Below are 288,358 nucleotides of genomic sequence, written 5' to 3' on the forward strand. Positions count from 1 at the left end.
CAAGCTAAACAGAGAAGACAGCTGAATAAATTGCATGCAGACTCTCTTTAAAGAACCTGTCAAGCACCCTTTTGTAAAACCAGCTGTACTAAAAGAGGGAAAGACCTCTGTAAAAATGATATTCCACCTCTTTTGCTAGATTCCTTGATACAAAGCAGCTATATTTTGGCTCTGTCTCATAATTACTGCCCTTATACCATTGTTGGAACCCAGAAATTCCTCTGGCTGCCCTGGAGGGCTCGAGCCCTGCCCCGGGGCTCAGAGACCTTGGCACAGAGCCCCAGACCCCTGTGCCTTTGATTTAGCCCTCGGAAAAAACAATTATCAACCTTTATATGAAGAATTACAAGTCAAAAGAGTTTAAGCAGAATAATAGTTAGTTTGTCACGGGGTGAAAAATGGATTTTTGGAGTTTTTAGAGTGGGGGTTCAGGGCGCATGATAAAGGAATTGGGGCGTGTCCAGCCTTTCTCCTTCTTCTTCTTCTTCTTGGCCTCCATCTTCTGCTGTGATGTTGGCACTTTTAGATTAGTTTAGAGTAGAAGCTCACTGTCTAACATAGGTGATAGGTATTGGGAAGTTATGGTAAATAATGCACATGTAGTTTTTAGTATAAAAAGACAACACCGCCCTAAAGACGGGCAGTGTGCCTCATACCGTCTGTGTATCACTTTAAATAATCTGCTTCCAACAACAGCATGAGATTACATAAATACTGAACAAACCTTTGCTAATATCCAGTCTAAACGTCTCCTGGCACAATTGAGGCCATTTCCTGCCATCTCCTCTCGTCTGTCATTGTCACTCGGGAGCAGGGCCTGACGCGCCCCTCCCGCCGCTCCTCCGAGCCACCAGGGGGCGCCACGCGGCGGCGCGGCCTCCGCGGAAGTGACGCTGTTGTTTTCCTGCGGCGCTTCCCGAGGCCGCCATGGACATCCTGAAGCGGGAGATCAGCAGGAAGCGCCAGCAGCTGGAGGAGAAGGAGCTCCTGGGGGTGAGGGCGGCCGGCGTGGACAGCAGGAGCCGCCCGGGCTGTGGGTGCCGGGAGGGGGGCGGCGGTGAGGCGGGAGCGGCCCGGGATGGGCCGGGGCAGGGGGCGGCCTAGGCCGGGATGAGCCAGGATGGGATTGGCAGGAGCCAGGAGGGGTTTGGGGGGGGGGGGGGGGGGGGGGCGCAGCCTGGATTCAGCCTCGCTGTGTTCCATGGGCTTTGGGGCTGGTTTAGTTTATTTCGGGCACCGGCAGATGAGAAAGGCAGTGCGAACTTTGGTGAGCAGAGTGCGGTTTCGTTCCTCCTCACAGCCTCGTTCTGCCCATACCCGGGCAGGGTCTGACAGTCTGTGTGTGCCTAAAAACCCCATACCCGGGCAGGGTCTGAGCTCTGTGTGTGCCTAAAAACCCCATACCCGGGCAGGGTCTGACAGTCTGTGTGTGCCTAAAAACCCCATACCCGGGCAGGGTCTGAGCTCTGTGTGTGCCTAAAAGCCCCATACCCGGGCAGGGTCTGAGCTCTGTGTATGTGTGTGCCTAAAAACCCCATACCCGGGTAGGTTGTGAGCCTAAAAACTCATATCCAGGCAGGGAGTGAGCTCTGTGTGTGTGCCTAAAAACCCCATATCCAGGCAGGGTCTGACAGTGTGTATGAGCCTAAAAACCCCATACCTGGGCAGGGTGTGAGCTCTGTGTGTGTGCCTAAAAACCCCATACCTGGGCAGGGTGTGTGTGTGTGCCTAAAAACCCCATTCCCGGGCAGGATGTGAGCCTAAAAACCCCATATCCAGGCAGGGTGTGAGCTTTTTGTGTTTGTCTAAAAACCCCATATCTGGGCAGGGTATGAATGGAGTGTGTGTGCCTAAAAATCCCATATCCAGGTAGAGTGTGACAATGTGTGGACCCATAAAAACTCCATATCCAGGCAGGGTCTGACAGTGCGTGTGTGCCTAAAAACCCCATATCCAGGCAGGGTGTGAGTGGTGTGTGTGCCTAAAAACCCCATATGCCTGCAGAGTGTAAGCTTTTTGTGTGTGCCTAAAAACCCCATATCCAGGCAGGGTGTGAGCAGTTTGTGTACCTAAAAACCCCACAGTACAGCAGAGCCCCTTTCAGGGGTGTCTGATTTTGGGTTTTGGCATCAGATGCTGAAGGAGGGAGCTGCAGTCAGAGGCTGTTGTACATCAGGCCAAGCATGAGGGAAGAAGTTGTGGTTTGCACTAGTCAAGGAAAATGCTTTGGGGTGACCACATTTTCCACCTGTTGTGTGTCTGGGATGTCTTTTCAGGCACATTTCTACAAAGCTTCTCCAAGCAAGCTTATAAAATACTGTGTATAAAGGTGGTTTCTCCAACCTCCTTGATTTAATGCCAAATCATGTATTTAGTATGGTTTATCTAAACATCCTGGGCCTGGTTGTGTATGTCTGAAGTGAAGCTTTACACCATGGCCTTACATGACAAAAAACTTGGGTTTTCTAAAGTGCTGGCAAGCACATTGTACTTTTAATTCTGCTTCTCCATATATCCTGCAAAGTAACTCCATATTGCTGATTTCAGAGGTGCTTCCAGCTAGGCATCTCTGGGAAAGGATGTAGCTGAATTCACCAAGCCAAGTAAGAAAGCTTGAGCCATTTTTGCTCAACCATGCAAAATTCTGAGCTGGTAACAACTCTCCTCTCTCTTAGGGCAATAAGAAATATTTCAAACGCAGTGAGTTAGCTAAAAAGGAAGAGGAGGCCTACTTCCAGAGATGTGGCTACAAGGTATGGAAATTGTTCTTCCAGCACTTGCTGTGTTTATTTTGAAGTCTGCATTTTATTTTTTTTTATCAACAATATCAATGTTGTTAATGATAATTGTTGTTCTTTGTTCAATCTGTTAATGTTATACATTAGCCTGTAAATGAGAAGCCACCTGGAGAGGTATGACTTTCCAAAACCATTTTCAATGCAGGAAAAGATATGCATGACATACAGCTACTTAAGTTTGTGTTATGGTTTGCCTTTTGTTTCCTTTTTTGTTTGTTTGTTTTTATTTGTGGAAAGCATGAAGTGGCTCGGGATCAAAGCTTGTTTTCCTTTCTTATGAAATTGTGTTGTTAGGCATGAACACTGGATCTGATATAGCCACCTTCCTCCCCTTACTGAGAAAATGGAGACATTTGGATAATTGTATCCCATCTTCATTGTCAAAATGTCCAAAAGAAATCAGTATAGTGTGGGTGTGCATCAAAAAAGATTTGCCAACTCTCCTAAATTTGTATTTGGGTTTTGGCCATTAACCACCCAGCGCTGAAGCTGTGCAACAACAGCATTTATGTTCTTGCTGGCAAAATATTAGAAACAATTGGTAACCTCGGGTGCATTTTGCAACAAATGGGTGATCTGGAAGGCTTTATCTGCCTTGTAATGGTGTCAGGGCAAGAGTTTCCTGAGATGGAAAGAATGTTGTTGTCTTTTCCAAGTGTGTGTGCCTGCCTGCCTGCCTGACGGGGTGTCTGGGAGGGGGATGCATTCCCTGGGGAAGACAGTTTCATAATCTTGTTTGCTGTTAGAGGGCACAAATAGGAGCTTTGTTTTCCAGTGACCTTTACCCAGTTAGTGACTTATTCTGAAACCTTGATCTGTTTGTGCACATTTGAACATCAATGCCAAAACGATTCTGGGAACGCGCAGCAGAAAGTCCTGGAAAAGCTCTGGGGATCCAGCTGCTCTTCCAAGGGCACATGGCTGCCTGCTGCCTCCTGGGCATTAGCTGGAATTCTTCAGAACCTGATGTGGTTCAAGTGGGGTTACCTGTGCTGCTGCACAGCAGTTTGGGTGTGAAATGCAACCCTGACAATGGTTTTAAAATAAGTTACTTTGGTAAATTTGGTATCTTCTTAGAGCCTCCCAGATTTCTGCATTGGTTCTTTACTCTGATAATGAGACATGGAACACAGACTGATTTCCTTTTAAATGCAGGTGCTTTTTTTACTTTGCTTAGATGTAATAAGTTGGAATAATTTCACTTGCTTGAAGAAAGCACAGAAACAAAATAACAGTGGTAAAGATACTGCTTATAACTTGGAGTCCAGCCGACAGAACGGATCAAATCTTTTCTTCTGTGCTGCTATCTCTTAATTATTTCAAGAATGTTTGTAAGTTAAAATTTGTATGTATCCTTCTGCTCTGGGACTATACTTCAGAAAAAACTTTTACACCTTTTTCCATATTTTCTGTCCCCTGTCAATTCCTCCTTCCCTGCATTGATGGAATTTTATTTCCCCCCTCCCTTTATGTGTTAAACATTGATTTACTTGTCTTTCCCTTGTTCATTCCAAACATCTGTACTTGTAGGATTGATCTTTTGATTTTTTTCTGTGTTTGCTAATACAGCATTGAATGTAGATTTGTACATCTGAAATTGCTGAATCTTGTAGCTGAGGCCCCAGGGGTGGATCCTGCCAGCCACATGGAGTCACACTGACACCTAAGCAAAGCTGGCACTGTGTCCTGAAAGAATAAAAAGCCTATTAAAAAAAAATTCTGTCCAGTAACTTCCTCAGATTGATCAACCTTAATACAGACTGAAAGAATAAAAAGCCTATTAAAAATAAAAAAAAAAAAAATTCTGTCCACCTTCCTCAGATTGATCAACCCTAATACAGGCTGCCCATGCACAGGGAATGCTGCAGGCTGCTCTGGCATTCTTTGGATTGTTTCCCTTTTAGCAAGTACAGAAAGGAAATAAATTAAGAATGAACAAGATATGAGTGAGCACTGAAGAGATTTCCTCATTATAGGAATATTACCACCAGCAGTCTGCTCCTGCTGTCAGAAATGTTGAATTTGAGCTTATACAGGGAGCTGTAGTTACATGGCTGCTGCCTCAAAGTTACTTTGATCAAAGAGTTGCTTTGCATTATTAAAATACTGAATAATGAAGAAGGGATGCTCTCTTTGATTCAGGGACCTTCTTTCTTTTAGACTAAGAGGAATCCTGTTCCTAGGAGGAGTTGTGTCTTTTCTCTTTTTTTTGTTTTTGGTTTTTTTTTTTTTTTTTTTACCTGTAAGAAGCAGGCAAGGTTGTTAGAGAGAGCATTACCTAAAACAAGGTTGGAGAGGTGCATTGCCTCTCAAAACCCAACAGAAACTGTGGATCACTGCTAACCGTGCTGATCCTGTTGAAGCTGCAGGTAATAAACACTGTAACTGACCCTGGGAGAGGCAGCTCCACTCTCACCCTGCTCTGGAGTTTTCCTTCCTGTCCTTCTGTCTGTGCTGGGAGCTGGATGAGGAAGTGAAGCAGGCTGGGAACAGTGCCAGTATTTGTGTTTTTCAGAGTATTTTTTCTGTTTGAATAATTTCCCCCTTCTGGTTCATCACACATTGATGCAAATGGTCTTGCATGGGTAGGAAGGATGGGACAGGGGCAGGAATCAACAGGCTGAGGGTGGATTTGTTATTCTTGGCACCAGTGCTGGCATCTGCCTGCTGAAGTGACAGCCAAACTTCAGCAATTGTCCTTTCTGTTTGCTGGAGAGAGTGCTTCCTGCAACCTGCAGAAGTGTTATTCTTGATATTATCAAGAACTTTTATTGTTTTGTGAGATGCAATTATGGACCATAAAACTATGAAACTAAAGGTTTATTTAGTCATACCAAAGTCTGTGTTCCAGAGTTCTCTATCTTGCCATCATTTCTCATCAATATGTGGGTTTGTTTCCATTGCACAGGAGTAACTTTGTCTGTTGAATGTAGGTACAGCAGCAGGAAGAGGAGGAGAAACCTCTGGCTACGTCAAATCCAGTGCTGGAACTTGAACTGGCAGAGGAAAAGTTACCAATGACTCTTTCCAGACAGGAGGTAAAGTCAAAAACCATAAACTGACTCCTTGAGTTTACAGCAAATGCACCTGAAATTTCTTGTAAGGGCTGTTTCATCCAGTGAGCTGTACTTTTTATGGCAGTTTTATTTAATAATAAGCTTCCATTTTTGCAGTTAGCAATCATTGATTATCTTTGCTTATCAGGGCTCTGCTGTCCAGTTGAATGCATAGGGAGGTGCAGATGGGTAGAGCCTCTCTGTTACAGGGATTTACACAGATGTTTTATAACATTTTACAGCTCTTTCAGAGAGATACCCTCAATACCAGCATTATTCTTGGATAGCACTGAAGATAGCATGCTGACTTTTTCTGAGATTTATTTTTCCCTGAGCTTCTTTTCTTTGTAACTTGTTGGTCTGAGCACAAATTTAGAAATCAAGTTTTGGAAGGTTACTTTAGCCTCTAGAAGAAACAATCCTAAAGGCAGAGCAGCTGGGATGTTCTTTGCCTTTTCTAAGGCTAAAAATGCCTGTGTGGATTTAAGTTCACAAACAGATCCACACCCCAGAGCAGAAACAGGAAGTTCAGAAGTACAGAATACACTCTAATCCTGGAAAAACTGAAATTCACAGCTGAGGTCATCCAAGCATGTCACACCTCCCCTTAATTTGTCAGGATATTCAGGTTTTGTAATGGGGGTTGTTGGTTTTGTGTTTGGTTTGAGGTTTGAATTGAGTTAAGGGAGGCTTTTTCCCTTCTGTTATAGTTACTTTTAAAGTAACTATCTAGATATAGATAGTTACTTTTAAAGTAAGTATCCTATTAGATTTTGGGACTTCATATTTCCCAGATGTTTATAAAGATAGGGATTTTCAGTAGATCATCTCATAGCTGAGCTGGGACAACCTGCAGCCCAGCTCTTTTTATTGCCAAGACATAGGTGAGTGAGATTATTGTCAAGTTCCTTTGTGATTTTGAAAATGGTCTTTAAGCTCTGCCAGAGGGATGATTTTTGTGTATTTGTTTAAACAAGTCAGAGCAGGAAGAAGTTTGGCTGTATCAGCCAGCCTGGGATTTTATGCAAAATTTGGATCAGTAATATTTGGAATGACCTTTCACTGAAATACCGTGGGAATTTTATATTTAGATTGTAAAGTGTCTGGAACATTTTTTGACTGCTTAAAATATTGCCATTTCCTCTCCAGTCTAGCTCAGCTTGTTATTCTAAGCAAAGTAAATAAATCTGTCATTCTGGATTTTATTTTGCTTCCTTTATGTGTCAGGGAGTGCTTTGATTCTTTTCAGGTTATCAGGAGGTTACGAGAGAGGGGTGAGCCCATCAGGCTCTTTGGAGAAACAGATTATGATGCATTTCAACGTCTGAGGAAGATAGAAATTCTTGCACCTGAAGTGAACAAGGTAAGCCTGGCTCTTACTTAGTCATGGTGTAAATAACCCTAGAAAAATTACTGAAAATCATTTTTAGTAGCTGTTAATTTTCAGGAGGAGGGGGTAATAGACAGCAAAGAGAATACATGCTCTTGTCTCTTTTTTTTTTAGTATTATTTTTATTTGCTGAGAAACTATGTTAAATATTAGAGTTTTCTGCACAATTACAATTAAGTTACAGAGTTCAGCCCTAGAAACCTACCAGCCCCTTGTCACTTGGAAAAGGGGCCTTCAGGTGGCACTAATACCCCAGCTTGTTCTGCCCCTGCTTTTTAATGAGCAGAGAATTTACTATTAAAATAATCCTGTGTTTATGATTATCTGCACCCCTGAGAAGGCACAGGTAAGTAAGAGCAGGACTGCATACTGTCTTTTTAGGATATAAATGATTTTTCAAATTCTTGAATTCCAGAGCTGTAACTTGTTATGGAAGTGTCATTTTCCCCCTTCCCTTTGAAGTAGCCATCAACTGAAAAACTGACTTGAAGATCTAATTAATTTATTCATTTTGTCTTAAGGAATGATCAATGAAGTGAGGAGATACAATTGAGGTTTGTTTTGCATTCACTGTTAACCAGATTTACAGCCTTACTAACAGAGTGACAATTTGCATTTTCTTCCCTAACTTGTGGCAAATGGAATTGTTTTAAATGCCTTTCCTGGGACTGCCCATCAAAGGGAAGCCTTTTCCTCTCTAAGTCTTTAAAATGAAGATAAACAGATCTAGAAATAAAAGCTCTGCTAATGAAAACTTCCCTTCCAGAGACATTGATCACAGGAGCAGGATTAGGAAATAGAGAGCCCATAAATGGGGTTGTGCTGGATTTTTGTTCCATGTTTCAGTCACTCCTGCTGCTGTCTAGGGGGATTCTGGAGGTTGCTTAGTCAATCAGCCTTGTGGTTCAGACATTTTTAGAGTAATTAAATGATTTATAGAAATGCTCCAGACAGCTAAGTATGATGATGGAAGAGGGGAAGTAACTGTGCATATCCATTCCCTGTGGAGTAGCTGAATTTATCTGAGGGTAGGGAATGTCCTTTATAGAGCTGTGTATTTTATGTCTCAAGATGAGAAGGCAAATCCTTCAACTGTGGTTAAGGTGAGTTTTGTGTTCTATTTTAGAAAACCTTTTAACTTTATATATGGTTTTGAACAGATTCTGGATTTTTTAGTCACCTTTTCTAAAGTTGAGGGTTTTAAACAGTGAATCTATAGAAAACATTCTGCTATGTTTAAATAATTTGTAATAAAAGGAAGCAATATTATTGTTTTATGTCTGGCACTGAAGGAGTGAGAGTTATTTACAGCTTTTTTCAGGGCAGATGTGAGGACTTGTAGAGCTGATGATGGTTATGGTCTGGTTTTCATTTGTTTTGGGGTGGTTCAGTGTATTGCTTGGAGGAAATGACTTGAAGAAAGTCCTAGAGGCTGATTCCATCCTCCAGGCTTTTTTTTTTTTGATGAAAATACTGTAAAAATATTTTTCATAGATATCATAGATATGAGCACTTCAGAAGTTCATGCACCTGATTTTTGTTAAGTGCTGAAGCAGAAACTGTTGTTGGAGTTCAGTTAAATTCAAACAACACTAAACCTTTATGTGTGTTTTTACAAAATTTGCACTTTAAACAGAAGTTTGATGCTCACATTGACAGTACTGAATTGCTTTTATTTACTTGAGGTTTTTTTTATAAACCAGTCTCTTTTTTTTTTTTCTTTTTTCCTGTTTCCTAGGGCTTAAGAAATGACCTGAAGGCTGCTTTGGATAAGATTGATCAGCAGTATCTGAATGAAATTGTGGGTGGCCAAGAAGCAGGAGATGATGACTCCCAGAATGACCTGAAGGTCCATGAGGAGAATACTACTATTGAAGAACTAGAGGTATGGGATAGGTCATAACTAAGGGATGTTAGATGTGGTGTGTTGCTGTGAGGAAGCCTCAGGATTGTTTAGACAAAGTTGTCTTCTTTTCAACAGCTGACTTGGGCATTTTGAAGTATTCTTAAGGAGAAAATTTACAAATGAAAACCCAAGTGGTCTTTGTTTACAACATTTCATCCCAAAGGGGACAGGTGTTGCCTGCAAAGACAGTGATACAGTAAAGATTCATTCTCCAGGATTTCAGAAGTAGAGAATTTATTTCCAGTACATTACCTAGTCATAAATGCCAAAGCCTTTCCAGTGAATATTTGAGAGGGTAATAAGGTCAGTACCAATTAATTTTCCCTATATAAGGAAAAAGGACTCTGAAAAATAGACACACAGAAAGAATATTTGATATAAAAACATCTAGGACCAAAAAAAGGGAGGAGGCAGACCAAAGGAAATATAAGTGCAGCCCAAAAACTTGAGTGCAAGTGGCTGCTCTGTTCTGAAAGAATCCTGTGGTGTTTGTGTGAGTAAGTGCCAGGAAATGCATTCAGCACCTGGTATTTCAGGATAATGTTTTGAAAAGCACATTAACTTGAGCTGAAGACTTTTACCCTTAATCTTCAAAACTCTTTGCAGGAGTTAATCTTCATAACATCCTTCCAAAAGTGTGTTTAAGAAATAATATGATTTATAACTGAAAGCTGAAGTGAATACATTATTATTAAAAAATAGTCTGGGTTTTTTTTATGGTGCCAGGGGTTCTGGTTTAAAATAATTGCAGTACCAGAGTGGATAGCAGGAGTTGTATTGGACCTGAATTTTATTGATCTGTTAGCTCTTAAAATTACCCCTTTTTGTGGTAGTAGGGCAGGCTTGGTTAAAGCCATGCAAACAATCTTTTTCTAAGTTTGAAAACACTGCATCTTAATTTTATGTTACTTCAGCTGCATTGCCTTGAGCATGAAGGCTTACATTGAATTTGACTTCAAATCTAGGAGATTTTTAAAAATAAAACTCACTTTGGAAACATGAGGGCAATGGAAATTGATTATAAATGGAACTATTCCTACTGGAAAATGTTTATAAGACTTACTGTTAGTATTTACAGTTTTGAGGTTTTGGTGGAGAATTGGAGCAAACAGCTGGGCTTTTTTAGTGGTTTGTTGCTAGGTTTTGGGATGTTTTTAAAAAATTTGTTCCCTCAAATTCACAGTTGCAATTAAATGATAAAAAGCCCCAGTACAGAGAATTGAAATAGCATAACAAAATAATTAGGTTAATTGATGGCTTTGGGGATCTCAAAAAATGCACTGCACCCACAGTTCCCTTTAATACAGTGCAGTCAGACAGCTGCTAATTATGCCAATAATTTAGTAGTAATGACTGAAGAATTACTGTTGCATTGACTTTTCAGAAATAATCATATTGCCCTTGTGATGCAAATGTTTTTAATAGATTAATGAATTTCAGTAGCATTTGTAGCTGTTCCATGACCAGTGTTTGGGATTTCTTGTGGAATTTATTGCAGTTTGTGCAATAAATTTCACAAGAAATCCCAAACACATGGTTCATGCAGTGAACCATGCTCTGCTGTGGTGGTGCTGCCAGACTAGGCAAAGTGGAAATAATTGTCCTTTTTTCCCCTTTTCCAGGCTTTGGGAGAATCCCTAGGACGGGGTGATGATCACTATGATATGGACATCATAACCAAGTTCTTGAAGGTAACAAACTCAAATTATTCTGTAGTTCTGTCATATTATTAATGCCGTGCAGATGCATTTCAAGAATAGAAGGATGGGTTTCAGCTGCTTGAGAGGAAAATCTCTCCTGTTATGTGTAAGATGTGGGTTTTTTGAAATGCTTGGCACTCCACAGCCTTTGTTAGTCACAGCAGCGACTTGTGCCAAATTTGGGAAAGAGCTCTTGGGAGTGCAACATTCTTCAAAATCTGCTCCTGCTTTCCAGACAAAATAAATGAGGTTTTGATTTTCATGTGATATTTGAGGCAGTTGTCTGGAGCTGCCTCTGTGTGGTACTGTGGCATCAAAACCTGTGGAGGAGTTTCCTTGGAACAGTACAAGCTGAATTGGAATGTCACCTAATACTGGTAGTGAAATTGGAGAGTTTTAAAGGAAGTCCACAGGTTCAAGTGGAGGGCAGGAAATTGTTTCCTGGCAAGAAAGCTGTGTTGCCTCTCAGCTGAGTCAGCCAGTGCCTGTGAAACTGTTGTGGTAATCAAAGTCACAGCAAGAGCTGAAGCTTTAATTTGTGTGTGTACATTTAAGATAACAGAGTTGTTCCTATCCCTCTGAAAAAGATTTAACCTTCCTAACTCAGCATTCTCCAAAAAAAAACCTCACCTTGCCTTGCTGGCTTAGCCCTGTGTTGTGTCAGTAGATGGCACCATGACACCGATGTGCTTGCTCCCTGCAGTTCCTCCTGGGAGTCTGGGCCAAGGAGTTGAATGCCAGGGAGGATTACGTGAAGCGGGGCGTGCAGGGGAAGCTGAACAGCGCCACCCAGAAACAGACCGAGTCCTACCTGCGGCCGCTCTTCAGGAAGCTCCGCAAAAGGGTGAATCACTCGAAATGCCTCTGCTTTGCTTCCCAAGTACCCAGCATCAGGGCCCTTCCAGGAGAGGGGATGAGTGAATTGGTGACAGTTTCTGTATCTGCAGCTCCTGACACCCAGTTCTGGTTTTATCTCAGTCAGTGAAATCTGCCCACTCACTGCTTTTCCAGCTGTTTAAAGCAGCACCTGCTCCCTGGGTTGCAAACATGACAGAAAATTGGGGTTGCATTTTGCACTTTGCCATCAGCTACCAGGTGTAACCACTTAACCTCTCCTCTTCAGATCCTGCATCTGAATAATGAACATGTTTTCCTTGGTGAAACTCCTCAAGCAAGGGTAGTTGCTAAACTTTGCATAAATGCTGAGTAAGATGATTTTCCTGGGTTCTAAAGTCTTTTTTTTCTTTCCCTTTTCTTCTGTAGACACTTCCTGCAGACATCAAAGAATCAATAACAGATATTATTAAATTTATGTTGCAAAGAGAATATGTGAAGGTATGTTTGTTTATATTTTTCCTTTTGTCATGTTCACGCTGCCTGGTTGTAAAAGGTTGAGTTTATTGCTTCAACATTCCCATATTTCTTTTAATTTTGAAGATGCATAGCTGGAAATACAACATCTATCCCAACAAAATGAAAAATGGCTGTGAAATGTTAGGCTCTAAGTAGTGTTTGATCCACAGCCTGACAGAAGAGCTTTTGAGGTTCATGAAACTGCACAGCTTTGTAAACATGAAGAAAATTTTTCTCAGAGATGGGTATATGAAGCTGCAGAGGCATTCCTCAAGGGGAAACCTGATGTTCTAAGGTTAAATGAAGGTATTTAATAGTAATAGGGTGTTGATGATTAATTAATTAGGAATTAATTGAGGCAAACTGAGTTATTGGATATGAGGTACTGTCCCTTTCTTTGTCTAAACTCACATTAAGTGGCCTGGTAAAGTTGAAGTGAGTTAATGAGAAGATTTTTTGGATGAAGTCTGCTCACTGCAGGAGGCAGAAGTACTTTGGGACACAAGATCAAAGGCAGTATTAGGTTTTATTTGTAGCTGCTTCAGAAATGAAACTGAAATACCAATAGCATTTGCTGAAGCAGCTTGTATATGCAGAGGAAACTGAGCTGTCTTTTGCCTTCAGATTTCTAGTATTTCTTACTATTCTTGTGAGGATTTGACATAATTTGTCAAGTAAGCAAGCAAACCTGCTTTTGATGCTGAAAAAAACTTTGTATGGCCTAAGGCAAATTTAATCCAAATCATTTGGAAGCAGAACTGAACACGTGGGATGTATGATAGTGGGATTTTATTTTGAAGCATTTTTTTTCTCTTGCTTGTCATCATTTTGTGGAAATTCCCTTTCCAATACCTCCTCAAACTAATGAGCATGCAGGAATGTGGTGTATCTCTGGGTTAATCAGCAGTGCTTCTCTCTCCTGGAGGTGCTTGCTTTAAGTAAACTTCACAGAGATTTTGGATGACTTGAGTACACATTTGGATGTTTTGTTGTTTTGTTTTTTACATTAGGCTAATGCTTTTAGAGATACTCACATCCTTTTCAATTTTACTTTCTAGGAGACTTGCTTCTTTTTGCTTCTTTGGTTTTCTGCCTCTTTTTGCCTGTTGCTTGCTTTGTGCACCCTAGTGAATACTGTCAGCCACAAATTCTTGCTGCTTTGTTAGTTGACAATCTTGGAAGATTTTAATTTTGAAATCAACGTGTTAACAGTAGGCAAATGCCAGAATTCAAGTTGTCCACTCAGCCTTAATTAACCCTGTTGTGACAGTCCTTCAAGAGTCTTTAATTGCTTGTTCACACACTGTTTCATCACAAAAGTATATTTAAGTCACCAAGAGGGTATTTCACTAAGATTGTTCAGATTCTGCCTCATGCAGGTGATGACTAAACTGTGTCCTCTCCTCAGATTTGCTTTGGGTCTGTCTGCCACCCCTGCCTTGTTCATTGTTCACCTCCCAGTCTGTTCAGTGCTAGCTGGAAAGAATCTGCAGCCATTGGTCATGATTGCTGCTTCTTATTGTCCAGTTTCTGAATAGGAGGTGATAAATGAACTCCTTATCAGTGGGTTTTGTAGCTGCTCTCTAATAGAGAAGGAATGTCCTGTTCCATGTCCTTCAGGTTTTTTCTGTAATTGTATCTGTCACTTGCTGGTTCTCAGTTGTTATGTTGGGTTTTTTTCAGCACTACACTTCTCTTCCTTTCTGCCTTTCTTTCTATTAATTTTCCCTTTGAGCTTTATCCCTGTTTTTCCCCAGGAATGTTGTCTGTGTACAGCTTTAAAACAGGATCTGTGCTCTTGATGGGGAAATTCCTGATTTCCTGCTGCTACTGCTCTGGGTTACAAGTGTAACCTTATTTAACCAGAGATGGTTGAGTTGAAAATGATCCCAGTAAACCTTAGTTTTGGTCAAGATAACCAGTCTGCCTTATCCAGTTCCTTTTTTTTCATGAGGGACAGTGCACAATCCTTGCTTCCCTCGGAGTTCCATGTGGGAAGGTGTGTTGTGCAGTTGGTGACACCAGATCAGGGACACTGGAATGGGGGTTTACCTGCAGCTGGCAGTGCAGAAATGCTTGGTGTGGTGCTGAGTGGTGCCTTTCCCTGCAGGCCAACGATGCCTACCTGCAGATGGCCATTGGGAACGCCCCCTGGCCCATCGGCGTCACCATGGTCGGCATCCACGCGCGCACGGGCCGCGAGAAGATCTTCTCCAAGCACGTGGCCCACGTGCTCAACGATGAAACTCAGAGGAAATACATCCAGGTAATGGCAGCTTTGGAAATCCAACAGGTCTGCTTGTCTAGGGGGGTCTTTGAGAAACATCAGTGTCGTGGTATCATCAGGTGGTGTGGTATCAGGTCCCAGGAATGGACAGGTTTAGTTTGTGTCAGGCAGAACATCCAATGAACAGCAGCTCATCCTGGACCTGGAGGCTCCTCAGTGCTGGGCCAGGAACAGTCTCATGGGTTTTTCTGGACTGCTGTGATCCTGCATGAGCACCAAAGCAGCTGTGGAGACAGGCTTGATTCTCCTGAGGCCTCTCACTGCTTAACTCGTGCTTTAAACATGCACAGAACTTAATACGGTAAAATTCAGTCCTGCTGACTGTTTCTGCAACTAATATATAATATACTGATATATATACTATATACTAATAAATATACTATAAATATACTATAATAAATAATATATACTAATATATACTATATACTAATAAATATACTATAAGTATAGTATAATTAATATACTAGATACTAATATATACCATATAGTAATATATAATAAATGCATTAATTAGTAAGTCCAGGAATCTGGGCTCAAAATTCCAGGTTTAGTTCCTTCTGGGCATCTTCATATTCCTGTGGACTTCTGGTTGTGGAAATAGCAGCAGTGCTGTTTTTCTGCTCTGTCCTTTCCACACAGTGGGTGGACAGGTCTGAAGAAACAAGCCTTCTCTCTTGGTATTGCTAAATGGGTTTGGCTTTTGCCAATTGCAGTTTCATTGAGATAAAACAACTTTCTGGGTTAACTCTGAAGCCTCCAGAGCAGCATCATGGAGCTCAGAGCTCCTGGTAGGGGAGATATTTATAAATGTCTTCCTTCTTCAGCAGCAGGACTCCTGTTGCTTTTCAGCTTCTGCAGATGTCTGCAAGGAAATTGATTGCAAAATGCTCTGTGTCTCTCTGTATTTGGGCTATAAGCATAACCATTGGTTTCTCTTCAATTCTAGTTTTTAATAAAATAACCTGAAAAAATATCAATGTGAAGTCACAGGGCCCTCCAGACACTTACAAAGACAACAAATTAAATTTGACCAATTATTTTGTAAGGTGAAAATTGGCATGTGGATTATGCATCTTCAGAGACAGGCTCCAGTTATGCTTGGAAGTATTTAATGGATGAAATAGGAAGTATTTAATGGATGAAATAGGAAATATTTAATGGATGAAATAGTTTTAAACTAAATAATGTTGTTGTGATCTGTGTCATAATGGTGAATAATTCATAGAATAATTTATAGAATCACAGAATGCTTTGGATTGAAAGAGACTTAAGAACCTGTCAAGTTCCAGCTCCCCTGGCAGGGGAACCTTCCAGACCAGGCTGCTCAATAATTGGCTTTCTCTGTCCATTTGCCACTCCTGGGCAGAAGGATCTCTGCTCTGGATCCTTGCTTGGTCTCTCTTAACCTTGTGGGAGATGTGTGTGAATTCCCCAGTTTGTCCCTTCTCTGCTTTTGGGGTTTCCTCTGTTGGCCAAGGAAATCCTTGAGTTCATCTTCCCACTGGGAATTTCATACCTCTGCTTCTAAATTACCCAGCTCACTGCAGCACCAAGACAGAGTTGACTTTAAACATGTATGTTCTTCATATTTAAAGATATTTGGGTCTTGTTTGACAAGTTTGGTTCAAAGTGGAGCATAGGATATTTATTACCTGTGCTCCCAAGGGAACTTGTTCCTGATTGCAGCACTCTGGAGGGAGAACATCCCAAACAAGGAGTCATTGTGGTGCTGGACAGCCTTTCCATGCTTGCCTGCATGAGAAGGGCCAAAGCACCATCCTGGGGAATCATTTTTCCCTGGGTGAGGAGCTGCCTTCCATGGGGAGAGTCTCATGACAGGGACATGGCTCTGCCATCCTGGAGTGCAGTGTCACTGCTCAATTACACTTCCACCACAGCATTGCCTTTCTTCTTCGTTAGACTTTTCTGTGTGACTTGAAAGAAAATAATCACAAGGTTCCTGTCAGGTTGGTTTTTGGCAATTGATGCTTTGGAAGAACTGCAAAGCCTACATTCTGCCTTTCTCCTTGATTGCTTCAGTTTGCCTCTGTGATGTCCTGTGTCCACAGTTCTCCTCCTGAGAAGTGTTTGGTTCTTGTCTTGGCTCTCCAGCTTGTTTTGAAATTGCTTTTTGCTCTTTAGAATTAATTTTAATATTCAGCTTTCTTGTAAATATCTTTAATTATGATATCATTTGTTCCCTTGGTGATAAGGAGGGATTAAAGAATTGCTGTGACCCTTCACTGTGAATCTTACCAGGTGGGATTGAAGCCTTTTGGATTATGCCACAAACTCCTCTAATATTGAAGAGAACTTCAAACTTTAAACAGAATAACTACCAAAATAAAAATCCCAGCCTTTTCTTTTTAATTCTTCTTGTTAAGCTTAATAATACTGTAGGCTATTAAATTGTTCAACAGCTGCATCCTTATGACAGAATTGTCCTTGTTTTGTTACTTCCCAGGGGCTGAAGAGGCTCATGACCATTTGCCAGAAGCACTTCCCAACAGACCCCTCCAAATGTGTGGAGTACAACGCTCTGTGAGGCTCTGCTGGGACTCATTTTGGGCTCCAGCACCCAGAGAGGATGAAGAGGAAAACTCTGAGCCTGAACACCAACAAGAACTTGGGGTGGGCTTTGCAAAAAAAAAGCAGAAAGGAAGATTTTTTTTTTTTTTTTTACAGCTTCCTTTTTCCAAGCCCCATTTATTTAGGTTTATTTTGAAATCTGTGTTTTTTGCTGAACACATCCAATGTACAGCAGAAGAATGGGTTTTGAAGATTTTAAGACCAAGACAATGACCAAGGCACAATGCACATGACAACTGCTTTTATTTCAGTTTGTTATTCAGGGAACTGTGCAAATTGAACTGTTTCCCATATTTTAGAGCTTTAGATGAGTCTCAGCCCTGCAAGGAGCATATGTGGAGCTTTTTTTGGCTGCTTTTGCATTGGAGACTGATGTGGGGAGATGATTAGAGGGAAGCAGTTGAATCTGAATCTTGGTTATTTCTGTAAATATAAAGACTTTATTGGCTAATCTTTCATGTGGTATTTATCAGGAATAAAAAAAAAAGGTTTATATATTTCTCAGCCTCAGTGCAAAGAGTTTTTGATCTTGAATGCATCTGATTTGGCTTTTTTTTTTTTTTTTTTGGTAATGACATTTTTAATATAAACCTTCTGGACTTGGGGGAAGTAATCTTATGGCTCTTGAGGCTTTCAAATTCCATTTTTATACATCTGGAGAAAATTTTCAATCTGCTGGGCATTGCAGAGAAAATAATTAAGACCTCCCATGACCATGAACAGTATTTCTAGCAGCCACAAATCTTTACCATTGTGTATCCTGACTGGGGATGGTGAGGAAACTCATGGGAACAGTGATGTCTAATTCTGCATAAACAGTGAAATATTGAAACTTTGTTAGTTTTGAGCAGAAGAAATGTGGGAATGTGTCACTATTGCATTGAATGGCTTTGTCTGGGTCCTCACCTCAGCTGGGAGCAGAACTGGAGCCCTGTTCCCAAGGGGTGACCTGTGTCCCTTGGGTGTTCCAGTGTCCTGTGGCACAGTGAGGATGCTGGGGGGTGTGAGCTGGGAGGAGTATCTTGGACAAATTCAGGTTCTTCTGAACTCTTAGATTCTGAAGTGCTTCTTTGGACACAGATTTTCAGTCTGGAGTGTTTTGACCCCAGAGAAAATGTCAAGAGTTTAGAAGTAATAAAATGAGGCTGATGAGACCTGGCTTCTCTTGGGGGAAGGGCCTTTGGGGAGGAATTGGGGATTTGTGGGGAGCAGATGTCAAGGGCATGGAAGAGTTTCATTAACATTTCTGGTGATTTTCTTTGAAGTGCTCTGTGCAGATACTCTTTGAGGGCGTTATTACAGTGGAAACATTTGTAACACTGCAACTTTATCCCTCTCCTCACCCAGACGGTTTCCTGAACTGTTTCTAAATCTTTATCTTGACCTTAGTTTTGAACTCTGTAAATAATTGAGGGACAATATTGTCCCTTGTTCAGAAAAGCTGTAATTTCCCTGGAAGCTGCAGCAAGTGAGTGGCCAGGAGATGTTTAAGGAGCATTGTATCGTCTGCTTTAAGGGAAGCAGATTCCTCAGGGGATCTGCAATAGTGCTAGATGGATTTTCCCTTCCTGCCTTGGAGCTAATTATTGAGGAGAATTTTAATGGTACCCTGAGTGCTGGTTTGAGTGGGGATGTGAATTTGAGGTTGGAATGTCTTGGTCTGATCAGGTTTTAAGGAATGCAGCTGAAGCAATGTTGCTCCTTGCTGACAGTCCCTGAAATACAGCTTGAGTGAATGCCATGATGGAAGAACTTTATCCCCTTGCAATCCCTGGAATGGTGCTGTGTGGGGAACTGAGGAGCTGGGAACTGCTTTCTCACGGCACATCAGGGTAAGAATTTCCAGCTGTCCAGCACGTGAGAGCCAGCTCTGGTCCTCAGGGGATAGGGGGACACTGTTACAGCAGCTGCTTTTCATCATGGCTTGGAGGCTCCTTGCAGCTGGATGGCCCCAAATTGCAGCTACCAGACGGTGATCAAATAGTTAATAATGCCTCTTAGCCAAAAAATCCCAACCCTCAGTCTAGTCCAGGGAGGGGTGGGTGTGGTGCAGCTGTCACACTGCTTGACAGTTTGGGGTTTTTTTTTATTTTGTGGGGAGGGTATGTTTCAGTTTAGCAATTTACTTTTCCCTCGAGGCTTTTCCAGATGTTTATTTCTGATAATTCCTGCATTAGGCGGAAATAACTCTGCTGGATCCTAAGATTGCAGCTTTAGGATGAAGTCATGAGTTCACCATGGTGGGGTCTGGAGTGGTTTTGGGACTTCAGTTTTGGGACTTCAGTGCCCCTGGGCATTTGCTGCAGTCCCTGAGCCTTCCCCAAGCCTGGCTGTGGAAGGGCCTGTGCAAGGTGAGCCCTAAAACCATTGGTACCTGCCTGGTTCTGGTGTTCCTGTGCCAAATGAAGACAGAATGGGTGATCACAGAGTGACACAACCCCTGACCTGGAGCCCCTTAGACCCAGGATGCTGCAGAAAACCACATTGCTTGGATTTTATTATGGCATTTAGGTGGGAAAGGAGACAAAAAGCCCAAAGCTGAGTTTTCCCAAGCTGTGAGACCATTCACCCAGGGAATTTCCTAAGATTATTGAGTGGTGAGGAGTTTGTTTCTGACAGAGCAGAACAGAAGCTGCTGTGATGTCAAATGGCCAAAGCATTTGCCTGGGTATTTCTTTTCTCTATGAAGCACTTCATGATGATTTTGCTGTGGAATTTTTATATTTATTCGATAAATGACCTTTTTTCTTGTAACTTCTAATAATAAAATCTAACAATCTGATTGTCCTCCACGGGGGATGCAATCAGATTATTATAATTTTTTAACAGTTATAAAATTCAACACTTGAACTCATTTGTTATTCCATTACATTATTTTATAACACTTTTTTTTGTTGTTGTTTGAAGCTGAGCCATGCCTTAAATTCCCTATTTGCTGTTTGTGCTGCTGGGATGGTTGTTGGGGTAGGGGGGTGGGATCAGTTTAATGGAGGAACAGGAGGTGCTGGGAGGGGAGGAGGCTCCATGGACAGTGGGAATAAATGGAAGGAGCAGGAAGCACTGGGAAGTGTGGGAGCCCCATGTGAGACTCTGTGGCTGTTGGAAGCTGCCTGTGGTTTTGAGGGGTGGCCTGAGGGGACACCAGTGATGTCAGTGATGTCCCCAGCCCTGTGCAGGGGTCGCTGCTGCCCTACTGAGCCAGCAGGGAGTCACTGCTCCCTTGGGAAGTCACTTCCTTGGAGCAGGGGGAATGTGCTGGTGCTGCAGCCTGTCCCACAGCTGCTGGCATTGCTGAAACAGCTTGGCATCCAATCCATGTGAGTGAGCATTAATTTTAGTTCTTTCAGGTTGTTTCTTGGAAGTAAATATTATTTGTGACTTTGCTTCCCACACTGGTGGGACATCAGTCACACTCCTGTTCCTCCTGGGCCCGGTGCTTGGGAGAAGATGGCACGGAGGCAGCATGGATCTGCTGGGTGCTGAATCCTGAGGGATCTCTGAAGGAGATTTTTTGGGGCTTTTCTGGGGGAGTTCCAGTGTTTCCTGCAGTCAGCCAAGGAGCAGGTCCCTCAGGGACACCCTGGCCAGCTGTGCACACATCTGGAGCAGCATCTCTGGCAGGGGTAAGGATTGCCTGGGCTCTGCCCTCCCAAAGAGACCAGGGCAAGGTTTCATTTTGAAAATGCTTTAATAAGGAAGTGTTGACAACACCGTTTTGCAAAATGTAAAGGTAACTATACAAATTCTTAATACAAAAAGAATAAATTAAAAGCAGATTTTTTTTAAATTCTGCAACTTTTTCTACAACATACATATTTTTTTCCTTGATTACAGTTGAACAGAATCCAGTAAAATCATTTTCCATGCTCTAAAGTCAATTTCAGGAGAGACCTAATTTTTTTCTTCTTTTTTTTTTTCCTTTTTTTTAAACTAGAGAGTCCATTTTACACAACTTGTAATAAAACTATTGACATTAATATATATGTAAAACTTTACATCTAGTTAACTAAGCAGTAACTGGTCATCTGATAGCACCTGAATGGGGATTGGCTATGCCTGAAACTAAAACTAATACAGAGTGAAAACAAATTGGACTGATTCAACATTTTCAACACTCGACTGCATATAATATCATTTAAAAATAAACCCTGCCTCCCAGCACAGCCCCTGCAGGGGCTGTCCCCTGGCTCCTGCCCACACAGAGGGAGTGTCAGACACAGAGACTGAACGTGGTTGTGGCTTTATGGCAGATGGAGCCTTGGAAAATAAAAAAGTAAACGAGGGGTTAAGTTGGTAGTCAAGTGCTTGTCTATAATAGCTATGTATATGCCCCTCCGTGTTATACTTAAATATGTTAATCTCATATGATTAACATTTTATGTACATTTGTGTTTAATTGAATTGAGCTAAACAGTAAAACCTGTTTTACTTAATCTGTCTTTACTACCAGACTGGCTGCTCACATGTGCCTTGATTGCAAACCAGAAAAGCAGAACACAAAGCAAAACTCAATCCGTTTCTAGAAAGCTTCTTCTTCCACTCCAGCCTGTTTGCAATTCAGGCTAAATATTTTTATTTCCCCCCCACCCCTAATTTCAGGGCTGCCACCTTTTAACCTTTGCTGCAAAACTGCAGAGCTGGTCTTGGAGGAATTAATGTTTCTTCCTGTAGTGCCCAGAGGCCTCATAGTGCCGCTGTTGTTGAATTCTTTTTAATTAAAAGAAGGTACACAGAAAAAAAAACAAACCCAAACCACTTACCAGGGAAATTAAAAAGAAAACAGACAGTTGCTCAGAGCCCCTAAAAATCCTTGGGCTAAATTATTTGCTGTAGCTTAATTTGGTCCTTATTTAATCCTTTTACTTCAGCTACCAAATTTTATCAGTAAATGTCATTAATCAGTACTATCTCTTATCCAGCTAAAAATCCAATTAGGAGCTTGAAATAATTCCCATGTTAAAGACCCCAAAGCACAAAGAGATGGTGAAAAGAGCATTTTGCTTGTCCAGATAAAGGCTGCAATCTCACCACTGGCTGTTCTTCCAGAACTGAAAGCAAGGCTTCAATTACTGTCACGGTGCACTGCACTCCTGGCTGATGCTTCAGGGAGGCCCAGAAGCACAAGGTTTGTGTGGTCACCTTTGTATACCCTTTGCCAGGGTTTTTCTCAGAGGGATAATTCATTTATGCTTCATGTGTGAACATAAAAGAGTTTCCTTACAATGGCATTATGGAATGGTTTGTGTTGGAAGTGACATCATCCAGTTCCAACCCTGCCATGGCACAGGGACACCTTCCCCGGACCAGGCTGCTCAGAGCCCCATCCAGCCTTGGCTCTGCCACAGGTTTCCCTGGACAAATAACAGCCTTTATATATATAATAATTATTATAACTGCCTGTCCTACCTCATCTCTGCAAGGCCTCCTCCCCACCTCACCAGGGATGCAAAGCAGCAGTGCAGGGAACCAAAGCCAACACTTCTGGTGTGAGTCGCAGAAAAGGAATTAGCATGAGCTGCTCGCATTAATGTTTAGAAACCCCATCGTTTTTCAAAGCCTAATTACACAGAACCCATTCTCTTTTAAAGCCTGGAATGCAGTTTTCCAGCAATCTTAATACCAAAAGGAGTGGCAGCCCCCCAAGTCATGGTGTTTAATTTGAAACGTTTCACTCTACTTTGTCTGGTAGACGCTGTTGTTATTCTTGGAACACACACACACACACATACACACATACACACTCTCACACTTTTTTTTTTTTCCCTTTTTCCTTAAACTAAAGCTAACTTCAGTTTCTGCTTTTCACAAAGTAACCCCCTCCAGCCGTTTCTGTTAATGCCTTTCCCATAGGAAATCATCGTTTGCACGCACCGACGGGGGCAGGCCGGGCGCCACCCCCATCGAGTGGCAATAAAAACAGCATAGCACCGCAGTGAAGACTAAGACGTGCCAGCTTCAACATCCACCTAGATTGTGCACTTGTTCCTTGCTTACAAAAGTGTCTTTGAGGCCTTTGGAAGTTCCATGGCTTGACATGTATAAAGCATTGCTCTAAAGTAAGTGTAAACTCGCAGCTCCTTCCAGGCCGCGCTCGTGCTGCTCGTCTGGCGCCTTGCTCGGTCGCTTCCCCTTCTCTCTCTCCCAAGGGGAAGATTTCCCTGTCTGCTGGATGTCCAACCCTACTCCAGGAGCCTTCCAGGGGCCAGAGCAGCTCTCCCACACGGCAGCACACGGGTGACGAGCCCTTTGCTACACTGGTGCTAACGAAGGGAAGAGGAGTGGGACCAATACGTGAACGCAGATTGGCCGTGTCAGCTCGATGTGCTTTCCCTTGTGCAGAGACAGATCCCAATTTATTGGCCAGGTCTGCTTGTGGAAAGGTTTTTTTTGGCAATTTTTATCTGTATCAAATCAACCAGTACAATCCCAACCTCTCCATGTATTGGTGGGCTCTGTGCCAGCCACAGAGCTCTGTGAGTGCAGTACTCGCCTCTGCTTTAGGTGATGCCTTTGTAAACCTTGTGCGTCCAGTCCAGGAGTGGCCCGCAGACAGCGATGCTGTGACACCAGCCCAGACCTCGGGTGTGTCTGCAGCACTGGGGGTTCTTTTGCTTGTGTGTAGGTGGGCTCCAAATGAAGAAGGAAATGCCATTTTGCAGGGGGTGGTCGTGGCTGCCACTGAGTTAAAGAAGGGAGATGTTCTTGTAGCTAGAACTTGCTGAGCAACTCATCCTGCCAACGGTGGTGTGGAGATCTTTGGCAGTGCTGACCTGATTGTGAGACTGACACAGCTCTGAAATGATGGGATTTACTGTTTCAGAACAGATGCACTTTCAGGAATATGGTCTCCATTTCTCAGCCTCTGTCCTGCTCCCTCCCCCTTCAAACTAATGCTGTTGGCTTCAGCTTGCAGGTCATGGAACTCTTGCTGCTGTTACGTGCTGTGGAACACTAATCTTTGATAGAAGCCTTGGAAGGAAAGGAAACCCAGTTTTGAAACTGGCTCTCCAGATGGCTGCTCCTCTCTGCCCCGTGGCCATGGCAGGGATGGGCACCCTCTGGCAGGGGGATATGCTGCTCTGCCAGGGTGCATGGCTCAGGGCCAGTGTTCCACAAATGTTGTCTGGAATTGCATCGTGAGAAAAGTGCTTAGAGTTGAAGCTGGTGCTGGGTGACAGTGCATCTGGGTAAGGCAAATGAGAGGCAGTGAGGTGATCTCAGAATGGCATTGATGTGATTAACTTGAGGTCAGGGGTTCACACTAGAGTTCCAGGCTTGGCTTTTTCCTGCCCATACCACTGGACATCTGCTAATTCTGGATAGAGGGGAGAATCCAGGAAACAGCTATCATTGTAGTTCCTGCAGGAGAAAGGAAGCTTTGTTAGGACAGTGAGAAGTTCAGCCATGAGCACAAAACGTTGTGTTATGGGTGGAGAGGAACACAGGGTATTCACAGGCCCCACTGCACTCTGCCTGTGTCCTCTTCCCCCCTGCCCTGGGTACAGCAGCAGTGCTGTGCCTCTGCCCTGCCTGAGGCCCTGCCTGCTGTCCTGCTCAGCAGGAAGGTGGGATACAGATTTTTCTATAGGATGCTCTCCAAGGAGCAACTCCTTAGAGCAGCTCACTCAGACATGGGCTGCATCACCCAGTGGGAACAATGAAGGAGGAAGGTGGTGGCACTTTCTGTAGCACTTCTGCTCTGGGCAGAGCCTTGTGCATCACTGAGCAGTCACAGAGTGATGTGCCTTTCCAGGGATGCACCAGGAGGGGACTAGTGAGGGCATGCCAGGTCTGATGTGGGAAGGACCATGTTTTGCTGCTTGGCTTTTTCTTTGCCTGTACTGAGTAGATGAGACAATTCATAAGAATTTTCTCTGCTATTTATGTTAAGAGCTCTACCCAGCATCAGCTCCTGGCTTAGGCTGTGGAGCTTCTTCTGAAAGGAAAACGAGTCAAAATCTGGATCTTTTGAAAAGTGACTGCTATATCTGTGCAGTCATAGCTCTCACACTTTGATTTGAACTAACTTCCAAAGTAGAGACTGTTTTGAGGCCAAAGGCAGGAGATGCATATTTTTTCTGTTTATTGCAGGATTCTCACTGCTTCCTGCATTCCCTCCCCACCTCACAGCACTGATCTCACATCTGGTGCAATTCCTTCTTCCTCTGCCCTGTTTTCCACCTGGTTTCCCTGGGATTGGTGTCTGAGAGGAACCTGAGCAAGGGCATCGACATTTGCATGTTAAAAAGCCTTTTGTTTCCCAGCTCAGTGCTGGAGCACAGAGCTTTATGGGATAACTCTAGAAAGCTGGGCTTGAGGTACTTGACAGATGCCAGCTGTGAATGGATGTAGATTCAAATGAGAGTGTCAGACAGTGATGGCAGTTTAATTAAAACAAAAACACTCTGAGGGTTTTTTTGTTCCCTCCACCCTTCCCCCTCTGTGTTCCCACAGGAATGGGGCCGGGGCTGCTCCTTGTTCCATAAAACCTCTCTGCTGGTGCTGCTGCTGCAAACAGCCCCAGCTCTGTGGCAGGGAGGGAGGAGGAAGGTGTGATGGAGCTGTGGCTGGAGGGAGCCTGGGAGCTCTGGCCAGGGCTGCTGAGCTCACCCTGGTGTCCCCAGCAGGCTGCTCCCACTGTCCCCACAGCTCTCTGCCCACGCTGCTTTCAACTCTCCTCAGCCACAGATTTGTTCCCTCCCCAGCCTCTGTGCCCATTCAGCCTCGGCAGGGACACAGAGCAGGCTGGGCCTGAGGGGAGTGCAGGGACACAGAGCAGGCTGTCCCCATGTCCCTCTCACAGGGAAAGGCAGGGACACAGAGCAGGCTGTCCCCATGTCCCTCTCACAGAGAAAGGCATGGACACAGAGCAGGCTGGCCCCGAGTCCCTTTCACAGGTAAAGGCAGAGACACAGAGCAGGCTGGCCCTGAGTCCCTTTCACAGGGGACAGTGCCACAGCCTCTCTGGAAAGGCACAGAGGGTGGAATGCTCCCCAGCCCTGCAGGGAGCTGGCTGGCACACAAAGGGGCACAGAGCTGAAGGGCAGCTCCAGCAGGAGGCCGGGCACTGCGCTGTGCTCACCGAGTGTGGGGCAGGAGGAGGAAAGAACAAAACGTTCCCTTACTATACCTCTATTCATCAGTACTTTGGTGGGTTGGAGACTGAGACTCATCCATAGTGGGTGAGTTGTCTGTTGCTTCTCTGAACAAAGGAGAGCCAAAAAGGAGGAAAGAGGAGAGAGGAAATGTTAAAGAAAAGAAGTGACACAGACATTGTTAACGAGCTTATTAATCCAGTGGGGAAACAAGTTGATGAATCATCTTTAGGAAAAGTTAGTGACACAAAAACATGTTGGGGAGAAATGTCAATCTGTGGAGTCATGCTGGGAGGGCACAGCCACTCCTGCAGTGGAGGAATCTATTGTGCATCTAATGGCAGACTGGGTCCACTCCTGTATTTATACACACACACCTTGGGTGCTGTGCTCAGGTACAAAACAAGTGTTGATTTGTCTCCACTTCTTTTAGGGCATTGGCTATAAATACAGATAGCTTCACTTTCACCAGCTGAGAATTTAGCTTAAAAGTATTTTTGCTGTGAGAGGCAAGGTGCAGGACAGCTTGAATGGAAAAATAAGAAAAGCTGAGATTATCCAAACAGATGTCTCGGCTGGCTGCTCACCAGTTTTAATTCTGATCATCATCGAGTTATTTAGAAGAATTAGAATTGGGATGGAGACTAAGATTTGAATTTAGTCTCAAACCCTTAATAGTGGAAATTGCAGTGTATGGTTAAGGCAGGTACCATTTTGCCTATCTTGCTATCCCATGACTTTTAGTGAAATGGGACCAAAAACATTCTCCTGTTCTAAAGTTGGAAGCACATGCAAAGACCACATGAGACTGGATGTCAAATGTGTGAATTTAAAATCCAGGTAAGCCTAAGGGGCTGTGGTCATGGTTCTCCTCAGCTCCAATTTAAAGTGCAGTCACAAACAGTGCTGGAGTAACCAGAGGTCAAACCTGGTCATAGGTGACATGGGTAATTAAAGAGCAGGAGGTTTTCCAGTGGTTGCACAGTGAAATGTTTTCAAAGTTAGTTCCAATTCATGACTCAGGGTATCAGCTCTGTTTTCTATTCAGCATGAGGGTATTTTGAGGACTGTAGTGTCAGATCTAGCTGATCTCACCAAAGTCTCATCCCACTGGATGTGCTGAGTTAGACGGGATCTGGAAATGACCTTTATTTCACATGGCAGGACAGAATTGCTGGACAGAGAGTGCTAGAGAATACCCATGGGAGCTTGTAAAAGGTTGTTTATTTACTCCTGGAACTCCCTGCCTTGCAAAGAGGTGCCAAAGAACACAATGACTGTATTTACATTAGTAATGGCTATGGGTGTGTAATGCTTCCCTCACACTCTGGTGAAGCACCTTCATGTTAGTGGTAGCTGAAAAAAGATGCCCTTAAAAGTCATGAAGACACATTGCTGGGGAAAACTGAGCAGAAAAATGGATTGCTGCACACACAGGTATGGCAGGCACTGAACCTTGCCTTTTCAACAAGGTCTTGGTGTGCACAGCCTGTTTTGTGATGGCTGCTAAAAAAGAAACATCAGCTATTTCAACATAGGAAGAAGACTGGGGGAAGGAGCCTGTCCAAGCAGGAGGAACCTGCAGGGCTCCTTTCCTTGTGGATCTGACACTACTTGGAGCAGTGCTGGGTGTGGATGACTCAGCCTTGTCTTGCTCAGCCTAAACCAGAGCTCCACCACCACGAGAGCACAGGTGGGGACTGGAAATGCTCTATGTGGTTGTAGGCTATGGAGCACATGGGAGACATTCTCCACAGCTGTGCTGCTGTGTGGGGAGCTTGTTCTCACTGGGAGGGAGGGATTTGGATTCTGTGAGCTGCTCCAGAGCCACTCACCCAGTCTGCCAGGTGAGGATGTGGTGGGGGCTGCCCGGCGGCGTGGCTGCGAGCTCGCTCGACGGCGTGGAACTCCTCTGGCTGTGAGGTAAGGCAGCTGGAAAACAACCAAGGGTGGGGAAAACCACTGGTGAGGTGAGAACACAAAGGTCAGGGTGCTTCAGAAGCATCAGCTGGTCAGACCAGCAGGAACATGTCTGGCTGTGAGCAAACACAGCCTGGGACAGGCCTCGCCCCGTTCCTGGGTGACTGTGCCTGAGCACAGGAGCAGAGCCTGTGCTGACACTGCTGCACATCATGGGCTGGATCTGCCCTCAGCTCTGCAGGAACACTCAGTCTCCAGCTCAGTCCAGCCACCCAGGCTCTCCTGATCCTGCCTGGCACACACCACACTTCTCCCAGCACAGAAACTTGGTTACTGCTGCCTGGACTCCATAATCCTGAAGTGGAGGAGCTCAGCCTGCCAGGCTCAGCCTCCTGTTTCCAGGGGTGGTGGGAGATGCTCCATGTCCCAGGAGCCAGGGCTGGCAGTGGTGAGAGCCTGGACAAGTACACTGCTGTGAAGATTTCAAAAGCTACAACTCCCTTTCACTGTGGGTTTGTAAAAAATGCCTGTCTTTGCTGACAGTCCTATTAGGGACCAAAGGAAGGCTTAGCATGACTGAACCAAGACAGAAGCAAGCTGGACTATAAATGGGCACTGCCTCTTGGAGGAATTTCCCTGGTGAGGGTGCAGCAAATAAAACCACCTCACTAACCTTTATTCCTCCTCAAGTCTATACAGTGACCTCTGAATTTAACACATGCCTAGAATGTAATACATGACTAGAAGTCTCATCCTCTTTGAAGGACAGTGGTGCAGCCCAACTGACCTATCACCTGAAATGATGGAGACTTCTACCTGGCACCCCTCTCTCTGCTGGTAAATTCTTTAGCTGCTGCCAAATGACACCTAAAGGGCAAAACAAATTTTAATTTGCTTCTGGGGCTGACAGCTCCTGAGGTCAGTATCCTCCCATAGCTGTGACTGGGAACAGACTCTGAACACAAAACCAATCTATGCTGCCAACTGGTCAGGCTATGCTGTGATTACTGAACATTCCTGGGCTGCACAGGTATCAAATTTAGGTTTAAAGCCCCAGCTGAGTTAGGGAATGGACTGACCAACAGTGATCTTTATTTGCTCTCACCACAACCCACCATTTTCCTGAACTGGTACCATTTCCAAGGCTAACCAAAAGCTTTCCAGTGTTCAAGAATTTTCTCTTGCTGCATGGAACAGAAATGCCCATCAACCAAAGGGAGGAGGACAGATTTTCATAGGGGGACACAGGATGGTTCTAGCAGCTGCTCAGTTGTGTGTTTTCCACCCCTGGTACTCCTGTGAGTGCATCACACATCAACCAGCCCCTTCTTGGGCAGCTGCTGGTGGCCCACGAGGAGCCTCTGACTCCTCACTGGAGGTGGCAGCGAGTGCAGGGCCCCCCTGGTGCCAGTGTGGGGGTCACCATGGACTGGGCACCACACTGGGATGGCAGAAGAACAGCCAGCATGGGTGGACAATGCACTGCTCTGCCTGGGGGCAGTGGCAAGTGCAGCTGGGGCAATGGTGTCTCCATGCTGAGGCTGAGGCACGTGGCTCAGATCTTTACTAAGTCCTTGATCTGTCCACACAGGCTGGACAAGGAGTGACTGATGGCTAGTAAATATTTAACCCTGGACTGTTTCACACACATTGTAGCCTTCCTTCTCAGTGTAATGAATCTGACTGTTTTCTTACCATTTAATATTAACAGCCCAGAGGTGTACGTAACATGTATGTTTAATATTAACAGCAATGCTCTGTACATAACACAGAGGCAAAATACTGCACAAATTGCAGCACTCTGAGTTTCAGGGTATTATCAGCAGAGTTATTGGAGCTGCATGGGAAAACCAAGTCTCAGCAGTGCACAAAGATGTCATTGCTCAAACATTTTCGTGGGGGGTGGAGGGGCTGGGATGCCCCACTTAACCTTTCTCATACTTTTGGTGTTTCAGTGAGTACATATATTCTCCTAGTCTGTGCTGAACCCCTGCTTGCTTCATTGCACCCCTCGCTGTGATTATGAATAGTGATGCTCCCATAGCTTTGTCACCTTCAGCCTCTAGTGCCATCACCCAAAACCCAACTGCACTCTGAGGAAAGACCTGGCAATAACCAGGCTTTGGTCCCTATCTGTCCTTTGAGCCCGTCATTGAGAAGTGATGATTTCCATGGATGTTCCCAAACATTCTCATTGAGGAATGTCTTGGAAAAGGCTTGCCCCTCAATGTTACACCTCCAGGCTTGGTGAGCAGTGTGTGCAGGCCAGATAACATGCTGTGTCCTGGCACTGCTCTCCAGCTGGGGTGTAACACCTGGCATAGACCTGGGCTGAATGAGGCTCCCATCCCTCCCGCCCCTGCCTGGGCCTGGCTCTCACCTGATGTTGCTTTACACATCTGAGGCATTCTCGTGACCCGGCTGTGTGCCACAAAGGTGCTTTGAGAAGATGTGCTGTACTGGGAGCTGCTGTCCGAGGAGGTGGAGCTGGTGTGCGAGAGGCGGCTGTGCTCCTTGTGGGAGGCCGTGGAGCGCTGGTACCAGAGCCGCAGCTCGTCCGACACCGCAGTCCTGCCCGAGCCCTTCTCGTGGCCCTCCCTGCCCAGAGATGGAGTCCTTATGATCTGGGAGCGGGATGGGGTGAGCCTGACAGAGTCCACTTCATCCCCGTGCCAGTTCTCCTTAAACATTCCCCCTGCTGTGTAGGAGTTGGAGGTTTTGAATTGTGCTTTCACGCTGTAGTGTCCCTCCTGGTCGTTCTCCAGGCTCCGCACCACCACGGGCGTGGAGCTGCCCTCGATGTACAGGGGATACTCTTTGATCCTGTACTGTGAGGAGGGCTGGCTCTGGCTGTGCAGGTAGACACGGTGGTGTCCCGTCCCGTTCCTCGCAGCCAGGTTGGGCATGCTCCCTGAATTGGAAGAGACCAGGTTTCCTGCTGATTTGTGCCTTTGCCTCTGCCGCTCTCTGGCTTTCGACGGGGAATCCTCTGCCAGGGTGGAGTAGTTGGGGTTCATCTGAGCAGGGTAGTAGTGCTCCGAGCTGGAATGGCTGGTGCAGGAAGAGCAGTCGTCCATGGGGTCAGAGCCATTACTGCTACGAGTCCTTGGGGTGTAGAAATCAGGGCTCCCTGTCTCATTTTCTGAGCCCAGGAGCTTTCCTTGTGACTCCAAACTGGAGCTCCGGTGTCTAAAGTGCTGAGCTAAGCTGTGCAGTCTGGTTGGGCTGATATCTACTGACCTGCAGGCACCAGGAAAGAAAGCAGGCTGTAAGTCAACAGGTTGAATTGTTCCCCATCCCTGCCCGTATACAAAGCCACCAAAGGAATCCGAGGGCATCGAAAACCTGAACCCTTCCAGCACTGCTTGGGGCTGCTGCCTGCAATACAATCTGCTTCCCTGCTGCAGGGCTTGAGCTGATCAGGTCCTGTTCCTGTTCCTCTCCAGTTCCTTGGTGGTGACATTGAGTCTGCAGCACCATGAGGGACATAAACCCCTGCCCAGTCCAATTCCTCTGTGGCATGCCACCCTGGGAAAAGCCCAGTCTGAAGGGTAAAGCTTGGGAACCTCAAGCCTTGGCACCTCACAGACCACAAATGTGATGAGATTCCCTTGCAAGTGGCCCATGAAAGTCCTGCGTGGGTACAATCCGCCTAATAAGAGACAGATAGACAGACAGACTGTCCACACTTAGCCCTGAACATTGTGATTTCTCCACTGGTCATTGAAAAAGTCACCCCTTGCCAAGCAGCTTGGTGCTGCTGGGGCACAGCCATGGGTGATGCATGTCATTGGTGACAGCCCTTCAGGCAACCACCCCAAATCACAGTTTACAAGGCTTTACAAGGCTTGACTCATGGCCAAGTCTGGGAGGTCTCTATTCACCCCAGCTGTTTGAAGAGCTCCACCCATCCATTCAAGGAGCAGAAACACATCTGCATGATGGATGGCTAAGGCAAGGGCATGCAGCTCATGAATGAACTACAGACTGAGCAATGGTTGTTTCAAACACCCAAATGTCCCCTACTCAGTTAAGGCCACTTTTCAAGCCCTGTGCCAAGCTCATTTCTCATACAGCTTGGCTCCAGGGTTAACAGACATTGCACCATTGAAAGGTATCCTCAGCCAAAAGTTTGTAACAAATTTAACCCAGAGCTTTAATGCCTTGTATTGTCTGTGCCCAAGGCTGATGTGTTGGCATAACTCTTGATTTATTCTGAGCTAAATGATGGTAGCACTTCCCCTTAGGGCAGGACAGAGACCAGAACACAGCTCTGGATCAGTTCTGCTCCCCGCAGTGGCCATGGTGCTTGCCACAAAAGCAAAAGAGCAATGAAGTTGAACAGTTTGTACAAATCCTGCTGAAAATCACAGTCAAGTTTGGCCCCACATATCCAATCATCTCCCTTACACACTTCAGCTCTTTCCTCTGTCAGCCCTGGACTAAATTCCACTGCAACCTGGGTCTCTGGCTGGATTGCTCTTGATCTTAAAAATATCACACATAAGCAAACATTATATGCACGAGGGAAAATTAACACTATTCAACATTTTGTATCAGACAGGAAGCAACATGTTCTCTCCAGCTGGATCCATGGAGGAGTTTACTGCAGAACTCAGCAGTAGCATCAAATGCATTTTAAAAGTGGCCTGTAGAACCTATAAACAGTCTGAGATGAAAGGTCCCAGCAGAAGAAGAGCTTGATCACTTCAGGAGAGGGATGAGGGGCAGAATCATGTTTATCTGAAGGGATTTCAGGATGTCAGTTCAGGAGAGACTCTACTGGCACAAGCACATGAGCCTCTTATGTGAGCAGGACTGGTTAGTGTCCTTTCCTGAACTGGGAATTAATCCATACCCTGAGGGAAGGATGAAGCAAGGCCAATTTATTTCAGGGTAAGCAGGGTGAGGCTGGAGCCAGGATCACTTACCTCGTGGAGTGGACGTAGTGCGGGCTGCGCACCCGCAGATCCGGCGTTGACGGCATGCTGGACTGGGAATTCCAGTGGGGAAGGCTCCGGATGGGGCTGTTCTGCAGCGAGCTGCTGCCTCCTGCCTCAGCACAGCTCCCGCTGCTGGGGAACCGCTTGTGGCTGCTGCAGAGAAACACCCTGCCTCAGCTCTCCCACAGGAATCGGGGCAAGTGGCTCCCACACATCCTTCCAGATCTCAGGCACGTGCCTGGGATCTTGCAGGGGCGAGTGGGAGTTGGGTCAGCTGCTGTTCTGAGCTTGTGTCCCAGCCCTTGTGGTGCCAGAGGTCAAGGCCAAGTCCTGTCAAAGCCCTCAGATGATCCACCATCCAACCCTTCTAAATGTTTTGCAGAATAACACTGAGATACCAAACAGCAATCATGTGGCTGTAGCCTGTTTTGATGACCTGCCTATTGGCCAAAAGTCTCCTTTTAGTAAGGGACAACTTTGTAAATTTTGAAATGGCTCCCACCTGTCCCTCCTGAAAGCAGGGAATATCTCTGTGCTGGAGTGTTGGGGAAGATGAAACAGGAAAGCCTGATAAATATGATTGTCTGGTAAAAGATTTTGAGAATATAGAAACTATAAGCGAGACTGAAAGCAAGCTCTGAGATACGTTAGCTACTGAACAACTGGAAAACAATGGTGTGGCCAGCTGAAGGTAATCCCCTTTGGATGAAAAAAGACCCTCTGCTTGCAGACAGGTCCAAGGGTCAGAGCAGACCCTACTAGCTTGGCAGAAGAGGTCCAAAGAGGAGTTTTTAGGGTTTAAAATATAACACAGGATGGTAATGTAATGATTCTTATAGGCTATATGCAAATGCTATAGAATTTGTATATTGTACTAGATTGGTTAGTGAGAATTAGAATATTCAACACAGAAGAAGATTTATTGTATTGTAATGGGAACCTCGTTCTCTTGCCCTTTAATGCTCTTACCCTTTTACTCTCTCACCCTCCCATCTTCTCTACCGCTCTCTTCTCTCGGGCCTGCTCCGAGCTGTGTTTGGCAGCTCCCAGCAGGGCCCTGCCCTCTGCAATAAACCCCAAGTTCCATGACCTGGGTTCAGAAATCTCTCGTCTCCGTCCGCCCCGGCCGTGCTACCCCCCCACACTCCTACACTGGAGCTTCACTAGATCTGGCTCACCTGGAATGGCCGTGCGAGGAGCGCTTCTTGACCTTCTCATAGGGCTCATCCAGGGATGACTCGCTCCACATCTTGGGTTTGATGGGGGACTTGTCGTAGTCGCTGCGGTGGAAATGCATCTGGCGCAGCCCCTCCAGCGACTGCGGCGGCGGCGGCCGGCTGTGCAGCGGCGGCCGCGGAGGGAGCCCCTTGTGGGGGGACTGCAGGGGGGAGATTGTGCTGGTGACCTGGGAGTCCTCTGTGGAGAGAAGGGAGAGAGGAGATGGCTGTGGGACACCTGCAATGGCGGCACAGCCCCAAGAGATGCCATGCACCTCCAGAGCCTGCTTCCCTGCCCTGATTCCCCTGGCTGTGCTCAGGGACGTCCTGAAGACCTGACTTTCAGAAGGGCACTGGCTGACATTCTCATTTTGAGAGAGAATGGCCAGCAAGAGGGTATGATGCCTTAAAACAACTGAAACTTCAGGCAAAATAAGGGGCAATTCTAGGACTGTCTTTTGAAATAATTCAGAGCAGTAATCACAGCAATATTAACTGCTCCAGGCCTGATGTCTGACTATAAGATAAGAGTCAGACACTATGGGGAAACCATAATGATGATTTTTGTTGATTTGGTCCTTTGAGTAGAACTCTGCTAGGAATGGTGTTCCTGTTAGGGTGAGGTTACTGATGGGAAGGCATGCAATGGTTTGTGGGTAGTTTTCTTTGGAGCCCTCCTGTTTTTTGGATATCTTGTTCACCATTTAGGCTGTGAATGATGGAGCCTGAGCACAGGAAGAGCATGGCTTTGAAGAACGCATGGGTTGAAATGTGGAGGAAGGCTAGCTCAGGGAGGTTTAGTCTGATTGTAACTATTACTAGTCCTAGTTGGCTTGAAGTAGACTCAAAGAGTCAAATCATTAGGGGAAACCAAGGTTTTTTTTCTTCTGGGATCTATCAGTGGACTATTACACAGAACAGTAATTCCATTTTGAGTGTCAATCAGGAGTTCACACATCGCCTCCCATTTTCTAGAACATACAGCAGCCAACATACCATCCTCAAGAACAAGGGCATCCGAGAGGGAGCTGTCTTCACTGGCAATGTTTCCTTCTGAAGAAAGAAAATACAAAGATGGTCAGATGGTCCCAAGATTTGCCATGTCCGAATGCTGAACTGCACTATGATCTTTGTCCACTGAGTCTTATCCTTAAGCAGTCACCCACACCTTCCTCCCCCACCAGAGCAAGAGGCAAAATTCTTATGAATGGTTGACTCAGCCCACTCTCAGGCTGGGAGGGCAGAGCTGCAGGTCAGGTCTCTCAATAGCAGGCTGCCTTTCAAGGAGCTGCTAAATCTTTTCAATAACTGGGGATTAAGGCTGAGTCACAACAGAGAGCTGAGATCCCCAGAGGATGCAAACTGGCACAGTGCCATTGGTGAGATTTACATCTTGGCCCTTAAGCACTCTGGGTTTGATCCATCTTAAAATGGTCATCCTGCTGCTAACTAAAGGCTCACACCAAATACAAGTGCTGTGGAATTCAAGGAAGTGTTTTTGGAGCATCTTCTGCAGCAGCAGGAAAAACTCTCAGGTCTTTGGCATGCAGATATTTGAGCTGCCTTCCCCAGCCTGTGTCCTCATGGCTGTCTGTTATCTCTGACTAAGGTGCAATTTGGTACCCAGGTCACAAACACAGCAGCTCTAATCTCAGTTCCTGCACAAAAGCACAGAGAAAAACTCTGCAAGTCAAAGGGAAAGGGGAAAATCCGCAAGGGAGAAAGAACCACGGCAGAAAGTTATGGATTTAATGAAAAATCAATCAACAACCCAGTAAACCATAAAGTGCCCTGAGAATTACATTGTTAAAAAAAGAAAATGAAAAGAAATATTTGAACACAGCCATGAGACTGCTCCCACTTTGATTTTACAGATGCCTTTGAGCTAGAGAGCTCACCCCTATCTGCTAACATTAATTACATTTGTACTGCACTGCTCTGGAGGAGACACCAGGAGAGCAATTTCACAGGTGAACAAAGGAGTCACAGCCTGCTCTGCTGACACCCTGATCACCCACAGCACACCACAGCTTTGCTGCTGTGATCCAGCACAGCCCTAGTGCACAGCACCCTCTGACAGCACCCCTGGGGCCCTCCAGGCAGGAGGAGGGAGGGGAAATTTGGTAAGAATTTTTCTCCCTGCCCTCCACAGTGATGCTGTGGGCACCAAGGTGGTGTCACTTGGTGGGCACCAAGTCCCACTTACCATCTATGATCAGGGAGGCCCTCTGGGTTGGCTTCTTCCCGGATTTGATGCGGTACTCGTTGATGGCATTCTCAATCTCCTGCAGTTTCTTCAGGGCATTCAGGTAGGAAGTCTTCCTCTGCTTCTTCAGCTTTTTGCTGACGTTGGGGTCGCTGGCCAGGCGCCGCGCAGCCTCCGTGATCTGGGACTGAATGGCAAATTCCCTCTCCAGGCGCTCCAGCTCTGCCTCCTGGTGAAAGGCCAGTGGGTTCTGGTTACCACCAAACTCTCTGAGCCCACCTATGTGGAAGATCTCCAGAACCTGGAGTGGCTTCCAACAGAGGTTCTCCATCAGCAAAGCATCCACAGTCATGCTGCTGCCTCAGGGCCTCTCTGAGCACACCCATTTTGCCTTCACCTGCCCTCAAAAGTGCCTGGGAGCACAGCTGGTGGAAGGGATGACCCACACAAGGAGGACATGTGTGCTCCAGCCCTAACCCTGATGTGCTGTTTGACTTTTCAAGCAGTTCAATATGGCCAAATTCACATTGATCCTTTTACACCCATCTCTGGGTCACACCTGCCTCCCACCTGCTCCTTCCCCCTGTTTTCTATCTCCCCATTTAAGCCCCACTTGATTTCACTGCTATGCATTGATGCGAAGCCACACCTTTAACCTCCTTGACAGGTTTGCTTGGCACACACCAAACACTTTGGGGTAAATATGAGCTGAAGAAATTATGGGCTGCTGCAACTGATGGCACCAGAAAAATGTCTCCTCGAGTTACCAGCCAGGAGGGTGATGTGAGAGCCTGCAGTGTGTAACAGCAAGCTCTCTGTATGCCAGAAAGAACCAGTGCCCTCAGTTAGCCCTTGCAGGGCCTCAGCTGAGCTTTTAAATGCAATCAGGTGTACTCTGAAAGATATCTAGCCATTTTTGGTTATCCTCCAAAGTCAAGGGACTTAGGACAACTTATGCCAAAGCATAAGCTGATACAGAGCTTCCCAGTCTGCAGCAGGACCCCAGGCTGAGAGCTTCAAAGGGCCTTGCTAATCTGCAACGGATCTGGCTGCCTCCCCCAGCTCAATGGAATTAGTCTGCTAGAAAAAGGAACCCAGTACATTGCAAATTAACAAAACAAAAAAAAAGAAAAAAAGACAAGTTTTTCTACTTTAGTGAACAGTGAGACAGTCACATATTCCTGGAGATCCCCGTTACCAAGTTCAAATCCTCTCTTTGTTCAGCATCAGTGCAAGAGCTGATGCTGTGGGATTTAATCAGACTGAAGCATTCTCTGAAGTTTTTATTCTGGGTTTCTGGCTTAAAAAATATACTTTTGCTATCAGTGGTGAGTCAGCATTGCCTTAGAACTATAATTATCATTTCCCTCACTTCAATGAAGAATGAACCCACCTTCTGACTTTTTAACAGATCCCTTTTTGCTTTGAAGACTTTATGAACTCTGTTAGTGCCAGACTTATTAAAAGTGAACTTGATATGATGGGCTTTTAAGGCCTGGAATCTGATTCATCATTTTCTGGTAAAAGCCTTCCCAGAGTCAGGAATTAGAGACCAGGTAAAGGTGATTACCAAGAAAAAAAACAGAACCTTTCCCTGCAAGTCTTGATCTGACAAAGGTCTTGCTAAAGGTTTAGAAAGCTCGATGTGAGAGCTGTCTTTCAGACCTTCACAGATTCAGCTCTAAATCATTCAGTACATCCTAGGAAAAATACATTAATTTTCCTCCTGTCCATAATTGTCTATTCTCCTCCAGTGAGGCCCCTATAAATAAAGCCCTAAGAAATGAGAGCTATCATCTGCCTTCAGATGGAAGTGCCTTGCTTCAGGTCCTTGTCACAGCCAGTAATTTCAGTCCTGGATTTGTGTGGTTGAGAGAATATTTCATCTTTTTTTTAAAATTGATTTTCCAGTGTTTGCACTTGCTGAAAAGTGCATGAAAACCATTGCTGCCCTCCCTAAATGCTTTCAAAGTGGCAGCCAAACACAGCTCAACATCATACAGAAATTTATGGTTTTCAAAACAGCCTTAAAATCTGAGAGATGAAGAGAGAGGTAGAGAAAAAGCTGAATCAGCATGTTTGGATTTCTGAGTGCCTGCACTGGGGAGGAGCTGCTTTACCTTCCTGCTCTCCACACCTAATCCTGCCACTGGAGTAAGGAGATTCCTCACCCCAAAAGCTGCCCTGTAGCAACAGGAGCTGGGGAAGCAGGAGATCAGGTTATAACTGAGCAGCCAACAGACTGCAGGGGTTTTAGGAGTAATTCAGCTAAGACATGCTTCCCTTTGAAAAGCTTAATTAAATGTGCTAGTTCATGAATATTTGACTGCGGTGGAATTCCTCTCCCAGGCTCCATTGAGAACAAAACTAAAGAGGCTCCAGCTGTTTATTTTCTCAGCAGAAGGAAAATGCCAACAAAACGACAAACAGTTAATTCCCTAGCTGAACTGAGCCTCAAACCACACAGTCACAACCAGCTTCAGTCTCCCCCCCTACAAAAATAAAAAGGAAACTCAAGACTGGAATATACACAAGTGTCTTGAGACAAATGTGCCTCCACAGACAATAGCTGTTCTGTGAATCTGGTCCTGCCCTACAGCTGCTGCAGGCCTGTTTTCACAGCCATGGTTCAGGGCACTGACCCAGCACATTGTGGGAGCAAGGAAGGGAACAAACACTCCCTGGCAAACTTAGAAAAATGTAACTCCAGCTCCCCATAGGTAGGGATGAAGGCTCTTTTGTTTAAGACTGGGGAGCAAAATGCTTTTATCTTGCTGTGGCAGGGTGAGATGGATAATGGTGATGCTTTTCTCTCTGGTTAGAGGGGGCCTGAATTTGGATTGCTATTGGAGTGGAAAGCAAGAGGCTGTTTGCAAAAACAAGACAGGCAGAAGCAGGGCTCAGATGGCTTGGGGGGCTCCTGATGTGCTCCCTGCTCACACAGATCACTGCACTTTATCACCAGAGCACTTGCACTGCCATGGTCCAGTTGGTCACTCAGGCTATTTCTGTTACCTCTAGAAAAGCAAGTGCAAGAACCTTAATAATTTCACCTTTAGTCTGAAATAAAGTCCCCAACTCTCTCACTCCTTCCCCATCCTGATGGATATAAAAAACCCCAAATGGGTACTGGGACCAATCACAGTAATTTAAAACAGAAACAGCCATGGGACTGATGGCTCCTGTGTGATGCTCACTGGACACCTTAGAGACCTGAGGTGGGGACACGTGTCTGGAAGGGAAGGGCTCAGCCTCACCTCTCCCTTGGGCAGGATTTTCTGCTCATCCAGTTTAAAGGCAGTTCCTATTCTTCTCCTTACAATAGGTGGCTCCTCCCCAGGATCCAGGGGGTATTCTCGTGGCAGCTTCCCTGTGAGCTCCTGTAAGCAGAAAATGCTGTTAGTGCTCTGGGAAATCCTGCAGCACAGCAAAGCAGACCACCACTCCTGTGTGACCCTAAAATGACAGGTACTCATTAATAACATATCCAGTTCAGCCAGCTGATAAACACACAGGAGAGCACCCAGCCCTGCAAGCTCAGAACCCAGCACTGAGGGTGGGGACCTCCTCTCTGACCTGTGCACGAATACAGAGCTTTGTGGCCTGCCCTGGGCAGGTCTGTAAGTGGTGCCCATCCCCAGGGCTGAGCAGGCTTGCAGCACACAGACTTTCATCTCTGCTGCAGGGTGAGCAGGAACCAAGAGCTGCTATCTGCTCTTCCCTGCTTCTGAGAGGGGTGAGCAGACCCCAGAGCCTTCATGCAGGATGCAGATCTGCTGAGTCAGAAAGCTGCAATGGTAACAGCCACACAGGTTAGGACCTGCACAGAAAAACATTCCCACCTGATTCATGACGTGTCTGAGAGGAATGCAATGGAAATGGTCACTAAAAGCAGTGCCTGGTACCTCATTACCCGTCTGATAACACTTCATGTATTAGAATTCTTTCCAAACCCCAATGATGTCATGGGCAGCTCTGGAGCAATTATTAGCTGATGCTTTGTCAGACTGATGGGGTTATTTGCAAAGATATGTTCAAAATCTGAAGCAAATCACACAGAATTTCAGAATATGTGGACAACAGGAAGCAGCACCATTACTGATGTTAATGCTGTGGGGGTTTTCCCCCAGGCTACACAATACAGGCACACACATCTGAACTGAAGGCATTCAACTGCCTAGAGAAAAAGGCAGAAGCCTGACTACCAGCACAGCCCAGACTCCTTGTACTCAAAAGTCTCCCCATGAAGGACAAAAGGCTTTTGTGCTCCTTAGCATCAGAGTTGAGAGGATCCAGCTGGCAGAGTAACCTAAATCATCTGAATCCCAAAGAACAGCAGCTGACCTTAATGTGAGTGTGGGTGCACAGCCCAGTCCCTGCCTGCCCTGGCCTCTCCCCCACTCCCTAATGGGGTTTTTTCTTTCTACTCTTTTCAGGTCACTTGGAAACAAGGACCTGGCGTTTTCAAATCCTCCCTTTAAGCAATTCCCAGCAAAATGGGTTTGCAGCAGAGCTCTGTGTTGACGTGCACAGCCCCCTATTGCAAGAGGCATGGCTGCAATGTCTCACAGTCCCACTCTGCATTGCCCCTCCAGCTCTGTGGGGTTATTTCAGTTTTTCTTTCAAAATGTGTTCTTTGTACTGTGGCTCTAAGCACTACACCAAGACACAGATTCCTGTAGCCAGAGGGAAACAGGGACATTTTCTTTATAACTCCTAATGTGATATGAAGCAGGGCAGTGGGTAAAGAGTTAATCTTCTGTAAAATCTGTAAAGATCAGAGCAGAACAAAATGAATGTGGGCTACCATGCTGCCTCCAGAAGCTAAGAAGTATTCAAAGGCACGATCATGAAATGTAATCTAAATTAATAAATAACTGGAGTAGTGATGGCCCCAAGTAACCTGATGCCAGAATTATGAATGGTTCTGGCCATGCTTTCTTAATTATGCCCTCACTTTTAACTCTTTTTTATCCCCTGGTTTGCCACCCTCTTCCTCTGTTTTGGCCATTTCCATGCCAAAGCAGAAAGGAAGAAGGGCAGCCTGAGAGGAAGCTTTCAACTAGCAGCTGCTGATGGATGAGGTGAAGGGTTGCAAGATGGGGTCAGATTCCAAGTGTCCATTAACTGCCTCTCTCAAATCACCTTTGGAAAGCACCAACACTTTCTACCAGCTCTTAATGTGCTGACAGATGGGCTCTGGCCAGCCCTGCCACAGCACATTAAGGAGTAAATGCTCCTCATCCCCAGCTCCCTGCCCCAGTGGGAGCTTTTGCCTGCATCCTGCTGCTCCTGAAGTGCCTGAGGCTGCACCAAAACCAGGGCTGGGGTTAAAGGAAAGGCACTGGACTGTGAGCTCCTGCAGCTGTGGCACAGGCACATCTTCCCCTGCTGCAGGGATTAGTCATCAGCAGTCAGGCAGGGTTAGCTCAGGGTAGTAAATTCCTCTGGGCCAAGCAGAGCCTCCAGACCTTGACAGTCAGCCCTGAAGAGCTGTGATTTTTTTTTTTCCTGTGGATGATCTCAGCTCAATGGACTTAGAGATTGGATCTGATCCTGTGACCTTTCTCACAGCACAAGTTGTTTGCTGAAATCAACCAGGACTTCTGAGGTGGGCAGGGATTGCTCCCATGGAGTAAAGAATGGGAACAGGGGCAGTAGAGATTTCTGCTGATGTTCTTTGTTGAGAGGTATTTCCCCCAACTTGTTCTTTTTGGCATTAAAACTATGCATTAATTGAAACAAAAATGAGACCTGAATCAGTGACCCATTTCTCCCATTTTTGTCAAAAGGCAGATACACATCAAATATTAAGCAAGAACTGGAAGATCTCTGTGCCACTGTCTGCAGCCAGCTTCCTGCTGTGTTACATGTTACAATTTGTTATTAAAATCAGATACACAGGCCTGGTAAACAAGGGAGGATTGCTGAATGACCTGAGTACATTGCTGAATCTCCACACACAGCTGCAGCAGAGCTGTGATTTCCCCAAACATTAAACTGATCACTAAATGGCCTCCTATGTACTCCAAAATGAGCTGGCAGGGGAGCGGGAAGGTTATGAGTTCCTGAGCTGTCCTGCATGACCTGGGATGACTACAGTGCTTCCTCTTTGCAAGGTCTGCCTCCACACTGGCATTCCTTTCCAGGAGTTCCAGAGCTGACTGGATGAAGGCAATCTACAGGGAGCAGAAAAGACCTTGTGTGCTGTATGGCACAGCATGCTTGGAGAAGAAAAGTATGTAAAGTTGGGCCTGCTCCAAGAAGAAAGTGTGCCAGCCTCGGGGCTATTTTTGCTAATGGAGTAAAAAGTCTCTGAGAAGTGATGACCAGCACATAGAACAGCCTTCCTATGGCATTTAAGTAGCAGGATATTCTTATCAAAGTTAATAAGAAGCCTGGCTGAATGCAATATATTCACAATTTCAAAGAGAACACATGGATGCTGAGCACCCTCCTTGCCCAAGCCAACGGGGCACCCAGCTGTGACCATGTTCATTCACAGGGGTCTTAGGATGAGGGAAGAGATGAGGATCTGACTCCATGCTTCAGAAGGCTTGATTTATTATTCTATGATATATATTACATTAAATCTATACTAAAAGAATAGAAGAAAAGGTTTCATCAGAAGGCCAGCTAAGGATAGCAAGGCAAAGAATGATAACAAAGGTTTCTGCTCGGACAGATAGTCCGAGCCAGCTGACTGTGATTGGCCATTAATTAGAAACAACCACATGAGACCAATCACAGATGCACCTGTTGCATTCCACAGCAGCAGATAATCATTGTTTACATTTTGTTCCTGAGGCCTCTCAGCTTCTCAGGAGGAAAAATCCTAAGGAAAGGATTTTCCATAAAAGCTGTCTGCGACACCCTGCTGATGTGGGGAAAAAAGCCCTGGACTTTGCAAGCTGGGGTTGAAACAGCTGCATCTCCCTGAGGCCATTGTACAATGGGTTTTGTAAGAGGTGACTGTGGAAGGATCCTCATCTCCTGGCCCCACCACAGCTCCAAACAAGGAGCTATAACTAAGCAAGACAGAAATGTTCCAGGTTACAAAGTGTCCATCACCCACCGCTTCCCGCAGGCAGAGTTTCTTCAGCTCCTCCAAGCGCTGGCGCAGCGTCTCCTCCAAAGCCTCCTGCCTGGACTTCAGTGCAGCCAGCATGTCTTTCTTGGCAGACTGAGAGCTGTCTGACTCTTGGGAACCTGTCAATAAACAATGATTTCACTAGGCCAGCTGACAGCAGAACACACATCTGGAGTGCCTGTAATTTTACCACAGCCTGGACGCAGCCCCTCCAACAAGAAATGGGACTGTGACATGAAGCAGGTGTTACCCAGGCACTTCTGTTTACAGCAAATCCTTAATGTTTAAGCTAACAGTCAGACATTCAACAGTGGAGCACATAAAGACATTTGTAACCATTATCTGGAAAAATAAAAGCAGTAAAATGATTCATCCTAAGATCTTAGAGGAAACCCACATACAATTCCCATGAAAGCTCCCAGGGGCAAAGTACAGTTTACAAAACCCTAGAGATGCATTTTTTGGAAATTAAATCCAGGAGAAACCATTTGACAATACAGCCTACTTCTTAAGAACTGCAATTATCCCAGTAGCAAACATGTAATTCAATCCACTTACAAGGCCTGTTCTATGAAAAACTGTAATGGAACAAAATTACCTAGGAAGATTCCTGTAAAACACACCAAAAAACCCCAACCATAGCTCCTTCTGGGGTAGTAGCTGTTTCTTGTGAAGATGTAGGTTGAGATATTTAACTGCATGTCCAAATGGCTTGGCTTTTCAAGCGGCAATTACCAGCAACTCCCACTGAAGTAGGTCTGGGCATTAAGTCAGACTCTGTTGCTCAGATGTCATGACAACATTTGTAATTTCAGCTCTTCAGGGGAACTTCTTGATGAAGCAACCTCATCCTCTGTCCCTATGTTTCCCCCTCACACAATAAAGGATGGATATTCTCCTTATCCCTCCTTTTGCTGCTGGTGTATCAACAGAAAGATTTTTTTTCCAGCAGTGACCTGTTCCCTGCCCCTCCTGAGCAATGGCACAGAGCAAGCAGACCTTTATTATCTGCAGCAGTCAGATACAACAGGATGCTACATGAAATTTTCTGTGCACCTGTCATCAGATGGGGGTTAGAGGGGCCTCCAAGCACTCAGTGAAAACACTCAGCCCAAGGAGGTTGAAAAAGCTGTTATTTCACAGAGCTTTGGAAGGAATCTGGGAACAATTCTTTATTTTGGCAGCAAAACAGTGAAATCTGTGCTTTCAGCTTCATCTTTCATTGCTACTATTCCAGCAGACCATTAAAGCTAAATTGAAAGGGGATTGAGGCAAAAATTGCCACAAAACATTTCTGCATTGGCTCAGGGGGAGCAGGGAATCTCAGAGATCTTTTCCACCAGTATTTTCTGCAGTTTTCATGAAGGAAGATAGTGGTATTTACTCAATGAAACACCTTACTTACACCTTTTACTGGGCTGTCCTGAAGGTAGTGGAAAAGATCTCCCTAAAGGTCAGCCAGGCTGAGCATTATCAGACAAAGGAGGAGAACCTCACAGTAAGATATCTGTGTAATTGCTGTAGTCATCATTGTTTTATTTGTGTTTGCCCTCATAAAGCAACAAAACTCAACTCTGCAGACACCTCTGTGCTGGAAGAACTTGATGGGACCTTCTAGAGGAGCCCTGTGTTTGCACTGGCAGGGAAACTCCTCTCCAGCACTCTGGAGTAATTCTGAATAGTAACCCTGGTGAACAGGTATTAGAAAAACTGAGCTGCTGAATTTCTTCATGGACTTGTCAACAAACTGCAGAGTCCTGGTAAAAAGTTGCTCACGATTCCAGCAGATATTTTGAACCATTTTTTCTTTCTGACAACTTGAATGACCTATGTTTTCCTTTCAACTGCTCTTCCCTTTTCCTTCCTCTGTCTGCTCCATACCTCCACAGCAGGCTAAGATTTATTTTTAAAAGCTATTCCTTTTTGCTGTGTGGGTTGCCACAGCAGCTACACAGAAACATTTACAAGCATCTGGCCAGCCCCCTGTGCTGATCTGGGGTGTGCCCACAAGAAAGAAACAAAAGGCTTCTGGCTGAGCTGGAAGGGACCCAAATCAAGCCCAGACAGTTCACAGCATCTGCTCCAGCTGTTTTCTCCATGTGAGAACCATGCTGGTCTCAACCCTGACACAATTGGTGCACATCTTGTCCACTGAGTGCCCATTTTGCCATCTTTTTCACTGCTCCCACAAAACGAAGGAACTGGAGGGGACCTGGAAGCATGCTGTCACATTCTGAGTGAAGCAATGGGATTACTGCTGAAACCAAAGTCATTCACTCACTGGCACTAATGTTTGGTTTTGAATTTTTATTTAAAAGCTGAATTATTTTGCAGTGTATTATTAGATTTTTATTGGCTGGATTCTCTGCTTGTTCTCATGGGTGAAAAGGAACTGGTAACTTGATCAGTCAAGAGAACCACCACTGCATGAGATGACTGTAAATGAGCAGAGAACAATGCTTTGTATTGCTGGGTGCCTATGGCTTCCATTAGAGGCATTTTATTTATAAATATGTATCAATCCTACCTTGAATAAGGCTGTGATCAGAGATCCACTTCTAAACCCAGTGGCAATTGACCCAAAAATGTAATGACAAATCAAAATACCGTAAAAACAACCAAGAAATAAACAAAGACCAGCACAAATCAAGCCAATCAAGCAGCTACTACCTTAAATCAGCCTTGTTAGATATGGTCACTGAGTCATGGCTGCCCAGTGCCTTCCAAAGGGGATCAACAACAGAGAAAAATCAGTCCTGAGAGATCAGCCTAAGAGGCTCCTACTACAACAGAAATGGTTGACTGGGAGGCTTTCTCAGGTGTTTTATCTCCCACAGGGTTAATTTCTAATGCAGTACAAGGGAGAAACGTTGCTGAAATATATGATTTTCCTATATGGCATTTGTGCCTTTTTGTGAAAATTATTTTTCAGCCTTCTTCCCATTTGCAGTGCAAGGATTTACCAAACTCTGCATTTTAACACACTCTTCTGCAGAACCATTTCATGTCCCTAAAACAAAAAGGGTTGTGAAAATACACGAGGCAGGAGGCACAGGGCTTTCTCTCTGGTGGGCACTAGGAACCTGCTGAACTGGGGGCTGGTTTTATGTGGTATGTAGGGGGATATGTGCCCTTTCTTTCTCAGCATACAGGATGGGACACAGGCCTTGGTGACCTAAATGTCCACTTAATGCCCTACTAATTTGTGGAAGCAGCACTCATCTTCAGATAACCACATGGCCCCTCTGAGTGATTTCTTCATCCACTGACATTCAGGAGAACATGAGCTGAGAAATGCAGGGGGGGAACATGGTCCTCCCTGTCCAACTCCTTCTGCAGCAGAATTCATGGCTGAATTCTTCACCAATGCTAACAGGCTGGGTTCTGCTCACTTCCATACTGGTGAGGTCAGGACAGTCTTGGGGATGTTGAAGGGGACATGAAGCACATGGGTCTCTCCCCAGAAGGATCTGGTCCAGTGTTATGTAAGTACAGGTCTGCTGGGGTCCAAGACAAAGTTTGCTTTAAAGCCTGCCAAAGGGGTGAGAGCAGACCCCACTTTGGAGAGAAGAGTACTACCAGTGACTCATTGGTTGTATTTCCTCCATCTATTGTAGCAGAGTGGAGTCAGCTTGGAAAAGGGATGAATGAGAAGGATGAAAACAAGTAGGGAGGACAGATGGGATGCTGAAGAGCAGAGAGAGCCAAGTCTTGGTGACACCAACACTGAGGGGAGAGGAGAGGAGATGCAACAAGGTGACTGAGCAGCAGCAGCAAGGCAAAACCACCCAGGCATCTCTTCTCTGTCTCATTCTCCAAGTCTCCTGCTCCAGGAAAAACACATCTAAATATGGCAAACCCTCACACTACATCCGGCTGCTGGCTCCAGCTCGCGGGCATTTGGCTCAGGTCCCTGTGGAAGGTCCCCTGAGCAGGGAGGGAAGTTTCCCCCATGCTCAGTCTGTACCAGAGCCTGGGCTGACTCACTGCCCCAGGATGCCAGTGCACAGCCAGCAGCAGCCCCAGACAGCCCCTATCTCTGCTCTCTGCCCAACACATGGATTTCCTCTGCGGCGTGGTATTGAAACAGGATGACCCCTGTGGCAGGGAGAAATGATGAGGAGGACTCCAACTTATCAGAAGGCTAATTAATTACTTTATTATGCTGTATTATTCTATACTATATTACATCTAAACTGAATCTGCCACTCCACTGCACTCCTCTCATGACTGTCAGCCAAGAGTCCCCACACACACACACACACACACACACACACACACACACAAACTCTTGGCACTGATAGGCCAAGGAAACAAAACACCATCACTCTGGGTAAACAACCTCCATATTGCATTCTACTTTGGAACAAACACGGGCACAGCAAATGATAAGAATTGTTTTTCTTTCTCTGACGTTCAGAGAATGTGAAACCCAGAAATATTCCTGGGAAAAACTGTGCCTTGCTTTTCTCTGTGAAGAGAAATGTGGTGACACCACGGGAGCTCAGCTGGAGCTGCTCCACAGAGGATGAGCTCAGATCTCCTGTGGGCTCTCTCCTTCACCAGCCCTGCACTCCCTCACTCCTGGTGGGCGTTGTGTATCTGCTGGATTCACTCCAGCTGGGACACAGCCCCGCCGGATGCAGCGGCAGCGCTGGGAACTGCCTGCCTGGACTCTGCTGTGGTGTTTGCAAACATAAACAGCCCCTGCACAGAAATCCCCACTGCTGCAGAAGGAATGGGGCTCAGGGGCTGGAGGCTCCTTGAACGTGTCTGTGGAGCTAAAGCAGAGATGCTCCTCTGGGGTGTCTCCTCTGCCCACAGATGGAAGGTAGTCTGGAGTTCATCCAACTGTTGTAGATGGATAATGACATGATTTGCTCTTGCAATTAAAAGATAACTGTTGTGGGCAGTTGGGAATGGAAAAGCTTGGTGCTTAGGGGGTGAGGCATGGCAACACCTTACCTCCAATCAAGGTACAAGAAAGCAGTCTCCAGTGACAAATGGCAAAGAAGAGCTGACTGACAGACTCTGGGAGGGGCCAGGGCTGGCTGATGCAACCCCCAGGGGTATAAAAGACTGAGCATCTATCCTGAAGATGAACTGGCTGTGTGGTATGCACGAGGGGCAGTTCCCAGTGCTGCAGCTTTTTCCTTATGTAGTCCTCTGCTGTATTTTTGTTAAGGTTTAATAAACCTTTTTACATTTCTCACACAACCATAACCAGGAGAATACAGGGCTCCTCACTAGCTTGCAGACCTCCAGAGCTCTTATGGCACAGACTCCGAAGGAAAAATCCATCTTAGAACCAATCTGGTTTTGTTCTGCTGGCTTTGATTTGGTTCCTGCCTGTGTGAAAGCAGAGATTTCACTCACAGGCAAATCTCTCCTCAGATGTCCAGGGATGGCCCACAGACCCTGAGCAGAAGATCCTTGAGCTAAATCACAGCAGCCCACTGTCCTAGGGAGAACCCTTCAGATCCAAAATGAGGACAGAAGTTAGAGTCAGCTTAACAGAAATGGATTTGGGCATCAAAATTACAAATCTGCACTGGAGAGCCTGAGATCAAGGGTGTGGGAAAAATGAAGGAGCTGAGGCTTTGGTCTTGAAGTGCTGTGATCAAGAGGAAGCCACTTCCCAGTGTGTAAGACTTCATCTCCCCTCTGCTGTCTCTTGAGACTGTAAGTGATGTGGAGCAGTGACTGCCTTGTACTGCACAGCAGGATCTTCTCCAGACAGTGTGACAGCTGGAAGCAACAACAAACTTTTCCTTGCAGACTTGCTGCAAGCCCAGGGGAGATATGCCACTTTTGGCACACTCCTCATGGCTCTGACAGCCCCCCCAGTGAGGAGGAGTGAGATGGAGGGAGGAAATGACTACAATAATTTTCAGGAAAAAAAAAAAGGACTGAGAATAGTAGGGAAGTGGGGGCAAACAGAGATTCATTCCTGACCTTGTGATTTCGAGTCACTTGAGTATTTATTTATAGCCTGGAAGTCTGCTGTGGCCACTTAATCATTTGCACTTATTCTCTCCAGCGTGCAGGCTGTACTGAGATAACCCATCATTGTTGTGGTTGTGTGCCGATAATCTTTGGCACAATGGGAGGAAACACAAAGCCTGGGACAGAGCCAGTGACTGTGCCCAGTGGGACAGACACTGAATGCCCCCTCCCATCCAGTGGGACAGGGATGGGCCACCTCCACCAGCCAGGCTGGAGGGAGGGGGATCTTGGAGCAGAGAGGTCTGAGTGTGGAAACAATCCAGGGTTTCCAATTTCCTGATACCTGACCTGGGCCAGACAGTTTCTCTAAATACCTTCTTGTAGCTGCTTGTGGCAGCAAACTCTGCAGCTCTCCTCAACATTTTGGGGAGAGCCCTGTCCTCAGAGCTGGCAGCTCTGAAGGAAGGCACACAGAGGCAGCTGTGCTCACTGGCCCACCAGCAGCACCTTGACAGAGACAGAGGCTCACAGTCCCGTGAAGGCACCCAGGCAGGCAGATCCACCTCCCCAGGACTGAAGAAATGACTCACCTGGTCACTGAACTCTGGGTGGGTCTAGTCACTGGTGCAATTCTGGTGAGTCTACAAAGCCTGTGCTCAGCCAGAAAGGTGCAGGGAGCACAAAAAGTTCAGAAATAAAAGCATGAGCTCCAATTTGGAATTTCCATACACATAACCCTGAGAGATGCTGGCCTACACCAGCTTTTCTGAGCCTGATTTTTTGCTGGCTTTCACATGGCTACTGCTCTCTCCAGGTGTAAGAGCAGAAGCAGACCCCAGTGGTTTTTTTTTTTTTTTCCAGGAACACAAAAAGTCCATGTATTAACATGGAAACAGGATTACTACCAAGTAGCTCTCACAAACTTAGGAATGGTGCCCAGGAGGCTGAGATCTTGGAAAGACCTTAAGAGCTTTCTTGGGTACTTAACGTTATTTACTTTCCAGCAGGAGAGCTGGAAAAAATGCCAAACAAACAAAGACTTCCAACAACCTGACACCAATCTGGGAGCTGCTGAGCTACTGCAACTCCCCAAGCGATGGGAGGCACAGACAGTGGATTGTATACTTTGTCAGGAAGAGCTCAGGAGCAGAAAGGCAACTCTGTTAGCAGGGAAGGCAAGGAATTGCACAGCAAGCAGCTCTGGAAGCACTGCACATTTTAACCCCTTGCTGAGCATTTTCCAAGCAGGGTTTTAAGAGATATGGGGGATACAGTGATGCAAAGCTATATTACTACATCAGTGTGGGCTGTTTTAAAGCATTTGCATTCTTAGATAGGTTCTTCCTTTGTCCAAGCCTGAGAAGGTTATTTTCTGCTGTTACACATCTCAAAACATTTGTTTTTGATAAATTGGTGTGATGCTTAACAGAAGGTATTTAATTGTCTGAAACTGTTAATTGTGGTGATACCAGCAACCTTGCCCTCCTTAAGAGCTCACCTAAGCAGCTTCAAGCTCTTTGCTAAATATCTCCTGCTGCTTTAAGCCTGCAGTGACATTTCTCACTGTTTTACACACAGCCTGCCTGGTTCAGACTGACAGAAAAGTATCGAAGAGTCACAACCTCCTGACCTGCCTTCTCCAGTCCTTCTCTCCTCCTGCTCTAGCTCTCCTCTGCATCACCTTCCCTTGGGTTTCTCTCACACATGACATCTTCCTCACACAGCAAAGTGCTCTAAGCCACAACAAGAAACCTTCAAGACCCTGGCACTAGTTTGGCAGAGTGCTAGGGAACAGTTCTGTTGAGCCTGGGACAGCAGCCAAATTCCAGCAACAGAGAGGCAAAGCAGATGTGCACTCAGTGAAGAAGACAACCTGTTTCAACAATGCTGAGGAACATCACCAGTTCCCAGCCTCAGTTTCCTTTGTGAGCTGCACTGGGTGATTGCTTCCCCACTGCTGGCTGGGCACTCCTTCACAAACCCATCTGCCAGATAAGCTGGACACCAAGGGATGGTTCGGGTAGAAACTGTGAAAGTTTCAGCTGGAAACTGAGAGGTTGGAGATGACATCCTGGAGTCAGGAGGAAATGAATGGTGGTGAAGAGAGAGAGGGGGAGGCTGCTGCCTGTGCTGTTTGTGGAGCAGCGTGCTGAGAGATGGACTGCCACCTGGACAGACAGAAAGGCTAAAGGGAAGTGACTTTCATTTCTGCAGTGCAGCTTCTGGCTGCTCCCCATTTACCATGGCCATGGCCCTTCCCACCACACTCCCTCCAGTTACACCTACCTGATGACAGGAGACTCCCGCTGCTTCCACTGATAATTTTGCCTTTACTCCCCATGTTGGCCAGCTTTGAGGTCTTGAGGGTTCCAGTTTCAGTCAGGTCAATTGCAATCTCACTCAGGCTTCTTGCAGCATGAATCTTGGACTGGAGGTGGACACAGGAGTTAGTAATGATTTAACGCCTTTTGAAAGCTCACAGAAAGAAAAAGACCTTTTGCTGTGGCAGGAAACAGGCCTCCACAGCAAACTTGGATTATTTTACAAGAATAGAAGCAATCTGGCACAGTATTCACTGCTGTACTTTTTACATTCTTAAGTGGGTACAATTCTGGCATTGCTTCCTGTTTGGGTTTTTCTCTGTTTAAGAGAGAAAAAATGTGCATGGCAAAGCAAAGGATGTATGGAGTCACTGTTTTACCACATACAATAAGAAACCTTCAGAAATGCCATCATAATAACCTGTTGAAAAGCTCAAAGGCTAAAGACCATCTCTAGCATCTAAAGCCAGAAGGGGCCTTCACAAATCATCAATAAGTTTTGGAACAAGACATAGTGAGGACATGCCTTAAATGGGCTGTCATGAGAAGCTGGAAGAAAATACTGACAAGAAAACACATTTAGGTTATTGTCCAGGCTAACAAGCTGCATGCAATGCCCCTACTGTGAGGGACCTCTTCAAAGCATTAACATTACTCTAGAGGAAACAACAGCCAGCCCAACTCTGTAACCGGCCACATTAGGGCATGGCCATTGTTCGCCACCAAATGTCAACAAGATTGCTGAAATTTGTAATTACAAGAAAGTAAATAATGCACAGTACATAAACCTAGAGAACAGAATAGAATAGAATATTTCAGCTGGAATGGACCTCCAAGCGATCTCAGCCCACTGCTCAAATCTTACAAGCCCTGTGCTTCTGATCTTCCATTAATCTGTCCTTGCAGGGCCACTGATCTGCAATTTTAACTTCCCAGAACACAGAAAGCTGTTGGCACATTTTGCCAAGACTCTCCAACTGCAAGAAGAGTTTTATCCAAAAGGGGGTGAAGGCCCAGCTCAAGATCACTTGAGCATTCACCTCTGCACCTTCTCAAGGGCAGAAGAGAGTCAGCCCTGGCCATACAGCTCAGGAGATGGACACATCATGACTCTGCTAACAAATCAAAGCTGATTGATGTCCACATAGCAGGGTGTGATCTGCTCCCACTGGAAGTAACATGAAACAGGACAACAAGGAATGCTTATTATGATGGAATCTTCAGTGTTACTTCACATCCTCAGGAAGAAGAAACCATTCCAACAAGAACCAAACCTGAACTGATGGCTGAGTGTTCACCACTGAGCTTCTTAGCTCTGTTGCTGATGTGCTGTGGGGCTTTGGGTAAGACACTTAAGGTTAAGTTCTTAGTGATCCCCACCTCTGTTTGCATATCAGTGAAATAATAAGGGAAGGAAAATGTCTCCCTGTAGCACACTGTATTTTTAAGATTAATTTAAGACTGCAAATGAAGACAGCACTTGGAAAGCCTTACACTGCAAACACCCTCAGAAGTATTATCATAATTTAATATTCTTGGGTATTTATAGCCTCCATCACTGCCATTCTGAGGAACCCAAATGCCTCACAAGCTTATTTCCTCAACAACCCCAATGACAGGGCATGTGTTATCACTTGTTTGCAAGAGTGAACAGTGCAGTCCTTGTGAGTGCAGAGGCTGAACTACCTGACAAGATATCAGAGCAGATCAGTCAACCAGTACTGGCCCTCTTCAACTGATGTTGTAACCAGTTAGACACTTCTCATTTCCAGCAATTCATCCCTAAAATCAGCCCCAGGAGAAGGACAGCACTCTTTAGCTTCTTGGATCAGATGTTTCTGGTCAGAAAGAAGGCCTGTGAAACATCTTCTTCAAATAGTTCTGGAAGGTTAGTTCCAGGTGAAGAGGAAAATCACTGCTTTTATCTAATGAGATTTCCTTCTACTGAAGTCTTGATAAGGAGCATAAACATGGACTGCTGTCCTGCTGCAATGCCAGACCTTTGGAGGTAACAAGCCTTCCAACTGACTTATCCTGCTGATAAATCCCCTGCAGCTGTGTATATGCTGTATAACCCTATGTATCTGTAGGGTTATGTGTACTTTGTATAACCCCAGGAAACAGCTATGATCAAACCCAGTGTCTGCCTGACCCAACACTGAGTCCTGGCAGTGGATGCCTCAGAAAGGCTCAAACCCCAGGTCTGCATGGACAGATCCATCTCTCCTGCTCCATGAAGCAGCGGTTTTCTGTTTTATTTGGACAGTTAACAGCAAGCAGCCCTGTAGTTTATTGCCACCCATTTTCAGAATGCAAATTAGGGCACACTCTGGCCCTACCTGTCTGACTGGGCACCAACCAAAGTGCTGAGTGAGGGCAGTGTGGCTGCTGGGTGCTGCTGTGGTCCTGGCCAAGGAGCAGTGGCTGGAAGTGTACCCTATACAGGGCAAATGAAGAAGTGATATAAGACTGGAGCCAGGAGAGAGGAAAAACAAACCAGCAGACAGGATCAGCAGGGCAGAGAGAGCTTCCTCTGCAGAGGGTACAATTCAAACCTGCTGAAACCACAATTGCAGTTGTGCTAATGGTGCCCTGCACTGAACACTGAAGATGAAACATCTCCTGAAAGGAATGGGGTTAACTTTCCTTGCTGCTCAGTCCCTGCTGCCTCCAGCAATGCCAGTCAGCACTGGGTGGTCTGTGCACTGGACAGGCTCTCAGCAGCAGCAGGAATCAGAGCAACAGCTCATTTCACACAGGCCACTGAGCAGCAGCCAGCTCTGGCCCGTGCAGGCTGTGTGCTGCAGCACAGCACTGCAGAGCTGGGTTACACCCCATTAGTGCTCCCCCAGCCCCACAGTCCCTCCAGGCTCACAAATTTGAAGCACTTAGCACAGACCTGCCAAGTCTCATTTACATGGAGGAAGACTGGCTCGTTCATGAGTCATTTCAAAGCATGGGGCCAAAGTGATCCCCAGTGCTGTTCTGACAGGGTCAGAGGGTGAAGAAAAATCCATAAGTGAAATGAGGAAGAAGATGGACATTAGGGATGAATTTATCCCTCTTGCTGCAGTGATGGGGCTTTGCTGGAGGTGATTTTTTGAAACCCTTGGCCTATTTTCTACCAGTTCATTCAGCCAAAAAGCCTTGCATTGGAAGAATGTGGTGTTGAAAATTCCCACAAAATGGGACTTCTCAAGGTTTCTAGGCCAAGTGTTTGATTGACTCAGTGCAGTCAACAGAGCAAAGACATGCCTTCAAGTCCTGCTGCATCTGTCTCCTGGAAAAAAAGGGAAGCTGACAGGAGTTCTGCATGCTGACAAGCTCACTTGGGAAGCTGGGGATCTTTTCTGTCTCCATGCTATGCCTGGATTGCAGGGAGAGAGAGACGGATCAGCAGGGAGCAGACGCTGGGTTCCCAGGGAGCTGGCAGGAGTTCAGCACGGAGTGAGGCTGGGACCTCACTTGCAAAAGGGTCACAATGCAGGCAAAGAGGATTTTATTTCCTTCTAAAATCAAGTGAAGGGTTTTCTTTCCAGTGGAGTTGTTGGTCCAGATCCAACTGGTGCCCAGTTATGTGAGGAGCAGAGTTCAAGCTTTCTTTATCACTGTGTCACATCTCCCAGCATCTAATCTACATCACTGGAGCAAAGGCTCAGCTGTACACTGAGCTCCAGCAGGCTTTTTCCTCTAAGTTTGTTTTTGTTTTTCTTTCTTTTGTCAAAATGATATGAAATGCCAAGTTTGGACATGAAAGGAAGGAATATCTAAGTTTGCTTTGAAGTTGAGGATTCAATTGAAGTGGGGCCTGAGATTTAAGGGGCTGCAAACCCATGCGACCTGAAACTCAATAAATGTTTGTCTAGGTCCCTGAGAGCTGAACCAAAGACATTTCACATTTTCACATCACCCCACCCTGGGATATGATTTACTATTTTCCTAAAGTGAAGCTCACATGAGCTTCACTGTGTCCTTGAAGGGACCAGCAGGATGAACTGAACAGATCAATTAAAATTGATGGATCTATCAATATTGACAGTGTCACGTCAAAGATGAGGACAGCAGATGAAAACATCGGTTCCCTGAAGAGAAAGGGACAAAAATATTTGTATGCTTTAACTTCAAAGCCTCAGCATGACCACTGGGATTATTGTGACAAAGCATGCTGACATGGTCACAGACGTGACAGGTTGACAAACGAGGGCTGGTGGGTGGTGCTGCCTGTGGGAGTGTGAGAGAGGGGAGATAAAACTGAAACACAATCTGCCAACAACAAAAGGAGTCACTGAAGGGAAGTCCTGGGTGTTTCAGAGACCTAGTTTCTTACCAAAGAAATGAGAGGAGGAGGGAATCTCCTTTTGTTTGTTGGTTGCTTGTGACCTAAATACCTTGCAGCTTGATCAGCAAATCCATCTGGCTAAAAGTAAAGAAAAATAAACTTCTACTTGCTTGAAATTTATCCCTGAGATGACAGAGAGGACTATGCACTGCCCTGATGGTCCTGAGCAGAGAAGGGGGACAGGAAAGCTTCCCTTGGTATCAGTGAGTATTTAATTTTGTCCATATTACAGCTGGCACTTAGGCAGGGCTACATCCCTAAATTCAATACAGCTTACAACAACTATGGTGAAACCTGGATTTTTGCATTAGATGAGACATGGCCACAGTGAGTGCAACCATGCCCAAGGCATCCAAAAGCCCTACCCCCTCTAAAATAAAGTCACAGAGCTTATGATGGGGAAAGCAATGTCAGAAGGGCTTAGAACAAGTGGGACTAACAGTGGGGACACACTCATGGCCCTCCATATAATTCCAGACAGCCAACTCGATTCATTTAACTGGCAGAAAAAATAATGCACTGAAGAAAAGCAGGAAAAAGAATTATTTTTCTGCCAGTTTAGTGGGCTGAACTGGCTCATGAAGGGACCTGATAGGGCCAGGGCCAGAGCAAGGAAGGACACACCCCCAGCCTGAATGTGCATGCAGTGCTTTCAACAATAGCAAGATGTTAGGATTGTTTCAGGCATTTGGAGGATCATCACCTGCACATTCTGCCATTTCACCAGAGATGAGGACCAATGCAGGTACCCACTCAGGACAGGCTCTGTCTTCTCTGTGAAGCTTTACACCAGAGTGCTCATATGGAGAGGGAAGTCTGCCTGAGAACTCTTTTCTCTCTATCAAAGTAATCTCAAAGTGAACAAAGCAATCTCCTGCTGCTCTGGGTATGCCTAAAATTACTGATGAAAAGAATTAAGAGGAAGAACACATACTCCTCTGGTTTCAAGGTGGTTTCTTTTGTGTATTGCATGGCCCTTTGTGCAGCACCAGTTTGTGATAGCTCCTTGTACAGCCAGGCTGTCGAGCCTCCTGGCCCCCCTGCTAAAATAATATCCCTACCCCTCCTTTCTAGGAAAATACAATAGCAAAAATCAAGGCACAGCAAGAAGAATCCAGAGACAGTTGCAGGTTGTGAAGCTACTTTGAACTCAGTTATTGGAAGCTGCCCTAACTTTATGACAGATGTGGAAACCATCCAGAGAGGGATGTTGACCCCATCTGCTTGCTAACTTTGGCTCCTTCAATTTGGCCACAGTTCAATACCACCTTTTCCTCAATCCATACTCCCATAGGCGTGAATTGGAATACAAATTTTCTCAATCTGGCCAGGACTAGAAAATGTCTTCAGTAAATTTGCTTTTTTTTTGGGATCTTGAGCAGAAAGGGAGGGCAGGGAAGAAGCCACCATCGGGACCTGATGTGGCTGGGACTGTGGGGAGTGAGAAGGACTCACCCACCACAACTGGCACTTCTCATGCTTACCTTGCTTTGCTTCCTGTCCAGGTAGAACTGGTGTTGACTAATGGCCATAGCCCAGATGGACTTTATTAATGCTGGACAGGCGTACCACGTGTGCACAGCAATGCCACTATGCCCAAAAGTCCTCCTGGTCACAGATGCCCTGGAGAGGAGGAAAGAATGAACTGGGGTTACACAAAGGTTTCACCAGGTTGCTTTCTGTGGCAGAACCTGTCACAGATCTCATAGTAAAAGCTGCTGTCTTTACTTGTGCTAATGGGAAAAAATGTTTAGAAACCAACAACAAATATCTAATCAAGCCAGGAGAGCATTTACTTCAAATATCTCCTCAAGACAGCAATCTCCAGAGGACTAACAGTAAAGATCATCCAGTTTGCCCAGCTCAGACTGTATCCCTGGGTCTGGTTGATGCTGACTTGCTGCATATCCCAGGGAGCCACCAAGGCCAAAGCCTGCATGAATCCCCTGTGTCTCATCACACGCAGAGACATCTGAGCCCAAGTCCTCACACCCTCCACTGCCTCCCAAATATCAGGATCCAGGTAACAACTAAAGATCCACAGGATCAAAGGCTGCTTTAGGAAGTGTGAGAGAAACTCTTCATGAACCTGCTTTCCCCACTTGTAAACAGATGTAGCAGGATTTGCCACATGGCGTGGGGGCAGGGAGTTGTGAGGCTCAGAGGGGGCTGCCTGGTGCCCCTGGAGAGAAGAATGGGACTCAGTGATTAGCTGAGTGAATTTAAAAACAGGAAAAATAAGAGCTAAATATTTCCTCTCTGGGACTCCCAGTTGTTCTCAAACATTAGCAAAAAAACACAGGTTAGGTTTCCCCCTGCTTTCACAGCTGTACAAACCTGCTTGATTATTCCTCCCCATCCCTCAAAAGCAACCCCACCAGCAGAGCCCCTGACACCAGCAGAGTCCACATTCAGGCTCTCAGCCTGAATCTCTGGAACTCCTCCCACTGCAGGGATGGAGCTCTGGCTGGAATAAACCACAGCACTGACCTACAGAGCCCCAAATAAATGAGGGCCTCCTCTCCAGTCTGTTAAGATGGGTCTTGTGGTAGAGTGGGATTATGAAATGATGTGGCATGGGTACAGAGGCTTGCTCAGAAGTGTGACACCTTTAGGGACATGGATGGTGAAGAGGGACCAGTGCAAGAGACAGCCTGGGGTGTGCTACACACAAGTGCCAGAGTCCACATTGAGCAGGGACTCTGAGCCATGCAGGTGTGCAGGTGGCACTGCAGGACAGCCCAGGAGCTCTACTGTGCCGTGCAAGGGGGAGTCAGCTCTTTCACCAGCACTCACAAGTCCTCAAGCCTGCTAAGGTTCCCCTCCTGCACCTGTACCTGCACCTCTCTTGTGGTGCCTGTGGGCCACTGCCTTGTCCAAAGTTGGAGGGGTGAACAGATGAAGAAAGTTCTGATAGAGCCAAGAATGAAAGAAAACCAGAACTCTGCAGCAAAATGAGAATTGCTGGCAATGTTCAGTCTGGGACAGGGCTGACAGCCATTGCACCAGGGCTTTTTCAGGGCTTCAAAATGTGTTAAAGTCAAATTATGGAGCTACAAATCAGAGTGAAATTTCTGAGAAAGCAGCTGTGGCCAATGCAAACAAGGTCTGAGACAAGTGGGATCTCATGTTTCAGTGTTACCCTGTGCAGAGTCCTTTCCTTGTGAATGGTGCTACAGACCTTGTCCTATTACCAGTACTGTTCTTGGGAGAAAATCTCCATGGATGCAACTGATGGTGCTGGGCTGCCTCATTTCTGTCACTGGACAGGGAATGAGGGCTGTTCTGGGAGGTGTTCATGAAGCTGAGACTGGAGAGTGGATCCAGCTCTGGATGCTTTATATTGGTCTAGGGACACAAACCACCACAGCACACTGGCACATAAAGCTCTAAGGAAATTAAGGCACTCAAATATGGGCTGAAGCCTTAATTCTGGTGTCATCCTATTCGGTTCAAACACAGTTACTTCTGAATTCTTAGAAACATATTCTGCAATTCATTCATCTTTTCACTGTAAAAGCAGTGATTTCTAATTTTTTTCCTTTTTGGAATCTGTACATATTTTCCTTTAAAACAGCAGACTCTAGATCATCTTCAGACTGTTGGTCAGAGCTGTGGATTTGCTTTTCACAGCTGTGTCTGAAGACCTGAGAGATATAGATCACGGGTGTTTTTTCCACTACTTCCCTCTATGCATGCTACATGCACTATGGAATTAATCCTGTTGATAGCCCCTAAGATGTATCATTTTCCTCCCTTATGAGATAACTAACTGCAGTGAAAGGAGGTTAAATGGCTTGTTGGGGACAGGAAGCCATGGGCAGAGGCAGGGTTTAAAAAATATACATTGTGCTGCCCAGCCCTGGCCACAGCCACGGAGCTGTGCTCGCTCTCCTGACTGCGGCTTCGCTGACTCAGGCTCTGGTTTGGCTGGGAGGAGAGGAATGTGGAGCGAGCACTGTGCTGGCTACTCCTCCGCCTCCACACGCTGAACAACTCCTTGCAGGAGTCCATCCCACATGGCTGGGAGACTACAACCAGAGCTGTCCTCCCACCATGCCACTGCAACGTGCTGCGCTGCACTGCAGCCTGAGCGGCAGTTCCACCTGGATGGTGCCACTCTGGATACAAAAACCAATCAAAATTATACAAAATCCAACCAAACCAATTCCTCTGTAGCAAGAAAGTAACGAGCTGACAACCCAGGACAGGGCTTTGTCCTCCTGGTGTTGAGTCAGAGAAACAGAGCAATGGAATAAAGAACGGAAGCTCTTCTGTGTCACTAATTCCTATAATCTAAATACAAATGAGAGACAAGTGCTCTGTGTGGTCACATTTCATGCACGACATCGAGTTGCAAATGCCACCATGATTTTAAGGTCCCAGAGCTACTTCCTTTCTTTTTCTTGCAACTGCTCCCTCAGGAAACAGGCAGAACTTAGGGCATTTAGGGGCTCCCAGCACGTTTCTGATGCCTCTCCAGCTGCTGGAGCCTCGGTGGGGGAAGGAGTGCACTACCCCCAGCTCCTGATGCTGGAATATCTCCCAGTGTATTCTCAACTTTGGGAATTCACTCTGTTAGATTCCATGTGACTGTTTACATGCTTAATATTAAGCAGATGCTTAGAGGTTCTGCTGATCTGGAGCTGTACAATGACATGAGCTGCTTTACTCGCTGTTTGTTTTAACAAATGCACCTATGCAGACAGGCACTGTTGTACTGGTGTGGCTGTGCTCATATCAGGGTAAATAAGGATAGAAACTGCATGCAAAATTCCCCTAATAAAAGTACATATATTAATACACAGATAGGCATGGGAAACAGGTGAAACTGGATCACAGCTGACTGATCACTGCAACACACTACTACCAGCAACACATCAAATAAGTCTGGGCAGAGAGATGGTTTCCATCAGTGGTATCATACTTACAGTGCAAATGAGACATTGCTTTTAGTCAGAACAACTTTCAGAGCCATACACTCACTGTGTGCAGCAACCATCCAGTAATGCAAACACACCAGGGGTGCTGAATGCACTGATGGGATGCAGCACAGTCCTTGGAACTCTCACATTAGGATTCCAAAGTAAGAAGAAAAGGGCTCCTGTGCCAAAAAGACTGATGGGCTTTCATCCAGGCTGCCGGTGGTAAACCTCTGGTTCTGTGCCATTGCTTTCAGTTGCACTACTGAATATTTATTTACAAAGAAGCGTGTGAGTACAAAATCTGGCGCTCATCACCGGGCTCTGAGCGAAACACGGGGACACGGCAAATCCTCCTTTCACACACGGGGGCTGCTAGCACTGCAGCCGAGGCACCGGAGCCGCACAGTCCCAGGGGTCACAAGGTGTCAGAACAGAGGGAAGGGGAAAAAAACCCGCTGGGAGCCGAGAGGAAACACATCCTCAAAAACGCACACCAGAACCCGAAATGTCCGGCTGAAAGGAAGCAGCAGCCCGCGGCTTGGTGCCCGCTGCCTCCCTCTCGCGTGTTCCCCTGCTCCCAAGCGCAGCGAGCCGCGCACAGCAGCGGGAGCAGCACCCGGCTCGGCACTGCACAGCCCGGCTCAGCACAGCCCGGCTCGGCACTGCACAGCCCGGCTCAGCACAGCCCGGCTCGGCATTGCACAGCTCGGCACTGCACAGCCCGGCTCGGCACTGCACAGCCCGGCTCGGCACTGCACAGCTCGGCTCAGCACAGCCCGGCTCGGCACTGCACAGCCCGGCTCAGCACAGCCCGGCTCGGCACTGCACAGCCCGGCTCAGTACAGCCCGGCTCGGCACTGCACAGCCCGGCTCGGCACTGCACAGCTCGGCTCGGCACTGCACAGCCCGGCTCGGCACTGCACAGCCCGGCTCGGCACTGCACAGCCCGGCTCAGCACAGCCCGGCTCGGCACTGCACAGCCCGGCTCGGCACTGCACAGCCCGGCTCAGCACAGCCCGGCTCGGCACTGCACAGCTCGGCTCGGCACTGCACAGCCCGGCTCGGCACTGCACAGCTCGGCTGGGCACTGCACAGCCCGGCTCGGCACTGCATAGCCCGGCTCAGCCCGGCTTGGCACCGCACAGCCGGTTCGGCACCGCACAGCCTGGCTCACCCGGCTCGGCAATGCACAGCCCGGTTCGTCTCGTGGCTCACCTGCGCGGATCGTGCACCTCCACCGAGAACTTCTTCTCGCGGAAATAGAGGTTCTCCAGCTGCCTCCATTGGAAGATCTGCAAGGAGAAGAAGGGGATGAGGCGCCTCGGCGCGCTCCCCGGCCCAGCCCAGCCCAGCCCCGCTGCCGGCGCTGCGGCGGGAATGCCCCGCTGTGCTCCGCCCCGGCCCCGCGTCCCGCCCGCCTGCACCCGCGGGGCAGCCCCGGGGGCGGGCGGCGGCCTCCGTCCCTCCCTCCCTGCTTCCCTCTCTCCTTCCCTCCCTCCCGCCCGCCGGCCCCGCTGCCCGCGGCGGGCTCGGTGCTCGGGGCAGGCGGGGAAGGGCGCCGCTTTCACTTTGCGGCGCCAAATGTGTTGAAGACACACACAAACTCCGGGCAAACCGGGATTCCACTATATTTTCCTTGGAGGGCTGGCACCTGGCGTGGTGCATCGGCCTCTGGCACAGCAGGCTGTCCCCGGGGTGAAGGAGATGAGATCCCGCGCTCCACCCCAGTGCTAATACCCAGCTCTGCTTTTATCCCCGTAAAACTGGCAGGAGCATGACCGAGGGGAGTTTATCTGTCCCAGATGCTGTCAGACTCGTGGTGGCGATGCCCAAGGCTCCAGGTGCTCCCGGCGGCACAAAACACGGCAATGAGCAGGTCATATCTCAGCCTCTGTTTTACAGGCTGCCCTGCCCTGATATCTCAGAGCAGCACTGGGACAAAGCCAACACTACCACCAAGGGGGAAACTGAGGCACGAAGCTTTTCATGGGGGTGAAATGCGGCGTGCCCTCGCCCCTGAGCCAGCCCTGGAGGGCTCAGCGTGCTCCTGGGCAGCAGGATGCCCTTACACGGCCCCTGTGCCCACACTTCTCAGTGAAATAACACCCATCTCCCAGGCAGGAGGGCGGACCGACCTCAGGACAGCGCGAAGGACGCGGTGACAGTGAAATACTGCCAGCTCCGCAAACTATCACACCGTCACCACCGCGGGCAGCTCCACCACTGCCTCTTCCTTACAAATGAGTAAGCTAAACTCCAAACCCTCGCTTCCCCGCTGCCAATCCACAGGGAGGAGGCAGCCTCCACCCCCTTTAGATCTCGGACTTCGGCTTCCCTGCATTGCCCGTAGCAAGCAGCAGGGCTGGGGAACGCAGCCCCGCTGCTGGGGAGCACAGGCAGCAGCGCTTTCCCTGATTTACACTCCCTCTCCCACTCCAAGTAGCTTCTGTGGAGTTCCTGTCCTGCCCCCGAGGAAGGCGCTGGCTCCTGACACGCCGAGATAAGGCTCGGCTGCCAGTGTCAGCGTTCTGGAGATAAGTAAACAGGAGGCGTAATTTGATTTGCACTGATAGAGCTGCTGGTGGAGCTGAAATCTTGAGAATAAAACAAAACTCAGAGAGGACCCAAAATGTTCTCCTTGCTGGTATTTCAGGGGCAGCAAAATTGAACATATTTGTTAAAATTTCCAAGCAAGGTTGGGGTTTTTTTTCTCTCTCTTTTTTTTCCTTTCTATAATAGGGTGCTTATGGAAGTAAGTAAGGGTAGGGATTAAGAAGGGCACTGAGCTACCCTATATTCTAGGGCTGTCCACATTGCTGAAGGGGTAGGGGAAGAAGGGAGCCAGGAGAGATGGGAAGTCTGAAAGGCTGAGTTACATTGTCCTTAGAGGATTATTTTATTCCTCCACTGGAAATATTAATTGCTGCATAAAACTTGTAAACACCAAACAAAGCACAGAAACACCCATTATTTTACCCACCGAGGGAGGACAGGCACAGGGTGAAAGGGTTAAGCTGGGCGCTGAAGTCTGACTCCTCTTTAAGTGCCTGGCTTCAAAGGCATGAAAAGGAAGTTTGGGGCCTTAACTCCCACAGACAACAACTGGGGTCAAGCTGAAAACATCCCTCCGTGCTTCCAGATGCCCATCTGCAAGGCGGGGAGGACAAGGCGGCTGTGCTGCACGGCATGTGCAGAGGACGTGTTTGGGAGGCGTTCAGACATGTGGAACACATAAGAATCTAAAAAGCCCACAGATCACACCCTTCAGAAAATGCCCCTCTGTCCCCAGGTCCCCCGTTGTCATTTATGACTAAACTTCGGCGTGGCGCAGAAGGAATTTGAAACTTTCCTGAGCTGCTGGCAGCTGCTCTGTTTGGATGCTGTCCTGCCCATCCTCCTTCTCTGTCTCTGTTGAACTGTCCCCCGTGCTCAGATCCTTTTCTATTTTACCCTCTCTGCTACCAAATCTCACAGTGCTGTTTGCTAAGGGAAGCTCTGTTTCTCGTTTCTCTTCTATGATTAACTCCAACTGTCCAAACACACAGGGCTCTGGGGAAGCTGGTCAGATGCCCAAATGTAGGCATGGAGTGCCCTTTTCCATGCCCCAGGGCTCCCTGCCTGGCCCCTGGCTGCTGCCTCTGGTGGGAGGCAGCCTGACATAGGTCCTGTGCTGTATCTGCCAGCCCCACGCAGATGTCTTGGATCACCAGCAGTGCCTAAAACAGCATTAGACACCTACGTTTTGGGCACTGGAGCAGCTCCCCAGATTGCTGCATTTTTATATTTAGCTTTGTTGTTTTCTTTGGCAGAAGGAGGCAAATCCAGACTCTTGGGAGGGAGGGGGTGGAAGTGACCCCACAACCTAAGTTTGTGTCTCTTATTCCATAGCTTTGCTCTCCCAAAAGTACATGTGTGTTTTACCATTGCTGTAATTGTGCTCTATCTGCTCCCCAAGTATTATTCTACAGTGCCTCACTCCTTTTTCCCACATTGATCTGAGGTCTCCCCCTTCCTATAGAAAAGGAAACCAATCTGCAAAAATGTGAATACCCACAAGAAAGTATCCACTTTCCTGTTAGCTGATCACAATCCCTCCAGAGAAACAAAGCCAAAGGTGCCCCTTCAGCCAGATGTCCTAATGTAAGCAAGCTGCTCCCTTCACCAGTTGCCCGCCTTATGTATGGTCTCAAATTGATGTTGTTAATGCAGTGACAGATGCACGAGGTGCCATTAGTAGGTCTTCCTAAATGGAAGCATAATTTTTACCCATCAAGATCCTTTTACCACGCTGGTGCTTGCAACCTTCACTGGGGAATAGAGTCCCAGCAGGGAGCTGGTCGTAATTTCAACAGGATCTTGTGGAAATGCAGTGACAACAGATGCATGCTGGTTTTGGGGCTGGTTTGAGTCAAAGCACACATGTTCATGGCAGGTTTGCCTCTCCCTGCACTGAGGTTGGGTCAGGTTTTGGGTTATTTGGCTTATGATTGCCTGTAGTTAATTTCCTGGGCTGAATCTAATGCCTGCACCTGTGGGTGGGACAATTTGTATTGGTTTTACTGGGATTGCATCAGAGGTGCAACGACCCTTTGACAAAGAGTACTTCAGCAGAGACTGGGACAGCATCTCCCCAAACACACTGGAACTAGAACTTAGGAGAATGTCAATCATTAACACAAGCTTGGAGCACAGTTCCCCTGCCCTTGAGTGGCTGCCTTCACTCAGTGCCCGCAGACAAGGGGACAATCAGCAGTGCTGCAGAGGGCCAAGTCTGTGATGTGGTGGTTTGCCTGCTGGGTTCTCTTCTGAGGTCAGCAGCTCCTTTTGGATCATGCAGCACTGGGCAGCTTTCAGATGGGAACAATTTTTGGTAGTGGCCATCATTACAGGCTGCACATGAGATGATTTAATCTTCAACAGATACTTAAGGAAGTATCCATGAGACTGGCTTTTGAGCACAGCTGCACACTCACACATGCATGTGAGAGGGGCTAGTAAAAGAGGAGAAAATAATTACCCTTATTAATAAAATAATTACCCTTTGAAAAAGGGAAATTAAGATATTAAGAAAATAATTACCCTTATTCCCTCCTCCTCTGAGGGGCCTGTCCCCACCATGATCTCTGTTTCATCAAGCCAATAAAACTGGAACTGACACTATCACTTGAATTTGAAAAACTGCTTATTAACTTGTGAACATTCAGGGGAGTAACTGTTCCCCACATGCACTGTTTAAAACGTGCTGGGGTGGGTGGGGAGGCCGTGATGGGGAAACCAGTGTCAGAAATGGCTTCTACAAAGCTGGCACCTTAGAAGAGGAGCCAGGAGAGAGATCTGAGTGCTGCACGGTGTGCTGTGGAGAATTCAGGTGCAAGCTACAGGAATTTTCTCACTGGAAACCCCTTCCAAGAGGCTGGCAAGCCCTTCCAAGAGGCTGGCAAGCTTGCCAGGCACCAGATGTTTGTGACTAGTTACAAAGAGCTGCAGTCAAAACCCTTCAGACGCAATCTCTTTTTGTGAGCACACTTGTGGTTTGCTGGCTGCTCCGTAATTAAGCTGAGCCTGGAGGAGAGGGGGCCCAGGGATCTGCATGCATTTCAGCCATGTGGGTCTGAAGGATTTTTTACCATTTTTATTGACCATGCTGGTACTGAGGAGTTTGCACACACCAGGAGGTAGGGTCAGTGTCAGAGTATTTGAAAAATGATGGAGGTTTGTGATAAACCAGGGAATGTTTTTTTTGTGAATGAAATATCAGGGATTGCTTCTGGCTTGGTCACTCATGGCCTGGGTGACCTGGACTTCTGGAGAGGTGTGGGGACCTGAGTTTATGCTAGGCACTGGGCTGTGCTCTGTCCCTTTGTGCTCAGGGAGCCTTGCTGGAGTATTCAGTGGAAGTGCTGTGCCATTTATCTGGGAGCCCCTGGCAGTAATGAGGTGGTTGCTTGCTCTGTGTTGCCCTTCAGCTCAGGCACAGGACAGAGGGGGTTGCTTAAGGCCAGCACTGGAGGCTGGTGCACAGTGCTCTCTGGACTATGGCACTCAGAGAAACATGCCCAGATGGTACCTTTTGGAATAATTCCAAATCCTGAGGTTGGGGTACGGGATTCCTGATACTGTTTTCTGCCTGCTGTGCCTAGGAGAGCCAGACTTGGTACTGAACTGGGGAATGTGCACTATGGCTGGGCACATGGGAGCCATTTTGCATTTGGTCTCTTAAAAAACAAATATAAAAGGCCATGAGTCTCATTTTCTTTCTCTTTTCTGTGTGCTGAATCACCTGAGATGAGGCACAGGCTGAATGCACACACTCTCAAGGGTTCCAGGTAGCATGCTTGGTGCCTGTTCAGAATCAAATCATCTGCAGAAATCTATAGAGGATCAACCTGCTGTTAGCTCTGCTTTATGACCCAAAGGGGATTTACAAAGAAGGTGGAGACAGACTTTGCTCAGAGGTGCCCAGTGAAAGTATAAGAGGCAACACACACAGGCTGCAGGGTTGCACAAGGGAAATTATTAGAAGATCTATAAATTAAAACCCCAAGTCCCAAAACAATCAGTGCAAGTGGTCAAACACTAGGGTCATGAGTAACCAGATCAAACTCTGAAGGTGGCTTAACTTTCAGCAGGAGGTTGGACTAGAGACCTCCAGAGGCATTTCTGACCCATATTTTTCTTTGATTCTAAAGATCTAATAAATGATCAACTGTAATTGCTGTTGGACTTGCTGACCTATTTGGCACCTTCCAGTCCTTCAAGTCTTGCCACTTCCTAGATGATTAATGCCTGGTTAAATCACACTATGCAGCAGGAACAGCCGTCCCTCCAAATGCAATGCATGGACTAGCATCCAGACTGGATACTCTGAATGGCTTTTAGGAAAGGCAGAGAAATAATGTGGAGCATTTCTAACAGTCCCAATGCAAGCCCTTCCCTTGCCTACACTATGGGCAAGAGCCAGCACTGGATGACATCCGAATACTAAAACTGGTATTAAACAATGGAACTAAAACAATGACAGTATTTTCACACAGCTTGCATGAGTGAAGCTACAAACTCCCAAGTCTTTCGTCCTGCAGCTTAAAGACAAAACAAACGTAACAAAAAAAATTCCTCCTTGGAAATGTAATTTCCTCCACTGAACAAACCAGCAAGCTAAATTCTAGGAGCTGAGTTATGCAGGAGGTCAGAGTGGAGGTTGTGAGAGGTCCCTTTTGGCCTTAAACTCTATGGAAATCACAGCTCCAGAGTAGTCAATGGCAGTTTTGTCCCAGTGATTTCAGTGGGGCCATGGTTTCCGGGCATGGATTTGTGTTCTGCCTCAAGCCAGCCCTGCTCCCATCAATCATACCTCTGTCAAACTAGTTAGAGTGAAGGAGGAAGGACTTGGTCCAGGCAGAGCAGCACCATCTTAGCTCAAACAAATGGGCTCTTGTTTCAGGGGCAGATTTACCAAGAGATTTCCGTGGGCTGTCACCTGTGAATTAGTGTGACCCACTGCTGAGGGTGCCCCTGGGTCATGAGATGGGGATGCCACTGCTCCATAACTTAGTCCTCCATCCTGCCACACTTCCATTCATTCCTTTATTTTTATTAGTTTGGGGTATTTTTTTTTTAATTTAGGTTCTCAAAACAAGGAAAAAAAAAAAAAAAAGAAAAGATTTCCTGAGTGATTTGATGTGGGAAAAGCCCTACCAATGATCTTCCCAGAGGCTTGCCGTCCTCCCTTCCCTCATGGAATGAGAGAATGGCTTGGCTAAGTGGGACTTTCAGTGGCCTGTCAGCAATCCCAGCTCACTATCTAATTACTTCTTCGCCTCAGGCTTCAGGCCTCTTTTTTTTGCCAAACAGAAAAACAATTTCTGGTCCAATTTGAGATCCTTTTTTCTGTGTGCTGTTCTTGTGGGACCACACCACCCCAGAAAACATTTCTGGCTTGAACAAACACAAATTGCATCTAGGTCTATATAATAACCACTCTGCATTCATTTCCATTATGGAAACACAATTCACTATTAAATTTCAAAGTGGCTTATTGGCTCAGAGAGACAGCAGAGCATTAGATCACAGAGGGAAGAGCTGCTATTTGGACAAAGCATTATTTGTCTAAATAAATGCAACTTGATATTTGTGTCTGTAACTGTACACAGACTGGGAGATTAGACTTTGACTTTATATACAACCAAATCCACTTTCACTGCACATATATGTCTGATAGCTGCTGTTAGATTGTGCATGGCTGTCACCATGCTGTGTGTGTCTAGATCTACAAAGAATCTTTTTTCCCTGATTGGTTTAAGTTAAACTTTCTCCCTTTTATTCTCTGAAAGGGCATCAAAAGGACTGGATCCTTCTGCACTGAAGAGCTCTCCTTTCTGGCACCATGTATTAGATAAAGGATGCCCAGTCTGTAGCCTATGAATCAGCTGTGGCACCCTAGAAGGGTTTATACTGCCCACCATTACTGCTACTCTGTCTCCTAAAGATCCTCATGTCTTCTCCAGTGGCTTGGCTGAAGTACCTCTGTCTTGGAACCAAAATTTAGGAATCACCATTCCCATCCCATGCTGCTGTGGCGTTGCACAGTAATTTGTGTGACTGAAAATACTCCCATGATTCTGGGTGTCTGCACAGGGGTGCCATGGCAGCAGCAGCAATCCCACTCTCATGGTGATGGCTGCAGTGAACCTTCTGAGCCTCCTGCCCAGACCCCTGCCCAAAGGTGCCTCAAAGCCACAACCACAGAGTAATGGGACCCCTGCCTGCCTTCATCTGATGGTAAAAGTGCCCAGCCTTTGGAACAGCCCTGGTGAGCTAAGAGACAGCATCTGAGCAGGGTGGGGTGTGGAGGAGCCTGCTACCACTTCAGAGCCAAGCATAAGGGCTCAAGGAGGTTTCAATCTCTCTCCAGATCTCCACCCTAACTCCAGGGCTCTGAGGTCCAATTTGTTTCACTTTGTGCTGTCGGAGCGATTTGTCTTTGCATCTTGTTGAAGTTCCTGCTGTGTGCTGCAGAATCATTTAAGACTTGGCTGCTGCTTTTACACAGAATCACTCTTGAAGACCCGAATACGACAAAGGGCTTAGAGAAGGGAGTTTTATTTTGATGGGACTACTCCTATATTTAATGGTAACCATGGGCTTGACTTGGCTAGATCATGGGATGGGACGTCATGCTCTAGCCTTTCTGAATTTAAATTCTCACAGAAAACCCTGGGAACTATATGTCTAATGGTATCACCACAGCACACTAAACCACCAGAACAGTGCTGGTTTCTTTATAAAGCAGCAGTGCCTAAGACTATGTATTAATGTTTGCAAGCATTGCAGTTGATAAAACTACTTATTTACCTACTTAATGGAAACTGAACATGACTATTGCATGATTCTAAAAAGTTCATTTACCTAGACAATCTCCTCACCTGTCTGAAATCAGCCCTGTTTGGGAGACACACTGAAGCAATTTTTAACCAACTTTTATGGGAGAAAAAAGTGGGGATGATGACCTTATATCCAACTGTTAATTCATCCTGGTTCAACCATGACAAATTCCATGCAGTTGAATTCCTTCCAACTTGTTCTGAGCTGTGAAGCTCTTGTCTTGCTCCACAGAGTTACTGTGTAGGTTAATGGCTGCTTCTTTCTCTGGCTGCAGTGATTTATGCAGCCTATATCCATATCCAGCTTCTACAGCTTTGCTGTAGGATACAGATTGTGGGTCAGATGGTGAATGGGATTGGGAACTGATCGAGGTTGAGAGTGACCATTTTTTATGGCTGGGTGATGCTAAACCAGTCAATCCCTTCTCTGGAGCAGTTTCCTTCCCAACTGCACATCTATACCAGGATGGCTGAGGAGGGGGCCCAGGGGAGGAAGCGAGCAGTGGGGGCAGGATTGTGATGGGGGAGGAGAGTGCTGAAGGCCACTGCAGCTGATACTGCTGCCAAAAGAAATGTTCACTGAATCACAGCCCAGTGGCATGTCCAGCCAAATCCTGTGGAAGTTCTCAGTGTCAGGGACATAATCCTGCTTTCCAGCCCAGTGTGCTTTGATGTCATTTATTCAGCTCCCAGTGTGTTTGGCAGCTCTTTGGCACAGTGGTAAGGCAGGGAGTAGTGGGTGCTGAAAGGGGAAGTGCCTGGTGCTGGATGGTAGAAACCCAAACTGAGAGCAGACAGCAGAAAAAAAGGTGCTGCTGAGAACATGGTCTCCTGTCTTATGGGGATGGAACAGGGCATTTCTGCAGGGAAAGGCTTTAAACTGTGCCTGCTTTTCAGTGTTTGCAGGTGTGGGTATTACGTTTTAAGGAAAGAAATTGGGTGAGCAACCTCTCTCTAGGAGAAGGAACAGCGTGGTAAGGAACCTTGCTTTGTATATGTCTCCCTCCTTCCATGCTCCACATTTCCAAATACTAAACCAAGACTGAATTACTGCACTATAAAATGAGTTGAACCCACTGTGACCTGAAGACTGGTTCAGTTTACAGCCAAGTCCATAACCCAAGAAGCACAAGGGATCAGCAAGGGGAAGAGAAATGAAAGCACAGAGCAGGAGTCAGCAGGTAGTCCTTCACAGCCTGCTAATCACAGTGAATAATTTATTACAGCAGTGCCACTGAGACTCCACGAGCTTTTAAACTAGTATTTCCTGGAAATGGTTTCTGCTCGTTTTTTATAATTTGTAAATTTGAAATCTGCTATCCCTGTCTGCAATGCAAAGGTGTTTGAAAAGATCCTAGGAAATGACAAGGAGCCCAATGAAACATGAGTCCAATACATTTTCTGACCTCACTTGATTCTGGATGCCTTAGAGAAAGTCCAGCCTGTTCTGAATACACCCTGTGGCTCAGCAGCATGCCAGTGAGAGGAGTGAGACACATGCTCCATACCTCTGACAACAGAAACCAGCTTGGTGTCAAATCAAACGCCCTCCTTGAACATGAGCATTTATAACCCCTCCCAAAATCCTCTCTGAAAATAACCAACCCAATGTTCAAACCCTGGATGGAAGGTCACACTTTTAGTGCTATCTTCAATCCTTCTGAGCTCTTTGTCTCTATGGTATCATGTGGCAAGGAGATGTGCAAGGGAATTGGGCTTCCTGTAACTAATTTGAATTTCATGTTTCTTTTGCCTTTTTGATTCTCCCTGTGTTCTGTGATCACTTAGGACAGAGAGCAATTTGTCAGCTTCCTCCTCCCCATCATTCACTACTTTCTGTACTTTTCACATCAATGCTTACTTTAGGTTTTTTTTAAGTTACTGGTCTGTCATTCCTTCACCACAGGAAGCACAAGTTTAACCACTCCATCAATGCAATTACTGACTTGACAATGCTGCATTATGCCCTAAAGCAGAGAGGATCTATTTGTTCTGCAATAAAGCAGCTCTTAATTAGGCTATTGCTCCTCCTGTGTAAATATCTCATTTTGCCTCTGGAATTGGGAAAGTTCACTTTATCTCTTGTTGTTTGGAAAAGGCCAAGTGGCATTGGACAGCAATCTTTCACTTTCTGGACACAATTAATGTGCTGATTACTTTGCTCATGCTTTTGACAAACTGGTGATTTTTCTCTGATCAGACCCTTAAAACTACTGAATTTACTTGTGCTCTGCGTTGCTTGGTAGGATGGGTCCAACTCACCTCTTGTGTTTGCATGTTTAAATGGGAAGTCAACCCAACTTTTGCTTTGGATTCATGACAACACTAAGAACTAAAAATCAAATTCTTTGTCATGAGAACACAAAGACTGTTGCATAGACCTTATGGAAAGTGACAGAGCATTCTCACAGCATGCTTCATTTAATCTCAGAGAAAGGGTAATGCCGAGAAGAAATGGCAGAAACTGGTAGCTGTCACAAGGAAATTTTTTGTCAAGTTACATGAATGGCTGAATTTTGTGATGCCTCACATTTGATCTTATTTCTACAAATCTTTATTCCGTTTGGGTTCTCTTCAGTAACCATATAATGTAAGCAGTGATAATGTTTATGACTCTGAGAAAAAAGGCTCACTTTAGGTTTCATTGCCACTAGCTTTCTATAGAAGAGAATAAGATAACACTATATAGACATATCTCTTACTAAGCAACTAAACATTACCAGACTCTCCTTTAAGGTAATTTTATTTTTGCTGATAAGTTAAACATTTTCTCTGTCTTTTTATCTTCCATATGGAAGTCCTTTGGCTGACTTTGTTAATCATTCACTCTTCAGTTTGGAGTTAATTGTTTACTAACTGTTAAGCTGTTTGCACTAAAAAATGCCTTTGGGCTCTTAAATCAGTGGGAATATCTCACTAGAACAACAGAGATATGCCTGGTGCTACTACTTGGGTGTGCAGCTCTCACAGCTCCAGGCTACACTGCTGCTCTTTGTGCAGTCTCTGGGGATGGAGTGCAGTCACATCCCTGTGTGCTGGTTAAAATGGACATGCAGCACTCACAGACAAATGCTCACACTGGGCTGCTGCAATGCCTTGGCTCTGAAATTCAAGCAAAAAACCCTCTAATGACCCTTCACTGAAAATAATGGGTTTGGTCTTTTCACAAGAAAGCATCTGTAGAAGCTAAGTTTAACATAGAGGGAAATGGATTCTGTCCACCCTGGAAGCTGTGAGCTGCTTCTACACAAATGACACTGGTTCTGCAAGCCCAACATCCAGAATACCTCAATATATGGTTGGCAGGACAGCAGCCATCTTTCCACACTTGATACTCCCTTCTTGTTCAGCTGGAGCGTTGGATTTTGTGTAGTATACTAAAATTTCTGCAATTATTTTGTACCCAGGAATGAACAGCCAGCAAATTATAACTCATAGGGATCAAATTTGCACTACAACAGGCAACATTCAAGAGGAAACCTTTGACAGGGTTTGCTGAGTCTGTGAGCTGGTCCTCAACAGACAGAGGAAAAAGGATGACCCTCAAAGTGATGGCTTTGGGTAGATTCAGGGCTTCCACAAAATTCATGTATAGGCAGGAAGGAACATAAAAATAGAAACACAGAGACACATTAGTCTCTGCAGTCTAGGTACAACTGCATTCCAGTTTAATAGGCCTGCATTCCCACCTGAACCACCCAGGACTAGGTGCCAGATCCCCATCTCAGCTGCATCCCCAGTAATGCTGGAGAACTTGAGTGAGAACAGCACAAGCAGGATGAGGTTCTGGCCCTGTATCAGCCTCAATTCCCCTCTCCAGTCTCATCCAACTTGCTGACAAACCTGGTTAGTTTTCTAGAGACACATGGCTGATTTACTCCAGCAATTTAATGAAATCATGGTTTTGAGTGACTGCTAATGGGATTGCCTGAGATAGGTTCAGCTGCTTAGTGTGTGTTACAGTTTTACTCACAAGCACAAGAAACATGGAACTCTATCTAGGATGACATGTAGGAAAACATTACAATCTCCCTCATAAGACAAGCAAGGTTTTTATATGCACTTAATATAAATGTCTTGATTTTAGCTGGTTTCTTGCTAAAATTTTCTGTTTTTTCCAGGGAGACTTATTTTTCCATTGTAAGTTTTCAATTTGTTTCTGGCATCGGCAGTGTGCAGGAACAAAATATTAAAGATCAGAAAAGCCATAATCTCTTTCCCCCTCCCCCACTAATTTTACCTTGCAGAAAGTTCAGTAAAGTTTACCCCTCCCATCTGCACAGCAAAGACTTGAACCAGCACATGCTGGTGCAGTGAAATGAATCAGATACTGTGGCAGGCTGCTCCCAGATACCAGGGTTATCAAGTGCAATTTTACAATCTAATTAGCAAGAGGATTAAACACTACACCTCACTGAGCATTTGATCTGCTCTTGCCAGAGGGGTTTTACCACCTGTGTAGGGTAAGAAGTCTTTTTACTTGCTCCACAGAAGGTAAAATCACTCCATGGAGAAATAATGAAGCCTCAGCTACTCTGTCCAAGTCCCATCCCTGATTTAGGCTGTTCATTTTGGAATAGCTCTGCCAACAGATGGGCTTTGCAAGCATCATGTAGCAGAGAAATGCTCATCTAGGCTGTCTTTTCACTGCTGTGGTCTCTGGACTGTGGCAATGGACAGATCCAAGCCTGGAAATTCCTGCTTTCCCTTCCCACCCAACCTTTCCTCATAGATAAATGACCACTTCTGCCACAGTTCTGAGTAGTTTATACACAAGGCAGCACCATTGTTTTGGGTCTGATGGATTTCATACAGGATTTGCTGAGACCAAAGAAACTAATTCCCAAAAAAGAGAAAACCAGCAGCCTATTTTTTTAGAGTTACACTTGGAGAAGCAGGATCAGAGGTGCCTAAAGCCCCTGCTTTGTGGTGCAGTGTGAGTGCTAGAGGTAGCCTAGTGGGGACACAGAGAGGCTGGTGAAGATTTAATCAAGCTCCAAAACCCATGCTACAGAGTAGATCACCCTGAAGAGCTGAGAAGAGAAAGTAGAAAAGCTGAGAAAGGAGGCTTGACCCTTCTGGTGGAAATGTGTTTCCTCTCATGCAGTCAGAGCACCTGATCTCTCCTCTCCTTCTACTGATGCTCTGCACCAACCCTTTCATCCCAAGAGAGATGACAGTAATTGCTATAACATGTGAAAGGCTGAGCCCTGTCATGGCAGGGCACTAATTTCTTCCAAAGAAATGTCTGTATTCCTAAGACTTTTGAAGGCATCTTTTAAGTACATGTCTTCCCTGGGGGGTTGGCACTACTGGAGATATGTGGGTGCAAACACCCAGCCTAGGCATGTTCTAAACTACCATGTGTGAGGATGGCTTGCCCTGCAGGTAATGATTGATCCCAAAGACATGTGTCTTTTAGTCTTTGTGAAGACCTCCTTACTCCTTGTCCTTCCTTTTCATGAATAAAAGCCCCATTAATAGCCTTCACTGAATAAAAGGCTAATTGATGCACCTATTGTCTCTTGCTGTCTCCTTAGCAGCTCAGTTTTCTACCAAAACCTCAGTTCTAGTTCATTTTAATAGAAGATGCTGTCTGTGAGCACCAGGCAGTGTCCAACTTGAATGTGACCAGAGGAGGGGAAAGAAGAATTGGTACAGAAACAATACAAAGACAAATACAGAACTAAATTCCCTGTGGAAGCTTTTGCATCCACAGAAGAGCTGCCTGGTTGCTCCAAATCATCCAGTTCTGCAGCCTGCAAGCCAGCCTAAGCCTTGCCTCCTGATGTCTCCACAGGTCTGCAGTGCAACAAACAGTGTTGCCAACAGGCTCTACATTCCCACCTGCAGGGCTTGTGCTCAGGGATGAGGTTTTTTATACTAGATGGCATTTTATTTGGGAAAATCAGAACACACAGGTCCCCCTCATAGGCTGAGGTCAAGAATCAAAACTTCCCATGCCTTTTTTAAATGTATATGTTGAAAGTCAGCTTTCCCTGCTACCTTGACATTAACTCTTCAGTTAGGAAAACTGTTGCTTATCAAATGTACTGCTGGTCCTGAGAAAATCATGCAATTTTCTTTTTGTAATAAATGGAAGCAGTTTTCCTGTCTCTTCATCCCTTTCTCTCTCAGATCATTTATGGCTTGACAAAACAGCATCAAGGGTTGGCTCAGCAGCCCCAGTCCACCATTGTCAGTGAATGGAAGGCCTCCAGCACCTGAGAGGATCAGCCCTTGAGTTACCATCTGTGTCTTATGAAACACACAAAAAAGAAACATAAATTGCAAGATTAAGTGACACTTATTTCCTCCAAAGCCCACAACTTTTAATAAATTATGAGCTACTTTTGTCCATTAATTCTTTGCAGACACTGAGACAAGTTTGGGAGAAAACAAACATCCTTCAAAATTCACATGAATCAATGCCAGCATTTGGTGTACATCACACCCTTGACTCAAGCTATGACATGTGTGGCAAGCCCAGACCTTGGTAGAAAAGTAAACACTTACCTTTCTTGGTTTCACTTTATCATGGTAGTCATATTGAAAAATCCCCTTGTAGCTAAGTCCTAACCACCATGGAATTCCCTGCTTGTCCTGAAAGAGAAAACAGAGGGAATTATACTGAATATTGAATATGATGGGGAAATGCTGGAGATTTCCTGTGTTGTTGCTCAAGACGAAGATTTGTTTCTAAGTAATATCTTTGAATGGGTGTTGTTAAATTTCCCCCTGTTGAGTTCCTGCAAGTCACAGAGCTCCACAGTGTTTAGAAGAGATCTGTTTCACTTCTGGCCATGACAGATAAAACAATTTAAAATACATCACATGTGATCAAGTTACTCAAAATGCTGTCAGGGGTGCTGAGGAGGTTTGACACGGGTCCCTTGTGCAGTGGTGCATCCTCTTTCTTGTCCCTGTAAATTATTCAGTCTGAACACTCAGAGACTGGAGAGGAAGGAAAGCAAGTCACCCAGCTGACTTGAATTATGTGGAGGGATTTTAGCATTAGTCTTGAAAATGCAGCAGTAATGGGATCTGAGAGCTACCAAGTGATAAGGTCTGACAGGCTCAGACCCAACTGCTTTGTGTCTGAGTGTGCAATAAAATGTCCTTATGGAGTAATGGCTGATATCTGATCCCAGTCTCTGCAATTTACTGAGCTGAAGTCCTCAATGAAATTACATCTGTTCTGTTAATGTGATAGAGAATGGCAGGGTAAAACACAGCAAAACCAAACCCCCACATCAGGCAGAAGCAAACCCTATTATGTGCAATATTTGCTGCCTCATTGGTGCTCACTGCTGCTTATTGACCATGGGGAGCTCACTGGAATAGTTCTCAAGTCTTTGCAGTATTGAACATCCAGTCCAATCCACTAGATTTTCTTGATCTAGAATTGTCTAGGAGATCTGGATGAAAAGGGTGCTGGAGAGATGCAAAGGATGCTCCTGTCCTCTGAGAAAAGATGAGGCTAATGCTTTTTGCAAAATAATAATAGCTTTATTATTACATCTTATTAGCAGGAATAGACTAGAAACATATCTCCTGAGACAGGTACAGTCATATATTTGTGTTTTCATAGTACCCCATGTGTACAAGACATTACAGATGTATGAAAAACCATATGATCTGTGCACAGAGATAATGATGAAACACATCAAAACTTCAGGGTGATAAATGAGGGAATATGCTCTGGGGAATGTGGCTCTAGCTTTCTTTCTATGTTTATTGATTTCTCTACTTAAAAAACCCCAAACCTATGAAGCTGGTCAGGAAGTAATAATAATAATAACAATAATAATAATAATAATAATAATAATAATAATAATAATAATAATAATAATAATAATAATATGAGGCTGGAAAAATTTCGTGATAAATCATTAGACAAAAGAAATGAGGAACTGCATGAATAACTGCATGAAGTCCACACAGAAGTGGAGAGCTGTTTGGGGATGAGAATGTGCTGCCTATCTCTGGAGTACAAGACTGTTCTGGCATTAAAAAGATGTATAATCTCTGTATCCATCTACATATCTCATGTCAGGGAGCTACAGTATGCAGGTCATGTCTGGCCCTAAACAGGTGTTCATGGATCTGCCATCTGGGAAAGATCTGACCTCTTGGAGCTACAAAAATGACTGTCTGCCAGAGATATGTCTGGCTTGTCCCTTTGGTGATGGTGGTTCACTGGCATTGCCATGCTGCTGACTGAGCTGAACACTCCAGCACAATAGGACTGCAGGAGTTTTATCTCCAAGAACAGGATTTTCCTCTTTGGAACTGTATTTACTAAACATGCACACACAGCTGAAATAAGTTTATCCTACCTCAGGAAGTGAAACAAGACTTTAGTAGCAGTGTATTGTATTCTGAGAGCAGGATGGCTGTTTGTACCTCTTTCCCTCCCTCTCCAACAAGAGTTTAATTCAGGGAAGGACCTTCTTGTAGCACGTACCTTTACTGCGTAATAATGCACTCCGTACGTTGGGAGGGACTCTACAATGCTCATGTAGCTGCAAAACAACACAGAAGAGAATAACACATCTGAGAAGCTGAGAGGATGATCTGAAAAAAAGCTTTGATAAGTAAATAATTATGCCAAGATATACTTTAAAATGAAGCATTGCATGAGATGGGAAGCATAGCTACATATTGTATTTACAGTTCTGTAAATAATACTTCATAATGAAGTATATTTTATTATGAAGAAATACTTCATAATAAAACAAAGGTCACAAAGAAATCGTTCTTGTTTCACTTACTTCACAATTGCTTGACCTCTTGTCTGACCATTTAGTTTCTTGTAATGTTCAATGACTCGATCCTCACTGGAAAGGAAAAAAAATTGGATGTTTTATATAATGGCATTATCATGACTAAAAATCTTGCCAAAAGCTGAAGAGATACTTCTGTTAACACAGCTACTGACTGATGGAATCAAAAGATGCCAAGCAAAACCATTAGATGGGGGGATTTGGTGCAGAGTAGGGTAAACAAAGGGGGAGTCACAGACTGAGAATAAAAATGGTTTTCTAAGAGTTGGTTGTCTGGAAGAACCCTTTTTCCTCACAAACATGATACCCACTTGTGCAGACTTTTTCCTTTCTGCATTCCTTTCCTTCCTCACAAATGATACCCACAATACTACACTGAGGGCAAACAGATTTGTGTTGGAGCTGCTCAAGATCGGCTTTGTCCTAACTGCTGTAACTTCTTTTCAAGCCCATCATGTCCCCTAAAAGATGGGCAGAACTGTCAGAAATTGGTGGCAGTCATAGCCTAAGACTGACAGGTTCCTTCTCACTGCAGGTACACCATTGGAAGTACTCTGGAGCAATCTCTCTCAGCAGGAATTCCTAGTGTACACAGAGGCAATAATAGCAGCAGTGACAAGGGATATTTCCAGGGCACTCAAACTTGAGTTTCTTTACTCCTAAAGTATTCATGTGCCTTTGCTTACTTTATAGAGTTATACTAACTTTCATTCCCCCAACAACTCCTGGCCAAACATTGGGAGCTGGCATGAGCTGGGGCCCATTTCCAACAGCTCCTTGGAGACTAGATCCAGATCATTTTATGTTTTAGGCAGACATGAACTATGTCATCCTGTGTTCCAAGGTGAACCATGGAGGCTGTTCCACACCAGTGGGCTTCTGTGTCAGACAACAATTCTGAGTGTGTGCCATAAGCAGTAGAGATGGAGAATCCAGGAGAGATCAGCATGACCCAAATAAGAGATGGGGAGACACATGTAAGTTCACTTTTAAAGAATTTCACTCATTCTTCTCCAGTGAATGGGCAGCAGAGCTATTTGGTGCATACAATCAGCTGTGCTAGCAGGGTCACAGCATGGCAAAGGGTAAGCCAAGGTCCCAGTGTAATGCACACAGGACCTGCTCTGCTGCACTAGCATGACAGAACACTGAAGTCCTCAGGTTTAAAACCAATTTCTTGCTCTTTATTTTGTATTTTATTTTTGATTCCCAAGGACAGGGAATCTGTTGAGTCCCCTGGAGATTCTGTACAGAACTTGCCAGACCAAGAGGAGGGGAACCTAAACTAGCTTCATGCCACCTTAGTGCCCTACCCACCTGGCCCTGCATGAGCTTCCATCCGTGTCTGTGTCTATCCCATGCCACCATGCTGCAGGTGGTTTAGGGCAATGTGAACTGGCATTCCTCCTTCCCTGCATTTCCTGGATCCAGCAGGATCCCCTAATGGAGCCTTTCAGCTGCCCACCATGTGGTAATCCTTCCCCAGGCAGAACTGAAGCCAGCTGTATTGCTGGGCAGTGTGAAGGAGCACAGCAGGGTGGGATGATGGGAGATGACCTCACCACGGCTGCTCAGAGATATCCATAGGGGCTTTTGTGGAGGACTGCAAAGCATTTCCCCAGCCCAGCTTAACATGACTGCATCTTCTTCTCATTGCTGCCTTCCCCATTTGCACCCCTGTGCCAGAAAGGACAGAATCTCTTTTAGAGAGAGAGCCAGAATCTCCAAAGCCACAACAGCTTTTAGAAAGAAGAGCTACAGGGAAGCTGAGGATTGTGCAGCCCTAATAATGAAGAGAGAAAGGAAAACCAGAAACATCAGTGAAGCAGCAAAGTGCTATTCAGAGACAGTGTCAGATTGTCAGCAGGGCCAGCTTTTCCCTCACAAGCCTGTGGTTTATCTGAGAGGTTATTTAACTGCTTTCCTTACTCACTCACCAAGTGGCTTCCCCATTCACCCTACAAAAATAAAAGAGCCCTTTTCAGAGCTGTCCCATCAGCAGGCCACAGCAGGAACAGGGTGCTGACTGAGCCAGTGACACATTACATGGTTAAAGGAATGGTCCAGCTCTCCCATCAAATCCCTCAGAATCATTTTAATGCTTAGAAAATGATCTCTAAATTCTATAGCTATGAAACATATTCAGCACACTGATCCAAGCAAGTACCACAGATGTTATGGGTGTGCACATGAAGGCAGAGCCTGGGTTTCCTGCCATGATTATCATAAACAGGATTACTTTTGGAGCAATAACTGAATTACATGAGTGTTCAGTACTGGAAGATCTCCAAAAAACATCATTCTTAATAAAAAAGATAGACAGAGAGGGCTTACAGCCCTTTGAAATTACCTCTTAAAACCATGATTACATGTGGATGCAATTCCTCTGTCTCAGACAGGAACAAACCAGGAGTGACTTCTCAGAAAATAATGGAGTTTCTCCGCTGGAAAACACTCCTAGTTTTATTTTCCACTCTGCAGTTTATTGCACAGATCAAGCTCACATATTGCTGCCATTCAAGGAAAGGGTAGATGTACCTGGACATGCTGATTACTTAATGTGATTCCTGATGTGCTCTGCTTTCTTACAAATTCTTATTATAAAACAATTGATACGTTCCTAGGCCATACTCCTTGGGTAGGGAAGGCAATTGATGGCTCATTTCCTTCAAAAGGACAGATCAGATGTCAGGGAGCCTTCCTGAACAGCAGGACAAAGAGCTATGTTTTTAACCCATGCTAGAAATATGGGATAGTCCAGGCTCTCTCCAGTTCTTCTAAGCAAATGCAGGCAATGCTATACCCCCACTGTTCTGTCAGGGTACTGATGATGTTTCTTAGTAAAATGTTTTGTGGTCTACAGATGTTAAGTGCCAGGCAAGTATCACCTTTGTTTCTTCTTTCCTTTGAACAAAAAATATAAAGCCTAAAATATCAATCAAGCCATGTTTAAGAGTGGGATCTGTGGCCTTTCACCTTCCTGCAGCACTGGCCTTGTCACTGGGGAAAGAAACATGGACTCCAGAGTAGAATTCATCCAATCTGTTTTGGACAGATTCCTTGGGAGGAGGTTATGCTGCTTCTCTCTGCAAAGGGAGCTGAGGACACCTAGCTCAGATAGCAATGTCCACACTGGAAAAACATTCACAGTTACAATAAACTGTGTGACAGTCCCTCCTCTAACAATTCCCTGAACTTCCTTTTCCTTCCACTGCCCTGTGCAAGAAGGATCATCCAGCACAGAGGTTCCTTTCTGCCTCCAGCTCTGGGTTGGGGGGTTAAGCCCAACACATGCCAGGGAAAACAAGCAAAATCATTCAGGGGTCAGAAGGAGCATTAGCAGAGTCTGTAAACATGCTCCCCTATAATTTCAGCTGTTCATCTCCAGGCAGCTGCCATGCTGCTACTGACAGCTGGGAGAGTGCTGGGACACTGCTGGGACCACCAGCTGACATCTCCTCTCCCCCCTGCTATGCCTTGTTGCTGTGCTGGTGACACAGAAACTCATTCACAGTGCAGGGCTGGCAGAGGATGCTTAACTAATGTGGAGACAGAGACACAGAGGCTGCCGAAGCACTGCTGTCTGTTTGCCAGCTCATAAAACATTCCCCCCAAAGCTGCAGAAATTAATACATGGATAATATTCTGCAGCAGACAACTCTGATAAAGATCTTTAGAAGTAACAAGAAATCCCTCCTGTCCCAGCAGCTTATAGAACTGGACAGCAGACAACGTGCAAGCAAAGGCAGGCCTTGAGTTTCTCATCATCAGATCCAGATTTTCAAAGTGAGTTGCTCCCTCCCTCTCTTCCCAGCACACTGAGCTGTTTTAAACAGCTGTCCATTCACTGCTGTTCCTTAGTGTTATTCTGTTTCTAACCTGACTTTTCCATTTTGAATACATTATTGAACAAATAATGTCTTTATTTGTAGTCCTATGCTGTCCCTCTGAAGCCACCAGCACCTCTTAGGCCAAGGGACCAAGAGTTGGACCAGGGCCTCAGGTCTGTGTTGAACCAGAGAAAATGACTAAATAGTGATTTTCAGCTGATGTTTTCAGAGGTGGGTATTCTGGCAACACTGATGCTAAAACAAGCTCACATTCAAAGACTGTGGGAACCTGTGAGAAGTCTATCTTCCCCCTGGTCTGTTGAAAATCCCAATCTAGCATTCACTTTTGTGTTGTTGCACCTCATATCAGCCTTATTACTGACAACTGAGTACTGGGCTGGCTTGTTAGGGGGGATCTGAAATGAGGTAAAATGCAATGACACGTGTCTGGAAAGGAGCACTGTGAGTTAACACATTTCTAAAGGTTCTCTCCAGTCTCTGTGATTGGTTTTGTGTTTCCATACATGGCCAAGAGAAATCAAAACTCAGGGCCCCAACTCCTGGACTATGTGGGAGGACCAGAAGATCAGTTTTCATTTAAAAGAAAAAGAAACAAACCCACCAAAAAGCCCCTTCTTTCTTCACCAGTAATCAGAGATACCAAAAGATGCTTGAGAACAAGATGAGCAACTGATTATTCTGAACCTGGAGAGAGCTGCAAGAGATTACAGTGAAGGGAAAGGCTTCAAGAGTATGGAACCAGGAGACTCCATGAAGCTGGAATCAGAGGCACAAACTGTGCTAATCTAAGAATCCAGGACTCATCCCACAGGTGTTGCTACATTTGGTAGGTGCAATAGCTGATGCTTTTTAAGGGCGTGTGATGGAAATGTATTATTTTATGAAGATCTTTTACAGCATCTTGCCAAAGGTATCACAGTATTTACTTGATTATCTAATTTATTATCTCTTAATCAACTTCATCTGATAAAAATACAGTACAAGTTCTTTTGTTTGTCTGTTTTAAACTAATTAGAGCCATTACTCATCCCATCTTTAATGTTTGAAAAGTTTCTTTCCACAGCTGGATATTCACTTGTGACTGCTTGCACTCACGCTGAAGAACTGCAGAATAAAACTGATTGCTCACAGAAAAGGTTTGGATAAAATCTGCATCTGGTACATAATCTGCATATGATGTGAAGAAGTGTCAGAGAACACAGTTTTAAAAATCTGCTCCCTTAGACCACTGAAGTTTGATCTGTAATTTTGAGGCTTTTTGTCTAATTCACCAACAGACGCTTCCTGAGAGCATTAAATGTTTCAGAGGGTGTTTAGAAAAAAGCCGTCATTAAAAAATAATGAACTACTAATGTTAAAGAGGCCTTTTAGACCTGCTTACTGACATGAAATCACAAGGGAGTCACAGGACTGTAGCCTCTGATTTTATTACTCCATTGGCAACACCACCTTCCCAACCTGTGACCTGTTCTCAGTCACATGAGACCCCCAACAAAATTAAGTACAGCTGCAAGTGCTGTACCTTGTGTATAAATGCAAATACTCATATTCTGAGCACGAGGATTTTACATGGCTCCTCTCACTATGTGGCACCTAATTAAGACCTTAGGCCATGTTGTTGCTGAAGGGTCAGATTTGCCTTTCCTGCCAGTGCCTACTTGTTCCCACTCCTCCTCTTGAGATGGCTTTCAGCTTGAGCTCCCAGTCTGTCAGTCAGCTAGGCCACCTGGAAATGTACTGCTTTTGAGTGTATGAAGTAGTTTTTGGAAAAAGAGATGCTCCTAAGAGGAAGACCATTCTTCTTCAATGAGATGGCAGCCTACATTTATCATTTTTCATGAAGATTTGATTTGGTTCTTAGATAGAAATATCAGGAGATTGTGATGATCCACAGTTATTGTGTCAGTGATCCTAATATCTGCTGGGGACTCTGAATGTCTCCTTATATTCTCAGAAAGGGATTAGGAGACCTCACGATGAGCTTGCCTATGACTTGACATTAGGTACAGTTAATTCCACCATTGTAGCCATGCCAGGGGAAGAGGATGACCTTTTTGGCAAAGAGAAGGACTGACATCATAGCCTACAAACTGATTTGTTTTCCCCTGCCATCCTCAAGATTACCAAAATACAGAAATGAAAAGAGTAGCAGATAAAGAAGCTCAATCCAACCCCCAGGCTTGCAGCCTAATGCTTTAAAGGCAAACATGAAAGAGCAACAAGCAGAAAATGGAGTGAAAGGATCTCCCCTTTAATGATTAGTCTTTCCTCAAATTCTTTCCTATTTGCACAGATAAAAGGGATATGCAGGGTGGCACAAAGAATTTATGTGTGTGGCATGCAAAATCTAAATGTGACCCTGCTCCTACCTTCAGCTCATTTTTCAGTGCAATAAAGACAGAGCAAACAAGCATCCACCTCCAAACACTGAGTTCATATAAAATGAATTCAGCTATGCCATACAGAGAGGATTTACAAGATGAAACTGAATCATTCAACACAGGGCAGTGCAAAACATTGACATTTCCAACTGGGAAAACTCTTTCACAAATGCAAAGTGCTGTGAAAGTAAATGGTACATTAGGCCTCCAGATTTCATCTGGACATTTGCACACTTACAGTGGAGTTTTGGCCAGGCATTTGGCAGATGGGGAAACTGAGGCCCAGGATGGTAGCTCTACTTGTGTTAAGCCATGCAATGAGTCAGTGACAGACCCAGAGGCAGGGGGCAGGAATTTCTGCTTCCCATTCCACTGTCGGACCCCACTGCCAGAGCCAGGTCCTGCACAAGGACAGTGACACATTACCAGTAAGCGAGGGAAGGATGCTCCTTCAGCGCTGGTGTTGGAAGGGCTGGCAGCTTCTTTAATTCATTCCTTACAACTTCATTGCTGAAAGAGAGTTCAAAAGGAGGATCAGGCTACAAGAAAACAACCACAATATTTGATATGACTTGACCTAGCTGGCAGGCTGCTATGGCTCTACATCTGTTCCTTCTTAATAAAAGGCACTGGGGTTTCCTTTTTCTCCTCTCTTTATTTATTTTATGGCAGCCCAGTTAACTTTTCCCTCTATTATCAAAATTGGAGAGAAGCTCTCCCAGATGGTTATGTTGAACCACTTCCTACCAGTGACTGGACACAAAAGCCACAATGTCACATGTCACTGAGCAGGGTGTCACAGACATGTTCATACAGGGAAAAAAATATAAGAGGGAGACAAAGTGATGCTTTCAGCTGCAATTACAGATTTTTATTTAATGCCTTACAAATTGCTGCAAAAAGTAATAATTTGCTTTCTTCACATCACAGGTTGTTCTTAACCAGTTCCCCAGTGACCTGTCCTTTGCATAACATATTCACTGATAAGACTCCACTTTGAATTTGGGTCCTGCTACACAAAACCTTCCTACACAACCACCTCACTAACATCCTTCTCCCTGCAACCTCCAGTGGCCACAATGGCCAGCTGGAACAGCAACTCTGTGCAGCAGAGAGCGGGGAGAGCTCATCAAATAGGAGGCAGATTCTCACAGATGAAACCGTGGGATTTTCTCCTACAAACCCCAAATGCCTCCCTTCCCACTTTTAAACACACATGGAATTGTGTGCACATAGAAAAAAAAAAAGCCTCAAAGGCTTGGGAAGGAAGGCAGTGCTGCTATTAATTTTTAAAATTGTAGAAATACACAGCCAAGAGGGCCAGACAGGACACGGAGGAGTGCCAAAGAATTCATGTTTATTGGCTTACTTTGTTCCAGCAACTTTTTCTGCCTTCTTATACCCTTCCCTTTATCCTACCCAAACTTGTGGCTGTCCTGGAGCTGCAGAGAGAGATATCTCTTCCAGAACTTCAGATTCCCCAGCCCACTGGCTTCTCCCATGAGGCTGGCAGACAGGCAACAAGTAATTTTGACCTCTCTGGCTGCAGACCAGAGATCCTGACATCTGCTAAAGACTTGAGGAGCTCGTGGACATCCCAGATCACCCTGGGTTTCATCCTTGCCTCTGGGACAGTCTGTATGTTGACTTGGAGAGAAGTGACACTGCTTCAGTTGTAAAAATCTTGCCTCAGCATTTCTCCATTTGCACATCCCGGGAGCAGACTCTGCCTGAGACCTTGGTGGGTTTGTCTTAATTGGAGTCTGCAGGTTAATTGCTAGGTTGGGCCATAGGGTAAACCACTGACATAAATCCTGGAGCAGGCATTTTGGGCATGTCTACAGACATTTGTTATTTATTATTATGGTAATTCCTTGACAATCAATTAAGTAGTTTCAAAACAGAACCAAACTTCTAGTGAGGACAAATCTGTGAGAGATGGCCAAGTCTCAATGAGGCTCAAATTTTGCAGAGTGAAGATGTGCTGAATAGCACACAAGAACTGAGGCAACTGCTGCCATGCTAAGCACATGGAAAACCACTCTGTAACACCTCCTATGCCAAACCAAAAGGCTCTTGACAAACAGTGTTTGAACACCCACTCCTGCCCAAATCCCATGGTCACTTGGCCATCAGAGAGCTCTTCTCTTCTAAGTGCAAATGCTCAAAACCTATTCAGATTTATTCTTCCATGGCAGGTAAATATCTGCACAAGTCTGAACATGAAGCTGCTCTGCACTGTGTTATCTGCTGATCTGGAAACTCTGTTTTGTGACTGACAGCCTAGAAAACAAGTTGCTGCTTTTTAGAGTTTATTGCCAAGAGATGTCTCCTCCACAGCATGTGCATACTCAGCTCTTACTGAGGTTTTTGACATTTTGAAAGAAACTGGGAAAAAAGAATAGAACTTGGGACAATCAGAGTACAAGCAGAAGTAACTGCCCTCAAATTAAGATTTTTTTGAGGCTGGCTGCTCAGAGAAGGAAGTTGAGAGATTTCCAAAACTTTTCTGGGAAAGCACAGAGTGAGTTCCAAACAGGGACTTTCTGAGCCCAGAAATCTATCAAATAGGGCAAGATTAGTGGTGACTAACGATCCCTGAGAGTCTGGGAAAAACTCTGAGTCAGTAATGGCTCCTATAAAACAAAGGGCTAACATCAGTCAGCTCTGTTTTTTCTGTCAGTGAGGCGCAAAGTTTGCCTGTGCTGTGACAAGGTCTTTTAAGAATCAGAGAAAAAGACATTCTTAGTGATGTTGGGCAGGATTAACATTTCTGCTCAGCACCTAGAAAATATTGTAAGGATAGTGCCTCAGCCTCAAAGCACCTCAAAAGTCAGGTAATCACTTCCAGGAACAAAAAGGTATTTCATTCTGTGGTCCATGCATTCACAAAGCCTTCTGGCAAGACTCATCTCAAGACAAATTAATGTAGACTCCCAAAAAGATGTCAAATCAATAAAAGTAAAAAAAATAATTACTCAGGTTTCATTTGAACTAATGGTCATGAGGTCTCTTTCCTCTCTGCTCCTTTTAAAACACTGAACCCCTCAATTTTTAAAATGTTTCCAGCAGGATCTCAAGTAGTTTTTTACTTACTGCCTTTCATGCTTTTTCTAGTGAAATGTCCCAGTGTGTTTGTTTTATTACTGTATTTAGAAAATGTTTGTTTAATCCGGTCGCTTGTGCTGCATTTATTTTATATTCGGAAGTGTCCAGCCTCTAGGGCTGATATATACAGAAGGATATTTAGGACACAGATTTATTAATATGCAGGGGAAAGGCCCCAAAGACACTTTCTCTCTGTCCCCTAGACCGCTTTATTTCTTTTTTTTTTCCTATGGTGGAAATGGTAATATTTAAAGGACTGAATAACAATATGAAACCTGAACTGGAAAAGCCATCTGCATGGGGTCCTGAAAGCTGGTTAGAAAGCTGAAGTAAGGTTGACTAACATTGGACCTAGAAAACAGAACTCCTTTTTCTTGGGTTTGTTCTGGTACTGCCTGTTTAATAAGTCTTGTCAAATAAATTAGTCACCACCTCTTAGTATCTTTATCTACACATGGGGAAAAAAGGCCTGCCTAGAACTTCATAAATATTTTGTGAAAAACAAGTTTTTGCATACTGTCTAAAATAATTTTGAGCAAGATTACATATGCAGTTGTCTCAGGAAATCCATACATTTTCCAGCATGTGTAATAACAATGATCAGGAACAAAACAAAACTGCAGGTTAAAGTTACAAACTCTTCTCAGCATGGTGATTCATTCTGTAGAATGCAAGAGGAAATGCATACTCTGAGATTCTCAGATTAGATGGTACTTTTCAAAATACAGTGTTTAGGATTTTACCATTAGGCTGCAAGAAAGCAGGCCAGGTTTTCTAACCCTTTAATACACTCTAATTGGTTAAATGTCACTTGGTTACACAGAAAGAAAAGTAAGCCTAAAACTATGTTAGATTACCATCTGCCCAAACGCTGAAATTATTGTGAAATTCTGCCTAGCAGGAAACTGGCTGTTAGCTTTCCTCCCTTGTTATTCTTTCATGTATTGCTGGGAGACACTTGGAGCTCAATTGAAATGTCTCATACTTTTTAACTGGAAGAAATGTAGCAATGAGGAACTAGCTGCAGTGGTTCAGGATTTTGTTTTACTCAGAGGTTTTTCTTTCCCATCCCCAAACTGAGGGACAAATTATCTGTATATGCCATTTCTTGCTGCTTTGATATACAAGCAGTTTAAGGCTGAAGAAACGGATTATGAACATTTTAAAAAAAAGCTGGTGTGAATTTCCCAGAGATTTTGGGACTGGACTCTCAATCTAGGATTAAATTAGGAAAAAATCCCAATTATTTTAACAATATGCTGTATTCCCCCACAAATTAGCCAGGGCAGCCTTGGTAATTCCTTTATGTAGGCCTAAAGAGAGTCACACCTGTAGGATTTGTGTTCATCTAAGGAACTGAAATTTGTCCTGCCCATGCTCTGCCAACCAAGCGTGACTCAACTCCCAACTAGAAACAAGATTAGTTTGAGCTAATAACCTTTAGATCTGTCTGCAGGGTACCAGTGTGGAATCTTTATACATGCAATTCTGTGCCTTTGAAGTCAAAATGTTTCAGCTAATACTGAAAAGCACAGATCCAAACTTAAGTGTCCAGTTCCACCTGAAAACCAGCTAAACAGGAAACTTGATTGTCCGAAATTCAATGGTATGTTCCAGACTAAAAGTAAACATATTTAAGTCTTGTCAGCTGAAGCATTTGGGCATTCTCTTTCAGTAATGTGAAAATGCTCTTCTTTAGTACAAAGGACTAGGAACTTCTTAAGAAGAAAAGTTCAAACCTCATTCTGCCTGAATCTTTATCAACTAAGAGATGGAGACCTCTTGTAGCAAATATTTAGAAATACTTAGCTGATTTAAATAGGATCAGGAACTCAGGGTTTCTGATAAGCTTGTTTTTGAAATTAAACACATATTAGAAATAGAAAAGGACTTAAAAGAATTGATCACTAAACTCATCTGTCAGGGCTGTTGTGACATTTTATTTCAAGACAGATGAGGGTGACCTGGACTGTGTTCCCCAAGCTTAGCAAAACCTGGGAATTACTGTGATGCCCAAGGTGACAAGAAGCAGTGATAACAGACTCATGCATGGTAATGCCCTACTAAAGGATCATGTTTGAAATGACACAAGCTGCTTTTTGGAAGAGGCAAAAGGAGTATTCTGAGCACAGTGATTATTCTGAGGTATGGGATGATTTCCTCAAAAGCAGCAGTGGGAGCTGCTGCCACTGAGGATCTATCAGTTCACAGAGGTAGAATGCTGACTGTTAGAGTTTATAGGATTGATTCTGCTTTTTCAGTTCCCACAAGGCCCAAAGAGCAAACTTGCAACTGCATTCAAGAGTCCCGAGCCAGCTGCAGATCCTCCAGGTGGCTGCAGTGGGGTTTGGAGGCAACCCCACTCTGGCCACCATGGGCAGGTGCCCACACGCAGCTGGAGCTGTGACACTTTGGCTTTGACTGTCCCAGCACCTGAGGTGATCAGCAGTGACTCACAGGAAGGCTCCCATGGGGAACAGCAATTCTCCCATCACCACCAATGAGCCAGAGTTTATGCACTTTTCTGGATGGGGGCCAGAGAGAAACTTCTACTCACAGGCTATAAATCTGATGGTGGCAGTAGACAGGACAGGTGTGGGAAAGCTGCAGTCTGCGTTCCACGCATGCAACCCTTTAGAATTAAATTATTTCTTCAAAAACAAAGAGTTGAAGAGTTCAGCCTTCACACAACATATGTTGCCATGCACAACATATAATCTTTAAATCTCAGCAGCAAGACAATCACAACTGCAAAGCTTCTCTGTCTCAAAGAGTAGGCACTTCTACTTTAAACAGTATTTCAACATCAACTAATTTCAGACACTGAAGCTAACTTGATCCCTAAGAGAAGTCAGAACATTTGCCTTCACCTGCAGTTCCTCTGGCCAGCCTGAGGCTTGGTTTGCCTGCCAGATTTTACACTGCTGATACAATAACCACAAATCTCAGCAGGCAAAAATCTTGACCACAACAACCTCATGTTGACTTCAGTAGCACCTGGATCTCACTCAGCACATAAACCTATGTCAGTGCACATTAGATGGGAGCTGCTGGACAGACATCCCTGGGAAGTCTTCTCTACCATAGAGCATCAGGGTAGCATTATTCTATCTTCCTCTATGAACAGCCTTCAAACTGGCAGATTTCTTTGTCCCCAAAGTCCATTTAAAAATTAAGATCCCTGGCAGTGCCCTCAAATTGTTATTATGACACCCCTCCTCTGCCTGACTTGGATGTAAGGAATCCCCCTTTCACTTCAAACCACTGTGATCCACAGGGGAAAGAACTCAGAGCTGTTTTCATGGGCCTGGTGATGACAGCCAGACTGATGTGGTGGGAGCAGTGAACACCATGGCTTGAGGTATCTTCTGTGCCCTCAGAGAAGATTCCCCATTTCTCTGCGGCCTAGAGAAACACACTGTGATAAACACAACCATTCCTCTTACAAGGGACACCACACAGCTTTTAGCAGGTGGATACTTTCCACCAGATGTTTCCATTTCTGGTCTGGAAAAGATAAAATGCTTTCAGTCCTGTTACTCTGAGCTATCTGATTCCTTTCTGTTCTGAGTTTCACAGTCTGAATGTACACTTTCCAAGTGTGTTTTCACCATAACCAAGACATTCTGGCAAACAAATATCGCTCTTCTTAGCAAAAGTAGTGGTTTATCAGAGGTTGAAATGGCAAAACTTTGGTTGGCCTAACTCTTCTGGACTGAGTGCTCAGCAGTGCACTGAAAACCCAGACTGAAAAGTCAGAGCCACATGCACTCCAGTACCCCCTAAATAAACAGTGCTGATAGCCAAGTTATTCCAACTTGGGCAGAACTGAAAAATGAAGCAAGACTGGGTTTGTGTCTCTGTGGTCAGATGCAAATCAGGATTTTGCAAGTTCATTAAAGTTTTGAGAAATGATAAGGCAGAGCTTAAACTTCCTTTTAGCAAGGGCTACCTTATGTCATCTCAGATTCCATGATAGGCAGGAGATATCTACAATGCAGTTCCTTTTCACTGATTTGTCACCATTTTAGCTGGCTGGAAGTTCCAATCCACCAGAAAGTGGAACCTGCCTGTTCTTCACAGCCTCCTATCATTACAGTCTTGTTTCAGTGTATCGCAATGCTGACAAAATTAAGACAATTTTTGGGCTCACCTGACAATTCAACCCCACTGCCCATTTCTTTTCTCCTCTGAAACTAACTTTAATGGATATTGTAGTCCTCCAGACTATATGAAATTTTTAGCATCATCAGTTCTCCTGAGCTTTACACTAAGAACTTCCATGTTTCTCACGAGACACCAAACAACCATCTGACCTTCAGCTGCTACTAATGCATAAATCACAGACACAGTCAACTTACAGGAAAATTATTGGGCATTTTATTAAGAGTCTTCTGAAACAGCAAGTACAGTGACCTCATTGAGTTTCTTACAGTAAGTCTGAAGATTTGGCTCAAGGGATAGCAGATGTTCAACAAAACCAATTATCGAATCAGTGATTTTGAGAACTGTCCAAATTCAATCTGAAATATCAATTAGTGATGGAATTTTAATGCTGCCTCTGGCAGGATCTGTGATATAACAGTGATTTTAGAGTCATTTCCGTAGCAATTTCCCTCTGAAGACTAGTCTATTTCCTGAACTTCATGACCACATAATGAGATTTGTCAACAACAAAATCACAAACAATACTGTTTGCAAGGCATGCTCTGGCCAAAGGTTGTGTTTGGTGAAGAAATTATGTCAGGAAACATGATGTCTACGTTAGCCATGCTCACACAGCTGCATTGCTAACTGAGGCAATCCTGTTGCTATACAGCTACAACTGAGTTGCATGTCTCACACAGGAATTTTACCAGATTTATTCTTACATCACACAATGGCAAAAACTTTTTAAGTTCACTTACCTTGAAAAATCTCCCTTTGCCTCCTGTAAAACAAGGAAGAGAAAAATATAATTAAAAACAGGGAAAAAAAAAAGAGAAGAGAAGGCTGTTCAAGATTTTCCATTTGCAAAATTCATTTAGCAGCAATTTCCTGTTGTAATTGATTCCTCATGCAGGTTTTGGAACCAGTATCTAATGTCAAGTGCCATGATAGAGTGAGTTGGGCAGATTAACAAACAAAAGATCTAATATAGGGCCAGATGATTCCTCATTCTGCTGTGGATACCTAAGATGCTACAGGAAATAATGCCAGTAAATAAGAAATTCTGGGTGCTACATTAATAGAAAATCTCTGAAGTCTCAGTGGCTTTGCAGCCTCTGAGACTGCAACTCCCCTGACTTTTTAACAAGTATTCTGGCCATTTTCTAGTACCTAGACTTTCAAAAAGCTTGCTCACTGTCAGCTTTCAAGGGGATGCAAGACACAGGTTTCTCTAATTCCATGCTGGGTGTTTGGGGGAGTATTTAGCTCCCTTACTTATACATCTAGATACTTCTATTTATTACTATCACAGCCTGACATTAAAGGGTTGGATAATGTTCCATTACAGTAGTTAGTCTTACTGCACACCTGGAGAATCCCCAGAATCTGGTGAGTGCCCTCTGCAATAGATTTAGCACACATTTTGCATTTTCCATTTACCACAGACAATATGCCTTTCATATGATTCATGCTGAAGCACCTCATTTGCCACCAGCTACACAGAAAGCACAGTGCAAGAATGTAATTTGTGCTGTGAGGGAGTTTCCACTGCCAAAAGGACTGGGCTTTGTGCTCAGGTCTTTTGTCTTTACATCCATTCATCTACCCACAAAACCAGCCAGCCCACGTCCAGTGGTGTTTCAGTCCTGAGGCTGGGGTAAAGTTCAGAGCTCTGGTGGTACTTTAATTTGTTCTGGTTATAAAACAATTTGAAATAGGGCTGCAGAATAAATCACTTGAGTTCTGACAGACCTTTACTATCTTTCCATTTCCCTCTGAGTGAACTGAAGGGCAGACAAGCACTTCTTTGGTTCATAGGAAGGAGTCTTTGAGCATGTCATGATTACAGTTCAACACAGAACAAACCCAAAGGACTTGCTCTTGCCTGCATGGGTACGAGCACACTGAATTTAAAAACAATTTTGTAGGGTATATTTTTCATAATTCACTGCTTTGACTTAAATGCTGCAGCAAGAAGTAGAACAAAATGCAGTATGATTCCTTTTGTTTTGCTTGGATCCTGTCACAAACACGGGTTGTAGTAGTTTCTGGTTACAGGCAGCAAAGGTGTGGCTTGTTTTGACTGTTTTCATTAAGTTACACATCAAACTACTACAGGAATAAGCGTAACATCCTGTGTTTGTGGCAAGAAACAATCCCAGCAACAAGGGTTAGTTACAGCTCTGGGTCTGACTGTACAATTACTAAGCACTAAGTTATTCACTAGGATGAGCAGACAATAGATTCATAACCCCACTGCTGCTCCTCACAATGAGCCCGTTGTTTGATGTGTATTCCCCCAACAGCCAATATGTGATTTCTATAATGTGCTGCTAATTGAGTCCTCCATCCTGACTCTCTCGCTCCATTCTTGTTGCATAAAATGATTTTAATGAAGGTTCAAATCCCTACACATTAATTGCTTCTTTAACGTGGCAAGTGCTCTAGAAGTGCAGCGCATTGTTATTTATTAGTGCAGTCTGATGAGCTGGTTTGTCTGTTCACATGGCTCTTCATAGCTTCATGGCTGATGGGAACAAAATTAAAACTACAGACTGTAAGAGAGGGGAAACAAGGATCATCTGACCATTATGACTGATCTGCTCCCACAGTCATGCTTCTAAAAAGAGAGCTTTCACAAAACCCACCCTCACTACCCTGAAAATGTTCCCTTCTGGGAACCAGACATTTACCAAACACTGCTTGGTCATTTGCTCTCTGACCCTTTTCCCTCTTCTTGAAGAGCAGAACTTTGAAAGACAATATTTAGAAAGGTCTTTAAACCATTCTGCCCACGTTGGAGAATACAGACAGCTGCATATGTAGAAGCTTATGCAGTTCATCAGAGGACCAAGCCCCACTGGGAAAACAAATGCAAGTTAAAAAAACAACATTGCATATGGATTTCACCTAGGAATTTGCATTCATCACTTAGATTTTCTCTGTCTGTACATCACACCCCAGAGTCTTGGATATCTGTGCTGGTGCAAACATAACAACATTTCTGTATGCAAAATGTTGAGCAGTACCTGCTCCCTGAGTGGGGAGGTCTAGTTTGAGAGCCTTCTATACCCATTTTGACAGAAACAATAAAAATTGTGCAAAGACATCTTTTTCCTGCAACTGGTGGGAACTCCTACACTTCCACACAGACATTGTGGATTTGGTAAATCAAAACATTTACTGCAGCATGAGGAAGCACCAAGTGAGAGAAGGTGGGTGCTTACCTGCAAGATGTATGCAGCCAGTTCAAACACCACTTCACTGTCAACCTCAATGAGTTCCTTGAAAGGTGAAGAAAACAAGAAAGAAAAAGAGAGTTGAGCTGCTATAAGAAGAACATACATCTCCTCCTGACTACTGCATGGTGAAGCATGCAGTGCCAGTTTTCTCCCTTGGCTAGGCTTCAAAGTATTCCCTGTGCTCCTGGAGACAAAAGGGAGGGAGAGCCTGCCCACTCAGATATGGAAAAAGCCAAATATTCAGTGCAATGTGCTGGTTAATGAAGCATAACTGGATGTGGCATGAAGGGATTCCTGGGGGAGGAGTGAGGAGAAGGCAGGTGGAAGGGGTAGGATAAGGGCACATTTTATTCTCTTGTGTGATTTAGTGAAAAACAGTCCAACATATAAATTTTTTTGCCCTCAGATGTGACCATGGCTCAAGGGAACACAGCCATGTCCTTGGCTCACAGAAGCAGGGAATGAGAATTTGTTTTCAACACACTGAGGTGTTATCAAAGCCCCCACTGGATTCCTCTGGCCTTTGCAAAAGGTAAACTCACAGGAACATGAACCATATTTGCTCTCGCAGGATTTGAGCCCTGGCTTTGTCCTTTTCACCCCCCAAGAGCACTGAAGCTGGGGGTGGTTTGACAATGAGCTGTGACAGCAAGTCTTCTCCATTTTATAGGATCCTGCCACTGATGAAAGCAATCTTGAAGGGTTTTACTTGGACACCGTGGTCACATGAAGAACACTGATGGTTCCAACAGCTCCTCTCAGGATTCCTCTGCTGAGCCAGGCCCTGCTATGGCTGAATGTGCAGAATGCAGTCAAAGCATCAAAAATGCTTGAGATGGGAGGCACAAGAATTACTCTGGAGGCCAAGCATGCTATTTCTGACTCTCTGGTCCCTGCCTTTGGGAAGCCAGTGGGCTTTTACTGAGATAATGTCTCTACTGTGCAACTAAAACTCCTACATTGTCTCCTATGGACATGGCCCAGTAAACTGGGTCACTGTTCAGCTCATTCCTACAGTGGTTTTTCTGCTGTATTTATTTAAGCTGCTGTTTTTAATATTTTACTTCATCTGGCAAGAAATGAGTGATCTAAATATAGATCACTGCTGTGATCCATGTTCCAGCCAACTCATGGCCACACCTCATTTACAAGCCACAATTGCTGCATTGGCTTGTCTCTGGCAAAATCAAAAACAAAGGGAACAAAAACGCAGGATAAGATCCAGGTGTCCTCGGCTTTCACTAGTGCCAGCTTTTTAAAATAAGTTCACCTCTTTCATAACAGCTCCTTGGGGAGTGAAGAGCAGCTCTGCTAGGGGCGATAAACATGCCTTTCCCCTCTCAGCTGAGCTGCCTGAGTCACGCAGGCACCTGCACCGGTGACGAGCCCGTGCCAAGGGAAGCGGCTGCTGCAAGAGGTGGATTCAGCTGCAGGCAGGGCTGGGCTGGGGCTACCAGGCAATCCCATAGCAAAGGGCAATGCAGGGTAGAACCAGAGCACCTGCTCTTCCTCCTGGATGGGAGCATCAGGCACGGCACGGACAAACCAGCCCGTGCAACCATGTGTCGATGCTATGGCAAGTCTGTACTGGCAGGTGGAGTGTGCCGGAGCCCATTCTCTGGCCCCAAGAATGGTAGCTGGGGTGCAGCAGAGCTCATGACTAAACACTCACCCTGTCTCCCCCAGTCCCAGATCGGGTTTCCACCGCTGTGCTGCCTATTTGGAACAGGTGTGCATCCTTGATCTCTGCCTGGGGCAGAGCCAGTTGGCACAGGCCAAAAACCCACGCCAGAAAGTGCGAGTCATTAAACAGCCTCTCCGATCAAGGCACAGTGCCTGATGCCAAGCCCTGTCTGCTTTGGTAGTACAAATGTGGCTTGGCCTTTCTGACGAAAGTGGCTTGCTGGTACTGTGCAAGGGTTTGGGTGTGTGGGTTCATGAATGTCTTACTACTCATCAGGGTTGGTGAGTGAAGCAATGGGCACAGGCAGAGGAGCACAGCACACAACACATGGCCAGGTGGCAACTCAGTGACCAGCAGCCCTAAACTAGGCCTCAGTTTTATTCTTTCCCACCCTGAGCAAGGGGATGTTCGAGGATGTGTGTCTGGAGAATCTATGGTGTTAGTTCCTAACACTGTGACAGCACCTCAGACCTTTCCCTGTTTCGTACACATTTATCTTTCTGGGCTGCAGGGGAGCCAGGGCTGGAGGTTTCCCTCGGAAGTCCAATAAGGAAACTTTTGGTGCAACAAGGAAGCTCTCAAGCTTTGGCAGCATGCGACATCATGTGCCAGCTGCAGGAATGACAAGCACTGGCTGTGCTTGGACACCAAATCCCCCACAACATTACATTAAGAGGAATCTGCCGGGCTGGGTGCTCGCCCTGAGCCTTAGCAGACACTTTGCACCCAACTTTCAAATTCAGTGTCTTTTTCAATAGCACAGCATGGCTTACTGTGGCTGGAAGTCAAATGGGGAAGGATCTGCATGTGGGACTTCAGGAGGGCTATTCTTGGATAGAGATGCTCAGCTTGAATGTGCAAAGTAATGGTTTCAGGAGAGGTCAGACTAAAATAGACACACTTAGATCTGTAGGCACTTTGTTTTCTTTATTTTGTTCCCCTCTTTTTCTTATTAAGCTTCCTCCAAAAAAAGAATAACAGTGTAAGCTCTTTCTGGCAGTACTTCAAAAAGGAACTTTCCCCAGGAACCAAAACGTGATGCTCACTGAGCTTGTTGCTGGAGAAGGCTGACTAAGCACATCTAATTGCAGCCTTGCCGGAGAGCAAAGCACTGCACAGCTCAGCTCAGCAGCCCTGCCCAGTTCCTGGGCACTGAAAAATGCTTCTGCCCCGCATTTTAGAAAATACAAAGTTATTGTCCATGTATTTTAGGACATATAAATGTCAAGTGAGGCTCCAGATTTGGTGTAATCTACTTGGTTTAGCAGGTGACAAATGTGCTGAGGGTTGTGGGAGGGTGGAATAATCTCTCCCTGACTACATCTGTCTTTTCCTACCACTTCCTCTCTGGCAGATGGAGGTGAGTCACAGGAATGGCCTCTGCCAGCACAGAGGGAGGTAGGAGGGATCCTCCCAGGGAATCCCAGCTGCTGACACACCTCTCCCAGCCCAAGACATCCAGCCCACCTGGCTGAGTCTGCACACTGCCAATCTCCACCGCAGCGTGGTCTGGGGCTGGCTGATTTTCCAGACCTTGCCACGCACAGCTGGCTTGTGGCATGAGAGGGATCAGCTTCATGGCTCTGCTGTGGGCACCTCTCCAAGCTGAGGGTGTGGATAAGCCAGGATGCTTTATCTCTGGCACAGAGTACCTGGCAAGAGGCTGCTCTGAGCGGCAGTGGCAGGGACAGCAGCCTGGTCTTCCAGGAGTGGACCAGGGAGGGCAATCACTCATACAAAAACATTTCTCAGTGCATGGCTTGTTCCTCTGCCAGGTGATCTTTGGTGCATACCAAGAGACACCTTTACCCCACTCACATATAATCCCATAAACTGCTCCCATCCCACAAATCTGAGGTCACTCAGCTGGTTCAGCCTGGAGAGGAGGCTGAGGGGGAGACCTCATGGTGATCTGCAACATCCTCAGGAGGAAATGAGGGACAGGCACTGAACGCTTATCTGGAGAACAGTGACATGCCGAGGGAGTGACGCGAAACTGACACACGGTTGGATATCAGGAAAAGCTTCTTCATTCAGAGGGTGGCTGGGCACTGGAACAGGGAAGTGGTCACAGCACTGAGCCTGACAGAGTTCAAGATGCCTTTGGACAACACTCTCAGGAACATGGTGGGACTCTTGGGGTTTATGCGTGCAGAGCCAAGAGCTGGACTGGACGATCCTTGCTGTTCCTTTCCATCCGAGGCCACTCCATCGTTCTCTCTCCCTCTCCCCCCTCACACACGCCGCTGTCCTCTCCCCGAAGATGGCGCCCGCGCCGCACTGCCGCCCTCTGCGGGCCCGAAACCCTCACGGCAGCCGCTGGGCCCAGAGCGCCTTTTTAACACAAATCCAGACATTTCCTTCTAAATACAAGCCAGTTTATAATTTTGGCAGTGCCGTTTTCCTCCTGCCAGCCACAAGAGTTACTTCCAGGGCTGTTTTACCTCAGAACCACTCTCTGACAGGAAAGCTGCTGCCAAGTGCGGTGGCAGCTGGAGACAGAGGAGTGAGGGAATGTGTGAGGAGGAGGAGGAGGAGAAGAGAAGGAGGAGGAGAAGGAGAAGAAGGTTGTATCTGGAAGTCCAGGTGTGACCAATGTAAATTTTGGGGCAGGGAATGCAGATCCAGGTGTCTCAGCCCACTCTGAGCTCCCCAAGTTCTCACCTTGTAGATGCAGGACTTGGCGTTCAAGAAGAACAGCTCGATGGTAGCATTGTCCTTCAGATAGGAGATGCTTTCAATGTAGAACCTGAAATGGAAAGCAAGAGGGGTGAGACATAAGGGAACTAGGGCAAAACTTATTATAAATGAAAAATGTGGTCAATGGAGTAATGATGAATGTGCTAAAAATGAACTTTCTTCTCTTACACCAGGCTGAGGTGATGAAGCTCGTGCACACTCCAGGGCGTGATCAGACACCATCACCTCAGCCATACCAAATGAACTGGATCACCAAGTGGATGATTTAGGTTCAAATAATCATCTTTTTTTTTTTTTTTTTTTTTTCAGACTTAAAATAAACCTTTATTCTGTTTTCTTGTAAACTTCACCTTCATTTGCCATCACATTTTCACCATCAGCATTTCTTCATCACTCCTTCACTCATCGCAACAATTCGGTGCTGCTAACCTGCATCTTGTAAAATATTCATCTACAAAAATGCACTTTTGGATTCCTTCCCTGTCTCCTTCAGTTCTGCATAAAGCAAATTTTATAAAGGCTTCTTTACATATTATATCTATGGTCTCATGATAAGACAGTAGTTACTAACCTTGCACAGTTTACCAGTATCATGAATAATAATGTTAAGGATGACAGGGAATGATCATAATCTATTTTTTTTTGAGTTGAAGTGATTTCTCAGAACTCAGGAGAAAGCTCAAACCCTCAGTGTCAGAAAAACCCACTCATTTGCATTGGCTTATTGCCCCAAATATTTGTAATTATGTTGAAAGCCCATGATATGTGTGAATTTATTCAGTACTTCATGTCCTGCCTGCTCTGAAGGCCTGATGCTTTGGCAATGAACCTTTTGAGAGCTTTGTGAGAATTGACTCCTGTCCTTAATTCTGCCTTGAGATCTTCTCTTGGGCGGGGGGAAAATGTTCTGGATACTGTCAATGTTAATGACTGATCATTCCATAGGGGTATGTTGTGTGTTCCTGTGGTAACAGAGAAAGCCTGGCTATGTTCAGTGAATGTTAAGGTGAATTTTGCATTGACTTAATGTTTTAGGTAAGGAAAATGAAATAGATCATGATGCTGTTTGGTAGTGATCTTCAAATTGCACTGCAGTGACAGCAACATTCCTTACATAAATTCCAGTGCTATCGAGCCTTGTCAGAGGCAATTAGAATAGGGAAGGTGCCAGGGAAATGGTGTCTGCATCAGGGACTTTTTAACACCCAAATTCCTTAGAAATCTGGGTTGACATGCAGGGTCCAGTTACAGAGAAACCCCACTCCCTGACCCTGCTGTCTGGGAGCAGACAGACCTGCAGACACTCCTAGGGCTTCACACAAGTGCTGAAGGGATTGTCCACATCCAGATATCTGCAGAGTCCAGGGCCTTAAATGTGGCCTTCTTAGGGGCAGAGGTCAAGGCTTTGTAGCGCTCCTAAGTGTCTCCTGAAGGCTCCTCAAAATACTTTATTTCCTGACAGGCAGAACCAACTTCTTGCTTATTAGAGTGAGAGAAACATTTTGTTCATGTACTGAAGGGCTCCTGTCTGTATCACCCTTCCTTCTCCCTCTTCAGAAGAGAAATAAAAATAAAGCCTGGATGAAATAAAATAAACCCAAAGAAAACACCAACAACCAATCAAACCTGCAAAACACCAAAAACATTTGAATGTAGTGATGATGAAGCACAAAGATTAAACTTCTTATTTTTTTCTGGTTTGCAGTTTCACCTACTGTCCTTAAAGTGGTCTCTTTGTAAATAAAGAAAATACTTGACTTTAGAAGTGCAAAAATTGATGCATTAAAAAAGGAACTTTCTTACTAGATCCACTCTCTAGATCCAGTGCAGCTGGCTTCCCATCTGCTGAATTAATGGAGAATAATGCTAATTTGACACATTCTGTGGTTCTTGAACAACCCCCTCTTCTTATCACTGTTACCTGTGCTCTCCAGGTTATGGTGGTAGATTTTCTTATTCCAAGGTCAGAAGAAAACGAGAACATTTTTTCCATTTTGGATCCCAGTGAATGTTAGCCCAAAAGCTTTTTGTTTCAGCAGCTCAAACGCGGCCGTTCTCACCATCACTAGAGGGCAATATTGCATTTCTTACGGCTGCAGGGAGCTTTCCCAAGGCTTTCCACATGGACATAGATCGTTTTCTGTACAAAATTAAGTCTCTGGGAGCACAGAGCCTGCACATGATACTTCATCTCACAAAGAAAACCCAATTCTCAAGTGATCTCCAGCGTGGAGAGTGAGCTGAGAAGCTACTGGCTCTCACACATGCACCCAGACAAATGTGGAACGTGTGCACCGGGAAACTGGTGGTACTTAAAGGAAAACAGATTTGCAGAGGGAACTCTCGTGGGATTTTCTGTGTGGCAAGCTCAGAAAACCTGAACTGGAGTAGACTACCCTGAATTTACAGTTGGTGCAGTAACAACAAAAAGGGCAGGGAAAGACACTTTTTTTTTACACTTATGACTAGTTTCTGTCCCATCTCCTCCTGTTTCCATCTTTTATGAGCACAGTGAAGGAACCAACACTTTACAATGACCAATGTCAATGATGAAGGAGGCAGGCAGGAGCATCCAGCTGCTAAGGCAATGAACCAAGCAAACAAAAATCTGGGTTGAACTCCCAACTTGGACATAGGTTTCCTATATGACCTTCAGAAAACCATTTAGCTGCTGGGCTGTTGAGCTGGGCTTAGCAAACACCCCTCCCTTCTCTGCCCCCCTCTGTCTGTTTTGCCTGCTAAGCTTAGGAGCCTTTGAAGGTCTGTTTCAAGATCATCAGTTTTGAGAGGCAGCTCTCAGATTTCTGTTGAGGACTCCCCAGAGAGCAGCATTCCTTCCTGTGATGTGAAGCTGATGTGCCTGGGATATAATGGATGGGCTGAACAGGGAAATAGGCAATAAAATGTGTCCAAGACCTCTGCTCCACTACCTGCATCTCTTGCAATACACACTCAGCAAATAGTTTTGCCTCCAGCAGCTCCTACAAGAGGTTCCTTGATAGCCAGCAACTGTGCCTGTGAGAAATTAGCTGCCTGCAAGGAAGGGGGAACACCCCATGAGACTTGGGGAGTGTAAAACCAAAGGAATAATTTTGGAGAAAATGTAAAAGATCAGCCAGTGTTAATCTATTTCTGCATTCCTCCTCCCTCCCCACCCCCAGTAACTTGTAATTCATCAAGTACATTTTCTAAGCATTAATTAAATAGACCAGTGAATATTATGCTGGATAATGAACACAAAGTGCCTATCTTAGCTGCTCCCTCTCAGCAGCAGGGAAATAATAATGAGCACTGCAGAAGGTGTCTTGGAAGACTTCAGAAGCTGCTGCATCTGAAATGTTTAAGGCTTTTTAGCTGTGAGGACATGTCTCATACTGATCAGATTGCTCTCTGTTAAGCATTGCTTAACTGACAACTTTCTCTGAGACAGCTTAAGCCCCTGAAGCTGTGATGAATGGCAATTCCCATCATAACCAGCCAAGCACAGCCTCACAGTGGTGCTTGTGGAAACTCCTGATCCTTGGGTGAGGAGAAACTGGTACCACCACAATTTCTCCCTTGAATTCCACACAGGCCCACCCAGCTCTGACTCATGGCTCAGAGAAATGCCTGACTGGGTCCTGGACTCAGCAGTTTGATAAGTGGTTCTCCAGGAGATGGAGAATCCCTTACTGCTGCTGCTGGTCTCGTCTGTGAACCCTGGTGTGTGTGCAGGTGGGCAAATTCAGCAGTGTTGGGAAGGTGTTTGAGCACTAGTGCTCTGTCCTTGTAGTGGGAATAGAGGAATTCAGGACTGCCAAGCACCTGAGCTGGTGGGATACTGGTGTGCACGGTGAGAGAAAAAAATGAGCAGCACTCCTGATCTCCATACACTGAAAGAAACTGTCAAATACAAAATATTTAGCATTGTCTCTAACACTCAGCCCTAGACATATCCTGTCAGCCTGAACTTGGCCATCTATCACCTAGCAGGGACCAGGCTCTCTGCAGCTGAGTTGCTGACTGGGCAGATAGACTGTCATAGCATTTGAGAGCACAAGCCTATGTGTTTACTTCCAAGCAGAACCTGCCAAATGGTAAAAATATTTCCCTGTGATCTTCAACACAATGGTATTTCAAAACATGACCACAGCAAATGGATGTCTTGTCTACTTCAGGTGTCTTATCTTTCTTGAGGCAGGTCTTTCTTTCTTGAATGAGGATATCATCCTCATTCTTGTAAAGTTTGAGTCTGGTGGGAGCCAGCTAATCCAAACACTTCTATTCACATCTTTCCCAGCTGGCTGACTCTGATCTGGTTGGGATGCAGGACAGAGCTGTCAGCAGAGCTCAGTAACCCTCTCAGTGGGCGACCCCTTATTTCATTATTACAAGGAATGGGTAAAAGAGAACACCACTTTTCTGCCTCATCCATGCTGAGGTCTGGCTCATTATCCCTCACCACGTCATTCAGAACCTCAGAGGATAATGTGAAAAATATGAGGCCATTTGTTAACCAGGAAAAGAAAAATCGTATGTGTAGGTATAATGGACTTAAATGCAGATGTCATTATGTCTAGTGTCTTATGCTAAATGAGTATTCTGACCAGCACAGGCTGCACAGCTCCTTTTATGTTCCAGCCCTGTTTGCTAATAGTCATGGCTACACACTTTTATGTGCTGCCACTTAGAAGCAGACAATGCTCATGCTAAATAGTTGTCCTGTTAAGTAATCAGTCAGGAATGAAAATCAGCTAAAACCTCTCCTTCTGCATTGATTTTGCTTTGGATCCCATGTCATGTGTCCTGTGCTCAAGCCCCACCACATCCAGCACCTGGGATTGGTATACAGGGGACAGGGGGCAGCAAGAGAGACAGACCTTCGTAAACCTTTACCTCGTTGCAGGGGAAACTATAACACTGGAGGTGAATTGGATTGCAGAAATTCAGGGAATCACAGCGGCCAAAATAAAAAGCTGTGGATATTTTTTAACCTGAGCCTGTCCCCTCTCTCTCACCAGCTGCACTATATTATGAAGTTGTCTGCATCTTTACCTTCTGTAAATCAATTTTTTGTGGTGCTTCTAAAATGTTGGCCCATTGAATCTCTGGAAAAACATGTGCTTTGGGGATATTTGCTCATTCCTATGCCTCATCTTCCCCATGTACAAAATACTTAGGGATCTGCTTTGGAATATATAGAGACCAACTCTCTTCATCTTTTCTAGGCTGTGTATCCTGGGAGTCTTTGCAAAATACTAAGTGCTCCAGTACAGACATAAGGAAGGGAAGGAGTCAAGGTGGAAGTGCAGCTACATTCCTCCCTCATATTTGGTTACAGCATGAAGCCAAGGCACTGACATGAATATTGTAAGTCCTCTGCCCCCTACCCACATGGGGAACCCAGCCTACCCAGGCTATAAAAGCAGCAACCCAGCTGAACATAGTCTGTAAATTGCTCCACCACTGCAATGTCCCCTAGAGCTTAGCTTGGCTTGCAGAAGTGCATCTTTGCACAAAAAGATGTGATTTTGTACAAAAGCTGTTGCAGCCCCTCTTACCTTGGAGTGATGTGCTTATCTGTCCCAAATGTGAGGTGAGGGCAGTGACTGGATCACAGCAGCACACTGCCTTCCTCCTCTTTTCCCTCAGTCACCAGGGGAATTGCCCCTCAATCTCCTGAGCATCAGCACAGCCCTTTCCTGCTCTTTGGTCATTGCCAGGAGTCACATCTTGGCTATCAGAGGTAACTTGCTGGGTGCGCTGTCTCACATAACACCACCCCTCAGCATCTAGAGAACATCTTTTATCTGAGGATTTCTGACCATTTTAGCAATAGAAATCCCTCCAGCTGTCCCATGAGTTGTCAGCAGCACATGAAGGAAGGATTTGTCTGTCAAAGCTGGCATAAGGATCATTTATTTACTGACTCAGCCCTTGGTCAATGCCAGGATGATGGGACCCCTCATAGCAGACCTTCCTGTTGTGCACTGATGACAGCCCATCACACCCACTGGGGTAAGGTATGAGCACACAAATTGCAGTGAAAACAGAAACAATGTCTGCATGACTTTGACCCAGTCAGAGAATCCGTGTATAGGCACTGAGACAACTACTTCAGCTTGATCCAAATTAGCTACAAATCCTACACTGACAGAATCCATCATTTCTGCATGGTACCTATCATGCAGTCTAAATGCTTCCCAAAATTAGACAAGACAATGCTGCCAGCATCAACACATTCAAAATGTGGCTCAAAACAACAAATTTTCAGAATGCTGCTTTTTCTGCCCCCTCGGTTAGCTGAATGGAAAGGAAAAACAACTTATCCCCTTCTCTCAACACAGCTCACTTATACAAATATATTCCTAGTTAAGCAGAAAACAGAAATGATGTTATGGGACTCAAGAGCCAGACTGCTATTAAGATGTGTGTGTAATGGATGGCTTAGCTCAGAGCTGTGTGCTAAGTAGCAGAGCCCCATTAGTTCCCTTCCTCAAGCAAAGGTCGGTTTTCACACGAGTAAATCTTCTGACTGGACAGAAGTTTCTCATATCTCTAAAGAGCCTCTGAGGAGCGCAGCCTCCCCGCAGGCAATTTATTACACCTTCCCCCGGGTGAGCAGAGCAGGGGGCCACCCTGGGAAGGCTGCAATAAATTGTCTGCAGGGAGCCTTGTCTTCCAGCACAAACAAGGTCTGAGTGGCTGTATTTATACGCCGTGGCTGCCTGGGAGGAGGGGGCTTGCAGGGCTGCCGGCTTTTGGGATCTTCCTGCTTAGCATACACACAGCTGGTGCACACCAACCAGCAAAACACATGCTGTGCAAAGAGATCTGGGCTATGGCATGGGCTTTATAGACAGAGCAGCGCACAGGAGCCCCTGAAAGCAGCTTGGTGGAACTGGCTTGATTATGTGGGTTCTATATTCTGTTTTTTGCCATTGTTTCTACAGCATCCCACGGCAGTGCACAGAGGTGTAGAGCTATAACACGAGCAGGTGATGGCTCTTTGTCTCTCCTTATATGTTGCACAAACTCAGGGATTTTCTGGCCCAGTACTGGTACTGGCAGTGGGTGAGGGAGACAGCACAGCTGCAAGGAGCTCTGGGAGGAGATAGCAATGAGAATGTTCATGTGCCATGGACAGCCAGCCATGAGAATGTGGATGGAGCACCCCAAGGTGCTGAAACCTCTCAGGGCAGTTCCCTGAGCTCTCCTGGGATGATCAAGCTCCATGGGAAACTGGGGTCTGTCACTGCCCTCCTTGCAGTGCAGAGGGCTCTGCACAGGATGAAGGAAGAGCAGAGGAGCACAGTGATTTGTAGATATGTAATTTTGCCCCAGCAACTTCTCCTGGGTGGTAACAGGTGTGATGAAGCTTGGGTGAGAGCAAATTCTGGCACTTCTCTTCCTCTCCCCTGGCTGCAAATTTAATGTGTTTGATAATCTGTTTGTGCAATTTTCCCAGTCCCTATAAACCCCAATTTCACAGCATGGGGCAGAAAGAGGGCTGTCTGCTCCTTCTCCCTGCTCAGAGGGGAGAGACAAGAGCTGGTGATTCCCTCATTCCCTGCTTGGAGCAAAATATTGGAGCACCACATACCTTCATACCACCCTTTGGATGGAGAAACACGGCCCATTGTGTGTGAGAGAAATAAATTGCTGAGGTTAATTTTGTGTGGTTCCATTCAGCTCTTCCTGCCAAGGCAGGCTGCTGTCATCACAACCCCTAATCTAATTTCTTGGAGAGAAGCAAAGCTGAGTGGATGTGAGTGGCATACACAGCCATGGTGTGCTGGGATCCCACGTTAGTCTGCTGGGGAAGTTGGGAGCAGGATGCTCTGAGTCTGCATACCACAAATGTCTCTGGCCCATGAGTGAGGCAGAAATGCAAGTTCTAAGGTCCAGTTAGCTCTATGAAGAACAACTGTCTCTCTTCCTTCCCGGGTCAGCTCTTTTCAAATGGCCTCTGGTTTCTTTCACTGTTAGCATTAGTCCTTTTCTAATGGAATACAGGTTTGAGGATGCCTACAAAGAAGAGCTGAAAGACTAAAATAGCCTAAGGCCTCATTAACAGCTGAAATCTGGTCCAATTCCATTTAGATAGCCTGGTGAAACCATGTAGATAGGAAATGCTTCCTCAGCCCTGGCTGGGCCAACCTGCTTGAAATAATAATTTTAAATTTACAGACTTGGTAGGACAGAGGGAAGCATCAAGTGAATAAGCCTACATCTGAGCAGGGCTCTAAGCTCAGAGAAGAGACACAGGTATTTTAAGCCTGCAACTATTTGAATTCCAAAGCAGTCATCTTTGGATGAGTCAGATGAAATAAGCCAGATTAATTGCTCCTGAAAGGTGACTTTTTCTTTCCAGTGGTTATATAGGGAGGCTGCACTAATTAGCTGTGACACAGAGCTGTCTGCCAGGTAAAGATCTCAGCTCTGGTGTGGTGAATCTCATCTCAGACTGCACACCTGCCCCACCTGCCTCAGACCTGGACCCCCTCCAGTGCACACAGAGCTATGTTCCTTCATGTTAAGGGGGCACAGGCACCCAGGAGCTTTCACTCTGTGTTTCACTGCCAGTCTCTTATTTAGGGCCACTTTGTTCTGTAGTAACTGTGGCAACCTGGCAAAATGTCTGGCCTCAATATTGAGAGTCCTGAGCCCCCACAGCTCCCATGCTGACTTCAGCCTAGCCAGTGTATATGAACACATGCCAGATGTTGCTGAACGCAGGCATTCCTTTGTGGGAATACTGCCAGCCCGTAGATACAAACTCTACCCCACAGTGTATTTGAGTACTGAGGATTTATTTCACATTTTGTTCCATGCCTTTCTGAAAGAAAAGCCTTTCCATGTGAGACATATTCTGATTTAGTGTGACGACTTCTGCAGTGAGTTGTCACTGTTTAGCTGGTGGAGTTGCCCTGAGAACAAATATATTCATTCCTGGGAAAAGATCCACCAGTGGAGTGAATTTTATTTGCTAAGCTTGTTCATATAAATTAACAGCATGACAAACATACAGAAGATAAAGAGATCAGACCCATGCTGGTAGTTCCTTTGCTAAGGATTGCTAATCTCACATGGCCATTGTTTGAGGATGAGAACTCACTGCAGAGCCTGGCAAACTCTGCTCTCCATGAACAAACACCGTCACTGTGCTCTGGTTCTCTCTCACATCAAAGCTTTACACAAAAGGAGTAACTCTTGCCTTCTTTCAGTCTGTATGAGTCTGAGCAAAATGCTTCCTTCCCAGCCAACAGGATGTACCTGTGCCTGAACCCTGCAATCTCTATTTACCTCCTTTGCTGCCCAGGTTTCCACACTGTACTCAGTTTCCTGCACTTTACCCCAAGGCTCATGGTGAGAACATTTTCTCTGTTCTCTTCTGGCCTCAAAACACCTCTGTAAAATCAACTAATCAGGCAAACCCTCATTTTTCCATCCCCATCCTTTGCTTCTCTTGGACTTCAGTGGTGACTCTCATCTGACTTGTAAACTCTCTAAGGCAGGCCTCACCAACAACCAAGCAACCAGGGCTATGGGAAGCCACCCAGGGAAGCTAATTCTGAGGTGAGAACTAATATCACTCCCATTCTGTTGCCCAACATCCCTCCTCCCCTGCAAGACACATGGCACTCCCTCTTGCTTTCATGTGTGTCTTTAGAGCTATGTAAACAGATATTAGAAGAGTCTTATAAAATAATATTGCACAATAGCCACGGGGCAGTTCACAGCTGCCCAAGAGTTCTGATTGCTTCCTAGATTCCTATGCTGTTCTCAGTGGAAAGCTTTCATTGAAGCACTAGATGACAACCTGAAGACAGGGAGGCTTCAGTAGCTGTGTAAATGAACAATGGAAGGAGCAAATTCTTACAAACCAATGCTAAAAACATCCTTCTAAAATCCCCCTCCTTTGACACTGTGCTGTGAAATTTTTGGTCTTTGATAACAGAAGAGAGGAAAGACACTGGAGATCAGTGTTCAACGATGTCAAACCCCAAGGAAATGTGTGTCAAAAGACAAAGCTTCAACAGTGCTGCAGAGATTTTAAAAAAGGGAGGAGAATTTCACACTGCAAAGCTTGTGAAACTTCCTATTTTCGGCACAGTTCTTTCAAGAAGCCTTTTCTTAAGAAGGCAAGCTTCCCTTTAAATGTACTTTTAGAGCAGGCTAAAATCTGTGGCATCTTTGGTGGGCATGCTGCAGGAATGTTGAGGGTAAAAACCATTTGATGGTCACATTAAAGGTGAAAATGTTTTCACTGTAGCTTTTCCTCTTTACAAACTACCCTTTACTTTTCTTGCCTGAGGCTTCATCTCTTCAGTAGTTATGCAGTGTGATTGAACTGTACATTTTCTTCAACTAGAGGGAAAAACCCACACAATTACTAAATCCCAATGCAATAAACAGAATTCTGTGTCATGAGCATCTGGCACATCCAGTTACTTGTATTACTTGTATCTCTCCATTTAGGACTCCCAACATCAACCTAAGCTTTGTCAGCTGCAATGCTTGGGTAATGCAAAAAGGCATCTGCAAGCACAGGCAAGCCTTTACCTGTGACAGAGTAGGTGTCATGGGCATGAAGTTCCTTACAAATTAACACATTTGTGATTAGGTTCAGTACAGCACTAATTATCTCTGCTTTCTGCCTGATGGCAGCAGGGGAGACAGAGCATTCTGTTTATGGTATGTTTATGGATGGCTCTGCAAGCTGCTGCACACCCCCAGATTGTGAAAATAAACCCCTGTCTATGGGTGGGTCTCTTTAGAACTTTCCTTTAGCCATTGCTTTAGTTCCCAAGCCAGAACTAGGTAACAGATATTTTGGGGCCTTTCCATCTTCAGCCATCTGGCTGGAGTTGGTGTCTTCAATTGCCTTCTGCTCAGATCAGATTTAGGGATGGACATGGGAACTCCTAATGTGCTGGGAAACTTTTTCAACTTCTGCCAGCATTGACATCCACAAGGGAAATAAGCAGCAGAAAAGGCTCAGTAAGTTAATGCCCGTTTCTAACTCTTGAGGCATCTGGCTCCCATTCCAATCCAAATTGTAACTCAGTGTGACAACCCACTCATTGCTGCCATCAGCAAGAGTATAAGCCCAGAGTCAGTCTGGTTTTCACACATGCAGGCACTGAATGCTGAGTTTTTCCCTGTGGATTGAGATTCCAGAACAGGAGGGGTCACTCATTCACTAGCTGTTAGATGGATCTGTATCCTAAGATGCCTCTTGGCTGGGATCCCATTGGAATGACTGGTCTCCACTGTGCTGCCAACTTTCATAAAACAATACAGATGGCAATATTTATGCTTGTTGAGTGGTCTTTGAAATGAATATGAGAGTGGCTCAGTAGCACAGGCTTTCACACATTTTACAGTTCTACTCCTAAACCCAGCACTTAGTTCTTGCTCACTCATGGCTTTCCCTGCTTTCCATGGGATCCCTGTCTTAGCACAGACTCCCCAGTTTGGCCCCTGGACAAGATATCTGGTAACTGACTGACTGTGTTCTCCATGAGCATCAAGATTTTCGTGTATCTCTAAGCACAGGTGGATCTGGATCTCACATGCTGAAGGTGCTCTACTCTAGATCTACCCTTATGGTTTGAAGCACCCAAAATATGGACTAAATTCTTCTCTTGGGAGATATCAGGCTAATTCTGGACTCACAGGGCTTTGTGCAGTCTTGATTTGTCCTAAGATCTATCCACCACTAAATAATGGGGCCACAACAGAACAAAGAGTCTCTTCTCCTCAAAAGCCTGCCTTGTAATGGAAGTTAAATGAATGACAATCACTATGTGGAGGAAAAAAAAAGCTTCACTCAGGGGAAGAAACTCAAAAGTAGGTCTTCATTTTTTTGTGGGTACTATGGAATGAATGAGAGTGATGTCAGATGTAATATAACACTGGAGTGGAAAGCCTAACAGAAAAAGACACAGTTACGCTGTACTGGCTTGTTCTAGACATGAGCTATCCATTAAAAGTAAGTCAAAACCCTCAACTTAATTTTGTACATATGCCATCCCAGCCCCTGGCCTCTCTCTGGGCGTTTCAAAGCTGCAGGAGCAAATTTGTCTTCTCAGAAAATATCTCCCTTGGAGGCAAAGGCACTGTGTGCATAAAAGCACTGCCAGCTTCCAGCAGCTTCCAAACACTAACAGTTCCTTGTAAAAATCCCAGGTGAAGTTTGAAGCTCCCAAACTGCCATAATCTTCATTAAAACTTTTATAGTCTGGTCCAGCCAAGTAGAAACCAACTGGCTGCCATAAAATGCCATCATTTGCTATTTGTGGGTAATTCACTGTAGCACTGGGTTCAGAAGGTGAATATGACAGAGCTGCACAGGGATTATTTGGTCTCTGACAGAATGCACTCTGTGGACACAATCCAGAGGAGACTGATGGCTCACCAGTGAGGAAGTGAGTGTTTTCCCTGCAGGCTGCTGGCTCAGGTGGGTTATCCTGGCAGAAAGGGCTTTGTTCTGCCACCCTACTCAGCTTGGACTTTGCAGCTCAAAGCCCACAGGTAGAAGTGTAAATACATAACATCTGATCTTGCCCTCATACATTTCCCTGTGGATAGCTGTGAGTGTTGGTGTGGCTACTACTTGTTTACAGTTGTGTGAGAAGAGTTTGCAAAACCAAAGAGCTCAAAAGAGACCTCTGTGGAAGTGTTTGTTTGTTTGCCCACAGGTGTTTCTGAGAAACTGACAGCCTCACTTCCTGGCGTCCAGGAAACAGGCTGTCTGTAGCTGTACCCCATGGGAAAGGCTTGCCATCAGGCACTTACCTGACACAAAAGTACAAAACAACTGGTCCTGACTTTTTGGGGAAGTCATGTTCCAGCACCCGGCGGTCCAGCTGAAGCCAGTTCAAGTGTCCCCTGGCAAGAGAAGAGACAGTTTTGAGCCTGGCACCAAAGAGCTTTCTCACTGCTCACAGCAATGAGGTCTGAGGTGTTACAAATGTGAACCAAAATGTGTGCGATTTGCCCTGGACTATTGCATGGTATTTGAAAAACACACAATAAATGTTTGAGGAGCAGAGGCAATACCATCCTGGCAGTGTTTCAGTCTGGGAATCGAACTGCTAAAGTTCAATCTGTCAGGGTGAAAGCTGGCAGCACTGAGCAATCAGGACAGCCCAAAATGTTATAAGCTTCACCTTTTTATTACAGGCCCCTGGAGCAGTTGTATCATTAAAAAGTCTGTCAAGATTTTCATTAGAAATCCTTATGGTTAAGAGTTTCCACAACGCCTGCAGTATTTCACTCGAGGCTAAACCTGACTCTACAGTCTCAGACAGTTTATTTACCACCCACATGCCTGCAATAGCCTCTCTAGGTTTGCCCAGCCCTCCTTTTTCCTTCTTCAGAGAGCTCTTGAAAAACAGCTGCTCCATGAAGCGTTCCAGCTACAATTACCACATGCTGCTTTTCTTTTGCCTAGATGGTACCTGTCGTTATTTTCTCCTATAATTTATCCATTCCTGCCTTGCTGCTGGAAGCTTTGCTGGGCAGGAGCTCTGTTCTTTGTCACGTTCCCCACATTGCAGAGTGCTGTGTGTGCATGAGAGGTACTTTATAAATACCATCATTAGTATTACAGGGGCATCTGGCTCCCCAGCTGAGATAAAGGCCCTGTTAAATTAGGCACTGTGGAAATACCTAGGGTGACATTCAGGCCCCACTGAAGCTGGCCAGATTTTTGCCATTGCCTTCAGTGATGCTAGGGTTGCATCCTGTGGGCTTTTGGCTGTTGATTTCAGTCAGACCAGATTTCACCCAGAGGGAGAGGCAGCCCTTGCCTTCAGTACTCTGCTGTCTAGACAAGCAAGGGGAGAGAGAGCTGAAATAATTTGGGGGAGAATCTTGCAGCAAATAAAGCAGGAAATGGAACTCAGATGTCTTGAGCTTTATTCCAGTGCCTATTCACCAGCTCATGATATCCTCAGGAATAATTCTTCATTCCACTGAAAATGAAAAAAAAAGGAACAAACCAGCCTGCTTTGAAAAAAAACCCCATCTATAAAATTACCTTCTAGCATTGCCACAATATACAGAGTACATTGCTAAGCCTTATATATACAGCAAAGGACATATACAGCAAAAACACTCAGCTTTCACAAGAGTTCTCATGTGCATGAGCTTTGGGCAACTGAGAAGCCTTTTTAGAAAGTAAGCAATGACATCCCTGTAGCAATTTAACTGGATTTACAGCCCCCCCACTCCATCTTTCCCAGAAAAATAAATAAAGGGGAAAGTAGCACTATCAGGAGGCTTTGAATCACCTGGCTTCAATGGGAGTTTCTGTACTGCTGCCCTGGCTTATGGAGGTGCAGAAGAGGATGGGCAGCTCAGGGACCTTCCTGCCAGGCAGCTCTGGAACCCTGGTGGGACATTGTGTGTGCTCACCTGAGCACAGCATGCTGCTTCAGACCAAGGGGCTCTAAATTACTGCTGAGCTCCACCAAGGGGCTCTAAATTCCTGCTGAGCTCCACCCATCACTCTCATGGACTCAGGATCAATATGTCAAGACAGAAGCTCTCCTCAGATTTTGCCATGTAGAAGTCAGGCATTCAGTTTAAGCAGCCTCTATCTATTTTGCAAAAGTACCAAGTTTCAACTAGGTACAAGTGATATGTGTGGAGTCAGGGACTTTTCAGACTCATCCTGGGCATCTTTTGGTGTACAAAAAGAGTAAAGCTTATTTTATCCCCTGCTCTAGACACCCATGTGTTTCCTTCCAAAATATTGTAACTTTCAGACAGCTTTTTCTCTAGATAAAATCTTAAAATAATTTTTTTCTCTTTTTTTTTTCACTTTATGTAAAGGGTAGCCTATACCATGCATTAGGGGCACAGACTTGCTGGCAGTGTGTGTACTGGAAAGGAGTGATATAATGCAGATTTTCAAGCCAAACTGGTCACCTTGTATGTCTCCATTGCAGTACAAGGGCAGAGGACAAGTCTGCCCAGCCCAGGATCAGGGTGAGGATTGCCACATTAACTCATCTGGATGTAGGAACTAACTGGTCTTGCTCTGGGGAGGATGCATAGCTGGCATGCAGCAAAATGCAGGTTTTCCTTCCATCATTTCTGCTGCTGGCATGCTAGTGTGAGATCCATGCACCATTCCCTGTTGTTCAGCACAGATGTGTACTTTAACAAGGTTTGGCTTTTAAAGGCAGATACTCCAGACTGTCAAAAATAATCCCCATGGAAAGATTCTCAGCCTAAAAAATAAGAGGTGTCTAGCTTTCCTGCTGTATCCCCCTTCTTGAAATCTGTAATTTTACCTTTTTTTTTGGTCATGGAGTGCTGTTCTGTTGCTTTTAACAGGCCTCAGGAAGGCTGAAATTAGCTGTGAAGGCTCCAGTTACACGTGGGATTGAAACTAGCCATGCTCACCCATTCCTAGCCCAAGTACAACCTGAGCATTTACCATGTAGGCCATGGTACAAAATGCTGTCAGAGCAAGGAAAAGCCCCACTAAACCTGACATCCTGTGCTGAACCTGTCCAGTTGCATTTGTATCACCAATGCAGCAGCCACCAGCAGCTGATGGTGTTACACACCAGATCCCACTGAGGGCGAGCTGTTGACAATGGACTTACTGTCTACCCTTATGTTTATTCAACAGCAATGTCTGGGTATGCCTAATGTGCACAAGGAAGGGTTGAGAAGCCATGGTGCACAGAACAAAAAATCACTTCAAGGTATTTCTTATTTTGAAAAGACTTGCTGTTTTCATTCTCATTGCATTTTAGCAGGAGAAACTGGTTGGTATAACCATACATATATATATATATATATATATATATATATATATATATATATATATATATATATGCATACCAGTTCCACATTTATGTTGATCACATACACAGTTCTGAGTACTGGATTGTCTGATCTTCCACACTGGATAACACATTTAATTGCCACCGAGGTTTTAGGTTGAAGAGTTTCATTAGTCTCATCTGCATGGAGCTTAAATCCAAAGCTCCTTCAGAGGAGGAAGGTCACTTAAATCCCTGCCAGGAGCTAACTGCTCACTGTACTCAATTACTACTTACAACCTTTCATCGCTGAGGGCTTCTGCACTGCAGGTTGTCACCCAACTCCTTGTTCTGAAGCATGGCACGTAGAGAACAGCAGCAGTGAGCAGTCCCTGGTATCTGCCTGTGAGTGTGGACTATCAGGGAACCAAACTCCCATGCCACTGCACCACAGAACGCTTTGCTCTGGAATCTGTCTTCCTGTTGTCACCAGAACTATTCATGGAGCACAATCCCATGTAAGACAGGGAAAAGTATGGGAATATAACCCTAGGCATGTAGTAATCCTGACAGTTTTCATGGACCAGTTTAGGCAGCTTTCACTGGGATCCCATTCATACATGCCCATGTCTAGCTGGATTTCCTTCACGGTTCAATTTAGAGACACAAAGTAGCTTTTGTTTCACTATCGCCATCGATTTGTTCATTCAGATATTTCTATCAGTGTATTCAGAAATAATGCTGCAGTTTTGGGGGGCCTATAGGGAGGTTGAATACTGCAAGCCAGATAATTTTCCTCTGCTGTTTGTACTCATGTTGGCAGTTAAACTGGTGTGTCAATAACAACCACATAATCACTTTAAGGAAAAAACCTGGGTCCATTTAGTTTACAGGCTGAGTATGGATTTTGGTGCCCAGGGTCCATTTTGTTGATTGTGTGCTGTAGTTCTGTTTTCTTTATAAGTAAAGAGTGGCACATCAATGAGCACTTTGCCTCCAGGTGGTTCTGTTTATACAGTTTTACTGCTTAGTGTCCAGTTTTCTGAAAAGTGGATCCACATTGATTTGTGTTATGAAGGTATTTGGGCCAATAAACCAGCTCACACTCTTTCAGTGTCAGACTCATTCTGAATTAAATGGACATTGAGAAAAAACAATTCACATAATATAACCCATAGAAACTATTTATATTTCCATCAATTGCAACAGAAACAAAAAACCCTTTAAGCTCACAGATTTTCTCAATTACTTTTGAAGAGGCTGAGAAGCTCATAAGAGTTTAACTATACAAATTTTGCAACACAGTGGACTTGGTGATAAAGGGACTGGTCTAGTGCCAGAGCAGGACATTATTCTCTGAGCTGTGCCCTCAGCTGGACCAGCTGTTCAACCAGATGTGGGACACCTGGCTCTGCCACATGGCTGGAGGGTGGAAATAGGCTTCCCCCCAGCTCTCAGGGATGAGAGGGTATTCCAGGGAAGGGTGCTATCCTGCTCTGTGGGGAGCTGTGGGATGTAAAAGTTGGAACCTCTCAATGGAGCAGGTGACTCAGACCTAAGGACAAGTGAGGGATGTGGAAACCCTGCCCAGATGGGGAGTCTGCAGTGGACAGAAGGTTAATCCTGGCCCCTTGCTCTTAGTGAACTCTGGAGGAGCTGATCCAAAGGGAAAGGGTGGTTAGTGGAGATTCATAACCAGCTGAACCAAAACCCAAGCTCTTCCCCCATCCCTTTTCACTTTTAATCAAGCAGGATATTGCTCTTCTGGCTTCCTGTGAAGCTTGGCCCCTGGTGCTGTACAGGGACACCCTTTTGACCTGTGCTCTCCTGCAGTTAATGGCTCACACTATAAAGGCTCCTATGATCACTAAAATAGGAGGCGTTGTTCTCCCCTCCATAACAGTCTGACAATCTAATTTTAGTCACGCTGAAGGGAGTAATGACCCTGTATTATCACAAGAAACTATTAAGTTGCCAACGCAAAGGTTGTTCCTATTGATTTTCTTCTAAGGTTGTCATGATAGAGCACACTAATGAATGGAAATCCCCAGTCTAAATAATTTCTAAATAAATTACTCTCATAGAGCTTTTACTTTTAAATAGAAGAATTGATTTAATACTTTAGTGGCTTTTCTTCTTTCTAAACTTGCCATTTAGCCAACCTCAGACTACATTTATGAACCAGGCTTGTTCTGTTTCAGCTGGTTATGAGTCCCCTTCAAGTAAAGCACATGGAAACTCAGTGGAGAGTGAAGAAATCCCCGAGGGCTTGTGTCACAGAATTAAAGGGGTTTTTTTTACATTCCTGGTCTGTATTAGGTAAAGGTTTGGGTTATGTGCCCTGCAAACGAACATTAAGAGATTGTTTTTACTATGTTTTGAAGAAAGAGGATTTTTCAAACTTCCATTTCACATTGCAGGTTAAGATCTGTGGTATACACAGTCCAGTTTATTTTCTGAAGCTGGCTTGGGGACATCTATTTCCAAGACTCTGCCCAAGGCCCCAGGTATATTCTTTGGCTGTGTTCAGTCAAATAAAACAATTGCTGGTTGTGCCAACTCTCTTCAAAGCATTTCACAACTGAAAAGGAAATATTTTTGTCAGGGTTATTTTCACAGCACTGAAGAAGCTTCAGTGCAAATGTCAGAGTCACTATGGGACAGCAGAAGGGCTTCAGACCAGCTAGGACTTAATGCTTGTTTCTGGGCTGCACTTCCTTGATTTAGTGAGGTTGTCCCCAAATCTTTCATCTGGGCTGGCTGAGCATCTCCTGGAAAGCATCCTGCTCCATCTACAGGTCTGAAGGTGACCAAGTGAGTGGATGCCACCACCTCACCCTTTGAATCCTGCCTGGACCATGCACATCCATATCCATCTGCATCTGCTATGTAGCATCAAGCTCTGCCAGCTCTCACACTTGCTCCCTTTGCTAACCCAGATCGGTGCTCACCCAGTTATTCCTGGAAGCTCCAGGGGAGGCTGGATGTCTCTAATTGCTGACACCTCCTCATTAGCTTCCCTTGCTCTCCCAGGGGAGCCCTGTGCCCACTCAGCTGAACTGAGAGCTGGGACTTGCTCAGCTGCTCTCTAGTTACAGTTTGAGAGGTGCCCTGTGTCTCACCTGTGCTCTTGGGACTCTTAAGGGAACATTTTTGTCTCCTAGGGTGCTGTGGCTTCCCTGCATGGCTTTCCTCAGGCAGCACCCACTGAGTAACTTGCTCTCTCCAAGAATAAACACAGTGGTAGGAGCAATTTCCTACTCCTGCTTTGTAAAAGGCAAGTGCCTCCTACTGTTTCTCCTTGGAGGATTAGTCTCATTAATTTGTGCTGGGTTGGAGATCTACAGGGCTGAGCTACTCATGTCAGAGAGCTGGGATGGATTCTGGGATCTCCTCTGATTCAGGTCCTGGCTTCTGCACATGCCTGTTGCTGAGCATTCCTCCATCCTTGAAGCTGTGTCCTGAGATGGCCTCAGGCTGCCCAAGGCAGGTGCTTGCCAAAGGAATTGACTTTAGAGGGGTGATTGCTGCTGAGCTGAATGCGGATATGTTTGTGCAATTATCCTGCAGCCTCTGATTACCCGATCCTGAATCATTATTCCAGCAGATAATTTACATTTCCCTGCCACTTCAGCAGGAGAGAGGAACTGGCTCGTGACAGCAAGACCGCTGACTCAGCTCTTCTGGGGACACAGTGTTGGCTTGAAAATCTCGGTTTTTTAAAATTATTTCGGTGTGGGAAGTCTCTTCCTGAATAACATACAAAGAAAAAACCTATTGCCAACCAAGGTGTCCATACAAGACACAGTCCATATGCCAAGGATGGTGTAACTCCTGAGAGAAAACAGCTGGAAAAATGTAACAGGGTGGTGCAGTAGCACTGAGGGGTCACAGTCTGGGACTAATCATAGCCTCTGGCAGACCTTTAATGTTTCTCTGGTGCAAATTTTATTCTTGTAATTTAATCTGGGGGCAGATATGGCCTGTCCTGAGACAAAACCTCAAATTCAGTGGTAATTTGGTCCATGCCTTCCTAGACCTTGGTGTACACAGTATTTCTACAGCAATATTTTCTGTAACTAAGAGTTGCCTCTTAAGTCTGTGATTTCTCACACTTACGTTTCATCTGTGAATGCAATTCCAAAGTACTCCTTCTCCTTCAGGTTGAAATGAGATGCCACCAAGTCAAGCAGCTCCTTGGCCAAAAGCTTTGGCTGAAAAACAAAAATGAAAGAAAGTGATTAATGAGGAGAATTGGATAGAACTGCACTGTGCTTGAGGAGGAAAACACTATCCTTGAAACTACTGCACAGCTGTTGCTTTTATGTTCCCTCTGGTGTTCAAGCTAAATCTGCAAGGAACATTAGCTCCTTGAAATGAGCAGTAGTTTCCCTCCTAGGTAAATACTAAAAACCTGGCAATTCTGACCTATTCAGCACTTAATGTCTCTGCAGACAGATGATTTGCTGCCTGCCAGTGCTCGGATCTACCAGGACCAGCCCGCTCCTGCCTCTCTGATAATTTTACTTGTTAAAGCTTCTTATCAAGGGCCTTTGCAAACACAATTCAGACACCCACTCTCTCACACGCAGCACAGATATATGCCCATAACACTAAGAAAATACATAGTGCCAAAAGATAGGATGTGATGGGGCCAAATGAGAAGTAAATGACAGAACAAAATAGTTTCCCATTCACTATTGCTTGTCATACAGAGATAAGGATACATCCTCAAATTTAGACACTTGGATGGAAAGACAGGAAAGCAGCACACACTTTCAAAATACTCTTTGTAAGACAAAAAAAGCCAAGCTCAGAGAAGCAGAGGAAGGTTCATTACTGCTTTTTCTGCAAAACCTTAATTGTCTTTTAACTCTAATGTGTTCTCCTGATTCTATGAATTTTCATCTGCTCTGCTGGGCTCTGGTTCTTCCAACCAGATTTCTGAAGCCTTGGCAATAGCACAGCTCTCATCCTGTCTCTTGTAGGAACAGGGGTACAAAGGATCCAGATACTGCAGCCTTGTAATAGCCCCAGATGCCAGAGCTGCAATTGTTCCAGCAGCACTGGCACAGCTGGGGTCAGAGATCCCAACAGTATTCCCTGGTGACCACTTATAAGGATTTGGTCTACAAATCTCTGTGCTGCAAACCTCAGTGAAAATAAAACTGTCTGCAGGCTTGACTGCCCCAATGAGTCTGCCAAGCAGCTGAGTCAGTTACCCCAGACATGAACCTGTTGTTAAATGGAGGTGAAATTATAATGCTGTACAGAAAATGGATGGCAGGGACATCAGAACCCTGCTGTCCTAATCAACTGCTCTGTCGTATAAACCCAAACACACCTATAGTAGAAAAAAACCTGATTTGTACCTAACTTTCAGATTCATAAGACTCAGACTGTCTGAAAATGTCCCTAAACCCAGCACTATCACAGTATCTGACACAGCTTGGACAAACTTACTTCTCTGTATATTTCCCTGGCATTCATATGAGCATTACAGCATTTTCTACCCATCCTATGGGGACATCCAATGCATGGGGGGTTTCTAGGCCATTCTAGCAAAGAAAGAAACAATAGCTGGGCCTAAATGCAGCCCTGGCTTAAGGCTGCCTCTGAATGAATATGAGAGATGTTGCTGTGTAGGAGGAACAGCCTGGCAGATAAAAAATAGGTAGGATGCAACCAGCTTCGTTTTAATTCCAAGTCAAATTTCTCAGGCACAACCATTGGAGGCTCTGCTATGACAACACTGTGACTTCACTGACCTTCACTCCTGAACAAGCTCCCAAATGGTGCTCAGAGATGAATGGAGCAGGCATGGGACCATGGTCAGGTCCCCTGTCCCCTTGAGTCCATTCAAAGACCCAAGCAAGAGCACACCAGCTACACCAGACTCACTGGGGGCTCCTCAGGTACTTCCCTCCTGTCATTGTGCTGGGTGGGATGGACATTTGCAGCATCCCTGTCTCCTGCAAGATGAGCCTCTTTATGTCAGAGCATTTTAAGGACAAGCTACAGTTTGACTTATGATATACACAAATATTATGATGAAGAGGATGGCAAGACTGCCAGGTGAATTCAGAGATACACGGGCTCAGTGCAGGTAGTTACTGGGGGCATTGGGTGAGTTTTCAGCTTAACAGCAGACAAACAAGCACAAACTTTTAAAGGAGAGAGAAGAAGAGGGGTTTGTTTCCTGCTGTCACTGTACAGTTTGAAGCCTTGCTTTTCCCCTTGCCCAAGGTCTCTGCTCCTTTCTCTTCGGTGTGGCCCAAAATTCTCTCTGCACCAGAAAGGGATTTCTTCACAGCCCAGGGCTACCACTAGAGGAGGGGTGGGAATGCATGGCAGGACTGACTCTTCCATGGCCAAGGCCATGGTGGGGACAGTTGGTGGAGGTGAATCCAGGCACCCCCATGCTGGAGTGTATTGCAGGCTGGGAGCTGTGTGGCTGTCACTGCCTGGTGCCCAGTGCTCTGTGTGACTCAGTTATTTGACAAATGAGCAATTGTGCTGCCAAGCAAGGGAGTCAGCCATCAGTGAGCCATCAGTCAGCCTGGCTGGGTGTCCCACCTGAGAGAGCAGGGGTGGGAAAGAGTGGTGAAACATCACGCCTCAAACACAGCAGAGTTTTCCCAAGCCTGGGTTAAGCACATGGAAGTTACAGGTTGAGATTTTGCAAGAACAGAGCAATAAACAGTTGATGTGTAAGAGGCTGCCCATGGACATGGGGAAGGTGTGGGTCCCTCTGCTGCAGTCAGACAACACTGCCACAAGGGACACTGGACAAGGGAGAAAGTCCCTTCTGCTCTTCAGTCACATCACAGAGAAGTGATGCTCAATGTCCCTTGCCCCATGCACTGATGTACCAAGAGAGGAGCGGCACCCATAACCACCTGCTTTCACCCACCCACCCCAGGATGGGTAAATGCAACATGCTGCTTCCTTATTCTGCTGAGTGAGACCAGGCTGAAAAAGCCAACAGAGGTGGTCAGCATGGTGTGACAGCTTTCCCATGCCTAGTGCCCAGAGGTGGGTGCTCTTCTCCCAGCACAGCCCCCTGAGGCTCAGCAAGGGCACGATTTCCAGCACCCTTGCAGGGGGGCCTCCTCCAAAGCCTGTAGTAGCAGATAAGGCAGGATAACCCTTTGCCTTGCAAGATAAGGGAAAAGAACAATAGATGCAGACCCAGCACTGGAGTGGTGCCAGGTTAGTTTCTGGGCCAGAGTCCATGAAGAGGCTTATGGCAGTGAAGTTAAGCCCTGCTAGTCCCCTCCAAGATTACTTTCCACTCTCCCCTTAAGCTCTGCAAGGTTACTGTCCTTTGCAGTGGAATGACTTGGGTGTCCTCCCAACACAGACAGGCAACCTGAGTGTTTGGAGGGGAGGAAGGTGTCTTCTCCAGGTGGTAAATACTCCTTGAGACAAATCTGCCCAGCAGGGATGAGGCAGGACAAGGCAGCCTGGCAGAAGCTGAGCCTGTCCTGCTGTCTCAGGAGAGAGCCGCACGCACGCGGGATGTTCGCAGTTAATCTTCTTGCCATCCGCGATGGGAACGGCTGAGCAATGACCTCCTTTCATGTGAGCTGAGCAGACAAAGAGCTCATTAGCAATGCCTGTGGCAAGTTGTTTTAATTCATTATTAATTTCTGGACTTCATTTTCCAGAGGGAAAATTTTGCATTAATAAAACTTCCATCACAGACACATTGAAGGAGATGGGGACTGGTCTGTGAGAGCAGGGAAATCAGTGGAAAGTGGGTTGGGACCTTGTGGATTCAATACAATTGGATGGTCAGCAAGATGTATCCCATAGAAATAAATCAGGGTAACAGGTGGCATTCCAAGTAGAAGCTGAACCATGTCCTCAATGATGCAGAGCTACAGACCTGGACTGTGTTGCCCTGGGAGCTGCCCAAGCAGGTATGGAGACCCCTGTGCATCTGCTGCTCCTCATCCCCTTCCTACCTACACCTTCCTGGCGTCCTCCCTGTAAGCTGTATCACAAAAAGCAGCCTGTGGGGCTGTCACAGCTGCAGCTGGCTGGCCTGAACTTGGGCTGGGGAACACCAGGAGAAATCCTTCATCTGGGCTGGTGAGGGCTGAACATGCTTTGCTGGTGGGGTAGGCTGCCAGAGCAGCATTACACAGCCAGGGAATCCCCTGCTGCTCCCTCCTGCTGTGGGACCCTCTTTTCAGAAAGGCATGTAAAAAACAGTGTTCTGTAAATCAATTGCTATTGTTACTAGAGAAATCAGCAGGGACCCAGTTGTAGTCCGAGCACACTGGAGCTGTGGCCCTGGGGAAGAAGAGTCTGCTCCTGGTAAGTTCTTACTTCTGCCAGGAGGAAAGGCTGAGGGACCCACACTCCTGTGTATCCAAGTCTCTGGCACAGACGCTGGCCATTTATTATCCAAACCCTGCCCCTGAGGCTTCTCTCTATGGCAGTAACCTGAGTGCTTTCCTAGCTCTGGATCCTTACTTGTACTCCCCAAATCCTACTTCAGCCTGGAACAAGTTACATTTTTCAGCCTGGACTTCCTGGACTTGCAAACGTGACATTTTCTATACAACCTAACATGTCAGGATCCACCTGCCAAATATGATGGCACCAAACCCTGTCCAGGGGATCCCTGATACAGCAGAGCAGACAACTCTGCTGGGAAGTCAAGCCTGACTTCAGAGCACTCTGAGGTTTCTTCTTTCCCGCTTGGAGAGCAGAGATGGACTCATTAGGGGCTGCCTCCTTATTAGCAGAATGACCCAGACATCCTTCCCTGCTCCCTGGGCCATGCCAGAGAGGCTTGTCTGAAATGGTAATGCTGTGCATCCACAGAGCCTCAGCAGTGAGGAGCACAGTGAGCACATGGCTGGGGCTCTTTGCAGCCCTGCAGGCTTGAAGCAGTGAACTCATTCCCTCCTTGCCCTCCAAAACAGCTGAATTTTGTTCAAATAATGACTTAGAGGAAAGGGAGAGCTTTATTAGTGGTGTCAGGAGGTGGCAGGGAAAGGGCTGAGCCTTAGTAGCAGCTCTGTGACTTGAACTTGCCATGAAGAAAGATGATGAAAAAGCACCAAAGGCAATGCAAGAAGGTCTATATGGGATCACACTTGGCTGACACTCCAAGGGATATCTCCCTGCAATTCCCCATTGCTTAAAGGGCCCACTCCACACCCTAGACTATAGGTACAGCCTGTGCTAGCAAAAACTACACCAAGAAAATGTCAATGCATGCCATGTCCTAGCTCTATCTGTATCTCCTTGCCTCTATTTAAAGGAGAACTCAGCACTGGCAAATTAACCACAGGGGATGAGTCTCTCTTCCATGCACTCCAGTTATCTCTGCACAGAGGCACTCTACAGGTGTCTCTTTCCAATTAGACACGATGGCAACTTCCCTGAACAACAGCAGAGCACAGAGAGCACTGAAGGCAAGAAGGGAGGGGAAGGACAAGCCTGGCAGCTCCTTGGAAAAAGGTAAGCTGCATGAGGAATGATGACTCAAACTGATTCAATGTGCAAATCCCAGAGTTTCATGGCTCTTTGATGTATTTATTGGATGAGTTCGTATTAGCATGAGCTCATTCATATGGGCTGCTGTACCCACTGGGTGAACAGGCTGGGCTCTGCTCATGGGACACCTCCCCAGTGCTGAAAAGTGGAAAAGGAGGACATGAGATACAGGTGATGCAGAGCAAGACCCATTTGGTACCCATTTTGGTGCCTCCTAGCACCAGCCACAGTCACTGCCACACAGGTTTAGTGATAATACTGGCATGGTATGGACATGTGCTAGCCACAGGATGGGAGGAGGAGGAAGAGGGCTTCTGGGGAGATGGATCTCTTACAGACTGGGAGAAGCCTGACACCAAGCTGTAGGGAAGGGATGCCATCCATAGGGACCTGTACAAGCTTGAGGAGTGGGTCCATGGGAACCTCATGAGGTTCAACAGGGCCAAGTGCAACACACAGGGTCAGGGGAACCCCTGGTATCTGGTATTCCCCAGAAATAGACTGGGCAATGAAGAGATTGAAAGCAGCTTTGTGGGCAGGGACTTGGGGGTACTGGTGGATGAAGAGCTGGGCACGATTCTGCATGTGCAGCCCAGAAAGCCGAACGTGTCCTGTGCTGCAGCACAAGAAGCATGGCCAGCAGGTTGAGGGAGGTGATTCTTCCCCTCTACTCTGCTCTGGTGAGATCCCACCTGGTGTGCTGCATCCAGTTCTGAAGCCCTTAGCACAGGATATATGGACCTGTTGGAGTGGTTCCAGAGGAGGGTCACAAAGATGACCAGAGGGATGGAGAAGATCCCATCAGAGGGATGGAGCTCCTCTCTGTCTGACAGAGGCAGAATGGGCTGTTTCTGCCATTGTGGAAACTACAGCAGAAACACAAGCATTCCAGTATTAAATACTCAATATAATTAAAAGACAATGTTACTGGGATTTGAGCAGAGCAAGGAACTCTGGAATCATGTGTTCCCCCAGTGGAAAGACAGACTGCCCACTTTTGGCAGAGAAGCATGTTTCTCTATGACAGCTTCCCATTAAGCTTAGAAATGAGTGAGTTATAGAGAGAGATTATCTATCCACAGTCCAGCAGTGCCATGAATAAAAAACAGATGACATGGTATTAGCAGCTGCTGGTATGTCCCTAGAAACTCAGGCACACACAAAGTATATATCATTGTTTTAATAACTGTCAAACAAGCCCGTCTGTTCCCCCTCCCCCTTGTCATAGCTTCTCCCTAATTCTCTGCAGCAGAAGGTTTCTGGGTAATGTATATTTCCAACATATGGACAGACAAGTGCCACCCAAATCCACCCATGCTGAGCTGTGGAAACCAGGTACCCAACTCACACCATCAATGCTTCACTTATTAAGGTTAAAAACACTGCTACCATCCACTTTCTCCTTGCTGGAGGGACTTACAGAGCAAAATAGCACAAGAATGCAGAGATGAGACACTGCTAAGCCAAGTGCTGCAATGCTCAGCACTGATTTTGTGCTATAGCCCAGCTGTGGCCAGGCACAGGCCCCAGGACTCAAACCACTGGGATTTAGCTGTGAGCAGGTTTGGTTTCTGCAGGATAGACTGTGAAGTGTGTTTAACTCAAATCAGCCTCTCAAGTCCTGTTGATTTGGTCAAATTTTGCTCAACATTCAAAGGCTGAATGTTTGAAAAACGTATTTTTGGTGGCTTGAGTTGGGGAATGTGTGCGGTGTGGTGGCCAGTCCATCAGCAGGAGAGGTGAGGTGGAAAAGGAACAGTTTGCATGAATGCAGAGCAATTCCTCCCCTGGCTGTGCCCTGGCAGTCCTACCAGGCAGGGAACAGGGCTGCTCCTTGGGTCTGCTGGAGCCCTGGGCAGTGTAATCAGGAGGAAATGAAAGTGCCAAATGCTGCCTCACGCACAATTCTTCCCCTCCACCGACTATCAGCATTTGCTAATGAAGTACACTCCAGGTCCTCCCCATGAATTAGATCATCAGCTAAAACCAGCCACAAGCCTATGGTCCAACAGCACGGAGATAAGGGCAGTAAAGAAGCCCAGACAGGCCCTGTGTGTCCTGACTGTTCCTCTGGGCATTGGTACTCACTGGCAGCAGCCTTATCTGCTGAAAGCCAGCAAATGCTCCATCCTCACCGTGTGCAGAGCATTGCCCCATGACAGCTATGGACTGTAACTCCTTCCCTCCCCTGCTTCTTCATACACAGAGCACATAATTATTTCATGCAGGGGCCACTGAACTGTCCCTCACTTGCAATTCTCCTCTTGTCAAACTGGGTCTGCCAACAGCTCTATCATCCTCTTGTTTAACCCCTTTCATGCACTTCCAAGAAAAGAAAAACCCAAAGTCACTCCATATAATGTTGTGTGAACACCCAGTAAGAGCCCTTTTGGTAATTATGTTATCTGAATACAGGGTAATAATATTGTACAAAACTGCTCAGGCTAAAGGCTTGGGGCTTTAGGGGCTGCAATTCCCCTTCTGGGATAGATCCTCTATTCCTCAACTCCACATTATTATGTCAATTTATGGAGTGCACATAATCAAAGCAGGCTGGGATGTAGTTGGGTGAAAAATTATTCATTGAAATGCAAAATGCCTGGAGAGGGAGAGCCTTATTTTTTATCATGGAACAGCTGAACTCTGTCAGCGTTGGGGACTGGCAGCAGGAGCACTGCTCGTGCTGGCACGGGCAGCACCTCCTTCCCAGAGTTAGATGTTGGCTCTAAAAATCTCTTTTCTTCATTTACATAAGCAAATGAGACAACTTGCCTCCAGCAGCCACCTCGGGAGTGTGGAGGGTGGTGACAGAGTGCCAGTGACGTTTTTTCTTGGAAAGTCAACACCCGCAAGTGTGGGAATTAAGATTTATTAGGGTCAGAGAGAAATAGACAAAAAAAAAATTCTCAAGTTTTCTAAAAAAATCTGTTTGGTAAAAGGATTAGAAACACCCTACTGACAAGTTGCCTCAGAAATATTCACAGATAGCTGCATTTGTGGGTTCAGCTGATACCTGACACGCCATCTCTTATGTCAGAAGGCATTGCTGATTCTCTCTAATTCCCCCATATATTAGCAATGGGAATCTGCTTAAATAACTTTGCAGTCACAGAAAGCAAAAAGCATGAGCTGGCCAAGTCTGCATGGCAAATTCATGTCAAAACCAAAATGAGAAGCAGTTGTTGGGATGAAGAAGACACTTTTGGGTCTCTAGCATCCCTCCTCCCTTTCTTGTCAGATGCAGAGGCAGCTGCACTCTTCCCCCATTCAGAAGGGGTCTGTGTCAATGCCCAGTGACCCCATTCCTCTCTGTTGCCATCTGTGTGATCCCACAACTCCAGCAGAGTTTTCAGGTGACTGCACCCAAAGAGGGCAGCCAGCTGCAGCTGGTACTGAACAGGAAATCTGCTCCATGCTCAGGTCTTTCTTCCATCCACAACAAAAGCCTTAGCACTTCCCTCTTCCCTCCCTCAGCCCTCTGCCCACTCCATTCCTTCTCTCTCTCCACTGGGAACAACTAATTCCCCAAATATATTAAAGAAAGAGCCTGGCTGATGTGTTGAGGATGGCAGAAAGAAAACCCCAGGTTTGGGGCTGGCTCTGGCTCTGATCTGATTTTTTGTCCATAGACCTGAAGTGCAAGGAGATTTGGTGCCTTAGGGCACTACATCCCACACGAGAATCTGGCTCTCTGTCTCCTGCAGGGCTGGGGAGAGGGAAGGATGCTGTGCCTGGCATTCAAACTGATGTCCTGGTCTGTCCTGGCTACATGGGGTGCCAGCAGGAGCAGCACACTGTAAAGGATTTCTGCCTGGGATCCCTTAAGAGTTTGCATCTCTGGGCTGTGCAGTCTGGATGTGAAGGCTTGATGCACATCCCCTTGTTGGAGTCTCTGTGCCAGGTCCTGTGTCCCCCAGTGCCCCTCCTGTGTGCCAGAGTGCTGATTTGTGCTTGCACAAGCAGTCCTTTCTTCACAGCATTTCCAGAGGAAAGTGGTCAAAATCCTCACATATCCCCCTGGGATATTTTTCTGAGGATGAGAAAGATCACACAGAGTAACCTCCTGTGAGGACTCAAGCCACCCTTGAACTGTGGCCAGGAGCAGGAACTGAGTGAGATGATCTGGCCAACCACAGGAGCAAAACTGGATTGGAAGGGAAAGCAGAATTCTTTTTTGGAGGGATTTGATGGAAAGTGTGGAATTCCTTATGCTGACTGATGTAAAAATGGCTTTTGTAGCACTGCCAAAGTCACTGCCAGCTCATCTAATCAGCCATGAAAACATCACTGAAGCAAGTTAAAAAGTTGCCCCAAGTCAATTTGCACATGCAACTTTTAGTTTTCTTTATTTAAACTTTCTAGATTTGATTTTTGGATTATTGTAAGAAACAGATCCTTCTTCTATTATCTTTCTTTGTGTTTCTCCCAAATCCTAACACAACATCAAATCTGGTTTGACCTTTACAAGACATTCCTGAAGACAGGCTTGGCTGGCTGCTTGCTTCACTATGTGCTTACTCCAGCAAATACTGTGTTTGCAGGAGGTGCTCTTAACTCCATGAGAAGTTTCATGGCAACATCAGGAGCTGCATGCTGTGGGTTAATACAGTTTTAATGAAAATACATCCCAAATTTGACAGGTTTGATTGATTGTTTTTAAACTTTTAGGGAATTTAGAGCAAACTTATGAGGCACTAACTCAGAAGGACTGGTGCAAAGAAAAGGTACTCACTTATGTGGACCCAAACAAGCAACTTTCAAGCAAATTCAGTTCCTTTAAAGCAGAAGAAAAGCCATTCCCATCTATGATGATCAGATTCACGAGCCCTTTAAATCATCCTCAATGTCTTGAACCTATTAGTGATCCATTTGGTAGCTTCCCATCTCCTCATACATGAAGCATCTACGAGATTGGTATGTATAAATGAGAAAAATATGGATGATAAATCAGCAGAGCAGAAGGAAAATACCCCCACACAGGAGGACTTTGCACTGGCTTATGGCCATCACTTTCATACAAGCAGTGGAGTGAAGCATTTGTGCTTTAAAGCAAACCATGACTTTCAGGATCATTGTGGTTTGACTTCTCCCACTCCACCTGATCTGCAGGTCACTGGGACTGGGTGTTTGGCACTGGGATCTCCATGGTTTACCAGCACTGGCTATATCAGCACTGGTCACCTGAAGAAGGCCACAGCAAATCATGATCCCACAGCCTCAAAGCAGCCTGGGTAACCAGGCAACCCTTTCTTCTTTCCCTCATCCTTGCAAAGAGTCAGAAAAGTCTCATTTTTCAACACAAGGGCATTTAACCTGTGGATGATGCCACTGCAACAGAGATGGTTTTCACTGTCTTTATCTGCAATCAATTTAAGCAAGCAATGATATTACTGAGGCTAAACATATCTCATGGTTTTGTCACAGATCTGGGGGCTCAGCTGTTTCACCTTCCTTTGCACATAAAGTGCAGCAGTGACGGATACAGAGGCCAGATTAGATGGAGCTCTCCAACTGGAGATTGATGCTAAATTAATACAAACTGAAGCAGCTCAAGATGCTAATTGCACATGCTGGGGAGTTAAGAGGGTTTGTGTGCAGGGCTTTGGTTCAAACCCTTGCCTTAATGCAAAGAAAAAAAGACACAGATATGGCATTCTGTGCAGCACTCTGGGCTGGAAGTGAGGTGGCCTACTTTAGGAAAGTATGTGACAAATTTATTCAGATAATCAGCGTTGTAAATATTTGGCTTAAAGGATTTTGGGTCTTCATGAGTATTTGCCTTTCAGTTTCTGGAGATGTGTATAATTTTGATGTCACTATAGGACATGAAGCAACACGAGTGCACACACTGCTGCTCTTGAGGTGAAGAAAAAGGGAAATTTATTTTCTGACTCCAACATTTATAGATTTCCAAAACTGAAGGATTGGAGGGTGAAAGCGCCACCTCTCCCATGACACTGGACAAACCAACAGTCTATCCAATTTCTCCTCCTCCATAAAAGAATGCAAAACAATAAGTTATTTACAGAAAGTGTGTGAGAAAGTTTGCTACAAGAATGTAAACATCAGAAGGCTTAGAAAATCTCAAAAAATCAGGGCGACATTTTGAAACAGGGTAGTCAACTGCTGCAAGAAAGTCAATTGTGTTTTAAATCATCTGACTGTATCACATGTGGCAAATCAAACTTTGAACACAAAGCCAGCTTCAGAGGCAGCTTTCTGGGCAGGAATCCATTTCACACTCAGCTGACAATGGGGCTTGATAAGCACTCAGCCAGTGTGAATAACCAGGTGCCTTCTATATATATTTCGATTTGGTGGTGTCTGTTAAAGTTTTATATCACTGAGAGATTGTTGGTATTCTTTTAAAACATTAAACCTACCTTGACAAGGTCAACAACAATTTCTACAGAGGTCAGCAGCTTTATTTTGAAATATTTGATCATAATTCTATCAAACATTAAAGAAAGAGTTTGGCTAGGGCACATAATGAAATTGGACAGCTCACACAATCCATTTATCTTTTCGACTGTAAACCTCTGAAGCGCTCTAGTTCATCCAGTTTCAAATCAACTGTAGAAATGTCCATCTCCCTTCATGCAGCCTGCAGAAATTGGTGCTTGGAAATGCTCTTGATCTGTTGTTGATGATGTGGAAAAGGAAAAATAATTTCCCAAGACATACTAGCTTAGCTGCATTCTTATGTTCTGTTTGCTTTTTAAAAATCTCTCCTGAATGAGGATGTTTATTTCCATCCTCTCTCAAAGCCACTTCTTCATTGCTGAAAATATTTAGTAAGTTAAGTGAATGCTTATTTTTGTAGTACATTTTCTAAACACATTAAAATCATTTATTTAAGAACTCCTCTGTTACCAAACCTAACGTTAATAAAAGTAAATAAAGGAAATAATAGTGCTAGGTCGGATGCCTAGGATTAAGTCATCCTGGTTTATTTTACACACCAATTGTGAGTGCAGGGAAATGAATTAAACTTAACAAGATCTACATCCTCATGTGCTGAGACTGGGGAAGGAGAATGCCTGCAGAAGCAGAGTGGGTACATGGGCTGCATTCATCTTATCTGTACTCAGGAATACAGTCAAAAGAGCTGGCTCCACCAGCAGATTCTCCATGCATCCAGCAATGTTGGATTTCCCTCCCCTAAGGAACTTGTGAGCTGAAGCTTATTGGCCTTCCTAGATATTCTCATCAGTTTAATTATCTGTGCTATATTAAGAACATACCACAATGTTTTGAAGCTTCTGGCTTAACACGCTCAAATGTAAATCACTCTCTGAAAATTCTACACATCAGACAGACAGTTCTTCCCCTGGGAAGGTCAGGAGGGAGAGGCTGAACTTCACTTGCCAGATGTTGGTTACATTGTTCATTGCCTGATGGCAAAGCTCAGATGTTATGGAGAGTCAAGTGGTCAGGGTAAGAGAGAAATGGAATGGCCAAGGAAGCTGCTTTAACCTTGGAGTCAAGTAAAATTGTGCTGCATTGTGTAGGTGCAGCTCCCAAGGCACAGGAAATCAGTGCTATGCCACTTAGTCCTTGCTGATAGTCTGGCTTCCTGTGCCTGAGTGTTGTCCCCAGGTTCACCAGAGTGGTGGCTGGGACTGGCCCCTGACTCAGCTGGGCCATGGGGCAGGGTCTGATACACCTTGTCCTGTAGGACAGAGGGTGCCTCCACTCTGGATGAGTTTGGGTTTGCTTCTTGAGTCAGCAGAAGATGCAAGATATAACCAAGGATTAGGTTTGTGACAGAACTGTGGTTATTTCAGAGGGAATGGAAAAAATCAACAATTTTCATCTGCAGAAGCACAGAAACTCACCCTGCCTCCAGCACCTCTGCAGTCTTCCCTCCTGAGTCTGTACATTCAGAGCCTATATACGAAGGCAGCTTCAGTGTGTGTCCCTAAGAAGCAAAGTTTTCCATGTCCAGCAAGCCTTGGGACACAGCAAGGAAGCTGCCTGGATCCTCTGGTCTGGTCCCCAGGGCTGTCAGTCACAGCAGCCACCACATCCAACCCTTGTCAGTGGCAGAAGGACAGGGAGAAGACACTTCAAAGAGCAGATCAAGGTTTAATGGGGAAACCTTGGGCACAAGCAAGGTCCATCTCCACTTGTAGATGGATCATCCTGGTGCGCATCAGGGCAGTCAGGAGCCTAAATGGGTCCTAGCAGTCCCCCCCTCCTCACAGCTCTGTTCTAATGCCTTGTAGGCAATCCTGAAGGTGAATGGGAAGGGAACAAGGATTTCCTGACTCCAGGCTCACCAATGTCACAGTGCAACCCCCACAAGTAAAGGAGGAGGTAATGGAGAAAAATTATTATTGGCCACAATTCAAAAGAAAAGAAAGCAAAATAATACTTGCTCACCATAGGAATTACTGGGAGAATAAAAAAGCCTTATTTCCCCTGGTATTTGTAAAAAGAAGTGCTGGTAATAAACCAGTTCTATTATAAAGGAGGAGAGTGAAATGATGAGATAGTGAGTGTTTTTTATTTAAAAACAAAAACAACCAACCAACAAAAAACAAACCAACAAAACCACCAAAATCCAACCCAAACAAACAAAAAATCAAACCAAACCAAACAAACAAAAATAAAACAAAAAAACCCCCAACAACCCAAGCTTTTTTCCTGCAAAGAAAGAACAAAGAAATGAGACAGAACGGTTAGGTGAGAATTCAGGCAGGGTAGAAACTGTTAGTGATAAACAGCTACTAAGGAAATAATTGGAAAATGTAAGTGCATACAAAAGTGGGTGATGACCCATGTACTGGGGTGATAGCAGAATTAGCCAATGAATGTAATGAACCATGAAAGGAGAAGCTTGGAGAGGAAATTTTTCTAAGCAGGAGGGGTAGAAAGCAAATAAAGGCAGCCTGGCTTCTGAAAAGGAGTGATCCTTGGCCTGTGGATGGGGAAATGCCCAAGTGTGCCATGCAATGGCATGGCACAGGGAGTTGCTGGGCACAGGCTCAGCTTCCTTGACAATGTCCAGAAAATGTCTTTCTGGCTCTTACCCAGCCACATCCTCAGTGCAAAGTGAGATGGAAGCGATTAGACAACTGTATCTGCTCCTGATTTCATTAAACCAGATGTGGAAGGTGGGCAGGAGCAGATCCCACAGCAGCACTGTGTGCAAGGGTATCAGAGACCCTGTTCCCAGTAAATTCCACTGAGTGACAGAGACAAAGTCTCTGGGCTAGCCTGGAGATCAGTCATGCTGCTGGCAGATGCTGGAAGCACAAACACCTCCAGAAAATGATGCTGGAGGTCTTGATGGCCTCTGGCAACTGAAGGCATCTCTGCTGACTGGCCAGCAGCCACACTGCCTGTGTGACAGATCCCTCTCATCTCCCTCTCCCTCCTCATGTCCTACCAGGTGGCTGTGGACCCACCCCCAGACTTGCTCTTTGGCAATGAGTAAACAACTTTATAATTTCTAATGCTGAAGGGCTGCAGTTTTGGAAAGATTTGCACTTCATACACGAGGGTGATGATAATAATCACATTTAATGTGATTTCTGAAAAACGGAGGAAGGTGAATTCGGGGAGGGAAAAGGTTTTGTCATTCTCTGTGATAAAGCAGGAGAGATGTTTCACTTGTAGTAGGGAGTTAGCTTTGATTTTTGGGGGACTCAAGTGCCCCAGTGTCAAAATTCTCTCTTCCTTCACAGACCCTTCCACAACTGTGTGGTAGTTTTTATTCCTTGCATTGGGTACATGCCATGGACTCACTGGATGTCTGCCTCTGATTAACATTCAGAGTTTCATTATTTAAACAGTGGGAGCTGCATTTCTATTGGTTTTGCTTTCCATATACCTTAAACAGTTGTTGACAAAATGAAAGCTTTAGAAACTGGGTAGCCATCATCTGAATATATCCCCACAATTTATTTGGACTTGGGTATTAACCAGGACCATTCATTAACCACCTTCTGATTTGGCATCAGGAGAAAAAGAAGGTGTCACCCCATCCTTTTTTCCTCATGTGTCTGGGCAGCCCTGCAAAAGCCCAGGATGGGCTGAGTGTAGCTTAGGAGATCCTTGCAGCACAGGAAACACCTGTATGGGCTGCTGGTCCCTCTGCCATCAGCTGCTAAGTGGGAATTATACCCTGTACCATTAAATCACAATATAAGATGTTCTTTTTCACCAAGGATACAACCTCCTATTGAAGGAAATCCAGTAGGAAAACCTTTATTTCTACATATTCCTCTGCCAAAATTATTCCTCTGTAAAAGAAATAATTTTTATTTCAAGAGTTTCAAGAGCAGTTTCTTGGTCACTTCAATGTCTGGACTTGAGCTAGATTATTAAGGACTATGGGAAAGAACCTATATATTCAGAAAGACATATGTTCCATTCCACTTGCCCTAGGTCACAGGAAAACATTTGCCTGCCTGTCTGCTCTCTCAGGACGCTCTGAAGATGTGATTGCAGTTTGTGCGAGGAAAAAGATGCCAGAATCTCTTTGAAGAGAAAAGAATCTCCATGGCAAATATATTTCACCCTGCAGTGTCTGAATCCACAGAGGAACTCTTGCTGGTAGGAAAAGTTATAAAAATGAGAGGAGAAATCCCAGAAAAGGCAAAATTCTCAAACACAGACTTAATCTCACACAGAAAGTGGTTATATGAGAGCAAAGAAATATGTTATATCCTTATAATGTAAACCACTGTTGCTCAGTAGAGATTCATCCATCAATACCAGAAGAGAGCTGGCCCATGGTTCTTTGCTGGTTTGCCAGAGTTTTATTAAATGCACAAGAATGCCAAGTCTGTAATGTCTAAAAGTGAATTTATTTAACAATGAACTCTTTGAAAAGGGAGTCCCAGATGTGTAATTAATAATGAATCAGTGATGTGAAATCTGATCCAAAGCCTACTGAAGCTGATAGACAGACTCTGACTTCAAGGAGTTCTGGATAAGGCTCTCATTAGGCAAAAGGAAAAAAAAAATTAAAAGCTGAGCCAGCTAGTTGGTTAAAAAAAATATTACAGCTTGGATTCTGTGCTAAACAAAGACATACAATAATCTGCACTGCACATAAATCCCTTCTCTGCTGACAGGGGACTCACACATTTCTGTGTCTGAAGCTGAACTTGAAATCTAGGAGATAAAATAAAATAAAAAAAGAGCTGTGAGAGAGTCTCCAAAGGAAAACCTCCAGTGGTTTGAAGCACAGCTCATTTCCTCTTGGCATGGAGGGGGAGATAGCTGTCAGATCTGTGTCATCTGCAGGCAGCAGATGCTGCTGCTCCCTGCGTGCGAGGCCGTGCGCGTCCCCCGCCCTGCTCCAGCCCGAGCGCCCACCTCTGCCCAGCCCTGCTGCCTCTCCCTCATCCCCACATAACAAAAAACACAGGGATTATCAGCCTGGAATCCCTGCCAAGCCCAGCAGAGCGTGGTGTCCAAGGGGGGATGCAGCTTGTCTTCCATCAGTGCAACTTAATTCAGTTTGTCAGCGACGCAGACGCTTCGGGTGAGCCTGATGCCATCAGCACCAGCCCAGCACTGCCCAAACTGGGCACTCAGAGATGGGCTCTGGCAGCCTCTGCTTTTCACTCGCCTTTCAGTGGGACTGTGATGGGGAGCTGGAGATGTTTGTTAATGAGCAATTTCATAGCTCCCTATCTTTTAAGGGACACATAAAGTGCACATATTGAGTCATCCCCTTGAGTCAAATATTTTTAAGTACAGTAACACAGCTCATTTTTAAGTAATCAAATAATAATTAAAAATAATCGTCTCCCATTTCTGCTGAGGAACGAATGCATCTACATTGAATTTGCTTCTTTAATAGCAAGTTGTAACTCAATCTAAATGTAAATTCCTGGAGAATCTACTATCTAATTCTCATTATTTCCACTTGCTTAATGCAATTAGAAACATCTGTCACTGATCAACTGTCCACACAGTGAAAACAAATAATAATTCATGCTCTCTGCCTCCAGAGTGTTTTTCAGGGAATGGACTGCTTTAGAACCAGCCACTAGAGCCCAAGAGCTAGAGCTGTGCAAAATGCTTGTGACAAGCCCTGAATCACAGCAAATGTGCCTGACCATCAGTGTCTCTGTAGCTCAGTGGCATTTGCTGAATCATTTGACAAATTCCTAGATATGTATATATATAAGTCACCATCCTGCATTCTAGAAATATTTGGCTGTGGGGTACCCGTTCTCAGGAATATATGATGTGCTGGCAGGGACAGATCTCACCCCTTATCCCAAAGCCTGGACCCAAAGTCATGGTGGAGCACACAGATGCAGCTCTGGTTGCTGAAGGAGCATCAAAAGGCCTTTGAAAGGGACATGAGTGCAGGGAGGAAAGACAATGGAGTTACTGGGGCTTATCCCAGCTGCTGTCTGTGTTCCCAATTTATCTGCCTGAAACAAGAGTGGAGGGAAAATGCAGAGTGAGAAGCAGGCAGAAATGCGATCCAGCACCCATGAGATGAACCAGGTCAGGGGCATGGATGGTGCTTCCTCCTCTTTAAAGCATATTAGTGCATATAAACTCTCTGGTTGCTCAACAGACAATAAAAATGAAAAGAGAAGATGAAGTTTAGAAGAATGAACATCATGAAATAGGTTTGTTCATCCCCTGCTCACTACAGATAGGATGGAGAAGGAGTAAAGGCAGAGTGCAGGTGGAAAGGTTATTCTAATCAGGCATCTACTGCTGAAATGTCCTCAAAAGACAGAACAAAATTAATCCAAAAACTTGTCTTTCTGTTAATCAGGAAATTCCACAAGCCAGTGCCACAGCCAAACAGCCTTTTTGCCTTTGAGCTGCTGAGAGGCACATCCCATGCAATGGTCTGGCTGCTGTGTGGGGCTGATGCATGGATGCTGGGATAAAAACAACAAACAATAACACAACAAACCAACAAACATCAGAGGGACTGGGGAAACACCAGCAATGGCCTTGCCCACATCACCATGTGGGTCAGAACAACTCTACACATTAAATGGTTATCCTGGCTTCAAAGTGAGGAGGGCAAAATAAGTGAAAATGGCTTGGCTGCTGAGGTTTATTTTATTCTTAAAAAGGGCAGATGCAAATCTCTTTAGTTCATTCCTTTTCCAGGAGACAAGGGTAACTTAGAGCTACTACAAGATCCACTCTGACAAGCTGAAGCCTCTAACTCTGTCTGGGCTGCCAAACCAGGAGGGCCAGGATGAGATGGGACTTGTTGGCCTGCGCACAACCTTGTCAGGTCGCATTTAGTCACCAATGCACCTCCTGCTCCAAACCTCCATCCTGCACTGTAACCACAGGGTTATGCACCCAGCAATGAGCCACTGGTACCTCTGCAGTTTGGCAGTGTGACCCCAGTGGGCCAAAATGTACCTGTGCCCGAGGGAGGGTGAGGGGATGCCTGTGGTACTCAGTCTCTGTTACTCCAGGGATGAAGAGGATGGTGGCTCCCAAAGGCAGATGTGACAGGGACCAGGCTGCAGCTGCTTGTACAGGAGGGCACAGGAGGCACTTGTTCTGCTAATGGGGATGCTGAAGCCTGGCAGCACAGAGGAGGGGAGACTCCTCACCAAGATGGAGATAAGTCACTGAACCAAAATCTGTACTATTAACCAATTTTCCCAAAGATAAAACCTGGCATGTTTTGCTGGCTTTACCTCCAAGCATCTTGTTTGACCTGCTACCTAGATAGCGTCAAAGTCAGAACAGAGCTGAAGCTTCCTCCCAAGACAGATTTAGAATTGTGCTTCTTCCTCCCCAAATGTGGGCAGTTTCCCAGCAAAGGTAATAACAGGAGAGTTTTAATTCAAACATAATTGTAATGAGCCATGTCTGAGTGCAGAGAGATGGGAAAGTAAAAGATATCCTATCTTTGTGAACAACCTCTCATCCAAAAGGATTGCCTCTTTGGGAGAGGTCAGGGCAGGAATGCAAGGGGACAATGGGTACATCTTGCTGCTCATGATGAGCCAGTGCAGGTTTTTTTACAGCATGACCCAATTATAAGCCAAGAGCCATCTCCTCTGTCCTGAAAATTAGAAAAGCTGATGGTTTTCCTGATGATATCCAGTATTGTGGCCGACACAAGTGCCACAGGCAGGCTTTCTGTGCTCACAGTGACTGCCTCACTCCTCCTCCAGGCACCCAGCTCAGGCTGTGCTGCTGTCAGCAGCTACTGCAGCCCTTGGGGGAAATAATCCACCAAAGACAGAGACAAATCCATTTCGACTTCACAGAGCCCAGAGCTTCCCCATAAGTAGGCACTTCTCCAAAATAAAGCAATGAGCCACACTGGGAATACAGCAAGGTTTGGGGATTGGAGATTTGTGCTATCACTTGAGGCATTTTGCATTATTTCCAGAGAGAATGGTCCTAAAAAAACACACTCCTGGACAAAAGCAGAGGGAATGGATTGGGACTGTAGGGGGAGAGGTGGGGTATTCAGGGCTGGGGAACATCAGGTGTCCCTCAGGAAGGGCAGCATGGCCTCCTTGCACGCCTGTGCTGCCCATCCCAAGCCTCCTGCCCCCTCAGTGTGGTTGCAGGTGTCTCCTGTACCTGTGGGCTGAACCAGCCCCAGCAGCCTTTGCTGGCAGCACCATGGTGCCAGCACCAGCTCCTCTTTGCTTTGCTTAGTGTCATTGCCAGGTGTGATGCTCAAACCTGTGTCTGTGTAAGCACACCTGAGCTGCTCTAAACCACCTGGCCTGAATCCATTGCTGCAGGCAAACTGTTCCCACCTGACACCATGCAGCCATGGCCAGCTGCTGCTTTGGGTTACCTGCAGCAAGGGAAAGGAAAAGGAAATTATTTCCTAGTGAGACAGTTAAGACCCTTTTTGCTCATTATGTGCAATGCCCCTGAGCCCAGGAGCCTCACTTATGGCCAAAGCTCTCACTGTGTCATGCTGAAGGAATTGCCTTTTGGTTGAAAGTTGAGATCTTTTGTCTAAGTTGCATCCATTGAGGCTGAAAAGGAAAGGGAATAGAAAACAATTTTCTATAAGCTGAGTAACGCAGCTTAGACAATCAAGCCGCTCACCCATTCACTATCAACCTAGCATTTGTGCTGCAAAGCCTGATGGCAGCAATAAGGGGAAATGTTCCATCCTGAAATGCTAGCTCCAATTGGAAATGCACATTTTTCACCTTTGCAGGAAAGCAAATCTGCTCTGCTGCCTTGTTCATCATTTCTCCTGAGCTACACTCCTCTAGATGGTTCAGTATCTCCTGGAATCATCTCCAGTACATCTGTTATTATTTTTTAAAATTGCTTGCTCAGACCATGCTATAAAAAAAATAATTTTCTATTTCCACCATCTTCCAGGAGACAGCTTTTATCCTGTGCCATGTTTAGCACTTTCTCACCTGAATTTACTACTTGGGTTTCTTGTCCAGCCAGGAGGACATGAAAGGAGCAGCTGGAGCCAGAACAGGACTGGTATAATCACCCACAGTGTGAACACCTATGAGACAGCTGATTGTACAGAGCTTTTGCAGCTGAGGAGACAAAGGGGCACGACTCATTTCAGATGATCCCTTTTAGGATGAGCTCAGCTGTGCCCTACAAGTGCCCTCATCCCTCCACCAGCTCTAAAAGTGTGGCTCAGGCACAGACACCCACATTGTTTGTGCCTTAAGTGAAAAGACGTGAATCTCACCACTGCCTGCTGTGGCACACATCGGACAAGCCAGGCTGGAGGTGAGGGATGGGATGTGGCACCAACACAAGGGCTACTCCACCATGAAGGAGCAGTAGCAGAGAGTAGGAGGAGCACTGTGAATTTCAGCCTCGTTGTCCTGCTGCTAAACCAAATTTACTTCCTCTGTTGAGCTTGCTGGTGCCTCACAGCTGGGCAGACCCTGCAGTTGCTCCTGGGTGGGGGAAGCAAGGCTGGGTGACACTGGCTGGTCCATGGCTGGAGCAGCATCTCATGGAATACAATGACATGCTTCACAGCCACTGCTGGACACTGGCAGGTTGGTCCAGGCTGAACAAAAGCTCCACTGAAGCCATGGAGCAGCTGAGCCTGGCAGAAACAATAGTGATTTTTTGAATTTCTCCCAAGTAACTGTGAATGAGATGTTTTCTCTGTAATGGACCCATTAGATGTTCGATGTGCCATTCCTGTGTTGGTGTATGTGGTGAGAGGTCAGCAGGACAAACTGCTGATGCCAATGCTCTGCAAAGCTTCAGGAGTTACCTCACAGGAAAGGAAACAGCTTTCTTCCTTCACCAGATGTTTTAGTGCGATTTTCATCAGCCCCTTCCCTCCCCACCCCCCGTGATTTTGAAAAGTTCCAGGTGTGCTCAAAATTAAGGGTTTTTGACAAATTTTAGCAGAAGAACTGCAAAACATACTGAATATCTTCATCCGCATTTAGCCAGCTGTAAAGAACATTCAGCTCTCAGCATATGCAATATGAATAAACATGTGTCTTCAGCTTATCTCTCTCCTGACAGCTCACGGATAGCTCCCCAGCCTGTATTAGTTTAAATGCAATTTACTCTGGAAGACTGATAATAGGGGTATTGATTACGCAGGCCTTTGGAAATCACACCCTCATTTCCCTCTGTGGAGGGCAATGATTGCCATTCCCAGTTCATTTTCTCCTGAGGCTGGAAGGACTTTGCTGTGGGAGTCTTTCTCCTGAGGCTCCTCACGTGGCACCTGTGCAGGGCTCAGTTACAGGGGTCCAAGGGCACACGGGGTAAAACTAGCTCTCAGTACATGGGGTAAAACCAGCTCTCAGCACTGCTCAGAAGCCACCAGGCAGCTCAAAATGAGGGGATGTGCAGCACTGCTGTACCAGGAAAGCATCCCCCCCCCCAGCTAACCTCCTCAGGACACACAAGTACCTCTGCTGTCGGCAAGGTCACTCCTGACTGTCCCAGGGTGACATTATGATGCTTGTATCCCCAGTTGTTGCTCTGTTTATGCTGGATATTATGTTCTGTGCCTTCAGGACTGGCTCTGAAGAGTGAAAGTTTTGTTTTGTTATCAGCCACTCCCCCATGGCTGGTGGGACACACAGACAAGGCAGTACATGGTGCTGCTTTTGCCTTTTTGCTTTGCTCTTGCTTCTGCTTTGCTCTTGCTTTTTGCTTCTGCTCATTAGTTAGTTTAGCTAAACAGTCCAAATTTTTCCTGGACTGTTTTTCCTTTCCTTGTTTTTGAACCACTCGAGCCTGCTCCGGACTGGGACCTGGGAACACGGAGAGTTTGCACCCTGTGGCCTAGCGGGGCCTACTCTGGGCAGCAGCTGCCCCAGAGCCGGAGGGACTGAGAACAGAGCGACCACCCCCAGAGAGACTTTCTGAATTTGTCATCTTTTTCAGAGCAGTGACAGAGTGGTGTCATCCAGTATTGTTCATTTTGTGTGTTGGGGGTGCTGTGCCTGTTAAATAAACAGGTTCTTTCCACTTCTCTCTGAGGAATCCTTCCCAGTTACGGGGAGCAGCTGTGTGGGTTTGCTTTCTGGAGTGGCCCCCTTTTGGAGGTTTTCTCCCAAATTTGTCCTAAACCAGGACACTGACCCTCCACAATCTCAGGGACACTTTGCTCCCAGAAGCTATTGCCCCCTGCTTCCACCTGTCCCAGCTTCTGCTGATGCTCCTCCCCTGCCTGTGCTGAGGAACAAATCTGGACAGGCTGAACCATCCCTGCTGGGTTTCATTAATTTCCAGTCCAGCTTTTCCCAGACACAGCTTTGCTTTCTCTAGAGCTGCTTGACCAGATTGACCTTCGGTGCACGGCAGATCCCCTTGGAGGCTCTCCATGTTCCCTGTTTGGGCTCGCTCTTGATCCCTGCCTGCAGCTGTGCACCCTACTTGACCTCTTCAAATCCTGCTCCCTGTGACCCTCACTGATGTGCACGACCTGCCAGCTTGCTCTGCACAGCCTGCCTCGCTGCAATGTTCTCCTCTGGCAGCTCCATCCCTTGAATACCATTTGTAAGCATGGGGGTTGTGTCCATTCTCACCCACGGTGAGCTCTGGGGAGTTTGGAGCATGCAGCACACCTGGGAGCTGCTGAGACTCTGTCCGAAGTTTCCCTCATCTGTCTCACAATCGTCATTGGGGACTGCTGAAGAAAAGACCCTTGTCTGAATCTTCTGGCTCTGTAGAAGAAAGTTACATGCCAAGGGTCCCGAAACCTGAGAGCATTGCTAAGCTGTTGTTCACAGGTGTGTTTGCTGTATGCTACACTAAACCCAATGAAAGAAGAAGGGGGCACCTTGTCTTTTTTGCAACAATAGCCTTGGAAGTTGTCCCACCTCTTGGCCTGGCTGGACTTCTCCTGAGATTTGGGTGATCCCTCACAGACGACTCCTCACCTGTTTTACAACCACCATGACAGACAGACTGAGATGTAAGAAGCCTCTCCATCAAAAACCAAGACATGAAACCCCTATGTGAAAAGCCCCCCCTGACTCTTTCCAAGGACTGAGACTGAAACCCCCAGCCCGGGGAAGGTGTGTGGGGGAGGCAAGCTGACCAAAGCAAGATGGATGATGCCGGTGTGAGCAGTAGGCCAAGAAGACAATGGCTCTCGCCCACTGCTGAGAACATGGACAGTGTGTACCCTTCTCCAAATACCATTATTTTTCCCCAAAAATACAACTGATTCGGTTTCAAGATTCACCCCTTCCCCCATCAAAAAAGAATGTAAGACTGTGGATGAACTGCAACCCTGAGATCTCCCTGGACATGACCTGGTGAACTCCATTGGCTGGACATCAAAGGACTTCGCCGTTCTACGTTTGGTAACTATATACTTTCCCTTCTCTTCCTCCCTCTTTTTCCTTATTTTTCCCTTTTCCCCCAATTCCTCTCCAGCACATTTTGCTGTGGTTATTCAATAAAGGCACATTTGTTTTGATTATCATTGCAACCCCCTGTGCTGTGTTGGTGTTTTTTGCACTCTGAGATCAACCCATGAACCATCACGAAACCTGTTCGTAAGGAAGGATCGTGACAGAGCTGCTGAGCCTGGACCAGCACCACTCTTGTTCTTAATGGAGCCAAGCCAGGGTGCAGAGCACAGGCTCTTCACCCCTGAATCTGAGCCCAGCTCAGGATTTCCCTCTGAGATGCTGATTCTGCCTCCTGTCCGAAATCTTTTCAGTTCTGCCCTCACAATCAAGGGCAACCTTGAGATTATCTGCTTTGCCACCTTCACCCTGCCTGAGATCCCTCTGGCTCTTAAGCTGAACTCCCCAGCTCTAGACACCAATTTTTTTTTTATTTTCTGCCCCTGTTCTCTTCAATTTCCATTTCCCAGCAAACGCTCTCCCCTCCAGGTTTGACTTCTGGGTTTGCTGGAGCCTAAGCTGAGAACTGAACCCCTGAGATACAGCTCTGCAGTCTGACACTAGAAGTTCTGTAAGCCATGGATGGCAGTGGTGGATGCTTTTTGAGGGAATTGGAGAGGCTCTGCAGAGCAGTTCAACAGAGGCACCCCTTGGAGGCTGGAAGGATGGATTTGGTAGCACACCTGGCTCTCCTGGTCCATTTTTCATTTATCCATTTACCTGGTGTAAGACAACATGTAGGTATTGTACAGAAAGTGTGTCTGCAGGAGGTGGGCTGGTGGGAATGCTCCTAGCACCACATTCACTTTGGAGCAACACCAAATGTGTATTTTTTTGGTAAACAGAGAACTTTTCAGCAGAAGAGCTCTTAGCTCGTGGTTCACTGGTTGCTCAGTGAGAGCACAGACATGAATTGTTCTGTTCTGTTCTGTTCAGTTCTGGGGTCCCACCTCCCTTTTGGTACAGCAATCTCTCCTCCATCTCTCCCCATCCCATGGTGACCAAGCCCAGCCATGTATTTGCAGTTTGCAGCTGTGCTCAGGATGATCAGAAGTTTCAAACAGGAGCCTGGGAGGCACACAACGAGCAGGATAAATCTCTCCTGTCAAGAGAGTGGCTTCACACTCCTCATTTCCCTTGAGCCACAGGCTGGGAAGGGGGCAATTCTGTGCTTTGTCCCAGTGATATAAATCCCACTTCAGACACTGCTTGGCAGGATCCTTCTGAGTTCATCCAAAGCTTTGGACTTCCATAATTTTTAATGCCAAAAATGTTAAAACATCCCATTTGCAATTCTGTAAATACTTGCTGGGCTGGTTTACAGTCTCACTCTTGCTGTAGTAAATCAGGATTTATTTCTGAAAGAAACCACAGTCCTAACACTGCAATTTGGAAAAAATAAGGTCTTTCTAGAAGGCATATTTGAGCCCCCTTCAGCTCAAATTAATTTGAAATTATGATTCAAATTCAATGTTTTCACATTTTCTCACTGTGAAGGACTGGATCCTGCCAGTCCTAGTATAAAACTCCACTCAAGTTCAGCCTGGTCTCCAGTTGTTTGTCTGCCCTACAGAAAACACTTTTTTTTTTTTTTTTTTTTTTTTTTTTTTTTGTTTTTTTGTTTTTTTTTTTTTTTTTTTTTTAATTTTTATTTTTTTTTATTTTGGAGAGGAGAGACACATCACCCCATAACCTTCAGAGCCACTCAGAGGACAGTGATCAAGTCACTTCTGAGCCCTTGTATGAAGGAACATTTTCCAGCTGCTTCACTGCAGGCATGGAGAGGCTGGGTGAGAAGAGGAGATGCAGGGATCTTTCCTTGGGCACTCACCAAGGGCATCACTGAGCCCATGCCAGCTCTCCATGCCCAGCAGGACATGCCCTATAGACAACTCCAAGAATATATTCACTGGGCAGCTCCTGCAAGGGTGTAGGGAGGGCAGTGGGGTGGCAGGGCAATACTCACCCCTGTGCTCACCCCCAGGCCAGCACTGGCTGCTACTGCCTTCCACGGGGTGGTTAAAAATGCCTCTGGAGCAGAGCCTGGTGCTCTGCAGGCCTGGAGCTGCCTCTCCTGCATGGCAAGGACAGCTGCTGGCACCCAAACATCTCCATTTACGGTCAGGGCTGCATTTCTGCATCAGCCCTGGAGCTGATGTTCCCAAAAGGATCCCCAGTTCTGGCAGTGGAGCAGGACTGGACCCCATTCTTCTGCAATTATTGTGGCTTCCCTGGGGAGACTGAAGCCATCCTGGGGCTTGTTTATCCACACTGAGGATGGGATATACTGCTGGTCCTCATGCAAAGCCTGTATCCAAAGTTAGGCAGCTCCTCCTGATGTAGGCAGGTGCCAGCCTCAGCACCACCTAAAGGTGATGGCAGTTTCTCTACCAGCCCAGGTAACCACCCTGCTCACTGGCATATAGAAGTGAGGAAGTAGGAAAAGCCCCATGGATTGCAATTTCTTGATCATGAGAAGTACTGAAAATACTGCAAAAACTCCAACAGATTCTTGGGAGGGAGAGCAGACTGTTTTATTTGTCCCTCCAGTCATAATTAATGGTGCTATTGCTCTCAAAAGGTGCCATTGCTTCCCCAGGACAGTGAGCCTCAGGCTGGTGCCAGTGGGGCTGATCCCAGAGGAGTGAGGGACACCAAAACTGAACTCCAAACTGAGCATCCCCCTTGGGATAGCCACACTGGTGACAAGGTGACAGCCACCCATGTGGCAGTGAGTTAGCAGCCCACAGGGCACTCTGCCAGCTCACAGCTCCAGTGTCTCCCAGTCTGGCTTGGAGGAGGCTCCTGGGCATGAGATGCTGCACCAGGCAGGCACACTGCAAACAAATCCTGGGCTCCTGAAAGACTCCTCACTCACTCAGAGCAGAGCTGATTAAGAGGGATGTTCAGTGCATCCTGTTAATTTTGGCTGTGCATGTACAGGTGTCACTGTGCTTCTGCATGCACCTGCATGGCAGCTGGGAGATGGAAATGCTGCAGGAAGAGTTACTCAAGAAATGTCCACATGGAGATAGAGGTGGTTAATCATCAAAATACCTACAGGTTGTGCTGACCCCCTGTCTCTCCCTGTCTTAGTGCTTCCTGGGAAGGAGGTCAGATACAAATTGCCCAGTTATTTCCCACAATGAAATTGCAGAGCTTTCAGACCCCACAGACAGCTCTGCTACAAGCCTCAGATGAGCTCCATTTCTGCAACAGCTCCTCCAGAGAGAAAGAATTAAGAGGCTTAACACTTGTGGATGACAGTTGCCTGAGCTGCTGTCAGATAACAGGCACAGCCAGTGCAGGAGCCAGGATCAAGCCAGGCTGCCTGATTCAGCCATCCCAGAAAAAAAAAAAAAGCCATGTTTATAAAAAACCCACATGGAAAGGAAGGAATTGCCAATTACACAAAAGTCTTTAAATAAAGCAACACAAACCTTTCATGTGCAGCAGGCAAATGATACATGGTCACTGGGAAATAATATAACTGATAGGGAGGCTGTGAGTGGGGAATGGAGGAAATCCATTTTTCAGAAGTATGAAAATGAACTTGCTCACTGAAAAAGATTAGCTGGATAAAGCGAAACATTTTAAATAAAAATAACTGGGCTAGAAACTAAACATGCATCAAACAGAAACAGGAAAAAAACCCCCAGATTTTAAGATCCAAGGAGCCACACTCTGTTCCTGATCAGAAAAAAAAAAACTGTCCAAAAAACCATGCTGTATAAACTTGCCACACACCCCAGATCTTCAACAGGCATTTATCAAATGAAACACACACCAAATGCAACTCTTCTGCCTAATCCCAAGTCAAACAGCCTTTGAGTTTCAGACCCTCAGGAAGAGATTTCCATATGATCCTCCTCTGTCTCTGTTTATGATTAGCCCTTCTAAATTTCAGCATTTATCTGACAAAACACATTGGGGAGGGTTCTCTTTTATCCACAAATCCTCTGTTTCTGCTTTTCCTTAGCTGCTGCTGCACCACTCTGCAGCTGCTTGACTTGGGAGGACAAGATTTCAGTCAGGACCCTTTGTTTGAGTGAAGCCAGGATCTCTTTCCTGATGATGGTAACCCCAAGCCTTGCATTATGTGCCAACACTGGAGCAAGCCAAGATTCACAGAAGGGGTTATAAATGCTGCCTCTGGGCCAAAATCTCACTTTTGGGGGACAGTAATGCAAATAAAACCTATGTGCCTGGTGGGTCCAACTGGCAATAGCTGTGTGGCCTGTCAGAGGGTTTTTTGCAGTTTTGGGAGGGAATTCGTGGTGTTGAAACATTTCAGTCTGGCCTGGCAGAGCTGTCACACTGAGCCACTGCTGACTCCTGTGAGCAGAAGCACCAATTCCCCTCCCTGTCCTCCTGCAGCCTGGCCCTCATTACCCACCAATTGATATGTTCCAAACGACAGATTCATGAACCCCCATGTCTGATCACAGCTAATCCACAGACAAAAAGGGAGCACATTTGCTTAACACATTGCTTTTTGCAAACACCCTGATTGTTCCCAGATGCATCTGGCTTTGCCCAGCAGCACTTCAGGCAGGATAGGAAATTTCATCTCCCCAGAGTCACTGGCCAAAGCTTTTTCAAGATCTTCTGCATCCCTTTGAGGGAGCTGCACTCAGCTCTCTCCTTCAATCAGACCCAGCTTCTTCTGCTGCTTTTTCTCTACACCAAAGAGGAGTACCCCAAAGATGAACAGAGGGCTGGAGCATATCTCCCATGAAGAAAAGAGAGCTGGGGTTGTTCAGCCTGGAAAAGAGAAGAGTCCAGGGAGACCCCACTGCAACCCTCCAGTACTTAAAGGAGGATTATTAAAAAGAGGGAGAGTTACTTTTTCCATGGGCAGATAGAGATGGGAAAAGGGGGCATTGTTTTAAACTAAAAAAAGGGAGGGATTTAGATTAGGTGTTAGGAAGAAATTCTTTACTCAGTTCTAGTGAAAGGTGGCCGTGCCCATGGCAGGGGGAGTGAAGCTAGATTGTCTTTAAGATCCCTTCCAACCCAAACCTTTCTGTGATTCTATGAAAATACAGCAGCAGGATCCCTGAACCCTCCTCCAGGCAGAGCACCTGATATCACACACACAAGCCCTGAAAGGCAATGTAAAGCCAGACCCATGTTAGGCTGTTATTTTGATCTCACCTGTGGAGAGAAATCAAATTTACTGATTACTAGCACTCTTTCCTAAACTTTCACAGGAATGGAAAAGCTTTCAAGAAAGGTTGAGGTTGGTGTAAAGGAGGAAATTTCACATGAGAATTTAAGGGACAGACTCCTGAGCAATTCAAGCCAATGCAGGTCTAGATCTTGAGGCCCAACTAAGCTCTTTCATGATAAAACCCAGCAAACCAGCCCAGTGTTCCAGCCCATGGTAAGACACCCACAGAAAACCACAGCTTTGAAGTGACAGCCAGAAGCTTGGGCTTGGATGAACACTTTATTTACAGCTTCTAGTTCCATTCAGCTACAAGATTAGGTAACACTAATAAAAACAACGGTGCTCAGAACTTACAAAACAATTTTTATCTGAAATCTCACGATAAGATACAAACAATATGGGTCAGCTGGTGAGATTTCCCCTAGCAGAGTGCATGCTGCTCCCTGAGGGAGCTGAGCCCACTGGGACAAAGAGCTGCTCATCTCTTTGGGTAACCTCAGTCCACTTCTGCTGAGTGGAGCAGCTCCAGAACCACCCAACACTGGTGGCTTTGCCTGTGCTTTACAGGCAGGCAAACCAAAGTGCTGTGCCCATGTCTGCAAAGAGAATCAATACTGGAGACATCCTCAAGTCCAAAACATCCACCTTCCTCTTCATCTGCTCCACCCAAAAGCGATTTCACCCTGACTAGAAGCTGCCTAACAGCATTGTCATTAGGCCAGAAAAGCATCTGAGATGCCTCAGTGGATACTCCTGTATAAATGGGGGCATGGGGGAGCTCAGAGATCTGAGTACTGCATGCAACAGAGGTTACTGCTTTTTCTGGGCATGAATTTTTCATCATCACCCTCCCAGCTTCCCCCATTCACACATTACTTGAAAACAGCAAAACAATTTGTTGTACTAATAAAATTCAACCATGGGTCACTTGCAAACTAGTTAGTGTGATTTACAGAGCAATTTGCTTCCTCTATTGATTACAAGGAATTCCACTGAAGGTGTGATCAAACACTTAGAAAAACATGATATCACGTGGCATCATTCCTGCTGCCTTGGAAGTGGACACGTTTTCCCAGACCAGCCTCCTTGGCTGTCATCCTCCTGTGGTTTTTTAGTGTCATTGATCAAACCCCAAATAAGTAGGTTAGCCAGGGCAGCTCTCATAGATTTCCTGCAGTATATTTTAAGCTGTGATTATTAATATACCGAGCAGTGCTTTAGCAGAGCTGTTCTCCAATAGTCCCTTTTAATTTTTAATTGAACTAAGAAAAATTAGAAAAGGCATTTAGATGACACAGGAAGCCAAGTGCTGTGTCCTAGTGATGAAGGTGACTAAACTTCCCCCCCAGCCAGCTGCAGAGCATCAGAGAACCTGGTGCAGCCTATGCAGAGACCATTGGTATGGTGTTTTGTTTTAATTAGTCATCCTCATTTAGCTGTTCTCCTTCCACCACTGGCCTGACTCATGGTTATCCAGGCACTCTCTGAACACTCTGTGTGTCAGGGGCAGCTGAGGGATTTCACCTCCTAGATGACTGTAAAAACATTACCCATTAACAGTTTTGTAATGGTATTTTTAAGCAACTTTCCAGAACGTGAGGCTGAACGTGTTTCCTGTGATTCAAGTCCCCTCCAGCCATCCCCATTCAGGTGCTGGGCAGGATCCTGCCCCCCCTCACATCTTATCAGCTGTAGCCAGGGCATTTGGGTGCTATGGGAAGTTTCATTTCCTGCTGCTTTGGCTGCCTGTGGCTGCCTGTGGAAGCCTTTGTAAAAGGAAAGACATTCTTCTAATTCTTGCTGTTAACCCGTTGGGGATCTCTGAGACAGGAGCCAAAATTGTCAGGAAAGTGTAGGATGCTACAGCTTTCACCAGCCATTCCTGACAAATCCACCACCAGACTCTCATTGTTTCCAGCCTTCCTTCTTTTTATTTAAAGTAAAAAATAAGGCAGATGGAACATGGACTAATTTTAATACATATTTGTGTTTGACACATGAGCCTACAAGAAATCCCTGCCTGTGGCATGACCACCACAGCATCTTCTGCTGCCAACCACACTCACAGAGCATGGGCACAATCCCCTCTGATGTGCAGCCCAGCAATTTAGGATGGCAAGCAGAGAACTGGAGGTATTTTAAGCAGATGCAAGGCATTTCTCATAGCTAAGCAGTGCCTCAAAAACATAGTTAAGAGATATAATAACAGTGTCAAAAATGACCAGAGGTGCTTTTCTATCTCATTGGCAGGGACTGGGACAGTTTTGGCACAGCATAAAGTAAAAATATGTCTTCAATTAGTCCTTCCCACAGATATGCCTCTGCAGATCCTTCCCAGGCAGCCCTACTGCAGCTTCCCTGAGCTCTGCAGGCAACCACAGCGTGAGGCTGCTGAAAAAACGAGCTGAAAACCCTTTACTATCCCCACCCTGGTGAAAACCCACGGCTCTAGCAAACTATCAAAAGATGAAATGTGCAGTTCCTACCTGAACAAGGAGCTCCAGCTTCCTGTCATCAAGGAGGTGCACTTGGCATCTGCGACCCTCTGTCATCTGCAAGGGAGAAGAGGAACACGTGTCAGGGTGTCTGGAGTCACAGCTGAGCATGTGGCTGCTGGCTTCCCCCAGCACAACTTGGAGCCTTTCATTCAGTGCAGTCCTTTTGGTTTGTGTTTACTCCTTCCTTTTTAAATTAATCCCCCTTCTTTTGGCACCAGGGTAAAGAAAAGGCTGGAAGGAGAAAAAGAGAAGCCACCCTGGGAGCTGTCACGGAGTGGTGTTTGGTGCCTGCTGGGATGCAGCTGCCAGGAGGAGGAGGGTGCTCCAGTGTGCACAGTGGGGGCAGGTTTGCAGCACAGGGGCCCTGATGTTTCACATTGAGGCCTCCAGCTCTGCAGCTGGCTTGGCTGGCAGAGGAGACATCCAGGCAAGCTTCCCCAAGCCCCTCACCAGCAGAGATCCAGCCAGGCCACAGGGACTGTGGGGCCAGGCTCCTCCCTGGCTGTGCTGATGCTGCTCCCTGGAGTGGCACCAGGGGCTTGCTTGGCCCTGAATCCTGAAATGGGCTTGTCCTACTTGGAGTATCCTATTTAGGATGTACCACAGGAGCCACTTCTGACATTGCTGTACTGGTCCAAGGTGCTTCCACACCAGCAGTTTATTACAAGAGTTAACAAATAATATCATTGAAACTATTATGTGTACAAGGCTTATATGAGATTTCCAAGGTCCATGGATTGGGGTCCTAAGAAATAAATGGGCTGTGGTCTGAGGAACTCCTCTATGGAGCATCAAGCCCTCTCTTGCACAGAGCACCGTGAGCGACGAGCAACTTTGCTCTGCAGAGTTACAGATCCCAGCTCAGTCCCACAAAGCCCTTCAGAGACAGGCACAATCCCACTATATTAATGGGATATGGGCAGCCTTAAGCCTCTTTGGCTCTTGGAAATCCCTTTCTCAGCAGGACTTAGGCAGCACACAGGCAGCCCCCCAGTGTGGGCGCACCCTACAATGCTCATGCACACCTGGACCCACGTTGGCACAGACCCAGAGCAGCCCCACAACTCAGCTTAGCCCCCCAGGGACCCACCAGCTGCAGCCAAGGCACCTTCCTGTGCTTTGCATGGATCCCCAGCTCAATTTAATAATATTGCTTGCCATGGCAAGTATCACCAAGTCTAAAGTATCACCAGAAGGGAGCAGAGTCCACAGGATCTGGGTGGGAGGGGGTCACAGGCTGCTGGAGACAAAAGTGCTGCAGCATCCTGGGCATTCCTGCCCTCATCCATCACCTCTTCCCACCAGTGCCAAGCTGAGCCCCTGACACAAAGCTGCCTTGCAGAGAGTGGGAACTGTGCTTGGGGGGTTAACTGAGGACAGCTCAGCTTTTTGCTTCAGCTCTGCGGGTTAAAAATCAGCTGCCCCTATGACTGATGGGGCTGGATGTGCTGGCATGCAGGAGGCAGTGGTGGTTGCTCCACCATCAGCTTTGCCCATTCAGGATTCCAGGCACTGTGTGGCCATTGCCACAGGATCTGCAACCTCAGCCATCTCCAGCACCATCATCCTCATCCTGCTATCTCTCAGCACAGGAGCCCATCAGCCTCTTCTGGGTGCTTCTGTCCTCCCTCTTGACAGCTCCATCCCACATCCATCTCTCCCTTTCCTGGTATCAGACTGAAGTGAGTCTTACCCAGCCCCTTCCACAAAATAGAGATTCAAGAATTCCAACAACTCTGTTGAACCTTAAGCTGGCCATTGAAGAGGCAAAGTTTATTATGAGAAAAATTCTGTCAAAATGAGCTTTTCCCTTCAACTAATCCACAATTTACAATTCTGGAAGACACAATCCCATGTGGTTCACACAGAATTTTTGTTATTCACCCCTTTTTGTTATTCACATCAATGCATCTCTATCCTGCACACAAAATAACATCACCTTCCTTCTCTTCTTCCATCAGCACAACTGGAACCCTGGCACTGCAGCTAAAGGAAAGCCTTGTAAAACAAGGCTTCTCATAAATGTCAACCAGTTACCGCCATGGCAATAAATTGTCTTACGAGAATTTCCTCCAGTAAGAAATGTTATGCAAAAAATAGCTTCTCCTAAGGTCTATTACTTGGTGAGCGAGATTTTTCACTATTAAACAGCTTTCAGCTCAGTTGTAAAAATATGCCAGAGGCTCACAGAAGGGCTTTGCAATGGTTTTTCCTGCTTGGAAGAGTTGTGTGGGTCATGTTCACACAGGCAAGAAGAACCACAAGCTTCCTTCACTGGGCTTCCCCAGCAGATAAAACTCCGAGTGCCTGAGCTGTGCGTTGACATCTCCCTCATCCTCTTACTGTCACATATCCACTGCATCTCCAAGATGAGGAACATGCAGTGATATTCCAGCTTTAATATGAGTTTACCCAAGGCAAGAGATAAAGCAGTGAGTTCATTGTGGCAATGGTAGGGATGGAACACAGTCCTGCTTTCGTGTGTTGTGCTCCATTGGCTATAACAAAGTTGAAATATGAATAAAAGCAGGTGAAAGGGGGAAGAGGGAACATTTTCTGAGATGTCTGACTTTGTGCTGTAGTGTTTCAGCAAAGCACTATGGAGCTTCTTTAGCTCTCTGTACTTTTCCAGCCCGGAGTTTCATAACCCCTTAGTGCTTTCACTGCTAAAAGAAATCCCAAATGCAAACAGCTGGGAACATGAATAAATATCTGAATAAAGCAAAGCTCTGAAATGCAGCACATGATGGTTGACTAATTGAAAGGCCTTTCATGAACATCCCTTGAAGCTCAGCAGGTCCATAGGTTGGAGATCTGCTGCAGCATTTCCTTCCCCCAGCCATGGGGCTTTTCATTTGCCTTAGAAATGAGCAGTGCTTTCCAAGAGAAAAGAAAAGAAGGTAGAGACAGGCTTCCTACTTGATACAAGTTAAAATATGATGGTCCTGCCCTCCCTCCTTTCTGCTTTATTATTCCACCAGGTGTCTGAAGCCCACATTATGTGCTTTTTTGCATTGTTGGATCAATACAAACTCTGCTGGTTCGTCAGAGCAAGGAACGGGAGCATTTCAAAGCACAGCAAGAAGGCCCTGATTTAGCACAGCCTGTCTGGGTAAAAGATGCTGCCTCTGACACTGTGCAAATTGGCTGCTCTGCACTATCTGCTGCTCTGCTGTGCATGGGGCTGGGGCTGGCTCCTGCAAAACCAGCCAGGGAATGCTTTCTGCTTCCCTGAGCAATCAGAGAAGGGAAATCAACACCAAAGCCTCATGAATGGGAGCAGGAGGTCACCAAAATGAGCTGAAAGTTTGGATGGAAGGAGGGAGACCACAGGACTGAATTGAGGTTCTCCCTTCCCAAGACTCTTACCCAGAGAAGGATGGGGGAGAACTAAGCTAAGAGGAATTTGAACTAAAGAGGCACGAAGGCATAACTTTTCCTTCACCTTGAAAAAGCAAAATCCCAGCAAAGGCACAAGAAACAATTGTTGAGCAGACTTCCTGACGAAGAGGGGGACACTCGATGTGGCAGGGAAACGGGGGAGTACAGTTGTGGTTTTCACAGTGAGCTCAGTGAGATTTCTGGTACCAACACAGTTCCCCACTTTCCTTCTGGAGGTCAAGATCCCTCTTCCCTAACTCCAGAAATCAAAAAGCCAAGTTCAGCCTAACAGCTGAGATGCGCTTGATGCTCAAAGACAGAGGGAACACTCAAACATCTCAAGTGAGGTGAGGCAGCTCCTAGAGGGGTTCCATGGCTATCACTGCTGCTCACTCAGCTGCAGCTCTGCCAGGATGCTGTATCCACAGCAATCCCTCAGATTTCCAAAGCTTCTCAAGACATGTGAAGAGGTGGGAGTGTGTTACACGCTCCTGAGTGCTAACAGTTCACCCATATGGCAGCAAGCTGCACGGGCAGGGTGTGAATATGGGCCATGATCATCTCATGGACCACACTTAACACAAGCTCAGATGGAAAATTTGCGCCAAAATGCAGAACACATTTTTTCCCCACCCAAAACAGCTCAGCAACTCACATTTTTATTCTGAAAATCTGCCACTTCTTTTAGTGCCTACTCATGCAGCATGACCCCCCAAAGAGCTTGAAGAACTGAGCATGAGTGCTTTTAAGAAGCTCTGTCATTTATACATGTGAATATGTAAAGATAATATATCTTCAATACCCAAACACAGATACTGCTTTTAAGGCACATGAAGACCTGAAGCAATGTGTCAGTGTGGCTGAGGAGCTGGAGCAGCCTGCAGGAGGGCTGACTGTACACAAGGCATGCATTCTTTCTCTGCTCCTTGGCTTCTGCCTACCTTGAGGACAGAAAATCTGATCCTGACCTTTGCAAAACATCTTGAGGTCCACCACTGACAGCAATTCCTGACATATACGGTTGTTTACTCTAATACAGAGATGCTACAGAAAGGAAATCTGCCTCATGGTTACTCATGGGATCTTCTGAATTGCAGCTGTTTTTCTCAAGGAAAGGATGTTTTAGTTACCTTTATCACAAGACTTTAAATCTCCTTTGGAGGCTTCTACCCAAATATTTACACAATGGGTTTCCTAGGGAAGGCAGGCTGGCGGTTATTTTGCTTTGTGCCATGAAGTGCTCTGATGATTGCCCACCTCTCTATTCATCTTCACTGTAACTCAAACATTGTCTCAGAGAATCCTGTAAACTGTCTGTGACACAGCCCCAAAACCTCCACAACGCTCAGCTAATCCCTGTACATCCAACACTTTGTCACTAAATTATCACAACTGCCCACAGAGCTGCTCCATCCAACACAAACTGCCAAGGTGATGGGACGAAACAGCTCCAAAGAGAACCTTTCCCTTTCAGAATGAAAAAACCCTCCTGGTGAAAGCACTGTCACACTAAATAACTCAAAGGCACCAAATGCAAATGCTATTTACAATGTCAGTTCTATAAATATCTGTGGCATGTTTCATTAGCCAATGACTGCAGGAATAAAGAAGAATACAGCATTTTCTTCCTTGAATCACATCAGAAATTATAATTGGAGGCAATTACTGTGCTGAATCCACAAAAATCTGTGTCACTATGTCCACTGTTTGGACAGAGCTGCTGAAAGCAGATAGAGAGAGATGACAGCCCACTGATTACAGTAAACTCTTAGATTAAACATCCTGCTCCCACTTGACCACTTCTTACCGCCTTCTCATCCTGGCAACTCCTAAGCTTGTTGAGAGAGAGAGGGAGGAAAAGCAGTGTGTTTTTGATGTCTGCACAGCTTTGCACATGTGGCAGCACTTCACTTTCCTGAACTGGGGCCAGTCTGGCAAGCAGCTGCCTGTAGCACTGACCAGCACTGCCTCTGCATGTGCCTGCGTCCATCTGCTGTCTCCTGGCCTACACTCACACTTCAAGACCCTGGAGGAATGGACTATCTTTATTTTTATGCCATGTGTTTGCAGAGCATCCTTGCTGTTGCTGGTCTGCATCTGCACCTAATGAATGTTACTGAGGGTGGCTGGGATGAGGGTGGCTGTGAGTGTGAAGAGCTGAGCCACAGGGCTGACCCTTGATGGGGACCTGGGAGAGGGGACATGAGGAGGAGGAGGAACACTGGCTGGGCTCTGCCCTTGGGGCTTGCTTGTTTTTGCAGGCATAGAGTCACAGAATCATTAAGGTTGGAAAGACTTCCAAGAACACCAAGCCCAACCAAACACCATCATGCCCACTAAATCATATTGTGCAGCGACACAGCTACTGCTTTTTCAAACACTTCCAGGGGTGGTGACTCCACTTCCCTGGAGAGCCTGTTCCAATGCTTAAATCTGGTCATTTAGGTGTGAATCTACGGGAAAGATACCTAATGAAGAGAAGGAAGATAACTTGGTGCAAATCTGGTTCACCTGTCCCAGCCATGGGACTTGCCCAGGGCCCTGCACTGGTGAGCACATCACCATGGTCTGCAGCACTGCTCATGCCATCCCCTAGTCCAAGCCCAAAGCCCTCACACTCACTTCCCTGCTCTTCCTTTTCACTAAAATGGGCAATATCTGAGGCATCTGTGCCTCAGTGGCTTGAAGCTCTGAGGATGTGAGACAGTCTGAAGAAACTGTTATTTCTCAATACAGTCCTCATTTCCACTATTTATTTCCACAAGTCTTTCCTAGATAAATGATGAATAGTAGTTTGTGTTATTGTTTTTTTTTCAAAAAGGCAGAAAAATTATTTTAATTTGGCTCCTTACTCCTGGCTTGTGAGCACAGGTCCATGTAGCCTGTCCTGTCTGCCAACACAGTTCAGAACATGAGCTGAGCTTTCTGAAATATGCAGTACAGAATCCCAGAATGGTTTGGGTTGGAAGGGACCTTAAAGACCATCTAGTTCTAACCCTTGTGCAACAGGCAGGAATGCCACACACTAGATCAGGTTGCTCAGAGCCCCATCTAACCTGGCCTTGAACACTTCCACAAACTGGGTATGAAGAAGTAGGAACCCGCTAAACACCTTTTGTGTGTGCCCATTAGGCACTTTTTCCTTCAAATTTGTTCATGCTATTATTTCTTATGGGAAAGGCTATTTGGTACTCTGGAGCAGGTTAGCTGTAAGCCAGTTGTTTTTTCCCCTGGGAAGGGTATCCCAGCTCTATTCTCAGGCATTTGTCACCTTCTAGCAATACTTTGCTAAGAAAACCAAGATGTTGCATATTCAAATAAATAGGAACAACCTTTTAAGTATTCCATTTCAAGGGAACTTGGTGGCAAATGGAGCTTTGAAACTGAGAAGAAAGGCCACAGAAATATGCTGTAGAAATGGACGACGGCGATACGAAGAGAAGTAGCCAATGGCTGATGCATAACCAGACTTCACCTTCTAAAGCAGTGTGTGTTTCACTGCTATGGACATGCTTTGAGGTTCTGAAATACATGTACAGTCCATAGCTGGATTGACTGGCCAGAAAACAGCAGCTGACAAAGGTGCAGCACCTCTCACGGGTTTGACAGCACCACAGGAACGTATCGCGTGCGAGGCCTTTGGCTTTCCCTGCCAGCTTCTTTATCCCACTCCTTGAAAAATTAATGTCCTTTCCAAAGGATTAGTGAATGGAGGCAAAATTGTCAAAACCATGGTTACAGATACAGCTCTTAAAGTCCTCTCCTATCCCACATGAAGGGAGTGGTGCTTGGCATTACCCACTGCATGGGGGAACTGCACAGGGATCTGTATTTCAGAGGGGTGACATCAAGTGATGCGATGATTTCTGCCAATGCTCATTTGTCAGGAGAGAGGAGAACAGCCTCAGTAATTAGAAAGCAAGAGTCCTCCTGGAGAAGGGAGGTGGGACAGTGTCAGCTGGGGTGTCACCCTGTTGGAAGCACCGCTGGGACGGATGGCGCGACCCAGCCATTGTGTGGATGCCGACACCGAGTGATGGGAGAAAAATTAAGGCAAGCTTCAGGCTGAGTGACCTGGTGACTTCCCTGTTTTGTCTTAGGAGCTGACAAAAGAATTCCTGTCCTGCCCAGGGGCTCCTAGCTTCCTTCACACAGCGCTTTTCCAGCCTTGCTCGGGCTCGGCATCACTCAGGGACATCTGCACAGGTTATTTTTCATGCTTCCCCTAAACAGCACTCAGCAAAAATGCTCTGATTCAGCAAAGCCCATAGCTGTGTCCATAAATCCCCTTTATTTCAGTGTGACATAAGCAAGTGTTTAAGTGGCTTACTGTATCAGGGCTGAAATGAAAAACCGTCTCCTACGGTCCTTAAGTCCATTCACAACATCAAGCAATAACTCTCAGGCGAACTTTAAAGTCGGAAATGCCGCGTCTTAACCTCAAAACACTTGGTGCTTGAGCTGTGTAGTCAGAATGAAATCTAATTCCAGCACCACGTTTTAAACCGAGCAGGGCATTACCCAGATGTCTGAATTACTGCTCTGAGCGTGGCCAGCCCCAGTGGCCTGCTTGCAGTTATATCCTGAGATAAGAGAGCCCTTTCCTGGACAGACCGGCTTCCTCACCAGAGCGGAGGCTGGGCTGGCTCAGGTCACGTATTGTTTTCTTTCTTGAAAATAATATAGATCTAAATCTGCTCAAATACAAAGGGAAGCAGAAATTCTTGCACCCTCCCTGCCCTGTAATGTTGAGGCAGGAGGAGAGGGCATTCCCAACGCAGACTTTTTACTATGTTTGACTCCTCTGCCCCTGTAAATCTGTCCCTTCCCTTTCTTGGCAAGGAAATAAACCATTTGCCACTATAAAAATATACCAGCTTCCAAGAATTATCCCCACTATTTACAAGGCAGGAGTGGAGAGTGCAGGAGTTCTGATATGGTTGGTCAGAGCATCCTCTGGAGCTGGGGCTGACCACAGGGAGGTTACACAGTCTTCGGTATTATTTGTTATTTTTAGTCTAGAGTATTCACTGGTCACAGATGTCTTAAACTTGCAGATTTGAAACACCTTCACACAGCAGAAGTGTGTTTTGATAAACCTTGACTCAGCTGCTCAGTTGTGCAGGTGGTTCAACATGGTCACCTGCTTTGGGGACAGCATTTTTTGGTTAAGCACATGCCAGAGCTGTTAAAACTTTGCCTCAAATTGGGATATTTTAGCTGCCTTCTCCACTTTTACTTGGGAAGCCCATGTTGTTCCTACAGCCCTTCTGCATGTGCAGCAAGCTGGCTGCACCCACCAATGGATATAAATAATAAATAATAAATGATAGTGCAAAAGAGGCTGCCCAGCTGCTCCTCCTCCCCCAGCTTGGGGCTCTTCCCTGCTGGCTGCACTGTCAGGCAAATGAGTTTGGAATGAGTCAGGGATGGGGCTTCTATCCTCTCCCAACAGCCTTCCCTGCACAGCCTCATGGACCTGGAATATCAGCTCCTGCTGGAGCCAGCACCAAGCCCTGGTGAGACAGGAAAAGCTACAGTCCTGCTCAGAACTCCACCACTTCTTACAGAGCAGATGATGAGCTGGTCACATTTAGGTCTGGTGAAACCACTGGATCCACATGAAACCACTACAGCCAAAGGGTTGCATCCTATGGGAAGTAGAAGGGGAATGGCAAGGACAGACTCATTCCACCTTACAGACCTAGGGACTGCTCATCCAGACTATGCAATTCCTCTGCAATGCCAAAGGAATGCCCAAAGACTGAAAAACTGCCACTATCACAAGAAGAAAACATTGCAAAAACAGTCCCCCTCATACCTCTGTTAATAAGACAACAGGTAGACAATCCTCCTTGCTGCCAACTTCCCAGTTAACACCCAAAATAACTTGCCCTGTACATAAACTTCTCCTGATCCAACTCAGCTCACCCAAACTCTGAGAACATCTTTATTTGGTGATCTTTTCTTTTTGTATTTCCCCCAGGGTGAACTTATTTTCTGGATAATAAGGCAAGTTCTGCAGTATCAGCCCATGTTTGAGCATTGCATATGAGAGCTGTGATCCATCATTTGGGTTGCCAGTCCCTAATGCAGCCCAAAGAAATAAATATCAACAGCAGAGCTAAAATGGGAGGCCCAGAGGGAAGGAGGAAAAAGGATCTCTGGTGTCTCTGCACAAGGACAAGCAGAGTGGTCCTGGCACAGGTGCTTCAGCAACTTTTGAGCATAGCTGTGCTTCAAGAAAACTAAGATATGCCTGGGAAAGGTCTTGCTTCCCCTGGAAGAGCTCTGTATTCACTGTTTGCTATGCACAAAGGACACAAAGAGAAAATTATGTAAATTATCTACGAGGGAAATCCTTTACCAATGAGGGACTTGAAGCCTTTATAACTCACAAAAACTTCTTTGCAGGGACTCCTGGTCACCTTCTGGTTCATTCCTTTCCATATTCTGCAGCAAGCATTGTGAGTCATCATAGGATAATGACCATGTGGCAATAAAGTACATGGCAATAGGTGATTATTATTATTATTTTTCCTAAAGGTATTATCATGTCTGTTAATCTCTCCTACATCTGACATGTTAAATTCCTTTTAAACACACATAAAATTTTAATTTTTTGTACAGTTTCACACTTGAAATGTGGCATACTTTCAGCAAAATGTTCCAGATATCACTTGTTTGTGCATGCAGACAGGATGTAATTACATGAGAGCATCCAAGTCTTCTGGGAACACATTCACAAGAGGTTTTGTTTAGTTAGAGAAGAAAACAGGACAATTTATTTGCTATTGAAACTAATGTGATTTGCCAGAGGAAAGAAAAATCAATGTGGGTTCATAGAAAGATGACCAAAGTGACCCAAGGCGGTGGAAGTGATAGTATGTGTGAAATATTTCTAAAGGACAAATGAAGATTTATGGCTTGATGTCCTTTTAGTGCTCATTGCGTGTTTTGTACCTGGTGTATCACTGAGCCTTGGGAGGTGTGAGGGTGCTGGCCTGATCCATGGGGCCAAGGCACTGGGCACTGCATCACACAGGTGCTGCAACACAGCAGGTCAAGGGACAGCACTGAGCACTGTTATACACAGCACATAATGGAAAACACACTTACAAAAGCCATTCCAGATGTGAAAGAACTAAAAAAAAAAAAGGCTAAATGTTAAACTGTGTACAGAGCTGTTGGTTTTGCTGGTTTTTCTTTTCCCCTTCTTGTTTTGAATAACACTCCAAGAACTGATATGCTTCCAGTGGGAAAATATGTCACCGGGTTGTTTCCAGCCACTGCCAATCAGCAGCTCTGACACACTCTTGATGTTGGGAGCCAGGGCTGTGGCTGTGCCCGGGCTGGGCAGCTGCCAGCAGCTCTGCCTGAGCAGCAGCAGCAGCTGACAGGGTCAGAGCAGGGTGGGCAGCAGCCCCCAGAGCTGGGTTTCACAGGCAGGACGGCTGAGATGCAGAGCACATTCAGATGACAAGCAGCTGACTCATCCTCAGAGATGCAGGTGTTTGCAGAAACCAGTCCTGCTTGCAGGAGTCTGGTTCGGTGCTTTCTGCTCCCACTTTGCTCCTGAGTGCACCCATTGCTGAGTGGGGCTGCAGGGCTGGGACATCTCCCAGGGCTCTGCCTGCACCCCTGGATGAGGGGTACAAAGGGGTCCAGCCTGCTTTCTCCAGCCCTGATTGTCCATATTTAGCATGCCATGAGATGCCCTGATGCAGAGATGGCCTTGCTGCACCAATAGCCAAAGAATTCTCCATACAGGTGGGGCAATATCCTGGCATTAGTCAGGCTGTGACTGGGGGTACAAACACTTGTGTTTCTGGGGAGGGCTAGGGCTCAGACTGCCCCACTTGGGGCTCAAGCAGGGAAAACTACTTTCAGGACACAGCCTGTGCTTTTATACCCCCATTCAGAGCCTGACTAATGCCCGGATATTGCCCCACCTGTATTGAGAATTCTTTGGCTATTGGTGCAGCAAGACCAGGTCATCTCTGCATCATGACATACTAAATATGGACAGTCTGTAACCTCTGCAGAGGAGAGACCTGAAATAAACACTTCAACACAAACCTTTTTTTTTATACGCCTCTGCTTTTTAAGAGCCAGGGAAGGATGTTTCTTTCTGGAACTAAACTCAGCAGATCTTTAGTACTATGAAGAATCAATGCAGAAGAGTTAAGGATGGGAAGAGAAGAGGGAACAGCCTGATGCAATGTCTGCAAACTCAGCAGCTGAATCTGATACCCCTGAGCCCTAAGCTCCCAGGATTCAATAGATTCAATATCCATTTTGGAGCAGCCTTCTGCCATGTACACAGTCAGCTGTGCCTGTGACAGGGGACTGAGAAAGCAAGGACACAGCCCAGCACTGTTGGACGTGCAGATTTCCCTCAGAACTGCCATCAGCACTCCAGAAGGCACATTCCATGGTGCAACACAGAGGCAAAGCTGACTTGGTGCTATCTGGCAGTTCTCCCTGGTCTTGGTGAGGAATAAGTCAGTTTTCCCAATTCCCACCACCTCCTGCAGCACAAACCCAAGTGACACCTTTATTGACTGCATAACCACCCCAGCAGGGATGCAAAGCATCCCAAGGAGCCTAGGCCACTTCAGATATAACTTTCTTCTCTTTTGGATTTTGCAGTCCAGAATTGCAGAAGACAGTGGAAGTCACCTCCAGATTTATTTTCCAGCACACTTCCTAGCTGGGGGAGGATGTGTGTGTGCACAAAGGAAGCACTGTGTTTGATTACACATCCCCTAAATCATCCCTGTCCCCTTGTGTGCCCCATTTCACCAGGAAATGAGTGTGTGAGCACACACGTGGCAGCCACGTGTTGGGATGATGAGTGTCTTCACAAAGCCCTGGCTGGGGGCAGCCAGCACAGACATCCCCCATGCACAGCAAGGACAAAACCATGCTCAAATGTGGAAAAAGCTCAATCCACACTCCCCTCTCTAGGACAGGGGCCACGTTGCAGATTTTGTGCTGCCTTTCCAAGCTGCTCACTTGATGCAGCAGCTTTCCATCCCCTGCTTGTCCTGCACAAACCCAGGGCCAGCCTGTGGCTGCCCCACTGTCTGCAGAGCCCTTTCCTGCCTGAAATGTTTCAGCTGGAAGGATGGGATGCCAGCAGTGCTCACAGAGTGTGTGTGGCACAGCTGCAGCCACGTTCAATCCCACACGGCCAGCAAACCCAAACAAGGGTGGGTTTATTTTGATTGGGAGATCTGCAGACTTCTAAGAAGAAAAATAAATAAATAATCCAAACACTAGAGGCTGAGCCTGGTGGGTTGGCAAGCCCAACAGCCATTGTCAAAATGTTAGGGATCACATGTGGAAGTGTACATACAAAAGGATTTCTCTAGCCAAAATGGGAATATCAACCTCTTTTTGGTTTGCAGCTTTCCAGGAGATTTTCATTGGACCTTTTTACAGTGAATTTAAGTAACAAGAAGTCAACTTGCCGACCTCTTTTTTTGCCTCAATGACTTTTGCCAAAGATTACTACACTAAATCACACCTCACCCCACCAGTGCAGGCAGAGGGTGAAAAGATAATTTACCTACCCACTAATGATCTTTTCTTGAGTGTGGGGACACAGCAACTGTTCCACACTGCATGAAAATGTCCCAGAGAAGCTCAGGACAAAAGCAGAAGTGTTGTCTATCTGTTAGGAAAGGAGCAGGGTGGGCTGTACACAAGAACATTGTTGGTGGCACTGGGAATCAGATGGTCCCAGCTCCTGTGGCCTCCTCCCACTTTAAGGCTGGTCAAGGGCTGGGTGGGCACCTCATCCACAGAGAGACACCCAGGGCATCTGGCACCAGACTTGGGGCCTCAGAGGAACATCCCACAGCCATGAAGCAGAGGTGCACTGGGAAGGGGAGGTACAGCAGGGTCTTCTATTTTTTCTGGCAGGCATTCTACTAGAGGCAACCACAGGCAAGGAGTAAACCTTCAGGCTGACATCCACTCGTGAGTAGGTGGGGTGCAAAGGTGACTTGGAGCACAGGAGACAAGATCAAAACTTGTGTGCTTGCAATTCATCAGCATGAAAGTGCTCCCAGAAGCTCAGAACTGATCAAATATCTGTCTGGGGTCCCTCCCGGTGTCAGATCAGAGAGAAAAGCAATCAAAGTCATTTTTGGTCCTTGACAAGGTTCATCCCCTGAAAAGAAGACAGGGGCTCCAGCTCATTGTGCAGCCTCACCAAATTGTGTCTTTCTAGGACATGGCACATATTGAGATTTACAGGAGGGCTAGGGATTAAGTTTTTGTAAGTCTGGGAGGGAGCAGAAGAAATATCAGTGGATGTTGCCAGCTGCAGTGGTCCCTGAGGCCATGCTGGGCCATGCACTGCTGGCTTAGGGAACCTGACAGAGGCTGGGACAACCTGGGATTTGGAGCTGGAGGAGGCTTGTAAGCAATTCCATCCCAGCTTAACCTTGCCAGACCTTGCTGCCTGCTGTGCTCTGCTTGCCCTGGGGCTGCAGGGCAATTCTCTCCTCCAGCTGCTGCAAGGAGCAAGCCAGCAAGGATGGCTGGAGATTGGCATTGCTGAGTGACCTTGGCAGCCAGCTGTGCACCCCAGCCTGTGATGATGAGGCATGGGGATCATCCCAGGGAGATGCAGGTACCTCTCATATGGCTGACCCCATAGCACATTCCCCAGCTTCCCAAGAGATGGGCATTTTTGGGATGGCTCCCACCTAGATGGAGATTCTGGACGTAGATCAGAGTAGCAGAAACCTCAATTTCCTCAAACACAGAGAGTTTTCAGTAAAAGACACCCAAGTTTCCTAAGAGCTGAGCCCAAGTGTGGCCCTGTGCATCACAACAGCCTTTGCTTGTCCCAGCAATCCAGCTCACAAGAAGTGGGTCATACAGAGCCTTTCTGCATCTTCAGGGGACACCACTAAGCTCTGACCCCAAATTTGGTTAATGCTGGATCAACAGGCTCCTTAATACCTTCCCCACGTGTCACCCCCTTTGCAGTGCATGACCCTTCCTTCACAGTGCTGACAGACTGCAGCTTGAGACTTCAGTGACTCCCCAGCCCCTTTCCATTCTCCCTAATAAACCATTTTCTCCTTCATCCACACCTGCAGTTTTACTTTGGCTTTGCTGTTAAGCTCAAAACTGATCCAAGCCTTCTGCCATTGCTCACACAGTAACAGCAGCAACCAAGGGGGTCTGTACCACTGCAATTACCCGTGATGTGTGGGGCTAGATTCCATGACTTGGGAAGTCTTCCCCAGGCTTATGTCCCTCTGAACACCACCCAGTGCACTAGCTGAAGCTCCTGACCTGGCTGAACAGTTTGACAGGATCTCTCTGCACCAAGTGATGCTGCAGTGCTGTAGGGCCCTGAGCAGCCCAGTGCTGTAAGCACAGGTATCATCAAATATCAAGTTGCATTTTTAATGCAATAACCAGTTCAGACATGCAACAACAGGACCACCAGAAATAGTCTACAAGGAGACAAGAGTAGCTTGCCCAAAAGGGTTGTGAGCGGCTCACTGGTGCGTCTATGCTCAAGATGAGAGATCTCTTATTTTTAGCCTGGGCATTTAGAACAAAATTCACTGAAGAACAAAATGCTTATTTTTCACATGCATAAATCCACATGCTCTGCTCCACTGGTGCACTTCTCCCTTCTGTGGAAACTGATCACACAGCATGATGGATGGGCAATGCCAACTCCTTCAGCCTGGTTGGTCCTCTGAGGGACACAGCTGACCTTAGCAGAGGCACAAGGTGGTGCTGAGCTGAAGATCCTCCAAAACATCCCCTCTTGTACCAATGAGCAATAAATCCTTGCCTCCTCATGCTTCTGCCACAGCTCCTTGCTCAGCAGCACAGCTGGGCTGCAGAAATCACCCCTCCTGCAGAGCATGGCACATACCTGCCTGGCAATGATGCTTAAAACCACCTTCAAATATTATTATTTAGAGGAGAAGAGGCTGTCTGTAACTTGTGCCAGGAGGGTCGAGCCCAGCAGCAGCTCTGAGCCACAAGGCTGAGCCTGGCCAGGGTCAGCATCACGGTCCAAGTGAGAGCACAGCCAGCAGCCCCCAGCGGGCTTCTGCCACCACCCCAAGGAGAAAGGGACCAGCCAGAGGGGTTGAGCTCCCTCGGGAATTCTCTGGTGCCTGGCAGGCGATTCCAGGCAGGGAAGATGGCACAGACACCCACGCCCCTAACAGACCCTTCCATGCATGGGGTGGGGATGTGCATCACCCCCGGGCACCGATCCGGAGGGAAGCGGGTCCGAGACACCCCGATATCCATCTGGAGCTGGGCAGAGCCGGAATCCAGCCCCTCCCGATACCCGAGGCACGGGAAAGCCCGGCTCAGCCGAGCCCATGGATGCAGCGCTCCGGCACAGGCACCACACCCCCTCGGCCGCTGGAAAGGGCGAGCGGTGCCGGGGTTTTTGCTCAGGACAAGGTTTTAAAACCCCAAACCAAACCAGCGAGCTGGGAGTTCAGCTTTCCCTGCGACCTCACTTGCCTGCGAGAGATTTGCTAGATAGCTCCGCATCTGTGTGTGCCGTATTGCTAAACCGCTGCCAGCGCTATTATTAGAAACAATTGTCTCTCCTGGAAATTTTATGGAGAGGTTTGAAACAACTTTTCTGCCGCTCTCCCCAGCAGCCAGCGGTAACAATGCGGCCAAGAACACTCCTTACGCCGAGCCAGCCTGCAGGGCGTGCAGATGCACTCCCATACGGGCACAGTTTGGAAGCAGAGCTGTGCACATTTGTCTTTTCCAGCCCTGAATCTGCAGCAACTTTTCTATTCCCGACTCACGAAAAGGTGCGCATGGGGGGAAAGGAAAACCAAGCCGGGGGGCTTTCCCCTCAGCGAAGCCCCCGGCTGTGCATTAAACTTGCTGCAGCCATTTGGGAAGGGAAGGGAAGGGAAGGGAAGGGAAGGGAAGGGAAGGGAAGGGAAGGGAAGGGAAGGGAAGGAGCAGTCCATCTTGGCCGTCAGTGGGGACAGACAGCCAGACTGCTGGGGAAGGGGGGAAGGAATCACAGCTCCGGCTCCTCTACCCTCACACACACACACCCCGTCTCCTCCTTCCCCGCCGCCGCGCTCGGCTCCGCTCCTCGCCCACCGAACCCGAGGGTTTGGGGCTGGGGATGGGTTTTTCTGAAAGGACAGGCAAAGCAGCTGCTGCCCACATTTCTCCCCGTTGGAGGTAAATGGAGGGAGGGGGCGTGGAGCAGCCCGCACACTGCGGCTGGGCTTTCCCCGGGGGCCGGGGCTGCGAGCGGAGAGCCCCGGCCCGCCTCGCCTGGCCTGCCCTCGGCAGACAAAGACCCCGTTACCTTCTCCGCTGCCTCGGCGGCCCCGGCGGCCCCTCAGCTCCGAGCCCGGCACCAGCGCATCCCCCCGGCACGGCGTCTCCAGGCCGCGGCTCTACCGCCCCGCATCCATCGCCGCCGCCGCCGGTGCGCGGGGTGCGCGGCCCTGCCCTCCGCTCCCGCCGCTCCTACGGCCGGCCCATCCTCCCTGCCCGCATGCCGGAACCCTCCGTTCCCCCTTCTGCTCCTTCCCTGTCCCCGCCTGCCGGCCCCCGGCTCCTGCGCGGCTGCTGCGAGGCTGGAGCCGGGGAGGGAGGAGGAGGAGGAGGAGGGGGAGGAAAGAGGAGGAAGGAGGGAGGAGGGCAGCGAGCAGCAGTTGGCGCTGGGTCATGTGAAACAGATGAACCTGGCTCGGGCCTGCCAACATCTGGGCTCCCCCTCGCCTCTGGGAGGAGGATGAAGAGATGGAGGGATGGAGGGATGGAGGGATGCGGTGTTCACCCCCTGGCCACGCGTGCACACCTTGAGATGATAACGGAGAGGGGCGAGAGCAGCGGGGGTGCTCCGAGCACAACCCCGGGCCCCGAGCACCCGTGGGGCTGGAAACAGCAGCTCCTGCCAGGCTGAAGCCCTGGAAAATAGGGCAGCCTCCCTAATGATGATTTTTCCCCCTGGTCCTGGCTGGGTGAAGGGTGCAGCTTGTGATGGTGTAAAAGAGTGGGGATGCTGCCCAGCAATGGAACATCTCTACACATTGCAGGAGAGTAACCCTCATGCAAGGGTGTCACTATGAAATAATTAGATCAGTCAAGAAAGACAGTATGGGTGGGCCTGCAAAAAGTGCTGATTTATTGATTTAAACATGCACAGCATGAAGCACCCACACCATGAAGCAACTACGCCTGTGGTTAAAGCTCTGGCTTGTTCCACTGCTTTGCCCCTCCATCAGTATTTTCTCTCTGGGACTAGGGTTATTCTCACTGGGTAAAACCCAGAGCTGTGCCATGCTCTGGAGCAGACTGGCTGGGAGGCGTTTGCTTTGGGAGGGGAGGTGTGGATGTGAGAACTTTTCTTCATTTGTTTTCAGCTGGCTTTCATGCCACCACAAGTCAAGACCATGAGTCTTTATGTGCTCTCTGGACACAAAGGGGCCAGTGGGGTGCAAAATACTTCTGGATACAACAACCAAAGGTAGAGCACGAGCACAATTCCCTCTCCTCATTTTAAGGCATAAACACAGAGCTGTGCCTGCAGCCCAGGCAGGCTCACCCACCCAGCTCACTCCACCCAAGGGGATGGCTTTGATTAAGGGGATAAATATTGAGGCAGTTCTGACCTCTGGCTGCTGAGGGTTAGGATCAAGTAGCTGAGGTGGTCCAGCCCTGCTCTGGAGGCGACCCCAAGGTCAGGAAATAGGGACAAGAAGCAGCAAAGGTGTCCATCCCTGCACCAGGGAATGCAGGCTGTCCATGGCTCCATTGCAAGGCTAAAGATTGTGGAATTTTGGGTTCATCTCCTCCACGTGTGCATCCAGCTGCTGAAGCAACACTGAGGGGCAAACCACCAGAACACAAACTGCAAAACCTCCTGGAATTTTAAACCTACTAATTTCAGAAAAAGGTAAAACTTCAAGTTGACTCCCAAATGCTCTTCTGCTCTTTCCTTCAGCAGAGGACACAACATGTCTCAAGGAGGTTCTGTTTGCAGTGCTGAAGAAGAGCATGAACCTAATCAGCAATTCAGTCCTGACCCTGACTAGAACTAGCAAGGAAAAATCACCTTCCCACATGAAGTAACATTTGTAATAAAAACAAGTGGCTTGTCTAGGTGGAGATGGATAAAGGAAATGTAGCAGGAATATCTGCCACTATTGCAGGAAATGTTAACACATCCTTTTGGGTAAGTGTTGCATGTGGGGCCTTGGATGGGTAGGGAAGATAACATCCTCTAGGTACCTGATGGAGTTAACAGTTTAGAACTTAGAAATGGGAGCTGTTCTTATAATGTGGAAAGACAGTGGAGTATTGTATTTGCCAAGAGCTGATTGTGATTACTCAACCACAAAGAGGTGTTTTTCCCCAGAACTGGACAAGGGTTTTGCCCCAGCTCCTCTCATTTATTCATTGCACCCTTCTTTCCTAGAAAAAGTGGGCAGATCTGTGTTTCTTCCCTGGTATAAAAGTAATTAATCTCATGCACATTCCTCTCGAAATTTCCCAGTTATAATTCAGCAGCAGCAGAAGTCCTTTTCTTCAAGGAAATTCCATAATCTCACAAAGTCTCTGGAGCTGGCACTACCCAAACAATACACCCTGGCAGCAAACATCCAGTCTGGAGGCAGCAAAGCTGCTGTCATTGCAATGAAGAGAAGCAAGGAACGGCCACGCTTCTGCCAAACTGGTTCCTATCATGGCAAGTCCCAAAAACTGAACAGCAACCCATATATTTAACTTTGACATACACAAAATCCAGCTTCCAGCAAGCAGATGCCTCTGTGCCACAATAAAAACATGCAGATTCCTTTGTCTTGGCTCCTGATAATAAAGCTAGGAGGAAACACCATGGCCTTGTGCTGGAGAATTGCTGTTGACAATTCATTCCCACTCTCGTTAGCAAAGATTAAAGAACCAAAATACTTTACAGGAACGTGGTGATAGGACTGTGGGTGCCATCAGAATGTGTGAGCTGTTACATGAACATTTCTAGTAGTTTCAGAAAAGCTTAATGAATACTGTCTACCCCCAGAACTGCATTAATTAGCACTAACGGGCTGGAGGAGATGTCATGCCATGGAGTAATATTCACACTTACTCCATGATTTGCATCTGTAAGAGGTGCAGTGCTTTGCAGAAGTCAATGCCATTTCCCCCATATGGCACAGCTGAAAACCCATGGAAGGTGAGGAAAATGCTTTCAAAGATCATTCAGGATTTGCTGAAGGTGTCTAACTGCCTGCCTCCCTGTGGGAGGTGTTCCATGGCCTGACTCTCATTGATTGCACAACTCTTAACTTACAGTATTTGAGTGGCAGTAAAAGGTTAAAAAGCCTGAAAACTTAAAAAGCAACATGGGCCTAAGTAACTTGGGAGCTGAAATCCATTTCCAGAGATGATTTAAGCTGTTAGGCATACGAATTTCACTGTAAATCAATGCAGCTGACTTATTGTAGCCATGACAAGGGTCAGCCAGACCTAGAAAATGCAATGTCAGGTTAGCCTGTGGGTTAATTCACGTGGTCCCTCTGAAATTCGTGGTATAAAATGGTGTTACTGCTCATGAGTTCTGATGTAGTTTGGCTGGAGAAGAAGCAATGGCATCACCTTCTTTCATCTGGAACAATCTGTGTCCTCCATACACTGAATAGGCCTCAGTACTGGGAGGTAGAAAAGACTGATGTGACCCAGTTGGTCACCCAAGCCACCAGGCTGCCCTCATCTTCCATGGACCAGACCCAGCAAAAAAAGGATGGAGGGTTATGTGTACCACCAACAAGCCTGTCCCCGTCACTCCGTTTTCATCCATAACAAGTTTTGATGAATTGTGACCTTGTGACAATTCGCGCTGAGGCCTTTGGAAACCAGGTGGAAACCACAGGGATCTCATTCAAAAAAGCAAAATGCAATTGCTCAGAGCAGGACTTGACTCATAACTGAGTCTGGACCCCTAAATCATGAGGATAGGGCACATGCAACACCAGCTGCCATGGCACAGCGTGATTCCAACTGGGAAGGTCTCCAGGTTTGCTGGGTGAACCACGAGATGTTTCCAGTTAAACCTTTCATAGAAACACTTCCCTTCTGAGATGAACTGGGGGTGTTATTCCCTTGTCATGCTTTCATTAATTTCCAGGACAATCCCTTAAGTAATTGGGGCACAAAAGGCGGGGGGAAAGGGAGAAGGAGGACTTTAGCTTCGGACAAAATAAGCCTCCAGGGCGTCTGATTAATTTTCATACAGACTGTACTTAAAGGGTCTCAGAGAGCTGAAGAGGGAAGGAAGCAGACCTCGACGTTCCCAGAGAGCTGGTGCAATAAATCCTCCCTTCATTAGGCAAGGGAAGTGCATGCTGGCAGGATTATTAGGCAGGGAAGCAAAGCTGGGTCCCCACGAGGCAGCTGGAAGGGATGGTGGGGACAAGCCAACTCCAGCTGGTTGGTGCCATGACCCTGGGCTGCCAAATCCTGCCTGGGGCTGCTGTGCAAAGGGACAGGAGCCACGTGTAAGTCGCCTGTGTCCCAGTTAGCTCCGGGTAATCCTGGCACCCGAGAGGCCAAACAAAGCAAAACCAGCTCAAGTGTGCATAAGGGACCAAAGAGGAGCCTGGTGTGCCACCAGTCCTCCCAGGGTCACCCAGGACTCAGTGGAGTGATGCTGGAGACAGCAGACAATCCTGCAGTTCCTTCCTCTTTGCACCCACCTGGGTCTGGGGCTGGGAAGAGGAAGGAAGGAAATCTTGATGGAACGTGCAGTGAGCCATGTCTGTCCTTGCAGGAGGAACAGAAGGGATGAGGGATTCCACTCCTTGATGGAGGTCAAGTCCTCACAAATCCCTTCTCCCCTGGGGTAGAGGGGACACGTGCTTCCCTTTCCTTCAGAGCTGAGCAAAGCTCTGCCTCAGAAACTTCTTCCTATTCTCAAAATATTGCCATTTCCACCTGAAATGGCTTGAAAGCAAAGCAATGCAGGAAGGAGCAGACATGGCAGGGGCCCCTTACACCCATATAAAGGGATTGGTGGTGGTGGAAGATGGAGAGGCCTTTCCCCAGGGGAGGAACAGGAGCTGCAGAAGATGCTCATGGTGCTGGCAGAGAGCACTTTTTGGCTGGGGGACACCTGGGGAGATGCTCTCAGACCACCAGCATGGCTCCAGTGCAGGCAGAAGTAAAATGCTACGAGTGAGAGAAAACCTAAGAGAAAACCTCTTTCATCCAAAGGCAAGTGAACAACCTCATCCATGCAGGGGAACTGCTGAGCAGATGGGGAGTGAATGGCAAAGACCTGAGAACAAGGCTGGAAAAAGGCAAAATTATTCTCCCCCACACTTTCCTCAGGTGCTGCAGAGTGGTGCTGGTGAAGGACAGCCAGAAGCATTCTTAGATGCCAAAAGGCAGCTCAGGTGATTGTGAAGGACATCAAATGAATCAGCAGAGAGAGCCAAGCCCAAAAACCTGCCTCCTGTCAGGCAAAATCTACATGCACTTCTTGCACTGAGCTGCATAATGAAGCACTACTCTCTTTTGCACAGAGGAATAAATCAAACTCATTCTCATTTGTTTGGCTTTTTGTACTAAAATAGCCTTTGTAGTTTGCATGATTTCAGATTTGAAGAATATTTTTGTAGTTTTACACTGCCTTCTACTGAGGACTGTAAAACTTACACCAGTTGGAAAAACTTTCTATTTCACATTTTGCAGAAAATCCTGAGAATGTTTCAAAATGGCATCGAAATAATTATGAAAATATTTTTCTAAACAAATGTAGCAAAAATAAAAAGCCACTCAGATAATGTTTCAATACATAACTGCAACCTTAAAGAAGAGCTCAGGAGATACTAAAGTGACACAGTAAAATGACAATTTTAGCAATTGAAATAAAAAGTACTGTAAGCTTGCTTTCCAATTTCTGTTCATTTTTGGTTATACAATTTTATTTCTTTAAGTGTTTTTCTCAACTCCATTTCTTGCCCCCCAAACAAACCCAGGGATAGCTCCTGTAGGTGTTAGTAGGGGTTAGCCTGATTTCAGATGCAGGTGTGGTTTTTCAGGTAACCTTTTCTTATTGAAAGTTTTCACTGCCTCTGTGAGGCAAGATCATTACCTCAGCTGAACAGATGGGAAAATGGAGTCGTGGAGAGATCAATTTACCTGGGTAAGATCCTGTACCCAGTTGGGCACAGAGAGAGGGGGAGAGACAGACTTGGGAATAAATCACAGCCCTTGTGACACCAAACCCTTTGTGCTGGCTCGAGACCCCTCTTCTTCCCCAGCTAATGAACCGGTGATTAACAAAGGCTGCTCCGTTTCTGACAGCTTTATCAGTGATTTCTACTTTACACTTTTTTTAATCTTTATGAAGCAATCCCCACAAAGAGAGGAAGGGAACAGAAAATAAATCTTGGAGCAAGGAAGGCCTCATGTCATAAAAGTGCAGTGAACAGATCTTGTATGTCAGAAAATATTTATCTGACCAATAATGTTTGCATTTAGACCCAGTCAATAACAAACACCCAAATTACATTTAATATGAAAACATTTTAAAATGGGCTAATCTCTTCTAAATAAACACAGAACCAGCCATAATGGTGCTCTGCTAGAGCAAAGGCTCAGTGTTACTTGATTTATTGTTTAACTTGACTCTGATTGCTGCCTATCTGATGTCTTTGGGAGCATGGGCTCCTATTGCTCATCTGAAAACTATTTCCTTTTCATTACTGAGGCACACAGGGATAAGCCCCAGCTCTCCTGACACCCTGCCCAGGGTGGTCACCACAAACACTGTTAACCCTCAGCTAAGGAGCCTGAAGGGTTTGATTAGTTCACAAAAAGCTGCTCATTTCCTCTCCATGCACAGTGCTGGTCTGGCTTCTGAGCATCCCAGGGTTTGCACCAACCTGGGATGTCCCTGGGATGTCTGACTCTGTTTGCATGGGACACACAGACCCAGGGATGCTGGAGACCAGCCCTGAGAGGGCAAGAGAGCCTGGAAGTGTCCCAGGATGGGCCTCAGCAGTCCTTGCTGCTGTTTGGGACACAAGAGTTGAGTATTGATGCCTCTCAATATGCCTTTCACCTAATGACTGTGACAGGCCTTGCAGACATTTGTGAGGCTGTAGGATAAGTGGCAAAGATATTTTTCCCCAAAAATAAGAGATGAGAAACTGTAATTCATATGTCCTGGGGAGGTCTCAAACCACAGAGCCTCTGCATTAAAAGGGTGATCTTCTAATCACCCTTTCTTACCCTTGCTGCTGTGGCCTCAAAAATGCTCTCATCACTCAGCCTGTCATCCCCTGCTCCACTTCTGCAGGAAAGGGTGGATCAGCGCTGATTCATAAAAACTTATCATTATACATCCAATCCCCACTTTGAGAACATCTGCAACCTGGCTGACACTGCCTCAGAGGTGAGATGTGGGACTGGCACTGCAGTAGCACCTTTTCCCCATGACCACCTTGGCTGCTGACAGTGAGAAACAGGAATTATTTTGTTTCTGAACACTGATGGGCTCCACTGAACTTCTCAGCTAGCAAACCCCCAGTACTGGATGGTTACTATAACTGTAGTTTCTGCAGTTCTGTAGTGTTGTTGCAGTCTTTGGGCTAAGGAAAAGTAAGTGCCTCTTTTTCAGATGGAAAAGGTTGTGATTGTGGTTGAATTTGTTCTCTCCCACCTATTTCTCAGTGACATTTCATCTTGTATTATCCCTCTCTCTTCACCTATAACCTGAGTTTAATCATAACATGCTTCTCTCTGTCCTAAGTGTGAAGTGTAACTCATTAAACCATGAGAGGTGAATAGAGATTTCAGACATAGCACACAAATCAACTATTGTTAAAGTGATACCTTTTGCAATTACTCTTTGGGCTTGTTTCATTCAAAATATGGTAAAAATTTCTATTCTATATTATATTTCTCTATTTTATTTCTATGATATTAGAATATTAGCATATTCTATATGCTATAGCAGCATATTCCACTGGTCAGAAAGGATACCTGGCAATTAAACTATCCAACAAACTCACTAATATTTGTGGTTTGGCTTTGCAGAACACAGTGATGGTGACTGCACTCTGTTGATAAGAATTTGAGTACATTGAAAACACTTTCATATGAAGTGTGTTGGAAGGGCTGGTATTAAAGCAACTGAACAGGCTTAAACACAGTCATGGTTAGTGAAATACATATTTTCAGGCAAAACAAGAATTTCTGCAGCAATTCTCATGGAAAGCTGGACGGGAGTTGGAGAGGAAATAAAACCCAAATGCTCCACAGTCCCTGATGTTTGCAATCACTGCTTAACTACAACTAAATACAAATAAACTGCACCTCCAAAATTTGGACAAACACCTGCACTGGGAGCTCATGCATTTGTACCTTATCCTTTGCATATTCAAGCTGTAACAAGGGATGGTAAAAGTTTTCCTGTGCTTTGTCTGCAGAGGATTGCTGAGGATCCAGCACCATGGAGGGGACAGGGCTGTGCTGCTCTCTGGGGACCCTGGCTTGATGTCCCCACCTGGTGGGCAGGTGGCAGGAGTGGGGTCACACATCCCTGTAGAATCTGGACCATCTCAGAGGGGCAGTGATGCTGTTTCCCCACTGTAACTCAGGCTCCTCATTTAGAGCAATGCTAATTTTCCTGTCCCCTGGCTTGCAGCGAGATACTTGTGCCCCTCCTCCTCCTCCTCCTCCTCCTCCTCCTCCTCCTCCCAGGGACAGCTGCAGTGACAGTGACCTCACGGTCTGAGAGTGCAAGGCTGCCAAATCTCATGGTAGATGACATTTTTCTGAAAACCTGTTTTTCTGGGCTGAATCCAGGAGGTGAAGGAGAATAGAGCCCAATTCTATGCATTTTATTAATTCCATTATTTTAAACGTTTTTGAACCTTAGTAATTTTGAAAATGGCATGTGCTCTGCTGGTTAGAGTCAAGGGAATTGTCTGATATATTACTATACACTTTTTATTGTATGGTGATGGATATTTGCATATGGAAGACTCTGTCCTAGCTCATTTTATAATGACAGTAACCAGTTTTCATATCATTTTTCTGGTTGCTGTTTCATGAGGGGGACTGCTGTACTTGGATGCTTCCAAAAGCTCAGCTGCTAGCTTCATGTGAAGGGAGGACTGAAATAAATGGGAAATAAATGAGAGAAAGATGAACAAAGCCAATAGTTAAAGGGTCACAGCAGCTACTTGGTTGCAGGAGGAGAAACATTAATTAAATGTTCTTTGTCCATAACTTGCTTGGAAACACAGACTGAAAAGCTGACATGGGTGGTCTTGTTTCAAAGGAGCTGAAGGAAAGATGTTTTCTTTGTGCAGAGGACCTGGAGAAATAGGCACAAATTTTTCCTGCCCTGTGTGGGATAAAAGAATCAAGTGTGGGAATGAGTGCTGGGGAGCAGAGCGGTGGGCAGAAAATGGACAAAATGCTGCCTAGAGAAATGATCCTGGAAATCACCAACCAGGAGGGCAAACTGTGAGTGAGGGAGGGAGGGCTGGCACTGGGATTTGTGCTGCTGGTGGCACAACACACGCAGAGGCTGTGTCCCAGAGCCTGGGCTGGGATGAGCCTTCTCCTGAGCAGCACCAACCCAAGTGAGTTAAACTGGGGAGACACAGACATTAACTAAATGCTACCACCATTATTACTCTGAAAAAGAAAAAATAATTGAGAATGGCAAAGTTCCCAACACCTCCCAGTGCTCTCTCCCCCTATTTTGTAGTCACTGCTTTCCCCCTTTTCCCTTTTTATGGCTGTTATTACTGGAATTATTGCTGTGCAAACAGGGTGTCTGTCTATGTGAAACACTGGAGGTACAGTTTCCCTCCTAGTGTAAATTATTACATGGGCTACCCTATAATCTTTGGTCATGTTCCACAGCAAGGTAATTGATTCCCAAGTCACTAAAGCTAACTAACATGGCTGTAAATCTAATGCTTGAGCAGTGTTTGCTATTAAAAAGTCAACATCTACAATAGTTACTACACTGCAATTACTGGAAAAATGCTGATTTTCTCTAGACTTGGAGCAGGGAATAATTGTAGCCTCTCCTGAGACCTGGAGTGTGATAATTGGTGGTGAATGGTGGGTTTTTCCAGTGGTGATCACATAGGTTGTCTCTGTGGTTATTCCCAGAGCCCTTAAAGCACTGCTCCTGCAGCTGCCAGGGCTGGGCTGGGTGCTTCCACCAAGGCTAAAATAAATAAACCCTCTAGAAAGAAATAAACCCTCTAGGAAGAGCACACAGACTCAGATTTTGAGCAGACCTACAGTTGAGTCTGAGGATTGTGCCAGTCCACAGAAATCTGCTGCCACTTCCTGAGTCAAGGGAGGGATCTCATGAGCTCTGAGTTCAGGGCTCTGGGCTCCAGCCTACCTAGAAACAGGGAGGCTTTTCAAGTCTTGTCACTAGATTTATAACTTTTAAGGATGATGCAGTGGATCTGTGTGCAGTGTGCTCTAGCCCTTGATTCTCTAGAGCAGCTGGGACAGTGTGCAGCAGCCACTGCTGTTCAACCCCATGGGAAAAGCTCTGGAGATCAGGACCTGGCTGCTCCTTGTGGCTTTCCATGCCCTGTATCCATGGGAGTGAGAACAATGTTAGAAGGCTCCCCCAAAGAACAGGGATGCCAGTTCTCAACGTTTCAGATGGTTATTTCAGCTAAAATCCAGCCAACACTCAGACCTGGAGAGTGGAGACCCCATAAGAGGCCATTCTATTGCTGTCAGGAATGGGAAGAACAACCCTTAAAAGGAGTTTTTTAGTAGCAGCTTACTAAATACTTTATGTGGAGCTGTGCAAAATATCTGGAGGGAAATCTGGAAGTCTTCCCTTTTCATGGCTTTCACTAGAAATTATTTTTCCTGCTGGTTTCCTCTCACAGAGAAACAAGCAAGCCCAAGCAAATAAACAAGGCAATGCATAGGAAATGCCCCATTTCCCTCTCATCCTTTTATTCCCTCAAAACAAAATCCTTAAACTGCTGGGTGGCTGAGGACAGCTTGCTGCTTCTGACAAACAGAATCAAGAAGCTGCCACCTGCTTTGATGTTTCACTTGCTTTTTTTCCAAACTAGTGAAGAAAACTGATTTCTGCAGTACCAAGTGACCAGGAACAAAATCACATAAAGGGATGGTGCAGAATTGCAAATGTCATTTTTATACACTCCCTGGCAGGAACAGATAATAGTAGTAATAACAACAACAACAACAACAACAACAACAACTGTGACCGTGTTCAGTCACAGTGGTCTCAGGGGTCTCAGGTTGAGGGAAGAGACGAGGATCTGACTCCATGTTTCAGAAGGCTTGATTTATTATTTTATGATATATATTACATTAAAACTACACTAAAAGAATAGAAGAAAGGATTTCCTTAGAAGGCTAGCTAAGAATAGAATAGGAATGATAACAAAGGTTTGTGGCTTGGACTCTCTGTCCGAGCCAGCTGACTGTGATTGGCCATTAATTAGAAACAACCACATGAGACCAATCACAGATGCACCTGTTGCACTCCACAGCAGCAGATAATCAATGTTTACATTTTGTTCCTGAGGCCTCCCAGCTTCTCAGGAGGAAAAATCCTAAGGAAAGGATTTTTCATAAAAGATGTCTGTGACAAACAACAACAACTTAGAAAAAATAATTTGTTTGAACCTACAGGTGAATATAAATGAGTGCACAAGTTAAACACCAGCATCTTCCTCAGCACTATCACAGCAAGGGTAGAGTTTAGAGTTCTGGGCTGCTTTCACTGGGGACACAGGGACACAGACATGGACACAGGCTCCGTGTGGCAGGTCCCTGCCTGCCTGGGGACACCCTCCCTCCTTGCACAGCTTGCACAAACTGGGACAAGTGAAGTTAGAAGTAGGAAAGCAATCTGAGGGAAAAGAATAGAACAGAGGGGGAAAAAACCAATCCAAAAGAAAGCCAGATGTGAGGAATAGTGTTTTAAATGAGTCAGTTTAGCAGTGAGTGTGTTTATATTGCAGCTGAGCATCGTTGTACTTGTGGCTGCTCATACATCATTGTGCTAACGAGGTAATGAATAACTAGTGTACTGCAGGATGCTTTATTTCCACTGAACAACCCCAACCCTCTCAAAATAAGGTTTGAAACCCAAAACCAAACATCTGGGATGCTTTGGGAATGGTGGTAAGAGAAGGGAAGTGAGCCCAGCATTCAGCCCTGTCCCCTTGGGAGCTGTCTGGGGTTTCACAAAGCACCTTTTCCTGGTTTTCCTGCAGCATGGACTGACACAGGTTCACTCTGCTCCCACTGGGGCAGGAAGAGGCCCCTGCTGACCTTCATGCTGGGAAAAGGAAAAAAATACCTGCATTTACCCCTCAATTATCCTGCAATTGTCTGGGCCCTCATGGGACACCACAACCTGCCTTCTGACAGCGCTGCCCTGCCTGGCTGCCAAAAATCCTCCCTGCACCAAGCCATTCTCACAGAGCCAACAAGGGTCTGGGTGCTTAGGGTGGCACTGAAATGTTAAATACCATCTCATTTATTTATGACTTCTTCAGCCTCCTGTAACTACAAGCAATAATTGGATTGTGCTCAGCATAGCTGGATTGATTTGCTACTGAATAATAAAACCAGGTCCTGTGTTTATAATGGCATCCCTAGAAACGAGGAGATGGGGTGAAAAATGCGTTCAAGGCACAATGCTAAAGCTGAAAACTCACATGGCTCTGGGTGCAGAGCGTGATCCCTGCCAGATGCAAATGTTGGACTGGCCACTGATGAAACATGAACTTTGTGGCCTCGTGTGCCTTTCATGGAATATTTACCAACTTTGGTAGGCTGTTATTCAGTGTTTTGACAAAGCATGGTGGACACAGTGCATTTTTCCATAGTTTTCTGAAGGCTGTGGCTAACCCCCAGTGCAATCTGCAGTGGCCTCTGGTTGCCTCCAAGAGATGAGGGACTGAATTACAGAGCAGCCCCAGGGAGCTGGCCTGCCCAAACCCCTGTCTCCATCTGAAACAGAGCCTAAAGGTTTTTTTATTTATTTATTTTTACATAAATATATATTTATTTTTACATAAATATGACAAACCCAGCACCTTCTGCACAGCCCCTCTCAATGGATATCCATGCACACAGGGCTGTGTGCCTCACTGGCAGCTTGAGCAATGGAATGGGAGCAGCGCCTTGTGTCTCACTGTTCCCTTTTCCAACCAAGTGCCCTGGCAACACTGGCAGCAGCTTAAGGACCATAATTGTGGCTACAGCATTGCTGAGGGGTGTTTGAGGATGCCAGCCAGTCTAAAATCATAAATATAACCCAGCTTTCCATGGGCTTTGCCTCTCTTGAGCAACCATGGTGCTCTGACTCTTTCCTGAGCTTGCAGCTGTGGAAAGCACTGGGTACCCAAAGCCACCTGAGGCTTCCTGGGTAATGATTTCCTCTGATGGTGTTCTCAGGGGCTTTTGGATGAGGGAAGAGACGAGGATCTGACTCCATGTTTCAGAAGGCTTGGTTTATTATTTTATGATATATATTACATTAAAACTATACTAAAAGAATTGAAGAAAGGATTTCATCAGAAGGCTGGCTAAGAATAGAAAAAGAATAGAATGATAACAAAGGTTTGTGGCTTGGCTTGGTTTGTGTCCGAGCCAGCTGTGATTGGCCATTAATTAGAAACAACCACATGAGACCAATCACAGATGCACCTGTTGCATTCCACAGCAGCAGATAATCATTGTTTACATTTTGTTCCTGAGGCCTCCCAGCTTCTCAGGAGGAAAAATCCTAAAGAAAGGATTTTTCATAAAAGATGTCTGTGACAGATTCCCCCAAGGATGGCTGCAAAAAATCACTGCAAAAAGTGCTTTTGCCTCTGCTTTGCATCCACATTGTCCAGGCAGGAGGAGCTGGCCCTGAATTTTGGGTGCTATGTGGGCACAGAAGATGCTTGTGAAAGGGCACGTTTCTCCCTGTGCTCCAGACTATTTGCTGGACCCTGCTGTTATCACAGAATCTCAGACTCAGTGAGGTTGGAAGAGGCCTCTGAGATCAAGTCCAACCCATGACCAAGCTCCATCCTGTCAACCAGACCATGACCCTGAGTGCCACATCCAGGCTTTCCTTGAACACCTTCAGCATGGTGACTCCACCACCTCCCTGGGCAGCCCATTCCAAAGTCTCATCACCTTTTCTGTGAAGAAATTCCTCCCCCTGTCCAACCTGAGCTTCCCCTAGCACACCTTAAGGTCATCTCCCCTCCTCCTGTCACTTATTGCCTGGTAGAAGAGTTCATCCTGGCTGCAGCCTCCTTTCAGGTAGTTGTAGAGATAAGATCACCCCTGAGCCTCCTTTCCTACAGGATTAAAGATCTGCAATGTATAAAATAAAAATTCAACCCCCATTTAGGCAGTGACCTGTACTGAGCCTGCTGTTGTGCTCAGTATGGCAGGTGCAAGGTGCTATCAGCAGAGTCTGTCAAAAACACTTTGCAACAGCATAAGTTTAGAGAATGTTTTCATTTCTCTCTCTGTAGTCTCTAGTAATTGATGGCTTACTATTATAATATAATTATGATTTATAATTATCAACAGCTTGATGAGCTAGAAGGGATTAAAGCAAGTTTCTGCTGAACGTGGTGGATTTTGGTTGGGAGATGGGGCCTGAATGTCCACCTGTCTAAACATGCTGCCACATCTCATGTTTGGTGCCTAATGCTGCCCTGGTGCAGGGCTGAGAGACCTTGTGCCAAATGCCACATTTAGGCAAACAGAGATCTCAGTTCAGCTGAAATGGGGACTCAGGGTTCCATTTACTTGGTGCAATTCATTTGGGGTGATGTGCAAATACATGCTGAATGCCAAGTGCTGAGAAACCAACCGCACTTTTTGGAAGTGTTTGAATAGGGGTTTTAGGCTGGTACTTCCATTCCTGGCACAACAAGGACTGTCCTAAATCAGAACCCACCTTTCCCTCTGAACAAGCCCACAGAATAAAACCAAAGGTTGCTGCAGGAGGGTTGGCAGTTTGTTTGCCTTAAGGACTCTTCCCCATACATGTGCATATGTTTATGTGCAAAACTGATGGATATTTGTTGCTCAGGTGTGGGATGCATCTCAGTGAGCACTAGGGCTAGTGGGTGACCATGCTGAGGGGATTTTGAAGGCAATCCTGAAGGTGCTGTGCATTATGTACCACTGTCATTGAGTAAGACTTTATGGATCCAGGATGAATAGAGTTACCCAGCTGCAGGACACTGTGTTTGGGGCATTTGAAGCTGTGTGACTGCTGCCCCACATCCCCACCTTGGTTATCCTCAGTGCTGAAGGAACAAGGGAGAAACCCCCGAGAGAAAAACTCCAGATTATTCACTGAATGACAGCATGTCACCAAATAAAAGGAGAAAGCATGAAAAGCAGGTCATGCCTGTCATCCCAGTGAGAATCCCCTCTGATGCTGACAGCCCTGGTTTCATGATTTACGCAGCGGGTTCCTCTTCCTTGTGGGATAATTAACAGCCAGGCTGGGCCTGCCCCAGAGTGGGGCACAGATGTCCTGCCTGTGCTGGAGGAGGAGGACCCTGCCCTGGGGAAGGGTTTCCAGGTGATGCAAGGCTCTCCAGCCATGTACCAGCTTCCCTCTGCTTTGTTGGCCAGGGTGGAAGGAGGTAGGGATGTCAGGCAAAAACACCGCCCCAGTGTTAATAAAACAGGTAAAGCCTTATATCTTGATGTCCACAGCTATGAGTTATGTGCATTTAAACCAGCCCTGCCACTCAATCTCTGATTTTGAGGGATTTAAAGCCAGGCCTAACTGATGCCATGACTGCACATCCTAGAGAAGAAAGGTCTTTTGAAGCAACCTTGAGCTCAGTGAGACTTCCTTCAGAAGCTGTCTTACCTTGCATTTCATCTTTACACATGGAAACACATCACCCTTGCTCTGAGAATCAGACTCTGGTGCCCTGCACAAGGCAGGTTTTTCCATGGGGAGTGAGCTGAACTGAATAAGTCTGATCTGCTTTAGTCAGTGGTGCCATTGGTGTGAGAGTGACCACAGCCCTTTCCTGGTCAGCAGGCACATTTAGTGCTGGCTGCATGACCAGCCCCTCCCTGAGCAAAGGGGCTGCTTGGGTAAACTGGAAAGGTGCTGATGAGAACAGTGTTTTGGCAGAGAAAGTACCCATGAAAAATGCCCTGGAAATTTATGTTTTGCTAAGAGTCATATGTGGTTGTGAAAAAGTGGGAAAGTTCACAACAATTTATTTTGACTTTCCCTACCGAAAAAAGGGGCATTAATTTGCAATTTTTTTTTAAAGCTTAAGAAAAACATGTAATATAAAAACTGCCATAGTCAATATATTTCAATTTTTCCAAACATTGGATTGTGAATTTTAAAATCTGAAATGCCTTTTATCCGGCAAGGCCCAGGACTGAAACAAGGCAAGAAACCCTCAGAGAATGAGAATTTAATTTCTTCCATATCCTCTTTCCATGGCCTAATCTCATGAGGGTCAGATGTGTTTTGGGCAGACAGCACTGCTCTAGCTGTGTCTTTCCATTCTCAATTACAAATCATCTTGGCCTCAGGGTGATGCACAGCTTCCCCATTGACTGCCCAGCACGGGGCAGCTGGGATAGAAACTCACACAGGCTGAGCCAAGATCAGATTTGTTCTGCAGATTCAAGTATTTTGAAGTATATATTATTTTAATATCTAATATCTATATATATTATTTCAAATATCTATTATTTTACACATACTCCCTCACTCTGGGCATATTATGTATTATTATCCTTGTATAAGAAGCTGTAACAACAATAAATATAAATATAAATATAAATATAAATATAAATATAAATATAAATATAAATATAAATATAAATATAAATATAAATATAAATATAAATATAAATATAATTTATATAGGAAGAAAACTTAAACTCTGAGCTCCAGGGCTTGATTTTTCAGCTCAGGTAGGAGATGCTGAGGATGATGGATCCAGCAGCAGGCCCTGGCTGTGTTGATGGCTGCCACGACAGGGGTGCCAGCTGCATCATTACAGCCCCCTCTGGCAGCACATCAGCTGCTGCAAGGGTGTACAGGATTAGTAATAAATCAAACACATCCTGTGAACGCTGTTGCAGGATATGATTAATTTCCCTGTATGCCAATAGCACACTGAGCCAGCTCCTCAGTTACTATAAAGCTGCCTAATTCTGGACTTTGGGATTTGGCTGGGTGTTTGCTCACTTGAGACTCAGAGCCAGTTTGCCCATATCAGCATGTATTATATTGGCTTCTCTGTTCAAGGTCAGATCCTGGTAAAATTTGCAATTTACAGCTGAGGAAGTTTGCCTTGAAGCAATGGACAGAGATTAATGAGAGTTGCTTTGCATGTGATTGCATTCCAGAAAAATATATATGATTAGTACATCCTGGGGAAAGGGAGCTTGCAGGGGTCCAAGGAAGGAACCTGAGAGCCAGAAGAGACCACAGTGGACAAAGCCACTGTACAAATGCACAGACAGAAGTAAATGACACTGGATTTCCAACACTGTTCCCACATGCCAGGGAAAAACTTCATGGAATAGGCTCCTCCACTTCTGCTCCTCACCCTGCTGCCTAAAAGCCCATAAACCCCTGTGCCTGTGGAAGCAGCCAACCTGACCCAGCTCTCCATCAGCCTGGCTGGTAAAAATCAGCAGTAAACTCACTCTCATAATTCACATTCACCCCTGCAGAAACATGGACAGAATTCAATCTGTTAATATTTCTGCATTTATCATCCCTCCATCCCATCTCCACAAGGACTGCAGGGCTGTAAGGGCAGTGGGGTTGGTGCAGCCTAATGTAGCTGGAACATCCAGGGTGGGGAGGGGGGACATCCCAAAATCTGATGGGGAGACATCCCAAATTCTGGGTGGGGAGGAGGGACATCCCAAAATCTGATGGGGAGACATCCCAATATCCTGACTGGGGAGGGGGGAGATCCCAAAATCCATCTGCAGAATGGCTGAACAAAGTTGAGGGAAAGAGCCACTCCTTGAGACCTGTGGAGTGGAAAACCTATTGTTTGGGTTGTTTGGGGTGCAACTCAGTTCAGACTGTGTTTTCCTGGTGCTTGGCTTGTAATGACAGGATTATGTCCCTGCTGAATTGTTGGCCTTTACAGTGTTTAGATTTCCTGGTGACTCCATTGTGAAGGGCCCCATTCACTCAGGAGTGTTTACCCAGCTGCAGGAGCTCCTCCAGAGCTGGACATAGCACCATGGATTGTGGGAAAGAAAAAAGCAATGAGCTCAAGAAGAGTAAGAAAGCTAAGAAGAAATCATGCTGGAAATGCTGTATTTGCTGTGGGGTGGCTGTCTGCATGACAGGCCTCATTCCATGGGTGGCATGGGTGCTCTTACTGGGATCACTGCACTCAGGGGCTTTACATCACCTTTTTCAGGACAAAACCATCTTGGTGGCCCCAACAAATGTGCTAATTTTTTTCTTGCACTCCAGTGATTTAGTAGATTTTAGCAACTGAAAGAAAGGCAGCATTGGTGTTCATGTTCTCATCCAGTCTTTAGTGAAACTCAGGGAAGGGATGTCAGTTTAAGAATGTCATCTCAGCTTGCTTGGTGTGCAAGCAAGAGTCTGTCCATCAGCTAGGGAAGATTTAGCTGAGGACCAGGAGAGAGCCTGAATATCCTTTCTCTGGGAGGACAAAAAGGGAGGACAAACAGGCTACCCTAACCTAAACCCTAACCCTGACCCTAACTCTAACCTCACACACACCCACCCTGCCTGCTGACACAGAACACAGAGCACAGGGAGTGGGCCCAGGCTCTTCCACCCCACTGTAATTCACACAAACACTTAGGGCAGAATGTGTGCAGGAGCCCTGCATGTGGACGGAGCCTTGCAGGGAGGTGCAGAGCTCTTGTGCTGCCTCCCACCAGCTCTTGTGCTGCCCACCCACACGTGGAGACTGAGCGGAGCCTTTTAGCCCTGGCTCCAGAACGTGTGTAAATGAGAAGGAATCAAATTCTTTCAAGCACATCTGCTTGGATCATGGGTAAACCTGTGGGCTGGAATGTGGGGAAATTCAACAGAACTGGATTTCTTCGAGTTCACTTTGCTGTATGCAATCCCACCTCTGCCAAAAGGTGACAGAATTCCCATCTCGATGCTGGGCTTGTCTCAGAGAGAGAAACACCACCACTGTACAGTAACTGCTTTCTCTAAAAAGAGAGCAAGGGAGAGGAGCAGCAATAATAATAAAAAAAGGGCAAAGACACACTCAGCCTCTAAGGCTTATAAAAAGCAGCTTAGCCTTCAATAAGCAATTCTTTGAAAAGAAATTAATGGAAAAGGTTACAAGCCGGCTCTTGAGCAGAGCCTGTCACACTGCTCTTTCACATCGTTTCTACAAATGGAACAAGTTTGTGGCATTTCTTTTCATTTCAGATGCCCTGAAAGGCTGCATTACTCACTGGACCCTGCATTTTCCCCTTCCCTGCTTGCAACAATGCACTGAGGAATTCCTCGTGGGTGATTCAGTGGGAGATGCGCACTGAGCCCAACCTGCATGCCCCACACAGCCAACAAATCAGCACCCACTGCTGCCTCTGGTGGGACACAAGGAACCCTGCCCATCCAACCCCTGCTTTGCAGAAAAGAAACAACGAAAAAGAGGAAAAAATCAGCAGCTGCTGGATTGGTGCTGTCCCTCCACTGCCAGAGATGGTCACGGATGTGGCGCAGTTGGGAAATCGGATTAAGGATGGGATTGGGAAATGGACCCTGAACTTTGTAAACATGGGATTGCCCTTCTCATGCAGCCAGGCTCTGTCACTAGGTGGTACTGTGCATCACAGCTTCCTGCCTTCTCCTAATTCCTCTCTCCTCTGTCCATCCCCTGGGTTAGATGTTTTACTGGTAAATATCATGTTTTGTTGTTCAAGTCCTCTCACTGCTTCTCACTTTACAGGTTTTATTGTTGAATACAATGAAAGACTCTGATTCAGCAAATACTTGGGGTTGGTGCCTGGCTTGAGTTTCTGCTGTCAAACAGCACCTGTGAAGCCATTTAGTGGTGGGTTATGAAACTTTTCAGGTACAGATGCTCAGGCTCATGAAAGGGAAGGAAAACACAAAGAAACCAGGAATGGTTCTATGAAAACAGGGAAAGAAATAGGATCTCTAATTTTCTTTTTTTTTTTTTTTTTTGGTAACAAGACCCCTTATCAGTCCTATCACTGCCTGAAAAAGGACAACAGAGAGATTTGCTGGATTTCCACTGTGCTCCTTTGGTTTTCTGGCAAGTATCCAAGTTCAAGGGAGTTGAAAGAACCTGGAAAAGGGGATATTTCTTGCTTGTGCAAGAAAGTCTGAGCAGCCCAGCATAGCAGGACCACATAATACATCTACCCTTGCTTCCACACCAGGTCCTGCTGTACATGCTAGTTAATCCAGCTCTGCCTCCTGATTTGTGGTCTCAGCTCTGCACAGCACCTTTGCTCCTGTCAGCCCATGGTGTGGAAGCTGTCCCTTGCATTTGCAAGATGAAGGCCCATGACTGCACTGGCTGCATGAATTTGGTGCTGAAGGATGGTGGCCTCTCTCATTAAGAGTTCATTACGCACATTGCAGCTTTTGTAGCTTGGCTGAAGTCTCTTGTCAAGTGCACTTTTATAAACTCAGATTGTCCCAAAGCAATTCTGGACAACAGAGGAGTAAACAGACACACAGACATCACAGGTCTTGCAAGATCCCAAGATGCTGCAGAGTCCTTGGCAGAGCTGGCTGCAGAGCCCAGTGTCCTTGTCCCAGGCCAGGACAATGGATCAGAGGCAAATTTCTCCTTTTAAATTAACATTGCTATTCATGTCTTTCCTTCAAATATGAAGCAGCTTATTTATCACTTCCCAGCATTCAGCTGAGAAGCTGAATAAGCCCCCAAATCCTCCCTATTCCACAGCAGAACAACTGTTGATTTGAGATCCAGCTTTGTCCCAGTCTGACTCCAGATTCCACATGGCTCTCACAGTACTAATTTAAAACTCCTTTTTTTAAAAAATAGCTATGAAAACTGTCAAATGATAGTGATTCTGCAGATTTCCCAAACTGCCAAACAGCCCAGCAAAATCCTTTTGGAGTATTTTTTCCTGAGTGTGCTTCATTTTGCATGAAGACTTTCTGGATATTTTGAAATGAAAGGATGAGCATATTGATGGGTGATCAAAATGAGGTCAGTGATGACTAACAGAGGAGCCTTCTTCAAATAGCTGGTCCCATGCTGCACAGCTGCTGCACTACAATGCTCAATCACTCAGCTGCTCTCACTCCTGGGTGCACCATGGGCTTGTGAAGCAGCACTTGGCACCCTGAGCTGCATTTGGGTTGTGCCTCAGAGGAGGTTGGTAGCAGTGTCACCTGCAAGCACTTTAATTTGCTTATGAACACGAGATAGGGTGCAGCTCCTGGCAAGAACAGGCAGAGCAAAAAATACTGGAAAGCAAGAGAACAAATAGCAGATCTGCCTGAATCTGTAAGAGGGCAGATATTTGGTATTTCAATGGCACTGCAGCTCTCCAAAGCTGCAGGTTTGTCATCCCTTTGGGTCTGTCACCCTGCTCTGGTCTCATACCTGCTACTCAAACAGCAGCCTGGCTGCACCAAAGCAAATAGTGGCTGAGAATGAAAGAGGAAAGCACATCCCATGAAAAGATGCATGTGAGTAGAAAGGTTTGGAGAAGACCTTTCCTTTGAAAAAACCTTTGGAGAAAATCCCAAGAGGCCATCCAAATATACTCATCCCTAAAACACAACAAACTTGTGAGACACGGGAGCAAATGCCCCACTGAGAAAACTCATGACTACTCTGTATTAATAACAATTAATCCCTGGAGACCCGCAAGGTGTCTGGAGCCCTGTTAGAGGAGATGGGGTCTCTTGAATGAATTCCAGGATAATGAGATCCACTGAGAGTTGGGTGAGTGAAATCAAAAGGGATGTGGTAAACCAGCGTTATCAGCTTTGACAGAAATTAAGTCTGCCTACCCTTGAGCATTCACAAACCATTTCAGCACTATTCCCTCCTGCACTTCCCTCGGCCAGGTTTCATTTAATTCCAACCCTCCCAAGCCTGATACAAGAGGGAGGGGAAGCTCTAATGGTTTTCATGTCTTTCCCATCTACAGCTAATGGTTAAGACATTATCCATGTTTACTAATAAATGAGAGACACTGGCCTAGGCTGAAGGTGAAGTGGGTGGAAGATGGTCCTGGGCAATCCTAGACCTCTGCAGGGCAAATGGATTCATCTCTCCTGGTCACCCCCAGCTACTGGTAGGAAAGAGTTTATGTATGAACTTCTTGCTTTATGTATGAACTGTAAGATGAGATGGATCAGAGGAATGAGTTTGTGCTTGTTAAACCATCTGTGGGTAAGGATGTGATTAGCTTTGCTATTGTACATTCTCCCACTCATGATGGCAGTGGATTATTCCTTGGAGCCAGTGTTGATAACCAGCACCCAACAGAATGCCAAGGCTTAATTTCTTCTGGCTGTTTCTGTGGTCACAGGGGAATCATCCTCATGGCTTATCCTTGCAATGCAGCTTGAAGGGCAGCACTTGAACCTGAGGCTTTCACATCAAGATCACCCAACCAACCCCTTGTGGGTGTAAGCAGTGCAAGGACAGCATCTCCAGGCTGGGGTGCCTCTGAAGCCTTTTGCTGAGGCTGGATAATGAAAGCCATGGATGGGAAGGGCTTTGGCCAGGATGTCCCTGGACAAAAGGCTCCTCATCCATTCCAGGACATCCAGGCACTGTGGTGTACAACAACATAAGGAAAAAGCCCTGGGTGCAGCCCCCTCCCAGGTTGCACAGACTATGGCTGTTTACACTGGCTCTTTCACAGGAATTTGGGATCTCAGCTCTGCGCTATATTTAGGCTGCAAAACTACTGATATTTTTTTCGTTGTTGGCCTTTGACACACAAGTGTATTTTCTGAGAGGAAAAATTTCAGCTCTTGACTAAGTGGTGGGAAAATACAGCCCCCAGAAATGTTACATTTTCTAAAAGTGGAGCCAGGAGTTAGGAGCTGACAGGGGGAGTTTACATTATAAATACAGTCTGCTGGCTGAGCCAAATGTTTAAGGCAGCCGAGTGTCAGAGACCCACGGTCTGGGCTAGCAGGACTCAGCTGGCTCCTGACACTTGGGACATCCTGATTATTTACATTTCAGCTTTTACCATAAGAGGAAGGAGAGCTGTTAAGAGCTGATTATCGTGGGATGAAGAGGAAAGAAGTTGAAACTGGGACACAGTCCGTTAGTGAAACGTTGTCTGCAAAGCAACAACTTGTGTTTAGAATAAAAAAGAAGAAAAAAGTTCCACTTCCAGATTCCCAGTCTGAGTGTGGATCCAAGGGGAAAAGATTTCTGTGAAAATGGCTTGAATGAAAGAATCCCTTTGTAGGAGGTTATGACTGATAAATTACAAGAATGTTTGTGATATGATATAATAGTGGCAATTAAAAGACATTTCAGATGACAAATGCCTGAGAATATGCGATGTGCTGAACTTCCCAGAACCTCTCTTTTCTGAGATGAACACTAGCTCTATTCTCACTTTAATTAGAAATTACCCAACTCCTGTGCTGTTTATTCCCCTTCCTCCTTCACTACCCCCTCATCCCAGTGGCTGCTCTGATATAATTTGTCTGGCGCAAACAGTTCCTCGTTTGCAGTCTGGTTTTGAAAAGCCCCCAATTGATCACCTGAGGATTTGCAAAGCCCAGCTCAGCCTGTAGCCCTGATGATGCTCAAAGTTGTTGTCTCAGCTGTGTCTGTGCTCATGAGGACCTGCATGACTCCAGGCTGCCCTGGCTGTGGGGTTCTGAAGAATATTTTAAAAAAATTTAAAAAAAGAAGAAAAAGCAGAGGTCAACCCAAGTACAGCAACTTACAGTGACATAAAGATTCCCAGCCCTCAATCAGGTCTCTCTTCATCATGATCTGCCTCTTTATGGGCATGGAAGTGACAGTACAACTGTGCTAAGCCCCTGAACACAGAGGGGTTAAGATCAGGCCTCATGGAAGTGGAGCAAAGCAGGTTTGCAGTGGCTGTAAACCCCACATTCCTGCCCTCCTGAGCTTTATGAGAGCTCCTCAAACCCCAGTGTTCAGCAGCTCCAGCAGCACAGTGACAGTGAGGTTGGTGAGGAACTGCACACAACATTGCAGGTTATGCAATGCTGTAGGCATGGGGTGACTCCTGCCAGGTCCTGGACAGATTTTAATCCCCATTGGGGGGTAGATGGAAGTTCAGAGCATGGAGGATTTGACCTTGGATAACTTTTTGTAGCTGGGCCTTAGCACTGGCTGCCATGCAGATCTCTTCTCTAGGAGCAGGGGACAGGACTGGCCTGAAACTGCACTTTGTCAGCTGTTTTGGAGTCTCAGGGGACTCACATGGTTAAAAAAAAGGCACCTCCTGGACTGAAAGGAGAGGAAGGATAAAAGGCAGGGTTTTAAATTCCATGTTTCCCTCCAGCTTGGGCTCATAAGATTCAAATTTAGGAAAACAACAACCCTCCTCTGCTGTGAGCTCACTTTAACACATGCAGTGCATAGGAGATTTAAATGGAGATTCTTATAGATGAATCAAAAGGAGTGGACACTAGAAATCTGAAATTTATATTTAAGCCTAAGAAGTAATTAATGTGCAAATGTTGCCTGTAGCCACTTGTGAGTGTCAAAGGTGCACAGGTTTATCCTCCTCCATCCAACCTGGGAAGGACAGAGGGACAAAGGAAAGGCAAGCCATCCCTCATCTTCAGTGCCCTCTGGTACTTACACTTGGGCGGCATTCAGTGCCTTTGTTCTGTTCTTTTTTTGCTTTCACAAAAGAGGCATCTTTGGATGTTGGAACTCAGTACATCCCTCTGGGTGTCCAGAGTTGCCGGACCCCTGCCAGGGGGCTCAGAGACCCTGGCACACAGCCCAGAACACCTGTGGGTTTGATTATGACCCATGGAGCAAATTACCATCTTTGTATGAGGACCTGAAAGCCACAGAAGCTTAAGTAGTATAATAATAAAATTATCACAGGGTGAAAAAGTACATTTTGGGGTTTTTAGAAGAGGGGTTTTGGGGACAAGATGGAGGGACTTCGGCGTGTCCAGCCTTTCTTCTTCTTCTTCTCTACCTCCATCTTCTGCTGTGATGTTGGCACTTTGGGATTGGTTTAGAGTAGAAACTCACTGTCCAACATGGGTGATAGGTATTGGAAAATAATTGTAAACATGTTATACGTAGTTTGTAGTATAAAGAGATAACACTGCCCCGGGGGCAGGCAGAGTGCCTCTGTCTGTCCTGCTGAGCGGACCTCGGCTGGACAGGAGAAAAATTTTTACAGATAACATACAATAAACAACCCTGAGACCGAGAAATGAAGAGCTCCAACTCATTCTTCGAACACGCGGGCTGAAACAGAGACTTTGCACATGGTCTTGGGGCTGCAATAAACTGCAAACTCCTGAGATTTGGAGCACCTAATTTGGCCTGTTTTTCCCCCACAACTCCCATGGCTAAGAGCTCCTGTTTCTCTCTAAACAATTGGGTGCTGTTGGCTGGGTGTGAAGAGCACAGATGGTTCATGGCAGCCTCTTGGGTGCAGCTGCAGACACAGGCAGGGCAGGATGGGCTCAGTGGCCCCAGCCAGCCCCACCTTTGCTCCAGGAGAACATCTGAAGGAAATGGATTCCATTGCACAAGGACTCTGGTGGGGCCTCAAAGGCATGTTGCAGACAGTGAAGGAAAAAGCCTTTTTTCCCCATGATCATCTTCTCTTGTGCAAGAGCAGACACATGTGGAAGCCTGATGGGGCTGGACCTGTTCTGGGGCTACTCGGAGCTGTATGTTCAAGAAGGATTTCTCTTTGAGGCAGAAGGGGTGGAACCAAACAAAAATGCTGCTGGCAAAACTCCCTGCTGTTCTCAATTACTTTAGAGGTTTGAAGTGCTCAAAAATGTCTCTCTGGGGAAGCCAAGCTCTTTACCAAAAGTAGGTTCCTGGGGGCCTGTCCCAGTACAGAGCATGTTGTGTGTGGTAACTCCAGCAGCCAAAGCTTGATGACTCAAGCAGGATTGCTGGGCACTGTCCTGACAGTTGCTGACCTTCCTGCAGGCTTCCAGAATTTTCCACCCAGGCCTTGGATGATGTGTATTTAATCAGAACAGCATGACTGAGCTGCAGGTCACAGGACTGTGGGTGTTTAATGCTTGAGCATGCAGTTGGGTTTAGCAGTCTCAGCTCTTTCTGCTCTCCACACAAAGGGCTTGGCACCTCTAGAGAATGACTTGCACAAGATGCCTATCTTGGAAGGAATCAGCATGGATGAATTACCTAATTTATGAGAAATAAAGAAAGATGCATCCCATCTCATGATTCTAGACACTGAGCAGAAAATAGCTAAGCCTAGGAAGAAGCAGTTCAGACCTAGCCTCTGCAAATCCAGGGGATCAAAAAATGCTTCCCTTGCTTTGCTGCAAGATGTAGGGGGATAGAACATAAGTAAATAAAGGAAGTCTAGAATGTAATCTTATTCCCTAAAGAGTTGCAGCTGAGCTAATTATTAAAGATTAGGAGCAAGCCCGATTTTAACAGGCCACATCTGTAACCAATGAGAAGAGTGCTATAAAAGAGTGGATTGGTGGTTGAGGGGAACTGTGAGGACAAGGAAGAGTCAGTGCCTAGAGGAGCTGCCAACAAGAAACATCAAGGCAGTATGAAACTCTAGCAATATGGAACCCTTGTAATGTAATGACAATAGAACTGTTATAATATAATGACAACAGAAAGATGTGGGTTTTTTTTTTTTTTAATTATAAGTAGGGTGAACTGCTGGAGATTGTCTCACAGCTGAGACAGTTTGTATTCCCTGTGGAGACCACAGTTTCCATCCCTTGCAGACTAAAGCAAAGATGGTGCAGGAACACCCAAGTCACTGGTGGTGACTTCAAGAGAGCTCAGCCTTGGGACAGACTCAGATCCAGCCTAGGTACAATTCAGCATTACTTGTGTCTGCTCAAGCTGGTGGCCTCTATAAGCTGCACGGGCAATTGTAGCTATGATATTTTCTGAAAAATCATTTCTTTAGGATTTTTTCTCTTGAGAAGCTGAGAAGCCTCAAGAACAAAATGTAAACAATGATTATCTGCTACTGTAAAATGCAAGAAGTAGATCTGTGATTGGTCTCATGTGGTTGTTTCTAATTAATGGCCAATCACAGTCAGCTGGCTTGGACTCTTTGTCCGAAACAGAAGCTTTTGTTATCATTCTATTCTTTTTCTATTCTTAGCTAGCCTTCTGATGAAATCTTTTCTTCTATTCTTTTAGTATAGTTTTATTATTTTATGATATATATCATATTAAACCTTCTGAAACATAGAGTCAGATTCTCATCTCTTCCCTCAACTTGAGACCCCTGTGAACACTGTCACAGGCAATCCTAACCCATTTATTAGTGGGGTGGATTTAACACCATGAAGGGCTTTTCCCATGTCCCAAACAGGGACAGCCAGACTCCTGTGAACAGCCTGGAATTGGGGTTGAGTGTTTCCCACAGGGAGACAGGTTGGAGGAATTCACAGGGCAGCAAAGCAAGGCCAAGTACACCTCCTCTTTTGAGACTGCTGTATTTATTGAACAAAATAAAGCACAGTCATGAGACTGCACCACTCAGTCTCCTCCTATCATCCATAAAAGTTCATGTAAAGGCACATAGGAAGGTCAGTGTTGGTTTAAGGTCCCCCTCATTTTCTACCAGCACTGGATGATCTACAGCCCGTGGAAAACACCAGAGGGTTGTGTTAATAATTACTGAGCACAAGCCCCAGCCTGGTGCCGGTCCTCGTTGGCCCCCAAGGGCCTGTGGCAGTGGCACAGATCCTACCAGATTGTCCCAGCCCTTCCCAGCCCACAAAGGCAGGCTTTACAGTGTGCTATAAAAATACCTGGGGGTGGGAATTTAGTGAGCACTCTTGTGCTTTCCTCATAGACGATGTGAATGGAAATGCCTTGAGGTTTCCCCACAAGCTCTTTTATTTTTTCCCCTGTCTGTTGGATATGATTTCTGGCAAAAATGAATTGTTAGCATTTGCATTCTCCTCCTCTTGCTGTCTAAACCTCTTTGCTCTGCCTGTAATGAAGATGGGGTGAGAAACTCTGCAAGCCACAAGTTCCAGAGCTGCCTTTGGAAACAATGAGGCTCATTAGGCCTTTCTGCAGCTCTGGGTGGATGGCTGTTTTCCCCTCTCTTTTTTTATTTTTTTGGTGTAATTTTTGTTAGTTGTTAATGCATTGGGTGTTTTCATTGCTCTCCCTTTTATTTTTTTTTTTCCAAAGAGAAGCAGTTCAAATCTCATAAATGCTGGAATATGTAGCAATAAAGTTTGAGAAGTCTCCAGGGCAGCTCCAGAGACTGTGGGCTAGATCAGCAAAGAGTGCTGGGGAAAAGAAGTTGTAGTTGCCTCCCCACAAAAGTGGGAATTGGGCAAACTGGAGGCCTGGAGCCCCCTGAACCCCAGCTGCACTGGGGCAGGACAAAGTGAGGATGGCATGAGAACAGTGGCCAGCAAAGAGCCCTTCATGCTCAGCTCCATGGGGCACCAGTGCCCACCTCTACCACTGTGCTCATGAATCAGCAGCCCCACTGAAACCCCTCTGCCCAGCACCAGAAGAGAAAGGATCTGGGTTTGCTGTCTTTGAGGGAGTCAGAAACAGCCCCAGGTAGAACCTGAGACCTGAAAAAAGCCCCATGTTCTCTACTTTAGCTAGTTAGCTAACTAAAGTGAATTTTGCTGGCTCTTTTCCCCTGCCCACCCATCACTCCCACATGCCTAATCCCCCATTTCCTCAGCCTTCATCCTGCTGGAGCTGACTAGATTAATGGGAAATGTTAATATGTCAGGCCTGGAAGTAAAGCAAAGAGCTGGTTGTGTTTGAATTCCACATTAATCTACTTGGTGATGAAGCTATAAATCAAAACCTGGAAATTTTGCCAATCTGAAATGATGTGTTTAACATTTCAGCCCTTTCCTTCCTCCCTCTTGCCCAAAATTGCTTTGCACAGCCTTTTACAGCTGCAATGCTGCTTTTCCTCCTGAATCTTTAACTGTGCTTAAATACAAGGTGTCTTCAAGGCAACCAGGTGAAGAATGATGCTGAAACAAGAATAGAATTTCCAAACTGCTCCTTTCTGAGGAGGAAGCCCATGTTTTCTCATAAGGTACATAGGGTTGTGGGGATGCCTCAGATCCACCATGAAGTGGAAAGAGTCTGTCCCTGTTTTGATGCCCTACCCAGCAGGGCACCAGGAAAACCCCAGGTGAATGGGGAGAAACCCCAAAACCCTCCAGGTCAACTTCTGAGTGCCCGTGGCAGGTGGGGGGTAAAAACCATTAGCACCCCATGGCCAGCAGTGTGAATTCTGTGGGAAGCACACCTGAGGTGCTTTCTCCTCAGGAGAAATTATAGGATCTGGACAGTAGAATCACAGAATGGTTTGGGTTGGAAGGAAGCTCAAAGATCCTCGAGTTCCAACCCGTCTGCCATGGGCAGGGACACCTCCCACCAGCCCAGGTTGCTCTGAGTCCATCCAGCCTGGCCTCAAACACTTCCAGGGATGGGGCATCCTCAGCTTCTCTGGGCAATCTGTTCCACTGCCTCACTAGTGAAGAATTAATTCCTAATATACAACAATTTATTCCTAATAGCCAAAATTAAACCTATTGCTAAAGTATAGGATATTCCATGAATTTCCATATCTGCCAGCACAGCAAAAGCTCTTTTCCTCATGTTAGATTAGCAGCCAGATAATCTACAAAATTTTACAATCCAAAAATCTACAATCCAAAATTCTACATCCCACCTCCTTCCTTAATTGCAGTGCCTGTAACTGGACATCTGGGAGCTGTGAGGTACTGCAGACAATTCTGCACTTGTGCCCATAACCTGAAGGAATTTAATCTGATTCTGCCTCGGTTTCTATAGCAGTAAAATTACTTAACTGTCTTTCCAAGCACTTGGTGGGGAAGAATCAGTGTGTAAAAAGTGCACATTTTCTACAGAGAGTGAGGAATTAAATGACTCTGAGTGGTTTCCTTGAGAGATGGCTCTGCATCCACTGGTCTGCCTCTGACTTGGTAGGAGCAGTTGGTGGGATTTTAAACAGTTGAGACACATGAACACATTTTTACTGTAGATGTAGGTCCTGCACTGCCTAATGTTCTTTGACATTGCACAGGCATAGCTGGGAAACTAAAACATTTGTTGATGGATTTGGAGATTAAATAAATAGTGAATTATCTTCAGGACGTTAAAATGCAGCACTGACTGCTTATCCCATAATAATAAGCCAGCCCTCCCCCAGCACTTCTTGAAATGTGAGTATTTCTGCAAAAGCAGGCACTGTGTTGGTTCACAGGGCCATTTGTTTAGTAGGTCAGAGCAGTCAGACATCTGGGCATTGGTAAAAATGCATCCAACAGCTTGGTGACATCTTGCACAACTGACTGTCTGAGAGCCCTGCCTGGAAGTTTATTATTTGTTCATCCCCTTTTTCAAATGAATTCCAATCATGCAGTCAGACAACCACACAGTGGATCACAAAAAACCCAATTAAAATATAGCCAAGCTTTCATTAAAATTAAAATGTAACAACTAGTGAATATTAGCCCCACTGAAAGCAGATCAAGGCAAGAGGTTTATTTCAGACTGGACAGACAAATGTATCCCTGGGAATCACAGCAGACTTGGGGGAGGATTTATTTGCCAGGAGAGAAATGCAGTCTGAGACAGATGATGGTGTTCTTCAGGGTACCAAAGGCCTCCAGCTCTCAGCGCTGCTCAGATGGCCTGAGTACCAAAGCATTGCTCACAGACACTGAAAAATGGAGTCACTCAGCATCCCTGAGACTAATACAGTCTGGAGACCAAGAATGAAGGAACCATTTTTTGATTGTTTTAACCTATTTTGTAACAACTGCTGCCCAGAGTGCAGCTTGAGCAAGTCCAGACTTCCAATTGCTGTGTCAGACTGGATTTGAGCACTGAAATGTTTCAGATCCCACTGTAACAACTGCAGCCAGCATCACCCCAAAGCTGCTGTTTCACCTAAAGCATTGGTGCTGATTTTCTGAGAGCAAAGTAAAGTCTCTCATCATAAATAAGGGAATTGCACTGATTATGTTGATGCCTGGAGCTTGTTTTGTTTCCAAGAACCCACTGTATTGGTAGTGAATATCTACACTCTGGACAATATTGTCTTTGTTTTTATGTATTTTGTAGATGGGACAGTAGAAGGCAATTGGCAAGCTTTGGCATATTTGTATGGTGAAGACAACAGACTAGAGCAAGGACACAAAAAAATTATCTCAGTCAGAGCCATATCTGAACAATCTTGATCCTGGCTGGTGCAGGAGCTGAGCTCTCCCTAGTTTTGGGTGCCCAGAACCTGGCTGTGTGCTGCACTGCTCTGCTGCCCCCAGCCCTGTTTCACCAAAAGGCACCAGAACCAGAGATGCACTGAGATGGGATTAACCCAAAGAAAACCACAAAATATACTTTTCAGAGTATGAAAAAGCATGGCTGAATTTTACAAAGTTGACAAATATTTCTCTTTATGGTTTTTCTTTTTTATGGTTTTTCTGGTCCTGCTTCCAGGCAGAAGTCCTACGCTGCTCTGCCTTGCTCTCGAGGTGCAGCAGCAACAGGGATTAATATATAGTAACCACAAAAACTAGCACAGTCAAGAGCTTATTTGCTCATCTAAATAATCAGCAGTGGAAGAAGTTTCTGTCTCTGGAAAGTGATTAAACTGTCAGGCTTCCTGTCCAAGCAATACTCTGCTAAAATACCCTGCCAGCATTTAAATTGGACGATGCTGGCTACTGGGGGAAATGCTTTTAGGATTAATATCCATAAGTGTAGAGTTAGCTACCAGCTCATGCTGGCTGCTAATAACAATGCTGCTGGTGGAACTGCACAGTGATGAGCTATGAGATGCTTTTTCCAACAAACCTCCACCCAGCAGCAATTCTCCTGGTACCTGACCCAGCATTTCAGATCCTCTCCAAAGAACTGCAAGCTCATGGGCATTGACAAATAAAGTGACGTGGTTTTACTGAGCTTTTGCAGATGTTCACAGATTCTGTCTGAGAAACAAACAACTATCCAAGTCCATCCTGACCTGTGAGTGCATTTCAGGCTGCATTAATGCTTGTTTGGATGGGAAGAGAGGCACCTTTGCTGGTCCCATTCCCTTGGTGACTCTGGCAAAGGGGAATAATATACCAGGATTGTGATGAAATGCCATGGGGAATGTCTCAAGGCATGTGCATTTTGCAATGGAAAAACTGCACTTGTGGATTGGTCAGTGCTCACAGCAACATAAATCTGCTGGGAGAACACCAATCCTAGAAGTCCTCACAGGCAGAGGCACCCCCTGATGCATGGAACAGAGGGTGGGATGCATTATCAGTGATCAGAACCTGGACATGTCTGAAAACCAGCTCCTTAGTTTTTGAGGATGATTTTACATAATGGGGAGTAAAAATGAGGTTCAGCATTGAGCCCTTTTGCTTCTCCCTCCTCTTTCCCAAGCCCATGTGAGCTGATTTGGTTCAGGTTGAGGTTTCTAAGGCAAGCTGCAGAGAGAGGGTGGGTCAGCCCCACACCACAGCAGCCTCTGCACACACTGACCCCTGGGTTCAGCTCAGCCAAGAGCCAGCAGAGCCCAGGGAGGGCAGCGTGGTTCGCTTGGAGCCATCCCAGTGGGGCATCTCAGGGGGGTTTCAAAGCCAAGCCCTTGGGTAATGGGTTTGTGTTACTGGCTGTGGGTATCTTCTGGAACAAATAAATACTTAAAAAAAAAATGCTGCCCATGCTTGCTGAACTCCAAAGACCATAAAATCTATTCCTGAAGTCTGCTGAAACCAGAGCATGATTTGAATCTGGTTCAAAGTTTGCTGAAATTACTAAGAGCCCTGCCCTGGTCTCCCTCTTACCAACACACAAAATTTCTACAGGCTTTTAATCTGTTGCCTTCTGTATGACTTGGCTTCACACATGGAGACTTCCAAAGCACAGGAAAAGCAAAATACCAAGTAAATGGGAGTAGCAGAAAATCCATTTTCCAAATGCAAATACCAATCAGTCACTCCCGCGTCCGGCATTAGACAAATCTGTGGAGATGATAAATATCATAATGGGCTTGCCCCACAGCAGAATAAACCTCTAGCCCCAGTTGTCTAAGGATGATTTAAAAAGCAGACAAGCTGTTGGGTTTACACTGCAGCCTGGACTCACCTATGGACTGGAATGAGTTGCTTTTCAAAGTGACATTCAGGACTGGTTCCTTCTGTGCTGTGCAGTTTGTTTAACCCAGTTTAATCAGTCTCAGAAACACACACAGTTTATTAGGGCTGTGTCACTATACCTCAAGCTGTAAGCAATTAATGTAACTCTACAGAGAAGCCAGTTGTCCAAGCCCCAAAGCTCTCTGTACCACATAAACCATACATCAAGCAAACCAGAAACTTTAGGCAATCAGATGCCTGGGACTTTGCAAGATGAAGCAGTCAGAAGGCATTGCACAAGTCACTTAGTGGTAATTAGTTATACTACAGTTGAAAACCCTCTGCAAATGCCCATTTTCCACAGATTAGATGCCTTTAGGCACCCTTTCCTCTGGGTAAAATATAAATTATTCCTGTGCAGCTGTAGGGACAGCCTTAGGATGCAGAAAAACTAAGGTTGCACTTATGAACATAAAGTTGAAGGAAAGGGGATATAGCAGATTGAACATTAATTTGCTTTCACTTATTCCCCCCCTGCTTTGTGGGAAGCAGAGTTTGGACCTGTGTTCCACCATAGGAGACCCCATCACCATCCTCCAAACCAAAATATTTCTTCTGCCACACCTCCCCTGCCCACAGCATCCCCTCTGTCCCAGAGCGTTGGCAGGAACAGGACAGGACCCTGTGAGACTCCCAGGGGTTCTCCCCTCTTGCAGCATTGAGGTTTGGGGGTCTGGCCTGGTGTTTGCTCCCCTACCTGATAAAGGTCTCTGGAGATGCACCATGGCTTCAGCATGAGCTGCAGCAGCCTCAGGTTCCCCACGCGGCAGCTCCGCAGCGCGCGGGACGTCAGGCTCCACACCAGGCTGTCCCAGCTGTAGAGCAGATCCTCAAAGCCAAAGAGCACAGCAGCCATGCCAGCTCCCTGGGTGAATCACCCCAGAGCCCCTGCTCGAGGCAACCAGATAATCCCAAGGCGCCTTGTGAGCGGCAGGGTTAAAGAGTCACTGAAATTTCCATCAAAGAAGAAGAACGAAAAGCAAGGAGAAAAAAAAACAAAACAAAACCAAACCACCAAACCACCAAAGCAAAACGGACAACAAAAACCAGCAGCCAAAATAAACTGTTTGGGGATGTGTCTTTCTCCCTTTGCACACGCCCTTCAGGATGTGGTTTCTCCCTCTGTGGATCTTCTCAGAGCCAGTCCTGCTGCCCCCAAGGATGAACAGGGAAGATGTGAAAACACCTCTCCTGCCTTAGGAAGGCATTTGCACATCCCTTGCAAAGGACTTCTTGGTAACACTGCATCACTCCCCAGCTCTCTGCTGCAGACCCAAGAAGCAAACTCGGATCCAAAGTCATCACTTTGCATGCTCAGTCCTGGGACTCCATCCAGAGGGGAGAAAAAAGCTGCTCACTCTCCGTCTGCCAGCATTCCCAAGACATTCCACTATTGGGCTTAACTCTTTCAAACACTCCCAAAGAGCATCTGAGAAGGCAGTTCTGCCACATGCAACATTTCATCCTTTTGTTTTTGTGTGTTAACTCACCCCTGCACAGTTACACTCCACTCTTTTTCCCACCCAGCTGTCTTTTCTGGAGCCTTTTTATGTTTTGAACTTGTAAGGGAACTTAATATTTACATGAGAGTTATGCAACAGTCTGCAAAGCACCTTATTTATCCAAGGGGTGATATTTTTGAAAGTTGATGGCCTTTTAATATCAGTCTGATTCAGCTGATGTGGAGATATTTTTAACCCTTGGTTAGCTCACATTCATAAGGGTTGATCTCATCTGAACAAGCCCAGGAGGGAGTTCCAGAAGAACAGGATGCCAAAACACCCTTTTTGGTCTATGGATACAAAGATTCACTCCTGGCATCCCTTCCTAAAATAAGTGCTGAGACGAGATCTGTTCCCTGCCTGTTTCCCACAGGAGCAGCTTGTCTGGGTGCACACTTCAATTCTGCCAACATCTATGATGGGTTGAGCTGGGGGAAGTGGTCCAGTGAGGACAAAAATACATTATCAGTGTGTGGATTTTGCAGTTCAGGTAAATCACCACAAAATCATGGAGCTAAGTTGCAAGACATTTTCCAACTAAATTCAACCAGTGCTTCTTCTTCCTGTTTAATCACCAGGTGGGGAAACTGAGGTTGGAAATATTTTTATCAAAGGCACAGTGCAAGCCAGCGCCTTTGGAGACAGCTGCCTGTCAGTGCTATTTTCCACTCATTTTACTCTCCCTTCAGAGGAATGTGTGCAAAAAGGCCACAGGATTTGGAGGGAGCAGTCAGGATCAGCTGGAGAATGCCTACATGGAGGCCCTTCCTAGGAGGCGCATTTAAAGGGATGGGCAGCACAGCTTGAGCTGAAATCATGAGGGACCTGCATGCACTGAACTCCTAAAACAGCTGGTTTAGCAGAGGTGAGAAGGCATCTCTTCCAAAAAACCTCAATGTCTTCCCTGATTCAACTCCCTGGATAGGGAAGAAGCAGGAATATTAATATCTACTTGATTTTCTATAGGTTTGTCCCACCCTGACCCCATCCATACTTTGTCCTCTGAGCACTGAAGGACACAAAGTGAGCTGTGCATCACATGGTAACAGCACGAGGATGCTCGTCAGCTCATTGACAGGACAGGTGGAGGGCCAGGAAAATACAGCTGCAAAATTCATGTTCTCAGCCTAATTGCTTCTTCAGGACTTCGTTTTTAGAGCAGCTTCATAAAATATGGCAATAAAATTGTAATAATGTTTCCTTTAAACTTGTTAGGAGCTATTCATTCTGCAAAGTGCAGTTTTCCTTCCTCCTCTCCCTGTCCTTGCCTGTTTTCTTGGTTATTTTCCTGCCTTTAAACTCGGTAACACACTGCTTCTGTAAGCAGGAATGTAGACAAGGGATCAGGAACATCTCCATTATAAAGCATTATTTGGAAGAAATTTCATATATATATATAATTATATATATATTACACTATTATATATAATATACAGTATACATTTTATCATATATTATATATATTATTTTACATTTTATTTTTATATATGTATGTATATAGATATGTATATACATACATACGTATACATATACATATACATATACATATACATATACATATACATATACATGTATACACACACATATATATAAAATTATACAGACAATATTTGCTTCAGGCTACAGCCTGATATTCAAGATCTCTGCCTGGGAGCACAAGAGAGGAAAAGAAAGAAATGTGTTTGATAAAGGAAAACAGAGGGAGAAAAGAAACCACAGCAAGTGATCGCTCTGGGATGTGACCTAACCCCTTTGGCATTCTGGAAAGGGGAGAGGAGGGGAAATGGAGGATATACCACAGTTTTAAAATTAGCTGCTCCATATGTGCATCAAGTCTTTCCTTATGGCTGAGAGGAGATTTTCAGCCCCTGTCCCAACTCAGTAATTACTCAACAGATGAGGGCAGCTCTGAAGGAGCCCTTTCACTTGGCTGATGACATAATCAGACTTTCTGAAAACAGTTCTCCTGTGTATTTATTTAACTGATAGACTGGAGCAGTCTCCTTAGGAGTCACTTGAGTCTAGAGAAGGCCCAGGGAACATTTCAGTGGGTAGATTTACTTTCATGATTAGAGCAGATTGTCTGGTTTCCTGGGGAGCTTTTCCTGCTGACCCAACACAAGTGTTTTTTGAGTGGCTAAAAGCTGTCTGAGCACTGAATGCTCAACCCACCTTGCAGGATACAAGGGAACCATGGAGGTTTCTCAGGCAAAGATAGCCCATCCCCTCTAGAGCCAAGGGATACTCCACCAAGAGAGCTCCTTTCAAGCAAGACACCACAGAATGTGCTCTTTCTTACCCAAAATGGTCTGAAGAGGTTATTGCTACAGGGAATACCAGAAGAGAGGAGAAAAAATTACTGAGGATTATTAACTTGGCTCTTGTACTGCTGTACCCTTTGGTGAATTTCTGTAAAATCATCTTATCATTGTACAAAACATGCCCAGCTTCACCTTCACCAAGGTCAGTTAAGGAAAAAAAAAACCCTTTAAGCTCTACAGAGGTCTACAGACATTTGCACGTCTTTTCCTCTCTAATTATGCACTGATTATTCCCCGCTGGTTCTGAGAAAATGTCAGCCAAAACATTTACTATGAAACCTCCCACGTTTTACTGACAGTCCAGAGGCTGTTACTAGGGTATAAAAATAGCTCCTTACTTCCCTTGACAAAAAGAAAAAAAATCAAAAAACAAAACAACCCTTGAGCTGCTGTGTTGTTTCATGGGACTGTGCTGGGGCTTGAAGGCTGGGGGAGGATTTCCCATGCCAAACCCTGCAGGCAGCTCCTCTCTGCAGACCCTGCAAATCCCCGCCATGCACAGGTGTGGGTGGGTGCTGCCTGCACCAGGAGCTGCAGAGATGGGTCCATGTTCACCTTTCTGTGTTCTGGCCTTGGAATGAGCAGTTCAGCATCCCTCTCCATCGTGCTCTGGAGCAAACCTCTACCCACAGCTCTCTGATGGGTGTGGATGTGTTTGGGTGTGTTGAAAGAAGGACCTGCATGGTGGGAGGCAGTTTCCTTTGAGTTTGCCATAGACACACCAGAAACATCCTGTTTCTGTTCCACACATGGCCCCTGGGTCCCTGTAGCTCCAGCCCAATGTGGTCTTTTAGGTTCTATTTCAAATTTAGGGCCCTTTTTGATCTTTATTTCTCTACAATGCAAAGAGTAATGTTGTCAGATCTTTGTGCCCAGAGTCCCCCTTTCATGTCACAGCTTCATGCTTTCTTATGTTGAAGATGCTGTTTTGAGATATTTACTGGTTACAAATTTCTCCTTGTGCCTTCATGGGATATAATTTTAGTGACTGATAGGGTGGGAGCAGTTCAGGGATGTCCTGCTGCCAAGTTATCAAACACAGGGGTGAGTAGCCACCCTTGTCCCTTCACATGTGCCCAGGCAGAGCCAGGGGATGGGGGGACTCACAGCAGTGACCCCCTCCTGTAGCTGCTCTGAAACAGAGAATCCCCCAAGATTTTCATATGGTCATTGTGCACCAAATCCACTTGGGAACCTGAGTTTCTGGGTGCTCTGTTTCCACCCAAGCCAAGGTGCTATCATCCCTCATGCTGACTCATCTGGGCTTCTTTGTCTTTCCCCTGAAATGTGACCTTGTCACCCAGGGAGGGACCATGGTGGGTTTCTGTGTGTCCAGGTGGGAGCTTCCTAGAGTGCAAGGACTGCAGTTAGTTGTATTTCTATTATTAGTTGCATTTCTTATACTTTTGTACTTTTTTGTACAAGGAAAGCTTTGAGAGAAGGGTTTTAAAAGGATCTGGGAATGGCATTTCATTTGAAAAAGTAAATCCTGAGACCTTGACAGCTATTATGCAGCATATATGCTCTAGGCAGAGGAAACCCTCCCAGATTTAGGAGGAGTGAAAATAAAGTATAGATGTCATCCATACTGGGTCTGCTGAGAGCTTTGATCAGCTAAGAGTTGGCCCTGCATTAATTTTGGATTGTTGAAAAACTGTGACCTCAGTGTGGCTGGGCCACAACATCCGGACAATGATCATGCCTGAACCTTTAAAGGCTTGTAGAAGAGGCACAAACACCCCTAGCTCACCTCTCTGTAGCCTCTAGACAAGCAATTGTTCTTGGAAGTGTTGGCCCAAAGATCTGCTGCCCCATGCAAATATGATGCCTGTGCCTGTTCTGCTTCAGTTACCTCCCAACTCTCACCTTCCCTGTGCTTCCAAAGCCACAGATATGAACAACCCCTCCCTGGCTCCCCTGGTCTGCCACTGCTGACAGCCCTAAAACTTTCCTGCAGAGAAAAATTCAAGAAACTGAAGAGTTCCCTGCTGGTTGCATTTTAGGATGAACATTGCGAGTCAGAAATCCTGGCCAATTTCCTCAAGATGTTCTCACGAGTCCATATGGCCTAAAATGTTCCATAATGAAATGAACTGCTGCTTCACAGTAATAACAGAATGAAAATTTACTATTCCAGTCATCCACCTTGATCATAACACTTCTGAAGCTCTTTGAAAATGTGAAGTGCTCTGGTAGTGCTAAGTGTTATCGTTATGCCAACAGCAGCTCTGTCTGTGTGAGGCTGTTCGTGTCCTCACTCCAGAGAGATTTTTATGGATTGACACAGGAGAGTATGTCATCTCCTCAAATCACACACATTTCATTGCCTAAAGTAAGTTCTGTTAGTGATTTAACAAGGTTTAAAAGTAGGTGAATCCTATAAAGCTGGGCTTGTACTTGTCCCTAATATTCCACCAGCTAAAGTGATTTTCACTTCTGCTATGCAGAGACGTGAAAGAGATTGTGCAGAGATTTGCTATTCAATCCTCTTTCTCCATGGATGCTGTGGTGAATGAGTCTGCAGGAGGGGATGTAGGTCAGGACAATGTATTAAGGAAATAGTGCAGAACAGCCACAGAAAGTGAATGGTGAGATCCTAAATACGATTATTCACTTTGGAAACCCAAGCTTATGATTAACTCTGATCCTGCTGGGCACTGTGACCAGGCTCTCCAGTCAAAGCAGCACGTGCTTGCACGTGCCCAACACCACAGGGTTCATCTTCACCCTGCTCCCTGCTATCATGTGGAGAAATGCTCAGGAGAATTATTTTTGATCAGAAGAAAACAGAAAAATAATCACACCCTGCTTGTGAGGCATGTATGAACAGGGAACAGCCCAGAGCTCATCCAGCAGCTGAGCTGTTTTCCTTCCATGGTATTCACCCATGTCTAAAACAGCCTCTGACAAGGTTCAGGGGTGAAACAATACAAATCTGAGACAAACCTGTGTCTGTGCCCATCAGGTGGGCACTGAATCCCAGGCTGAGGATCAAACATGATCCTGATGCCTGACTGCCCACAGAAGTCACACACTTGTGCAGTTACACCCTTCCTGTTTCAAGCTTTTGCTTGTTCCTTTGGTGACTGGAGCAAGTGTTTGCCTTTGGGGGCTGGAATTAGATGATCACTAAGATCCTTCCTAACCCAAACCTTTCTATGATTCTTTATGACATTTCTTTATGTTACATCTGAGCTCATATAATTTTGAATTATATATTTACTTTGTGCTTCCCACCCTTTATCAGGTGATGATCAAGCTGTCCCGCTGGCCTTGGCTGAGGGCTGTGGTTTGGAAGACACACTTTTTCTCATTGCAGGTGTCTCCTAACTGGCACTATTTGGCTGTGAGAAAGGACAAATCTGGTGGCTCAAAAACAGCCAGTCTGCAGTCCTGCCCTATGGCATGGTAGATAATTTAATGAAGGGCAGCCTTGCTGTCCATGCAGAACAAGCCTACACACAGCACAAATGGCCCCTTGCAGCAGAACATTTTCTTGCAACTTATCCTGCAGATATATTTAAGTGTCTGCCTGATTCAGACCCAGTGGTAACACTCACTGCTTTCAATGACTGATACAAAGTCCTTTCTGTTCACAGACAAGGGTGAGAAAAGAGGAGGGCAAAGGGAACATATTTTAGAAAATCAGTGGTCCAGATTTCTCGTGTTTGATTTTGCTTATGGGTTAGAAATCCTGTTCCTGCCTAAAATAAAGAATGCATATTTTGTTTATTCCAAAGCTCTTTATAATAAATTGTTACCAGTAAATACTGATATTACTGGTTAGGATGTAATTGTCACTGGACAGAGAGGAAGATAAGCAGGTTAAATATAAACTTCAGAGTGAAAATGAGGAGGAATCTGGTCCTATTCCAGAAAAGTCATCAGTTTCTTGAGCAACTGAAGAGTCACATAGCTTTATGGGTCTCCATTTCCTCAATAGATTAATTCACTGTCATTTGTCAGGTGATATGAAATCTCAGGGGAACTGTTTCACATTAAATAGTAATTAAGTGTTCTAGAAAGCCAGCTGGTCACGTTCCATGGGAGTTCTGCAGCAAAAATCAGAAATACTTAAGATATCTTGGGTTGATAATATAACCTCTGTGTTGAAAGCTCCTACAACCCTCTGTGTTGAAAGCTCCTACACTGGTTATCAAAATGAGCATAACTGTGGGTAAATAAATGTTCCCTGAGGTGAAGACTGCTTATGTATGTGTGTGCTGCCTGTGGGAGTAGTGCTGTACACATCCAGGTGATGCTCGTGTGTGCAGGGAGGCTGCCATGGAGGAGGGGGTGTCCCAAACCACAACACCCTGAGTGTGCACAGCCTTGCACACTCACTCATGGCATCTGCACTGGGGCTGGATCACAGGGGGCTCCTTGGCTGTGCCTACAGCACAAATCATCTGCAGATGGGAAATACAGGAGCCAACAGAGGGGATTTCTGTACTGGAGCAGATCTTCCTGCTGAGAACATCTCCCCAGCTGGGAGCAGTCTGCCCTTCTCAGTAGAGCATAAGAGTTGACCTCTACCCTGTTTGCTCCCGAAACTCAGACCCCTGTGGCTCCTGCTAATGGAAAATCTCCATTTATTGCAGGACAGTGCTGGATCCATGCCATCTGCACTGATACTGCATGCACAGTTGACAGAAGAGGATCACTTGCACTTCTGGTGCTGGTTGGTTTGAAACCCTGAGCAAACATCAGCTTCTATTGCAGCTCATGATGCCCTGGGAGGTTTGCACTGTTGAGCTGCCACCAGGGCTGTGACAAACAGGGACAGGAGGGCTGAAGAGTGGGACAGCCCCTCTCAGAGTCTGGCAGTGCTGGCCTTCCTCTTCTCTGACTGCTTTCCACAGCTGCCACCACACCAACATTTCCAGCTGGGGTTCTGACTTTCAGGAGGTATAAATAGTGGCCCACAGTCCTGCAGAGGTGGAGAGAAGTTAATCAAACTCTCCCATGCTCTGTCTCCCAACCTGATGGTTTGCCATGGGGGATCCTCGCTCACTGCCTGCCTTGTTTGCTCATGCTTCCTGAAAAGAGGATAAAATGGATTGAAGCAGCAAGTCAGTCACTTCATTGTCTCTGTGGACAGAGCAGACTGAGGCTGTTCAGAACTTAAAACAAAGAGGATTTACGCTCTTGATTTAGAAATTTATGACTCATTCCCATTTTGACCATTAGAAGCGGCTGTCATTTCCCCTGCCCCCAAAACATCCATGCCATAAAAAATAAAACCCATAAGCTCTTTGCTGTTCTTATCTTGATTCACAAAGAATTCAAATGTTCAGTGTTGCTATCTGGAGCTTGACTTCCTGTTATTAAGAAGGACATCCTAGTATTTAACAACATAAGATTTTTATTTTTTTCCCCTTCTTCAAGCCAGGCAGAAAGTCTAATGATTCTGGGGTTTGTTTCCTGCTTGTAATTAAGTAGGTCACAGCTGCAAAGCAAGAGAACAAGAAAATATTCAGATCACACAAAGCCAAGAGCTATTAAATCATTTGCAGCTGAAGGATATGGCAGATTTTCTTTTTTTAAAAGGAGTCTAGAGTCTGAGGAAAACAAATATAGGAACTTTTAGGAGAATGATGAACTTGGAAGTTCTGCCCAAGCACCACAGTAGCTCAGAAGAAAAGGAGTGATCAAAACCCAGCTAATGTTGTTCACAAGTCGAATAGCTCTATGTGGTTGAAATAAATTCACTACTTCATTGCTTAGAGCCATATATTATACCCATGCAATCCCCTTTGAACCACATGCAAGACTGCCCTCTTTTCTTCTGGGCAGTTTCCACTGTGTCAGCCTGGAATGCCACACCATGTCCTCTCCTGTAGGTCCCCCACACCTTCCCCAGCTCCAGATGCAGCTCAGACCTCCTGGTAGCAGGATTTCTACCCAGACATGAAGCTCCCATGGCACCAAAGGGCTTTTGATCTGCACTGATGATTTGTGTTGTTGTGCTGCCCTGACTTGGCTCCCACTCCAGCTCTGTCCAGTCGCAGACATCTTTTATGAAAAATCTTTTCTTTGAGATTTTTTTCCTCCTGAGAAGCTGAGAGGCTTCAGGAACAAAATGTAAACATTGATTATCTGCTGCTGTGGAATGCAACAGGTGCATCTGGGATTGGCCCATGTTGGTTGTTTGTAATTAATGGCCAATCACAGCCCAGCTGGCTTGGAGAGAGAGTCTGAGCCACAAGCCCTTGTTATTCATTCTTTGTTTTCTATTCTTAGCTAGCCTTCTGATGAAATCCTTTCTTCTATTCTTTTAGTATAGTTTTAATATAACATATATAATAAAATAATAAATCAAGCCTTCAGAAACATGGAGTCAGATCCTCATCTCTTCCCTCATCCTCAGACCCCTGTGAACACGGTCACAGTCCAGGACAAGCTGCCCCTGGTGCCTGCACCACTGCCTGCACCCACAGGCAGCACCAGCAGTGCATGCTCCATTGATAAGCCATGCACGTGTGGGTTGAGCAACAACTCTGAAGGGCTCTGAGAGCCGTGGTTCAGCCTTATCACAGACAGGAGTCAACTGGCAGAGCCATGTCACAGCCTGGCAAAGCCAGGGAAAACTTCCTGCACAGGCCAAGGTGCTGGTCTGGGAGAAACAGGCACTCAAAGCTGGTCCTGATTCACCTCATTTGGTTTATTTCTGCACTCAGGAGTGTCGCCCTGGTTTTTTGAGATTTTCTAAGCCTTCTGATGTTGACATTCTTGTAGTGAACTTTCTCACACACTTTCTGTAAATAACTCATTGTTTTTCATTCCTTTATGGAGGAGGAGAGAGTTGATGGACTGTTGGTTTGACCTGTGTCATTGCAGAGGTGTTACTGTCACCTTCCAATCCACTGTCACTTTTGTAAAACTATAAATATTGGAGTCAGAGAATAAAACTTCCCTTTTTTTCCTTCACCTTGAGAGAGGTGGTGTGCTTGTGTTCTTTTGTGTCCGTCAGCGACACAGGAGAAGCATCAATGACTGCACATTTCTGTTGTGGTGCTTTTGCCTAGACCTCAGTATAAACACTGCTCCAAGCCATTGCTCCATCAAGATGAGGGGACTGTTTTGGGAGATAAACAAAACCTTACAACTTTTGTGAAAGTTGTAAAGCTGGTATGTTTATTACAGCGCTGGATGCATGTGGGAATCGTTCCCCTAACATGTCATGCGTACTTCTGGGAACTTCAGGTCTCTTTTTATCTTCTTCTCAAATACATATGCATACAATTTCACAATAGGTTCATACATATTCATTTTTACGAATTTCACATGACATTTGCCGCTAGTTCTTCTTTATCAGAAAGAATTCTTAGGTCAGCAACCTGCTCTCACACCAGTCTCTCTCTATCACCCTCTGTCTCTCCTCCTCTTTATCTCTGTCTTTCACTGAATAAGTTTCTCTGAGCCTAGGCTTTTTGCAGTCAGACTAAATATCTATGTTTTCAAACTACAGACTTAACTCAAAGATGTACATTTCACCTAAATCAAAATGGATTTCTACTCTGGAGAATTTCTACTCTGTCTCAGGACACAGAGCAAGAACCTTCCCCAGGTACAGTACCTGGAACTACTCTGCTCCATCATGAAAAGGAGATGAAAAAGGGTACTCAGCTATGAGAACTGCCCCATTGAGTGTCTGCCTTGGTCTAAAGAATAATGGAGATGTGTCCCAAATGCACCATTGCTGTAACAAGGGGGCTTTTATTCTGTGCACTAAGGAAATGCTCTTTGGGAAGATTTATGTCTGAAGTCAACCAAAATCAACACTGAACACGGCAGTGGTCCAGTCAGACAAGAGTCACTGCCTGGGCAGCGAACACCCTCTGTGAGTCTGTTTGATTTCAGAATAGTGTGTTTGGTTTTGTCAGAGAGTGATTAAGATATGGGTAGAATAGCAAGAACGAAAGCTTATTTCTTCTCCTATGAAAATGTGATCAAGAGAGACATAAATTTCTGCCATTATAAATTGGTGATGACCTAATGTTTATTCAAGCTCTGATTGGGAAACTTGTCATGGGAAAGAAAAGCCCATGTAGATGATATTCTGGGCTCTGTCCCTGTGTGACCAGACGTGGTCAGTTCATTCCAGGATAACAGAACGTGGACCTTTTCATGTTGGTATTTCTTGGCTTTGCAAGCTAGGAACTGGGAGGGAGAGTTGGTCACTGCCTGCCCAGTGGGCAATGGTTATGAAACAGAAACAACAGAAGGTTTCTCAGAGGCTGCTGCCCAGGGAATTTGAGGTCAGGCCTGCAGTGTCTCCTTGCAAAGTCCTGACCTCACAGGAGAGGGGCTGAGTGCAAGGCTGAGGTGGTAGGGCTGCACAAGATTCATCTTCACATGATTCAGGGTGTCTGGATTTGTGAGTTTCCATCTGCAATTTCTCTAAAAGGCACTGATTTCAGAAATGCGTGGCTTCCTTCCCTCTAAAATGGGGTTCTTTCACCTGGAGGACTCCTGGGGAAAAGGTGATGATTTCAGAAAAACACTAGTGCTGAGTGCTGTAAGGGATGTTCAGAGACCCCGTGGTATCTCTTGGCCTTTGCAGGAAAGCATTTATGCTGCCTACACCCTGGCTCTGCTCTGGATCTTTCAGCAATTTCCCTTCCAGTCTAGGGTGGATAACAGCATCCATGGATTCATATGAAACAATGTTCAGGAATGAAAAAATTTCAAAATACTTGAGTGACCCAGAGCCTGGTCAGCAGCACAAAGGCTGCTGTGACTGATTGTCAGGAAGAGGGGCCAGGCCATCCACTGGCATCAGTCTGATTCTCTTTCCCCAGAAGCCAGAGCCTGGCCCCAAGGACACTTTAATTACTCTCTGGTGACTGATTGGCTACATTGGAATGCACTAACATAACTATGCTTTTAAAAATCAGCATCCTCTGGTTTTATGACTCTTCTTGGCCAGGTTCCCACTTGCTTTAACTGAAGCAAACTCTTTTTCTCCTGCAGGAAACTGCCACGATTGGTGCATTTGAAAGTTTACAGGATGATACACAATGTCTGCGTTACAACAAAGTCCAGGATGGAAAAAGGAAGCTTTCCAACATTTCAGAGTGGAAATTATGAAAATTAGAAAGCCTCCTCCCAGTCTCTGGTGTGGTTTGCAGGCATGAGTTGGGTGGAGAGGGAGGAAGGGGATGTGGATCTGCACTTCCAGCTAAGGGAGCCCTGAGGTTTGATCCTGCATCCAACACTCCCAGATTTGCAGGGTGTTGGCAGCTCACCTTGGCTTGTACCCTGAAAGCTTCTTGGCTGCCAAATGGGAGCAGCAGCACTGGCTGGGTCTTGCAGAGGTCTGCAGAGGATCAGTGTCTGCAGAGCCTTGCAATATGTAAAGTCCAATGTATTATAAGGAGTAATTTTAAATTGTGGTGTAGGGCTGCCAAACTCCCCTCTTACAATAGCCTGTTTATCATATTGGCCTTGACAGGTTTGCTTGGATGATGTTTTCAAATATTGGGAACTCCAGGCTCTGCCCCCAGGCAACACTAACAGCTTTGAAGTCAGCTCTGAGGAAAGGTGAGCCTGTGAAATATTGGCAATTCACTTTTCTTGGCTTTTATTGTGAAAATATGGACCTTTAATGAGGGTAAACTTCCTGTAGGGTTCTAGCCTTGATCATCCTCCTTCCCCTGTCTGCAGGAGCATTAAGAGAAGACTGAAAGACAGAAAATTATTTAATGACAACCCCATTGAACTTCTTAAGATGCTCCAAAGCATCATGGATAATATTACAACCCATGCAGGACAAGTCTTGTAGCAAGAGGTGCATTGTGCCTATGGAATCTATAGCAAATGGGTTAATAAAAGCAAGATGTTGGAGAGGTTTTTTGATTACTGTGGAGGACAAAAAGCACATTGACATTCTCCCCTCTGACTAGAGGCAGTTTGTCATGGATCATATCAGTCAGGGGAGCTCACTGATCTTACCCTGAGCATCCCACAGTGCTCTCACCCAGGCAATCCTCAGCATCTTTTACAGATACATTAAATACAGGTATTTATGCGGAGAAAGTGATATGAGACACACATCTCTTTGAATGCCAGATTAAATCTATCCTGCAAAGAAGGAGGGGCATTTGGAGAAGGTGCAAGTACAGGATCCAGTTCCTTTTATACCTCCCCATCTCCTGATAAAGGTGAGGTTTCTGACCCTTTATCAAGCCACTGGTGCTACCTCAATGATCTACTCCTGGTGCCCACAGCCTGAAAACACATAAATATGGAGCACTATTCCAGAATATGGTCCTGGATCTGTCCTTCAGAGCAGCTTCAGACATTCCTCAGGGTCTCTGAAGACAGATGGCTCCAAAAGAAACAGCGAGCACCACGACACCCCCTTTATCCCCCACCTTCTTTGCCCCCAAAAGACTCCAACAGAATCTCTTAAAATTGAACAACTGTTTGTGTAGACACAGCCTCAAGGACACAGAGAGCTGGCTGGAGCACAGGGCTCTGCTGCTTGGCACCTCCCTGTGCCTGCAGGAGAGTCATGGAATCATTGGGATTGGAAAAGACCTCTAAGATCATCAGGACTAACTGTAAACCCAGAACCACTGTGTTTGCCACAAAACCATGTCCCCAAGTGCCACATCCACAAGTCTTTTAAACACTCCCAGGGATTGTGATTCCCCCATTTCCCTGAGCAGCCTTTTGCAATGCCTCACCAACCTTTCCGTGAAGAAATTTTCCCTGGTATCCAGTCTAAACCCACCCTGGATCAACTTGGTGGACAATGCTGTTGACACGAGCATACCTATCACCTATGTTAGACGGTGAACTTCTATTCTAAACCAATCCCAAAGTGCCACCATCACAGCAGAAGATGGAGGTAGAGAAGGAGAAGAAGAAAGGCTGGACATGCTCAAGTCCCTCCATCTTGTTCCCAAAACTTCTATTCTAAAAACCCCAAAATCTACTTTTTCACCTAGTGATAATTTTATTATTACACTACTTAAACTTCTGTGGCTTTCAGGTCTTCATACAAAGCTGGCAATTTGCTCTATGACTGCTCTTATGACACAAATTTTAGCTTTGCTGCAACTCAGGTGATCTTCTAGTGCTCCACAGCAATAAGGAAGCAGAACCATATTATGCAGATTCATATTTTCTCTAGAGTGGGGTGCAACCCATATGTTTTGCAGTGCACATGGCCCCCTAAGATTCTCCTCCAAGGACAAGCAAGACTCCCACAGCCATGGCAGTGCAGGGCTTCCCAGGCTGAACCTTGGGCTGGAAACTGAGGATTCATGGGGCTATTTGAGCTGGGTTAGCTCAGATGCCTCCTCAGGAGCTGCTCCCCAGGACTAAACACACAGAGCAGACACTGTGTTTATGTCCTGGAAAGGACAACTCATCCCATGCAAAATTGTCTCTGAAGATATTGAGATGTGTTGTCACCAGAAGACACACATTACTCTATTTTCTTTGACTACTGAAGAGTGTTAAAACAGTAACAAAAATTACTACATGTTTTGTTTCATGCTGAAATTGTAGATATAAACTGGATGAAGGTACAGTTGGAAGGAAGCTGACATGAGGAACACACATTAGTAAAAACACCAATCCCTACCTTTAATCTCTCTTAGATGAGTTTCTCCAAAACTCATCTCATCCTCCCAACTCATCATTGGGAGCTGGCAGGGTGGAAACTCCCTGTGGCAGGAACTTTTGAGTTAAGGCTGATTTGATTTGCACTTGCAGAGATTTCTGTGCTGAACTAAAATAGTAAAACTGTGAGATGGTACTTGTTCTGCACACAGATCCCCAAAGGGTAGATGCTTAGTGCACCAACATTAATTGCAGGTTATCAGTCCTTAGAGTCAACCTAATCTGTGTTCCTGCAAAACTTGGAGAGACAATAGATATCCATGGTCCCACCCCATCAAGACTGGTGGCTTTTATAGTGCAAATACTGGAAATGAAAATGATTTTCAACCTCAGCTAAGAAGCTTGCTCACTTATTTCAAAGCATGCACAACCCTAATTGCACCTTCTAAATATGTTCCAGAAATACAGATGGATTATAGAGAGTGTTGGGGTGACTAAATGGCCTCATTTGCAGTCCATTATCTTGCCAGAAGCTTTTCACGTGGTATCTTTGGCGAGTGGAGACAAATTGCACTTCATGTCTGTGCAATTTGGACAGTGTGAAACTTTGGTAAAAAAAAATAAAATTAAAGTGTAAGAGTCATTCATACCCATTTTCTTGTGGAATGAGAAATCACCATTTCTTTGAAGCCATTAGAAGTTATTGAGACAATGAGGATAATATAAACTTAACCAGGAAAGAAGCTAAACTCAGACAGAAAGTTTGGCCACAAGTTTGGAAACGTGTTGGAAATCTCAATCCAACTTTCTGAACTTGAGTCAGCAAGATAGGAACTGAGTGACTACCTACACAACACATTCCCTCGTGGTCAGAACAGCCTTTTCCATGATTTCCATCAGGCTGGCTGGGGGGCTCTGGTGCTTGTGAGCTTCACTGAAGTCACTGCTGGTGTTTAGGGGCTTGTGTTGGTGTCTGGTCTGCACCAAAGTTTTTAGAGTGAAAATGGAAAAGATCTATGAAGAGTAAATGTGCTGCTCATCCACTGTTTTGATTTGATTTTTTTTCCTCAAACACTGTACATTATCCTGAGTTAAATGGATGAAAAGACTGAAGAAGTTAAGAAGTGGAAAAAGGCATGTGTTGAACTTTCTACTTGATGCCCGAAAATTCTGTTAGTTCTGGAAATTGTTGAAGCAACATTCAAGCAATCCCTTGTACAGATCAGGAACTGATAAAGTCTGAAGACTTTCTGTGTCTGGGCTTTAAAACCCAGCTGAAGACATCTCTTATCCAGGGATAATCCTGGCTAGAAGATGAGTTAGGACTAGGACTTCAGGTTGGGACAAGTTTGAAGGACAGATAATGCCACTTTGCATTATCTATCACTGGCTCATTTTGCAAGAAACTGTGTCTCAGAACTGAAAAGCCCTTCCAGGAACCTCCAATTAAAGGTGATAAGTTCTTGCCTCCTGGGCTGCAGATCACCACCTTGAGAGAAATTAACCTGGTACTGAACCATCACAGCTCCTTGGTGTGAGCTTGGGGCTGCTGCTGGGAGTGTGACCATGGTATCAGCTACCTGCAAAACCCATTTGAGTAGGCTTATTAGCCCAAAGGATCCATGAACCAGAGGAGCCTTTCCACCCCCTCTGAAGTTCTATAACTGGATTCACATGATTCCCCCTTCCCTTCATCCAAATCCAAAACATTTGGCTCATTTCTGGCTCCTGACCTCTGTCCTTGGGCTTGCCCTTGCTCTGTCCCCTGGCCTTTCTGTCCCAGTGCTTGGCCAATGTGAGGGCAACAAATGCCAGTTTGTAATGGAAAAAGCTTTTTATTTTTCTCATCAAAATAAGAATCTGAAGCACTGGAAATTTCCAAGCAGAACCTCTGCTCGTGAGGTCTCCAGGCCTTGAGCGCGTTCGATAATTCAATTAAGCTCCAACCATTTGAAAGCCAATTTGAGCAGTATCCTGGTTCCAAATTCTTCAGAGCTCACCAGTCACTATCCATTAGCCTCTGCCATGCTCTTACCTCTTGCACTGTTAACCTGCCTGCATTTTGGGGGGATGAATTCTGGCACAGCTCCTGATCCGCTTCACAGAGAAGTCTGTTTTGATTTGTTACACCTTTTAGAAGTGTCACAAAATATTATAACTTCCAGACACCTGAGAGGTGCACTAAGCATTTATCTGTCTAGGTAGAGCTCAAATTAAACTAATTTCTCCAAAATACTTGTGAACAGGTCAGAAGAGATAAAGCTCAGATGAAGCAGATAAAATTGATGTTTCGGCAGTCACAAGTGATTATATCAGAACATTACATAGGTGACAGCTTTGCTACTTAAGATTATTTTGCTACTTAATATATATTTTTTTGATACAATTATTTGTCTTCAGGGAGGGTGAATAATTTTTTGTCACCTTGAGACTTGAATAACTTACAGAAAACAGATAAGACAACAGGAGTTCCTTGCTTCAAGGTCTTTCTTCTTTCTTTGGCAAGTTCTGCACTCCAATATCTGCTGTTTGTTTGTTATCTGTGATATCTGAGTAACTCTGCTGTCACCTCAGCAGTCTATCAGATCAGTAGTGATGCTGTGAAGGTAAGACATCCATCCAAAAAATGTCAGGGAGAGTGCTAAGCAAAGGTCTGCAGGACCTGCACGCCAGTGGAGGAGATTTCAAGTAAATAGAGTGAACTGGAAGGATCAGCTTCCCTTGGAGCACTCACTGAGCCGTGGTGTCAGAGCCAGTGCTCACAGCATCACTCACAGAGTTTGCACAAAGGGTCCCACGGGCCAGGATCACTCCCCATGAATGCTGCAAGGTCTGCCTGTTCCACCCCATTGGACCCTGCCCTCCAGCCCTCACTGTGAGAGCTTTCTCACCACTCTGCTCTTGAATCCGGGCTGGAAAAATGGTTTAGTGTCAAGCGGAATGCTGAATTATGCTTTGTCTACTAGAGGAAGAAAAATCAGTAGCTCAGAATAATAAAAGTAATAAAAAATAAGAGTAATAATGAAAAAATTGTACAGCAGCAAGACATACTGGGACTCTTTTTCTGGGTTTGCTTGAAGGCAATCTCCTCTCTTGCCAAAAGTGAGGGTCGCCATAAGCTGCAGAGTAGCGTGGGAAAACCTGCCCTGGAGTTGGCCTGCAGAGCAGCAAGACTGACTTTTATTTTAGCCCTGGGTTCTCTCTTCTCAAGAGAAATTTATTTATAGGAGGAATGACGTTTCCTGCTGCATTCTTAACGTGCTTGCAGCTTGGGATAAGAACATGGGAGCTTTGTCTTCTGCCATCTGTTTTCTATGGCAATAAATATCCATTTAGGGATTTATCTTTGCCTGGTGTGTTTTAAAGTCATGATAGGAGTGAGTGTTCATGGATATCCATTCAGGGAGGAAGTGTCATAGGTGAATAGCAGTCCCAGCTCTGTGCTGGTGTAGATTTACATTTGGGTAATGGACAGTGGAGCTGTGGCTTGGGGCTTTGGCTGCATTTTTAATCTTATCTTCTTTGGAAGCACAAGAAATAAAAAAGCAATCTGGACTAAATTCCTGCTGAGCTGCAAGCATCCACTGACACAACTGGGCACGAGGCCTTTAATTTGCCATAGCTGAGAACTGGGACCTAAAGCTGAGCCACAAAACCCAATTTTAAATGGCTTTTCCAGCCAGACCTCTCCCAGCTTGATTAGTTTCTTACAGCACTTCATTTTGCCTGGAGATGGTCTTCCTTTATATACTGTAGAGCCAGGCTTTGAGCCTCAAAGGCAGAGGAGAGGGCAGACTTATTCCTTTTTAATACAAGAAAGCTGCATGTTTTCTCTGGGCTTTCTAACTAAAAAAAACACAATGCATTCTGTTTGTGGTGAGAAACATTCCCCTGGATGGAAAACAGCCAGTGACTTCTTGAGAGGAGTAAATTGTGCTGTTCCTTGTGAGTGCCTTGAAGCAGCAGAAAGGGGTCTCTGGATGGTGCTAGGCATTTGTTAGACATTAGCAGGACTGCATTCATCTTGCTCTCACACACATCTGCAGCACATGGATATAATAAACATAGCTGGGAGGCACAAACTGCCTCACATCAATAATGCAAAGGGAGAAGGCACTGCGTGTTCAACGTGCTGGGGGAGGAAGACCCAGAGAAGGAAGATCTGGTGGGGAGGGCTCTGTGCTGAGAAATTCTCTGTCAGAGATGGGATTCATGCTTCCTGTTTGTTTGGTTGGGTTTTTCTTTTTTTCTTTTTTTTTTGTGTGTGTGGGGGATTGTCTTCTAACCAAGGTGTATGTGCTGGTTAAAGTAGAGCTGGCTCTGCAGTTGAAGGAGTTATTAAATCAGTCAAAAATGTATTCAGGGGTCCTCCTTTGCAGCCCTCCACAGTACTCTCATTGCCTTTGCAGTGACCCCAAAGGCAATCCCAAGTGCTGGTCAGGATGAAAGCATCTCATGGACATCAGCATTGAATTAGATGGACCCAACTCATACCTCAGTCCTGACAGCAGCTGCTGGTGTGCCCTGTGGCACAAAGCTTCATTCTGCCTCAGCTGACATGTCTGGTGTCTCTGTGTCATACCTACTAATATTTAGCAATGTCCTTTTTCACTAAAAGCCTTTGTAAAACCCTGTTTTGTGCCATGCATTGCACAGATCTCTCACATCTCAGGCTTTGCATGTGAAACCTGCTCACTCAGGACTGTATTTCAGGCTCTTTCACTGCTGCTGTGGGATTTTATGGACTCTGAGCTTAAAAACAGATTTTGGGTGGCTGCAGGACCCCAAGTGCAGAGAATCTGCCCTGCCAGCTCTAGCTGGCTACAGGGAGACAACATACAATGCATCCTTCAGCCAGGCTGACCACAACCTCATGGGCCAGATGCCTGATGAGGACGAGAGAAAAGCAGCAAGGACAGAGGCTCAGGACAAAAAAAGAAGTGATTGCAAAAAGCATCCCATCAAATTCTCTGGCAACCCTTAAAGCAAGGCTCCAGCATTTGCCTGAGAAGTCTAAACTACCTCAACCCTAGGTCAAGAAGTGGGAAGCAGAGAAATAAACTGTGGATGTGAGTGAAAATAAAACAACACAAGCCCCCTGACAGTGTCACTTGGGCTGTGTGTGGAGCTGTTGAGTCTGTACACACTGTTAAAGTCTCCTGCAGTGCTGGCCATCCTTGTGCAGTTGTTCTTGCTTCCTATATAAACTAACATTCTCCAACACCTTCTTCTGAAGGTATTTCCATGCTCTGCCTCGTTCCCTGCCAAGGGGTTATACTCTGGAAACACCCTGGGAGAGTGCTGGGCATGCATTCAGGACAAAGAAGTCGTGGTTTTTACACCTCTCCATCACATGGGCTAAGGCACAGAGCAAGGCAAAGGGCAAGGCACCTGCTGCCAGGCAGGGCAGAATGGATTAGATGTTCTAAAGGGGATATGTGCAGGCATGGAGGAGAGTGGTCTCACATTTTCTGCACTGTTATGGGTCTCTCTAATAGTGATAGAAAAAGGGTGAATGGTTTTAAATTAAAAGAGAAGAGATTTAAGTAAATGTTAGGAAGAAATTCTTTGCTGTGAGGGTGGTGAGGCACTGGCACAGGTCGCCCAGAGAAGTTGTGGATGCCCATCCCTGTAAGTGTTCAGGGCCAGGTTTCCTGAGAAACCTGATGGGGGCATCCTACCCATAATGGGGGGATCAGAATGAGATGTTCTTTGAGGTCCCTTCCAACCCAGACATTCTACAGTTTTATGATTTGTCTCTACACTGCTCAGCCTCAGGCACAGTCTGCATAAAACCATGAGCCGCTCCAGACAGGGAGGGACCCCCTGTGGCCATCAGCAGCAGAGATGGTGGCCCTAAAGCAGCTGAGAGCTCACTCTGCGTGGAAAATCATCATCATCTGCCACCTTGCAGGGAGCCACCTTGGGAGGGGACACCACACACTGGCACGAGCAGCTGCAAACCCCCAGATGCCAGCCCTGACCCAGTGTCAGCAATGCCAGGCAGGGAACAGGGACACAATAAAACCCAACCCAATGCAGGTTAAGGCATCAGGGCTGTCTGCCCTGGGCCCCTCAGAGCGAGCATCTTGAACCACAAAGCCCAAATTTACCGGGAGGGACATTTCTGAGTGCTCTCCAAAGCAACAGCCCACAATCAAACAATAGCAAGCCAAAGCTGTGTGAATAATTGATTATCTTTGGTTTGCTTGACGGACTGGAAAGGCAAAGGAAATATTTTTCAGGTTGACACAAAGTTATTCTGCTTTCTCTTCTGGCAAATGGAGGGGAAAGAAAAACAAACAACAAAAAGGATTTGCGTTTAACCAAAACATTTTTTGAACAGCTTTTAATTTTTGAGATTTTTCTCATATTCCTTAAAAAAAAAGAAAGAATTTGTCTAAATGAAATTACACTTTTTAAAAGAAAAAATGCAGAAAAAATTGGTTTGAAATGTGCAAAGCAGATTTTTTTTTTTTTGAGTGCAACAGACTTGAAGTAAACTCGCAGGTGGCTGCAGCTGCAGCCAGCCTGCTTTCCAGCAAAACAGAAGCCTGAAGCAAAGGCTTTCCTCTGTCCTGGGTGAAAGGACCAACTCTGAGCCACTCTGGGCTTGCAGAGCTTCTGCACTTTGCCCCTTGCCCACCCGTGGGGCACTCAACCCAAACCCCAGTGGGCAGGAATGAGCAGAGGGTGCCTGTTCCCTTGAGCTGAGCACTGCTTTGGGGACATCAGCAGTGACAAGCTGGGCTGTGAGTGTGTGTGTGAGGTGTCCCTGTCCCCTGGGGGCTGTGCTGGCCCTGCCAGCTCTGCCAGAGGCAGCTCAGCAGGCAAAGGCAGCCTGAGAGCACCTGGAGTGTGCCAGGTGTGCGCTCAGCGTGTGCTCTGTGGTGTCTGAGCCCCTGTGCCAGCTGCTGCTCCTTTGCCAGCCCATCAAAGTGCCAGGAGCCCCTGCTTCCCTGGGCACTGCTGCTGGGTGATGTGCTTCCAGCTGATCACTATTGCAGCTTTCCTGGGATCCCTGCTGCAGCATTGCCTTGCCTGTCCAGGGACAGCCCTGAGGTGTCACCTCAGCTGGCACCAATTAGAGGGACCCTGAGCACTGCAGAGCCCTCACTGCCACCAGTGCCCACTGAGTATCTCAGCTGGGACAGACACTGCTAGGCATCTCTGCTCACTGACACAGAGCCCTTCCACACCCCACCCTGAGCTTTCCTCAGGTGCCATTATTTTACATTATTTATTAATATTATTAATATTATTATAATATAACATCATCATTATTATTATTTCATCATATTATTATTTCATCATATTATTATTATTGCTTTTTTTTTTTTTTTTTACTCCCCATTGCTACAGGTCAGTGCTGCCATATGCCATCATGCTCTTCTCTCAGTGAGTATTGAATATTTGAAACTACTTTTTTCCCCCCACAAATGATTACCCCAAACTATTGCCACAGAGTCTTTAACTAGTTACATTTGTTGTAGGTTATCTTACAGTTCCTTCTGACACCAATTTCCACTCTAAGTTACCACACAGCCCCTGACAAGTATTAATTCCCATTCATCAGCTCAGGGGTCCCACCAACAGTAATTCAGTAATTCCTGCCATGGCACACACCAGGAGTAATTTCTGCACACCATGACATAATCCCTGTTAGCTCTGGCTACTAACAGGGCTATCAAAGGTACCCTCCTCATCCTCTGGGCATGCATTCAGGACAAAGAAATCATGGCTTACCCTCTCCACACTGCGTCTCCTCAGTGATCCATACGGAATTTTGAATAAAAGTCTTCGGGTCCTACCCGGAGTCACAGCTGCCTGTACTACCATAGTGCAGAGCTAACTCATCTGTGAGTGTGTGTGTGTGAGAGAGAGAGAGCTCACAGCACTCACAGCCTTCCCTTGAAATAACTCACAGCCTCATCTAGATTTCCCAACTATCAAATAACTGAGTGGGTTTTCACATCAGACCGTATGAGTCAAGATGTGGCTTGTTTGAAAGAAGGAGGGGGGAAACAGGAAAAAAAATTAAAAAAAAGGAAACCCCAAGCCTTGTAACCTTAACAACATGCTTCAAGCAGCATATCTTTAGCTTCCTTCTGTTTCTTGGTGTGGTTTGCTCAGCAGGATTGCTGTGCCATAGAGGTGGAAGAATTAAGCTTCTGGGGAGAATGTTCCAAAAACGTCAAGCCCGCTTCTTGTTGCTACAGATGGTAACCAGGTCAGTTGTCTAATCAAAGCTCTATCTGAGTTATTCTACGTTTTGCCATGTGACTGCAGACCCCTCTGGTTTGCTGTACAGTAGATCACATGTCCACCTTAAAAAGAATATCTGGTGTATCACCATCTGGTGCAGAGATTAGTGTTAATTCCTGGGTTCAGATATTGCTCCCTCCTGGATGCTGGGAAGCACAGAGCCAGGGCAGAGGGCTCAGAGCTCCTCTGGGCTGCTCAGCTGAACTGAGGGCTCACAGATCCAGGCTCTGTGTGGCACAGAGCAGCACATGCATCGGGACAGGGAACAGGCAGTACCACTCACATCCACATCACTGAAAGCCTGATGGGTCATGCCTGCAGCTTCTGTGTGTACTCACTCACTTAAAAATATGATTATGTTGTAGTCTGTGACTGTGAAGTGTTACTTTCAGAAAGTCACTCTCAATGTCTACATCTTATTTTTTTCTCTCTTATAAAACCACTTTAGAGGCTAGAAAAGTTTGAAACTTTATTTACACTCTAAATCATACACACATGCTTTGGAAAGGGGAGAAATACTTCCCCTTCCCACAGACTTTCCATAAGACCACGAGTTGTCCTAAAGCAGCCAGGTACAAAGCTGTGCTTTTATAGGAAAGTGTTTGGGGTGTTGTGTTAATTTCCCTGTGCTTTTATAGGAAAGTGTTTTGGGTGTTGTGTTCATTTCCATACTCTGTTAGAGGTATTGGCCCACATGCAGTTTAGAGTTAATGTGGGCAAAGTGGGAGCTTCTCAACCCAGCAATTCCTGAGTGGTACTCTGAATTTGCCCAGTAAAATGGAAAAGATGTTGGCCCATGTCCTTTTCCTTGAAGCAGTCTAGCTGGGAGAGCAAAAATCTGCTGAGTTGGAGAGCCAATCCCTTCCTCCATGTATTGTTCTCATTTTAATGCTAAACTAAAAATACTTTGTTTTGATCCAAGTCCAAAAGCTGGGATGAAGGTGTTAGGGACATGACATTAAAGCAACCATTTCAAATAAAAAAAGGAGAAACTCTATCTGCTGAGCATATGTACATGCATTAAAACCAGTCAAAGAAAAAAAAAACCTGCAGCTTGATGTGGGAAACTCTAAATATTAAAACAATTGGCCTTTGTTCATAATGAGTTCCATATGTGTCTTGCCAAAGAGAGTGAAAGAGACAGGAAAAGATGGAAATATCTTAAGCATGACTGACTTATATGGATTCTTTATGTGGAATAGGTGTGCAGTCAGGGTCTCTGCTTCTTGCAGGTTTTTTAATGATTGCTAGTGCTTGCCCTGCTATCTCACAGCCTGCCTACCTCTGTTTGTCAAGCATGAAGTGGTTGGCATTTCCCATGGGGAGCCTTTGCCTGCACCAGCAGAGCCCCTGGGACTGTCTGCTGGAGAAACAGGGCAAAGGTGGCAGCAATTAGTCCTGCTGGGAGCTTTTCCTGAATAAAACCTGAGTCATGCCTGAGTCAGGGCCTCGGGGTGAGTGTTTCATCAAGAGCAGAGTAGCAAAGGTGTCCCTGCTCACCCCATCCAGCCCTGGGGGGCTCCTGCCCACACCAGCCCCATTCCCCAGGAGCTCTCATATTCCTGCAAACCTCTTCTCCTTCCTGCAGGTCCAGCTCATGGAAATAGCAGCTCTGTAGATGGAAATTTATCCACTAGAGGGGACAAAGAGCCACTAGACACATGGAGATGTGTCTGTGAGCCATCAGGCTCCGGGACCAGGCACAGGCAGTCCAGTGGTACCAGCATGAAACACCACACACTGATAATCTCCACAGGGGAAAGGGGAGCACTCATTCAGTCATTTCCACAAACCTCAAGTGTTCCTGCCTGGATTTTTAGGTCTTACCAATGAAATGCAAATCTGCGCATTGCTCAAGGCAGCTGAATGGTAATAATACTCTTCTTTACAGGAAACATCTTGCACACGTGAAAAGTGGAAGAAATCCATCAATTTTCATGTTACTGGAGCCAATTCCAGTAAGATTCCCATATATCCCACTGGGCCTGACTCCCTGCTCCCTCACTGTGCTGCACCCCAGGCACAACTCTGTGGGTGCCCTGATGTAAAACTGGAGACCTGGACGCGATATGACACCTTCTTCTGTTTCACTCCTCATTTCCCAGGTGATATAAACCTGGAGAAGGAAGCCAAAACCTAATCATCAGGACTGTGGAAACCATCCAGGAGGATGAGACGTTTGCTTCATATTTTTTGTTCAAAGCATATTGGGAGGTAACTGTGTAGGGCAGTCTGCTAGAATTCATTTGATAGGTTGCCTAGAGGTAGTAATGTAAAATATGCTCCCATGACGGTCTTTCTAGCTGTTCCCAGAGGGTGAGTTTGGGTGTTTGTGGCAGGCATAAGCACATCCAAGGGCACTTCACCCATCAAATTCTGAATTTGTCTCTGGAGATCCCCCTTTCCCATTTAGGGGGCTGCAGATGCAGATTGAGATGACCAAGCTCATCACTGAGTCCTCATTTACCTGCACTGTCTCCACAGACCATCTCCAGCTGAACAGCACAGTAGGAAATAAATCCCCAAATATTCAAAGGGAGCATCCTGACCTTGCCCCCACAGACCCCCAGAAGGGACACACTGTATTTACTCACTGCTGAAAGACAAGGCTCTCAAAGCAGTGGGTGCTTTTCAGTTCTAATTGCAGGCTGCCAGGAGCAGGGCGTTGTGGTAACAATGCATCAGAGGAAAGTATAGCCAATGGATTGCTCTTTGGACTAGATTATTTTTGGTCTTTAATGAAAAGGAGAGAGTAACCATTTACTGCTGCAAAGTGTGTCTTATATTTGCAGCACAGGAGTCAAGTTTCAAGTCAGGGTACTCCCAGCAGAGATCAATGAATGGAAGCCAGTGACAGCAGAGGCACAGCCTTAAATGCAGTGAGTGGTATCCATCAGATCTATCAATAAGACATTGTATTGTAAAATTGAAAAGTCGCTCACTACAGAAAAATCCACTTAAGTTTGGTATTCCATGAAGACACAAGTATGGCAACAGATTGAGGGGGAAATAAGGATAATTTGCAGCTCCTGGCAGTATTTTCCACCCTGGACAATATCTATGGTTTGTCAGTAGCAAAGCCAAATTCTTCCCTGGAGCCCTGATAGGGAAACCACTTCTATCTGAGCTCTTTAGCAGCTCCTATTAATCTTTGTGGGATTTCTTACTTCCCCACTGTAAGCAATCCTCCCTTGCTATTCTGTTGGAAAGACGAGGAGAACTGAGCTTCCCCAGAGCTTTGGGGCTGCAAACCCTACAGTGACTTAGCTCACATTTTATTGCACTCAGAATCAGCCTGCAAAGGAAATTGCCTTGTTGGGAGTGAAAGATGTGCAGAGGTTGTCATTACAAATCCAGCTTGCCTTTGATTTAAAAAAAGCTAAACAATTTTCCAGTCTTACATGGTGTTTTACAGAGAAATGTTATGATCACTCTAGCCTGGGGAGGGATGTGGGAAAACACACTGGGTGCAGCTCCATTCCCATGTGAGTCCTTTCCATCAGAGCTGGCAATAACCCAGCAGCTTGCAGGGCTGAGAGAGAGAGAGAGAGAGAGGCTTTTTGTGGTAACCAAAGCCACAGAAAGCCTGGGGGCTTCCGCTGTGTGTGGCAGGGCTGTGTCACACCAGGGGCCACTGCACCATCCTGTCCCTGTCTCCCCTGGGCATGGGACTGCCTTTGCTGTGTGCAGTGAGGGTCAGCCCCACACTGGAGCAGAGGTTTGTGCTTTGTTTCTCTCTGTTTTGGTGCTCTGGGTCCTGCAGTGATCAGGGTGGTGTTGAACTGCAGCATGTCCATCCCTTGTACCAGCAAAGGCCATGGGGAATTTGGGCTCCTGTCACAAATTTACACCATGCTGCAGCATGGTTGTTTAACCACCTGCATCTCATGGAAATGTTAGTGGGTCTGACTAGCATAAGCCTAATCAGAAACCCAGAACCAAGCCCTTCTGGACTCATATCTGATGCACATTGCTGTAGGTTGACACAGAATGTTATATCAGGTGCTCCTAAATGTCCTCATTCACTGGCATTCCATCATGAATATCTGCATGGTTGCCCATGAGCTGCTCTGAGTGCCTCAGCCTTGGGTGTTCATGGCAGAGCAGAGTGTGAAGCCTGGGATGTCACCTGCTGAGCCAGGTGACACCCAGCCAAGCTCTCAGACCCATCAGCTGCTGTGCCCACCAAGCCAGCAAGTTCTTGGCTCAGCCCCTGCTGAAAACCATGGCACAGGTGGAGACACCCCAGGAAATATCTTCAGGAAAGAGGACAGAACAGCCTTCACCTTTCTTCTTCCCCTCCTGCCACCAGGCAGGCTGTCCCAGAGCTGCCTCCATCCCACCTCCAGCTCTCCTCTGCCTCCTCTGACCTCCCTGGTCCCAGTCTTGGAGCACCCAAGGCAGGTGGGCTCCTGGAAAACCCTGTCCAGAACAGCAGCAGATAGCAAGCAGGGCCTCTGCTAGATGGAAGGACATTTCCCTTGGGTTTTAGTGTGCTGGCAGGTCACTCCTTTTCCCACATAACTCACAGAGACAGTAATTAATTAGGGAGGGAACTGGCCTGACCCCACTGCCCTGGAGACACGCCCCTGTAAACATCAGGGAGGGATGGAAGGGGCCACCTCTGACTTCCAGGGCTAACATAAACAAAGGAGGAGATATTTGGCAACAACAGCACATTCCCACATGGAGGCTGTGCAGCAGAGGAGAGTGTGATGCACACACGAGCTCTTTTTGCTGGGGGTCTGGTCCAAAGCCTTTGCAAATCCTGCTCACTGCAATGAACGTGTGAATACTTGGTGCATCTCAGTATCAAATCTTCAAATGTGAGCAGGCTGTTCCTGTGGAGTGCTCAGCACTGCTGATTTGCTTCAATTCCTGAAGAAATAGGGGCGTGCTTAGCACGGCATGGAAGGTACTCAGCCTTGAGCTTGATTTAAGCCTTAAACAGGATATGTGACATATGGACTGTGTCAAACACTGTGAAGATAAATGCTTCTTTGTTCTGTGCAATTTTCTCTCTTTTAAAACTTCATCCTTGTTGCACTGCTTTGATTTATCTTAATATATTGTGGGAAAGCATATGTGTCTGTGTAAGGGAAGGAGAGGGAGCTGTGTTGCCCCAAGAGAAAGCCACATGAATAGCAGAGAGACCAACATGTCCCTAAAGAAAGGAGGGAAATGGAAGACCCCTGAGAGATGTTGCAAGGGAGTTTTTTTTAAGCTTTGCCAGACTTGGTAAACAGCTTCTCAGGCAAATTATATTTTGTAGCTGAGGTCTTGCAGGCATGGAATAATGATGACTTTTCTACAAGTGAGGAGAAGACTGCATCAAGCTGAAAGAGGAGCTGCTAACACTGGCAAAACACAAACCCAACTTGGTTGTATTTTGTGTGTATTTTCTGGGCAGATGAAGAAATGTGAAAAGTTTGACTCTCTGGCTCTTCAGTCTTGGAATCCTGGAGTCTCTCCCTGTAATCCCTATCTGTTCACACAGCCTATCCCAGTTGTAGGACACACCTGAAGTGGCATTCATGTCTCCTAACTTTGGTCCCTTTATGTGAGGATGTCACTTGGACTCCTTTTGTCACAGCTGGAAGGAAATGGGCACTTGCAAGGTTTGAGACACCAGACCTGCTTTAGCTGCTTATTTTACTGGGGGTTGAATGGAACGTGAAAGTGTCAATGTCTCCCCACCAATTACCAAACAAACATGACAACTGGCCACTCTTTGTCTGCCTTGCCAGCTCTCAGAGGCTCTCCTCTGTCTCTTGGTGGCTGTATTTAATTACCCTGTGTTTGCTAACATCCCTTTTGGCACTCACCCTCCCAGCTCTTCGTTCTCACTGTCTCGTGTCTGTGTGTTGTTCAGCATGGCTGGCCAAGCCTAGGCTGCTCCACAGAGCTCTTCTGTTCCACAGAGGCTCTCTGAGGGTCAGCAGCACGACCTGACTCTGCTGGGAGTGAGGTGGGAGCTCTCTGCAGCTGATGGCGCCGTGTCCAGGGCAGCAGCACAGCACTTTGGCTTTTCATCTGCTCCAGGACTGTCCATGGCAGCTGCATCCCTGGGCTGGCTCAAAAAATGACTCAACAAACTCATAGAAGGACATCTACTGCGGGTGCTAAATTTGAAGGTGCTACTTGTGGGTCATGAAACCCTTGAGAACAAGGAACTGGTTGTTGAAAGGCAACTGTGGAGGTTCTGGTTATGCATTTAGCCTCTTTTAGAGCTGTCTGTAGGGACCTGATGTCATGTGCTGCTCAAGACATGGAGCTGGACTACATCACTCACTGGGAATACCTGATGTGATTATTTTTCATTTCTCAGTTTCAGGAGTGTCTAAACAAAACCTGAGGCAAGCTGCCTAATTAGATCTCTTTAATGGCACAATCCTGCTAAGCAACCTCAGCTTTTACTGCAAGTCAAGGGGCTGATTCTGCTTCTCCTCTCTGCCCTGCCATAACTCATGCTGACTCCTATGTTGGAACGTGAAGCTTTAAATCTCCTGCAAACTGGAAACTGAGGAAAAACTGGGGGATGCTGTTGTTGCCAGAGAAAAAGTAATTAGGAGCTGCTTCAAATAACCAATTTCTCAGATAAATAAACACATGGAAATACCCATTATATTGCAGGGGGTGAGGTTAGCACCCGCACTTCTGCATTATGCATGATTTGTGACTGCTCTGGGTGCAAACTTGCTTCTTGCTCTTCGATTAGCAAGCCCTGGCAGCCTGGCAAAGCCACACAATTTATTGCTGCTGCAGAGGTTAATGGATCACTTTACATGTTGATAGTGTCTTATTATTACAATGGTTATTAAGAAAAATGTGAGACAGACACCAGGAGTCGATGGCAACTGCAAGAATGTTTGTTTGATTACTGCAGGGAGGGGACTGCTGCTTGCAGGACTCATAGTGAAAATGGTGTTTGAGTTCATCACAACCATCTGCCTGCACCCCTCCTGCCTCCAGAGTGTCCTCAGCCCAGCCATGAGGATGGCCACTGTTTACTAGGGCTGATGGCATGAGAAAATGGGAAGGTTAATGGTATAATTGCCCAAAGAATGGACAATTTTCACAGCTATCTATGCCAGAGCATGCTAGGACTAGATCCAAAGTCACACTTCATGCTTGGCATCAGAGATCTGTGAGACATCGATAGTTGGATTATTCTGCAATAATGTGGAGTTTTGTACTCTGGAGGGAACAAATCACCAAACTGAGGTTCTGGAAGTTGTATTTCTACTCCTTTCTAAGTGGGAAGATGGAGGAGAAGGCTGCTTAAATGGCTCCATGTCCCTCTGTCTCACCTTCTCTATCTGCAACATGAAAAATTATCAGTGCTGATTTTATTGTTGTTTCACTATTACTAATAAAGACCCAGGTCAACTAAATGCCCCTCCCTTCACAGCTTAGTTTTAAGAGCTGGAGTCTGTGGGTGTTGGTAGCCACCACTCCAGGTCCTTACTGGGACATGATGGCCTTGTCCCCCTCATAGTGCCACCCCCACTGCCAAATCCACCAGGGAGCTCTGTCTCCTGTGGTGCCACTGGCCAAGAGACCTGCCCCTCATTTCAGACCCTTCCCTCTTAGCATTTGAGTCCCTCTCTTTCAAATATTTGAAATCTGTCTGGATACAGGAATTTGACTCCCACCTTAATTCCACTTCATCCCAGCTAATTTCTTCTGACTGAGTTTCATACTCTTGGTGCCTTGGTCTTGACTCTGCCAGAACCTGACACCATGGGGAGGGAGAAGAGCAGCTGTTTCTGTGAGTGATGGAGGAGGCTGGAGCATGGCACATCTGGGTTGCTGCATCCACCCAGGGCAGAGCAATCACAGCCCCTCCCCATGCCAGAAAGTGTCACAGACATTTCTCCACAGAAATCCTTTCTTTCGGATTTCTGTGTCTTCAGGAGGCCAGAGGCCTCCGAAGACAAGGTAAACAATTATTATCAGCTGCTGGGGAATGCAATAGGGGCACCTATTTTGATTGGTGATTGGTTCATGTTTTATGTTTATAATTAAGGGCCAATCACCAGTGCAAGCCAGGGGACTGAGTCCTTGGCCACAGCTTTGTTGTGGATTCTTTTCTATCTCTTCCTAGCTAGCCTAGCTGCTCTGCAAACCTCTCTCCTTATTCTTTCTAGTATAACTATAATGTATTATATCTTATATTAATAAATTCAGCCTTCTGATTCAAGAAACAAGATTCACCGTCTCTCTCTCACCAGCTGCGCCCACTCAGGCGCGGTAATAAGAAAGCCCTCACAAATTTAATTTCATAAGCTATTCTCATGTATATACACATATAGGCTCCATTTGTAGATATAGATATTTAAAAATATATTTTAAATATTTTATAGGTACATATATAGACATATATACATATACCACAAGTATATATTTTTCTGTGGAGTGTGGTGAGAAGAAGCCTGAAGAGCCAGCTGTGAAAATAGATGTCTGCAGGAATGTAGAAAGAGCTATGGAGTGTACTGTGGATATGACAGGATGTGTTTGGATGGGCTCTAAGACCCCAGGAACCATTGGAGATAAATTCCCTGTTGTATTCCAGGTGATACCTGGAGTGGGCCAGCACACAGGGTTCATGGTTTAAAGACTTCATCTGAAGGGGTTTTTTTCTCTCCTGGGATAACCACTACAGCTCCATCATGTCCATCCTCAGTCTGCTTTCGATGCCAACTGATATTTGACTACCTCAGGTTCACTTCCCTAACAGGATTATTATCCCTTAGCTTGTTTGCTTGAAAGTCTGTTTTTAACAGGTCTAAAGTCAGATCCACAATGCAAGGAAAAGCATCCCTCAGTGGGGCAGGCTCCAGAACCCCTCTCACTTTCAACCCCTTCCAGACATCCCATGCATGCTGGGCATGGTATACCCTGGATGTTTGCTCTGCCTGTGCCTAAGGCACGGCCTGGAAGGCAGCAAGGTTCATCCTGAGGTCTGGAGTTTAGTTGTTAATTGCAGCCCCAAAATGTGCCAAAGGTCTCTGTTTCGGCCTGTGCGTCCACAGAACGAGTCAGAGTTCTTCAGTTTTTGGTCTTGAAGTTGTTTATTGTATCTTATGTATAAAATCTTCTCTCTGCCCAGCCAAGGTCTGCTCAGCAGGGCAGCCAGCAGCACTCTGACCGCCCCTGAGGCAGTGTTGTCCTTTTATACTACAAACTACATACAACATATTTACAATTACTTTCCAATACCTATCACCCATGTTAGACAGTGCACTTCTATTCTAAACCAATCCCAAAATGGCAACATCACAGCAGAAAATGGAGAACAAGAAGAAGAAGACGAAGAAAGGCTGGACACACCCAAGTCCCTCCATCTTGTCCCCAAAACCCCTCTTCTAAGAACCCCAAAATCTACATTTTCACTTAGTGATAATTTTATTATTACACTACTTAAGCTTCTGTGGCTTTCAGGTCTTCATACAAAGATGGTAATTTGCTCCATGGGTCATAATCAAACCCACAGGTGTTCTGGGCTGTGTGCCAGGGTCTCTGAGCCCCCTGGCAGGGGTCCTGGCAACTCTGGACACCCGGAGGGATGTACTGAGTTCTGACACTGAGGTTTCCCTCAAAGGTCTCAAGGGTCTCAGACTGCTCAAGAATACTCAGTGTATCCAGATGCAAGGGGGGTTTGGATCGGGGATGCCTTTTCCAAGCTATGAAACCAGGATTCAGGCCTGCATTTCATATCCAGACTCCCTGGATATGAAATGCTGAGCTTGTCCCTGCACTCCCCCCTACTTTGGTCCCTGTCTGTCTGTCTGTCTGTCTAGCTCTCTCCAGGCAGCCAAGCCCCAGCTGATGGAGCAGCATCCCGCCGGTGATGACAGCTAATTATGAAATGTCATGTCAGAGGCTTCCCTTTTATCTCGTCTCATCCAGCCCAGCAAAGCTCTCCAGTGCCCTTTGGAAGCAGGGGAAGGAAGTGTCAGAGCAGCACCAGCTGCTTCTCTGATAGCAGGATGACAGCGTGGCCAGAACAGCCTGTCCTGGAAGGAAGTGGCAGCTCGTGCCATGTAGATGCTAATCTCTGGTCTCCACAAAAAGAAAGAAAAAAAATATGTTTTAAAAGGTGTTCTCATGTAATACTAGCTTTCCAGAGGAAGTGTTTAACACATCTGCTTGTGAGGCTTGCCATCACCCCTGCAAAACAGTTAAATTCACTCCAGGTGAGTTCCTGCAGGAGAATTTATCTGAAAACTTGTCCAGAGAAAAACTGGCCCGATCCTATAGTTTTTCTTCAGTCTTCATTACTGCAGAAGCCAAATTACATCAAGGTGTGTTGGTCTGAGCTGAGCTATGGCTCAGTTTTTGTTAGAAACTGGTGGTTGCTTCTCATTTGTTGTCTGCTACAACCTTTTACACTGTGACAAAATGGGCTTGATAGTTTGGTACAAGCTATTAAAGTGAGCTTTGTCAGGGTCCACTGATCCAGGAATGGGTTACTGCCCCTAAGGTCCAAGAAGCATTACAACTAAGTTTCTTTGGAAGGAAAAAAAGATAACTCAAGGCTCCACAGACCACAATTTCCCAATTTTGTAAGTAATCACCTGGTTTGGAGCAGTGCAGGGCACCGAAGAATTGGAAGAGGAGCATTACGGTGACAGATGGCTCCGCTCTTTCAGCAATAAACTTGACACAGATGAAGATGCATGGCTTGCAGCAGACTTCAAGATCATTCCCAGGAGGGTCCTGTCACCTCCCAGTCTGCCCACAGCCCATCCAGCCTGACCAGTCTGGCCCCATGCTCCTCACCAAAACACTCATCCTGCTGCAGGAAAACCCTTGGTCGTGGATCAATGACCTTGCACAAATCTGGCTGCTGGAATGCTCAGTAACAGCCAGAGCCTGATGTTTTGCCCTTCTTTAATATTTACTTTTCTGTATCCAGTATATCCAGAGGTTATTTTTAGCATTGCTAAGTGAATAGGTGGTTGAAGATCAAACACAGCAGCAAGGCAAGGTGATGTACGAGTAAAGCCTGAAAATTGTGCCTGATAGTGGGGATTCTGCACATGGCATTTGATCTAGATTATCCAAAATTCTTCCTGCCTTAATTCCTAGGTAGGTTTTAGAAGAGCCTAGCTAGCTTCAAACATGGCTGCTCACAAGGGAAAAGCTTTTTCCTTGATTTGCATAGAGGCTAGACTGGATTCCCAGCCCTGAGGTGAGATGTGAAGCCTGGACACGCTGCCCCAGGCTGTGCAGAGCTGTGACACTGCTGCAGTGTGCCCTGCACAATGCTGCTCACACAGCCCAGCTCCTGCAGAGCCAGCTGTGCCCAGGGGTGGCACAGCATGGCACTGCACAGACACCTCCCTGCATCACAATTTCAGCTCTGACTGCACTGCCCCAGCTGGGGGTGCTTCACTGGGTTTCTAGAACTGCAAATTCGAGAGACCAGTTCAAAACACAACCTGAGAAGAGCTCCATTGGTTTCATAAACTGAGGTTTCACCTGCACCTCTGGAGAATTTGGCCCACATTTTATTTGGCCAGCTCTCACTCTCATTGCAAAAATCACCAAACACCAAACCCAGAAACTCAGGAGGAGAGGCATTTGGATGGAATCAGGGCATGGACATTAAAACAGACAATAAAACAGACAATGGGACATGAAGAGCCAAGAAGATACGATTACTGGGCTGTGTGGTTCCCAGCAAGACAGGAGGCTTTTCATGCCCTTCAAACACAACCAGACACACGGAGAATTGGTCAGCCTCAGTCAATCCTGATTTCTAGATGTGTCAGTCTCTGAGGTTCTGCTTGGAGCTACCCTGTGCCAAAGGGCTTTAACACCCACTGTTCAATGTCACCCGTGCCAGGAGGGTCTCAGTCCCCCAGGTGCCAAACACCCAAATCAGTGAAGCAACACTGAGCTATGAATAGACCAAGAGGAATTGTGGTGCCAAGTTTATCCTACAACATTTGCAAATACTCCAAAGAAAGCACTGTCTCCTTCCCACACATAATAACTCTCACAGTGTGCTGTGGTGGTGAGAGGCAGATGTTACATCTTTGCTTGTCATGGGGACTGAAATCCTCAGGGATTTTCTCTGGGATTCACAGTGCTGAGAGCTGGGAAAAGGAGTTGAACCCAGAGCAGCAAATAATCATTGGGCTGATTCAGATATTACAGCCCAAAGAGTATTTCAGTGTTTTGTGCCCTGTGTAGAGGCTTTCACAGGTCAGCCTCCAATAATGTTGATCTACCCCAATCTCAGCAGCCTGGGAAAGGGGTAAAGGCACTTTCCAAAGTACTGAGAGAAGATGCCAGCACAGAGAAACTTGAATCCATTTCACAGCACAGATGGACATCTCAATAACTGGACCACAGGCTAGAAATCTGGCAAGATCTGTTTTTCACTTTTGTGGTTGTTGCCTAAGATTCCTCATCACTAGACCCTGAAATCCAAAATATTCCATTTAAGGGATGCCAAAAACTCTTCTGAAAATTCAGAAGGTCACTTGCCATCTTCAGCCTGAATTCAGAGAGTACAGATCACCTTGGCATGACTTTTTTTCACTAAGTCAAATGAATTGGCAATGCCTCACTATTACCTTCCATCCCCTCCCACCACAAAACCTTCCAAAACATGACCATCTCTGACCTTTAGGTGAAATCCATCAAGCTGTGTCGGAAAAGGCAAGAATATATTTGGAAATGCTTTGATATTTTTAAGAAACTCTAACATGAGATGATAAAAACAGATTCTTATCTCAGATGTGTAGAATCAGATCATACATTGCTTCACTGAGCTTTGGTGATTCCAAGGAAGTAAACCCAGATTTACACTGGTTTAAAGAATTTGATAGATCCAGGAGTCATAAACTGGATTCTCTTGAAAACACAACTGTTTTGCTTTTTCCTACATCTCTTACAAAATAACCCAAGAGTCACAATTGTAATCTAATAGCTGTCAAAATCCTAAAGTCAAGGACACTTGATGTCAAGAAATGCACAATTTCAATCTCTGTCAATACAACAATAGTTTTACAGAGATATGTCTCAAACTGACCAAATCTCTCCTCCTTTTCACATCACATTTGTACAAAACCAGTTCAAAATCTGTCCTGTCTTGGATCTCACACTGTTCCAGTTTTGCAGTTATTGCTTGCAGGAGATGCCTAAACCAGAGCATATTGGTAGAGTTGGATTGCACAGAGTTTATCAGGAAATGTAAAGAAATTAAGTCAATGTAACACTTTGGATATGCCATAAAACTTGTATACTGCCTTCTGGATTATTGGCATTGCAATTTAAAAGGGAAATTGTGGCTTACTTACAAACACATCCATTAGTAGGTGCTCCAGCGTCACTTCAATATCCTCTAGTTTAGCTGCTAAAGTCATTGTGAAGTCAAACAGAGCAAAGCTGTCAGAAGCCGCAATCCAAAGCGTCTGTGGCCAAATCTAGTTCTCAGACTGTCACAAATGAGTTTCTCACAGATAAGGAAAATCCAAGAAATCAGAAGTTAACATCAGAGTCGGGATGCTGCCTGGACTGGGTGCCGGCTGCCAGCCCTGCTTGCAGGACTGAGGATCATTCCATGTGTCAGGATGGGAGCAGAGGCTGCAGCGTGTGTGCTGCCTTCCCTTCAGAGCTCCCCAGCCAGAAGCATGGAGTTATATCTGGGAAACCACAACAGAGGGAGGTAGAGACACACACAGAAGGAGAGAGAGGGGAAGAATGGAATAAACTGCCTTTGACTATGACTGATATTTATAGGACTGCTTGTTTTTGACTCCAGTCCATTTCTCTGTTCATTTCTGACCTTTCACAAATGGCCCAGCACACTGGAGCACATTGTACAAGAGGGGCAGTGGGTCCCACAGAAGTTGGCTGTGACCAGTGCTGGGCCAATTCACACAAGCACTCCATCAATGGCTCTTTGTCACAGCATGCCAGGCTCTGCGCTCCAGCAGTGACAGAGGAGAGCACAGACGTGTAAAAAACAAGGAAACAAAAGTTGTTTGGGTACTAATTCATTCCTAAGAGTATAAATAGATCCCCTCACCCACTCCTCAAGGCACTGGCGTGCAGTGGTGACTGCTGGGGTTATGTATGGAGGGGAATAACCCCAAAAAACACTGCAGGGACCGACTCTGCAAACTGCTTTGGCACATGCTCCCACCACTCAACCCCTTCAGCTCTGCAGCATTCTCATCCCCTGAGCACTTCTCAGGACCAGACCTTTCCATTTGCTGTATTTATGGGAAGTTTAAAGCACGAGCTCAAGTGCCTGCTGTTCCTCCACACATCTGCTCCCACTTAATGGAGAAAAAGTTTCTGCTTGCTCAGCACTTTGTAGCTCTCACAGCTCCACATGGAATGGGAAGGTATTGATGGATATAACCCAAGCAAAGCAAAACCCAGTGGAGGTTCCCTTCAAGGATTTTTCCATAATGTTGACTGGAACCAACTGGAAAGGAAACTGAGGCACAAAAAGGAGAAATACTGAAAGTCTTGATATGGCCAGGAATGGTGTCAAAGTCTTCTGCATCCTAGACAGTGCAAGGTTCATCAAACTGCTTTTCATGATGTTCATATTGCTCAGCCAAATTACTTTTTATTTATTTGACATGTACCCACATAGTTTGAAATCTGAGAGTGAAATCTTGCATGTGATGTTTTCCAGACACTGGGCAAAAAATATCCATGAGGCTGCTCTGAAGGCCTCAGAAACTGAAGAGCAGCATTGTTTATTAAGATTTGAGATGGATAGAGTTGACGGAGCTTAGGAAGATCTCTAGTCATAAATTCCTAGTAAATATTGTCAGAGTTATAGCTGAAATCACGTTTTCAGACATGTACTCATTAGCATCTGAACAGGAGCTGCCTCTGATGGCCGAGTTTTACCAGACAACAACATGATGGACCATTTGGGACATGTTGTCATGGATGGCTTCAACAGCAGAGAAGGACATGTCATTCATTTTCCAGCTGGACCAACTCTCATCCACACATGGCCCTACATCAGATTATGGCTTGACTGCTCCAGAAATAAACCCAGCATGGGAAGCTTGTCTACTGCAAAAAATCCTGTTAATCATTCACATGCTGCCCTTTGATTAAAGATTTGACAAAGTGTCTGTCTTCACCAGAGTGAGTGGAGGGGTGTTTTAATGAGCGTGGATCAAGACAAGGAGGAATACATTTGGAGGGAAGGTGGTGGAAACCCAGGGAACCAGAATGCAGTGAGGCAATGAGTGAGCTGGTGTGCATGGCTCACCACAGAAAGGATTTCACCTGTTCTCTCTCTAGGAAGTATTTGCAGAAGAAGATCTGGTTGCTGATAAGGTCTTCATCCTCTCCAGCATGCATGGAAATTCAGGGATTCCAGGAATCTGTGGTTTCTACACAGCCAGGCTGGGTACAGGGACACATGGCTGGCCTTCTGCAGGTCCCTGGCCCCAGAGATCAGCGTTTGGGCTGTGTCAGATGGGCCAGCAGTGCTCCAGCCAGACTGAATCATGCATTTGTCCACCTCTAACTGACCCAACCACTGTCCAACCAGTCTGACCACAACAAGAAATTCACTGGAATCAAACATGTGATCCATTCTGTCCTCCCCACCCCATTAATTGCACAAAGGCTAAGTGTTGAGTACTGAAACACGAAATTAAAGATTCCTTTCTGTAGGCTCCCTCTGTGCAGTAGAACAGGGCAAGCATGTCACTTGTGCCCCTTGACTGTCCCTGTAGCTGCATTGTGTTGGTTACAGAGATAAACAACAGGAGACATCTTCCAGGGTCAGAAAGCAGTGTCCACGTGACAGAGTCTTTGACTCCAACACAGGCTCATTTTTGTCTTCACAAAGATGCATTTCAAGATTATTTCAAAACTGATGGAGAAAATAGTATCAGGCACAAGAAAATGGCTTAGGGGAACACATAATGCCTTTTCTGGTGCCACTCAAGAAACACCTGGCACTGAAAACACCACGTGCTCCGCTGGCAATGGCAAGGAGGATGGATGAATTCCTGGGTTCTCACCCAGGCTCAGCTCTACATGGCCTGGGATTCCCTTATTACAACAATATATATTGATACAGAGGTCTTAGGCCCTTGCAGTTGCAATATTCAGCTGAGAAATTCTCCTGTTGATCAATATTCACTGTCTGTAGAGATGGTCAGAAGTTTGGGTAAAAATCCTGTTGCTGGGAAAAGTTGCTCTGCTGAAAGTCCTGTGGAATTTTCCTGACTCCCAGAGTGCAGGGCATTTTGTACTCGAGGGTATAACTCTTTCCTTTTTTTTGTTCAAATTGCAATAAAATTTCAGATTCAAAGCAAAGCACAATGGGAAAAAATGTAAATTATAGAAAATGTGCAGGAGAGAAAAAAGAATCATGATGTTCTAGTGATAACTGAAGCAGTTAGTGTGGCTGTGGTAAATTATACTGATGGTGAAAAAAAAGGGCACCAAAGTGTAGATTTCTACTTTTTCTTAAGCTAAAGTGTAGAAAGCTGTTTCACTCAACCCCTTAAAAAGGAGATAGCGGAAATCAGAACAAAGCAGAAGTATTTCTTCAAATATGTAAAAGCTCTGAATCTATCCCATTGGATCTCTTTTAGCTCTTGCTTCAACTTTCCTTACCCCAAGTGACCTCTTTTTTATGGAGATAGCCACTCAAATAGAGTAAACAAGAAAGAATTTCTCTGAGTTCCCCAGGGATTTTTGTCAAAAGCTCTATTCCAGTGCTTTACAGGTGCACAAAGAAGTGAGATCACATGTGACAATGAGAAGCTCTAACCCGGTTAATTCTTTAACACAGTAGGTCCAAACATGATTCTTTATTAAATCATCATTTCCATCTTTTCTAATTTTTGAGAATGTATTACTTTGGCCTTTGCAAGCATGAGACCTCTTCTATTTAAAGCAGAGCATCCATCTGACAACACACCAGGGTATTTGTGCAGAACAGGATGTTCTTCTACACCCACATTTTCTCCTCACTTCCTTCCTAGTTTTCTTCGACCATTTGGGAATAAGATACCAGAAAAGAGCTCAAAAGGGGAGACTACTGTAGCATTTTTGCCAAAATGAGATTTCAGCAAAATATGCTGTTTTTCAAAAGCTGAAGTGTTATTTGGGGACACACTGGGTCCCAGAATTGTTTTTTTAGGAGAGTTCCAGGGGTGAAGGTGGTTGGTGGTGGTAGTACAGAGCTGCCTTGCAAGCACAGGCTTACAAAGACAGGGGTGTAAAATCAGAGCAAAAAGTTTACTATGTAGGGCCAAAAGCTGACAATAAAGGGTTAATGAGCTTATCTGAGTTTAATTAGTCACAGGATGTTATGTTTGGGTCAGCCCAGCTTGCAAAGTCGGGAGCTGAGGAGTCCAGGGAGGATGGAAGGCTATTTGTCCATGAGGCAAAAAACATTCCTGGGTCATGGAACCCACTAGGAAAAGCATCCTGGCCCTCCTCCAGTGCCCCAGCCAGGGGACCAAGGCTTCAGTTGTGAATCTGTGTGACAAATAATCGTAAAAGTCCATTTGAGGCAGTGCTTTGTCATCCCACAGATGCGGGTCACTCTCCAATTCAGCTGTGGCAAGTTGGGCTGTCCTACACAACTGGCAGAGAACCTTTATGAACTTTCTTGCTTGAGATAATCAAAGTGAGGATTTGAAGATTAATCTTTTTCATCTCCTGCCCAGGTTTTCCTACGCTTTCTCCTCTCAACAAAGAGTTGTTCTCTTTGGGGAAGGTGAAGAGGGACGTCCCATACTCTTGATAAACTTGGATGACAGAGAACCATCAGCTTCCAAAACCTTCCTTCCATCTCCAATTTCCCTTTCCACGCAAAAACCTGGGCACAGGAACTGATCAACCTGACACCTCCAGGTTGGACTGTGGCAATTCACTGGACCTGGAGCTGAGTGTGAAGCCTGTCAGGATCCAGCTGGCCCAGGCTCAGCCATCTGCCTTTACCTTGGTTCATGGTGCTGGAAGTCAGCCCCATCCTGCAGTAGCTTTCAATGTCACCTGAAGGCCTTGGTGATAATTTTTCAATGAATTAATTAAACTAATGCTGCAGCAAAGGCTGGGCATCAGCCTATGGCTCCACCTCAGATCTCTGATCCAGGATGAAATGCAACAGCCTCATCTGATGAAGGCATCCAGCTGTGATATATCTCCAGAGAAGGAACCTTGCAAACCTTGAGTTCATGCAGTCAGGGCAACGAGCAGGGAGATGATTTTGAGTTTTCTCTAGGGATCTGAGTGAGGACACACATTGCTCTACCTATTAACAGGCAGTCTGAAAGAGGGAGAGCAATGAGGGAGCAGTTTCCAGGTGACACTGAGGTATTCAGGCTAGTGAGAACAAGGGCCTGCCGAAAGATATGATGAGACTAAGTAAATGAGCAATAAAACAGCTAATTAAATTTAATGTCGCCAAATGTGAAGTAATGTTCATGGCAGGAAAAATGTTCTGAACTTCACATATAAGATTATGGGCTCTGGACTCACTCAGGAGTAAGATATTTGGATTATAATAATTCTATGAAACATCAGTTCATTGCTCAGTAGTGGTTGAATAAGCAAATAAAATATTAACATTTACCAAGGGGCAAATAAAAAAGAATATTAATATGCCACTGAATCAAACCAGGGTTCACTTACATACATCTTGAATACTGTCTTTTGATCCTTTTATCTCCAGAAAAGACATAAAGATGAGGGGCAGGATTCAAGGAAAGGCAATGAAGATGATTAAATGTAAGAAAAATGGCTTCTGTAAAGAAATGACTGAATAAGCAAAATGGACTCTTTGGTCCAGGGGGAAAAATAAGGAGAAAGAGACTTGCAGAATGATGGTGAGTAACTTGGAAAGGATGAAACATTCCTTTCCTTCAAGCCTGCAGGTACACAGTGCACAAGCAAGGCTACAACACATCTGGGGCTGCCCAATGGGCCAGCTGAGGTCCCACGTGTCCGTCAGTCCTCTCACTGGGACTGAGCAGCCACTCTTCCATCCCAGGGGTTTGCCAGGCTGGGGCTGGCTGTGCTGCCAGATGAGGAATGAGCGTGGGAGTCCCATTCCTGACCTCCTGCCCGCAGTGGGACTGACACAGCTCCACAAGGGAGGGAAAATGCTGCTTCCACACGACAACAACACAAACGTTTTCATAAGGAAGTCTCCGGATGGAAGATGCCAGCAGCTCTGAGGTATTGCAGGGAGGGAAGGCAGTGACCAGAGTGCTGGCAGGTTTAGCACCAAGGCTTGTCCCAGCCCTTTTACAGCCTCTAACTGGGACATTCCTGTTTTCTTTATGAAGTGAGCTTAGAAGTCAGCAAAATAGAGCCCTGGATCATCCTGCCTCTGAGGAGTCCCAGGTGTCGCAGACATCTTTTATGAAAAATCATTTCCTTAGGATTTTTTCCTCCTGAGAAACTGAGAGGCCTCAGGAACAAGTGGAAACATTGATTATCTGCTGCTGTAAAATGCAACAGGGTGATCTTTGATTGGCCCATGTTGGTTGTTTCTAATTAATGGCCAATCACAGTCAACTGGCTCAGACAGAGAGTCCGAGACACAAACCTTTGTTATCATTCCTATTCTATTCTTAGCTATGCCTGCATGGGTAAATTTACAGTAGTAACACAAGTCAGCTCCCACCTCTGAAGAGCATCTGTGAAGCAGGACTGCCTGAAAACCACCCACAGGCAGTGCTGGAAAGAAAAATAGTTGCAGAGAATTCATTGCTTATGGTACGGGAGCCTCACAATCCTTAACAAACTTGCTTCCTGTGAATGAAAAATACAAAAACCTCCCGTCTGCCCTTTCTTCTATTCTTTTCGTATAGTTTAATATAATATATATCATAAAATAATAAATCAAGCCTTCTGAAACATGGAGTCACATCCTCGTCTCTTTCCTCAGCCTGAGACCCCTGTGAACACTGTCACACCCAGATGCTGCAGAGCACTCAGCTTTCAATTTTAAAAAATGTGGCTATAATTTCTATTTTATTGTCACTATATTCAACCAACATCTCATCTTCTTCCTGGGCATAGCTGCTGCTGGCTGACTTTTTTCACAGTCCCCATTTCATTGCTTCTCATGGGTGGTCCCTCTCTCCTTGATGGCTTCCCACTGCTCTCTGTAGCTAAGGAATTGCTGTATTTTATGAATTTAACTGAGTGTCCTAAGAGCCACCCTTTGGCTAAAGGCATTTGTCTACTGTCCCTCTCACATGCGCTTTCATTTAAAGGCCACTCTGGGCAAGGGAAGGGAAACCTCAAGTTTTCTTTCTTCCAGACTTCCCCCAAGGCCAAAAAGCCACCCAAGGATGAAGGAGTCATTTTGGCACAAATAAATGGAGTGGGTGTTGCTTAGAGGGGTTTTGTCTCTTTCAAGTGGAGAGAGGGGCCTGTGGTCACGGAGAATGTGGAGAACATGAAGGAATCAGGCTCCTAGTCTGGCTGTGCACGCCCAAATCTGCCTTGCACGGAATGGCAGCAACCTGCATCACATCCATCTGCCCAAATCTCAGCAATAGAAATGCACCTTTTAAATGCTGCTGATAAACCCTCCCCTGTGACAGTGTTCACAGGGGTTCTTGGATGAGGGAAGAGACGAGAATGTTGACTCCATGTTCAGAAGGCTTGATTTATTATTTTATGATATATATATTACATTATAACTATACTAAAAAGAATAGAAGGAAAGGTTTCTTCAGAAGGCTAGCTAAGAATAGAAAAGAACGAATAACAAAGATCTGTGGCTCAGACAGAGAGTCCAAGCTCTCTGGTCTGTGGCTGGCCATTAATGGTAAACATTTAAGATGGCCCAATCAAAAATCCACCTGATGCATTCTACAGCAGCAGATAACCATTGTTTAGATTTTGTTTTTGCGGCTTCAGCTTCTCAGAAGGGAAAAAAATCCCAAGAAAGGATTTTTAGTGAAAAGATGTCTGTGACACTCCCCTTTCCTAATGCCACAATTCAATGGCCCACTGACTTCTCCCCTTGCTTTCCTACAGCATCATCCATTGGTCTCTGGGGTGTGCCGTGTCTCAGGGTGACCTGCTGGGCAGGGCTGCTGCAGTGACACCATTTCCCTGGGAGATGGCTGAGCCATGCACACTCCAGAGATGTCCAGATGCCACTTAGCCACATGAGCCTGTTATTACCTCGCCATGAGGGACCCCACTTCAGCTTCCCTCCTTGATGTAGCAAATCAGCTGCATTATTAAAATGAATAAAAATAGACTGAACTCGCCTGAGTCTGCATCTATAATGGATCAATTGCTTTTTATACATTTTTTGGCTCCCTACAGTGCTGCTTTGTCATGTTGCTTTCACTTGGTGGGTGAGATCTTGAAATAATAGGCACATTCAGGAGATATAAATATAGCTGTTTATTGCCTTAAACTGGGTCTGCAAACAAATCACAGTCCCAGCTTCAGGTACTTGGAAATTAAATCTTCCTCTCTGTCCCTTCTCTTTTGGACTGGAGTCAAACACTGGATTCAGCATCTTGGCAGCTGCTTTATCTTACTTTATCTAAAGCTATAGGCCCTAGTTCTGCTGAACAAAATTCAAACCCTCATAGGCTGTTGATTTAAGAAGCCCTTGATGCTAGTCTGGATTTGATTCCAGTAAGAAATAATGTGGAGTCCCCATTGAAAGGCTGCAGCACAGTGAAATAAATATAAATGCACTGCATTGTGTAGCTTAACGGGGTGCTAATTTCTTGGGAGCGCATAAATAGGAGGCACAGAGCACATCTGTTCGCTGGCGTTGGGTTGGGAAAGTGCAGGGGAAATTTGGAGCTCTGTCACAGGGACAGGCTGAACTTTGTTCCCATGTCTCACAGAACTGCACAAAGTCTCCTCTGTAGAATTGCCAGTTAATTAAAAATGATATTTACGGTACCCTGGAGATGCATGCTCATAATTCTGCTTTTAGCATTTCTACAAAGTCTGGCAGAGCAAGAGAGCTGGGGCCCTGGCCATGCAAGCAGCCACTCCTGTTGTGCTACCCCTGTGGCTGGAGTCCTCACAGAGGGGCTTTGGGCTGCCAAGGCATTTCCATCCCTCTGTGTTTGCTGAGGGGTTTTATCAGCCATCAGTGAACGTGGGACACCCCTCCACCTGAGGCTGAGCTTCCCAGGTGTGCTGGAAGCAGCAGTGAATCCCCCTGCCTGTGGCAGGTACCCTGCTCTCACTCACAAGTGCCACTCACAGCGAGATGCACAGAGGCACAGAGCAACCCCACACATCCAGAGGTACCAAAATAACAATCTGTGCTCAAACCACTGAACTCCCATCACCTTCCTCCTCTAGCTCACATCCTCACTGCTCACAGAAATTATCCTCAGGCACTTCCAGGGTATTTCCCTGGCGCTCTTTGTACAGGCAAGCATTTAGAAACACTTGCAGTGTTTCCTGCTATGTGACGAATGGGCTTTTGGAGAGCAGCTTGATGACTCAAGGAGAAGCAATGTCCTGAAACTCCAAACATGCACAGGACAAAATAATGCTGTAGAGGTCATGGAGGACAGGGGGAGCAGGGAGATCTTCAGAGATTTTAACCCCTCAGTAAAGGACACTGGTCTGCCAAGAATCAGTGAGAGAGAGAGGTTTCTCTAGGGGCAGATTGGAGCACAAACCTGTGCCTCTGCTGACCACAGATGGGGATTAGGGAAGATGTTTTTCAACCTGCTCCCAGCTGACCACTCTCAGAGGCCTTGCAGCCTCTTCTTGCCCTTCTAGCCTGAATTTGAAGAGACTTTATGCAGGGAAGCACTTCACCTGGACAAAGGGCACCATCCCACAGAGAATAAATCCTCACCTTCCCATCTCACGCTATACCCCTCCCTTCCCCATCTTCAGAAATTTCATATTCAAAAGACTCCTACAGAAGTCCATAATGAATCTTTACGCCCCCATGCCATCCCTCCACACCCCCTGGCACCGCCCTGGTGCCAGCAGCTCACCTTTGGCAGGGGGGTGCAGACCCTGAGCTCGGCCGGCACCCGCGGTGGGGCTCGGCACAGCCGCGGCAGCTTGTGCCTCATCCGCGCGTATTTTTTCATATCCTTTTATTTTGGTAGAGATAAAGCTCCTCTTATGGTGTGTGTCCAGCTTCAGGCAGCATGTACTGATAGCTGTTAATATGTCCTAAAGGCTGGACACTGAGAGTGTGCTGCAGTGAGTTGTTAGAAGCTTGCTAAAATCAAGTTTCTGTAGTTGAATATTTAGCTGTTGTTATATGCATAAAGGTTCTATGCTGATATCACTGAAAACAATAATAAAAATCTCATTAACATTTTATTACCAAGCCCTTCCCTCTATTCCTTTTTACACACTGCCAGTGAGTTCAAAAAGGATGGTGTCTGCTGATGGGAAAAAAAAAGATGATGAAAGCTAAAGAAACTCCTTGACACACTCCTTTTGGCTTTATGTATTTCACTTTGAATTAGGATGCCAAACCAGGAGAATGACACTGCAGACTTCTGAGGAATTAAAAAAAACCATGAATCAAACCTCAGCATGATTTTATTTGCTAAAAATAAATAAATAAAATCCTCCAACTATGGAACCCAAAGAATAGAATGCTGTTTTGGCTGTTTCTTATGGGCTCCTAGGGTTTTTTTTAATACTTCATTGTACTTTAATGCTCCTCCCCAGGACAATGAAATGTAAAAAAATCTTGTTTATGAGGTCTGTTGAGGCCTAAGATAATCTCTTGGTTGAAGGAGTCTAGGCTTTAGGAAGGGTCCAGGAAATGTGAGGATCTCAGAGGAACACCATTCTCTGTGACCTGACATCCAGTTCCCCCAAGTTCATTTCACCCTCAGTGATCTCCCTGCAGAGGGGATCTCTTGGTTTGTGTGCCCAAACCCCACCAACATTCAACTGCAAGTAAGGCTGGAAACCATGGCAGAAAGCACCAATGCATTGCCAGTGCTCCCACACAACCAAAAGATTTCCCAGCTGGTTCCAGGGAGCAGACTGGAAGACAAACCAGGTGAGGGTGAAACACCTGACAATATGACTGGGGGAAATGACTTTCCAACCCCAAATCTGGAGTGTGGCTCACCTCTGAGGGTGCAATCAGCTCACACAAATTGGAGACACTGCAGCACCTCAGTCAGTGCCACTGCTGTCTTACATCCTGTCCCACCCCAGCATGACCCCAAAGTGGGCTGACCCCCAGGGTTCAGTGGCTGACCAAAGAGGAATGGAGTTCTTACTTGCTGTCCCAGAAATGAAACCCTGGCTTAGCATGACATAAAAATAGCTTGAAGAGGCCATGGTCTCATCTATCTATCCATGCTTTTCCTCAGCCATGGAACAGAGATCTGTCACTGATTACACGCCCTTACATTCTTGCAAGATTTCCTGTGGCATGCAGAATCTTTGCTGTGTTTTTTAAAGGATTTTAGGTAAAACAGCCAACAGCTCTGACAGCACCAGCCTGGTGCTCTGATCCATTCCTAGCTCTGCCCTTTGTATGTACAAAGGTGTAGCAGATGGAGAAATCACTGGTTTTCTGCATCATGAGGGCATTTATCAGGAAAATACCTGTTAAAAGTATCTGGAAATTATTGCAACTCTGTGATGGCCCCAATGAGGGGAGAGAATGATACATCTGACTCCATGGATATCAGAAGGCTAATTAATTACTTTATTATACTATATTATTCTATACTACATTACATCTAAACTGAATCTGCCAAGCACTCAACTGCACAGAATCTCGTGATTGCCACCTGACAGTTCCCCACCCCCCCCCCCCCACATATTTGGCCCTGATGGGCCAAGGAAACAAAACACCATCACTCTGGGTAAACAATGTCCATATTGCATTCTACTTTGGCACAAGCACAGGCACAGCAAATGAGATAAGAATTGTTTTTCCTTTCTCTGAGGTTCAGAGAATGTGAAAGCCAGAAATGTTCTTGGGAAGAATTGTGCCTTGCTTTTCTCTGTGAACAGAAATGTGGGGCTACAGGTACCTGATCTCTTAGCAGGATCCTTACTGCCAAAACAAGGTCTGGTACATACAACAGTGGGACCCAGACCCTGTGGATCAGTGGGTGCCTGGCTGGGGATGTGGTGCTGGGAGAGCAGAGCAGAGATGAACCCAGAGACACCAAAACAGCCCTAGGAAACCAAAGGGACTGCAATAGCTGCCTGCATGGGTAAATTTACAGTAGTAACACAAGTCAGCTCCCACCTCTGAAGAGCATCTGTGAAGCAGGACTGCCTGAAAACCACCCACAGGCAGTGCTGGAAAGAAAAATAGTTGCAGAGAATTCATTGCTTATGGTATGGGAGCCTCACAATCCTTAACAAACTTGCTTCCTGTGAATGAAAAATACAAAAACCTCCTGTCTCCCCCTTCTTTCTCCTTCTCCCTCTTTCAAACAGGCTTTTGGAGCTCAGCAGGTTGCATGTCACATGTTTCTCAGCAGCTTTCTGCCTGCCTTTGCCATTTCCCACGTGAAGCAGCACTCAGCCATCTCCAAAGGCTCCCACAGAGGCTTTCTGCCCCAAAGCCCTGTGCCCAGAGCTGCTCACTCTGCTCTTTCTCTCTCAAATTCAGCCAGAGCCTGAGAAAAGCCTGTGCTTTCCTCAGTGAGTTCAAGAGGGGACACAGAAAATGCTTCCAGGGATGCTGGAGATGAAGCTAATGGTCGCTGCGGGGAGTGACAGGTTTGCTCTTGTGGGATGCTCTGACAGAGCCATCAGGAGGCACTTAAAACCCTGAGATCTCTGGGAGAGAACCCCTGTCCTCCCTCTGAGTTTAAGCTGCTCTGAATTGCCTAGTTAATGCAAGAGGGGAAAAAAAGGAAGGTAATGGGCCTCTTTAGAGGGGTTTTAGGCACTTAGTGGGAAGCAGAAAGCCAGGGCCTGTATAATTAAATTGCTAATCTCCCACCAGATCTGGCAGGCTACATACTCTTGTTAAAAACAGGGGGTTTAAGCCCCACAGCAATTTTTGTTTCAATTCTGGGTACAAGCCAGCTGCTTAATTCCTTCAGCCCCAAAATGCTTCTAACCCTGTCCTTCATCAGAGCACTGTGCTCTAGCAAAGCCCAGACACCAGACAGCTTCAACATGACCCTCCTCCTCCTTAAAAAAATATTATTAATAAGGTGAAGGTGGTTATGTTCTTTGCTGAGGCACAGTCCCTCCTGAGGCTCCTCTCTCAGCAATGTACAATTCATTATTTTTCTCTTTCCATATCTAAGAAGTTACATTAGAGACCCCATTGACCCCAGAAGTGCATTCCCTGGGTGTGAGGTGCCACATGAACAGCCATGGAGGGGTTTTCTGGGTGGGTGCCTCTGTACCTTTGCAGTCTTTATAAACCATAAAATAAGTACAGAGTCCTGTAGGGGGATACAATATAAGAAAGTGAAGGTAGTATAGCCAATAATTTTACCCCATTAAGGAGTTGCAGCTGAGCTAATTATTATAGATTAGAAGCAGGCCTGATGTTAACAGGCCGCAGCTACAGCTACAATAAGAAGAGTGTTATAAAAGAGTGGATTGGTGGGAACTGGAGTCAGTTGGCTGCTGCAAGAAGAAGGGACAGTCAGTGCCTAGAGGAGATGCCTACAAGAAACATCCAGGAGGTACAAAACTCTAGCAATATGGAACCCTTGCAATGTAAAGACAATAGAACTCTTGCACTATAATGACAACGGAGTCCCAAATGTCATTCTGGCCCAGTCTGAAGAAATGGAGAAGGTTTGGGTGGCACTGGAACAATGTTGGAGCTGTAACACCTTCCTCACTGATGCATCTCTTATCTTCCAGCAATCATATCAAACAAGCAGACAGACACACAGTTCTGGCAGACTGCTCCTGTACTGCTGGGGAGAAGAGGCAGGTGCAGAGGTGTCAGATGGGCTCATTCATCACCTTAAGGGAAGCCACCAAAACTAAAAGGGAGTGTCCCCATCCTTTCCACCATCCTGGCCAGGTACTTCAGTCATTGCCATTGTCTCACCTGTCTGGAGGTGGGGCAGAGGGTGTCCTGAGGAGCACAGTGTCACTCACAGCCACCCCCCAGCTCAGCTCCCTCGAGAGCAGCTTGGCTCTGGTGAGCCCTCATTAGGTGGAAGCAAGCAGCAGTAGCGTGAAGGGAAGGGGAAAAATTATCCAGGAGGCAAAATCAGCCTGGAAATCAGCTGTCCATGGGGGATGTCCCCAACAGTTACAGAGGGCCATGTGTCCCCTGTCACTGATGGGCATGGCAGGGAAAGGGCTCTGATCAAAGGCCTTGGAGGGGGGAGGATTGGCAGCATGGGGTGCTGAGAGACCTCTAAAGATTAAAAAGCACACAGCACAGAGATGTCACACGCACTAAAAGGCAAGAGGAAAACACTCAAAGAAGCAGCCTAATGGCTGGGACCATATGCCTGGGGATCCCTGCTGCTCTGGGCTTGTATGGAAAAGCCTGGCACACCACTTGAGCAATCAGCTGAAGTGTGTGAAAATACCACTTAACATCTGTGCAGGATGGTTGGGGTCATGGTAAAACTGCTTCCCCTTTCTGGAAGGTGCATGGGACCCTCCAAGGATACGATTTGGGCTGGATTTCACCAGCACATCTGAATTTCTGCATTTCACCAGATTATCTGAACTGATTCTGGACCTGGATGGTGGAAAGCTCAAGGAGCATTTAACCCCAAGGGAAGAAGATCTGTTTGCTCTTTGAAACATCTTTCTGATGTTTGCAGGCATTAAAATATATGTTCCACTTCATTTCAAAATGATATCTTGGTGTGCTCTGGCTCAAGCATCAAGGACATGCAAATTTTATTTATGTCACTGCAGCAGTCACCTGTCAGTGGTTAAAGCATCATTGAATATTTCTGCTTTTCCCCTCAAGAAAGGAGATGCACTGCAAGAGCAGAAGTTATCATGGCTTAACAGATTGCTAGTCACCAGCTTGAAGATGTTTTCATGCTTCCAGCACATTATAATATAAAGCATATTAATTTGAACTAGCAGTAATAAGCAGCTAATGTATGATAATTCAGTCACTTGCATCATCTGCACAGTCTTGGTTTCTGTGATCACTCTCACTGGGTTGAGGGAATGGGGAGACATTCACACACAAAGAACACTTCCCTTAGCAGATCACCCAAAAAAATATTTTTATGATGTTTTCAAATACACCTATTGAAGAAAAAGAAGATTCACAATTTTAGGATGACTAGTTAAATTTGACAAACTTGTGGTGGGGTGGTTTCTATGACCAATGGCAGAATTTTTTCTTCTAAAACAAGAGAGAAATCAGTGCTCGGCAAATGGAGGAGAACAGCAGCAGAAATCCTGAATAAGGCTCTCCCACTTCCCCAGGACAGTCTGCCACTTGCTTCTCATCTATTGTAATTCATCATTTTTTCTTGTTCTGCCTTTTTCATGTGTTTTCTCCCGAGTTTGGAAAAGGTTTTGGTTTTCCTTCTAGTGTGAAAAATGAATAGGGATGGGGAAAGGCAGCATGCAGGATTGTTGAAGAAAGGTGAAAATTCACTTTCTGAGAAGAACACCTGAGCACAGCTGAACGAGAAGCACACCCACACTTTGATGTGGTTGCCAACCCTTGGTTATTTTGACTCTCTCATTTACATTTGGACTGATCATGATAAATGTGGAGAATCCACATTTCTCTAGGGCCTCTCTGGGAACTGGGACTAAGCACACCATGGACTGAGGTCTGAGTGCATTGCAGTAGCTTCTGATCCACACAACCTTTAAAAAAAAAAAAAAAAAAAAAAAACAAAAACCAAGATCTGGGGGCTTCTCCTAAAAGATTTGCAGACTTTTTTTGTGGTCTGTGAATCCCAGAGAAGCAGCATTTGTGTGTCCTAAGGACAGTGTATTTGAACAGGTCTGTTATTACTCTTGCCTCACACATTTCCTCCTCAGAGGCAGCTGAGTTCAGCTCTGCCCATCCCATTCCCTGTCAGCCCTGGCACTGGGCACAGTCCAGTGCCTGCTGTGTGCCATTTCAAAGGTATCTGTACTTCAGTTTTGGGCAAGGGGAATGTCTCCTCACTGCCTGATGCAGCAACCCACACTGAGCTTTAATCACAGGCTCCCTGCACAGGTAGGGAGCAATTTCTTGTACAGTGGGATTCAATGGATAAGGAGTGTTCAGGCTGGGAAAGATAACAGAGGAGAGATATGATCAAAGTGTATAAAATCATGAAGGGGAAACACATGGTGAGTAGAGAAGGATAATTTTCTTTTTAGTTATTTTTTTTTATATGATTACACCAGGCCAAAGAACTGTGCACGGACATGGTGAGGCTGCAGATTCAGAACAAGAGAAATCTCTTATTTGAATAGCTTGTGCTAAAAGTAGGGAAAGCATCACATAGAAAGCCTCATAAAGGGTTGTTAAACCTGGTGAAGTCAGGCAGAGGCTGAACTGGTGACTCCTGGGCAGTGGGAGGATGTACAGTGGAAGCATCTCTCCGGCCTTGCCTTGTTTTACACTTCTCCCAGGTGTTTGTGCCTGGCTGCTGTGTGTTTGGGGCAGATGGACCTTGCTTTGAGCCAGCAAAGCTGTGGTGTTATCTCACAGCTCCTGTTATCTCACAGGGGGCTCCTCCCAGGTGTGGTTTAGCTCAGGATTGAGCTGCAGCTTTGCCTCCCCTCCCTCCCTCACCCTGCCTGGCCTGCAGAGCTGCTCAGGGACATCACAGCCTGTTTAATCACATGTGTTTAACACCTGAAATTGCTCATGTTAAATGTCCCCATTTCTGGAAATGATTTGCAAAAACCAATAGCAAGTGAGGTGTCTAAACCCCACTGCTTTTAAGAAGGCTTAGGTGTGCCTAATCTGCTTAGATGTTTTTAATAATCACTGCAGGCATCACCATGAAACCTCTGTGAAAATCAGCTCTAGATTGATTTCTTCCCTTTTATCTTCTGACGTTCAGGTAATACTTGAAAAATGCCTTGTGACCCATTGATAGAGGCTATAGTTCCTCCACAATTTGCAGTCCTTATTAATGAGGCTTTTCAAGTGTTAGATTGCCTGGAAAAAAAAACCATATTTTATCTGTTTGCAAGAAGTATTTCAGCAAGTTTTCAGACAGGGAACACATTTGGTGCAGCGGGACCCACTGGTGCTGCCTCCATCCATCTCTGACCTTCCAGGGTGATTTTTATGCCTCTTACCTGCCCTGCCTTGCACAGGCAAGTAGAGAAAAGAGAAGCTTTCAAGCTTGGCTGGGCAGATTGCACATAACCATGCCAGGCTCCAAACAGAACCAAAGTGCTGGGGACATAAATCAGGTCTGTAACATGAGGCTGCTGGAGGAGAGCTCTTATTTTGTGTACTCGACCTGTATGAGGGTTCATTTCAGCATGACCCTGGTGTAACTGGCTTTATCAGCTGTAAAGACAAGCTCACCAGCTGCGCATTATGTTCACACTCCAAAGCCATTGGAGAAAGCAAGCAAAGCCCTAGAGCAGGCCTGTGGGAACAGAATAAAAAAAAAACCTTTTAAATTATTTGCTTTCCCTGGTATAAAACAGAAAGGATTTATCTGGGGTGGATATAAAATAAAACAATTCATTTCAAAGTAAAGAAGTAAAATGGTTTTCAAAGTAAAGAAATAAAATCAAGCTGAAGTCTAAGATTGAGCAAGTTTTTTTATGTTTTAAATTTTTCACATTGAAACGCTAAAATAAACCTTCTCTGGTTTGTCAAGAAAAATGGGGTTCCCCTTTTTATAGCAGAAAGCATTAGCTGAATTCAGCCTGTGTCTGTGAATAGTTTCAGTCAGCCTGAACAGCATTTATTAGCTAATAAACTATCCACCTGAAAAATGTTATCTAGTTCTACCCCAAGTGTTCTTCCCATTGCTTAAAAATGCCCTATTTATAGACAAAGCTATTGTTGAGTGTAGATTTAAGCTGTTGTGTTCATTGTCTGGCACAGCATCTCCTTGGGAAAGCAAACCAATTAAGCTATTCCATTTTGCAGCCTCAGTGCCTGTTTGTGCAGTTGCTCTGTCTTATAAGGAACCACAGTCTTACAGCATTTGACAGATATGACTGCAATTCTTGTAAGCAAATATTCTGTTCTCAGTAGCTTTGAGGTATAAAATGGTCACAAAACAGCTTAGGAAGGCAGGAATAGCCAAGATCAATGGAGCATCATGTAGGCAGGTCTCTGCCAACCCCCTGTACCTAAAGCTCCCCCCCAAAAGACCTGACAGGCAGTAAAATAAAAGCAAAATAAAATTGTTCCTAACCCCTCAATAAGAGGTAGCTTCTGGGCTGAAGCATGGGGAACTATGTCCTTTTCAAAACTGTCATTATACAGCCAAACAAAAAAAAAAGGGAAAAATGAGAAATGGAGATAAGAAAAAAGACATTAAAAGGTGCAGCTTGAACAGGGATGGATAATTTTCATTATTTTCAGGATTGTCTAGAGGTCCAATTGCTTGCTTTGACATTTGATGTTTTCTGTCTTTTGGTGAAAGAGGTACAGCAGAGATAAAATGAGCCACACCTGCCTTGCCAAGGTGTCTCAGCCTTCTGTTACAGCAGGCAAAACCCTGTGCAATGTTTGTCTGCACTGAGCTGGTGCAAGCAGGGCTGGAGGGGCACTTCCCACTGTGACAAGGACTGAGCACTGCTGCAGGCTGCCCAGAGAAGTTGTGGAGTCTCCATCCTTGGAGACACTCAAAACCCACCTGGACATGGCTGCTGTATGGAGGTGACCCTGCTCTGGTCAGGTGGTTGGCTGGGATCATCTCCCAGGTCTTTTCCAACCTGAAAGGATTTTGTGATGTAAGCATGTGTCCTGACTCATCCTGGTGCTGTGCTCTGTGACCCTGCTACGTCCAGTGCAGGTTGTGTAACAAATCCCTGCTCACAGAGCTGCTCCTACCCTCACAGGGCTGGCACCTTTTTCTTTAACAACCAACAGGCTCAATCTATTGATTTATTTTATATTTATTATGCCAAGCAGGCAAAAATTCACTGGCCAGTTTCACTGAGTCACTGTTTTTCCTCTCCCCAGCTAGGCAGATGGGCCAGGTTCACCCAGGTTCACCCAGGTTCATCCAGGTTCATCCAAGTTCACAGCTGCCTTGTGTCCCTGGGTGACCAAAATTGGTATTCTTTCCTGCATCTGGCTGCTACTAACTCAGAGAGGACAAAGCCTGGTGTCCTGCATCCAGCTCTGGGGCTCACAACATGAAAAGGATGTGGATGTGCCAGAGTGGGTCCAGAGGAGAGCAGCAAAGAGGGTTGGAGCACCTCTCCTATGTGAGAGAGTTGGGGCTGCTCAGCTTGGAGAAAAAAAGGCTCCAGGGAGGCCTTGCTGTGGTTTCTCAATACCAAAAGGGGTTTGTAAGAAAGATGGGGATAAACCTTTCAGCAGAGCCTGTTGAGATAGGACAATAGGTGATGGTTTTAAACTAAAAGAGGGTTGATTCAGATTAGGCGTAAAATAGAAGTTTTTTCCATTGAGGGGGGTTAAATCTGGCATAGGTTTCCCAGAGTGGTGGTGGATGCTTCATCCCTGGGAACATTCACAGTCTGGTTGGGCAGGGCTCTGAACAATCTGATCCAATGGAAAATGTCCCTGCTCACTGCAGGGGGGTTAAACTAGATGAGGTTTACAGGTCCCTTCCAACTCAAACCACTCTATGATTCTATGAGTAAATAACAGAATCTTCTAATTTTTTTACCAGTCTTCTCCATGTCAGGGCCATTTTTCAGCCATCAGCTTGGGGATCAGGTTAAAATGTCAGGCACAAGAGCAGAGCTTTCTAAATATTACATTTGCATATAAATGATTTGGTTAGGTGTGGTGGGGAAAGGGCTGCTGGACACTGAATCCCTGTCTCTCAAGAGCTGGTCCAGCCCTGCCTATACTGGGTCCTGGGGGAGATATCACTATTTATAACCTGCAAATTATTCATGGAGCTCACATTTTCTCATCTTTCTGAGATCCACAACACTCCTCCTGTGGCTCTGAAGCCATGTGAGGTTTACAGTGATGGAGAAGCACGCACAGACATGGTGGGGCTACAGCCAGACCCAAGAGTGTGAGCTGGCACTGGCTGCTACTTGCAAAAGCCATTTCTCTCCAAACTGGCAGCTTAACAACAGCATGGCCTTGTGTTTGTCAGGTGCAGGAGAAATGCACAGAATGGTCTTTGAAGTGCTTCAGCAGCTGCAACAGCTCCCTGCTAAATTAAAGAAAAATGCTTAAAGCTCCTGTGTGCTGCTCAAATGCACACACAGCAATGAATATCACAGAGCTGGAACTGCCCCCACTGGTTCCATGTGTTCTCTGAAAAGCCTTGGGAGGCACAAGCCACACTTTACAGTGGCAGCACAAAGAAACTCTTCTCTGGGAGCAGAGTTTTCTTTACTGTGCAGAGGAAACAAAGCTGATAAATCACTCATTTGAAGGTCCTTCCCTACTGAGACATGGGATAACTCTGCAGCAGTTTGCTGAATGCTCAGCCCTCGGATAGAGTGAATTCAAATGTTCCACACAGAGCAGAACAAGAGAGTCAGAGAGCCACCTCCTCCCCATGCCCAGGTGGATTAATTCATGCCTCATGTCAGAACATGGTTGAGTTTGTATCCTCAGACAACTCCAACTTCATTTTTCCTGTCTTGATAGGAATAGCAGCAAGGCTAATAAACTCTGAACTGTTGCTGATACTTGTTATTCCTTCCCTATAAAGTGAGGCATTATCTCACATTTTGGCACAGGACTTCGGTCCCCTATAAAAAACTGCCCTACTCGTTTGCCTGTGTGCTCAAGGCATTTCATGCAGAAAATGCAATTAATTTCCTTGCAAGAACACCCAAACAGTGTGATAAAAGCTAACCCACAGCACAAAAAGATCCCTCGATGCCTGTGAGAAACGTGCAAGCAGCACAGCCCTGCTGCACAGGAATTTAGGGAAACAGCACGACCTAGTGTTCCCTCTGTTCCTCACTGATGGCTCCAGGTGAAATCCTTGCAAGTACCACCCCTACCAGGCTCCCATGAATACAGGGTTTCATCTCTAACTCCAGTTTCTTTTCTTCTCCTCAGTGAGGTTTCCCCCCGCCCCAGAGGTTTTTATGTCCCTGCCTTTGGCACATTTTGCCATTTTGCCGCATTTGGCACATTTTGCACTTTTTGCTTTGTGTGAAGGGGGATGATCTGACACAATCCTGTGGAGCAAGAAGCTGTTCAAAAGCAGCATGGGCTTGGGAAGGAGGCTGCTTCACAGCCACCCTGCAAAGCATTTTGGTGGATTTCCCACTCTGGGCACTTATCAGGTTTCCATGACCACCAAATGCAGGAGGTGTAGGGAATGTTGCCACTCTAGGTCCTCTCTGCATCCTCTCTGCATGACATGTGGTGGTGTTTGCAGGGGTCCCAGGATGAGGGAAGAGATGAGAATCTTGACTCCATGTTTCAGAAGGCTGATTTATTATTTTATGATATATATTATATTAAAATGATATATTAAAACTATACTAAAAGAATAGAAGAAAGGATTTCATCAGAAGGCTAGCAAGGAAAGGAATGCAATCATAATAAAATTTTGTGACTGACCAGAGAGTACAAGACAGCTGGACTGTGATTTGCCATTAATTAAAAACAACAACATGAGACCAATCACAGACCCACCTGTTGCATTCCACAGCAGCAGATAATCAATGTTTACATTTTGTTCCTGAGGCCTCTCAGCTTCTCAGGAGAAAAAATCCTAAGAAAAGGATTTTTCATAAAAGATGTCTGTGACATGACCCATAAAGAAAGGCTCCACCACAGGTGCCCTAGCCTGAACACCCAAGAGTCTGGGTCTGCTCTGGCATCACCAACACAGCCAGAAAAATTGTGGGTAGCAAAGTCAGCAGCTTCTAATTACTGAGTTTCAGACAGACCTTTTGACAGATATCTACTTTTGACCAGCCCTGTTATTCATCCACTTTCTGTCCTTCTAAGATACATCTGCACTGTAAAATCCTGCCACTGTCTGTGGGAGGCTTAGGACTGTGTGCTTGGAAAGAAAGGCCCTGGAATTGCAAAGCAGCCCTGGCCTGTGCAATGCTGCCCTGAGGAGCAGAGTGTTTTCCTGACCCCAGGCTTGATTGCCTTGTCTCCTGGAGGCGGGGGATGCCTGAGAGAGTTTTGTTGCAGCTGTAATTGCAAATGCTAGTGCTGTTCAGGTAATGCAGCAACAGAGGATACTCCTTCCACACACTCCTCAATAAAGGCCTTGATCAGGTGCACCATTAACCAAAGTCAAACCTGCACAAAATTGCATACACAGGGAGCTGTGAAACACCATTTGTGACCTTCTCTGTCAGAGAAGGGGCAAATTGCAGCTTCTCTGGGCAAATTACAGCTTTGTGTGTGGACACTGGCAGACCTGGAAAGGAAAGGCAGATTGGTTTGGTCATGGCAGTGGTCAGATGACCCCTGTGTCTGATGTTGGCTGAATGAACAAGCAGTGGTGGAGCTGATCTTTGGGCAGGGCTTCCACATGTTCCATGTAGGACCACAGGTTTGGCAAAGCTCATCCCTGCTGCATCCAGAGTTTCTCAGCAGGGTGTGGGACCCATGTGTGGGGCAGCCAGGTTATCCAGCGTTCCAGATTGCAATGCAAGATGTTTTCCATTACCACCTGTATGGCAGATTATCTTTGTCAAGTGGGCAGTTTGCCTTATCTCTCTCTTTGAGTGACCACATTCACACCTCCCTTGGGAGGGGACATCTGCTGATAACAGACTATTGAATGTCACTGCATGACTGATAAGAACTATAAGATCCCATTGTGAGATGCTCCGCCCAGAGGGAGGAGCCAAGCATTCCTACCCAGATATAATCCAGAGGTTTTGAGACACCAGCACGGCTTCTCCACTGGATTCCCCAGAGGAACAGCAGCTGCCTCTTCTCCCACTGGATCTTCAGAGGAAGAATACATCCTTCTCTACAGATGCCCCTTGCTCCAACAGAACCACCCCTGACACTGCAGGAGGGCTGCAGCCACATTTCCAATGGGACTGCCACCAACACCCTGACCCACAGGGTGTCAGGCTGGGTTCTGACTCTGTCAGTGTTGTTCTAGTGTACTGCATTGTTTATTTTATCCTTTCTTTTTTTTTTTCCTTTCCCTATTAAAGAACTGTTATTTCCTGCTCCCATATTTTTGCCTGAGAGCCCCTTAATTTAAAATTTATAGCAATTCAGAGGGGTGGGGAGGGTTTTCATTCTCCATTTCAGGGGAGGCTCCTGCCTTCCTTAGCTGACTCCTGTCATTCCAAACCAAGACATCCAGCCTCAGGCTGCCAGCTGTGATCCTCCAGAGAGGGGTGTCAGCCCATCTTCACCTTGGCAAGAGCTTCCTCTCTGTTGTATCAACACAAAAGCAAATAACCAAACCTCAAAACAAGCCATGGCTTGCCTAGCCTTGCATGCAGGCTGGAAGCAGCACTGCCCTGCCAGCTCCAGGGGCACAGAGCCCTGCATGTTGACAGAATCTGAGTCAGCCACAGAACTGGCTGAACGGATGGCCTGGCAGCAGATAAAAGGGACAGCTCCTTATCTATCGCCCACACCATCATCTGGGAACCTCACTCCTTGCCTTCCCAACCCTAATTATTTTTACTGCTTGATCTCAAGAGGTGTTTCTGGCACAACCCATAACCTAGTGAGCCTGCTGCTCCTCTCTCTTTCTCACTGGCAGTTTGCTTTTCAGCCACTTTATTACCATCTTCACCTGTGCATCAGATAATGGCTCATGTGATCCCACAGCATTAGTCCCGCTTGTGTTGTCACAAGCTTTTGGACATTCCAATTTTCAGGGGATTATATGCAAAGCAGACAAACATCAGCCGTGCCTTTCATGCTTTCCCCAAGTCTTTCTTTTCCCTGGGGACAGCTCTTTTATCTCAGGGAGCCTTACAGAGAAATCAGCAATTCAATTGCTCTATTTTTTTGGCCTTTAATTCCAGATACTTATGCCTGTTTGATCACGTCATGCAGCAGCTCACAGGAAAAGAATGAAATTGCTCCTGGTTGCAGATGCTAGTTGCTTGCTAAAGCAGACTGCATTCTTTTGTATATTCTGACCTTATTTTGTGCAGTCTTTTAACCTGTCAGTCTTGAGGTCTGTTTCTGTGAGACACAGGCTTTAAGTTGTTTTAGGTGTGAGCTAATCAGGCTTAACTTTAAGCTCATTTTGAGGTCCTGCTGATGAACTTCAGTGAAAGGAAAGGGTAAGTCCAGGGTGCAGCTCCAGCTTGGCTCCAAGCACCTGCCCTGCAGGTCTTGTAGCAGACCTTTCCTCACACAGCCCATGCAGGAGTGAGGCTGCAGCACTGCTGTGTTGTAGGGCAGATTAGCTGATCCTAATGATCCCTCCTGAACAGATAATCTATAGATTTACAGTAAATCAACACACTGTGTTAGACACTTACAAGCCAGCTCAAACTTGCCTGCAGCCCAAGCTGCTAACCAGCATGGATCTGTGCCATTATCCTGTAATCACATCCTTCTGGGATGGACACTGCAAATATTGTCACCCCTGTCCACTGCATCCCAGACACTGCTGAGGTGGGGAGGTGCCTTCCCACCCTCCTGTGTGGGTCTGGCTGTGCAGAGTAAAGGCTGAGGTGTGGCTGAATGAGTCCTCCCAGCCCACAGAGCAGAGGCAGAGGGGAGCATCCCTCTTGTCACCTGCCCTCAGCCACCTGGGGGGAGCCAGACCTCACCAAAACCCTGTGCTGAATCAGGGTCCTGATGGCAAAAAGCAGAACAAGTTTGTTAATTACTGCACTTGCAAATCCTTAACTGAACTGAAAATTGTAAGGCAAGTAATTTATTTTATGCACAGATTGTATCTATTTTAATAAGATCCAAAAATAGAGCTTTAACATGGTGGCTTTAAGCTCTGACATTGCACAGGTTTTTTTTTAATGTGAAATTTTCCTGGCTGTTTAATGAAGCTGTGTTTTCCTAGAGTGAAAGGATTGTGTTTTGTGCACATAAGGGACTCATGGGCTCTGAGTCCCACCTGACTGGCCAGCCAGGGGCTTGGGTTGCTTTCCATGGCTCCTCTAATTCAGGGTCTAATCCTGCCTTGCTAGGCAAAGGGATTGTCTCAGGGTCTGAGGCAATTCCAGCTCCATCAGTTTTTATTCTGTGTGAGACATCCCCATCGCAATCCCCTGTCCAAACTTTGAGATGGTAAAACACAGTTTGTTTTATTTTCTATCTCCAGGTGCCTTGGAGGTCTCCTCTGAGACTGTGCTGTGCCACTTGGCTGAACCAGTGATGCTCTGTCAGTCTGCAGGAGTTTTCCCAGTTCTTACTGGTGCAGGAGACTCAATGTTGTCACCTTGCACTTCTCACAAGGGGTGAGATAATACACAGATGTGTATTTAATGTGAGAGGCAAAAACCATTGCTGCCAAGAGTTACTGGAGAGGATGAAGATGAGCATTTGGGGGATTGGTTCAGCTTCTCCTGGGTTTGCTCTCCAGGAGCTGAAATGACCCTTCTGTTCTGAAAGCCATGGTCACTGGCAAAGGGGCTGACACAGTCAGGGATGCTGTGAGCTCACAGATATCCCAGTGGGCATTCCCCACACTGCTTCGTTAATATAATCAAGGCCAGGACTTATTTAGTGCTCACCCAGTCACAGCCATTGCAAGGGGACTGATTATAGGCTGCTCTCCTGGGCACTGTTTCAGTCTGGGACCTACTGGAGGAGCATAAATAGCAGCTGCACCAAGGAGGTATTCCTGTGTGACAGAGAAGCTAAGCCCCATGTCAAGGCCCTGCTAATTGCTCAAATTATTGCTGCTGTTAACAGGGCAGCAAATTATGTCAGGGAGCCTTTTAGTAGTCATATTACTCCATCTACAAATGATAAACACTCCTGAATTAAGGCTGACAAACAGTAATAAAAAGGAGTTGAATTAATAAAAGCTGAACGCTGAGAATAAACATCAAATTTAAAGCAAACAACAGCTGAAATATTGACTTTGGCAAGATAAAGTGATACTGAGAGAAATAGGAAAATGTTGTGGAGAGAAGATTAAGAGCACAATTATGGCTCAGGAAAAGTTTTACCCAGCACTTTGAAAATGCTGCTCAGATATGTCTGTGTGCAGCCAAGCTTTGGTCTGCACTGATGCAGCTGCAAATGCCCTCTCCTGTCAGAGGTTATTGGAACCAGAGAAATGATCCCAAGAGCCAAGACCCCAAGGCTTCAGTGCTGAAATTATCCTTTCTTCTGATGCTACTGGAATATTAAATATCATCACTCCAAATGCTTCTCCTCTTTGGGTGGAATTGCTGCCCATTGTGATGTCAATGGGCACAGCAGAGCAGGGATGTGCACTCTGAGCAACACAGACATTCTCCTGTGGAGAAGGATGATGGCCCCATCTTATTATCAGGAAACTGTAACTGAGAGATAGGGACAGCTGTGCCTGAGGAGATCAGAGGTGTTGGTGGGAATAGGATCTGTGAAACCTTAGCTCTTCTTTCTCATGGGAAAGGCCCCTTTCCCTCTGAGTCCAAGCAATGCTGGATTTAGACCCCTGTACCCACCACACACACAAAGGCCCTGGCTAATCTCATTTACAGCAGTGAAAAGTAGGACTGAGCTACCCAAATCACTGACTTCACTGTTTTAGGTCCAATCCACGGGGAGACCCAGCTCCACATTTGCAGCTGTCTATCCCTTTAAGCTGGAAGATCTAACTCTTCATGTCTCATGCCAGGGGTTCTGACCTGAGAGAGGAGACTTCTCCTCAGATTTCCCATCATTATAGCTGCTATAAGGAATTCAATTCACCAGAAATTCTTTAACTGTTTTTTTTTTTTAATAACACTTTTTTCTTCCTTACATCATCAGAGACTCTCAGCATACAAGATTCCAGCACCATCTTCCTCCCCTCAAGCGCAGAAATGTGTAGATGTCACTCAACTTTGAGCAAACTGATAAAACACCTTGGATTCCTGAGGCTGAGGAACCTCTGCTGTTTTTGTCACAAAATTAATTATTTGAAGTCTTTTTAAGAGGGGTTTTCTTGGTGGATTTGTTTGTTTGTGGTTTGTTGGGGTTTTTTTTGCGAGGGATGGGTTGCAGGGAATTCTGGATTTGGTTTACTCAAAATTTAGACTTGCCCTACCTAAAATATGGCTTAGTGCCATGGTCTTTGTGCTCTCTCCTCCACTGGGTGATGTCATCCCATGAAACAAGTGGCAATTAATACATTCTCAAGAGTATTTATGAATAAATAGCTGTGGTTGACCGCAGTGGGATGAGGAGTTTGGAGGCATCCTTGGTGTGTGCAGGTTTTCCTGCAGGGGGATGGACACTGTTATGACAGCAAGAGCTATGTAAGAGCTCATCTTTAATCACCCCTCCCCAGTTTTCTCAGTCCTCTACTGAAAGGGGATTTTTGGTCTCTCTGGAGGGCATTAGAGCCTGTAATCTCATTAGCAGTAGCAAGCTGCATTTCCATCTTCCTATGTGACAACCCAAAAGCTTTTAGAAAACAGCAGCTTGTAAGGACGGCACCTATGAATGCAAGGAAAATGACAATGCTATCCATTTCTTGGTTGTATTCTCATCTCTCTGCTAGTTTTCCATGAACTCTTTTTTAACTGGAATGCTAAAATGCACCCCTTGTCTCTCTGCTTCCCAAATCAGTGCAATCAAAGCTGACACAATCCCTGCAGCAGAGACTTTGCAATAATTAACAGCAGAGCCTTGCCAAGCATGCAACAGCCCAGTGCTTGCAGTAACCTCCCTTTAATGTGTTTAATCTTCTTAGGGAGGTGTAGGTTACATCACCTCAAACCAGCCTTGAAAGCTCCTGATCAGCCGCATCAATACCACGAGCGCTGATTTGGTGTCCCAGCCCCACTGAGCTCTGGAGTAGCAAATTAACACAGCACAGCTGCTGCTTCCACAGGCTTCACATCCTGAGTAACTGAGACAGATCTGGAATCCCTGGTGGCTTATGAGCAGGAGATGACTCTTCATTCCCAGGGTAGGAGAGGCTGATATTATCAACATCAGTGTTATCACTGAAACTTCATTTTTGCCTCTGATTTTAAACAAATCCAAGCGCTGGTGTTGATGCTTGTAGTAATTTCAAGAGGCTTAATAGCAATGAGATTGAAAGATTGCTGAGACTTCCTGGGACAACAGCTTGTGGGTTCATGACAAGTGTGCATAAGAAATAGCTGGGTTTAATATCTTTATTTCATTATAGCAACTCCATTCTAAGTGGGCATGAGGAGCAAAAGGGAGTAAAGTCCTGGAAAGTCAAGGCAGTGTCATCCTTGATGCCAGTGAGGCTGCATGGATCTTGCACAGCCAACCCTCAGGGATAGTCAAGATGCATCTGGGAGCTCTTATCACCCATTAAAGTAAGGTTGATTTTTTGTGACTGAAAATGGCATTGCACTGTTCATCTGCAGAACACTTCAATGTCCTGCAGGAAAGAAAGGCTACAAAAAGGTGAGAAAATCTCTGCAGAGTGTTGCCCAACTTGTAAATCCATCCAAGCAGCAAATATTTCATTTAAAGCCACACTTTAGAAAGGATTTTCAATTCAAAATAATTATTTAGGGCTATAACAAAACTGGGGAGAATTGGATTCTGGAAGGCTATTTCTGTTTGTAAGAGAGATTGATATGAGACATACAGCCTTGGGATTTGGGGCCCTTCTGTCTCACTCAGGCACTGCATTACTGAAATGTGACATGATTAGCCATAAGCAGGTCATCCAGATCTCCTAAAATAAGAGTCTAAGTTTCCCCAATAGCCAACAGAAGGAGGGAGAGCCTTCCAGAGACCACTGCAGGCAACATTCTTCACCTAAACTCCCATCTCCTGATTTATGCACCTTCCACCAATTACAGACACGGGCTGTGAGGTTGGGAGACTGGGATTTTGGGATTTTAGGGCTTCTTGGGGGGATGTTGCAGCTGATTCTATTCCATGGGGAATGTCCCTCATGGTAGCTCAGATCCCCTTCTTGTCCTCTGCTCCAGTGAGCTTTGTGTTGACACAGTCCTCACTCACTGCAAACATTTCTCTCGTTTTTCACCTCCACGCCAAAATGTGAAATGGTGTTCAAGCTTTGTGTTTGCACCAGGGCACCCTGTGCTTCTCCTGGGTCTGACAGGGAGTTGGGTCCTTTTACTCTTCATGCACAGGGAACTTGGTTCATTGTGCTCCATTGTGCAGACTGAGATGAGAGATTGAGAGAAAAAAATCCTCAAATTCCCTTCTGAGCACAGAAGGTTTTGGATAGGAAGGGGTCTTGAAAATAATTAGGTTCCAACCCCCCTGCCATGGACAGAGACCTTCCACTAGAAGGTTTTCTAGGGAATTTAAATTTGGGGTTGTTGCATTTTTTTCAGGAAACAAAACTTGAGAGACTTCTGGAGCTTCTCACAGGAGCTTGGAGAAGGAGGTGTCCCTGTGCGAGCACTGAAAGTCCTGCCTGGGACAGGGGCTTGAGGACAATGTGACACAGTGATTGGTCACCCTGACACACTCCTTTCCACTCCACTGCTGCCCTGGGGAGTCTCCTGCAAAAGCTTTTATTAAAACAAACCAATTTGCACAATTTTTTGACAGTCTTTCATTTCTGACAGCACTTCCCACTGTGGCTCTTCCCTGGCTAGCCTGAGCCTGCTTTGGCAATATTCACAGGGAACCTGCAAGGAGAAGCCTTGTGGCATCAATTGGCATCTTCTAGTCCATGTCAGTTAGTGGCTGCATTGCTCTGTGATATCCCTGCACATCTGAGCCAGCACTGCAGCCCCCAGACTGTGTGTGGGGCAGGACATGCCACCACTGCCACCAGGGAATAAGAGGAAAGGCACAAAGCCAGGTGCCCAGCCTCAAATCAAAGGGTTATTGAGTTGATAAAATAATATGAGTTGATAAAATAATAAATGAGCTGAAAAAATCCCCCTTGAACCACATGGCAGGTTCTGAGCATCTAAGTTCAGCAGGGAAACCAAACTACTCTGAGTGTCCTGCTGAACGTCCTGAGGGTGAGCACAGAAGTCTTCCAGGCTACTGGGCATGAACTGACCCTCTGAGGTTGTTTTGGGGTTACAGAGGAGCTGGACCCCCAAGGAAATGATGTGATGAGCTGACATGGCAGAGGGAGAAGCTGCGAGGAAAATGCAAATTTCAGTATCCCTGCAGAGCAGCTGGTGAAGGCAGGAGTTTTCCAGCACAGTCTCCTGACCATGGAAGCTTTCACAGAGGCTGAAGAGAGGTTAATTCTAAATAAATCATGATGCCTTTTACAGAGGTGCCACTTCAAAGGAGCAGTCTCTTGTTTTTGGGGTGAAATGCCAAGTTAGCAGCTGTCTTTTAGGTTTTACCAAGTCCTTCGAAAATAGGGTTTCTCCCTCATTTCCCTCAGCTTACTGCCATCTAGTGAAACTTGCTGGGAAGGCGATTAAGCCCCTTCCATCCCCCCCGCCCTCCTTGTACCCCAAAACGCATCAAAAGGAGAAGGAGGAGGACGAGGATGAGGAGGATGAAGAGGATGGGGATATCCTTCCAGGCAGCAGTTGTTGCAGGCACATCACTGTGCAGCAGGCGAGGGACAGACAGATAGGAAGATGATTTGCACTTGATGATCCCATTTCTGAAAGGTTTATTGGCTCTGCAGAGAAGATTTTAGATCAAAGAGAGCTGCCCTGCACGACTTTTGCTCATGTGATAATCCCTGTGGATCCCCCTGAAACAGGAAAAACCATGGATCCTTTACCTTAGCTGGAGAGGAGAGAGCCTCATGTGGGGCTGCAGCAGTGAAGGGGAGTTTCCACAGTGGTTTGTTTCCTTAAAACAGGTTGGTAAGAAGGGCTGGGCTCCCTTTTCCTGTTCTTAATCTCTAGAATACAATTATGGATGCCAGTGTGATCAGAAGGTGGAGATCTGGATGAGGGCTGTGGGCAGGTACAAGAGACATGTGCTGAGATAACAGCCAGCCCCAAAACATGGAATTGCAGTTTAGGAACAAGAGTCCAGGGAAGGGAGCAGGGAAAAGTCTCCTGGCTTTACCAGGGGAACCTCAGCTTCTCAAACACATAATCAAATGTTTTCTATGCAGAACTCCCATTCAGAAAGTTTTTATTATAGAGAAGAGCTTAGTGAGCTGCATTTAAACATGGCCGTGTTTCTTTCTGATATATAAAAAGCTATTTATTTCCCATGCCAAATAAGAAAGAGCTAATTGCTGAAGAAGTATGGCCTTTCTAACCAGCACGTGTACTGAATTTAATGCTTCCTGAAAATTAAGCTGCAAGTGGCCAATTCTCCTCATTCTGTGTGCTCCATGAAGAGTCCTGGGGAACCTCAGATCCCACCCTGCCTTCCAGCAAGGAAACAACCAGGGGTTAATCTGTTTGAAAAATGTACAGACAGTAACAATGCTCCACAAACATAGATCAGTTTTGTGTCCTGCATGTTGTGCCACAGTCCTGACTGCAGCTATTTGGGATATATTATCCCAAAGCAGTGGGACAGATGAACTTCACAACGATGGAGAAGCCAGACAGGAACAGCCCAGCCCTTAAATATCAAGATAAAGATGAAGATACTGAGGACATTCCAGGAGATGTTTACATGGCCAGATCATGTCAGACCATATTAGGAGTCAGTAAAAACTGCATAGGAGGTCAGGGAGGGGACGTAGCCTTCACTCAGCTCTCAGGTTGGAAGAAATGCTCATGTCTGAAGGTCTTAATATTGAAGGTTTGGAGGACAAACTTTTCACTCAGGTCAAAAGAAGGAGTGACTGTTGAGGTGTGGGGGTTGCAAGACTTGCTGTGGATGTCTTACCAGCTGAGGAATGTTGGACTGGAGGTCTCTCAAGATTTATTTGCTAATTTTGGGTTGTTTTTTTTAAGCAAAGCCAGCGATGCTAAGTGGGCTGTCTTCATACATGAGTACAGAGATGAATGTCATGAGTGTGTGATAATCAAGTACTTGCAATGCCAAGTTTTTTTGAAGCAAGGAAGGATAATTTTTTTGTGGATCTAACACCTATCAGAGCCATCATCAGATGGTGGGAGGGTTTTGCATGCTTACTCTACACTGACACACACAAAGCTGAGCCACAGCCCAGTGCCTGCACCATGGCTGAGACATAACTCAGTCTTCAAGTGACCTGACCTAGTGGAAGGCATCCCTGACCATTGGAATTAGAGGAGGTTTAAGGTCATTTCCAACCCAAACCAATCCCATTCTAGGATGCTGGGGCTGGGGTTTATTTGCATATTGCAGAATCTCTCAGGATTGAGTATTTACCATAGTATGGGTACCAGCAGAGACTCTGGGAAAAGCAAATTAATTCTTCAGACTTGGAGCTTTGTTTTAGTAGCAACCCAAACATTTGCAGTCCCATTTTGTGTGAAGACTAACTCAGTGTGTGCATACCAAACACTACTCATGTATGTGAAGTCTCCAGCACCAGATCTTTCATTACAGCTGACTTTATTCCAGTGGTTGAAGATATTCCACCTAAAAGCACCAAACGGAGCTGCAGGAGCCAGAGCTTCATCACGATCAATATACAGGGGAAGCAAAATGTGATTATTGGTGGATTAAATTGGAGGCAGTAGGAATATCATGATGTATTTGAGACGTGGGATCTTTTGCCATGAGGAAGACAAAAGGAAAAAACCCAGTGTAGTAAAATTGCTTTTGAGACAGGAAGAATGTCTGCATTACTGGGATACCTTGAGGATATTTTTCATAGAATATTAAGGCTACAGTTTGGCAATTTTCATTATTTAGCCTGACCTGAAAACACTAGGTCATAGAATTTCACCTCATCATTCTCGCTTTCAAATCTATTTATTTTTTCTCATTAATTCAGTGGCAGAACCACAGATTTTCCTATTCACAAGAAAACACTTTGAAGTCTTCTTTTAGGAAATATTTTCTAAAAACTTTCCAAGACATTTTGTATTTCAGAAGCACTCAATGTATGACCTTTTTGTAAAACTATCCTGGAAGTAAAATAACAACAGTTATTGATTAAACATCTCTGAAAAATAACCAAATTATTTGAAGCTTTGGATACAGTTGAATTAGTAGATTTATCTCCAGAAAAGGGAAAAAGGACAATACAAAGTTTTTCCATTTCATTTTGAATTGTGGTAAAAAATTGGGAAATGTTTTCAATCAAATTAACCATTTTTGAACTAGAAGCTGAGATCTGACTGTGATTTACCACAACCCATATGAGTGCCTGACACATCCCTTGAAGCCAAATATTACTTCAGCTTTTCTTTGCAAGCAGTATTTACTTTTTGTCTCACTACTTCCTCCCCCAGATATTTTAATAACTTCATGGTGTTCCATTACATGAAAGTTGTTATAATATTTGGAACCACCATCTTTATATAAATTGAAAGCTGTTATATCTTCCAATCTGCCAAAAGTTTTTCAAAACACTCAATTTTAAGTCAAGGCCAGAATGTTTCTTTTGACCTGACTAGGCTTTTGTGTCATATACTTTGAGTTGATGTCACCAGTGGACTTAATTGTGCCTAAGAGCAAAATATTTTTTTTCTGAAATACATTTATTAACAAATAGTGGCTGACTTTACTTGTTATCCTCTTACATTATCACCTCTGGATTTCTTGTGTTGGTGTTATTTTTGTGTTGGTGTTAAGCTCTAAAAGCAACAAACATAATGAGTTCACAGCTTTATTTTATATTATTTGGAGCTATTTTGGAAGGCTTTTTATCTTTCTAATTCTCTGAAGAAATGTCTCTGCCTTGTCTCAACCTCTTTTTGGCAAGCCACAGCATTTCTGACAGAAGGAGCTGACCCCACTGACCCTTGCAGGTCTGCTGGGGGCTTGGGGCAGGAGGGAAAGTCAGAATTTCATAGATCATGGTGAGCCAAATGGCTTCATCAGTGCCATAGTCATCTCCCATCATTTGCTTCTGGAAACACTGCTGTGGGGTGCAGAGCCTGACATCTTGTGTTGCAGCTGATCTGCATCACCTTCTGCTCCTCTGCCTCCCCTGGGAGTGGATCTGTGTCTCTGCTAACCTTGGGAAAGCCGGCTCAGCACAACTTGTCCACGTTCATTTCACTGAGAATCAGGCAAGCCCAAACACAGATAATAGCCCCTTTATGTTGACTTGTGTTTTCCCACCTTGTAAACACCCTCTGAATTTATATTCCCATCATCCCTGCTATAATACTGTTCCCTAAGCCATAAAAAGAATAATTCTAAGCTTCTTGACAGCTAATATTTCTGTTGAGCCATATTAATGCATTGCAAGTCTGACCTCAGTACTGATGCATCACAGCCTGATCCTGCTCAGTGCTGAGTTCCCTCTGTGCCTTTTGATGTGCCCTGAAGCTGGTGGAAGGTGGAGGAGCTCAGCAATCTGTACAATTGCACTCCAAAGCAGGAGTAAAGGCACAAAGCAGAGCTAAGATTCTCACTGTCACTCTAATGTAAAGGTGAGAGACATATTTGCAGGAGCTAAACTCTGCTGGGAAGGATTCCTGCAAGAAATGGTATCCCCTTGGGATAGATAGCAGCAAGAAAATAAAAAGCTTTACATCTCCATGCTGCTGTGGGCAAAAACAGCACTTGTGTGTGAGTTCTGTGAGTGTGTATTTCTAACTAGACACCAATGGTTCACATGCAGAGCGCGTTTGTTTGAGCAACGTTTAGCTTTGGGTTTCTTTAGCTGTCAAATTAATTTTTATGTTAATCATTGCATCTGGAAGAGTAATGTTTTCAATAACTTTGTGTCATTCACCCGACATGGAAGCTATGAAGACACTTGGAAGCACAGTCTGCTTAAACAGCAAGAGACATCTATTAAAAACCCTACTGTCATGAGCTATAGGCACACATGCACCTCCACACAGGCTGCATCACATCCATTTCTGCCAGGCAGTCAAGAGCCATCCTGAAACTATACAAAAACTATACCTGAAACTATAATTTGTACAAAAAACCCCATCCCAATCTGGGTTCACCTCAGTGCTCCTTGGATCAGAAAGGTCAAAAATCCTTCAGCAATAAAACCAGGGAGCTCTCTTGGCTGAGCTGATGTACATGATATGCCCTGATTCTTGCTTCACTCATTTCCGTGTAAAGATGTTTCTGAGTGCTTCCTGTGTTGTGTTCTGGTCTGCAGTCTATGATTCTGGAGAAGCCAAACCAAAAACATCCTGAAATTATTTCCCCTTCCTCCTAAAGGACCTTAACACAACCAGAGCTGTTTGAAGTAGCTTTTTTTCTGGTTACTGCAGCTCTGACTGACAAAATTCTTGAGATAAAGAGAAGCTCATCCAAATGGGATTTCCAGCTGTGCTGTATTCTGGGAAGGCTGGCTCTGCTCTGCACACTGCAAAGCTTGCCCACAAGGCTGGGGAGGCTGCTGGGTGCACCCCAAATTCTGCAGGGGGGAAGCTGATAATGAAGATTAAACCCTGCATGTTCTGCAATAAACTCCTGGGTTGTTTTCCTCGTCATCTCACATTTGAGGTAGCACCCAAATTGGGTCCCTGGGCAATTATTCGAAGCTGAAAGCTGGAGCCAAAGATTGACATATTTGGGTACTTCGGTGGAATTAATGGATTAACTCCCAGTCAAAACCACTTTATCATTCTCCCTTCATAGTCTGCAAAGTTAAATTACTCTGGGCAGTGAGATAGAGCTACCAGCTTTTACAAAACCAGAAACTCAGCTATAATTTTTTCAAGCCGCCAACATGGAAGGATAAGGTTTCTGCTCACATAGCATTTCACAGTGGCATCTCTGTAAACCATGCAGGAGCTGCAAGGAGTTGGGGAACACAATGTGTGTGTCAGGAGCACAACCTACCAGTGTCTGCAGGGAGGAAAGGCTCAGAATGGGGGAGAGCTGGGAGAGCAGATCCACCAGCTGGGAATGGCAGTCAGAGAGCATCAGACTGGGAACATGGCACTCATTTCTGACTGGGAGAGATGCTGGCTGTGGGAATGGATCCTCCATGGTCATAGCATGGGTTTGCCAGCTCTTGAGGCTGAAGAATTTTGTTTTTACTTTTAACAGAGATTGCTGAAGCTTCCCCTAGAGAAAAGAGCTTGATCTTTTCTCAGAAAGATGATGGGGAAGGGGATGGTTGTTCCTGAGCTACACAGGGACATAGATCAAAGTCTTCACTGGCCTTAATCTGTCCTTGGTGAGTAAGAAACACTGGGGAAATACCCTCTCCTCTTTGCCCATTAACCCCAAGCACTGCAATGCCTACTGCCTGCTGCTGGCAAACTGCAGGGCCACGGCTTGATTTTCAAAACAGACTGTACAGCCTTAAAGATCCATGGTGGGAAGGAGAAGCAAAGGGAAAGGCTGGCTGAAACATCTGCTCTTGCACCTGTGACAGCTTGATGGGTTTCACATCAGCAGTGGCACTCAGGCATGGTGTCCTGGGCATTACCACAGGCAGGTGACCAAAAGCAAGTCAAAGCAAGAAGGGAACGAGCTGTAGTGTCTCTCATTTTGTCACACCCTCACACACAGAAATGAAGGTTCATGCTTGCATCCTATGGGTGTCCTAGGCCAGAAACTTATCATCAGCATCAGAAACTATTTGACTGGCAAATGCTTGCACATGTGGTTTAGGTGGAAAAATGATGACAACTATCAGAATGAATTTCTGAGCATATGACTTATGCAAAAGACTTTCTTTAATGTCTATCAAGTGCTCTGAAATATATTTGTGCCAATGCCTGCCCTTGTTCTTCTGAATCTGGAGATTTCTGCTTGGACTTTTTTCCTTTTCCCTGGAATGCCCTGGATCACAGCAGCTACATTTGTCTGCAGCACTCTCTGCTGTCACTGCTTGCTCTCTGGGACCTTCAGCTGAGATGTAGAGTTTACATCATTATTATGGCAGGGAAAACTTCCAGTGCTGCAACATCAACTGCTGTACATCACTGTAAGTTAAGTGCTTGGTTAAACACATCCAGGTCCCTGAGTTTTGTTCCTCTAGGAATTGTGCAAGGCTTTGCTGTCCTGAAACAACACAGAGCGGTTTGGTATCTAGCTTGTACCTTAAGCCACATGTGTCCTATGCTAGGCAATGTGATCCTCAGACCTCTCCCTCTCCCAGGACCAGGAAGAGATGTCCCATTTATTCCTCACATTATAGGAACAAGGATGTCAGTGCTGACTAGTGTATTGTACATCCTGGATAGGAAAATTAGGTGGGTTTTTTAACACAAAGATAACTCCATTATAATGCCTTATTTGCATGTGTGCTGAAGCACTTTTGCATCATTTTCCTAGAGAGAAACAGTCATATGTGCAATGATGATACTCAGATATTAAAGATTTTTGTTGTAAAAAAGTGCATAAGGGTATCCCTGTCCATATGATACCATAGTAAAACCAGCAGAAAAACACAGAGGCCTTTGGTTTGGTAGTTATATCTGGAAATGCATGTCATAGAAAGAAAGAGACAGAATGAGAAAGGTGAGGAGCAGGGAGAGGAGATGTGGCTGAAACTCTTCATTGGGCACACTGTGGAGACACTGTGTCCTGCACTCAACTGAAAAGCTCATTTCAAGTTTTCCAGGCACCATGTTAGAAAATTAAGCTGTCAGATCTGCTTACAGGCAACATGCTAACCCATGAAACACATTTTCTCTGTTCACTGGCGCAGTGCACTTCAGCAAATCTTCTTTCTGTTATTCCCTCAACATTACTCTAATTTCTAGAGTAAAAACCCTCTTCCCTGCATGAGGTGTGGAGAGCAGAGTCTCAAGGTGCTCTCAGTTGATAGATAGTGATGGTGTTGTAAGTTTGAAAGATACCAAGGACCTACATCAAAGTTTCATGCCAGATCCCAGTCTCAAGTTGAGCAGAAATATGTTTAAAAAGGAGCACTTGTGACATTCAGGCTGACTTGGTGTGCCTGTCTCTCCATGGGCTATACAAGCAGCCTGGGGCAGGCTGCACTTCTCAGGCAGGTGTTTCAGATTGCAGCAGCTCTGATCAGTCCAGAATGCAGCTTTCTGATGCTCCTTGTGAGCTGAGCACAGACATTTGTCCCCTCTCCACCGCAGGGCATGGCTGTAGACACAGCAGGACAGATCCACTGCCATGGGTTGTGTCTCTCCCTCAGCCACAGCAGAGCCAGTTCTGCATTTGTATGAGCAGGAAAAGGTCTAACTTGTGATACTCTACCACAGCAAAATACATTTTTGTACTCATCCTATTGTACTGCAGGTATGATTTTGTTTCATTGCAACAACTTGCACTAAAATCTGTTTTATCATTCCAAAGAAATTAAAATTACTGGGCCAATATCTTCCTTCTTACCAGCAATGAAATTAGACATCTCAAGCTGTAATGAGCAAAGAAGAATATAAATGAGCAATGAAGAACATAAAACACATTTTGCCTGAAAGGATTTTGATGCCAAAAGGAATAACTCAAGGAGCAGACTGGATTGCAGGTAAATAAACTGAAGGATTTGTTATCAGATTACTCTTTCTGCTAAATTTTTCCAAGATCTAACAAATGCTTGCGAATGTGTTGAATATCTAAGAGCTTTGAAGAAGTTTAGCATGAATAATTCTGCAAATCACTTGCTTTTTGCTATTCTCCTTTTCAAAAGGGGAAAATGAGAAGAACATTGCAAAAGGGGAAGATGAGAAGAACATTGCAGCAAATCAGGGATGTCAGCATTTTGAGGGAAGGTCTTCGCCTGGTGTGAAATAGCTGAGTCTCCTCTGGCTGCAGTGGGATCTGTGATGGGAGTGAGGCAGCTTAGAAACAAGTGGCCAGCTGAAGTTTGTCAGCATGAATTTTGGGAATAACTGGGTGAAAGTGATGAATGACTGCAGGGAAGGGCAGTCCATGGTGCCCTGGCCATGGCAGAAGGTGAATGGGGATCTCTGTGTGAGGTCTGGCACCAGGAACATGTGGGAGGTGCTGGATAGAGCTCAGATCAGTCAGTGTGGGCCTCCCTGCCTGCCCTGCACACACCAAGCTCAGCTAAAAATCCTGTTATGGGGTGATGCTTTCTCTGCTAATGGACAAAGCTGTGAAGAAGAGTTCATCTAATTTGTTCTTTCAATATAAATGCTTACACCTAAATAATATTTGGAATGAACGGCATTGAGCGCCATTGAAAATTTTGGACTCCTTTTACTCCTGATGTGACTTTTTAACTGGCCAAGGGAAGCACAGACTCAAAGAAGGAGGGCAGGGGGCCTGCTGGACCACTTTGCTGTTAAGATGGGATTCCTCCCAGGAAAATGTTTCAACGCCTTACACTAGGAATGTGCAGATAGGCCCATGAGCAACCGGTGGACTTGGAGAAGACATAATTTTCACACAAAACTTGCAGAGCATTATTAAAGGCTGTGAGCTTGGTTTTCTGGGTATTCCTACTAGAAAAATAATCTTGAAAGGAAATTATGCTTTTTATCAACTTCTAATTATCCCAAAATAATATTTCAAATGAACAGCACTGAGCACCACTGATAATTTTGGACTCCTCTTACTCCTGATGTGAGTTTTTAACTGGCCAAGGGAAGCACAGACTCAAAGAAGGAGGGCAGGGGGCCTGCTGGACCATTTTGCTGTAAAGATATGAGTCCTCCCAGGAGAATGTTTCAACAACTTACACTAGGAATGTGCAGATAGGCTTATGAACACCCAGTGGACTTGGAGAAAAGATAATTTTTGCACAGAACTTGTAGAGCATTATTACTTTTAAAGGCTGTGAGCTTGGTTTTCTGGATATTCCTACTAGGAAAATAATCTTGAAAGGAAATTATGCTTTTTATCAACTTCTGTGGCTCAAATGCCACAGCTGCTGAAATGTATCTTGCAGAGAAGTGTGTAATGAACTGGGGGACTGCTGGCTGATTTTAATGCCTGTGGGCACATGACTGTCCTTGCACTCCAGGCTTTTATTCTTATCTGCCATCCTTTGCAGAGCTGTCTCTGCCAAGAAGTACGTACAGTGTGTGGGTGATACGTGAGCAGCTACTAAAAAGGAAAAAAAATTATACTAAAAATTTAATTTGAGGAGCAAGCATTAGATTTTAGCCACCACTGACTCAGCCAGAGGATGACTGCTTACAGCTCCTACTGTCTATGCACAGGATCCAAGGCTTTCTGCATTCTGCATCTCTAAATACTCCCAGGATGTGACTGGGAGATGGGTCAGTCCTTGGGATTGCTCACAAAGAACTTTGTGCACTGCAGTAGCCTGCACCTGGAATTACCCAGCCAAATCTGAGTGAGGAATTGGTTCAAATTTACATTTTACACCACAAAGACATCCTGTAGGATACCCCTGTTTTGTGCTCAGTCATTGGTGTAATTATAATCATTATGTGGAACACACAAAGGGGTTATTAAATAGCTGTACTCTTTAAGTATGTACTAATTATATAAAGCACAGTACAAGGACAGCGCAGAATGTCTCCTAATAAGAGTAGCCTACATCTCTGGCATCCATCTAAATTAAAAATCGTCTCAAAATAATAACCTTAAGTAACTATGCACTTCAGAGGCAGCTGCAAAAGAGTTAGAGCTAACTCAATCAACTAAATTATGTGTAGATGGCTCCATTTTTATTAGTGGTCTCCAATATATACAAATTTCAGTAGCACAGCAGGCACAACAAATGGATTACTACATTATCTATTATAATCCCTTTCCTTTCTGTCCAAACATTTCTTTCACCCTAAAGACTAGCTTATAAACTAAAAAAAAAAAAAACAAAACAACAAAACCAAGCAAACAACAGCAGCAACAGAAAAACAATGAGGAAAAAACGTCCCTGCTTAAAATTCCATCTCTTGGTTGGTTTTGCTGAAGATCAAAGATGCACTCTGCTGAGATGCTTGAAAGCACTGTGGAGGGGAAAGCAAAAGGCCATTTTTACCAGGCACTCTTTGGTAAAAGCACTCCAGGCAATTATGATGCCTGCAAATGCAACCTGCTCCAAACACTGCTTGGACAAAAAAATACATGAGAAACAGAAATCTGCCATCAGCTGCTCATCTCTCTCTCAAACACAGGCTCCTAACAGCGGAGAAGGGTCAGCAGGAAAGAAACTCTGATTCAACAGCAGGGATGGGACAGCAGCTGTTGGACAGAGCTGCCAGGTGAGGCTATCTGCAGCCAGGGATGGGGAGCAGTGAGACCCAGGGCCCAGGAGGTGACTCTGTGCCACAGTGGAGGGGTTGGATGTGCTCTCAAGAGACATTTGCTGCAATGAGAGGCAGAATATCATTGAAGAGAGTGAATGCATGATGGGTCTAAATTTTTTTTTAATTGAGATGAGAGAAGAAGAAAGATGTCTGTCAAATTGAGTAATAAAATTTAGCCTAATTTCAATAAACAGTTTCCCAAATCAGAGGCTGGTCCCACAGCATTCACAGTATTATGCTTTTCACAGCATAATACTGTGAAAGCCATTGCCTTGAGTAGATAAAGGCTTTCAAGACAAGATAAACCACTCTGAAGCACTGAGAAGGACCCATGCCCAGCCAAAGTAAAAGGACAGCATTTCTTTTCATATTTTATGTCTGAAAGGCCAAATTTAACTCCAGAAGACCCAAGTGTGTCTCCCACCATGCAGAGGATGCATGGGCACAGCCATGGTTTTTGACATGAAGTTATTCAGTGCTTCCAAGAGAAACTCATTTGGGTGTCCCAGAGAGGGGTCTGGGACATAGAAAAGCAGCCACAGTTCAGTTCCCTGGGCACACATGTGCTTGTAATGGAAGATGACATAATCATCCCTGAATAAATAAACATCTTAGGGCTCATTCTGCACCTAATGAGGGGATTTCAGGATCTCTGCCTGGAAGAACACCTTTGCATACCCTGAAGTACACTCATTGCTGTTGCCCCCACACCTGGCAGTGCCAGCTAAGGTCAAGGGCTTGAAGTTGTCAGTGAAAGCAGCCTGGGAAAAGCCAGTACAGGAATTAGGCTCCAGTTCTTGGTAGACCTGATATGTTGCATTTGCAAGTGCTTTGGTCTTATTTTCATAACATGTCACTCCCTTGGAGCTGCCTGTTATCCAACACAACAGAAAAGTACCAAGAGTAAAGCAAGGCAGAAGCTACTGTTTAGCTCAGCAAGACAGAGTATTGTCACTATATTGCAAGAGTTTATTATCATTATATTTCAAAGGTTCAATATTGCTAGGGTTTTGTACCTTCTTGATGTTTCTCACAGGCATCTCCTCCAGGCACTAACTGTTCCTCGTCCTCACAGCAGCCAACTGACTCCAGTTCCCACCAATCCACTCTTTTATAACACTCTTCTTATTGTCAACAGCTGTGGCTTGTTAACATCAGGCCTGCTCCTAATCCTTAACAATTGGCTCAGGTGCAACTCTTTAGGGGATAAGATTACATTCTATACCACCTTCATTTACCCATCCTGTATTCCCCTACAACAGAGGGGCAGCCGAGCAAAGAGTACTGGTCATGTTTCATACCAAGGATATCTATGGAAGGATGAGGGAGAAAGAAAACCAAAGACACAGAAAATCTGTTGGGAATGGAGCCAGTTTTGCTATGCCCCAGCTGAGCATCTAGGACTGTACATCTTGCGGTTTTACTGCAGAAACCCCAGGGTAAATGCACTCTGCTGAACTTCATCAGATAAAATAATGGGGAGGTCCTGGGAGAAGACCTCTCCTGCTCTGGAATGCTTCCTTTCTCCCCAGGAAAATGTGGTGGGAAGGCCTCACTAGGGTTGGTGGAGAGTGGGTATCCATTCCAAGGACACCTCTGGATATGCTCCTGGGAGAGGAGCAGGGAAGCTGTGACACCTCCTGACAGAGATGGAAACTGAGCCTGGCCCCCTCCTGTCTTAGGAAAGAATGGTGTGAGAAAAGAAGGAAGATTCTTTCACCTCTGTAATATTTCTATTCAAGTGTTCCCTGGTCAATTTTCTGAAGGGAAGTTTGGAGACACTTTAATATCAAATGTCAGGGTGTAAATTCCATTTTCTTCATCGCCGCTTGGCTAGCTGCAGGTGATCACACATTGGGGACCACCCAGGGCCCCTAGTAGCTCTTATGAACCAGGAATTTGGATAACCTGGACTCAAATGTATAAAAAAAAAAAAAAAATTAGGAACGTATAGGTGGGATATGTGATGTGCAAATATTGCTCTGAAAGTATTTTGTGCAGTTTCCAACTCTCATAATTTCTGCTCTGATTTTTCCCAGTCTCCCCACACACAGAATAACAGATTCTCAGTACCCAAAGCAGCAACACCTTCCTCTCAAAACAACCCCTTTCAGATCTGGATCTTAGTCACAAGACCATTTATTCTGAAACTTGACCTATAAATAACATTGTAAAGAGATGAGGGTGTATCCTCCAAAGCTGGGGGTGAATGAATGGGGGTGAATCAGCAAAACCCTGCAGAGGGGGCCCTTGGTGCTGATCTCCACCTGTAAAATACAGATTATAACTCTTCCTGCATGGTACATCATAGGGCTGTTGTGATGCTTAATTAAAGCATTTAGAAAGTCTTTCAGCAGCATCAGTCTATAAATGTTAAAGGAGGTTGTACTTCTTCTTCTTCTGATGGTTACCATCAATTGTTTTATTGATCTAGTCCATTACAGACTCAGGAAAAGAATTGTTTATTATTGCAGTGAGAACTTGGAGTAGAAATATTTCTTTTCGCCTCACTACACTCAGAACTTGCTTCCACAGATGTTTTTAATAATCAAAAATGTTGTCTTCAGCCTACAAAAAGCATCAGAAAAATACTGGATATCATTCCCCACTAACTAAAAGCCTTTTTTCTGATCTTTCCATAACAACTCACATGTTCAGTTTATTGGCATCTATTGGGACTTTCATATGAAAGAACTTCAGCAGAAAAAAATATCTCTGTTTTTCACTTATGGCTGGATGAAAAAGTAGTTGATATCAAACAGAGGCTCCCCACTGTTCCACAATGTTTTAAATCAGATTATTAATGTACTGCAAGCTGATGGTACATAAAAATCTCAAATGATTTCTCCGAGAGTTTGCATGCGAAGAGACCGCAAAATCTGTTCCCAGCATTTAAATGCTTTTAGAAAAACTGAATTCATGTCAGTGGAGAGAAATGATTAATGGCAAATGATAATTTAGCTATGAGCACTGTTAAATTTTATTCCTCATTATATGACCATGTAGTCATGCTAAAAATCCAAAACATATTGTAGTAGCTCCATTCAGGAGCAGCATTTTTAAGGTGTCAAAGTCTCCTGGCAGTCCAATTATTACTCATAGAATCCCGAGAAATCCTCTGTACTTACATTATATTTTTAATTAGTTCACAAGTTAGGCAACAGTTGATAACATAACACTTAACATTTCAGGGAAAGCTCAGCAATAAACAGGTGCTTTGTTACTGCACTCCCTTCTTTTTCAATTACAGGGAGAATAATGTTTTTACAAGGAATCAAACAAAGGTTAATTTGCAATTAGAATTTTATGATGGGAAGAGGCTCTGTTGCTGTGTTCTGTGACTCACAAGTCCATCCCTGAGATGCAGAAAGAAAGGGAGGTCAAAAAAATACTCCACAGAGATGTTCAGATGCTTGTCCATTGGACAGCAGTTCCCAGCTCAAATTATACTGAATTAATGAGGACAGTGAAATGAAAATTTACCCACATAGAGATTAGAAGGAAAAGGAAATAGGAGTTTTTCTATTCTTTGTAAGAATGGCAGACTGGGAGTGTCGCAGACATGTTTTCATGACAAATCCTTTCCTTAGGATTTTTCCTCCTGAGAAGCTGAGAAGCCTCGGGAACAAAATGTAAACAATGGTTATCTGCTGCTGTGGAATGCAGCAGGTGCATCTGTGATTGGTCTCATGTGGTTGTCTCTAATTAATGGCCAATCACAGTCAGCTGGCTCGGTCTCTCTGTCTGAGCCAGAAACCTTTGTTATCATTCCTTTTTATTCTCAGCTTAGCTAGCCTTCTGATGAGAACCTTTTCTTCTATTCTTTTAGTATAGTTTTAATATAATATATGTCATAAAATAATAAATCAAGCTTTCTGAAACATGGAGTCAGATCCTCATCTCTTCCCTGATCCTAAGACCCCTGTGAACACCATCACACTGGGAGATTAGGGGAGTTGCCAAAAATTGCAGCCAGAATAAGCAGAGAACTCCTATCCCTTGGCTCCTAGCTTGGTGCCTCACTATAAGGTAAATTCTGATTTTACAGTCATTCTTCTCTTGTGCCACATGAATCTCTGCAGTCTGGATGTGGCTTGAATTCACAGGATGGGATTAAATCTACAGAAACAGCCCATGGCCCCTTGCTGTGGAGGGATGAAGAAATCAAGAAATTCAAGGAGGAGTGGAGGAGAACCTATATCCAGGTGTCTGCTGGAGCCACCTCTTGCCTGCCCACACCTGCACTGGCCACACTGCTGCCTGAGTGGCATCTGAATTGCTCTGCACATTTTTTGGGTCCTGAAGCTCTGCTCTGGTAGTTTCAGTTTAACAACACAGTAATAATGACTAATTATATCCCAAAAATGGGGTGTGTGCAGGGGAAAGGGGGAGATTCTGCTTAGAAAGGAAAAGCCTAAAATAAATCAAGGTGTAGTAAAGCTCCAGGAGCTGTTTGCAGTGGGGTTCTGAGGTCTGCAGTGCCCTTGGCTGGCTTGATCCACCCTTCCCTGACCATCTAATGGGAGGACAAGGGCACCTTACTCAGTACCAGGACACCAATGAGAGGGGACCTCTAGCCCTGCCTAGAAAGGAAAATAATCCTTGCCCTCCTGGCAGACAGGACACACGTCCTGCTGCTGCTAAAGCCATGCCTGGAGATTGGCCCAGGGGGTAAATTTAATGTGCAGGATGCTGCCATGGCCAAGGAGGGTGAGGCTCTTGCCTTTACTCCAGGAGCAGGAATCTGTGAGTGAAATGAGCTGTGTTTGAGACTTTAGGCTTGTCCCTATTCTGCTGCCCAGGGCCAGAACAAGGATTGGGACTCTAATTAGTCACCAATTTCCTCATCCTAAAATAATAACTCATCTATAAGACTTCCTTGCTATTCAGCTACAGTTCTTCAACTGAGATTAATTTATAAAGGCAATGTATTTATTCATACATTTACCTTCAGTGCAGCACAGGCAAATCTGGACATTGATTTTGTACTTTTTTCTAACTAGCTCTTGAAATGGATGAACAACGATTTGCAGATTTTGGCAGAGTGACTGCCAGGTATGGCCACACAGTGGCAAGCAAAGCAATTAAGCAAGATGAGGATATACTATCTAAGCGACGAGAAGTTTCTGCCATGAAAAAATCATGTGTAAGTGTTCCAGGTACCTTGGGTCAGTTGTTTATGAATATTTTTAAATATCCTAAGTCATCGATATTCACCATAAATCAGAAAAAAATAGTACGTGAAAAATAAAATTTCAGGTTTGTATATGTTATCTGACTTTTAAGCCTTTGGGTTTTTAATAATCCTTTGGGTTTTACCCTTAAGCTGCTTGTAGCAATCATAAAGCTAAATTGTGCTTTAAAATGAAATCTGGCAACTTCCAGTAAAACTTGATTTCAGGAGCTAAGGATCTAAAAGCCATTCTGATAACATCAGATTAATTCTAAAACTATTCTAAAACTGTTGGAGTTGACACCTGCAGTCTGATAAACTGGTGCTTCCCAAGTCCTAAGCAGAAGGTGAGGGAAAAAAATGGAAGAAACCAGTCTGTAGCCAGCTTGGAGCTTACATCCATCTACATCTACATCCATCTACATCTTCCTGACACCCTTGTTCAACTGGGCAAGGGAAGAGGAAGATTTGGGGTGACTCAATTGTGTCCTTCCAGTTTGTAAAGGGAGCCTACAGGAAAGATGGAGAGAGGCTTTTTACAAGAGCCTGGAGGGACAGGACAAGGGAATGGATTCAGACTGGAGGAGGGTAAGCTTAGATTGGATATTAGAAAGTTCATTACTGGGAGGGTGGTGAGGCACTGGAACAGGCATCCCAGAGAAGCTGTGGTTACCCCATCCTTGGAAGTTCACAAGGCCAGGTTGGATGGAGCTGACCACCCTGGTCTAGTGAAAGATGTCCCTGCCCATGGCAGGGGGCTGGAATGAGATGATCTTTAATGTCCCTTTCAACACAGACTATTCTGTATTCTATGAAGAGTAGCCAAGCAATGTAAGATGCTTTATTATCCATGCATGTTTATGATTTTCCCTCCTGAATCCCAGCTGTGTCACTGTCATATTTTCTGGAAAAATCCCTTTGCCAGGATTTCTTCTCCTGGGAAGCTGAGAAGCCTCAGAAAAAAATGAAAACAACAATTATCTGATTGCTTCTCCTGTGTTTTACTGCTTTGGAATGTGGTTGGAAGTTTTTTATCCAACATGTGAATTGTTTTAACTTAATGACCAATCACAGTCAAGCTGTGTCAGGACTCTAGAGTGTCATGGGTTTTTCATTAGTATCTTGTTAAGTCTTCTGTAAGTATCCTTTCTGTATTCTTTAGTATAGTTTTAATACAGCATTCTTTAATATAATACAGATAATGCAATAATAAATTAGCCTTCTGAGAACATGGAGTCACATTCATAATTTCCCTCCGGCCACGGGGGATCCCAAGAAAATACCACACAGCTCTGGGTTTTTCCTAGACATTTAAAGGAGGTAGGAAATAACTCCTGCTTGGATGTGTGCTTCAGCAGGTATGATCAACCTTGTGGCATGGCAAACTACCTGGGTAGTTTGTGATTGTGCATGTTGGAAACTTGCATGCATTTTTGAGGTAACTCCATGGTGCAGTAGGGTTGAGCTAAGGCACCATCCAGCACTCCCCACTCCTTCCCAGAAGATGCTCCCAGAAAAGGAACCTCAACAGTCCCAGCTGAAGTGAGGCAACTTCTCTTTGGCTTCTCTGCATTCAGATGCTCCCCTGCTATTTAGCTTGTGCTCTCACTTGGTGGGTTTCAAACTCTGTGGGATCTCAGCACCTCAGGATGGAGGTGCAGAGAGGCCGAGACCACCCTTGGGGGGCTCGGGAATCCTGGAATGTTGCCAGAAGTGTCTGGTGGCAGGATTTTGATCCTACACAGGAGATGAGACCTGTATGAGGGCTGGGAGGAATTCACTGGGTGAATGGTGAAGGGATAAGTTAGTTAAAGTGTAGAACACAGGGTTTAGGATTTTGGTACAGGGGGGTCTAAAGAAGTAAGATGGAGGAATTGGGGCGTGTCCTGTCCTTCTTCTTCTTCTTCTTGGCCTCCATCTTCTGTGGTGGTGGTGGCACTTTGGGATTGGTCATTACTAGAAGTGCACAGGTTAATAAGAGTAGAAAGTATTGGAGAAAAATGATAAATATTGTACACGTAACTTAGGGTATAAAGATAAGTGACCGCCCGGGGGCTTCGGGAGTGTGCCCATGGCTGACTTGCTGTGCAGACCTCTGTCGGGCTGAAAGAAAATCTTTTAGATAAACAATTAATAAACACCGAGACCGAGACAAGATCAGAAGTCTCTCCTCGTTCTTTGAAGCGTCGGCTCTCCAAGGCCATCCCTGGGCCTTTCCAGGCCACCTAAACAGCAACAGCCTGAAAACCCGACAAAACTCCATGAAGAAATTTGGAGAAGTAGCCCTGGAGGAGCCTAAAGCAGATCATGGAGTGTCCCAAACTCCAGGCCCTCCTCAGCAGAAGACAGGAGCATCCCTTGCCATGATCAATGGCCTGGTGCTGGGGCCAGGCACTGTGTGCTCTGGAGGGGTCATCACCACACAACACCTTAAATCAACCTGTCTTCCCTCACATTTAAAACTTCCCTTGATTAATGGTGCTGAAAACCTGATAAATGAGAATCAGCCAAGTTGTGCATACAGATATCTGGGCAGATTAAATAATTAATCATCCTGTAATTAATAAAGACAGATACTGGCTTTTTCTGAACTTTCCCTCCTCCTCTTCTCATGCAGACTTTCAAAAGGTTTTTTGACAAAAATAACTGCAGACACCAGGCACTAATCCTGCTTTCTGGGGGAGGGGGCCCACTGCTTTATTAACGTGGCAAAATCTGTGCATACATTTGAGCAGTAATGAGATCTCCAGGGCAAAGCATGACATCTGCTCCAGAACTTCTAAAATACAGGTTAATTTACACCAACCAAACCTCTTTGAAGCCAGGAGGTTTGATTTTCACTTGTAGACTTAATGTAGTAGTGTCTGACAAGCATCCAGCCCTCAAAGGCCTTACCATTACTTAGCTCCCAGTAAACGAGCCTATCAAAGCACTTTATGAATAATACAACCAAATAATCTGTTGGCACAGGACCAGCTGTGTCCTTGGGCACCATCATGTGAGTGGCCACTTGCCCCAGAGGTGGCCATGCCTGCAGGGATGGACCAAATGCTCTCAAACTCACCATTATTTCTGCTGTAGAAATCAGGAAATTCAAGGCCCCAAGGATAAGACAAATGGATCTAACAGAAAAGTTAGAGTTTGTTTTTTCAGAGGAGACCAAGGTACTTATTTCCCTTACTTTTCTGGTCAAACACTACCTTTTTTGTTTCTTCTGTTGTTTTGTTGTTGTTGTTTTGTCTGTTTGGGTTTTTTCTTTTTGCTTGTTTGGGGTTTGGTTTTGTTTTGTTTTGGATTTTTAAAGAGAGGAAA

General features: G+C 45.5%; 2 protein-coding genes across 4 annotated transcripts; one reads left to right on the top strand and one right to left on the bottom strand.

The window, feature by feature from the left end:
• The first annotated feature begins 910 nt into the window (after positions 1-910).
• On the top strand, positions 911-17,576 carry PRPF18 (pre-mRNA processing factor 18). 3 transcript variants are annotated; one of them, XM_059473115.1, is made up of 11 exons: positions 911-993; positions 2,676-2,753; positions 2,886-2,912; positions 5,732-5,836; positions 7,104-7,217; positions 8,983-9,129; positions 10,773-10,841; positions 11,554-11,694; positions 12,114-12,185; positions 14,314-14,469; positions 16,955-17,576. In XM_059473115.1, exons 1-11 carry the CDS (start codon positions 928-930, stop codon positions 17,033-17,035), a joined length of 1,056 nt encoding a protein of 351 aa, XP_059329098.1. In that variant the 5' UTR covers positions 911-927; the 3' UTR covers positions 17,036-17,576. The 3 variants fall into 3 exon arrangements, with proteins under 3 accessions (XP_059329098.1, XP_059329099.1, XP_059329100.1); XM_059473116.1 differs by lacking the exon at positions 2,886-2,912 and having other exon boundaries at positions 913-993; XM_059473117.1 differs by lacking the exons at positions 911-993; positions 2,886-2,912 and adding an exon at positions 1,005-1,033.
• Positions 17,577-20,748: 3,172 nt separating this feature from the next.
• Positions 20,749-239,007, bottom strand: FRMD4A (FERM domain containing 4A). The gene is made up of 23 exons (XM_059472090.1): positions 238,947-239,007; positions 152,120-152,185; positions 120,252-120,346; positions 113,146-113,238; positions 100,327-100,411; positions 95,964-96,020; positions 93,495-93,517; positions 85,906-85,989; positions 79,236-79,301; positions 78,929-78,986; positions 76,978-77,064; positions 62,297-62,373; positions 57,641-57,779; positions 51,783-51,924; positions 43,536-43,669; positions 39,718-39,840; positions 36,461-36,689; positions 35,251-35,307; positions 34,216-34,453; positions 33,026-33,190; positions 30,475-31,334; positions 28,010-28,106; positions 20,749-24,438 (listed from the first exon to the last, which is right to left on the bottom strand). Exons 1-23 carry the CDS (start codon positions 238,956-238,958, stop codon positions 24,336-24,338), a joined length of 3,090 nt encoding a protein of 1,029 aa, XP_059328073.1. The 5' UTR covers positions 238,959-239,007; the 3' UTR covers positions 20,749-24,335.
• Between the last annotated feature and the right edge of the window lie 49,351 nt (positions 239,008-288,358).

This window comes from Ammospiza nelsoni, chromosome 5 (genome assembly GCF_027579445.1).
Source record: "Ammospiza nelsoni isolate bAmmNel1 chromosome 5, bAmmNel1.pri, whole genome shotgun sequence".
In the NCBI taxonomy this organism is placed as follows: Eukaryota; Metazoa; Chordata; class Aves; order Passeriformes; family Passerellidae; genus Ammospiza; species Ammospiza nelsoni.

Bases quoted from the DNA above. Each gene is read 5' to 3' on its own strand.
- PRPF18 (XM_059473115.1), top strand. From the start codon at position 928: ATGGACATCCTGAAGCGGGAGATCAGCAGGAAGCGCCAGCAGCTGGAG. The intron at 2,913-5,731 runs GTATGACTTTCC...TGTTGAATGTAG, and splicing joins ATGAGAAGCCACCTGGAGAG to GTACAGCAGCAGGAAGAGGA. The intron at 10,842-11,553 runs GTAACAAACTCA...TGCTCCCTGCAG, and splicing joins TCATAACCAAGTTCTTGAAG to TTCCTCCTGGGAGTCTGGGC.
- FRMD4A (XM_059472090.1), bottom strand. The intron at 34,454-35,250 runs GTATGTTGGCTG...TTCTCTCCACAG, and splicing joins TGCCCTTGTTCTTGAGGATG to AGGACTCCCAGGTCACCAGC. The intron at 24,439-28,009 runs GTGAGTGGCTCT...TTTCTCCTGCAG, and splicing joins ATCCTCACCTGGCAGACTGG to GAACTACAATGATAGCTGTT.